The sequence below is a fragment of the Bos indicus genome, chromosome X, assembly GCF_029378745.1.
Source record: "Bos indicus isolate NIAB-ARS_2022 breed Sahiwal x Tharparkar chromosome X, NIAB-ARS_B.indTharparkar_mat_pri_1.0, whole genome shotgun sequence".
Lineage (NCBI taxonomy): Eukaryota > Metazoa > Chordata > Mammalia > Artiodactyla > Bovidae > Bos > Bos indicus.
This window is the reverse complement of record NC_091789.1, coordinates 2,799,263-3,064,164: the sequence shown is the minus strand read 5'-3', so window position 1 is coordinate 3,064,164 and position 264,902 is coordinate 2,799,263. Positions and strand designations below refer to the sequence as shown.

General features: G+C 40.4%; 1 protein-coding gene across 1 annotated transcript; it reads right to left on the bottom strand.

Annotated features, from left to right (window-relative positions):
- Positions 1-42,692: 42,692 nt before the first annotated feature.
- Positions 42,693-248,440, bottom strand: LOC139181212 (dedicator of cytokinesis protein 11-like). Its single transcript, XM_070784117.1, has 12 exons — positions 248,351-248,440; positions 243,222-243,295; positions 241,717-242,199; positions 228,885-228,932; positions 227,238-227,380; positions 186,998-187,104; positions 178,875-178,997; positions 168,672-168,882; positions 168,116-168,306; positions 167,578-167,678; positions 56,918-57,056; positions 42,693-43,055 (listed from the first exon to the last, which is right to left on the bottom strand). Exons 1-12 carry the CDS (start codon positions 248,438-248,440, stop codon positions 42,933-42,935), a joined length of 1,833 nt encoding a protein of 610 aa, XP_070640218.1. The 3' UTR covers positions 42,693-42,932.
- Between the last annotated feature and the right edge of the window lie 16,462 nt (positions 248,441-264,902).

The following is a 264,902-nucleotide window of genomic DNA, read 5'->3' as shown; positions in this document are numbered from 1 at the left end:
TCCCTGCCTTTCCCAGCTTCTAGAGACTGCTACATTCCTTGACTGCTTCCTGCACCACTCAGACCTCTGCTTCCCTTGTCACATCTCTTTCTCTGACTCTGACCCTCCTGCCTTCCTTTTTCATTTATAAAATCCTGGTGATTTGATTGGACCCACCAGCTCTAGAGAAGCTGGTGGTTGGGGTAGGGGAATGGGAGGTACCAACTACTGGGTGTTAGGTAGGGAGCGAGGACGTATTCTACACCACAAGGAATATAGCCAATGTTTTGTGATAACTGTAAATGGAGGGTAATCTTTTAAAATCTGTGTACAAAATTTTTTTAGTGTAAAGAGGAAAAAATATATAGGACCTCCTAGATAATCCATGATCATCTTCCTATCTCAAAATCCTTGATTTCTATTAATAAAAAGCTACTGTATAGCCCAGGAAACTCTACTCAGTACTCTGTAGTGACCTATATGGGAATAGAATCTTAAAAAGAGTGGATCTATGTATATGTATAACTGACTCACTTTGCTGTGCAGTAGAAACTAAACCAACATTTTAAATCAACTATGTGTCAATAAAAACTAGTTTTTGAAACTCATTGATATAATCACACCTGCAAAGTCACTTTTGCCATATAAGGTAACAAACATATGCACAGTTGTCTGGGATAAGGTCATGGACACCACTGGGAGGGGATTATTTTGTCATTGTGTGCTAGGTGCTTAGTTGTGTTCAACTCTGTGACCTCATGGACTGTAGCCAGCCAGCCAGGCTCCTCTGTCTATGGGATTTTTCAGGCAAGAATACTGGAGTGGGTTGCCATTTTCTTCCCCAGGGGATCTTCCTGACCCAGGGATTGAACCCATGTCTCCTGTATTGGCAGACAGATTGTTTATCACTGAGCCACTTGGGAAGCTCCCCCTACCCTGCCAAAAAAAAAAGAGTCTTGTCTGGACGGATGATGAGACCCACTAACTGGGATGTATTTTTGTTGAATTAAGCCAATTTACACACCTAAAATCTGTTGCAAAAAGTATAGCAATAAAAATACTGATAGTACACCTAGTCTAGAGTCTACACAGGGGCTTCCCAGGTGGCACTAGTGGTAAAGAAGCTGCCTGCCAATGCAGGAGACATGAGACACGGGTTTGATCCCTGGGTTGGGAAGATGCCCTGGAGGAGGGCATGGCAACCCACTCCAGTATTCTTACCTGGAAAATCCCATGGACAGAGGAGCCTGGCAGGCTTCAGTCTATAGGTCGCAGAGATTCAGACAGGACTGAAGTGATGTAGCACACATGCAGAGTCTATTCAAAGGGCACGGGAATGCTTAACCTATCCAAAACAATGGCCTCACTCTTGGTATTAGACCCTCAAGTTCAGTAAACTGAGGTAGACAGTCATTAAAAGCAGGCCCTGCCAACAAAAAGTTGCAGTCATTGTGAGGGGAGATCATAAGGGCAAGAACAGGGAACTGTGGGACACAAAGAAGGGACAAGTTATTGGAGAGCAGAGGCAGGAGAGACTTCCAGAAGGCAGGCCTGCCTGCTCTGAATCTTGAGATATTGAGTCTTGTTGGTTCAATTTTCAGAATAAATTCTTGAGTGTATATTTTTGTTGTTGTTGTTTAGTAGCTAAGTTGTGTCTGACTCTTGTGACCCCATAGACTGTAGCCTGCCAGGCTCCTCTGTGCATAGGATTTCCCAGGCAAGAATACTGGAGTGGGTTGCCATGCCCTTCTCCAGGGGATCTTCCTGACCCAGGGACTGAACCCGTGTCTCCTGCATTGGCAGATGGATTTTTTTTACCACTGAGCCATCTGGGAAGCCTTTGCATGTGTACATTACTGTACAAAATAATGTTTATGAAAACACTATGTAAACTATCAAAACCAGCAGAACTGAGATATTACTATTATTTCTAAATCCCCCCACAAATAGGCCAGTCACCCTCTAATGTAAGAATCCCCTCCCCCATCACCACACACATACACTTGTTGACATTTGCTATAAACATTATATGTTTATAACATAACATAAATAAGTTTATAATAATGTTTCCAAAATGATTATATTATCTGCCTTCAAAGAAGTCTCCAGTTGGAACAGGAGTCCCTGGGGAATGGCTGAGTGCCACCATGGGCATTGTCTTGCATAGACTGAGCAAGTACTTAATAAAATGAACAGTAATGGCAGCAAATGATTGGAAAATAGGATCATGACTTGTCATTAGCCTCCAGAAAAGGCCCTGAAAATGTGAGCACTGTGAGGAAAAAAAAAACAAAAAAAACAAAAACCCAGGCAGTGGCATGGCCAAGGTAGTCCTGGCTTGCTGTCCTGAGTAAGAGTCTTATATATAAGTCAGTTTCATTTCCTCTAGATCCTAAACATCAAGCAACATTTGAAAAAAGAATTTTTTGGTAGGGCTAGGCAAGGGTTAGGAAGGCTCTTTCTTCAGCATCAAACTCTTATTTGTAATCTCTGTGTACATTTATTCAAAGACCGTCTTGGATTGAGTTAGGCCACTGCCTGGGTCTGCAAGAAGATGAAGACAAAAGGAAGACTTACGGGGAGGGAGGAGGGAGGAGGGTTCAGGATGGGGAGCACGGGTATACCTGTGGCGGATTCCTTTCGATGTTTGGTAAAACTAATACAATATTGTAAAGTTTAAAAATAAAATAAAATTTTAAAAAAAAGTAATAAATAAAAAAAAAAAAGACTGCTTCCAAAAAAAAAAAAAAAAAAAAGGAAGACTTTCCAGGGACTGCAGTAAACAGAGTTTTCATTTTGGTTTTGTGTAATCAAAGTCCTGATGAGTCAGCATCAGGTTGAGCTTTAACCTTTAATCCATTGTGCCCTAATGACTTGGGTATGAGACTCCCAATCACAGCTCTTTTTGCTTTGACTGGGTGGGGCTGGAGTTCTGGGCTGACTGGTGCATCCAGTTGGCTTTCTTGATCTTTACCCTTCTCCCTAGGGCTTTCTTCGTTTCTGTAAGTGGAGTTAGAAAAGGACTTGTTGTTGTTCAGTCACTAACTCATGCCCAACTCTTTGTGACCCCTTGGACTATAACCCTCCAGGTGCCTCTGTCTATGGGATTTCCCGGGCAAGAATACTGGAGTGGGCTGCCATCTCCTTCTTCAGGGGATCTTCCCAACCCAGGGATTGAACCTGCATCTCCTGCATTGGCAGGTGGATTCTTTACTGCTACGACCAGGGAAGCCCTAGAAAAGGGCACAAGAAAATATCTGGGAAGAGAGAATGATATCCTTCTTTCCAATGTCAAATCTCCTTCTAGCCAGTTAGACGCCACCTCCAAAGTTCATAAAGGACAAGACCCCAGCACAGACTAAGGGCTTAACCAAGAATTCTGGCCCCTTGGGCAAATCTCACAAAAGGTCTTCTACGTTTTATTAAGCAAAACCAGAACAGACCCTCATCACCATTGCGATGCAAAGCAAAAAGGGAAATAGCAAAGAGGGAACTTCCCTCCTGTCACTAGAGCAGTGGTTCCCAAACGGGCAATTTTGCCTCTGCAGGGGACGTTTGGCAGCATGGTCTGGAGATATTTTGGGGGGACATGACTTGAAGTGTGGGGGTGTATGCTACTAGCATCTAGTGGGCACAGGACAGTCACCTACAGTAGACTTCCCCAGTGCAAAAAGACAACAGTTGAGAAATTCTGAGCTAGGATACTCTGTTATCTTTTGAACCTCATCCCGAGCCAGCTACCGTCCCCCTGCCCACCAAAAATCAGTGAGACATGAATGCTAAAACTTATCCTTGACACCTCCTTTCCCTGAATCTAGTGTAAATAGTTTGCCCATTCCACCTATTAGCCATGCACTCACTTAAATGCAATCAATCCTAAAGGAAGTCAATCCTGAATATTCACTGAAGGACTGATGCTGAAGCTGAAGCTCCAATACTTAGGCCACCTGGCGCGAAGAGCTGATTCAATAGAAAAGACCCTGATGCTGGGAAAGATTGAAGGTGGGAGGAGATGGGGACGACAGAGGATGAGATGGTTGGATGGCATCACTGACTCCATGGACATGAGTTTGATCAAGCTCCAGGAGATGGTAAAAGACAGGGAAGCCTGGTGTGCTGCAGTCCATGGGGTCGCGGAGTCGGACACAACTGAGCAACTCAACAACAACACTTAGATGGGAAACCACCTCTCAGATCTACTCTCCTCCCATCCTCACCTCTGCTGTTCTGTTCAGGTCCTTATCGCCTCACCCTTATAGGTCATGTGTGTGTGTGCTGTGTGCTAACTCACTTCAGTCGTGTCTGACTCTTTGCAACCCACTGGAATGCAGCCCACCAGGCTCTTCTGTCCATGTGGATTCTCCAGGCAGGAATACTGGAGTGGGTTGCCACGCACTTCTCCAGGGGGTCTTCTCAACCCAGGGATCAAACCCTCTTCTCCTACCTCTCTCGCTTTGGCAGGCGGGTTCTTTACCACTAGCAACACCTGGGAAGCCCCTGAGTACCCGTGGCACTTGACAAATTCCTCTACTGTAGCAAATAATACAGAGGATTGTAGGCATGTCCATTTTTCCCACTGGATTCAGGTTTCTGGAAGCCAGAGACTGTTCAGAGTGATTCCAGGATTTCTACCTAGAAGGAGCTTAGGGCCAGCAATCTGATTGGAAGGGGTAACAAGCAGGGGCTTCTCTGGAAGCCATGTGTATAGCATGCAAGCACAATAATCTTACTCAAGTTCTGAGTTTATTTGTGATGGCTAGAGGGAAGACACAGTGTGGCACCATGGAGACTATAAAGATGGATGTAACCTGATCAGTCTGGGTTTAATTGACTCATAGGTTCTTTGCTCTTCAGCAAGTGCTTTTTGTCTAGAAATGTCGGCGGGGGTACACTCAAGGCAATGCTGTTGACACAAGAGGCCTGTGATGGGATCCTCTGAATTTAACCTTAGGCAGAGTAGCAAGGTGCTGAGCAGAGTCTTCATCAATGTCCTGAAACCCATTGATCTCTACGTCTTTACACTTGACAGCAGTGATTAAATTGACTCTTTAAAAAAATTTTTTGGGGTTATAATTTACAATGCTGTATTAGTTTCAAGTGTATAGCAAAGTGCATCAGTTATTCATGTACACGTATCTAATCTTTTTTAGCTTCTTTTCCCATATAGGTCATTATATAGTATTGAGCAAAGTTCTGTGTACTATACAGTAGGTCCTTAGTAGTTGTCTATTTTATATATAGTAGTGTATATTTATCAATCCCAATTTTCAATTTTACCCCTCCCCTTACCTCCCAGTAACCATGTCTGTAACTCTCTTTTTTGTAGATAAGTTCATTTGTAGCCTTTGATTTTTTAGATCGGAGAAGGCAATGGCAACCCAGTCCAGTACTCTTGCCTGGAAAATCCCATGGACAGAGGAGCCTGGTAGGCTGCAGTCCATGGGGTTGCTAAGAGTCGGACACGGCTGAGTGACTTCACTTTCACGCATTGGAGGAGGAAATGGCAACCCACTCCAGTGTTCTTGCCTGGAGAATGCCAGGGACGGGGGAGCCTGGTGGGCTGCTGTCTGTGGGTCACACAGAGTCGGACACGACTGAAGCGACTTAGTATTTTTTAGATTCTACATGTAAGCAATATTATATGATATTTTCTTTTCTCTTTATGACTTCCTTCACTCTATATGACAGTCTTCAGGTCCATCCATGTCTCTGCAAATGGCACAATTTCATTTCCTTTTATGGTTGAGTAATATTCCATTGTATAAATGTGTCACATCTTATTTATCTATTCCTCTGTTGATGGACATTTAGGTTGCTTCCATATCTTGGCTATTGTGAGTAGTGCTACAATGAACACTGGGATGCATGTATCTCTTTGAATTATGGTTTTCTCCAGATATTTGCCCAGAAATGGGACTGCTGGATCCTATGATAGTTCTATTTTTAGTTTTTTAGGGAACCTCCACTCTTGAAATCAATGAGGCACTCCTCTCCTCAGAACTCTCCAATGGCCTCCAAGGCCCTACCGAATCCTACCTTGCTAACCTCCTTTCCAACTGCTGTCCCCCAGTGTGCCCTCCTCTAGTCCCAGAGACCTCCAGTCCCCTCCTCACACAGGCCTATTGCACTTCTGCCTCAGGGCCTTTGCCATGCCTATGTCCTCTGCTTCTTGCCCCACTCCTTCCCTTCATTCAGATCGTTGTTCATTGAGGCCTGCCCTGACCACCTCCTTGAAAATTGAAAACCGCATCAATACTCCCTATCTCCCATCATGGGTCACTCTGTCTCTCTACAGTCAAAAGTAAGCTTCAGGAGGGCAGGGAATTTGCTCTGATTTGTTCCCAGTTGTATCCACAACACTCATAACTATACCTGATACATAGTACATACTCAATAAATATATTTGAATGAACAAATAAATTACACTTTGCTAGGTGCTGTCAGGGATACCAACCAACCAAGAAAAGGCAATAGTTCTGGCTGTTGCCCTTGGGGAACTACTAACGTAAGTTACGGAAAGACATAGAAAACAACTAGAGAAAATGAAGCAAATGAAATGCTCTTTTGTGTTACAGGTTTCAGAGAAAGGCAAGACAAACCAATATGGTTGGAATTGCTTGTGAGAGCTTCTTGGAATAGATGGGAGTTAAACTAGACCTTAAAGGATGACCAGAACTTAGAGAAAGAAGTGGGGAGGGAGCTGGAGAAGTGGAAGGAGGGAGAGAGCACATGAGTGAATAGTAGTCAGCTTATGGCTGGATCTCAGACGCAATAAGGAGATTTTCATGAACCAGGTAGTGACATACATAACACATGTGGTGTTTAGGAGATTTGGTGGTCTAAGATGAGTCATCAAGACTTTTTCATTCTTGCCTAGAGGGAAGAAGGTAGTGGAAGGACAGTTTGAGGTTTGGGCAATCAGGAACAGGGTCAGCCTCTAGGCAAAGTATGGGCTCCACCATCAGATCACAGGGGCCTAGAGGCTGATTCTTCTGTGGGCCAAACAACTTGGGGCACTCTGCTACAAAGAATACATGGGGATCGGGGGTTGGGGCCTGGTATCCCTACTCTCTCTCCCCTTGAGAGCATTCAATATCACCTGCAGGGGCTCCATGGCCTCATTCCCTTCAGGCCACAAACCCTTCCTCTATGGAACTGACCCTTTTCTGCTTTCTGACTCTTTGGAGGAAGGGCCTCTGTCAGTCAGTTCACTCGCTGAGTCATGTCCAACTCTTTGCAACTACATGGACTGCAGCATACCAGGCTTCCTTGTCTATCACCAACTCCTGGAGCTTGCTCAAACTCATGTCCATCAAGTCAGTGATACCATCCAACCATCTAATCCTCTGTTGTTCCCTTCTCCTGCCTTCAATCTTTCACAACATCAGGGTCTTTTCAAATGAGTCAGTTCTTCGCATCAGGAGGCCAAAATATTGAAGTTTCAGCTTCAGCATCAGTTCTTCCAGTGAATATTCAGGACTGATTTCCTTTAGGATTGACTGGTTTGATCTCCTTGCAGTCCAAGGGACGCTCAAAAATCTTCTCCAACACCACAGTTCAAAAGCATCAGTTCTTTGGTGCTCAGCTTTCTTTATAGTCCAACATTCACATCCATACACGACTACTGGAAAAAGCATAGCTTTGACTAGACAGACCTTTGTTGGCAAAGTAATGTCTCTGCTTTTTAATATGCTGTCTATGTTGGTCACAGTGTAACAGGAGGGAAAGGGGCAAGGCACAACTTTTGAAAGAATAACATAGCCCAAGGACACAACATAAACTGATTAGAATCAAATGCGATCAAATGGCAGACAAGACTTGACCTTAATCTTCAATCAACAAGTGAAATGACACACCCAGAGGTGCCATGACAGTTCCTCAGCACTATTAAAAGACCAAGGAGTGAGTGGTGACCCAAATCCAGGAAATCTCCACCCCTTCCCGAAAATAGTTTGAATAGTCCTCCCACTCATTAGCGTATGAAATTACCCAGCCTATAAAAACTAACCATGCCACATTTCTTTTTTTTTTAATTAATTAATTTATTTTAATTGGAGGATAATTGCTTTACAATATTGTAGTGGTTTTTGCCATATGTTGGCATGAATCAGCCACGGGTGTACATGTGTTCCTCATCCTGAAACCCCCTCCCACCTCCCTCCCCATCCCATCCCTCTGGGTCATCCCAGGGCGCCAGCCCTGAGCACCCTGTCTCATGCATCAAACCTGGACTGGTGGTCTATTTCACATATGATAATATACATGATTCAATGCTATTCTTTCAAATCATCCCATCCTTGCCTTCTCCCACAGAGTCCAAAAGTCTGTTCTTTACATATGTTTCTCTTTTGCTGTCTAGCATATAGGGTCATCGTTACCATCTTTCTAAATTCCATATATATGTGTTAATATACTGTATTGGTATTTTTCTTTCTGACTTACTTCACTCTGTATAATAGGCTCCAGTTTTATCCACCTCATTAGAACTGATTCAAATGCATTCTTTTTAATAGCTGAGTAATATTCCACTGTGTATATGTACCATAGCTTTCTTATCCATTCGTCTGCCGATGGACATCTAGGTTGCTGCCATGTTCTGGCAGCAGTAAACAGTAAACAGTAAGCAGTAAGCAGTAAACAGTGCTGCGATGAACATTGGGGTACACATGTCTCTTTCAATTCTGATTTCCTTGGTGTGTATGCCCAGCAGTGGGATTGCGGGGCTGTATGGCAGTTCTATTTCCAGTTTTTAAAGGAATCTCCATACTGTTCTCCCTAGTGACCATGCCAGATTTCATGGAGGCCACATTCACCCTCTGTGATGGCCCACACTTGTCTGTGGAGTGTGCTTCTCTCTGAATCTGAATAAATCCACTTCTTACCTGTCACTTTGTCTCTCACTGAATTCTTTCTGTGATGAGACATCAAGTAGCTAAGTTTCATTAGGTCCTGAAACCAGGTACTGTGGGGTTTGGCTGGGTTTGAGCCCCAGCCACATGGGTTCAAGTCCCAAGGAGGGTTTTCACTGGGTTTGAGCCACAGCCACATGGGTTCAATTCCAAGCACAGTTTTGGCTGGGTTCAAGTCCCAGCCATGTGGGTTCAACTCCCAATCTGAGGTAAAAGATTTCAAAAGCTTTTCATCCAAGGAGCAAGCTTCTTTTAATTTCATGGTGGTTGTCAATATCTGCAGTCATTTTGGACCCCCAAAAATAAACTTTCTCACTGTTTCCATTGTTTCATCATCTATATGCCATGAAGTGATGGGACTGGATGCCATGATCTTCGTTTTTTGAATGTTGAGTTTTAATCCAGCTTTTTCACGCTCGTCTTTCACTTTCATCAAGAGGCTGTTTAGGTCTTCGTTTTCTGCCATAAGGGTGGTGTCATCTGCATATCTGAGGTTATTCATATTTCTCCTGGCAATCTTGATTCAAGCTTGTGCTTCATCTAGTCCAGCATTTCTCATGATGTACTCTGCATATAAGTTAAATAAGCAGGTTGACAATATATAGCCTTGATATACTATTTTCCCAATTTGCAACCAATCTATTGTTCCATGTCTGGTTCTAACTGTTGCTTCTTGACCTGAATACACAGTTCTCAAAAGGCATGTCAGGTGGTCTGGTATTCCCATCTCTTGAAGAATTTTCTACAGTTTGTTGTGATCTATACAGCCAAAGACTTTGGCATAATCAATAAAGCAGAAGTAGACGTTCTTCTGGAATTCTCTTGATTTTTGTAGATCCAGTAGATGTTGGTAACTTGATCTCTAGTTCCTCTGCCTTTTTTAAATCCAGCTTGAACATCTGGAAGTTCACAGTTCATATACCGTGAAAGCCTGCCTTGGAGAATTTTGACCATTACTTTGCTAGCGTGTGAGATGAATGTAATCCTGTGGTATTTTGAGCGTTCTTTGACATTGCCTTTCTTTGGGACTGAAACGAAAGCGGACCTTTTCCAGTCCTGTGGCCACTGCTGAGTTGTCCAAATTTGCTGGCATATTGAGTGCAGCACTTTCACAGCATCATCTTTTAGGATTTGAAATAGCTCAACTGGAATTTCATCACCTCCACTAGCTTTGTTCATTGTGATGCTTCCCATGGCCCACTTGACTTTGCAATCCAGGATGTCTGGCTCCAGGTGAGTGATCAGACCATCATGGTTATCTGGGTCATGAAGATCTTTTTTGTGTAGTTCTTCTGTGTATTGTTGCCACCTCTTCTCAATATTTTCTGCTTCTGTTAGGTCCATGGCATTTCTGGCCTTTATTGTGCCCATGTTTAAATGAAATGTGTCCTTAGTATCTCTAATTTTCTTGAAGAGACCTCTAGTCTTTCTCATTCTATTGTTTTCCTCTATTTCTTTGCATTTATCACTGAGGAAGGCTTTCTTATCTCTCCTTGCTATTCTTTGGAACTCTGCTTTCAAATGGGTAAATCTTTCCTTTTCTCCTTTGCCTTTAGCTTCTCTTCTTTTCTTAGCTATTTTTCTCTTAGCTTTTCTCTTCTTTTTTTCAGGGATTCTGTGCCTCATTGTTTGGAGAAGGCAGTGGCAACCCACTCCAGTACTCTTGCCTGGAAAATCCCATGGACAGAGGAGCCTGGTAGGCTGCAGTCCATGGGGTCGCTAGGAGTTGGACACGACTGAACGACTTCACTTTCACTTTTCACTTTCATACATTGGAGAAGGAAATGACAACCCACTCCAGTGTTCTTGCCTGGAGAATCCCAGGGACAGGGGAGCCTGGTGGGCTGCCATCTATTGGGTCGCACAGAGTCAGACACGACTGAAGCGACTTAGCAGCAGTAGCAGCTGTGCCTCATTGTTAGTCCAGGGCTTGTCCTTTGGCCTCAGATTGGGGTGCTGTCATTGGGGCCACTAGCCCAGGTCTCAGCCAGGACCCCTGCCACCTTCTCACTACACTCTCCACCCTGGAGGAAAGCCCTATTCAGGTCCTTCCCCTTCCCTGACCCAGGCAGGGCCAGTCTGTACACACCATCAGGTCTTCAACAGCCCCATCTGTGCTGGTGCCTCAGGACCCAGGACTCTTCACTTTAAAGATGCAAATACATCATTTGCATGTTAGTTTCCTGCAGCTTCTGGCCCTGAAAAGCCTCCATTGTTTGTCTAGAATGTGTTATGATTTACATCTGAACACCAAATCTGCAGTCCCTCCTGCCTCTTCTCCATCCCCTCTATCCAAGGTGTTTCTCTGAGGAGGAGGATCTTTGCATAGCTGTGACACCGCTCTGGGCATCAGTGTGCTAATTTGCACTTCCAAAGAACAGAAGGAAAAGGCAAAGGAGAAAAGGAAGGATATACCCATTTGAATGCAGAGTTCCAAAGAATAGCAAGGAGAGATAAGAAAGCCTTCCTCAGTGATCAGTGCAAAGAAAGAGAGGAAAACAATAGAATGGGAAAGACTAGAGATCTCTTCAAGAAAATTAGAGATAGCAAGGGAACATTTCATGCAAAGATGAGCACAATAAAGCAAAGAAATGGTATGGACCTAACAGAAGCAAAAGATATTAGGTGGCAAGAATACATAGAAAAACTATATGAAAAAGATCTTCATGACCCAGATAATTGAGATGGTGTGATCACTCACCTAGAGCCACATCCTGGAATGCGAAGTCAAGTGAGCCTTGGGAAGCATCACAATGAACAAAGCTAGTGGAGGTGATGGAATTCCAGTTGAACTATTTCAAATCCTAAAAGATGATGCTGTGAAAGTGCTGCACTCAATATGCCAGCAAAATGGAAAAGGTCCACAGCACTGGAAAAGGTCCGCTTTCATTTCAGTCCCAAAGAAAGGCAACGCCAAAGAATTCTCAAATTACCACAGGATTGCATTCATCTCACAGGCTAGCAAAGTAATGGTCAAAATTCTCCAAGCCAGGCTTTCACACTACGTGAACCGTGAACTTCCAGATGATCAAGCTGGATTTAGACAAGGGAGAGGAACCAGAGGTCAAATTGCAAACATCCCTTGGATCATCAAAAAAGGGACAGAGTGCCAGAAAAAACATCTACTTATGTTTTATTGACTGTGCCAAAGTCTTGATTGTGTGGATCACAACAAACTGTGGAAAATTCTTCAAGAGATGGGAATATCAGACCACCTGACCTGCCTCCTGAGAAATCTGTATGCAGGTCAAGAAGCAACAGTTAGAACTGGACATGGAACAACCTACTGGCTCCAAATCGGGAAAGGAGCACCTCAAAGCTGTATATTTTCACCCTGCTTATTTAACTTATATGCAGAGTACCTCATGAGAAATGCTGGACTGGATGAAACACAAGCTGGAATCAAGATTGCCAGGAGAAATATCAATAACCTCAGATATGCAGATGACACCACCCTTTTATCAGAAAACGAAGAACTAAACAGCCTCTGGATGAAAGTGAAAGAGCAGAGTGAAAAAGTTGGCTTAAAAGTCAGCATTCAGAAAACAAAGATCATGGAATCCAGTCCCATCACTTCTTGGCAAATAGATGAGGAAACAATGGAAACAGTGACAGACTTTCTTTTCTTGGGCTCCAAAATGACTGCAGATGGTGACTGCAGCCATGAAATTAAAAGAAGAAAAGCTCCTTGGAAGAAAAGTTATGACCAACCTAGACAGCATATTAAAAAGCAGAGACATTGCTTTGCCAACAAAGGTCCTTCTAGTCAAAGCTTCGGTTTTTCCAGTAGTCATGTATGGGTGTGAGAACTGGACTATAAAGAAAGCTGGGTGCCAAAGAATTGATGCCTTTGAACTGTGGTGTTGGAGAAGACTCTTGAGAGTCCCTTGGTCTGCAAGGAGATCCAAACAGTCCAACCTAAAAGAAATCAGTCCTGAATATTCATTGTAAGGCCTGATTTGCATCTGAAACTCCAATGCTTTGGCCACCTGAGGTGAAGAACTGACTCTTGAAAAGACCCTGATGCTGGGAATAATTGAAGGTGGGAGGAGAAGGGGACGAGAGAGGATGAGATGGTTAGATGGCATCACCGATTCAATGGACATGAGTTAGCTAGGCTCCAGGAGTTGGTGATGGACAGGGAAGCCTGGCATGCTGCAGTCCATGCGGTTGCAAAGAGTCAGAGCGACTGAACTGAATTGAACTTAGAGGTCACTTTGCTTATCAGGCTGTTGGACATTTGCTTCAGCAAGCAAGGAAGGGAAGTCTCACTATTCACTTGGAAAACACTAGGCTTGAGGGAGGGCGGGGGAGCAGCAACACCTATCTTGATTCAGTTCCCCAACGAAATGACACCATATCGCCCACAGCTCCTTACCTGGATTGCTCTTTCTGACTCTCTGCTACTTAAAGAAGCATGACCTCAGCTAGACCACGTTGTGGGTCACATTCCTGGTGCTGGGCCGTGGCCTTGGGCTCTCTGGACCAGCCTCCCCACTTCTAAGTCATAGAAGCCAAGGCCAGCACTTAACTCCTCTGCATCCTCACTTCCCAGGATGGTACCAAGCCTTGCAGATTTGATTAAGTTTGCTTTATGACACAATGCATAGCTGATATTTGTAAATGTTCCATGAGTGTTTGAGGAACAATTCTCCAATTATGGAGCCCAGTGTTCTGTGTGTTTACATTGTATCAAGTCTGTGGGTTGTGTTGGTCAAATCCATGTACTTGCTGAGTTTTTTCTTTTCTTAATGAACCTGCCAGTCACTGAGACATGGTAAAATCTCCCACTATGATACTCTGATTGGAGAACGAAATGGCAACCCACTCCAGTGTTCTTGCCTGGAGAATCCCAGGGACGGGGGAGCCTGGTGGGCTGCCGTCTATGGGGTTGCACAGAGTCGGGCACGACTGAAGCAACTTAGCAGCAACTTCTCTCACTTAGCTTAATATTTTTAAGGTGGTTGTTGTTGTTCAGTTGCTCAGTAGTGTCCGACTCTTTGCAACCCCGTGGATTGCGGCATGCCAGGCTTCCCTGTACTTCACAGTCTCCAGGAGTTTGCTCAAACTCACGTCTATTGAGTCGGTGATGCCATCCAACCATCTCATCCTCTCTCGTCCCCTTCTCCTTCTGCCCTCAATCTTTCCCAGGAACAGGGTCTTTTCCAATTAGTTGGCTCTTCACGTGAGGTGGTCAAAGTATTGGAGCTTCAGTTTCAGCATCAGTCCTTCAATGAATATCCCTACAATGAACTATTATTTGGTAATAAAAAGGAATGCCTCATTAACTATTTTATGCAACCAACTTACTAATGTATTGCAAGATTCCAGACATATTTATACTTAGTTTTAAGAAATTATTTGGTAGTAAAATATTCATAACACAAATTTTTTCCATTTTAAGTGTACAATTCAGTGACATTAAGAATATTCACATTGCTGTGCACCCATCACTAATATCCATCTCCAGAACTTTTTCATCATCCCAATCTGAAATGCTGTGTGAATTAAGTAGTAGCTCTCCACTCTTCCCTCCCCTCCAGCCTCTGGCAATCACCACTGTTCTTTCTGTTTCTATGAATCTAACTCTTCTAGATAACTGAGACAAGAGGAATAATACACTATTTGTCCATTCGTTACTGGCTTATTTCATTTAGCATAAAGTCTTCAGTGTTCATCATTGTTTTAGCATTGTCAGAATTTCCTTCCTTTTTAAGAATGAATAATATTCCACTACATTTTGATCATCCATCCATCAAGGGATGTTTAGGCTGCATCCACGTTTCAGCTGTTGTGAAAAATGCTGGTATGAACATGGATGTACAAATGCCTGTTAAAGTCACTGCTTTCAATTCTTTTAGATACATATCTAGAAGTAGAATGCATGGATCATATGAAAGCCCTGTTCAACTTTTGGAGGAACTGCCAGACTTTTCACAGTAGCCAGTTTTCCACAGTAGCGTCATCATTTTATATTCCTACCAGCAGTGACCCAGCATTCCAACTTCTCTAGATCCTCATCAAAACTTGTTCTTTTCCCTTCTTTTTAAAATAATAGTCATTCTGATGAGTGGGAAGTGGTACCTCATTGTCATTCTGATTTGCATTTCCCTAATGATTATGCCATATTTTCCTTAGCTATATTATCCAAGAACTACCTTATGATATTAAAAAAAAAATTTGTTTACAAAACAAATAATCCTCACACATATTATTAAATTTACTTATTTGAAGTCAAGTATATCCCTTACTGTGGAAAGTAAATTGCATGAATATGGAAGTTCCTGGGCTGGACACTTGTCATAGGTTAATCTTCCCAGGAAGTGAACTCTGAGGAAGTTCAGAGTGCAGGATGTTAAGGAAGGAGCGCCCTTGGGATGAACACCTGTGGGAGACAGGGAAACAAAGTTGAATTGCGATTCCCAAAAGTTTTAAGAGTTTAAAGTTGTCCTGAGATCAAAAAATTTGAGAGCCACAGGCCTAGAACGTATTAGGGGAAGTGAAACCAGCTCAGTGTCACTTCAAATCAAATTCTTACCTGACTACTACAACTGGAAGGCCCAGGACTTCCCTGGTGGTTCAGTGGTTAAGATTCCATGTTCCCAATACAGGGGCTCTGGGTTCGATCCTGGGTCAGGGAACTAGATCCTTCATGCTGCAACTAAAATGAAATTTGTAAAAAAAAATGCATGTCACAATAATGGTCAAAGATCCCAAGTGAGCAACTAAAACTTGATGCACCTAAAAATATAAAAAATTCTAATACCCACTCTCCGATTTCCTCCCTCTCTCTCCTCTATTCCTTTTCCTGCTTTTTCCTAAGACTGTCTCACGTCTCTAGGTGTGTTTCACTCTGCACCAGGTCTCCGGCATATATTTTGGGGTTTTATTGTTTTTGGCTGCACTGGGTCTTCATTGCAACATGCAGGTTTAGTTGCCTAAGGGCACATAGGATCTTGGTTCCCTGACCAGGGATGGAAACCATGTTCCCTGCATTGGAAGGAAGATTCTTAACCACTGGACCACCAGGGAAGTCCCCTCCAGCATATGTTTATCTCACCTTCTTCTCCACATCTTTTCTGTGGATTTCAAGACATTAAACTGCTCCTATTTTCCACACTGGCAGAAGCATTCACTTTGGTGAAGACAGTTATAATACATTATATATAGTTTGTATTTTTAGAACTTGTGAATCCCAGAGAGGCCTTTTGTTACTGTACATGCTAACAGGGATGTATAGCATCTCATTCACATTGTAAGTTGATACTGGACTTTTGGAACAAAGTTCAAAAAATACGGAGAGCATCTATTTACTGTTTACTGTGAAGAATAAAAGTATATACAAAATTGCCATCAAAAGATTATGGGATTATTTGAGAGAATGGTATTGAAACATGTACATTACCATATGTAAAATAGATGACCAGTACAAGTTCCATGCATGAAGCAGGGCACCCAAAGCCGGTGCTCGGGGACAACCCAGAGGGATAGGGTGGGGAGGGAGGTGGTAAGGGGGTTCTGATTCATGTTGATGTGTGGCAAAACCCATCACAGTATTGTAATTATCATCCAACTAAAAGAAATTAATTAATTTTAAAAAGAGATTAAAGTCTTAGATTTGTGTGAAGCCCATTCAAAATACAGATGTTCAACACCTCAGTTTATTTCAATCCAAGCACAGAAAGCACCAGAGAACAGAAAAACACCCAAAACTCCACCAAGTTCCAGTGTTCCTCTAGTGATATAATGTCTTTTGAAAGAATGTCATGCTACCCAGGACACAGAAAAAGCGAAGATATGAAGTAAGTGGGGTGAGGAATCGTCATGGCAATCAAATACCATTTATTTGAGGTAAGAAGAAGTTTTCCTTTTTGGTCTGGGGAGATTTTGCTTTTGGAAACATAAAGTGTTACTTTCTCCAGGCATCACACATGTGCACTGCACACACACAAAGTACGTAGCTGCTAAATTTAGCTGTGGTTCTGTCACAACAATGACAAAGTTTCCTTCTGACCACAATGTGTTTGCCTACAAATGGTTCCTCTTTCCAGGCTCTGCTTAGTCCATACACACATTCCTAGTATGGTGACCCCCACACTCTCACAGCGGGACAACTTCTTGAGAGCAGACAGCCAGGATCCGGCCATCCTCTCTAGGAAGAGACACAAGGAATTAAACTGTTTCCTAGCTGGTGGGTTCTGCAGCGTTAGACCCATTTCACAGAAACTGATAATCGCAGCTGATTCACTTTCACCGTGGCCAGCCTAGAATGACACGCAAATGAAGCCCCGTGTTGGGGGGCCCGCCATCACCTTGTGGAATGGGATTCAGTCAAGGTGCCACTGTCTTCTCCCGCACCTACTGCGCCACAGAGCCGCAGCACACAGACTCCTCCCCGAAGGGCTTCACCACCGAGCTGCCTTGGGGATGGAGGGCTGAGCGCAAACAGGAAATCAAATGGCATAAAGGAGAAATGAAAGAAAAGGGACTGAAAACAAATGGGATATTGTCAGCAGAAAGGGGAACAACAGAAGCGGAACCGCAAGATACAAGGGAACGCTAAAGATGAAAGAGTACTAGAACTTCCGGTAATAGTTCCCAGTTAGGAGTGCTTACCGTGTGTTAGGCACTGGATAAGCATTTCATGTGAGTTTGTTCATCTCATTCAATACCGACAACAAACCCTGTGGTATGTATATTTTACAAAAAATAAAACATGCTCTTGCAATGAAGAGCCCCCCAGCCACACACACACATTTAAAAGAAATCGAAAGAGGAGGTGATAAAAAGAAACAGGAAAAATGGGACAAACAGAAAGCACAAAACCAGATGGTAGAAATAAGCTGAAACATACTAGAACTAAACTCTACAGTTAAAAGACAATGATTGCCTATAGGATAGAAAACAAAGAGATTTGCACTCTATGCTGTTTCCAAGAGCATATCTAAAACATAGCAGAGACAGGCGAGTAAGGATGTGTGGAAAGGTACAAGGTACACACTACTAACCAAAAGAAAGCTTATGAAGTGAGACTAATATTAGTCAAAACAGAACCTGAGGCCAATAACATTCACAGATTAGTGAAACCTACTTCTTAGTGATTAATAACTCAGTTTTCTAAGTGCTCAATCCATCAGTCATATCCAGTTGTTTGTGACCCTTTGGACTGTAGCTCACCAGGCTCCTCTGTCCATGGGATTCTCCAGAGAAGAATAGTGGAGTGAGTTGCCATGCCCTCCTCCAGGGGATCTTCCCAACCCTGGGGTCGAACCCGTATCTGCTGTATTGGCAGGCAGATTCTTTATCACTAAGCTATTGGGGAAGCCCTCGATGGTTCACTATGAAGCTATAACAGTTCTAGATTTGCATGTCTCTGATGAAATAGCTTCAAAAATACATCTTTGTAAAGCAAAAATGAACAGAATTATAAGGAGAGCTTGATAGATCCACCATCAGAGTATCATGCTGCTGCTAAGTTGCTTCAGTCTTGTCCGACTCTGTGCGACCCCATAGACGGCAGCCCACCAGGCTCCCCTGTCCCTGGGATACTCCAGGCAAGAACACTGGAGTGGGTTGCCATTTCCTTCTCCAATGCATGAAAGTGAAAAGTGAAAGTGAAGTCGCTCAGTCATGTCCGACTCTTAGTGACCCCATGGACTGCAGCCTACCAGGCTCCTTCATCAAGTTAGTCACACACACACACACACAAAACACATATTGAAAGATGTCTGGAAGATGCAAGTACTTAGAGACAGAAACTAGTTTAGTGCTTGCCTAGGGCTGGGAGGAGATGTGGGAAGAAAAGAGGAAAGGCTGCAAAGTGGTGTTAATGGACACAGGGTTTTTTGAGGCAGAGTGATGATAAGGTTTTAAGTTGATTGTGGTGATGATCATACAACTCAATGGCAATACTGAAAATCATTAAATTCACTTTATATCTCAATAAAGCTTTTGTTAAGAAAAAGATTAATGAAAAACCAAACTCATAGAAAAGTCTCTTGAGGAATATCTTTACTGATTGACCTAAGAAATTAACCTTTTATGCCTCTTTGTGGAAAGGTTCATGGATTTTTCTTGTATTTCCCTTTAATCATTCAGTAAATATTTATTGCAAATTTTCTGTGGGCAAAAAATGCTATTGAATGACATAGTGATCTACAAAAAATATTTTCTTAAAACATGGTGTCTGCCTTTCAGAAGCTTTCTCTCTGATTAAGGAGACAAGCCATTCACACACGAAATGAAATTAAGGCAGTGCCACATCGGAGGTCAATTATTGACTCATGTCCATTTGCCACACACAACAAACTGAAAGCATTATTATTGTAAAATTAGCGATACTGAAAATAAGATTTCACAGTGGTTAAGAGCAAGGGCTCTGGAGCCAGACTGTCTGGTCTGAATCTTGGCTCCATCATTTACCAACTGTGTGACCTTGTGCAAGTTACTTAACTTGTCTGTGCCTCAGCGTCCTCCTGTTGAAAATAGGGATGATTATGATAATAATGGCACTACTTCAGAGAGTTGTTGTGATGATTAGATGTGCTAATACCGATAAAGTGCTCAGAACAGATCCTCGCACATAGTAAACACTCAAAGAAAGTATCAGTTACCATCATTCCCAGAAAACTGTGGGTGACCTCTTTGATGAATATTGAATATTTGTGCAGTGAAAAGCTTTAAACCTACATTAGAGATACTTCTTAACAGAGCTGAAACCCTATGCTGGAGGTTTTGGCAACACATAAGGCAGGTGTCATTCAGGATGTCATAGTTGTATTGGTTCAAGGCATCTACAATGTCCCGAATCCTGACTGAGCATGAAGTACAGGCTCAATAAATATTAGAATTCAAAGAAAAAACTTAGATTAAAATGGTAACATTTTGGATGATGCAATTATGTCATTTTTAAGCCATTTTCTAATTTTTTTTCTCAAAATGACTGTATTACTTTTATTTCTTTATATATTTTATTGTTAATATTTCAAGTCCACAGATATATATAGAGACTAACATGCTGAGCCCTTATGGCAGAAAGTGAAGAAGAACTAAAGAGCCTCTTGATGAAAGTGAAAGAGAAGAGTGAAAAAGTTGTCTTAAAGCTCAACATTCCGAAAAAAGATCATGGCATCTGGTCCCATCACTTCATGGCAAATAGATGAAGAAACAGCGGAAACAGTGGTAGACTTTATTTTTGGGACTCCAAAATCACTGCAGATGCTGACTGCAGCCATGAAATAAAAAGACGCTTACTCCTTGGAAGAAAAGTTATGACCAACCTAGACAGCATATTAAAAAGCAGAGACATTACTTTGCCAACAAAGGTCTGTTTAGTCAAGGCTATGGTTTTTCCAGTGGTCGTGTGTGGATGTGAGAGTTGTACTGTAAAGAAAGCTGAGTGCTGAAGAGTTGATGCCTTTGAACTGTGGTGTTGGAGAAGACTCTTGAGAGCCCCTTGGACTGCAAGGATATCCAACCAGTCCATTCTAAAGGAAATCAATCCTGAATGTTCATTGGAAGGACTGATGCTGAAGCTGAAACTCCAGTACTTTGCCCACCTGATGGGAAGAACAGACTCATTGGAAAAGACCCTGATGGTGGGAAAGATTGAAGGCGAGACGAGAAGGGGATGAGAGAGGATGAGCTGTTTGGATGGCATCACTGACTCAATGGACATGAGTTTGAGTAAGCTCCGGGACTTGGTGATGGACAGGGAGGCCTGGCATGCTACAGTCCATGGGGTCGCAAAATGTCAGACAGCACTGAGCAACTGAACTGAACTGAACTGAACATGCTGAGCACACATATACCCGTTACTTAGCTTTGTTAAACTGCAACCCTAGGAACTTCTCTGGTCGTCCAGTGACAAGGACTCTGTGCTTCCAGTGCAGGGATTCAGGGTTCGATCCCTGGTCAGGGAATTAGATCCCACATGCCCCAACTAAAAGTTCGAATGCTACAACTAAAAAATCCCACATGCCACAGCTGAGGATCCTACATTGCACAGCTTAAAAGAAAAGATAGGAAAAGATCCCTTGTGCCGCAATGAAGACCAGGCTCAGCCCAAGAAATAAATTCAAAAAATTTTTGAAATATAATAAAAAGTATACCTGGAGCTTTTAAATAAATAAAAGCAACAGTAAATAAAAGTTCACTTTAAAACATAGGTAAAAATAAACTGTAACCCTAAGCCTTGTGTACCTGGGTTTCCTTTCTTAAGATTTAAAACGTTACAGAGTGGACACCCTGTATGCACCTTTCTCAGTCTCTCAGACACCACCTCTCCCTAGAAGTGCCCTTATCTTGAGTATTTTTATACTACTACCAGAGTGAGGGTATTCATAAATAATACAGGGTTTTTGCATAATTTGAAACTATATACACAGAGAACAAACTTGTGGTTGGAAGGGATAGTTAGGGAGTTTGGAATGGGCATGTACACACTGCTATATTTAGAAAGAATAACCAACAAGAACCTACTATATAGCACATAGAACTCTGATCAGTGTTACGTGGCAGCTTAGATGCTGGAGGCAGGTGGGGGAAGTTTGTATACATATGGCCGAGTCCCTTTGCTGTTCACCTGGAACTGTCACAACATTGTTCACTGACTATACCCCAATACAAAATAAAAAGTTAAAAAAATTATGTACAAATGGTAATCTGTACATGTGTCATTCTGAAACACCATTTTCATTTAGCACTTTCTGAGACTCCTTCATGTTGCTACATGTAGCTCTAGTTCATTTTCGCTGTTGTAGAGAATTCCAGAAGGTCTATGTTTATTTATCCTTTCTTTTGATGGAGAACATTTATATCCTTTCCAATTTTCCCTATTACAAATGGGGTTCCTCTGAAAATTCTTGGGTATATGTATACATTTCTCTAAATGTCCATCTGCAAACTAGTACAGCCACTATGGAGAACAGTGTGGAGATTCCTTAAAAAACTGGAAATAGAACTGCCTTATGATCCAGCAATCCCACTGCTGGGCATACACACTGAGGAAACCAGAAGGGAAAGAGACACGTGTACCCCAATGTTCATCGCAGCACTGTTTATAATAGCCAGGACATGGAAGCAACCTAGATGTCCATCAGCAGATGAATGGATAAGAAAGCTGTGGTACATATACACAATGGAGTATTACTCAGCCATTAAAAAGAATACATTTGAATCAGTTCTAATGAGATGGATGAAACTGGAGCCTATTATACAGAGTGAAGTAAACCAGAAAGAAAAACACCAATACAGTATACTAACGCATAAAAATGGAATTTAGAAAGATGGTAACAATAACCCGGTGTACGGGACAGCAAAAGAGACACTGATGTATAGAACAGTCTTATGGACTCTGTGGGAGAGGGAGAGGGTGGGAAGATTTGGGAGAATGACATTGAAACATGTAAAATATCATGTAAGAAACGAGCTGCCAGTCCAGGTTCGACACACGATACTGGATGCTTGGGGCTAGTGCACTGGGACGACCCAGAGGGATGGTATGGGGAGGGAGGAGGGAGGAGGGTTCAGGATGGGGAACACATGTATACCTGTGGCGGATTCATTTTGATATTTGGCAAAACTAATACAATTATGTAAAGTTTAAAAATAAAATAAAATTTTAAAAAAAGTATACAAACCGAAAAAAAAAAAATAAATAAAAGAGATATTTGCATCTTCAACTTGACCAGATATTGCCAAATTGCTCTGTAAAGTACTTCTATTCTCACCAGCAGTGCCAGGAAGTTTCCATTGCTTTACATCCTTGCCAAAAGTTGATATGTGTTGTGCTTTTAAAAGTTTTGCCAGTTTGATGGATGTGAAATGATATCTTATGGAAAGCACATAGAAGTTTGCCTGGCACATAGTAGGGTCTGAGTAAGGGTGAGTTACTATTTTAATGACCATATCCATAATCAGTATGATAATCAATATGGGTTGGGCACCTTTTCATTTGTTTGTTGGTCAAGAAAAGTTTTCTGTAAGGTACCTCTTCAGGTCTTTTCCCCAGTGTTCTACTACATTGCCTCTTTCTTAGTGATTTATGGGATTCTTTATATTTTCTTGCACTATTGCTTTGCTTCTTATGTATTCTTGGGCATGTCTTTAACTTCATTTATGGTGTCTTTTGTCCTTCAGAATTGTTTTTTAATTCAATATACTCAGATTTATCATTTCACCCTGTGGGTTGTGCTTTTTATATCTTATTTTAAAAAGTCCTTCCCTATTAGTGGGGCTTCCCAGGTGGTGACAGTGGTAAAGAATCCACCTGCCAATGTAGGAGACATGAGATGCAGATCTGATCCCTGGATCAGGAAGATCCCTTGGAGAAGGAAATAGCAGTTCACTCCAGTATTCTTCCCTGTTAGTGGTTATGAATTCCCAAGGGAACTCTGTTTTTCTGGACAGAACCCAGGCCTAGGTAGGCAATCTTTCATTTAGTCTCCTCTGCCAGTGGACACATGGTTTTCCCTAATTTTCCATTTCACTGAGGGAATAACGAATTAATGGCCCATGATTAAATATGAGGGTCTTGATCTCAAAGCCTTGGCTCCTCTCTCTGTTTGTACATTGAACTGATTAGTATTAGGCTCAGCTGAGAGCTGAACCTGATACTCCAAAATAATAGAGACATTGATAGGAGCAAAACTGTCTCATATACCAGTCCAGAGAAAGGCAGCCCACGCTGGCATAGAGTGTTTATCTTCACCATGTCTTCAGGCACCCAAGCTCTTCGTCTCTTGTTGTTCCAGTCTATGTGGCCTCTGTATCTCAGGTCACTTCATAGTCCAAGAAGGCCCTAGCTTTCACGTTTACATTCCAGCCAGCAGAAAAGAGCAAGAGGTCAAGAAAAAGGGACATAGCAGCTATCTTTTAAGGAAGATTCTCAGTCACTTCCCAATGACATTTTCTTTAATATCCCATTGGTCAGAACTTAGTCATGGTCGTCTTTATTCCGGGTGACTGTCCCACTGAAAATTAGGAGTTTGGTTTTAGATACACAGGAGAATGTATATTGGGGGCTAACAGTCTTGGTCACAGAGATCAGATCTCAAGTCTTTAGATGACAAGTTGCCCATATACTAGTCTAGTTTTTAGTTCTCTCATCCTTTCTGGTACCTTATTTTCTTGTACTCTCAACTGTGCCTTTCAGACAGTCATTCAATAATTATTTATTGAGCATGTACTATGAAGCCAGGAACTGTTTTCAGAGCAGGACTTACACCAGTGAAGAAGACAAAAGCCCTGCCTGCATGAAGCTTACATTGTAATTGAGGGAGGCAGACCACAAGCAAACCAGAAAATGCAATACTGTAATGTCAGAGGGTATGAATTGGGATGGGGAAAGTAAAGCATGTTTACTAAGGGGATGAGGACTGCTGGGAGCGGAGCGAGTGCTTACCAACATTTGGGTGAGAGCATTTGAGCAGAAGTAAGACCAAGTGCCCTGAGGTGGAAGTGGACACTGAATGTTCAAGGAAAAACAATAGGGTGTGTGTCGCTGGAGCATGGTGGGAAAGTGGAGAGAGAGAAAGAGATCGGGGGCACACCAAAGATCCCAAGCACCAGATCAGCCAGAGCATAGCAGGCTTTTGCTTTTATTGGAGTGAGAAGAGATCCACTGGAGGGCTTGAACAGAGGGGCATGCCACAGTCTGACTGACGTTTCATTTATGTATTTGACCTCACCATGCTGCGTGTGGGATCTTATTTTCCCAACCAGGGATCAAACCTGTGCCCCTGCAGCAGAAGAATGGACTCTGAACCACTGGACCACCAGGGACGTCCTTGTCTTAAGTTTTATGAAGCCCACTTCAGCTGTAGAGGTGAGAATAGACTCTAAGGTAGGAAACGGTGGATGGGGGGAGATAGGTGAGGAGACTACTGTGGCTGGCCAGGCAGGAGAGGAAAGTCACTCAGATTAGGATGGTAGTAATGGAGGTGGCTTCCCCAGTGGCTCAGTGGTAAAGAGTCTGCCTGCAGTGCAGGAGACTCAGGAGACCCAGGTTCGATCCCTGGGTCAGTAAGGTCCCCTGGAGGAGGGCACGGCAACCCACTCCAGTATTCTTGCTTGAGGAATCCCAGACAGAGGAGCCTGGCTGGCCACAATCTACTGGGTTGCAAAGAGTCAGGCATGACTGAAGCGACTTGGCACAGGACAGCACAATGGGGGTGACAAGAAAGGGTAAAATTACAGGTATATTGTGAAGGTTCAGCCAAAAGTATATGCTGAAGGATCAAGACAAGTTGTGTGAGACAGAGAGAGGTGATAGAACCAAGTCTTGGTTTCTGGCCTGAGCAAACATTGAGTGGTGATGTCATTTACACAGATGAGGAATTCTGGGAAACAAGCAGGCTTGGGGGATGGAAATCAAGAGACCTGGTTAAATATGAGATATGCAAGGGGAGACATGATACAGTTGGGCATAGAATTTGCAAGTTCAGAGATATTTGGGTTGGAGATATGCCTGTGGGAGTCATCAGCATATATGTGGTCATGAGATGAGGGGAGATCAGGAGGAAAGGCAGCATAGAGTTTGGGAGAGTTGGCAGTAGGGAAGATCGGGACATCCTCTTCTGAGTCCTATTTTTTGAGTGAAATCAGAAGAAAGATCATTTGCTGAGAGTGACATGGTAGAGGAGAAACTGGAGGTTTGAGGAGAGGGGACACAGTGTGAAGTATCTGTGTGTTGTTGCATTTTATACAACATTTCTAGGTGTTTGTTTTGGAACAGAGTTTTGTGTTATTCAAGGAGCAGTTTGCTGTGGTAGTTCACTTTTACAGAAAGGAAAAGGTCATTTTAAAAGACATGTAGTTACTTCTAATCATCCTATCCTTGGCAACATAGAAAAAAGAAACAATCAGAAATCGAAAATGTTTCTTACAGATTTCCAGTTGCCATGAGGAAGTGGGGTGGGGGAGGGAAGTATTGGGAGTTTGGGATTAGCAGATGCAAACTATTATATATAGCATGAATACACAACAAGGCCCTATACATAGCACAAAAAGCCATTTTCAGCATCCCATGATAAACTGTGTGGAAAAGAATATGAAAAAATATATGTGTGTGTGTACACTGAATCACTTTACTATACACAGAAATTAACACAATATTGGAGATCAGTCACACTTCCATAATATTTTAAAAAATCTGAAATGCTTCTTAAATTCCAGCAAATGAATAAAATCGAAATGGAATTGGCTTTCCCCTTTCTTTACATGGGAGGCATGACATCAGAGAGTGATTTGCCTAACGTCTCTTGCTCCCACCAGGACTACGTGACTGTCATCCTACAGACAGGGTGAACTCCAGGGATGTTTGGCCACTGGTCCCCTTTCCAGGGAAGCATGCTGCTGCTCTACAATGCTGCACTGAAAGTGTAGACAGGACAGAGGACTAGAAACTGAGAAGCAATGCCTCAGCTCTCTTGGGCAGATTAGCTGAGTTCTAGCCTCCTGAAGATGTCATGGCCCCTAACCGAAGCGGATCTGAGTGTCTCACTCTGGAGATCACTGGAGATAAGGGCCTGACCTTGGCCAGGCAGTCCCTGAGGTTAGACGGAGCCAACGTGTACTCAGGAGCTCTCTCCCATTCTCTGATTCATAGTCCCTTTCACATGGACTAGATTACAGAGCATCGTTTCCCCTCTCCTCCCAGGCCACCTCATGAAACACTGGCAGTCATGAACAGATTTTTTCTGCAGTGCCAGATGTAGGAAGAAGCAAACTCTTCTTTAGCTTATCCTTCACACTGTGAGGAGCTTAACCTTGGAGGGACATGTACTTCTGCTTTACCATAGTCATAGAGGATCTTTCTTTGCAGTCTTCAATTTTGTTTAACTGTCCATGTCAGGAAGCCATGTGGACAAGTGGTGTAGATATGGACAAAGATCTCACGTGGTGTATGTATGGATGAAGAAGTGGGACAGATCCAAGACGTGTTCAGGAAGTGAGTTCTGTAGGACTTGTCTGATTAGATGTGAGAAGGAAGGAGCGTGAGGATTCTAGACCAACGAAACCCGGCCCATTTATTTCTGTATGACCCATGACCTAAGAATGGATTTTACATTTTTAAATAGCTGGGAAAAAATCAAAAGGAATCTATCATTTTGGAACCTATGAAAATTATGTGAAAATGTTTTAGTGCACCTAACTGAAGACTCATTGGAATACAGCCCCACCCACTTGCTACATGCTGTCTAATGACTGCTTTCATTCTGCAATGGCAGGGCTGACTAGTTGCAACAGAGACCGTATGGCTGGCCAAGCCTCACATATTTCCCATTTGGGTTTTATGGAAAATGTATGCTGACCTAGGTGACTAGTGGGTTCCTGGCCTGGGTAACTGGAAGGGAGATATTGTCATCACTGAGACGGGGAACACAGGAAGAGGAGCAGGTGTTCAGGGAAGAGCAGGAGGTCAGGTACGGGCATGGTGATCCTCAAGTACCCATGGGTCCCCAAGGGGAGAAGCCCAGCAAGCAGCTGGGTATAGGCTCTAGAACATAGGAGAGAGGCTGGAGCTGGACACCAAGCCATGGAATATTGACACCCTTCTGGTTCTACCTACCAAAGTCAACACGCCAAACCCCGTAGTCTTCTTGCCACTCTGGGTAAGGAGCTGAGAGTTCCAGGTTTGTTCTCAGGGCCAGTGTTTGCTTTAGCCATAAAGCTCTCATTTCTTTTGGAACCCTAAAGATGTGGCAAGGTGCAGGTGAAGGTGAGAGGACTTTTGAGAATTTACTTGAGAATTGGAATGATCTTCAGTTTAGTCTCCAATCTTCCTAGGCTCTTAAGGCCTGTTGTTTAAATAGGGCTTCCCAGATGGCTCAGTGGGTAAAGAATTCACCTGCAATGCAGGAGACACAAGAGACACAGGTTCAGTTCCTGGAGGAGGGCAGGGCAACCTACTCCAGTATTCTTGCCTGGAGAATCCCACGGACAGAGGAGCCTGGTGGGCTACAGTCCATGGGGTCGCAAAGTATTGGACACGACTGATGATACTTGGCAAGCACACATGCACACACTTGTTGAAATTACAGCTGTGTGGTGAGGGAGGACATAAGTGGATCTTTTGATTTTGTTGTCCTAGGTTGTGCTTTGGCAGAGAGGTGAAAAGCAAAGCCAAAATGTAGCATTTTTTTATTCCTGAATTCAGATTCCTTCGGAAAACCATTGCTTTATTTACTATATAGAAATAACAGTAGAATGTTAGTGAAAGTGAAACTGAAGTCGCTCAGTCGTGTCCAACTCTTTGCGACCCCGTGGACTGTAGCACACTAGGCTCCTCCGCCCATGGGATTCTCCAGGCAAGAATACTGGAATGGGTTGCCATTACTCAGCTATAAAAAAGAAGAAAATAATGCTATTTGCAGGAACATGAAGGGACCTAGAGATTGTCATATTGAGTGATATAAGGAAGACAAACATCATATGATACTGCTTATATGTGAAATCAAGAACAAAAATGGTACAAATGAATTCATTTGCAAAACAGAAATAGGGTCACATAGCAAAAGAGACACAGATGTATAGAACAGTCTTTGGCCAATGTGGGAGAGGGAGAGGGTGGGATGATTTAGGAAAATGTCATTGAAACATGTATAATATCATATATGAAATGAATTGCCAGTACAGGTTCAATGCATGATACAGGATGCTTGGGGCTGGTGCACTGGGATGACCCTGAGGGATGGTAAGGGGAGAGAGGAAGGTTCAGGATGGGGAACACGTGTACACCCGTGGCAGATTCATGTTGATGTATGGTAAAACCAATACAATATTGTAAAGTAATTAGCCTCCAATTAAAATAAATAAATTTATATTTTAAAAAGTGTGAAAAAAAAAAGAAATAGAGTCACAGATATAGAAAACAGATTTCTGGTTACTAGGGGGGAAACTGGTGTTGAGGAGGGATAAATTTGGAACATTGGGATTGACACGTATACACGACTATGTATAACTAATGAGAACCTACTGTATAGCACAGGGAACTCTACTCAGTGCTCTGTGATGACCTAAATGGGAAGGAAATCCAAAAAAGAAGGGATATATGTATACATAGAGCTGATCCACTTTGCTGTACACCAGAAATTGACAAAACATTATAAAGCAACTGTACTCCAATAAAAAAATTGTAATGAAAGTAAACGTTGATTCCTCTGGACACCATTTATTTCATTGATTTGAACTCTTGCCTAAGTCCAATGTACTTAGTAAGCTTTGGTAACAGGGACAGAAGTCGGTGATCCACGGACCTGGAAAAAGAGGCTGGGTACCATCCAGCAACTGCCTTCCGATGTCAGGCAACTGAAGCTTTCCTCCTCCTTCCTTCCTTCCTCATCATCTTATTCTCCTGCATCTGTCCTCTTTTTTCCTTGATTCATCTCCATGTGGTGGTTCAGAGTGTGAATTTCTACACTAGATTCCCTGGGTTCAGATTCTAGCTCACTACTTACTGTGTGCTCTCAAACAACTTATCTAGCTTCACTGTGCCTCAGCTTCCCCAGTCATAAGGTGGTGGGTGATATTAGTAATTGCCTCACAAAGTTGCAGTGAGTATAAAATGAGCTCGTGTATGCAGAGCCCACCTGTAGACCAAGTGCCAGATTAGAAATGAGGGTCAGGAGGCCCGCTCCCACTTGTGGAACGCAGGTACTTGTGTGTGCACATGCTAAGTCGCTTCAGTTGTGTCTCACTCTTTGTGACCCTATGGACTGTAGCCTGCCAGGCTCCTCTGTCCACGGGGTTCTACAGGCAAGAAAACTGGAGTGGGTTGCCACGCCCTCCTCTAGGGGATCTTCCCGACCCAGGAATGGAAGCCGCGACCCTTATGTCTCCTGCATTGGCAGGCGGGTTCTTTGCCACTACCGCCTCCTGGGAAGCCCGGTACACAGGAACACAAGAGGGTAACAGTTGCAGTTGAGGGTAAAAAAGTCCCTAGTAGGAAAGAGATCTCCCAGTGAATTTACTGATGGGATGGCCAGCAAAAGGGTCCTTGAGGACGAACCAGCCGGTGGAGCAGCTTTCAGGGAGTTCACTGAGGCAGCTGGTAGTGGTACTCCGCTCTCCTGACCTTAGAGCCAGGTACATTTGTGTTGTGGGTGGCTGCCTGTGCACCGTAGGGTGTTGAGCAGCACCCCCGTGCTCTACCCCACTTCCCAAAATGTCTCCAGTCATTGCCAAATGTCTTGGCATTGATCCTGCCCAATGATCAATCCCAATTAAGAACCACTCTTCTAAGATCTAAGGGACCAGGGAACAAAGGAATAACCAAAGAAGTGAGCATGTGTGAGGTCGGCCAGCAGGTGATGGTGGGGAAGGTCAGGATCTATATACACATACCTGCATACCACAAGCAGGAGCGGGCAGCCTGACCCTCATTTCTAACCTGGCAGTTGGTCTACAGGCAGGCTATGTTTAGGAATCTGAGGATGCTCAAAGTCTGCCTCACCATCCCTGTAGCTGTCCTTTCCACTTCCTGGTGAAGTCTTTCTCACTACTAGCGACCTCCAACTTGTTAACTTGAACAAACAATTTCAGTTCTATTACCGCTGCCAACTATAAAGCAGTTTACTTCCTCTAATAAGACCCAAGACTTCTAAGATATTAGCCCTGAAGGAAAAAAGCATTAGCTGGAGAAGACTATCTACTGAAAGACATAAAAAATAAAGTCCTGAATCAATGGAGGTGCATGTGTATATCTTGTCACAATTACAAAGATGTGGTGGCCTGTTGGCCTCCTGGAAAGAGGAAGTGCAAGATACACACCCCACTCTGCTACCTACTGGAAGAGGGGGTGGGATGGTGAGGTAGCTGACTTCCTAGGGATGTCCCAACATCGGATCAGGAGGAGGAAGCAGAGCAGGGCCAGGGACTGATTTGCTGAGAGCCATCCAAAGGAAGAAATCCGTGCTGCAGAATACCTGGCAGGGAGGGAGCCTGAGGGTAGAGAGGTATCCATCTGCGAGATAAATTTCAGATTTGGGGTGAAGAGAGGGAAACTATAGCCAGTTCCATCTCAAGACATTTCCCTACTGCAGGCTTGTCAGATCCTGACTAACTAAATGTCAGTTTCCCCCAAGTTGCAGTGGCTGCAGAAACTTGCTGAAATGCCCTTCAGTGACATGAGCTGGAGTTATGGGTCACGGTTGTGGGAACTGATTCATCCAGACAGCGAGCACTGAGCAGCTAGTGTGAGGAGAGCACACAGCACAGAGGGGTGGGGAGCTCTTGGAGAGAAGAAGAGACTGAGCAGAGGAGGACAGGACCTAGGACGCACTGGGAGGGAGGGGCCAGCACTTGACTTCTAGACACAGAGAGTGTAGACCTCACTCCAGGTCCCATCACCCAAAGTGAGGATGAAATGTCTTTAAACAAGATTGGTTGGGCAAACTTTCCCCTACAGGATTTCTATAGCTGCAGAGAAATGAGTAGGAAATGGGGCGGGGAAACTGAAAACATTTTCATCTTTTTTAAGAGAGCTGGTTATCTGTGAACGTTGACAGAAGAAATCCAAATCAGAAACATACATTAAATTCAACAGAAGGAAGCTATGGCTTTACAGACTCTCTACAGAGGAAATACTGAGGGAGTAACTCATATCAGTTCAATTGCAAACCGAAAACCACTTCTGTGTAATTCTGATAGTGGAAGGAAGCCAGAGGAGTTAAGCAGAGAGGCCCAAGAGTTTGGGGGCATAAGGGACGGGTGGTTGATGCTCAGATGTGTGTGGAAGCTACAACGATCAATAACTGGCTACCGTTCAGGGAGACAGACACAGGGCAGGGTTCCTGTGCAGTCAGCGTGTGCCAGTATGGCAGCATTGATTGCTATCAGCCAGCATCTTTGTATGCTTTGTCGGTGGGCTTCCGTGGTGGCTCAGATAGGTAAAGAATCTGCCTGCAGTGCAGGAGAGCCTGGTTTGATCCCTGGGTAGGGAATGTCCCCTGGAGGAGGGCACGGCAACCCACTCCAGTATTCTTGCCTTGAAAATCCTATGGACAGAGGAGCCTGGTGGGCTACAGTCCATTGGGTCACAAAGAGTCGGACATGACTGAGTGACTTTCACCTTCTGTAACAAAGGAGGATGTGGTGGTGGTGGTGGTGGGGATTATCTTATTTTCAAAACCAAAACATTCTGTGTAAATACCCCAGATTACCTCTTTGAACATAATTTCTCTTGCATGTGACCTTAATTGTATTCAGCTGACCCGGTGCCTACTTGGGGTTCCGGTGGAACCAAGTGCAGCCTAGTTTCCTCCCAGAAGCCTTTCACTTTCACTGTACTTGTTCTGGTAGGGATCATTCTGCCAGATCAGCCTTTTCCCTTCACTCAACCTCTTTCATTTTGGGTGTTTGTCTATCTAGATTTAGTTTGGGCTATGGAGGGAAGATCTAGTACTATCTCCATGTTACATTGCTTCTGGAAGCATCTCAAATCTTGACTATGGCAAGGAAGAATTATGAAATAATTCAGTGCATGAGCACTATAGGACCTGGTCAGCTTTGCACTGAACAGAACTCCACGTCTATATTAGCTCTGCTTTTGCTTCTCAGTATCAAACATCCAGATATAACAGTGCTAGGCACTATTACTTACATCTCTCAAACGGATACAGAATCCAGAATACCCAGTCCAGTTAATGAGAGAGAAAGGCCACCCTCGGAATAACTACTAGATTACAATGTCTTAGCTGTGTATCCCAGGTGGCTCAGTAGGTAAAGATTCATGTTGATATATGGCAAAACCAATACAATATTGTAAAGTTAAAAAAAAATAACTTTAAAAAAAAAGAAAAAAAGAATCTGCCTGCAATGCAGGAGATGCAAGAGACTTGGGTTGGATCCCTGGGTTGGGAAGATCCCCTGAAGGAAGGGATGGCAATCCACTCCAGTATTCTTGCCTGGAGAATCCCATGGACAGAGGAGCCTAGCAGGCTACAGTTCATGGGATCACAGAGTTGGACACCACTGAAGTGACTTAGCACACACCTGTGTATCTACCCACTGAATACAGCCTTGATTGTCCGTATAGCTGGCTTACAATGGTAGATCAAAAAATTGTGACAGATGGTCGACAATTCCCAGATTACAGCCCTCAAGAGTTCATATGATAGCTTTCCTTGGTTTCCTATCAGAGGCACACACTCAGCATGCCAGATGAGAAGTACAGAGCCTGTAAGACTCTCAGCCCTAGGTGATCTACAGAATTAGTGATTATTACAAAATGCTGCAATACACAAAGAATACAAAATGCTGCAATACACAAAGAACAAGACTTGTTGGTTAGAATTTGACCGAGGTTGGCTTCAAAATTTTTCTAACATGGGGATGAAGCAACTAGAGTGCAAATGTTCTGACAGAAAAAAAAGCTGCTTTACTGAGTTTGAGTCTAAGGCAAAAGGATAAGGGGGTCAGAAGAACAAGATAATGTTACCTGCTTTTATACGCAGGTAACATATTATTATTTTTATTATTTATTTATTATTTATCTATTATTATTTTTCCTTTGCATGGCTCTTATTATAGTGATCGGTTCTAATGGTCAGTGTTCATATAATAATTAAAATGAAGTTTTTAACTACCCTGCCTGAGGTCCTTCCTTAACACACACATGCTGGTTCCTACCCATCCTTCAAGGCTGTCGTCCTTCATGAAACCTTTTTTGTTCTACATCTAAAAAAGCTCTGCCCATTCAAGCACTTGTCATGACCACTGATTTGCTATTATCAGACCTTCTCATATCTCCTTATGTGACTTTGTCTTATCGTCCTCAACCACAAGCTCTTTGAGGGCTGGGGTACTGTTCACACTGCCTTGCCCATACTAAAAGCTCTAGAAGGATCTGCTTATCTAAACTGGCTTTCTTGAGACTGTTCAAGTACTTATCCTTTGGCAGGTGCTTTTATGTTTCAGGGAAACAGAGACAAAAAATCAGAAGAGACTCTACCCTTAATGGGCTTACCTTCTTTGTAAAAAAGTGGAAGAGAGGAAACTTTTTGTGTGTCTCTGTACAAAGCTGCAGCAGGAGACTGTAGGAAATAGTATATAAGAGCTGAAAACACATTGGACTCCGAATTAGGATGCTTTGATTTCATTTCTAATTTGATGTGTATCTTGAGTACATTTCTTAACCATTTGTCATCCATTTCCTTATATGGCATAGAGTACATGTCATATTAACATCAAGAAATGTACTCTTTCTTAATAGGGTACATTTGTCATCTATTTCCCTATACGTCATACAGGGATCATATGATTACTGGGGGAATTGATTGAATCGGAAAACAGATGCAAAGCATGTTGCAGGGAACTTCCTCAGCCTGATAAAAAGCATCTATGAAAAACCCATGGCTAAAAGTACACCTAACCTGAAAGTTTGAAAGCTTTCTCCCAAAGATGAGTAATAAGACAAGAATGTCTTGCTCTTACCACTGCTATTTAACATTCTACTGGAAGTCCTAGCCAAGTGCCAAGTGAGAATATGAAATGAAAAGAATCAAGATTGGAAAGGATGATGTAAAATTCTCTGTATTTCCAGATGACACAATATTATATAGAAAACACTAAAGAATCAGTAAAAAAAAAAAAAACTATTAAAGCTAATAAATGCATCCAGCAAGCTTTCAGGATACAAGGCCAATATACAAAGTCAGTTGTATTTCTATAAACTAGCAAAGAATAACTGGAGAATGAAATTAAAAAAAACTCCCTTTATAATAGTATTAAAAAGAATAAAATAGCAAGGAATACATTTAACAAAGGAAGTGAAATACTTCTACACTGAAAACCACAAAATACTGTTGAAAGAAATTAAAGAAAACCAAAGTAAACAGAAAAACATCTTATGTTCTTGAATTGAAACTTAAGGTGGCAATACTTAAGGTGGCAAAACTTAAGGTGGAAATACTCCTCAAATTAAATTATGGATTCAAAGCAAATCCTACCAAAATCTCAACTATATTTTTTTGCAAAAACTGACAATCTGAATCTAAAATTCAAATGGAAATGCAAGGGACCAGAATATCCAAAACAGTCTTGAAAAAGAACGAAGCTGGAGGACTTGTGATTCCCAATTTTAAAACTTACTATAGAGCTACATTAATCAAGACAACGTAGTCCTGGCATAAAGACAGACATATAGATCAATGGAATAGAACTGAGAGCCCAGAATAAAACCATGCATTTATGGTCAATTGATTTTTGAAAAGAGTACCAAGGCAATTCAAGGGGGAAAATAAGTCTTTTCAACAAATGGTAAAAAGACAACAGGATATCCACATGCAAAACAATGAATCTGAACCCTTATCTCAAACCATAAACAAAATCCAGCTTGTAATGAATCAAAGACCTAAAAGTAAGAGTTTAAAGTATAAAACTCAGAGGTGCTGATAGTCCCTACGGTGGCTGCTCTGGAGCCTAAGGACCCAGGGCATGGGAAGGTAGAAATAGAAGATTATGTGACATTGGAATAGGAGGATTTATCTTGGCGACTTTAGGATGCTGGTTCCATTGTAGGTATAATTACGCAAAGCTAAGAATCCAGGAAAGACTTGCAGAGAAGGAATTAAAAATAAGATTATATATGAAAGTGCCCATCTTGATTCTGAAAGAAAACAAATCAGTGGCAGCAGCAGCAATTGAGCATAGAAAAGAACTCACTTCAGTGTGAACAAAGCTGAGATGAGCTACAGAAAGCATTTTATGTACCATAAGAAGACTTGCAATTTGTAAATAAAGTATGGGTAAGTAGTAAAATAAATTTTTTTTTTAACTCAAAGAAAATTAAGTATAAATCTCCATGACCTTGGATTGGGCAATGTAGTCAGGTACAACATCAAAGCACAAACGACAAGAAAACATAGAGAAATTAGACTACATCAAAATTAAAAACTTTTGTTTCAAAGAACACCATTACAAAAGTAAAAAGTCAACCACAGAAATATATGGAAATCATATAGCTGATAAGAAACTTGCATCTAGAACATATAAAGAATTTTTGCAACTCAACGATCAAAAGCAAATCAGTGTTTAAAAGTGGGTGAAGAATCTGAATAGACGTATTTCCAAAGAACATATAAGAATGGTCAACAAACACATGAAACAATGCTCAACTTCATTAACCTTTTGAGAAATGCAAGCAAAAACCCCAATAAGATACCCCTTCACACCTACTAGGAAGGTATAATCAAAGAGGCAGATAATAACAAGTGTTGTTGAGAATATGGGGAAATTAGAATCCTTATTTAGCGCTGCTGGGACTGTTCAGTTCAGTTCAGTCCCTCAGTCATGTCCGACTCTTTTGTGACACCATGAACCACAGCACGCCAGGCCTCCCTGTTCATCAGCAACTCCCGGAGTCCACCAAACCCATGTCCATTGAGTCAGTGATGCCATCCAACCATCTTATCCTCTGTCGTTCCCTTCTCCTCCTGCCCTCAATCTTTCCCAGCATCAGGGTCTTTTCTAATGAGTCAACTCTTCAACTGAGGGGCCCAAAGTATTTAAATTTCAGCTTCAACATCAGTCCCTCCAATGAACACCCAGGACTGATTTCCTTTAGGATGGACTGGTTGGATCTCCTTGCTGTCCAAGGGACTCTCAAGATATTCTCCAATGCCACAGTTCAAAAGCATCAATTCTTTGGTGCTCAGCTTTCTTTATAGTCCAACTCTCACATCCATACATGACTACTGGAAAAACCATAGCTTTGACTAAATGGACCTTTGTTGGCAAAGTGATGTCTCTGCTTTTGAATATACTGTCTAAGTTGGTCATAACTTTCCTTTCAAGGAGCAAGTGTCTTTTAATTTCATGGCTGCAGTTACCATCTGCAGTGATTTTGGAGCCCAGAAAAATAAAGTCAGCCACTGTTTCCCCGTCTATTTGCCATGAAGTGATGGGACCAGATGCCATGATCTTCGTTTTCTGAATGTTGAGCTTTAAGCCAACTTTTTCACTCTCTTCTTCATAGTGCAATTACTGTGGAAAACAGTCTGGCAGTTCTTCAAATGGTTAAACATAGTTACCATATGACCCAGTAATTCAACTCCTAGGTATATGCCCAAGACAAATGAAAACATATCCATAGAAAAACTTTTACACAAGTGTTCATAGCAACATTATGAAAAATAACCAGAAAACAAAAATAACCCAAATGTTCATTAACTGATGAACAGATAAAATATGACATATTCATACAAAAGGAGTTATTACCCAGCCATAAAAAGGAGTGAAACTCTGATATAAGTTAGAACATGGATGGACCTTGAAAACATGCTAAATGAAGGAAGGTAGTCACAAAAGGTCACACAGTATGTGATTCCACTTATATGAAATGTCTAAAATACTAATCTATAGATACAGAAAAGTTGATTACTGACTATCAGGGGCTGGGGGCTGGTTGGTGGGCAACAGAGAGTAACTGCTTATGAGTATGGAATTTTCTTTGGAAGTGATGAAAATATTCTAAAATTAATTGTGGCGATGGCCACACAACTGTGAATATACTAAAACCCACTGAATTGTCCATTTTAAATACGTGAGTTGTATGGTGTACAAATTACAGGTTAACTAAGAGGAAAAGAGAAGACAAGAAAGTATGTTGGAAAAAGTCTTAAGATGCCATACATAGAGGCACAATCTTTGAAGAATTTAGTCGCAGTGTCAATCCAGAATTGGATAAACATACGTATACACTTTTCTTAGAGGAACCATTATGTGGCTAGGGACTAGAAAGAAAGCATTGTCAGTGGAACAAGATGAACAAAGCACTCTTACTGGCCACTTCCCAGGACAGGGGAATAGTCCTGTGATACAAACCCATTCCCCACCCCTAATCGTCTTTTACTCTACTCCTCTCCCTGTGTTTCGATAGCTGAAGCATAGTGTACTGTTATTAGAAGACTGAAGGTAGCCCACCAGTTTGTGTATGAGAAGCCTGAAATATGTATCTCTTTATTAAGAGTTTCAAGAGTTAGGAAATTCCTAAGATTTCAATACATTGCTCAGGTTCTGCATTACAGATAAACTAGTATTTATAAGCAAAGGCTTGGGTTTGTATTATGCTGACCTATTTAGTTTGTTAATTAACCAGTGAGTCATCTCTAGTTCTACGATATGTTGGTCATGGTTCCAAGTCTATTGCTACTACTGCTGCTTTTTGTTTCATTTTTAAAAAGATGTTTCAGTTCAGTTCAGTTGCTTAGTTGTGTCCAACTCTTTGCGACCCCATGGATTACAGCCCACCAGTATTCCCTGTCCATCACCAACACCCAGAGTTTGCTCAAACTCATGTCCATAGCAGATTAGTGATGCCATCCAACCATGTCATCCTCTGTCATCTCCTTCTCCTCCTGTCCTCAATCTTTCCCAGCATCAGGGTCTTTTCCAATGAGTCAGTTCTTCACATCAGATGGCCAAATTATTGGAGTTTCAGCTTCAGAATCAGTCTTTCCAATGAATATTCAGGTCTGATTTCCTGTAGGATTAACTGGTTGGATCTCCTTGCAGTCCAAGGGACTCTCAAGAGTCTTCTCCAACACCACAGTTCAAAAGCATCAATTCTCTGGTGCTCAGCTTTCTTTATAGTTCAACTCTCACATCCATATATGACTTCTGGAAAAACCATAGCTTTGACTAAATGGACCTTTGATGGAAAAGTAATGTCTCTGCTTTTTAATATGCTGTGTAGCTTGGTCATAGCTTTTCTTGCAAGGAGCAAGCATCTTTTCATTTCATGGCTGCAGTCATCATCTGCAGTGATTTTGGAGCCCAAGAAAATAAAATCTGTCACAGTTTCTATTGTTTCCCCAACTATTTCCCATGAAGTGATGGGACCAGATGCCATGATCTTAGTTTTCTGAATGTTGACTTTTAAGCCAACTTTTTCAGTCTCCTCTTTCACTTTCATCAAGAGGCTCTTTAGTTCCTCTTTGATTTCTGCCATAAAGGGTGGTACATCTGCTTATCTGAGGTTATTGATAGTTTTCCAGCAACCTTGATTCCAGACTGCGCTCTATCCAGTCTGGCATTTCTCATGATGTATTCTGCATATAAGTTAAATAAGCAGGGTGACAATATACAGCCTTGACGTACTCCTTTTCCTATTTGGAACCAGTCTGTTGTTCCATGTCCAGTTCTAACTGTTGCTTCCTGACCTGCATACAGGTTTCTCCAGAGGCAGGTCAGGTGGTCTGGTATTCCCACCTCTTTCAGAATGTTCCACAGTTTATTGTGATCCACACAGTCAAAGGCTTTGGCATAGTCAATAAAGCAGAAATAGATGTTTTTCTGGAACTCTCTTGCTTTTTTGATGATCCAACAGATGTTGGCAATTTGATCTCTGGTTCCTCTGCCTTTTCTAAATGTAGCATGAACATCTGGAAGTTCACAGTTCATATGCTGTTGAAGCCTGGCTTGGACAATTCTGATCATTACTTTGCTAGCATGTGAAAGGAGTGCAATCGTACGGTACTTTGAACTTTCTTTGGCATTGCCTTTCTTTGGGATTGGAATGAAAACTGACCTTTTCCAGTCCTGTGGCCACTGCTGAGTTTTCCAAATTTGCTGGCAGATTGAGTGAAGCGCTTTCACAGCATCATCTTTTAGGATTTGAAATAGCTCAACTGGAATTCCATCACCTCCACTAGCTTTGTTCTTAGTGATGCTTCCTAAGGCCCACTTGACTTTGCACTCCAAGATGTCTGGCTGTAGGTGAGTGATCACACCATTGTGGTTATCTGGGTCATGAAGATCTTTTTTGTACAGTTCTTCTGTGTATTCTTGCCACCTCTCCTTAGTATCTTCTGCTTCTGCTTCTCCTTTGCCTTTAGTTTCTCTTCTTTTCTCAGCTATTTGTGAGGCCTCCTCAGAGGACCATTTTGCCTTTTTGCATTTCTTTTTCTTGGGAATGGTCCTGCCCATGGCTTCCTGTACAATGTCACAAACCTCTGTCTGTAGTTCTTCAGGCACTCTGTCTATCAGATCTAATCCCTTGAATCTGTCTGTCACTTCCACTGTATAATTGTAAGGGATTTGATTTAGATCATACCTGAATGGTCTAGTAGATTTCCCTAGAAATTTCCCTAAGAAGATACTTACACTATTTATATATTCAGTCAATTCATATAAATATGGTAACAATAACAATAACATCTATGGACATGATGCCATTGGTGCATTGGTTACTCAGGAAATCTGCATGGAATTGCTCACTTTTTCTATGGGTTATCATTGTCATGATAAATTATACTACTAATGGTGACTTTATTCACATTTCACAAGCTGTTCAAAGACTATCAAAACAGCAGTTTCCAGGGAAACCTGGAGTCAAGCTTAATTGAAAAAATAATCAGTATAGCAGAAATGTATTCTTTGATATGAATTCATCTGTAGAGGCCAAATCACTTCATGAAATCTTTATTTTTTTAATTTATTTTAGTTGGAGGCTAATTATTTTACAATATTGTAGTGGGTTTTGCCATACATTGATATGAATCAGCCATGGGCTTACATGTGTTCCCCACCCTGAACCCTCCTCCCACCTCCCTGCCCATCGCATCTATCTGGGTCATCCCAGTGTAGCAGCCATGAAATCTTTAAACTATATAAACAGTAATACCTAACATACACAGTGTTTCAAGGCATACTTAGCTGGCTTTCTCTAGTCTAACCCACCTTGTTCTCTATATATACCTTTCTGCCCTCAGTTTGGAAGCTGGTGAAAAAAACCTAGGGAAATTGTGCCACGACCTGGAGGCCTGTGGCCACAGGACACAAAATTATCTTTACTTTTTCCTTTTTTCTCCTTGGCCATCAATGAATCATGTCCAATTTTTCCACATAGTATCTCTTGCACTTGTCCTTTCTCCTCCATTCTTGTTCACATCTATGGGCTTATGGACTCATAATTAGATTACTACAATAATTATCTAACTGGTTTCCATATTTCCATCTCTCTTGGACTCAAAAGCTTCTGGCAGCAATATAAAAGATTACATTCATAAAAGTAATGTTTAGTCAAGTAATATCTCCATTCAAAAACCTGGACTGGTTTCCTTCTGTTTCTTGAGTAAACTCCAAATGCTGTTATCCTGGTATTAGAGGCCTTCCAAAATTCAGGTGTGAATTTTCTTTCTAGATTCAGAATCCATTACTCCCTTGAACAAAACTGGCCTCTTCACCATCCCCTGAACTTTTACAGATTATTTCTGCACCTTTGCTTGTGACAGTCCTCCTGCCTAGAATAGCTTCTCATCTTTGAAAGCCTGTTCAAGGCTTTCTTTTCTCCATGAAGTCATCCCTGAACATTAAAACTCACAGAAGCTTCTCATCCCTTGAATATGATATGAGTTATGGATAGCATCATTCATTTGGCAGTTCTCATAGACAACTTATCTTGTCTTATATTGTTAATTCTTGTATTATTTATTTTTGTGTCTATCTTGCCTCCTCAACTAGACTGCAACTTCCTTGAGGGCAGGGGTCATTTGTTATACGTTTTAAAATGACCCACAAGGCACAATGCCATGCTGGGGGATAAGATAAAGACTGGTCATTGACAAAAGATTACTCAAGTTTCCCTAAGATGCCTCATTCTCAGGAGGCAGCACTCTCTCTGGGTGATGATTTTTTACACATATGTGCTAAATATAATAGTTTTAAAGGTGAAACTAGCTCTTCACATTACTCCAAGATATTAAGGAATTACAGACTGCTTCTGGAATTTCTGAATTCCTTATTAAAATACAAAATTAACCTTTCATAAGTAATTTAATGTTCCCCTGAAAGCTTAAAAATGACATGTAAAGAAAAATGGCCAAGCCAGGTGCATAATAAGCTCTAAGATTTACTTAATCACAGAGTATTTAAAAAGCCAAAGCTCCATGCAATCCACTTGTATTTCAGTGTCTGTTTTTTCCTTTTTTGTCTATAAAATAGGCTAAACTACATATGAAAAATAAATCTAGGACTTAATGTTTACATGAAAGGCAGCCAAAATTTTATGGATAGTTCAAGGTAAAAATGTTCACATTTGTGAAACCAAGTTCATATCTTGGTTTCTCCTGAATTATTTAGTTAATCTGAGGTTTCTTCATAGTTAGAGATGCAATCCTTAGCCAGCAGCTGCTAAATACGTGGTGGTTATGGATACTGACCCAAGAAATGCTGTGATCATCAAGTTCTATCAAAATCCTTATTAACCTTGTAAACTGAAGAAAGTCATCATTACAAAATCCCTACCCTCAGATTCTGCTGCTAAAACTTGGAAGTAACTGCAAATCTCAGAGATGTGTGTTTAGCTTTATGGACAGCCTCAGCTTATGAAGCTTAGGCAACAAAGGCTGCTTGCTAGGCAAACACAGGCCCCAAAGGAATCCCTTGCCTCGTATGTAGAGAGACCACTGACTGGAATACCTAGCATCATTGGATCAAAACTTGAAGGACTGGTAAGCCTGGTATTTCTATATATGTCCTTTCTTTGTGAAAATTTCTTTGTTTACATAATGCTTTTGTTTCCTTTAGCCCAGTCTAGACCACTGGAAGGCAAGGTTTCAAATTATCTCCTCAGTTGGAAGTATCCATGTTTCGTGAAAAATTTATCAGTTTTTTTCTCCAACGTCTAGTATAATAATGAATTTAGCTTTCTGTCAAGAAAAACACGGAGTTCAAAGTATTATTTCCTTCACTTTTAATTACAAAGAAGTTTTACCTTTTGAGTGCCATTATACAATTTTACACAGTGCCATTAATATTTTAAGTAACAAGTAAGCAAATCGGATTAAAGTTTTTGAACTCTACTTCTCAGTATATTGATTTATCTTAAAAAGTACAAACTAAGCACAGTGGTGCAATTTTCCAGGCACTTTCAAGTTGCTTAAATATTTACAAATATGTAAGCACCCTGTATGAAAGCATGAAAGTTTTGGTGTCAGGAAGAAACACTCTGTGTATAACAAATCTTTAAATTTTTAACACTTGCACAGCTCCAAATATTCCTGAGAAAGTTCAGTCTTGTTGTCACTTGACATCTGCATGTCCTCATATTTCAGCAGTGTATCTTGGGGAACCATAACTTCGGTCACTCGATGTACCACTAATTGCACAAAATACATGTAATGTGTTGCTCATCCAGGGAGAATGCATTGGGTCTTCTTGTATTATCTAAAACGAAAGAAATGGCATGTTTATCACTAAGCAAAATAGCCATGGCCAAAAAAGGTATGTGTATACGAAATCACAGGCATATTCCAATTTATCACTGACACTTAGCTATTTAAAATGATGTAAAGCAGAAAGAGCAAAGAAAAACATTACTGACTCAAGTCTTCAAAGCTGTATTACAAAGGCAGCGTATCAAAAAAGCAGAAAAGATCTGGTTACTCATTAAGAAAAACAAAAGGTTGTAAAATGCAAAATTCAAAAGAAAGTGAGAGGTAATAAAATGTTTAAAATTTTTTTTAATAGACGGTCAGAAAAGAGCCTCAACAGTGAACTATTTGATATGAGTTTATAGATCATCTTCTAAGAGTGGTTCTCAAGTTCAATATGCAGATACCCATGCCCCTTTCCTGGAGACTTGGGAAATAATTTTTAGTGAAGAGAAAATAAGTCAATATTTCCAAATATACACCATAATTATGTAAACTCATTGATGCAAAAAAAAAAAATTAGTGAAGAACTTCACAAATGTATTAATAATTTTATAACCTATAAGCATAAACCATATATATTCATAATAGTATAGACATTTTAAAAATTATCCATTTTGTGTGATCAAAGGCAACAGATATTTCATGCATGGATTAGATGAAAGAATAGCATACGAACCTCTTTACTGAACAATACCAACTTAGCTTTCGAGCTTTCAAGACTAGGTTCTCAAGTCAGCTTTGAACCTTCAGTAGGAAGCCTGAAAATGGCTTCTGGTGGCAGTAATGGGTCATATCATTTGTGTTGCTACAAATCACATCTTTATTATAAAGTCCATAATACAAGATTTTCCTCTTATAAAAGCTTGAAGAAGTTATAAAAGGACTTCATATTTTGATATAGTGTAACAGATAACACTGAAAAGGGCCGAGGAATATCCAGGCCATATCTTTTTGTCAAGTCATCATTTACGGAGCTAAACAGATAACTGACATTTCAATGCACAGCTATATTTTATCTTATTTTATATTATTATATTTACCTTTGGGAAATAACAAATCTCAAATTTTGTGACTAAAAATAGTTACTTTATATGGGACTGTAATTGGAAATACTGATTTATAAAACTTCAGTAAAAACTCAACATTTGCCTAAACTAAGGTACATCTAAATATGATACATCATGACCGGACAGCTTTCATAAATATAAACCAATAGAAAGCAAGATTTTCTTGGTTAGCTATAAATGTATTATATATAATATATAAGATAGAAGAATGCATAACATATAATGTATAATATATAATATCAAGGGTCTAAAATGTGGTCTCTAGAACTAAATATAATAGCCATGGTTTATAGAAATTAAATGAGAAAGACAGGTGGGAAATATGACAGCAGATTCATAAAACCCACATTTTGGGGTGTTAAAAAAGAGACAAGGAACTTCCCTGGTGGTCCAGAGGATGGGACTCTATGCTCAGTAGGGTGGTGGGATCAGCCCCTGCTCGGGGAGCTGGATCCCACATGCCACAGCTAAGACGTGGTGCAGCCAAATAAATTTTTAAAAAGAGAGAGAGAAGAGGCCCAAAATGGAGTCACTTGTGCTAAACCCACATCACCTGAGTTATAATATATGGCCTACTTGTAGTTTTAGCCTTTTCCAGGCATCATGAGAAACACTAGGCTGGAAGAAGCACAAGCTGGAATCAAGATTGCCAGGAGAAATATCAATAACCTCAGATATGCAGATGACACCACCCTTATGGCAAAAAGTCAAGAGGAACTCAAAAGCCTCTTGATGAAGGTGAAAGAGGAGAGTGAAAAACTTGGCTTAAAACTCAACATTCAGAAAATGAAGATCATGGCATCTGGTCCCATCACTTCATGGGAAATAGATGGGGAAACAGTGGAAACAGTGTCAGACTTTATTTTTTGGGGCTCCAAAATCACTGCAGATGGTGACTGCAGCCATGAAATTAAAAGACGCTGACTCCTTGGAAGGAAAGTTATGACCAACCTACATAGCATATTCAAAAGCAGAGACATTACTTTGCCAACAAAGGTCCGTCTAGTCAAGGCTATGGTTTTTCCTTTGGTCATGTATGGCTGTGAGAGTTGGACTGTGAAGAAAGCTGAGCACCAAAGAATTGATGCTTTTGAACTGTGGTGTTGGTGAAGACTCTTGAGAGTCCCTTGGACTGCAAGGAGATCCAACCAGTCCATTCTGAAGGAGATCAGCCCTGGGATTTCTTTGGAAGGACTGATGCTGAAGCTGAAACTCCAGTACTTTGGCCACCTCATGTGAAGAGTTGACTCATTGGAAAAGACTCTGATGCTGGGAGGGATTGGGGGCAGGAGGAGAAGGGGACAACAGAGGATGAGATGGCTGGATGGCATCACTGACTTGATGGACGTGAGTCTGAGTGAACTCCGGGAGTTGGTGATGGACAGGGAGGCCTGGCGTGATGTGATTCATGGGGTTGCAAAGAGTCGGACACAACTGAGAGACTGAACTGAACTGAATCTTAACTAGTCAAAAAAGTACATATATTACTTTCAAGTTTGGAATTTCCTGGTCAGCACTAGTGAGGTAATCCAACTGACAGACCCTTGCTGTGCTCCAGAGGAAGGTGAGCTTGCTGGAAACAATCAGGTCTCTTTTAGAATAACTTCCTTGACCTGACTCCTTGTACCTGTAAAAGGCTTCCATTTTCTATGGCTCTTCAGAGCTTCTTTCAGTCTGCTACATGGGATCCTGCTGGACTTGTGAATCACTGAATAAAGCCAAAATCTTTAAAACTGACTCACCTGACTCTGAATAAAAAGCAGAGACATTACTTTGCTGACAAAGGTCCATATAGTCAAAGCTATGGTTTTTCCAGAGTTGGACCATAAAAAAGGCTAAGTGCCCAAGAATGGACACTTTCAAACTGTGGTGTCGGAGAAGACCCTTGAGAGTCTCTCGGACTGCAAGGAGATCCAACCAGCCCATCCTAAAGGAAATCAGTCCTGAATATTCATTGGAAGGACTGATTCTGAAGCTGAAACTCCAATATTTGGCCATCTGATGCAAAGAACTGACTCACTGGAAAAAGCCCTGACGCTGGGAAAGATTGAAGGCAAGAGGAGAAGGGGATGACAGAGGATGAAATGGTTGGATAGCATCACTGAATAAATGGGCATGTGTTTGAGCAAACTCCAGGAGGTGGTGAACGACTGGGAAGCCTGGTGTGTTGCAGTCCATGGGGTTGCAAAGAGTTGGACATGACTGAGCAAGTGAACAACCACAGTTGAATTTTGTTTTTTCACAAGGAAAAAAGAACCATATAGAATGCTCTAAATAACTTGATCATCATAATAGCAGTAAATTGAATAATTTGCTTTCAATTTGAATAATTTAGAGTTCAAGGCTAGGTCATACAGTTGCATGCAAATTCTACAACTGTAATATATATTGCCTTAAAATGCTATAATTGTTTTATATTTTTGTAAAGGAGGAGTTTTGCTGTTTTTTCCTATGGACAATGGAGAAGAGACCCTGTAAACTAGACAGTTTCTAGGAACAAATTGTGTAGTCTATTTGATTAAAGTATTCCCCAGATGGCTCAGATGGTAAAGAATTCACCTACAATGCAGGAGACCCGAGTTTGATCCCTGGGTTCAGAAGATCCCCTGGAGAAGGAAATGGCAACCCACTCCAGTATTCTTGCCTGGAGAATTCCACAGACAAAAGAGCCTGGTGAGCTACAGTCCATGGGGTCACAAAGAGTTGGACATGACTGAGTGACTAACACTTCAACATACCCCAGAAGGGTGAGGGTGAAGAGAGGCATATCCCCACCGTACTCAGGGGCTGAACCTGAGACACAGACAATAAAGGAAGTGGAATGATTCCCTGCCTGCCTAGTCCTGATCACTGGACTGCTTTAGGAAGGAGACAAAAAAGGACCTCGGAAAACTGAGCAGCAAAGATATGCCTTGGGATGGTTTACACTCACTCTTAAGTGGGTTAACAGAAGTCAAGATGACAAAAAGAGGAAACAGATCACTGAGTCCAGACTCCTCAGGCTGGCGAGATTCCCTGCCATGAGAATAGGAGAGCAGGAGACTGGGATGACTCATCTCATTGAAAGATGGATGATGAAAGTCTGGCTGCCTGGCTTCTCCATACTGAGAAGATGACCATGGTTAGAAAATTGGACTCCTGGTCATGCAGTACAACTTTGGACTAATTATAACAAATTTCCCAAAGTCCTTTCTAACAGGAGTTAGATACCACAAGAAAGGTAGAGCTTGGAGTCAACTAGCTCCTGTTTTCTTTGAAATCTTTCTTCTCCCCCTCCCCATCATTATACTGCAGTGCTTTGGCACTAACCATGGTCAGTCTATTTGTAAGGACACCCTCCATGTGATGGTCTCACGCAGGGGAGTGTCTTCAGGCAAGCAGTGAAATGCTCATACCAGGACAGAGGAGGTTCTCCTTTCTGGAACCAGCAATAAGAATGTGTTCTCTAAAGGGCTGTAGTTATCCTTGTTTCTTTTAAGGGGTCTGAATTTCATAAAAAATTGAGAGTCTGAAGAGTTTCTGAAGCAAATATTGATCTTATTGGCTGTTTTCCTTCTTAAGGAAAGCAAAGAGATATTATGTAAGCTCAATAGGGCTCAGGCACTGAGGACCAGACCATCAGGCCATGACTTTTACATCTGTGGTGAAGACGTTAAAATAGCTGAGTGACAATCCATGTATAGAGTAGTTGTAAACACAGATTTCAGGAGCCTAATATAGGAATGACATTTACCAGGATAATTCAGGAGTACTCTGGTTTTAAGGTAAGTAGATCTATAAAAGTCTTAACTACTTAATTATGACAGAATTTGGCTGTCAGTGGTGAGCAGATCTTTGCTTCTATATGTTTCAGGTTGTGAACTATATAACTAAGCTAGTTATAACTGACATTAACAGTCAGTCAAACATTAGAATGCTAGGTATTATGAAATGAGAGTTTTGCAGGCTGTATGGGTATTAACACAATTCCTGAATTTTGGGATTCACTCAGGATCTCACCTAAATGATCATACAGTTGTCCCTCAGTATCCCCAGATGATTAGTTCCAGGGCCACTGTCCCCCTTCCCCCATGGATATTAAACTCTGAAGATGCTCAAGTTCCTTATATAAAATCACACACTATTTGCATATAACTTATGCATATCCTCTCCTGTACTTTAAAATCATCTCTAGATAATGTATAACAGCTAATACAATGTAAATGTTATGTAAATAGCTGCCTACATGCAGGAAATTCAAGTTTGGCTTTTTTGGAACTTTCTGGAAATTTTTTTCAAATATTTTCTATCTTCAGTAGGTTGAATCCCTGGATGCGGAAGCTGCGAATATGGAGGGCCAACTGTAACTAGTTTCTTACAGCTAAAACAGGGATATTCATTTAGGGATCTGGCTGCTGAGCCAATCATTTCACTTCTCTAGGACCCTTCTTGAGAGACTCTTAGCCATGCTCACAGTAGATTAACTAGACTTGCACAGCTACTCACTTCTAATGGCACAGTGGTGCACAGAACAAAATAGTTTACTACATGAACAACTGCTGAAGCAACTGCCAGTAATTGCTTCACATCTGATTTGCGGTATAGAACAAGGTGGCAGAGGAGTGGACATGGAGTGCATCTCTCTCCATGGATACATCAGGACTACACTTTCAGACACAGAAGTGCTTGCAGAACAGCAGCTGAGAGCAGACGGGAGTACCCGACCACTGGAAAAGAGTATATAGAAGCATGCAAACACTCGGTAGGACAAAGGAACTAGGGGGAAAAACAGGAGTGTTACTAGGGCTGGACCTGCCCTCGGTGGGTGCTGAAACCGAAGGTGGGGTCCAATCCCCACACTGGGGCAATCATCTGGGTCAGAGGAGAAACATTTAAGGTTGAGAATGAAACAGCTGATCTGTGGTAGCCTAAATGGAATGAGAATAAGACAGTCCTTGCCACAGCCATACATACCCCGGACAGGGAAGCAGGTCCCCTGCAAGGCACAGCAGCTGGAAGCTGGAGCGCTGGGATTGTGGAGCAATTCCAGGGTGATGGCTGCTGTTGACTGTGGCAAGACTGACCTAGGAGATGTGAGGGAGGAAATTGTGGTGGAAAGTGCCTGTGGTGGAAAGCTAGGCAGCCACGGAAGCAAGACGATACTGCTGGAGCCATCACCATAGCCTCTCTCTCCCCACATGCCAGCACTGGCAGCTGAACAATAGAGAGGCTGACCCATCAAACCCCTGACTGCACTGAACTACAGAGCAGGACCCCATCCAGGGTGTTCCTCGAAGTGACTGATGTGCTGAACTACAGAGTAGGACCCCTACCTACTGGGGCCTCTCTATGTGCCTGACATGCTGAACAACAGTGAAGGACCCCAGGCAAGGGAGATCGCTAAGTGCCTAAATGTGAGGAGCTACAGAGAAACACTAGCCAAAGAGGTCTTCTGATCGCCAGCTACCAGAGGCTCAAAAAAGATTCTGATAGGGCAATAACTCCTACAGCAGAGGCAGTCCGTATCCCTGAACACTTGGTGCTGCCATGATCCCTGAAGGCATCTGCGCCACCTTCATGCTCAACCCTCACTGGGGCAGAGCTGCCACAGGCAAAAAAAATCTTGCATCTATGCACATGGGGTTGCTTTGGTTGTGTCCAACTCTGTGACCCTGTGGACTGTGGACTGCCAGGCTTCTCTGTCAGGGGGGTTCTCCAGGCAAGAATATTGGAGTGTATTGGCCAATATTGGTTGCCATAACCTTCTAGAGCACTGCGTTTATTGCTGCCCTAGCCTCCAACCATCCTGAGTACTTGGTGCTGCCTGAAACCTGTGACCCAAGCAATTGCACCACCTCCGTAGCTGGCCCTCACTGGGGCAGACCCAAGTCCTCCAGGGCAGCCTCAGGAACAAACCCAAGTGGACGACCCATGTGCAAAGGTGGAAATAAACCACAATTGAAACCCGGGGGCAGTGTAGCTAAGAAAGAAGACCCAAAACCTTCCCACCAGCTGTACAAGCTGCAGATTAAATTCACACGATCAACTAGGCAGACTCTGTGTCTATGGGATATATAAAAGGACACTGAGAGCTCCCACCAAAGAAAACACAATATTTCTTATAGCTGTGTACATTGGAGAAAATTTTTGAAAAGATTATACTTGATAATTTCCACAACATGGATAAGGAAATGGTCAATCAAGTCCAGGAGTTGCAAAAAAAGGAAGAAAGAGTTTAACCTTGAAGCCTGGGAAAAGGAGACCTCAAATACAGTAAGTTTAAAAAATTATTGAAAAGGCAGAGAAATACTACACAAATGAAGGAACAAACTAGAAACACAGAAGTCCAAATAAATGAAGAAGAAATAGGCAAACTACCTGAAAAAGAATTCAGAATAATGATAGTAAAGATGATCAAAACCTTGAAAACAGAATGGAGAAAATGTAAGAATCAATTAACAATGACCTAGAAGAATTAAAGAATAAATATACAGGGACAAACAATACAATTACTGAAATTAAAAATACTCTAGAAGGAATCAATAGCAGAATACCTGAAGCAGAAGAATGGATGAGTGAGCTAGAAGATAAAATGGTGTCAGATCAGATCAGATCAGATCAGTCACTCAGTTGTGTCCGACTCCTTTCGACCCCATGAATTGCAGCACACCAGGCCTCCCTGCCCATCTCCACTCCCCAGAGTTCACTGAGACTCATGTCCATCAAGTCAGTGATGCCATCCAGCCATCTCATCCTCTGTTGTCCCCTTCTCCTCCTGCCCCCAATCCCTCCCAGCATCAGAGTCTTTTCCAGTGAGTCAACTCTTCACATGAGGTGGCCAAAGTACTGGAGTTTCAGCTTCAGCATCATTCCTTCCAAAGAAATCCCAGGGCTGATCTCCTTCAGAATGGACCGGTTGGATCTCCTTGCAGTGCAAGGGACTCTCAAGAGTCTTCTCCAACACCACAGTTCAAAAGCATCAATTCTTCGGCGCTCAGCCTTCTTCACAGTCCAACTCTCACATCCATACATGACCAAAGGAAAAACCATAGCCTTGACTAGACGGACCTTTGTTGGCAAAGTAATGTCTCTGCTTTTGAACATGCTATCTAGGTTGGTCATAACTTTCCTTCCAAGGAGTAAAAGTCTTTTAATTTCATGGCTGCAGTCACCATCTGCAGTGATTTTGGAGCCCAGAAAAATAAAGTCTGACACTGTTTCCACTGTTTCCCCATCTATTTCCCATGAAGTGATGGGACCAGATGCCATGATCTTCGTTTTCTGAATGTTAAGTTTTAAGCCAACTTTTTCACTCTCCTCTTTCACCTTCATCAAGAGGCTTTTGAGTTCCTCTTGACTTTTTGCCATAAGGGTGGTGTCATCTGCATATCGGAGATTATTGATATTTCTCCCGGCAATCTTGATTCCAGTTTGTGTTTCTTCCAGGCCAGCGTTTCTCATGATGTACTCTGCATATAAGTTAAATAAACAGGGTGACAATATACAGCCTTGATGAACTCCTTTTCCTATTTGGAACCAGTCTGTTGTTCCACGTCCAGTTCTAACTGTTGCTTCCTTACCTGCATACAGATTTCTCAAGAGGCAGATCAGGTGGTCTGGTATTCCCATCTCTTTCAGAATTTTCCACAGTTTATTGTGATCCACACAGTCAAAGGCTTTGGCATAGTCAATAAAGCAGAAAGAGATGTTTTTCTGGAACTCTCTTGCTTTTTCCATGATCCAGAGGATGTTGGCAATTTGATCTCTGGTTCCTCTGCCTTTTCTAAAACCAGCTTGAACATCAGGAAGTTCACGATTCACATATTGCTGAAGCCTGGCTTGGAGAATTTTGAGCATTACTTTACTAGCGTGTGAGATGAGTGCAACTGTGCGGTAGTTTGAGCATTCTTTGGCATTGCCTTTCTTTGGGATTGGAATGAAAACTGACCTTTTCCAGTCCTGTGGCCACTGCTGAGTTTTCCAAATTTGTTGGCATATTGAGTGCAGCACTTTCACAGCATCATCTTTCAGGATTTGGAATAGCTCAACTGGAATTCTGTCACCTCCACTAGCTTTGCTCATAGTGATGTTTTTTAAGGCCCACTTGACTTCACATTCCAGGATGTCTGGCTCTAGGTCAACTGCTAAAAGCAGAATAAAGTAAAAAGAATGAAACGAACTGAGGATAGTCTCAGAGACCTCTGTGACAATATTAAACACACCAATATTCGAATTATAGGGGCCCTAGAAGAAGAAGAGAAAAAGAAGGGGTATAAGAAAATTTTTGAAGATATTATACTTGATAATTTCTGCAACATGGATAAGGAAATGGTCAATCAAGTCCAAGAGTGGTAGAGTCCCATAAAGCATAAACCCAAGGAGAAACACACCAAGACACATACTAATCAAACTAACAAAGACTAAACACAAAGAAAGAATATTAAAAGCATCTAGGGAAAAGCAAGGAGTAACATACAGGGAAACCCCATATGTTTAACAGCTGATCTTTCAGCAGAAACTCTGAAGGCCAGAAGAGACTGGCAGGATATATTTAAAGAACTGAAATGGAAAAATCTACAACCAAGATTACTCTATCTGGCAAGGATCTCATTCAAATTTGATGGAGAAATCAAAAACTTTTCAAACAAGCAAAAGTTAAGAGAATTCAGTACCATCAAACCAGCTTTACAAGAAATGTTACAGGGACTCTATAGTCAGGAAATACAAGAGAAGAAAAAGTTCTACAGAAAAAAACCCCAAACAATTAAGACAATGGCATTAGGAATATATCAATAATTACTTTAGGTGCAAATCGATTAATTGCTCCAACCAAAAGACACAGACTGGCTAAATGGATACAAAAACAAGACCCATGTATATGCTGTCTACAAGAAACCCACTTCAGACCTAAAGACACATATAGACTGAAAGTGAGAGCATGGAAAATTGTATTCGATGCAAATGGAAAGCAAAAGAAAGCTGGGGTAGCAATCCTCATATCAGACAAAGTAGACCTTAAAATAAAGAATATTATAAGAGATAAGGAAGGACTCTACATAATGATCAAGGGATCAATCCAAGAGAAAGACATAACAATTGTAAATATCTATGCACCCAACATAGGAGCACCTCAATACATAAGACAAGCACTAGCAGACATAAAAGGAGAAATTGACAGTAACACAATAAGTAGGAGACTTTAACACCCCACTCGCACCAATGGAAAGATCATCAAAACAGAAAATTAATAATAAAATACAAGTCTTAAATGATTCATTAGATGAGATGGATCTCATTGACATCTTCAGGACATTCCAGCCACATGCAGAAGGATACACCTTCTTCTCAAGTACCCATGGAACATTCTCCAGGATAGACCACATCTTTGGTCACAAATGAAGCCTCAGTAAATTTAATAAAATTGAAATCATATCAAGTATCTTTTCCAACCACAATGCTATAAGACTAGATATCAAGTATGATGAAAAAAATCTAAAAAGTACAAACACATGGAGATTAAAGAGTACATTTTAAAATAACAAGCAGATTACTGAAGAAATAAAAAGGGATATCAAAAAATTCCTAGAAACAAGTGACAATGAAAACACGGCAACTCAAAACCTATGGGATGCAGCAAATGCAGTTCTAAGAGGTAAGTTCATAGTAATACAATCCTATCTCAATAAACAAGAAAAACATCAGACAACCTAACTTTAAACCTAAAATGTAAAAAAAAGAGCAAAAAAACCAAGATTAGTAGAAAGAAACAAATCATCAAGATCTGAAAAAGAAATGAAAAAAATGAAATGAAAAAGAAATGAAAGAAACAATAGTAAAGATTAATAAAATGAAAAGCTGGTTCTTTGAGAAGATAAAATGGACAAACCATTAGGCAGACTCATCAAGAAAAAAAGAGAGAAGAATCAAATCAACAAAGTTAGAAATAAAAAAGGACAGGTTACAACAGACAATGCAGAAATACAAAGGATTATAAGAGAGTATTATGAACAATTATATAGCAAGAAAATGGATAACCTGGAAGAAATGGACAGATTCTTAGAAAAGTTTAGTCTTCAAAGAGTGAATAAGGAATAAATAGAAATTATGAACAACCCAATTACAAGCACTGAAATTGAAGCTGTGATCAAATTTCTCCCAAAAAACAAGAGCCCAGGACCAGATGGCTTCACAGGAGAATTCTATCAAACATTTAGAGAAGAGCTAATGGCTATCCTTCTAAAACTCTTTCAAAAACTGCAAAGGAAGAAAAACTTCCAAACACATTCTATGAGACCACCATCACCCTGATACCAAAACCAGATACAGACAACACAAAAAAGAAAACTACAGGTCAATATCACTGATGAACATAGATGCAAATATCCTCACAAAATTTTAGCAAACAGAATTCAACAAAACATTAAAAAGCTCATACACCATGATCAAGTTGAGTTTATTCCAGGGATGCAAGGATTCATCAATATATACAAATCAATCAATGTGATACACCATATTAACAAATTGAAAGATAAAAAAGCACATGATAATCTCAATAGGTGCAGAAAAATCATTTGACAAAATCCAGCACCCATTTATGATTAAAACTCTTCAAAAAATGTAATCAATACTGTGAAAATGACTATACTACCAAATGCAATCTACAGATTCAATGTGATCCCTGTCACAATTACCAATGGGATTTTTCACAGAACTAAAACAAAAAATTTCACAATTCATATGGAAACACAAAAGACCCAAAAGACCCCAAATAGCCAAAGCAGTCTTGAGAAAGAAGATTAGAGCTGGAGGAATTGACTTTCCTGATTTTAGATTATACTACAAAGCTACAGTCATCAAGATAGTATGGTACTGGCACAAAAACAGAAATATTCACCTATGGAACAAGATAGAAAGCCCAGAGATAAAGTCACGCACCTATGGGTACCTTAGTTTTGACAAAGGAGGCAAGAGTATACAATGGGGCAAAGAGAATCTCTTCAATAAATGGTCCTGGGAAAACTGGACAGCTACATGTAAAAGAATGAAATTAGAACACTGCCTAACACCATACACAGATAAACTCAAAATGGAGTAAAGATCTAAATATAAGACCAGAAACTATAAAACTTTTAGAGGAAAATATAGGCAGAACACTCAATGACATAAATCAAAGCAACATCCTCTATGACCCACCTCCTAGAGCAACAGAAATTAAAACAAAAGTAAACAAGTGGGACCTGATTAAACTTAATAGCTTTATCACACCAAAGGAAACTGTAAGCAAGGTGAAAAGACAATCCTCAGAATGGGAGGAAACAATAGGAAATGAAATAACTGACAAGGGATTAATTTCCAAAGTATACAAGTAGCTCATACAACTCAATACCAGGAAAATCAAACAACCCAATCAAAAGGTGGCAAAAAGACCTAAACAGACATTTCTCCAAAGAAGACATACAGATGGCTAACAAACACATGAAAATGAGGTCAACATCACTCATTATTAGAGAAATGCAAATCAAAGCTACAATGCAGTATCATCTCACTCCAGTCAGAATGGCCACTGTCAAAAAGTCTACAAACAATAAATGCTGGAGAGGGTGTGGAAAAAAGGGAATGCTCTTGCACTGTTGGTGGCAATGTAAATTGATACAGCCACTCTGGAAGATGGTATGGAGGTTCCTTAAAAACCTAGGAATAAAACCACCATATTACCCAGCAATCCCACTCTTAGGCATATACCCTGAGGAAACCAAAATTGAAAAAGACACATGTATCCCACTGTTCATTGCAGCACTGTTTACAATAGCTAGAACATGGAAGCAACCTGGATGTCCATCGACAGATGAATGGATAAAGAAGTTGTCATACATATACACAGCCAAAAAGGAACATATTTGAGTCAGTTCTGATGAGGTGGATGAACCTAGAGCCTATTATACAGAGTGAAGTCAGTCAGAAAGAGAGAGTTAAATATTGTATACTGATGCATATATACCGAATCTAAAAGTTGGTACTGAAGAATTTATTTGCAAGGCAGCAATGGAGAAACAGACATAAAGAAAAGACTTATGGACATGGGGAGAGGGGAGGAGAGGGGAGATGTATGGAGAGAGTAACATGGAAACTTACATTACCACATGTAAAATAGATAGCCAACTAAATTTGCTATATCTCTCTCAAGAAACTCAAACAGGGGCTCTGTATCAACCTAGAGGGACAGAATGGGGAGGGAGATCGGAGGGAGGTTCAACAGGGAAGAATATATGTATAGCTATGGTTGATTCCAGAGAAGGCGATGGCACCCCACTCCAGTATTCTTGCCTGGAAAATCCCATGGATGGAGGAGCCTGGTAGGCTGCAGTCCATGGGGTCGCTAAGAGTTGGACACGACTGAGCGACTTCACTTTCACTTTTCACTTTCATGCATTGGAGAAAGAAATGGCAACCCACTCCAGTGTTCTTGCCTGGAGAATCCTGGGGATAGGGGAGCCTGGTGGGCTGCTGTTTGTGGGGTCGAATAAAGTCGGACAGGACTGAAGCGACTTAGCAGCAGCAGCAGCAGCAGCAGCAGCATGGCTGACGTATTTTGATGTTTGACAGAAATAAACAAAATTCTGTAAAGCAATTATCTTTAAATTAAAAAATAAATAAATTTTAAAAACTCTAATTTTCATTACATTATTTAATGGTTAAAGAATATACAAACAAATTTTAAAATAACAGACTTGATTTCATTGTAACACCATTTCAAACTAATTGGTTTGCTAAGTAACACTTTAGGGACCCAGATCATGTTTTCCTTTTCAATCACTCTAATACTTGCCTGTTCATGAATAATGTCAGACAATTCTTTCGCCATGTCTCTGAAATTTGACGTGAGCTCTTCATGGTATTCAATCTGATCCTCTTTCATTAACCACTCATTTAGTTCCAGTGCAATGCTGCATGCTTGGATGAACTTCCTGTAGATGAAGATCAAAGGTAAAGTTTTTGTTACTTATTACGCAAAAGTCTCACTGACCATTTAATATTTACTTTAACCATGGTTTGCCTAGAAGGAAGAATAGAATCCCATATTTTCTCACTGTGGTTTTGTTAATGCCATCTCCTAATCTGAAATATCTTTTCTTTTCCATCTTTGCTTCTGGTTTCTTATCTCTTTCAAAACCTAGCTCAAAATATTTAACCCTCTAGGAAGCCAACCTGCTCAGTCATTTACTTGATATGGTATCAGCTATGCTTGTGCTCACAATAATTTATATCTGTAGATAATGTCATTTATTCAAAAATAGCTAATTTGGGGCTATGTACCCAGTACAGTGCTGGGTGTTATAGGTATGAAGTATCTGCCCTGGGTTGGTAAGAGTGGTGACAGGGAGTTGATGACTTATCATAAAAATATCTTTCCATTATTTCATATGTATATGTTTAATGTGCATAATTAGAATGCAAAACTTAGGGGACAAAGTACCTCACTGACCATTTGTTCTGTATCCCTATGATAGCAACTAGTAGAATCTTTTTTTACATGCCAGGCATTAATACGGAGAAGGCAATGGCACCCCACTCCAGTGCTCTTGCCTGGAAAATCCCCTGGATGGAGGAGCCTGGTGGGCTGAAGTCCACGGGGTCACTAAGAGTCAAACACGGCTGAGTGACTTCACTTTCACTTTTCACTTTCATGCACTGGAGAAGGAAATGGCAACTCACTTCAGTGTTCCTGCCTAGAGAATCCCAGGGATGGGGGAGCCTGGTGGGCTGCCATCTATGGGGTTGCACAGAGTCAGACATGACTGAAGCAACTTAGCAGCAGCAGCAGGCATTAATAAATATTGAATGAATGACTACTGGTTACTATGTAACCTGAAATAGCTGATAATACAGAGATAGGAAAAATAAATGAAGTAAGTTGGGAGCAAATGAGTGGAAGTTCTCCTTCTACTCAGTCTGCTTTACTCATCTCTCCCTCTTATTCTGAATGTAAACTCTTTTATACACAAAACAGATTTTTTCTACTGCGTGATCATTTAAACATGCCTTGCCTTAGAGGGACTCTCAGACCAGAGATGATATCGTATGCCCTAGTCTGGCAGAATCCAAGTGGAACTAAGGATACAGGATAGAAGTAAGCCTATCCAACCCTTCCTACCCTAAATGATCTGGAAAAGCTGTGACATGAGGTCAATCAGGCAAAGGAGGAAATCACGTAATGAATGTAGGCTTCTGTTTGTGTCACAATATCCAGAGCAATGAAGTGGTTGCCATATTTAATGCCTTGGGTCACTAGGAGATTGTTACAGTTCGGCAGCAAGAAAGAGATCACACATTTCCTCACTACCTAAAATACCATTAGAAGGTAACTTAAACTTTATAAAAGGGAATCGATAATTTTTCAGAGGGACATAATTTGGTGAATATTTTGGTTTCACTTAAGAAGACAATGGAGTAAAAAAAAATAGTGGTCTGATCTGAAAACTACAAAGCACTTACCTAAACATGTCTTTCAACTCATTTACTTTTTTGGGTGGATACTTGCTATCTTGACTGTCATTTAAGACAGCCCTTGCATATGCCAATGGACCTGCATTTACCTAAATTACAAAAGGAGAAAAATGAGAGTTGTCAGAATGTAATTAAAAAGTCATTTTTGCATTTCTCTTTTTAAAAAGAATACTATATTAAAGATCCATACCTGAGAAACATATTTACTATCTTATTATAAATTTACTTAAAAAAGATTAACTAAAGCAAATCATCTGCCAAAATTATACTCTAACAAGTTACTTAACAATTTCTCCTATCTAAATATAGGGCTTGGCTATAGTCAGAGGGATTTATGTTAAAGCTATCTGACATAACAAAAAATTTACAGAAACTGAACATAATGTCTTTATTAAATTAATAAATAATGTAGAGATTTTTGCACCCAGAGTATAAGACAATTACAATTAGTGTTTGTTCTGTGCCCTTATGAAAGTGAGAGGAACAACAAGAAACGTTTAATACATGGTTAGCAACCAACATACCTGCACTGAAACACAGCCCTGCAATTTAAGTAGGAGCTGAATCATGTCCACGTCAGCAGAAGAGCAAAGCTCTGCAACTTTATTTTATTTTATCCGTGGCAACATCAATTGTCTTTAAATGAATCTGCTGTTCATAGTTTATAGAAATCCTCTTCACATATGGAAACGAGTTTGAAGCTATTAAAGATTAAGATTGACAGATGAGTTTTTAAGATAGTAAATCAGCCAAATTTAAAAAAAATCTATTGTGCTTAATTCTCCCCATATTTTCTCTGGAAAATCCCTTAGAGACCAAATAGGTGCCTTATTACTTCAGGACTGAAGGAGAAATTCTCTCTGAGACGACTCAGACTAAGCATGAATTACATACTTACATATGGGAAAGGAATGGTTTATAACATAGCATGTTTGTGTAAGTGAGTGACTGAACAGCAGAACAATAAATGATTAAAATTTCAATTACATTTTCCTGCTGACCAGCTGCTACTTGTATGTATCAAAAAAGATCATGTCAAACAAAGAAGTTATGCCAAGTCCTACTTACTAGTCAAGATTGTACGGCGTTTGCACTGTTCCTCTATACAGCCTTGCTTTTTGCCTGACAATGTATAAGGAGCCTCAAAAACAAACCTGTTGATATTATGGTTTCTTTCAAACTCAGTTTTTCTTTCTGTGAGTTCTTTATCATCAAAGTAGGGCTTCACATAAGTGACTTGGATATGAGCATATTTGGGATCAAGCTCTTTGACATTTACCTGGAAAGTAAGAAAGTTTTGTGTTTTATTAAACAGGAGGGAAAATGGGGTACAGGTAAGCTACTAACCCCTCTGAGATCAACTGTGGAACAGTGTCATTGAATACACTGGGAGATGAATACACAGTTGGAAGAGATCTTTGCTCTTTCTTCAAGGATTGTCTCCTTCTGATTATTAAGAAGTTACAGAAGCTATTTGGAGATTACAGAAATGTAGACAGAAAAAACTGCAATGCTACCACTCAGCAATGACCATCATTTACATTCTCATATATTTCCTTGTAATCTTTTTTTCTATGCATATATATTTATTTACAAACTGGAGATCATGCTGAGCATTGCTTTATCATTTGCTTTTTAAAAAAATTTACTTTTATTTGCTTTTATGTTACATTCAATTTCTTTTTTAAAATTTTTACTTATTTTTATTTTTTAATTTTTATAATATAAATTTGTTTATTTTAATTGGAGGCTAAGTACTTTACAATACTGTACTGGTTTTGCCATACATTGACTTGAATCCACCACTGTTGTACATGTGTTCCCCATATATTAAAATGGCTAACTGCACATTTGAAAGTGACAGTGAAATCGCTCAGTCGTGTCCGACTCTTTGCGACCCCATGGACTGTAGCCTATCAGGCTCCTCCGTCCATGGGATTTTCCAGGCAAGGGTGCTGGAGTGGATTGCCATTTCCTTCTCCAGGGGATCTTCCCAACCCAGGAACCGAATCCGGGTCTCCCACATTGTGGGCAGACGCTTTACCATCTGAGTTCCACCTCAAAAAATACCTATTACAGAGAGGATTCTCAGAAGATGGCAGAGCACCAGACGTCTATCTTCTTATAGAGACAATAGTTACACCATCATTACCTATCTGATGGAACAATTTTGGATCTCTGGAGTCTGTTGAAGACTTGCAACTTCCAGGGGAAGACTTGGACAGAAAATTGCCTTAAATTTGATTTTGTTCAATTTTAACTCTGGGCACAATGGCAGCCACCCATACCTCATCCCTCAAGTACTACGGCAGATAGCTGTGTGCATATTCCTAGAACAGCTTGTAGGAGCCAGGATGAACAATGACCCTGTCTTCCAAATATTGTGAATCTGTGCTATGACTGCTGATTGCTGCTTCTGGTCACAGGGGGACAGTCAAAGAGGCTGTGGCCATTTTTATACCACCTCTTCCCTTTGTTGCAATGCCCTCCCCCTCTGCCTAAAGTGACTTTCAGGGGATTTAACAGACCAGCACCTTTCCTCTCTCTTTCATTTTCCTCTCCATCCCCTCTTAGGAGCTGGACATCCAATACTAGACTGTTCAAAGGTAACTGCATAAATGAGGGTGACTAGAAAGTCACTGCGTATGCCCAGGGGAAGGCACAGGCTCAGAAAAGACTTGAGAAGATCCCAAATTTACACCTCAGGCGGATTCTTGGGACAGACATAGCTTACAGCAATTAAAAACAACAACAAAACACAGGAAACTCTGCGACAGGGAGAGAATCTGATTTCCAGAGAGATCACAATATTACATTCAAATATCCAGTTTTCAACAACAAAAAAATTGCAAGGCATACAAAGAAATAGGATAGTATGGCCCATTCAAAACAGAAAAATAAACCAATAGACATTATCACTGAAAAAAAAAGTGATAGCAGATCTGCTAGAGAAAGACATTAAAACAACAGTATTCATGATCAAAGAACTAAAGGAAGTTGTGGAAAACGTCAAGTAAATTATGTATCAACAAAATACCAATATCAATAAAGAGCTAGAAAATCTAAAAGGAAACCAAAACCTTTTTTGTCAGAGCTGAAAAATACAACAACTGAAATGAAACATCACCAGAGGGATTCAAAGACACATTTCAGCAGGTATAGCCAATTTGAGGATAAGACGATGTCAATGATGGATCAGAGGAACACAAAGGAAAAAAACTGAAGAGAGACAGAGGCTATGGAACATGAGGAATATCATCCAGCAGGTGAACATGCACACTATGGGAGTCTTTGAAGGATAAAAGAGAGAGAAAGGGACAGGGAGACTATCTGAAGAAATAATGGGTGAACACTCAAATCTTATGAGAGACACAAAACTCAACAAACTCCAAGCAGGGTAACTCAAACAGATCCATGCTGAGACATATTAAAATCAAATGTCAAAAGTCAAAGCCAAAGAGAGAATTTTTTTCTTTTTTTAAAAATTATTTTTTTTAATGAATGCTAATTATTTTACTATGGCAAAGAGAGAATTTTGCAAGAAGCAAGAGACAAAGACTTGTCACATATAAGGGATCCTGAGTAAGATGGTCAGATTTCTCATCAGAAATGTTGATGGTCAGAAGGCAGTGGACTTTAAACAAAAAACATATCTATTAATCAAGAATTCTGTATCTTGCAAAGCTGTCCTTAATAGTGAGGGAGAAATTAAGACATTCCCAGGTAAAGAATAGCTGAAGGAGTTCATTACCACTCAGTTCACTTCAATTACTCAGTCGTGTCCTACTCCTTGCGACCCCATGGGCTGCACCATGCCAGGCTTTCCTGTTCCTCACCAACTCCTGGAGCTTGCTGAAACTCATGTCCATTGAGTCGGTGATGCCATCCAACCATCTCATCCTTTGTCATCCCCTTCTCCCCCTGCCTTCAATCTTTCCCAGCATCAGGGCCTTTTCCAATGAGTCCGTTCTTCGCATCAGGTGGCCAAAGTACTGGAGTTTCAGCTTTAGCATCAGTCCTTCCAGTGAACACCCAGGGTTGATTTCCTTTAGGATGGACTGGTTGGATCTCCTTGCAGTCCAAGGGACTCTCAAGAGTCTTCTCCAGCACCACAGTTCAAAAGCATCAACTGTTCCATGCTCAGCTTTCTTTATAGTCCAACTCTCACATCCATACATGACTAAAGGAAAAACCTTAGCTTTGACTAGATAGACCTTTGTCAGCAAAGTAATGTCCGCTTTTTAATATGCTGTCTAGGTTGGTCATAGCTTTTCTTCCAGTAAACAAGCATCTTTTAATTTCATGGCTGCAGTCACCATCTGCAGTGATTTTGGAGCCCAAGAAAATAAAGCCTGTCACTGTTTCCATTGTTTCCCCATCAATTTGCCATGAAGATCCAACCACTCCATGCTGAAGATCAGCCCTGGGATTTCTTTGGAAGGAATGATGCTAAAGCTGAAACTCCAGTACTTTGGCCACCTCATATGAAGAGTTGACTCATTGGAAAAGACTCTGATGCTGGGAGGGATTGGGGGCAGGAGGAGAAGGGGATGACAGAGGATGAGATGGCTGGATGGCATCACTGACCCGATGGACGTGAGTCTGAGTGAACTCCTGGAGTTGGTGATGGACAGGGAGGCCTGGCGTGCTGTGATTCATGGGGTCGCAAAGAGTCGGACATGACTGAGCAACTGAACTGAACTGAACTGAACTGAGTGGGATGGGATGCCATGATCTTCATTTTTTGAATGTTGAGTTTTAAGCCAGCTTTTACACCACTAGGCTTGCCCCATATGAAACACCAAAGGGAGTCCTGCTGGTCACAATGAAAGAACATCAGACAGTAATTCAAACCTGTATAAAGGTCTTGGTAATTATAAAATCTAGTATTATCATAACAATAGCAACGTATTTCTGTTTTTTGATTGCTGCATGATTTAAGAGACTTTACATTAAGGTATAATTAGTCTACAGGACTTTCCTGGTGGTCCACTTGTTAAGAATCCTCCATCCATTGCAGGGGATGTGGGTTCAATCCCCAGGAGGGGAACTAAGATCTCGCTGCAAGATGACTAAGCCAGGGCACCACAACTAAAAAAGCCCCTGTACCACAGCTACTGAACCCATGTACTCTAGAGCCCATGCTCTGCAACAAAAGAAGCAATATACTGCATTAACATAATGAAGAAAAAAAAAAAACATGATCATCTCAATCAATGCAGAAAATGCATTTGACAAAATTAACACCTGTTCATAATGAAAACACTCAACAAACTAGGAATGGAAGGAAATGACTACAATCTGACCAAGGGCCACTGTGGAAAACTCATATCAAACACTGTATTCAATTCTGTGACAAGGGATAGAAATTTTCTTAGTAGTTCTTAAAACTTCTCCAAAAAGCCTACATTCAAAAATTCTTTATTTTCTTTCCAATTAAATATCTAGATTTCTCCAGTGAAACCTAAGGAAATAGTTGAAGTTAATTATCTGGCCTAGACAAAACATAGAAAAGAAATAAAAAAGAGGTCAAGACTGATTTTAACCTCATAAAAATAAAGTATATGGTAAAACATTCAAGAAGTACATGAGGGTACACTTGAAAATAAACGTTTTTCTTCTCCATAAGACTCTAGTCTATCTCTTTAGGGATAACTATTACTACTTTTGTATCATTCCATCTATGGCTGATTCATACTGATGTATAGCAAAAAAACCCACAATATTGTAAAGTAATTATCCTCCAATTAAAATAAGTAAATTAAAAACCAACTTTGTATCATTCCAGAAATTTCCTAAGCATACACAAGTGAGTGTCTGAAAGTATCAGTTTTCACAAATGTAATCATCCTGCCCATAATGTCTGCATCTCACATTTTTCTCTCAAGAATATATCTTGGTTGGTTCATTTAAATACTTATAAATTTTTAAAGTAGTTTAGCTATATCCATTACGAGGGTAGTACCATTTCCTTAACTGTATGGACACAGATTATTTCCAGGTTTTTGTTACATAAACTTTATAGCAATAAACATCTTAAACATATATCTTTGTGTACATCTACAAGATAAAATCTTAAACGTGAAATTATTGGGTCCAGGAAACGTACATTTAAAATACTGGAAAATATTGCCCACTGTTCTTTAAACTGTTTGTGCCCTTAGGCAGATTTTATTCTTTGGCAAGTAAAAGAGTGTTTCAAATTTTCAACTTCACACATTAAGAAAGAAGAAGGATTTTAAAAGTAGCAACTGCTTCTTTTATCTGTTGCCTATGAAGAGTGAGTAAAATATTTTGTTTACAAAGAGGGTCAGGAGTCCAGCTGCCTGATGGTGGTTTGTCATTAGTGCCTGTTGGCCAGGTTTTCAGAGGCAGCATAAAGCAGAAAACTGCATGTTTTTCTGCAAGCCTGGCTTTCTAATAACTTTCCATTTATAGTATCAGTAGTGTGGTAGCAAGCCTAAAACTTGCTGGCTACAAAAGAGAAAATTTTCTGTTGTCTTAATTCAATAAAACAACACAGAAGACTGAGACTGATAAGAAGCAGAGAGGTTTTGCCAAATATTAATGAATTCTGGACCTGTCAGTATACATTTTAAATATCTAAGATATTCAAGATAAAATCATCTCCATAAGATACAGCTAAATTTACAAAGTGAAGAGATCATTTTCATGGTAGAAAATGAAGTGTCTTTACCATCGCCAAGGGCCTTTCACTCTGGCAATGCTGGCTGTTAGCTATCAAGTGTTTTGCAGAGCACCATGCACATCACAGTCACTCGGTACGTATTTCTGGGGCCTGCAGATCTTGCACCGTGTTAAAGGGCTTCCCTACCGTAAAAATCAGCTCTCATCCTGAACATGCCCATGGTGACTAAGGACAATCAGTCATTCCCATTGTGCTCTTCTGCAATTCTGTCTATAAGGAACTATGCATTTCTAAGAAACAGCCTCTCTTGCTGGAACCTTTCTCATCCTTGCCTTGGCAGGGTCTAGTGGGATGGATCATCTTTAGATCAAGGCATCTCTCCTAAACCTACATCACTGCAAATATAGCTACTGAACTAAGGCTATCTTAAGAGTGAAATGTGTGTCGTAAGATGATTTTTCCTTTAAAAATCTCATTTATTTATGTTCATGTTTGGCTGCATTTGATCCTCCTTGCTGCGGTGTGTGGGCTTTCTCTAGTTGTGGTGAGCTGTGAGTACTCTCTGGTTGTGGTGCCGGGATCAGAGTGCAGGCACAGTAGCTGTGGCACACAGGTTTAGTTTCCCCACAACATGTGGAATCCTCCTGGACTAGGGATCAAACCTGTGTCTCCTTCACTGGCAGGCAAACTCCTGCCCACTGGACCACCAGAGAAGTCCCACCTAAGATGATTTTAATCATAAAGTATGCAACTGACAATCATGAGGCACAACAACATTAACAATAATGGCTAACTTCTATTGAGCATGCTAGTTTCTATGTTATTATCAAATGCCTTCTTATATATCAGGAACTCTAATCACTTTCCATACATTGAATAATTTAATACCTACAACTATCAAGGATGTATATTGTCACCCTGCTTATTTGACTTATATGCAGAGTACATCGTGCAAAATGTCAGACTGGATGAAGCACAAGCTAGAATGAAGATTGCCAGGAGAAATATCAAAAACCTCAGATATGCAGATGACACCACCCTTATGACAGACAGTGAAGAGGAACTAAAGAGCTCTTGATGAACGTGAAAGAGTAGAGTGAAAAATTTGGCTTAAAACTCAATATTCAAAAAATGAAGATCATGGCATCCCATCCCACTACTTCATGGCAAATTGATGGGAAAACAATGGGAACAGTGACAAGCTTTATTTTCTTGGGCTCCAAAATCACTGCAGATGGTGACTGCAGCCATGAAATTAAAAGATGCTTGCTCACTGGAAGACAAGCTATGACAACCTGCTGCTGTGTCTGCTAAGTCGCTTCAGTCCTGTCCAACTCTGTGCGAACCCATAGATGGCAGCCCACCAGGCTCCACTGTCCCTGGGATTCTCCAGGCAAGAACACTGGAGTGGGTTGCCATTTCCTTCTCCAATGCATGAAAGTGTAAAGTGAAAGTGAAAGTGAAGTCACTCAGTCATGTCTAACTCTTCGCGCCCCGATGGACTGTAGCCTACCAGGCTCCTCCGTCTATGGGATTTCCCAGGCAAGAGTACTGGAGTGAGGTGCCATTGATCAACCTAGACAGCATATTAAAAAGCAGAGACATTACTTTGCTGACAAAGGTCCATCGAGTCAAAGCTATGGTTTTTCCAGTAGTCATGTATGGATGTGAGAGTTGGACTATAAAGAAAGCTGAGCACGGAACAGTTGATGCTTTTGAACTGTGGTGCTGGAGAAGACTCTTGAGAGTCCCTTGGACTGCAAGGAGATCCAACCAGTCCATTCTAAAGGAAATCAGTCCTGAATATTCATTGGAAGGACTGATGCTGAAGCTGAAACTCCAATACTTTGGCCACCTGATGCGAAGAACTGACTGATTGGAAAAGGCCCTGATGCTCGGAAAGACTGAGGCAAGAGGAGAAGGGGATGACAAAGGATGAGATGGTTGGATGGCATCACCGACTCAATGGACATGAGTTTGAGCAAGCTCCGGGAGTTGGTGAGGAACAGGGAAGCCTGGCATGGTGCAGTCCATGCGGTCGCTAAGAGTAGGTCACAACTGAGCTGAACTGAATTCATGCAACAACTCTATGAGGAAGGCACTATTATTAAGTTCATTTACTAACAAGAAAAATGAGGCCCAGAGAGGTTAAGTATATTCCCCATGGTCACACAGCTAGTAAGTGGCAGAGAATGGAGATCTTATTCCTTCTCTCTGATTCCAAAGCCCCTGTCCTTTCTTTTAGGATCTGGAAAGACTCTATTTCCCATGTCTCTCCTCCACCAGCTAAAAAAGGAAAAAATCAGAAGCAATGTGCTACATCTGGTACTAATAAATAATGATTTCAAAATGCAGGGCATGTTACCTTGTCTGAATCCTGAATTATTTTGACATTCTCTGTACCAAATTTTTCACCATAAAGTTTAACAAGTCTCAGGGAAATCTCTGAGAGGCCAGTGAGCTTTGGCTCTTTATAGATGTACTCCTTTCCATCCTCTTCTTCAAGAAAAAAGACTATTATAAAGTTAAACACACAATACTTTATAAGCATTATGAGCAAATGCAGCATTTAGAGAACATCTACTAAGTAATCAGAAATGATGTAGTTGAGATAGATTTTAAATAATAGTTCTAAAAGCCACGTGTATATATTGTAGCTGAATAAATGAGAACGTTCAAACTCACAGTCATATGAGCATATCATTGGCCTGAAGGTTTTTACACTCAATTTTTCATCACTTGTATACTTCCCTGATTTTTATTTGAGAACTTTCAGTACTCAATTCAGTACTTAAATTAACATTTAAGAAGCCTGACTGAAAATGAAACTGAAGGAAACTTCAAATCTTATATGCTGTCCTCTGACCTAGTGGATTTAGATCTGGAGACCAAAGTGAACATTACACTGAGAAAAGTGTCACACCTGCTCTTGTGACAGGTGCTTTATCTAGACAGAATCCTAGAGCCAGTAACTGCTGCTATGGTAATCTAATAACTCAAAGGTGAATGTTTAAAAAGGAAAACAACTTGATGAACTAAAGAATACTTACTTGGCCATAAAAGGCAACTCTGAAGAAAGTGCCTAAAAGTCTTTTCTTTGTGTGCATAACCTCCAAAATTTTTGGGTAAGCTCCATGAAGAGTTCTGTAAACTTGAGTAAGGTCTAAAAATATGAGAATCAGCAAACTAGCTTTATCTTTTGGTTAGTTATGTCTACAATAAATGCATAAGGGGAAAAAAGCAACACCATTTCCTGTTCAAAATGGTTTTGGTGGGGTCATTTGCATTCCCTTCTCCCATGGTCACAGAAAAAGTGCCTTAACAACTTTAGGTGAGAGGGTAGAGCTTAAAATGGTCAAATAACACTGTAATTGTATATACCGTGCTTCATGTCATTCATATCTCAATGGTAGTATATACATTAAAAGTACTGTGTTATTGACTACTTTTTTCCTTATGTCTGAATTATTATAACTGAAAAAGAAGCAAAATGCTTTGCTTGAGCCCTAAGGTGGAAAGATGGGAATAAACGATCATGCAAACACTTTAGGAGAGGAAAGTAAAATGCAGACATAAAAATAACAGTAAAAGCCTGAGTGGGGAATGCTTTTATAACAAGTTCACAGACACTTCCAAAAAATATATTCTTCTACACACTCAGAAAAAGCGAACGTACTATGCAAAGAACATTATCTAGAATGTGAAAAGACACCATACAGAACAGGAGAAAATATTTGCAAGTCACATATCTGATGTTTTCTTATCCAAAACATATAAGGAACTCTCATGGTTAAACAACAAAATGAAAAACAACCCAATTTAAAAGTGAGCAAAGGACTTGGATAGACATCTCTCCAGAGACTATATAAAAACGGCCAACAAAGACATGAAAAGCTGTTCAAAATCGTTAGTCATTGAGGAATGAGAAAGCCAAACCACAATGTGACACCACTTCACATTCACTAGGTTCTAATGAGAACCCCAGAACACAAGTGCCAACCAGATGTGCTGCTGGGAAGGTAAAAGGGACAACAATTTGGTGGTTCCTCAGAAGTTATAAATGGAATTACTATGTAACCCAGCAATTCCCCTCTTAGGTGTCTATCCAAGATAAACAAAAACACGCCCACACAGAAACTTACTCATATCTGTTTACAACAGCACTCTTTATAATAGCCAAAATGTGGAAACAACCCAAACATACAAACAAATTTTGGCGTAGCCATACCATGGAATATCATTCAGCCATGAAAAAGGAATGAAGTTCTGATATAGGTTACAACTTGAATGAACCTCTAAATATTATGCTAAGTAAAAGAAGCCACACACAACAGGTCACATCTTGTATTCATCTTTTTCATGACACATCCAGAACAGGCAAATCCATAGACGGAAAGCAGAATAGTGGTCACCAGTGGGGTGCGGGAGGGGGTGAAGAGTGATTCCTTGAAGGAGATGGAGTTTTGCCTGAGATGATAAAAACGTTTTGAACATAGAGAGAGGTGGTTGGAGCATAATACTAAGAATGCGCTAAATGCCACTGAACTGCAAACTAGAAAACGGTTCACTGTATGCTGGTGAATTTCATTTCAAAGCTAAAAGGGGAGCCTGGAAGCAGATGTTCTTTCTTTCACATTCTTTCCATACTATTTTCTGCAGTTGAAGTCAATTTGAGGGAAATTTTCCTTCCTTAATGGCTGCTCTGGCTGACACTTTTCAGCCCATCCCATAAAGAACATTGAAAAATTACTTCATCCCATGCAGGATGCTTCAGAATCTATTCAGACCCTTGCCTCTCTACAAGGAAATAGGAGTAGTTCCCCAGTAGAACCTATTGTTTCCTTTAATGTGTAGGGAATATATATTTTTCTTTTTTCCCTATTAGTCAATTCAGTAGCAAAATGTTCTCTGGGTTTCTAATAACCTGGTCTTCAACTTAAGAGTAAGAGAGTAGGTACTTTGGAACTTTTACAAAGGTTCTTAGGATGCAATGCTTTCACAGAAAGAGCAACGCCAATTCTTGTCTCATAAGTTATTCTTTGTCATCAGTATGACATAGATTTAATTACTTAACTCTCACTTTTTAATGTAATCACTTGAGCTGCACTATGATTTTTAAGGCATGTCCCCATTTACACCAAAAGAAGGGCAAAGAGTAGGAAGACCCAGAACCCAGGAAGAAAAAGTAAGTTTGATAAGAGACAATTTGGAGAAGAGATTAGAACACTACACAGATGACATTAAATGTATTTTTTCAGTCTTGGACACTTCAACAATGAAAGACTACTTGCTACATATATTTAAGGATAAATTCCTATGCTTTTAAAAATGGCTTGGGTCTTAAATCACCCCTTGCCAGCATAGCAGGGGTAGAAAATTATGATATGGACTCAGATTCTTGAACATAAAAAGTCCTGTTGAGTGCTGGTGGCAACAGCTCTACTACTATTCTTTAGTAGTTCCCCTTGATCAAAGATCTATGTGGCAGACAAAACTGGAAAAGCTCCTCAGAAAAGGGTAATTCCTAGTAACAACTTATCCCCCCACTATCATCTGTTAGCAACTTCAGCCTCACCATCAGATTGCAAAGCCTAGAATTACACCTATGTCTTTTCCCAGACAACATGGAAATCCAGTGACTTTTTGTTTGTAGCGAGGACAACATGGATTATTCTCTGCCCTGAGTGGAGAAGGGGAGATTGCTAGTAAAAATGCTGTAGGAACAACTGGCATAATGTTCATTCCAATACAGATTTTAAACACTGCATCCTTAATTCCATTTGGAAAATTTAAATGAATATAAGGTAGGACTGTAATTTTAGGACTTTTCAGCGTTTTTTAAGGATAGCAACTTCATACCAAAATAAAATATATAGGTGAATGATGCAAACATATCAGTTTCTTACCTCAAACTCTCGACGATTCTCATAAATTGGAATGATCAACTTGGAAATTTCAGAAATTACTTCATAACACTCTGCTTTCCTTAAGCCATCCACACAATGTTCCAGCAACTCCAGCAAAACTTCCTGCATTGAGAAAAAAATGTAATGAGGAATCAGAGATACTTTTAGAGCTCTGGGCAAATGCAGTTTGAACTATTTCAAATGAATAAAAAACAGAATGTACTACATTTAAGGAAATGTACAGAAGGAGTATAGTTGTGTGACTATATTTTCTAAATGACATACTTGAAATATTTGGTATTGAAACCACATTCTTAAAAGTATGAAATGAATATTGACAATAGTAAAGTACTATTTACTTTGTTTTGCGTATCATCAAGATGTTAACCGTAGTTACAAATGGTAACATGTTGAGAAGTATTTTCCAAACTGAGGATATTAAATGCCACTAAGTAAATTCCACTAAGCCTATAAATGTCTATGATTTTTGCTTTCTACTAAAATTATATTTACACACAGTTAATAGACTCTTAAGGTAATTTCACAGTTTTCAAGCTGCTGCATCAGTGACATCAGTGTTCATTAAAATGATGTGATTTTGGTCAACAATGCTTCCTTCCTAACTATTGGTTCTAAAACTAGTGAGAATGATAATATAATACCTCAAAATAGAGATCTCTTTGCCATAATAACAGCTTCTATAAAACAACCATCATCTCATGTTCTCAACAATGAAAAGATGATGCCAATTACTCATACTATCCATGTTCTCAACAATGAAAAGATGATGCCAATTACTCATACTATCCATAAGTCTTAACAGTTTGTCTCTTTTTTTTTTTTAGGTTTTTTTTTTTAATTTTATTTTATTTTTAAACTTTACAATATTGTATTACTTTTGCCAAATATCGAAATTAATCTGCCACAGGTATACCCGTGTTCCCCATCCTGAACCCTCGTCCCTCCCCCCTCCCCATACCCTCCCTCTGGGTCGTCCCAGTGCACCAGCCCCAAGCATCCAGTATCGTGCATCGAACCTGGACTGGCGACTCGTTTCATACATGATATTATACATGTTTCAATGCTATTCTCCCAAATCTCCCCACCCTCTCCCTCTCCCACAGAGTCCATAAGACTTAATTTAATTTTATTTTTTAACTTTACAATATTGTATTGGTTTTGTCATATATCAACATGAATCCGCCACAGGTATACACGTGTTCCCCATCCTGAACCCTCCTCCCTCTTCCCTCCCCGTACCATCCCTCTGGGTCGTCCCAGTGCACCAGCCCCAAGCATCCAGTATCGTGCATCGAACCTGGACTGGCGACTCGTTTCATATATGATATTATACATGTTTCAATGCCATTCTCCCAAATCATCCTACCCTCTCCCTCTCCCACAGAGTCCAAAAGACAGTTCTATACATCAGTGTCTCTTTTCCTGTCTCGTATACAAGGTTATTGTTATCATCTTTCTAAATTCCATATATATGCATTAGTATACTGTATTGGTGTTTTTCTTTCTGGCTTCCTTCACTCTGTATAATAGACTCCAGTTTCATCCACCTCATTAGAAGAGATGAATTTCAGACCTATAGAAGTGACTGCTACAATGGCTCTTAAAGTACATCCTATAGTCAATTCTGAATTCATCTTTTTTCTAAACTAGCTCTTTCCCTTGCATTTCCTACCTTGCCAGGAGTCATATCCTATAGACTCTGAACTAGAAAACTAAAAGCAATTTTGACTTTACTCTTTGTTGTAAGTTGAACTGTGTCCCTCACAAACATACGCTGAAGCCCTAACTCCCACTGCCTCAGAATGTAACCTTATTTGGAAATAGGGTCACTGGAGATAATGATGAGTGAAGTTGATGTCATACTTGAGTGACTTACTTAGAGGAGTGATTTACTGGGTGAGCCTTACTCCAAACAGGGAGAACACCATGTGACTACAGAGGCAGTGACTGGAGTAATGTAGCTACGAGCCAAGGAAATCCAAGACCAACAGCCACCATCAGAGCTAGGAGGAGGCAAGGAAGGCTGCTACCCAGAGTCTCAGAGGGAACAGGGCCCTGGTGACACCTTGATTTCCAACCTCTGGACTCTAGAACTGTGAGACAATAAAGTTCTATTATTTTAAATCACCCAGTTTGTGTACGTTGTTATGGCAACTCTAGGAAACTAATACCCTCTCAGTCTTGACTCATCCTCTAATTAGTTCATGGTCAAGTTCTGCCACTTTTACTTCCTAAATATTTCTCAACTCTGACCCTTCCTCTCCATTTCTACTCTCATTGCTAAGATTCAGGACATCATTATTGTTTTCTAACAGATCGTCCTGCCTCCAGCCTTGGCACTTTCAAATCTATCCTCCACAAATCTGCCAGAGGGTTTCGATTAAAATACAAACCAGACTACATCCCTCTTCCCTTGTAATCTCATGGCTCCCCATCATTTACAGAACTAAGGGCAAATTCCTTCATTTGGCACACAAGGTTTGCAGTGATCTGGCTGATATTTCATAAAATCATCGCTCCTCAAGCGAGCCTTGTACCTAATACCCCAGCAGTGATGAACTACTATTAGTTTCTCTGAAGCCCCACGGTGTTGGCTTAACTTTGTGCCTTTGTCCATTCTGTGCCCTCGTGTCCTTTAATCCCTTTCACGTAGTTAACCCTGTAAGAAAAGTTAGATTTCACCTCTTCCAGGATCCTTCTCCTGATTAACACAGAGTAGCGACACGAGGCCTATTTTTCTTACTGTGATACCACATTGGGTGGATATTTATCACTATACTTGCCCGTTATATATGTATCTGACTTTACAAGTAGGCTGTGACTCTTTAAGTGTAGGGACAGCACATTTATTATATTGTTTTTTTCAGTCACTAGCAGGGTGGTAGTAAATAGATGTTCATTAAATGTTGCTATTTGAACATTCATTGTTCATTAACTGTTGCTACTTGAATAATCTATATATTAACATTTAATAGTTAAATTTTCTATCAACAGTAGAAAGGAGGAACTTTGGGGAAATTTAAAAAAATCTATTAAAAACTAGTAATGTTTGTCCCAGGAATGTAAAGTTGGTTTACAATTAGGAAAAAATCCAATGTAAACAGAAAGAGCCATGTATACAGAATAAGAGAAAAAACGTGATGTCTAGCAATAGTTGCAGAAAAAGACTTTGAAAAAATTCAATATCCCTTCGCAATGTTAAAAAAGAATCCACCCAGAACAGGGAATCGAAGAGATTGTTCTCAATCTGATAAAGAGCATTTATTAAAAACCTGCAGGCTGAACACTCTTCTCCTCAATTTGGGAACAAGTCAAACTGTCTGCTCTTATCATTTCCATTCAACATTATGCTAAAGGTGCTAGCCAGTGTAATAAGGCAGGAGAGAAAGAAAGAGAGAAGGGAAAGAGATGAGGAAATGTGACACTATCTTTCTGTGCAGATGACATGATGGTGTATGTAGAAAATCCTAAGGAATATACAAACTACTAAAACAAGTAAGAAGATTTAGGAAGGTTGCAGATCATAAGAGCAACATATAGAATCACTGTATTTATGTAGAGTAGCAACAACAAATTGAAAAATAAGATTAAAAAACCAAACAATACTATTTCCAGTAGCATCAGAACATCCATTATCTAACAAAATTTCCAGGAAAGGACTTCTACTCTGAAAAAGCACAAAATATTGCTGGGTGAAATTAAAAACCTAAACAAGACTTGATTGAAAGAGTCAGTATTGTTCAAGCTATCCATTCTCCACGTAGAGATACATAAATGTAACAAAATCTCAACAAAGCTTCCAGCAGGCTATTTTGAGGAAAGAGAAAAGATGATCTGAAATTCTATATGGAAATCACAGGATACAGAATAGCCAAAATTACTTTGAAAAAGAACAAAGTTGAAGGACTAAGACTATATTATTCCATAATTTACAAACTTACAGCAATCAAGACAGTGTGATATTCGTATCAACATGGTCAAATAGATCAGTGGCACAAAACAGAGTCGAGAAATAGATCACAAACATAAAAAGAACTGAAATTTAACTAAGGTGCCAAAGCAATTCAGCAGGGGTGAAAGAAGTTTTATTTCTCCCCAAATGGTGTGGACTATGCAAAATACCTGTCTACAAAAAATGAATCTTGACTTCTATCTCATTATATGCTCAAAAATGAATTCTAAAGAGACTATAGACCCAAACGTAAAACTCAGGAACAAAGTTCATAGCAGAACATATCAAGCAATATCTTCACAGTCTCGAGGTAAGGAAGGATTTCTTAGACCAAACATACACATACAGACACACACACACACACACACACACACACACACACACACACACATAAACCATTAAAAAAGAGTAAATTGGACTTTATCAAAACCAAAACTTTCTGCTCAGTAAAAGACTTAGTGAAGAAAATACATAAATGAATCAAACACTGGTAAATAATCTGCAGCACATATATCTGATGAGGGACTTATATCCAGAATATAGAAATAACTCCCATAAATCAACAACAACAAAAAGAATAATGCAATTTCTAAAATGGGCAAAAGAATTGAACAAACATTCCACAAAAAATAAATGAGAGACAAAGACCGCATGAAAAATGCTCAACACCATTAGTCATTAGAGAAATAAAAATGAAAAACACAGTGAGATACCACTTCATGTCTAATAGGACGGCAAAAATACAAAAAGATTAGCAACAGCTAATGTTGGTGACGAAGTGAAGCAGCTGGAACTCTCATCCATTGTTGGTGGGATATAAAATGGTCCAAACACTTTTAAAAACTCTTGACAATTTCATATAAAGTTACATATAAAACTTCCCGAGGAACCAGTAGGGTATTTACTCAAGAAAAATTAAAGCATATGTTCATAAAAGGTCATAGATAATGTTTAAAGCAGCCTTATTCATAACAGTCCCAAACTGGAAGCAATCCAAAATCCATCCACAGGAGAATGGGTTTTAAAATGTTATATTGAGAGAATAGAATATTTAGCCATGAAGAACTTATGATTTACTCCACAATATGGATGTATCTCAAAAAATTCCTGCCAACCAAAAGATGCAGATACAAAAGGTAGATACTGAATCATTTCATTTTTATGACACCAAATACTGTTAAAACTAATCTACATGACATATTGGGGCTGGGCAGACTGACTGGAAATGGGCACGATGGAACTTTCTGGGGTAATGAACATGTTCTACTTTTTTGTCTCGTGGTAATGTGCTACCACGGTGTTATATGGGTGTAGACAACTGTCAAAATTCATCAAGTTGTCCACCTAATATGTGTGCATTTTATTGTATGTTAATTTTTCTTTAAAACTATTTCAAATCAAAAGTCAGAAATGCAGTCTTAAAAACAAATTAATTTATTAATGGGTTAATTCACCTACTTAAAGAAGCCACTAAATGAACACTAGTTTGTATTTTTCATTTCAATACAACTTGTAAGTCAGTGGCAGTTATTTTCCATTGGCTAGGGCATGAGGAAGAAGCCGTATTATATAAACTGAAACATAAAATGGCACTATGGAGAATATGATTCTATCTGTATACCTTAAATGAAAGGCACATATAAATTATTACTGTAGAACACAAAAGAGTTCCAACAAATGTGTTTACATAGGAAACTGATTATAGTTCTTGACTAATAAGAAATATTACTACTTTCCCTTGGAGTACAAAAAAGGGTCAGGCTTAAGGCCACTTCTATGACTAAGCTGAAGCTGCTGTTTGGAAAAAAGGACGTAACTGCAGTTGTGCTAATCCACTTATCTCCCATGAACTCCCTGGAATCTTTCTGCTGTGAGCCCACACAAACTGGAGATCTTACATGAAAATCACCTAAGTCTAACTAAAACCCAAAAAATGAATTAATTTACCCCAGGCTTCACAGTCAAGCAATGAACTAGGATTAAAATTCAAGTATCTGATTCTCTGTTGTGATTAATTAATCCAGCAAACACGTTTTAAACATCAACTCTTCTAAGTTCTGGGAGTAAAAGCCAAGTTTACTATCCAGTTGGTCAGTGATAAAGCTGGACATTTATGTAGCACCTAATGAGTTAACAAAGAACCTTCATGTTTACTGTGAAGTGACCAGGATAGTATTATTATCTTTTTTTATTATTTTTCACTTAAGAAATATTTATTGATTTCATACTATGTGCTAATCATTTGGGGCTTCCCTGGTGGTGCAGACGCTGAAGAATCTGCCTGCAATGCAGGAGACCCAGGTTTGATCCCTGGGTTGGGAAGAGGCCCTGGAGAAGGAAATGGCAACCCCCTCCAGCATTTTTGATGCTAGATGGGCTCCTACTGTTTTGAATCTTTTTTTTTTTTTAATTGGAGGATAGTTGCTTTACAATGTTGTGTTCATTTCTGCCACACAACATGAGTCAGTCATTAAGTGTGTGTGTGTGTGTGTGTGTGCGTGTGTATACCCTCTCTCTTGAGCCTCCCTCCTACCCCCAGATCCTAGCCCTCTAGGTCATCACGGATCACCGGATTCAGCTCCCTGTGTATACAGCAACTTCCCACTAGCTATGTGTTTTATATACGGTCATGTACACGTTTTAATGCTACTCTCTCAGTTCATCCCACCCTCTTTCCGCTGACTGTGTCCACAAGTCCAGTCTCTACATCCATGCCTCTAGTTATACTGCTGAGGAGAGACTCACAGAGAAGTAGTGGGCAAAAAAAAGAGGTAGGAGGTAAAGCTTCTAGGCATAGATCATTTTAGCTAAATGAACAAGAGCTAGCTTGAAATTGCTTATATGTAAAAAATACAGTTCATAGAGTACAAAGTGTGTCTCTGTCACTTTAAATTGCTGCATTTTATGTTTCTTAATACAACCTTAAAAAAATTCATTTCTGTGGGCCTGCAAGCACTTCAGTCTCCCCCCTTTTGTTGTTTCTTTTTTTGGTCTTCACATTCCTTAAATGTGAACGTCACTGTGATTCAGTTCTTGGTTCTCTGGTCTTCACTTGCTATGTTATCTCCCATTATCAGTGTGCTTTGCTTCTCACACAGCTATGACTTCCAGATGTAGCTCCACAACCCTGATCTCTCTCCTTAGATTCAGTTCTTAATGTCTAATGACCTGATGTTGTTTCCATTTCAATAACCTTCCACTGATACTTCAAATTCAATACTCATCAAAAAATGGAATTCATCACCTTCCCTATAAAATCGTCCATCCATCATTTTTCTATAAATATCCAAACCTGAAATCTCAGTGTTACATTTGACTCTTCTCCTACGTAGCCAGCAAGTCTCCTCTTTTCCTCAGTGGTCCCTGAACCTGTCACAAGCTGGGTTTAGGCCTGGCTGCTTCACATTTGGACACTTAGGGCAGCCCACATTCCAGCCTCTGCCCCCAGCCGCCATCCATCGACCTCCAATACATTTCCCACATTACCACCAACTTAAACTTTCCTCCTCCTTGCTTACATCTCGTTATTATTCTGCTCAAAAATCTTTGACAGCAACTCAGCATTCTAATCAATAAAGTCCAGACATTCAGTTTCTCAAAATCGGACCTCCACACTACTCTTCCCTATGCGAACCCAATGGCTTAGCCACAATGATCCATTCACTCTGCCCCCTAAAATACGCCTTACACTTTCCCACTGCTTAACTTTTAATCCTGCTATCCTCTGCTACTGAAATGCCTTCAGGGCATCCTCATTCTTTAAACCTCTCTCTAATCCTAACTCTCCGCAGGCCAAAGTTATCTCTTACCTTTGATTCTTCACGGAACATACTGTCTGTATCATTCAGATGGCACTGCCTGTCTTCTCTCTATTTTGTGTAGGTTGGTAGTCTCTTTAGGTATACACTGGAGGTCCGGGACTCAGCATATCTAATTATTTTATAGTTCTTCTATCACCAAGTCCAAAGTGTTGCTTGTAAGTCAGTGCTCAACAAATATTTATTGAGTGAGTGACAACTGCAGCTGTTTACTATCCATATGAATCTCAGAGCAGAAATTTTTCATCTTTAAAACATCTTTAAAAGAGGAGAAGATGCCTCCTTTTCTTAGCTGTTACATTGTTAACTCTATTTTTTATGGAGATATCTCCAGAGTATTGTGACTATGATCTGGTTTCTGGGAAGGTGATGGGACGATGATATATGGTATATTTCTAAAACTAGACAGTAAGAACTGTTGCAGACATAGGGCTCCACATTCCAAAAAGGAACATTTGATCCCTGGGTAGTTTTAATCCTTATAGTTCATCAAGCCTTAGTTACTTTTCAAATTAAGTTAGCTGTAATAATTTCTTAATGTAAATATATTTAAAGAAGTTACATTTATCTAACTGGCAATGTAGGCCCTGGAGTCTTACTTCACTATAATGGACATCCAACATTCCAGCATCCTCCTTCATTGCTCCTTCTTCATCAGTGTTGGAAGTAATATTCTTGAAGGCTGAACATCCATTAGGGAATAATTCTGTGTGAATAAAAAGCAGTGAAATAAATTTACTTTTTTAAAAGTGTTTTGTAAATGAAAGACTTGCATTCATTAGTTATCCTTAAAATATATACATATTTTTGGTAAGGAACATAGCCATAAGTGTAATTTTCAGTTACAAACACCCCCCGCCACATGCAATTTTAACAATTCTCTCTCTCTACTCTACCTCCTACCAGTCTTTTCCCCAAACATTGAGCTCAAGGTACTTACAAATAAATTTCATGCCCTGACTATGCCTCATCTGCAATGCCTATTATATGTTTTCCTAATGTGATCTAAAATTTGTTATTAACTCTTTGATCCTGTGTAGGTTTATCATCTGTCACCTAAACAAAAAGGGCATGTACTTTTCAGGTAAACATTGATGAGCTTTTGTAATCATCTCCAGTTCCTTGTTTTACTGAATAATTGGAAAGTGGCCTAGGACTTGTAAAGAGAGGCAGGAAATAAAATTGATGCCAAGAATGAAGCATCCTTGGATGGGACACTGGAAGAGCTAGAGTTTTTGGTGTTGGATAGACTCAGTTCTATCATTAACTGTATGATTTTAGATATGTTTATCTCTCTAGGACTGTATCTGTAAAACAGATGGCAACTACTTATAAGAATTCAATGAAATGTAAAGTGTTAGGACAGTACCTAACATACAACAAGTATTCAATGAATTAGTTTTACCAAAGCTACCAAGAAGTAAACTAGGTTTCTTGAGATAAAATTAAATAATTGCTAGCAGTTGGTATAGTAAGTGACTGCAGTTGGATCGCTGAGAGGTAAGAAGTGAGCCCAAGCTGAGAACAGCTGCTGTAGGATTGTGGACCAAATTGTTACCATCAAACAAGAGTCTGGGGATAGAAGGCCACATGGTTGCCCTACAGATTTTGCACTTAGGAACATGTCCCAACACTCTTGCTGTGGTTGTATTTACCCCTATATAAGTGGGTTGTCACTTTAAAGGAAAATTCAGTCTCCTTATAATAGAATCTGCTAGTCAGTGGTCGCAAAGGGGACAAACAGCTTTTGCCATCTACTGTTCTACAATCTAATAGTGATGCTTAGAAATGATGACGTTCTCACAACTAAATATTTGGTAAGCTTCCTGGTGTTAGAGGCTGAAGGAAGAAGGAAGGTTTAAGAAAGCCAAACTTCATACTGAGATTTCTCAGCATTCTGATCATGTACCATGTCTTGGTCTACGGGACACTCATTGAGGAGTAGTGCGCTGAGAGAACGTTTTGAAATTTAGAAGGAAATATCCCACTTGATTACCTTTATAAAGTGAAGAGTTAGGCAGTTAAGGATAAGGGCCCAAAACGTGAGTGAACAGATAAAGAATATAGTCCTTAATAAAGAAAAGAGTCAACCTCTTGAGGGCCTCAGGCAGCTACATCCATGACTAGGGGAACAATTCTGTCTACTCTGAGGATAGTTTATTCTAAAAGATTCCCACATTCAAGGTTTCTCGAGAAGCCCGGGATTTAGGAGAGGACAAAATGGGGCCAAAGCATCTTGGGAAAGAGTCTTTTGGTGTGTATCTCAAGGAGAGGGAGGGTAAATTATGGTTCCTCTCAGCAACAAACGTTAAGAGTTACTGCAATCCATTATTCTTGCTAAGTGCATTATCTTGATTCCTATGCCTGATGACGTATCTCCAAAGAAAGATCATCTCCTGTGTGTGTATATGTATGTATGTGTGTGTGTGTATATATATATACATATATATATATACACATACTTCCCTTGTGGCTCAGCTGGTAAAGAATCCACCTGCTATGCAGGAGACCTGGGTTCGATACCATCACATACACACACATATTCATATATATATAAGTTATCAACACCCTCCAAACTATCCAATGATAAGAGGACTCTTTTTTGTGGGTCTTCAAAATGCTTGGGGAAAACTTTGATTCCCTTTAGTCTTGTTTCGTTTAGTCTTGTTTCAGATGAAACAAGTGACTAAATCTAGGCCAGTGTATATCTGTGTGAGGGCTCTTCTGTAGCCCTATGTAGCATTATGTCACATGGTCTTGAAGGGTCTGCTTTAAATCTTTCTGGTATGTAACCTGGATTCCTGATTCTGCCCTTCAGAGCTGTGGCTTCTGTTTTCCTGATGTTATCCTAGGGCAAGCAAAATGCAAACTGTCCAACTAGACCGCTACCTTGAGCAGAAAGGTCCCATGGACAAAGTGGAGGAGAGTTTGGAGGGTGGGAACGCTACCCTTGCTAAAATAAGACTGCTAGTTAGAAGAGAATTAGGAGATAAGCCTCAAGTGGAGGGCTAAAGGGGAAAGGCTGTAGCTGGGAAGGAATTGAGGAAAGGAAAAGCTACGCAGAACGGAAGCTGTCAGATCCCGGGTATAGAGACTTGGGAAAGGGGCCAACATTGCCCTAAAAGGCATGACAAGAACAGACTCTATGCGAAAGGAAATTCCTTTGCCTGGGGTGATGGAGGAGCTCTATAGGCCTGAAGCTTTGCTGAATCTTGGATGCTCTGTGGTGGTGGAAGAATGCACACTTGATTCTTGTCTACCCTGGGAGAAAACAGCTGTGCACTGTCTCAGGAAGAGAAGAGGAAGAGGTGCAGAAGTCTAGTCTCCAGAGAATGACACCTAGAACATGTTGAGGTTTGCAGACAAAGTGAAGTAAGGAAATTTAGATCTGTTTTTTGATTATGTATTTTTGGGACTGGGAGTAACTAACACCTCGTATCACCGCTTAGAGGTAACTTAGAAAAAGGGAAGAAAGTGAGATCCTTGAGATCTCTGGTACAAAGAACAAGAGCTCTGGCTGAAAGAAGTTTGCAGGTGGGGGTGAGGCAGGGAGCACTGTACCTCTCTCGCCACTTTCCCTTTCCATTCAGTCCCTGAAGCATAAAAAGCAGGATCTAGAAATGGCCCCTCTCTGGTCTTCTGTGGTCACTTCGGGATGCCTGGGGACCAAGTCTTTGCTCACTCAGGCGACCACCCCATAGGACAAACTATTTTTTTTTTCTTAAAAACTCTAAACAGGAGAACATCTGTCTCCAATGTGTCACCTGTAGCGTTTCATTCCATCTTGATGAAAAAGAAAGGTTTATGATGACTTCAAGAGAAATGGCATACAACTTTGAGAAAACTGAAAAATTTTGGCAATTGATATGTCAGATTTTGTCTTAATCATAAAAAGATATTTGATAGAAATCAAAGGGTTCTACAACTGCTCTATTGTTTTTGATAAATAAGTTTGTCTTAAGTGTAAATGGAAATTTTTCTTTCAGGCCTGTACTCAAATGTACTTTTATTTACTCTGTGAATATCCAGGTCTTACTTAGGTTATGGATTTCTCAGACTGGAAGACAGGGTAACAGATTGAGTCTAACTTGTGTTTTAACATTAGTGGGTTCATTTCAGTTCCGTTCAGTCACTCAGTCCTGTCTTACTCTTTGCAATGCCATGGACTACAGCACACCTGGCCTCCCTGTCCATCACCACCTCCCAGAGCTTACTTAGACTCATGTCCATCGAGTCGGTGATGCCATCCAACCATCTCATTCTCTGTCGTCCCCTTCTCCTCCCACCCTCAATCTTTCCCAGCATCAGGGTCTTTTCCAATGAGTCACTTCTTCACATCAGGTGGCCAAAGTATTAGAGTTTCAGCTTCAGCATCAGTCCTTCCAATGAATATTCAGGACCCATTTCCTTCAGGATGGACCGGTTGGATCTCCTTGCAGTCCAAGGGACTCTCAAGAGTCTTCTCCATCACCACAGTTCAAAAGCATCAATTCTTTGGCACTCAGCTTTCTTTATAGTGCAACTCTCACATCCATACATGACTATTGGAAAAATCAAAGGTTTGACTAGATGGACCTTTGTTGACAAAGTTATGTCTCTGCTTTTTAATGTGCTGTCTAGGTTGGTTATAGCGTTTCTTCCAAGGAGCCAGTGAGTGTCTTTTAATTTCATGGCTGCAGTCACAATCTGCAGTGATTTTGGAGCCCCCAAAATTAAAGTCTGTCACTATTTCCATGGTTTTCCCATCTATTTACCATTAAATGGTGGGACCAGATGCCATGATCTTAGTTTTCTGAATGTTGAGTTTTAAGCCAACTTCTTCACTCTCCTCTTTCACTTTCATCAAGAGGCTCTTTAGTTCTTCTTTGCTTTCTGCCATAAGGGTGGTGTCATTTGCCTATCTGAGGTTATTGATAATTCTCCCGGCAATCTTGATTCCAGCTTGTGCTTCATCCAGTCCAGTGTTTCTCATTATGTACTCTGCATATAAGTTAAATAAGCAGGGTGACAATATACAGCCTTGATGTACTCCTTTTCCTATTTGGAACCTATCTGTTGCTCCATGTCCAATTCTAACTGTTGCTTCTTGATCTGCATACAGATTTCTCAGGAGGCAGGTCAGGTGGTCTGGTATTCCCATCTCTTTCAGAATTTTCCACAGTTTATTGTGATCCACACAGTCAAAGGCTTTGGCATAGTCAATAAAGCAGAAATAGATGTTTTTCTGGAACTCTCTTACTTTTTCAATGATCCAACATATGTTGGCAATTTGATCTCTGGTTCCTCTGCCTTTTCTAAATCCAGCTTGAACATCTGGAAGTTCACGGTTCACATGTTGCTGAAGCCTGGCTTGGAGAATTTTGAGCATTACTTTACTAGCATGTGAGATGAGTGCAATTGTGCGGTAGTTTGAGCATTCTTGGCATTGCCCTTCTTTGGGATTGAAATGAAAACTGACCTTTTCCAGTCCTGTGGCCACTGCTGAGTTTTCCAAATTTGCTGGCATATTGAGTGCAGCACTTTCACAGCATCATCTTTAAGGATTTGAAATAGCTCAACTGGAATTCCATCACTTCCACTAGCTTTGTTCTTAGTGATGCTTCCTAAGGCCCACTTGACTTTGCATTCCACAATGTCTGGCTCTAGGTGTGTGATCACACCATCGTGGGTATCTGGGTCATGAAGATCTTTTTTGTATAGATCTTCTGTATATTCTTGCCATGTCTTCTTAATATTTTTTGCTTCTGTTTCTTTTTTCTTTTTTTTTTCTTGGCGCGGGCCTTGCTGCCTTGCTTGCCACGACCAGACATGACAGTGACACCCACTAACAATTGCTCCCGCCAAACGCCCGACAAACTCCGCTTCTGTTTCATCCATACCATTTCTGCCCCTTTGAGCCCATCTTTGCATGAAATGTTCCCTTGGTGTCTCTGATTTTCTTCAAGACATCTCTAGTCTTTCCCAGTCTATTGTTTTCCTCTATTTCTTTGCACTGATCACTGAGGAAGGCTTTCTTATCTCTCCTCGCTGTTATTTGGAACTCTGCATTCAAATGGGTATATTAATCCTTTTTTCCTTTGCTTTTCACTTCTCTTCTCTTCACAACTATTTGTAAGGCCTCCTCAGACAACCATTAGTGGTTTACCTTGTCACAACTATCACACTTAAATCATGAAATTAGCAAAATCAGGTGTTTTGGATCACTGGAATGATTGAGGCTAAGGGAAGGAAACTAAGGATTTTACTAATGCCACCATTTCAGAATAAGATTTTCTAGTTTAAGTCAGTAGAGTTTTCCAGGCTTAAAAATAGATTGCACCTATAAATAAATATGTAAACTTATCCTAAATTTAACATTACGTTTTGTTAAAATGCAAAATATCATTTTTTCCTACTCAGAGAAGGGCTCTTTGATTTCTACGAAGGAGAAATTCTAAAATAAACAAACAAATTAAAAAAAAAAACCTTGAAAGTACTGTGAAATAAATATTGAAATGATTAGTTTAAAAGCACTGTTTCACTTACTGAAATATGTCACATTGTTTGGTGTTCAGGCTGTCTGCCTCAAGCCAATGTCCAAAAACTCTCACAAAAATACTTATATATTTTAGTTGCTCTTTTGTCCAATCCTATAGTTATAATTCTTAAAGCCTAAGTACTGAAAATGGAGATAAATAATTCTTGACTTTTGCTTAGTTGTAAGATCAAACTTGTGAAAAAATTCTGAGGAAATATTTTATTATATTTATTTTCCATATCTAACAGGTATAGGTTTATAAGTAGTAGACATAAAACTCATTTCAAACTTCTAATAACTGAAAAGATGACATAATATTAACCTGATATATCTGAAAGACACACCTAAAACTTTATTAGGTACTGTGTTTAGGGGTCTCATATTTGTTAGTTTATTTGTAACTGCAGGTGTGCAATTTCAATATTTGTTTTTATGGCAATTTCACAGGCATACCAGTGATGTAGAAAAAAAAAAAAACCAAACAAGGCCTGCTTTTGATAATTAATCTACTTCTCCATTTTAAAACCACATATGAACTAAAAAGAAAATACTAGAGGATACCAATTTCCAACATATGATTGTTGAAAAGAAATTTAGTCCCAAACAGAAAGTGTTAAATTTAAATACAAGTAAAAAAATAAATAAATAAATTCAAGTAAAAGGAATCATTTTAGTCACGCCCTTTTCTTTGGGAAAAAATATAGCTAACTGTAGAAATTTTGGAATTAAAAAATAAAACAAGGTAGTTTTCTCGTAGTCAAAACCACAGTAATGTGACTCCCACAAGATGGTTTCATTTTGCAGTAATGTTACTCATTTGACTGCCTTCAAGATAATACTGGGTTGACCAAAAAGCTCTTTCAGGCTTTTCCATATGACATTACAAAAAACCCAAATGAAGCTTTTGGCCAACCTAATAATTTGGCAATTATGATAGACAGTGGGAGGTTTCTTTGAAGTGCCCAATGTCAATCAATTTTTTAAAAAACTTTTTATTTTGTATTGGAGTAGAGCTGAATAACAATGCTGTGACAGTTTCAGGTGGACAGCAAAGGGCTTGGCCGTACATGTATGTGTATCTATTCTCCTAACTCAACTGTTTTACTATTTAAGTAGTGGTTACAGTAGTCACCAATACTAATTTTGGAAAGAGAAGCTTTCAGGCAGATTCCTGAATTACACTGGCTGAATCCCGAGCCCTTTAAGACCATGATTCCATTTGTGGCCCCCTCCCACCCCTGCAACCAGCCCCAGCTCTACTGAGACATAATTGATACTGAACACTGTGTAAGTTTAAGGTGTATGTGTTGATTGGATACATGTATATATTGCAAAATGATTATCACATTAGAGTTCATCACCACAGATAATTACCATTTCAGACAGAGTGAAAATATTTAAGATCTACTTTCTTAGCAACTTTCACGTATATGACACAATTTTCTTCACTATAATCACTATATACACTAAATATCCAGAACATGTTCATCTTGTAAGTAGGAATTTGTACCCTTTGACCAAAATCACCCTATTTTTTGCCATCCCTCTGGCTACCGCCATTCTACTTTCTGCAGCTACAAGTTTGGCTTTTGAAGAGTCCACATATCAGTGAGATCATACAGTATTTGTCTTTCTCAAACTTCTTTCACTCAGCATGATATCGTCAAGGTCCAGCCGTGTTGTCACAAATGGTAGGATTCCCTTCTTTCCATTGACTACATGTGCCTTGTCTTCTTCATCCATTCATGTGGATCCATTTCATGTTTCCATGATACTAATTAGCATCCTTTCATTTCAGGTTGAAGAACTTTTCTCAGCATTTCTTGGAAGACAGGTCTAGTGGTGATGGACTCCCTCAACTTTTGTTTGCCTGGGAAAGTGCTCATCTGTCCATTTCCAGGACAACTTTGCTGGACGAAGTATTCTTGGTTGGCAGGTATTTTTTTCTTTCAGAACTTGAAAAATATCATTCTACCCTCTATTAGCCTTTAAGGTTTCTGCTGATAGCATCCCATAGATCATATAGGCTTTCTTCACTCTTTTTCATTTTTCTTCTTTCTCCTCTGACTCGATAACTTCAAAATATTTAAGATCTACTTTCTTCATAACTTTCAAATATATAACACAATCTTGTTCACTATAATCACTATATACATTAGATATGCAGAACATATTCATCTTGTAAGCAGAAATGTGTACCCTTTGACCAAAATTTGATTCATACTATTTCTTCTGCTTGATCCATTCTGTGTTTAATATGCTCTATTTCAGTTTTCACTTCATTCATTGTATTCATAAGCACCAGAAAATGTTTGGTTCTTTTTCTGAGATTTCCAGATCTGTTTACTCCTCATTTTGTCTGCATATTATTTTCCTGATTTTCCTAAAATTTCTGTTTTATTGTAGCTCATTGACCTTCCTTAGAAAAGCTATTTTGAATTATTTATTGGATAAATTGCAGATCTCCATGTCTTTCTTACCACAAGATTATTGTGATCCTTTGGTAGTGTCATAGTTCCTTCATTTTTCATGTTCCTTGAAATTTTACATTGTTATCTTCACATTTGAAATAGCAGCCACCTTCAACCAATTTTGCTGACTGATTTTGGGTGAGAAATACTTTCCATCTGTCCTGCTAGGGATTCTGAGGCTTTCACCGACCTTGTATGGATACACCTGCTCTGTGATTCTGGCTCCCACATATGACAGAATTCATGAGCACATATGTCTTTTCTCCATCATGTAACATACCAGGGCAGGTGCTAACAGACTCCCATTTGATTTCCCAAGGGTGGTGCTACTTGTGGTCTCTCCCTGGACCACAAACTCTGGCTGGCTTTCTGCACATGCTCAGTATCCATCTGCCAGAGCTGGCTCTCACTGCCTTCAGCAGAAAGCACATACATCCAGCTACAGGATGGAGGACAGTGTGGTTGAGGCACATGGAGCACAGGGGGTGCCTGTGGGCCAGTGGGGGATCCACAGACTAAATATCTCTAGGGATGTGTTGGCAGGCTTTTTCATGGAGTCCATGATGTGGTTAGTAGGGTCTGTTTGCGTGTAGTGCCCTCTCAGAATCCTATCTGCTCATCCCTCAGCCTCTTCCTGCCTCCGTCATTCAGTTCACAACTAAGTACTCTGGATAGAGCAAGAGAGAAATGGGCCTCTTTGGGAGCATCCTGTGCTGCTGGGAAACACAGTACATCATCATATGCTCTCACTTTTCCCTGCATTAGAAATCAAGGGTGAGAAAGTCTCTCTTGGCACTGAGCTGTGCCACCTTGTGGAAGGTGACATGAATAAATCAAACTATTCCTCTTACCCTCTTCAATGCATTCAAACTTGTATAATTTTTGTTCCAATAGCATGCTGGAACTTCTCCACTGGACTTCTGGACTTCCCCCAAGGCTTTTTTGTCTGTGGGTGATTATCTAAAACAAGTGTTCTCCAGGGGATCCTAGACTGCAGCTGACAGGGGCTGGAGCCAGCTCATAGGCCACTGCAAGGTCCACAGACAGAACACAGGTCTGTCTGCCCATTACCTGACACATGGGTGGGTAAAATTCCTCCCAGGTCCCTTGGTATGTGGGGCTGGATGCCACAGCTCCCACAAAGGCACTTCATTCATGTATGGATGCCAAATTGTTCTTGAGATGGGTATACAAACAAACGACATATTATAGGGCCATCTAGCTGATGTGTGAACTCCCTTTCTTGTCTTTTTAGCATTTTCAAAAATATATTTCTTTCTTTATTTGTCTGCACTGGGTCTTAGTTGTAGCAGGTGAGACCTTTAGTTGCGGCATGCAGGATCTGATTTCCTGACCAGGGATAGAACATGAGCCCTGCACTGGGAGTGCAGGGAAGTCCTGTCAACTCCCTTTTAATACCAAGATACTATTATACTAAAATGCTGTAGAGATAGAATTCGTGGACAGTTGTTGGTAAAGTTGGGGCAGACAGGGGAAAATAAGTGATGTATGTTATCCAGAGCTTCCCATAAGCCCTGAGAAGAATTTAATCTGTGGCAGTCTTCCAGGGAGACATTCTTGGAAAACAAACATTGAGCATCAGGCCTGGCCCTGTACTATTTAACTTATTCTTGTACTCTTAATGAAAGCAGAAGGCAAATGAACAATCCAGTTTTCTTTTAGAACAACTTCTGTTCAACAGTGAGTCAGATGAAAGGTGAGCATATATTTCAGAGCTCAATCATATCCCATTCATAGCTGCAAGCTACAGGCTGCAAGCTCCTTGGGCTAACTTAAGTTCTCCCCATTCCTAAGAATAGAAATATCTCACGTTTTCGATGAAGAAACTGCAACCAAAGCTGCTATGTGGACATAACACATTGCTGCCTGAAAAAGGAGACAAAGAAGGAACCGTGAGATTGTGCTCCAGGGGTTTGGGAGGGCTTGTGTTTCAAACAAAGTCATAAGTAGTCACCTCTGAAAAATCTCCATTTTTTATATGAATCTTGGCCATGCTATCAAGTCAGGTTTTTCTGAGCTCTGAGATACTTGTGTAAGACTTGGCTAAGCTATACTGGAGATCAATTAGCATTTCAGGGTCCTTCACCTTCTCCTTCATTTGAGCTGTTGCCATAAGAACAGTATGGATTCTCTTGGTCAAGTCTTTGACTTCTGAGGGAAAAGCAGTTGCCCAATATCAAAACAAACAAAAAAGACGTATTTATCAATATTATTGGTGTGCTCTAAGCCTAAGCAGCCCATCTTGGGAATAACATAGAACTTATACCCCGTGTCAGAGATCACGGTATTCATTCTTGGTTCTTGGCATGTGGGCATGCCTAAAGAGTTTTACACTAATTCTTTAAAAAAAATAGTCTATTATCTCAGGCTTCAAAAGCAGTGAGTTTGGTGGCAGTATATTCCTAACACATAAAAGCACAAACTCTGGAGCCAGACTACCTGATTTTGGACCCCACCTCCTCTGCTGTCAATTCGATTGCCATGAAGGTAATCCATATTCGCCATTATTGTTTAATTTTAGTTACAATAGTAACTAAAAATTGATATCATACTATGCGCCAAGCAGTGGCCTGGGCACTTTACATGTTTTAAACTTTATAACAACAGTATGAATTAAGTACAATTATAATTCATTTTACCAATGGGAAAACCGATGTACACAGCAGTTATGTAGTTTGGCCAAAGTTGTGACGTTGGTAGGTGATAGAGTCAGGACTGACACTCAGGCAGTGGGGCTACAGAGCTCATGACCTTAGTCACTCTTCCATCTCCCAACTGCCATATGCTTTAATGTGAAAACCATACTCTAGACATTTCCAATTATGCAAATCAGAGTTTATGAATCACAGAACACTCTGAAGAGGTTAAAGAGATCATTACTTTCTCTTAAAGCATTGCTTTGGTCCTCAAAAGCACAAAGTTAGAGTTTCCTCCTTATCAGTCCTGTGGCTTCCTATTCACTCCACCAGAGTAATCACAATTATATGTAGGGTTCTGAGAAGAGGAGTAGGGACAGCTACAGGCCTTAGGGAGCTTTCAATGTGAATACCACCAAAGGTGGAGAAAATTATATTCAAAAGTGTCTTCTTTAAAGATGACTTTTAAAAATGATTATCCATATGTGTGTGTACATGTATATATATATACACACATTAGTAGAGATTCTTCATCTCTTCTTATACATTAGTAGAGATTTCATTTACTGGGAGAAAGCTATACCTTCATTGTAATAGACTTTATTGGTAATGATTGCCCTACCAGAATAAAACTGTCATCTCACCAATGAGTCATGAAAAAGATTTCCTATGAAGGAGGTCTAAAACAGACCCCATTTACTTTGAAAAAGTTGGTAGTCTAACTTTTATATAACGTGGAATTAAGGATGGTAAAAAACTAGGAAAATAAACTGTTAGGGTATGAGTAAAAGATGCTAAATGACTTAAGCTATTTCTGTGCTCTTGGGATTAGTTGGAGCATATACTGATTTCTTAGGGAACCAGTAGAGCTGGCTGAAAAGCAAACTATCCCAGCCTGAGAATGGCTGGTACTATTCAGTGTTGTTTTTGTTGTTGGTGGTGGTGGTTTTTCAGTCTAAGCAACATTCCTATGGGGATATGTTTTGGTACAAAGATGCAACACGTCCCAAACGTCAAGTATGCTTTGACTGTGAACTTTTTTTTTTTTTCCAGATTTTACACAAATTTTCAAATTATGCTGGAAGATGACCTTTCCCAAGAATGGGGATGATTCCTCTGGGAGGAAACATTCTCTATTGGCAAGGGAATCTTCTTCCCTTGTACACATACATCACTGAAGAACAGAACCTACTCTCCATGCAACAAAACAACATGAACTTTTACAACGTTTTAGGTTTTAAGTATATAGGTAGGAAAGACTGACGGTGTTCAGGGTCGTGGGTTTGGCCTCAGCCATGTTGCCCAAGAATGACAGCCTTCGACGTGGGTTTGCCAATAAGTATCTCTGGCAGGCCCCAGTTAACAGATGATTGTTTAAGCTCAGAAAATCATCAAGTAATGAATCCCTTCTGTGCCATTCCTCTTCTGCTGGCAAAGGATCAGTCAGCTGTTAGCTACTCTAGTAAGTGAAGTTTTGTGAAATTTCCAACTCAGTGCTTAATTAGCCAATCTTATAAATGGGAACAACAGTTGTGGAAAAAAAAAAAAAACTTTCTTTTCTAAGTAAGTTTAAATATCAAGCCCAGAGAAAATTCAAATTATATCATAATTATGTATACATAGTATAGTCTTTCATTCACCCATTCAACTAATACTGAATATCTACTGTGTACCTGGCAGTCTTCTAGGTGCTAGTGGTACAGGGATGAACTAGACAAAGCCTTGACCTCTGAAGCTCACATTCTGTACACTTGATACTATATAAAAGTTGTGAATCCAATGCACAGTTTACCTTGAGAAGTGAAACTCCCCTAACAGTGAACATGGTTCTAATTCTTCACTTACAGTGAGAACATACCTTCCTAGGTCTGTCACTGTTTGCAAAGTGATTGATAATGAATAAACTCCTGAAATCTTGATCCTCCACTTAGTGCTACATCCACTATCAACTGGCTTACAACAATTATTATCTGTGAAAAGAAGAAATGTCCTTTCTTCAATGTCATTTTTCAAATGTCATTATTTCAAATGTCTTTTGAATACATGCTGCTTGTTTTCTTCAATGTACAAACCCATAAGCACTCATACAAAATGCTTCTTTTAAAGATTTTACAGAGTTCCATCAAAATCTAGTTTCTTCCTACCTGAGTGGTTTAAATTCTTCTATTGAAACAGCAACTTTAGGGGCTTGCCTGGGGGCTCAGTGGTAAAGAATCTGCCTGCCAATGAAGGAGATATTGGTTGAATCCCTGGTCTGGGAAGATCCCACATGCCACAGATCAAGTAAATCTGTGCCACAACTATTGAGCCTGCACTCTAAAGCCTGTGAGCTACAACCACTGAGCCCACATGCCGCGGCTACTTAAGCCTGAGCATCCTAGAGCCTACGCTCTGCAACAAGAAAAGCCAATACAATGAGAAGCTGGCACAACAACGAAGAATAGCCCCTGCTTGCCACAACTAGAGAAAGCCTGCACAGCAATGAAGAACCCAGCATGGGCAAAAATAAAGAAAAAAAATTGTCAAAAGCTAACAACATCGCAAACGAAGCAACTGACAAAGAATTAATCTCAAAAATATACAAGCTGCTCATGCAGCTCAATTGCAGAAAATTAAACGACCCAATCAAAAAATGGGCTGAAGAACTAAACAAACATTTCTCCAAAGAAGACATACAGATGGCTAACACATGAAAAGATGTTCAACATCACTCATTATCAGAGAAATGCAAATCAAAACCACAATGAGGTACCATCTCAATGCCAGTGAGAATGGCAGCTATCAAAATCACAAACAATAAATGCTGGAGAGGGTGCAGAGAAAAGGGAACCTTCTTACAGTGTTGGTGGGAATGCAAACGAATACAGCCACATGGAGAACAGTGTGGAGATTCCTTAAAAGACTGGAAATAGAACTTCCATATGACCCAGCAATCCCACTGCTGGGCATACACACCGAGGAAACCAGAATTGAAAGAGACACGTGTACCCCAATGTTCATCGCAGCACTGTTTCTCATAGCCAGAACATGGAAGCAACCTAGATGTCCATCAGCAGACAAATGGATAAGAAAGCCGTGGTATGTATACACAATGGAATATTACTCAGGCATTAAAAATAATGCATTTGAATCAGTTCTAATGAGGTAGATGAACCTGGAGCCTATTACACAGAGTGAAATAAGTCAGAAAGAGAAACACCAATACATTATACTAACGCATATATATGGAATTTAGAAAGATGGTAACGATAACCCTATATGCAAGACAACAAAAGAGACACAGATGTAAAGAACAGTCTTTTGGACTCTGTGGGAGAAGGCGAGTGTGGGATGCTTTGAGAGAACAGCATTGAAACATGTATATTGTCATATGTGAAACAGATCGCCAGTCCAGGTGTGATACATGAGACAGGGTGTTCAGGGCTGGTGCCCTGAGATGACCTAGAGGGATGGTATGGGGAGGGAGGTGGGAACGGGGTTCAAGATGGGGAACACTTGTACATCCATGGCTAATTCATGTCAGGTATGGCAAAAACCACTACAATATTGTAAAGTAATTAGCCTCCAATTAAAATAAAGCAATTAATTTTTAAAAAGCTAATGAAAAAGTGCTATCATAAAAAAAAGAAATAACAACTTTAGTAAAGTTGCAGGATACAAAATTAATACACAGAAATCCCTTGCATTCCTATACACTAACAATGAAAAATCAGAAAGAGAAATTAAGGAACAACTCCATTCACTACTTCAACTAAGAGAATAAAATACCTAGGAATCAACCTATCTAATGAGACAAAAGACTGAAATGAAGAAAACTCTAAGACATGGATGAAAAAATCAAAACACAAATAGATGGAGAGATATACCATGTTCTTGGATCACAAGAATCAATATTATGAAAATGACCATACTACCAGAGGCAATCTACAGATTCAATGCAATCCCTATCAAATTCCCAATGGCAGTTTCACAGAACTAGAAGAAAAAAATTTACAATATGTATGGAAACACAACAGACCCCAAATAGCCAAAGCAATCTTGAAAAAGAAAAATGGAGCTAGAGAAATCAACCTTGCTGACCTCAGATTATACTACAAAGCTACAGTAATCAAGACAGTATGGTATTGGCACAAAACCAGAATTATAGATCAATGGAGGTTCCTAATTTCAAATTTTATTGGGACTTTTCTTGGTTTGATGTGAAAAACTTTTGAAACACACAGCACATCTAGATCTGAAACCATTTTCATAATTAGTGAACTGATACAATGGTGGTCAGATATTTACCTTCAGTATGTTTGCTAGCAAGTAGTTTTAGCAAAGTTGGGAATAAAGGACATTTCTTTGATGCTTTCTCATTTCTTTTCACTAGTCTATCTCAGTGTGTGGACTTCCAAGTCCAGTACCTCAGCCCCTTTCTTTGTTTCTGACTAGGGCCTATCTAAAAAGTTTAGACAGTAGTATATGTTACAGCATATACACTACATAATAACAGTATAATGCCATGTAATGGTGCTTTTAGGCTTCACCGTTGGCTCACCAGTAAAGAATCTGCCTGCAATGCAGCAGATGGAGGAGATGTGAGTTTGATCCCTGGGTTGGGAAAAAACCCTGGAGGAAGGCATGGCAACTCCTTTGGCTAGAGAATCCCATGGAGACAGGAGCCTGGCGTTCTACAGTCCATAGGGTCGCAAAGAGCCCAGACATGACTGAAGCACCTGAGCATGTATGCATGGTGCTTTTTAATCTCTCAGTCTCCTTTTAATGAATGCTTACATGATTCAGGCTTAAGTGTTCGTGGCCAGAAGCTTTACCCCTGATCTGAGAAGCAAGATATTATAGGAGTTGTGTGCAAGCTCTTGAGTCCAAGTGCCCTAGATGCAAACTTTGACTTTATCAATTATTCACTGAATGGCTTTGAGAAAGTGAATTAACCCTCCTGTGTCTCACTTTCCTTAAAGGCAATATAGGGATAATAACAATACCTACATTATAGAGCTGTTATGAGGATTAAAAAGATCATACTCACAATATTACTACTTAACCAGTTTTTTGAGCACTTAGACATGGTTCTAAGCCTGCAAGTTATTAATTCATCTTATTTGAATATAGGGCTTGAGAGAAATTGATGTTTTAACCCAGAAGGATGGATCCTAATGAAGTTCAAAAAAATCAGCGCACTAATTGCAGAAATGCTTTGGAGGAAGGTGGTATTCAAATGACATCTCTATGAGAGCAAATATTCGATACTCTAACAAATAATTTTAGACCTAGTATCCAAAAATAATTAGATCAAAGATTTTTACAGAAAGCATATACTTCTATCAGATTTTCACATCACTGATGATGTTTCTAAAAAGCTACTTATGGCTGTTTCCTCATTTATAACCCAGTCGCCAATAAACAACTGCAATGGGACTGACCATGGCACTAAAGATAGAAATATGACCAAGCATTTCCCATAGTACAGCTGAGGGCAACTGAGCCAAGAACTCCCAACTGTGTTTTAGTTCAGACCTGTTTCATCACACAAGCAAAAAATTATGGAGATGTTGAATAACAACTGCCACATACTAAGTGTCTATTATGAGCTAGGCATTTTGTGCCTGGCACTACATACACTTTATTTTTAACCCTCATGACAAACCCTGAAAGCTGAAACATAGTTGGCCTCAGTTTACAGATGAGGCAAATAGTTAAGATGAACTGAGTAAAATCCCCAGGGTCACATATTAAGTAAGTAGCTAAGCTATGATTTAAATCCAGGTAGGTCTGATTCCAAAGTCCATGTTTTCCACTAAACCTTGAGACTTCGCTCATTATTTTTAACTAACTGGGCATGCTGGAGATGAAAAACACAAGTACTTCATCTGTTACTTAATCATCTTGTTTAATCCTCTCCAAAACCATATGAAGTGGGTAGGAATATTTACCAGTATTTTACTTACGAAGCATCTGAGGTATTAAGACTAAAGAAGTTCTCGCTAAGGTCACACAGTGTGTGATACTCGTGCAATCTGGAGTCGATGCCCTTAACACCTATGTTCTCAAGCAGTGTTGTCCAGTAGAAATAGGATATGAGTCCCATGTGTAATATTGAATTGTCTAGCAGCCACATTAAAAAGTAAAATGACACAAGTGAATTTTGATTTATTTTACTTAAACCAATATATCCAAACTATCATTTCAACATGTAGTCAATATAAAGCAATTGAGATATTTTACTTTTTGCACTTAATCTTCAAAAGTCAATGTGTCCTGAATTCAGACTAGCTAAATTTCACGTGCCAGATGGCCACCTGTGGGTAATAGCTTTGTATTAGACTGGGGAGCTCTAGATCTTAATGTAGAGAGGCTAAAGATTGAACAGAAGAAAGAGAAGCTTCAGTTCTCACTGACCTGCAGATGTGTCCTTAAAACGTTTTCCTTTTGGTGTACTCAAAATTGTTTCTCATCAGAAGATACAAAAGTGCAGAGGCTTCATTCCTGGTTGAGCCAATCTGTGATGTGCAGCACTTTAAAACCTCATAGCAAAATGCAGCACACGTTTACTCTTCCTTTGAAAAAGGCCGAGGGAAACTAAACAATAGGAAAAACATAAAGAATTATCTGAAAAACCATAAAACAGAAATCAGTCAACTATCAAGTGCCTACAGTATTCTCCCTAAAACTAAGCTGGGTGCTTTGAGGATACACAATCAACATAAGATTAGGGCACCGCTCTGGAGAACCCAAGCTAGATAAAAACATACAGACCAGCATGTATTAATGAATGACTGAAATGATGACTCATTTCATGATGGTCTCAATTTGGGCCATAAAAATGGGAAGGCCAATCTGCATTACTTACTCTTTTGCTTTATATTTAAACAGTTCCTTATGTTATAAACTTCCAAATGCTGGGGAAATTATATCAAGAATCTATTCAGCAAATAAAATTGATCTTTTAACAAAATGGAGTATAGATGAAGTGTAGATACACAAACAAACACGTGCATCCTCTGCTCATAAACAGTGCTGAGTAAAATACAGGTTGGCATAGAAAAAGTACACAAGTGACTATCTAATCCTCCAAACAGGCAAAGGACTGCTACTTTTGGAATGTATTCAGTCTGCTTTGTGGAATATAAGCTGTACATAGAACATAGGCTTATTGCAAACTTCCATGCTGACATGTCTCGGCAAGTGAGTACTAAGCTGCTCCAGGGTACACAGTGGATTTTTTTAGGGAGTGTGAAGCTAGATTCTTTCAAAATCATTCTCAGGAATACTGGATTTAAACCCATATTATAGGAATCAACATAAGGCTAGGGCCTTATTTCAAAATTATTTCTCAGAAATATTGAATTTAAGCCCATATTATAGGAATCTATCTTCTTTTTATCACCTTAACACTAAGTACAATGCTTCTTACTGTTTATGCGTCTTTATTTTTTGGGGCTCCAAAATCACTGCAGATGGTGACTGCAGCCATGAAATTAAAAGACACTTACTCCTTGGAAGAAAAGTTATGACCAACCTAGATAGCATGTTGAAAAGCAGAGACATTACTTTGCCAACAAAGGTCCGTCTACTCAACGCTATGGTTTTTCCAGTGGTCATGTATGGATGTGAGAGTTGGACTGTGAAGAAAGCTGAGAGCCGAAGAATTGATGCTTTTGAGCTGTGGTGTTAGAGAAGACTCTTGAGAGCCCTTGGGCTGCAAGGAGATCCAACCAGTCCATTCTAAAGGAGATCAGCCCTGGGTATTCTTTGGAAGGAATGACGCTAAAGCTGAAACTCCAGTACTTTGGCCACCTCATACAAAAAGTTGAGTCATTGAAAAAGACTCTGATGCTGGGAGAGATTGGGGGCAGGAGGAAGAGGGGAACAGAGGATGAGATAGCTGGATGGCATCACTGACTCGAAGGACGTGAGTTTGAGTAATCTCCTACAGATGGTGATGGACAGGGAGGCTTGGTGTGCTGCAATTCATGGGGTTGCAAAGAGTTGAACATGACTGAGCGACTGAACTGAACTGAACTGAATAAATGTTTTCTAGCTGGCTAGAAAAAAAGCTCATCAATGGTTTCATCAGATTAAATAAATCTTGTTGGGCAAGATACTCCTGTATGAAAATACAGGAAGGGAAGGCACAGCAGTAGAGTAGTTAATCTGCTATAGGAAGCCTTCTATCTATCACTTCTCTGAGTGGGCAATGACCAAAATTACCTTGTAATGCGAATTCCAATGGACTCCCTTTCCACCTTATCTTGTTAGGCCACTCTGCATTGCATAATAATGCTGATACTCTCTTCTCCTTTGGCTTCTGTGATAGCCTTCTTTCTTGCCTTTCTTCGTATATCTGTGACTGCTCCCTTTCATCTCCTCCATAGACTCCTTTTCCAATCCCTTCTATGTTGCTTTTCTCCAACATACTGCTCTAAACTTTTTGTTGTTGTTCTTGCTCTTCCAGCGGAACTTAAACCACTCCCATGGCTCCAACTGCCACTGGTATGCTGATGAGCTCCCTAATTCACTCCATTCCAGCTAAACTGAACTTTTAGTTCCCAGAATTTCAAGCTCTATCCCTTCTCCCTAGAATGTTTTTCCTTGAGCTTTTCAAACGGCTGGCCCCTTTTCATATTTCAGGTCTCATTTTAGAAGTGACAAATCCAGATACCAACTATATGACATTCTGGAAAAGGCAAGACTGGGGAGGCAGTAAAAAGACTGTAGATTTCCAGGGGGTGGTGGGGAGGGGTGTGGTGAATTGATGGAGATTTTTAGGGCACTTAAAATACTTTGTTTGATACTAAGATGGGTACATGCCACTTGTCCAAACCCATGGGATATGCACCAAGAACGAGCCTTAATGTGCACTGTGCACCTTATTGTTTAGCTGCTAAGTTGTGTCTGACTCTTCTGCGACCACATGGGCTTTAGCCTGCCAGGCTCCTTTGTCCATGGGCTTTCCCAGGCAAGAATACGGGAGTTGGTAGCCATTTCCTTCTCCAGGGGATCTTCCAAGCCCAGGGATCGAACCTGCATCTCCTGCATTGAGAGGCGAGTTCTTTTTACCACGGAGCCACCAGGGAAGCCCATGTGCAAGATTATTATGTGTCAATGTAAGTTCATCAGTTGTAATGAACACAGCACTCTGCTGGCAGATGTTGATAATGGGGGAGACTGTATGTATCTATGTGGGGGTGGGAATATATAGGAAATTTCTGTATTTCCCATTGGATTTTGCTGTGAATTTAAAACTGGTTTAAAAACATAAAGTCTTATTTTAAAAAGTGAAAATATAAAAATAATTGACAAACCCATCAAAAGTAGCTCCCACAAATCATTATCTTCTATCTCACCACCGTGTTTCCTTCCATGAACTTGTTCCAATTTCTATTTTATTAACTTATTTACTTTCTATCCTGCTCTCACCCACTGAAAACTTCATGAGAGCAGAGATTATGCTTCTGTACTACATTTAAGGGGATTTTCTCCTCCCTGCAACAATTTTCTTAATAAAAATCTAATTATGTTGCTTTCGTGCTCCCTGACACCTAAAACATGAAATCCAACTCCTAGACATGAGGACACAATCATCTGGTCCCCACTGACCTCTTCAAGTCTATCTCAGTTGCTGAGTCCAAACTAAATCCTAACTTGAGTGCTGCAGAGAAATGTTGCTCAATTAGTGTTTCCTGTCCTTCCATTTCCCCTCAGTTCTCTGTAGGCTTCTTTTATCCTAATGGTATTTCTGATGCGCATCAATGTGTGCTTTCCTCTACTGGACAATAAGTCTTCACACTGTATCCTTGACACAAAGTCTGACACCAGGAATTGCCCATCCAGTCACTGTTCGTTAAATGAGTTATTTCTGAATCACTTTCTCTTAGTTTCTTGTCATATGTTTCCACTGAACTCAGTTTTTCATTTATTTCTTTATTCACAAAATTGCATTAAAGAATGGCAATTTAAAAATAAACCTTCAAAATCAACTACTTTCTCTGTCGATTTACGACAATAAGTTGCCATACAAATAATGACAAAAAAGTTGCCCAGCTAGCCTATTCCACAAATCAGTTAACTGCATTTCTCTTGCTGGAGTTATACATACCAGGGTGGAGGCCTAGACTGTGCCTTTCCATAATTTTAACTTCATCTTGGTTTCTGATGCTTTTAATTCTTTTTAAAAATCTATCAAAAATAGACCAGAAATAAATCTTTCCTATCTGTTTGAGTCATATTTATTCCTAAAAGCCTAGTCTGAAGTTTTAGTTTGCATGAGGTAAATGGCCTGAAAATTTGGAGTCCCCAGATACAATTAGCCCTGAACGGAAGGATTCATTCATCTGAACATGTATTGAGTACCTACCACTTACAAGAGATCACACAAGGCCCTGGGACTTTATAAGTGGTCTCTGCTTTCAAAGTGCTTATATATGAGCTCACTCACAGCTTACATATCTTCATCATGATAATACTTTAAGTACTTTAAAAAGAAGCCAAAGAGAAGAAATATTGGCAATTGGTAATCTTAAAATGATACTCCTCAAAGTAGCCTACTGGAAACAAACAGACAAACAAACAAAACAGTATAACAAGATGAAATTAAAAGCACATGCTGATTTTAGGGAATTAGTGGTCAGGCCCTCTTTCTGTATTTTGCTGTTCTGTATTAATGTTTACGAAGGCAGAATTTACTGGCTTCATCATCTGAGGTTTGGAGATCCTATTCCCCTGATCTTTCTTACCATGAAGCAAGGCCACTTGGAGCCACAAAGATTTGTTCCATACCTTAATAATGAATGCTCACAGTGAGGAAAAGACATGTTTCAGTGACACTTCAGACTGCCCATTTTTAAGAAAAGCAAGCAGAGACATAACTTTGCCAACAAAGGTGCGTCTAGTCAAGGCTATGGTTTTTCCAGTGGTCATGAATGGATGTGAGAGTTGGACTGTGAAGAAAGCTGAGCACCAAAGAATTGATGCTTTTGAACTGTGGTGGTGGAGAAGACTCTTGAGAGTCCCTTGGGCTGCAAGGAGATCCAACCAGTCCATTCTAAAGGAGATCAGCCCTGGGTGTTCTTTGGAAGGACTGATGCTGAAGCTGAAACTCCAATACTTGGGCCACCTCATGCGAAGAGTTGAGTCATTGGAAAAGACTCTGATGCTGGGAGGGATTGGGGGCAGGAGGAGAAGGGGATGACAGAGGATGAGATGGCTGGATGGCATCACCGCCTCGATGGACATGAGTTTGGGTGAACTGCGGGAGTTGGTGATGGACAGGGAGGCCTGGTGTGCTGCAATTCATGGTGTCGCAGAGTCGGACACGACTTAGCGACTGAACTGAACTGAAGATGAATATCAAATAGTTGTTTCACTAATGGGTTGTGGCCACCATTATTTAAAAGTTGACTCTACAAAACATAAAAAAATTTTTTTTTGCATAAATAGTTTATGCTGGTCCCCCTAAAATGAGAGAACAGGCTTTACCAATACCTGTTCATCAAACCACTGCTTGAAAAATAACAATAAGATGCTTAACATAATCTAAAAACATTTGTGCCATCTTTCAATTTGGAAATCACAAAATACTATATAAACTACATCCATACTTAACTGCATAATTTTACATAGAAGAAAAAATTTCTTTTTTCAGTATAGCACAGCAAATACAGAACTAGAATGGGAAGTATATTTTCTATTGACCTAATCATATTGCTTCTCAATTAAGAAATCAGTAAATTAAAAATGGTTACAAGATAACTACTTTTTGTATTTCTCTGACAGAAACAAAGTAATGTAAGAATTAAGGAAAACATTAATTCTGTTTTAAAAGTCTATTACCTAATTTGCTTTTAAATGTATGTTTAGTACATGTTTAGCCACTGGTGACAAATTAAACCCTCTATGAGTAGAGAAAACAACAGGTATCACAATTGAAAGACTACACAAACTGCTTGAAGGTTCCTTAGATACTAATCAGAAATAGGATGCAGAATCTCTTTATGAAGTATTAAATTTGTTCAGATTAATGTGCAACCCAAATTCATTTTTTATTATGCCAGTAAATAAGACATTTGATTTCAAAGTTTGCACTGTATTCCTTCCTCCTATTCAGATACTCCTTCTTTATTTAACATACCTCTCTTGGTAGATAACAGGTACTATCCTAAGTGCTTTACAAATATTAACTCACTTTTTTATTGTGGGACTGGAGGAGGAATGGGGGACTGCAGATGGGCACCAAAGATCTTTTGGAGATGATGGGATGACTGGATTGTAATGATTGCACAGCTTTGTAAACTTACTAAAATAGAGCTATAAAAGAAGCTAGGATTTGTAGAGAAATATCCATTGGTTTGTGATCCTTTGTGTTTAGAAAAAAATGCATTGTTAATGTCTCCAGCCTTGCTCTCCTACACCTTAAGAAAGGAATTAGCAGGTTACAACTTGGCCATAAGTAAAAACAAACACCAAAATAGAAGATGGTTATTTTGAGGCACTATCCTGCTATCTTTTTGTCTGTTGGCTTCCCAATTAAAGTATTTTCCTTGCCTCAACACATCATTTTTCAGATTCACTGACCTGTCTTGTGGCAAGCAGAGTGAGCTTGGACTCGATTATCAAGCAGACCCAAAACGTGCTGGCTACCAATGGACTCTTCCCACAGTGCTTCTTCATCCCATATGGACTCCTACAAGGGCAATGAGCATCAGGACATCCTCTGAACTTGATCTGGTCAGCTTCAAAACAACCAAAGAAATCTTCCCCTAGCCATGTGTATGAAGAATCTCAAGCTCACTATCATCATCATCATCATCATATCAGTTGAATAGCCATTACATTTTAAGAAATGATAGTTCGAGTGGAGAACAAGATGGCGGAGGAGTAGGTGGACTAGGAGTACATCTCCCTCCATGGATACATCAGGAATACACCTTCAGATACAGAAGTGCATGCAGAACACCAGCTTAGAGTCAACAGGAGTACCTGACCAGCAGAAAAGAATATATAGAACCACGCAAAAACTCAGTAGGACGAAGGAACTAGGGGGAGAAACAGGAATGTTACTAAGACTGGACATGCCCTTGGCAGATGGGGGGAACTGAAGCAGGGGTCTGATCCCCACATCGGGGCAATTGTCTGAGTCAGAGGAGAAACATTTCATGCTGAGGGTGAAACAGCTAATGTATGGCAGCCTAAATGGAATGAGAATCAGACAGTCCTTGCTGCAGCCATACGTACCCCGGACAAGGACGCAGTCCCCTAGAAGGCTAAGCAGCTGGGAGCTGGAGCGTAGAGATTATGGAGCATTCCCAGGGTGAGGGCTGCTGTTGACTGCAGAGAGATGGACCAAGGGGATGTGAGCGAGGAGACCGTGGTGTGAAATGCCTGTGGAGGAAAGCCAGGGAGCCATGGAAGCAAGGTGATACTGCTGAGTTACGCATAGGGGTGGAGCCATCACATAGACTCTCTCCCTACAGGCCTGGATCGGCTGCTGAACAATAGAGAGGCTGGCCCATCAGGTGCCTGATGCACAGAACTACAGAGTAGGACCCCACCCAGGGTTCCCCTTTAAGTGCCTGACATACCAATCTATAGAATAAGACCCCAGACGGGGGGCCCTCTGTGTGCCTGATGTGTGGAATAACAGAGAAGGACCCCAGGCAAGGGGGCCCTAAAGGGCACTTAAAAGTGCCTAATGGGCAGACCTATGGAGAAAGAAGAGCCAAAGAGGCCTTCTGATCACCAGGTACCAGAGGCTTGAAAAAAAAAAAAGACTCTGATAGGGCCATAATTCATGTGGCTGAGACAGTCCATGTCCTTGCACCCTTGGCGCCACCAGGGTCCCCGCAACCCAAGTAGCTGCATTTCCTTCACACTCAACCCTCACTGGGGCAGATCTACCACAAGCAAAAAAAAAAAAAAAGTCTTCGGTCTATGCATGCGGGGTCACTTCAGTTGTTTCCTGCTCTTTGCGACCCTGTGGGCTGTGGCCTGCCAGGTTTCCCTGTCAGGGGGTTCTCCAGACAAGAATATTGGAGTGGCCAATACTCATTGCCATATGCTTCTAGAGCACTATATTTCCTGCTGCCTTAGCAACCAACTCCCCTGAGTTCCTGGTGCTGCCAGAACCCCTGCAACCCAAGCAGCTGCACTACCTCTACAACTGGCCCTCACTGGGGCAGAACCCAAATCCTCCAGGGCAGCCCCAGGAGCAAGCCTCAGGAGCAAACCCCAGTGGGTGACCCACAGGCAGAGATGGAAATAAAATCACAATTGAAACCCCAGGCTGAGCCAAAACCTTCCCACCAGCTCTACAAGCTGCAGACTAAATCCACACAATCAACTTGGCAGACTCTGTGTCTACAGAATATATAAAAGGAAAATAAGAGCTCCCGCAAAAAAAAAAAATGCACTAGTTCTGATAGCTGTGTACACTGGAGGCAAGAACACACAGGAGTAGGACCAGATTAGAATCTGAGCTACCTCCACAGCAGGTCCAGAGACCAGCACGGTGTTGGGGGGCACCCTAGGGAGGTGAGGTGGACTGTGACTCCCAGCAAGGAAAAGGACTCTGACAGCAGTGGCTCAAGAGAAACATTTATTATTCTTATGTTTTGAATTGTTCTGGAGTTTCTTTTGGATTTTTTTCTTTTCTTTTCCTTTTTTATTCCTTTGCATCCCCCCCTCCCCCCCATTGTAGTTCTAAATTTTATTGGCGCTATGAAATCTAATTAAGCTTTTGAGGTTTTTCTTTTCAATAACACTTTTTATTGTTATAAACCTTTGCTTCTATGTTGGCCATTTGCAGTCCTGTGAAGTTTTCCTTTTTTTTTTTTTTTCTTTTTTCCTTTCCTCTTCCTTTTCTCTTCTTTTCTCTTTAATTTCAATTTTTTAAACCTATTATTGTTTTTCTTAAAATTATTCCTTATTTGCTTTTCCTAAAGTTCTTCTCCCTTTGCAGTTAATCTTTAACATATATAAGTCTTCTTTATCTACCTTTATTTAATTTTGCATATCTAGTGTTTCTTTCCTTTCCTCTCAACATATGTGTTAGTTTTGTTTTCATTGGTTATTCCCCACTTGGAACCTTGCTTTAGTTTTGTTTTGCAGTTTTTGCTTTAGTTTTTTTTTTTTTCTTTATTTTTAATTTTTAAAGCTATTTTTTAAATTTATTTATTTTTTAAAATTTATTTATTTTACTTGGAGGCTAATTACTTTATAATAGTGTAGTGGTTTTGCCATATATTGACATGAATCAGCCATGGGTGTACATGTGTTCCAAGTTTTTTTCTTAACTGTTACATAAATTTTTTATTTCCTTTGTTTGCCGGGTCAATCTATTGTACTTTGTTTTTGTTGGACTGTTTTGATTTTGTTTATGGGTGTATATGTATATGTGTATATTCCATTATTTTAATTATTATTTGCCTGATTTTGTAACTGCCGTTTGTCTGAGATTCATCTTTGGTTGCTCATTCTTGGATATTTGTTTTAATATCACTTAATGCCATAACAAACCACTTGTGGAATCTTCACTCCTGACCAGACATCAAGCCCTGAGCCTTTGGAGTGGAAGCAGTGACTCCAAGGCCCTAGACAACCAGAGAACTAAGCCTAGGTAGTATCAAAGGGTGAGAAATCCCACAAAGGAAAGCACTTGAATACAAGACCCAGCATCACCCAACACTAGTAACACCCTGTGCAGGATGCTTCATCCCCACAAACAAAACAAAACTACAAACCAAATCAGCAGCAGCAGGATTCCAACCTCATTCAACCTTGCCCAAGAGACGAAAAACAACAACAACAAAAACTCAGCACAAATTTCACCCTATATGAAAATTACACAAACCACTGGACAAACTTTAGGAGGGCAGAAACCAAAAGGAAGACAGAACTCAACCTTGAAGCCTGGAAAAAGGAGACCTCAAACACAATAAGTTTAAAAAAAAAATAATGAAAAAGCAGAGAAATAATGCACAAATGAAGGAACAAACAAGAAACACAGAAAGTCCAAATAAACGAAGAGGAAATAGGCAAACTACCTGAAAAAGAATTCAGTATAATGATACTAAAGATGATCAAAACCCTTGAGAACAGAATGGAGAAAATACAAGAACCAACTAACAAAGACCTAGAAGAATTAAAGAATAAATATACAGAGACGGACAACACAATTACTGAAATTAAAAATACTCTAGAAGGAATTAATAGCAGAATATCTGAAGCAGAAGAAGGGATCAGTTAGCTGGAATAAAAAGTGGTGGAAATAACTACTGAAGAGCAGAATAAAGTAAAAAGAATGAAAATAACTGAGGATAGTCTCAAAGACCTCTGGGACAATATTAAATGCACCAACATTAGAATTATGGGGGTCCCAGAAGAAGAGAAAAAGAAAGGGTATGAGAAAAGTTTTTAAGAGATTATAATTGAAAATTTCCCCAACATGGAAAAGGAAATGGCCAATCAAGTCCAAGAGGTGCAAAGAGTCCCATACAGGATAAGCCCAAGGAGAAACATGCCAAGACACATATGAATCAAACTAACAAAGACTAAACACAAAGAAAGAATATTAAAAGCAGCAAGGGAGAAGCAATAAATAACACACAAGGGAAACCCCATACGTTTAACAGCTGATCTTTCAGCAGAAACTGTGCAGGCCAGAAGGGAATGGCAAGATATATTTAAAGTACTGAAACAGAAAAATCTACAACCAAGATTACCTGGCAAGGATCTCATTCAAAATTGATGGAGAAATCAAAAACTTTTCAAACAAGCAAAAGTTAAGAGAATTCAGTACCATCAAACCAGCTTTACAACAAATGTTGCTGCTGCTGCTGGTAAGTCGCTTCAGTCATGTCTGACTCTGTGCGACCCCATAGACGGAAGCCCACCAGGCTCCCCTGTCCCTGGGATTCTCCAGACAAGAACACTGGAGTGGGTTGCCATTTCCTTCTCCAATGCATGAAAGTGAAAAGTGAAAGTGAATTCGCTCAGTCATATCCGACTCTTCGCGACTCCATGGACTGCAGCCTACCAGGCTCCTCCATCCATGGGATTTCCCAGGCAAGAGTATTGGAGTGGGGTGCCATTGCCTTCTCCGACAACAAATGTTACAGGGACTATACAGTCAGGAAATACAAGAGAAGAAAAAGATCTGCAGAAACAAACCCCAAACAATGAAGACAATGGCACTAGGAATATATCAATAATTACTTTAAGTGGAAACAGATTAATTGCTCCAACCAAAAGACACAGACTGGCTGAATGGATACAAAAACAAGACCCATGTATATGCTGTCTACAAGAAACCCACTTCAGACCTAAAGACACATATAGACCGAAAGTGAGAGGATGGAAAAATATATTCCATGCAAATGGAAAGCAAAAGAAAGCTGGGGTAGCAATCTTCATATCAAACAAAGTAGACCTCAAGATAAAGAATATTACAAGAGATAAGGAAGGACACTACATAATGATCAAGGGATCAATCCAACAGGAATATGTAACAATTGTAAATATCTATGCACCCAACATAGGAGCACCTCAATACATAAGATAAGTACTAACAGACAGAAAAGGAGAATTTGACAGTAACACAATAAGAGTAGGAGACTTTAACACCCACTCACACCAATAGACAGATCATCAAAACAGAAAATTAATAATGAAACACACCAATAGACAGATCATCAAAACAGAAAATTAATAATGAAACACAAGTCACATTAGATGAAATGGATCTCACTGATATCTTCAGGACATTCCATCCAAATGCAGAAGAATACACCTTCTTCTCAAGTGCACATGGAACATTCTCCAGGATAGACCACATCTTGGGTCACAAAAGAAACCTCAGTAAATTTAAGAAAATTGAAATTGTATCAAGCATCTTTTCTGACCATGCTATGAGATGAGATGAGATTTTTTTCACAAGAAAAAAACTGTAAGAAACACAAACAGATGGAGATTGAACAACACATTTCTAAATAACCAACAGGTTACTGAAGAAATCAAAAGGGAAATCAAAAAATTTCAGAAACAAATGACAATGAAAACACAGCAACTCAAAATGTATGGGATGCAGCAAAAGCAGTTCTAAGAGGGAAGTTGATAGCAATACAATCCTACCTCAAGAAACAAGAAAAACATCAAAATAGACAACCTAACTCTACATCTAAAACAACTGGAAAAAGAACAAAAAAACTGAAAATTAGTAGAAGGAAAGAAATCAAAAGATCTTAGCCAAAATAAATAAAATAGAAAGGAAAGAAACAATAATAAGATTAATAAAACTAAAAGCTGGTTCTTTGAGAAGATCAACAAAATTGACAAACCCTTAGCCAGACTTATCAGGAAAAAAAGAGAGAAGAATCAAATCAACAAAGTTAGAAATGAAGGAGGAGAGGTTACAACAGATGATACAGAAATACAAAGGATTATAAGAGACTATTACAAACAACTATATGGCAATAAAATAGATAAACTGGAAGAAATGGACAGATTCTTAGAAAAGTTCAATCTTCCATGACTGAACCAGGAAGAAATAGAAATTATGAACAGCCCAATTACGAGCACTGAAATTGGAAGTGTGATAAAAAATCTCCCAAAAAACAAAAGCCCAGGACCTGATGGCTTCACAGGAGAACTCTATCAAACATTTAGAAAAGAGCTAATGCCTATCTTTCTAAAACTCTTTCAAAAAATTGCAGAGAAAGGAACACTTCCAAACTCATTCTATGAGGCCACCATCACCCTGATACCAAAACCAGACAAAGACAACACCAAAAAAGAAAACTACAGGCCAATAACACTGATGAACATAGATTCAAAAATCCTCAACAACATTTTAGCAAACAGAATTCAATAACATATTAAAAAGCTCATACACCAGGATCAAGTTGGGTTTATTCCAGGGATGCAAGGATTCATCAGTATAGGCAAATCAATCAAGGTGATACACCATATTAACCAATGGAAAGATAGAAACCATATAATCTCAATAGATGCAGAAAAAGTCTTTGACAAAATTCAGCACCCATTTATGATTAAAACTCTTCAAAAAATGGGCATAGAACAAACCTACCTCAACATAGTAAGGTCATATACGATAAAACTACAGTAAACATTATTCTCAATGGTGAAAAACTGAAAACATTCCCCCTAAGATCAGGAACAAGACAAGGGTGTCCACTTTCACCACTAGTCAACATAGTTTTGGAAGTCCTAGCTACAGCAATAAGAGAAGAAAAAGAAATAAAAGGAATCCAGATGGAAAAGAAGAAGTAAAGCTCTCACTGTTTGCAGATGACATGATATTGTACATAGAAAACCCAAAAGATACTATCAGAAAATTAATAGACCTAATCAGTGAATTTAGCAAAGTTGCAGGATACAAAATCAATATGCAGAAATCACTTGAATTTCTATCTACTAACAATGAAAAAACAGAAAAAGAAATTAAGGAATCAATCCCATTCAGCATTGCAACAGAAAGAATTAAGTATCTAGGAATAAACTACCTAAGGAAGCAAAAGAACTGTACACAGAAAATTATAAGACACTGCTGAAAGAAATCAAAGATGACATAAACAGATGGAAGGATGAGGAATCAATATTGTGAAAATGACTATATTACCAAATGCAATCTATAGATTCAGTGTGATCCCTATCAAATGACCAATGGCACTTTTCACAGAACTAGAACAAAATATTTCACCATTCCTATGGAAACACATAACGACCCTGAATAGCCAAAGCAATACTGAGAAAGAAGAACAGAACTGGAGGCATCAACTTTCCTGATTTCAAATTATAGTACAAAGCTGCAGTCATCGAGACAGTATGTTACTGGTAGAAAAACAGAAATATAGACCAATGGAACAAGATAGAAATCCCAGAAATAAACCCATGCACCTATGGGTACCTTATTTTTGACAAAGGAGGCAAGAACATACAATGGGGCAGAGACAGCCTCTTCAATGAATGGTGCTGGGAAAACTGAACAGCTACATGTAAAAGAATGAAATTAGAACACTTCCTAACAGCACACACAAAGATAAGCTCAAAATGGATTAAAGACCTAAATGTAAGACCAGAAACTATACAACTCTTAGAGGAAAACATAGGCAGAACACTCGATGACATAAATCAAAGCCAGATCCTCTATGACCCACCTCCTAGAGTACTGGAAATAAAAACAAAAGTAAACAAGTGGGACCTGATTAAACTTAAAAGCCTTTGCACAGCAAAAGGTACTATAAGCAAGGTGAAAAGACAGCCCTCAGAATGGGAGAAAATAATAGCAAATGAAACAAGAGACACAGGATTAATTTCCAAAATATACAAGTAGCGCATACAACTCAATACCAGAAAAACAAACAACCCAATCAAAAAGTGGGGAAAAGAGCAAAACAGACATTTCTCCAAAGAAGACATACAGATGGCTAACAAACACATGAAAAGATACTCAACATTGCTCATTATTAGAGAAATGCAAATCAAAACTACAATGAGATATCACCTCATACCGGTCAGAATGGCCATCATCAAAAAGTCTACAAACAGTGAATGCTGGAGAGCATGTGGAGAAAAGGGAATGCTCTTGCACTGTTGGCGGGAATGTAAATTGATACAGCCACTAAGGCAGACGGTATGGAGATTCCTTTAAAAACTAGGAATAAAACTGCCATATGACCCAGCAGTCCCACTCCTAGGCATATACCCTGAGGAAACCAAAATTGAAAAAGACACATGTATCCCATTGTTCATTGCAGCACTCTTTACAATAGCTAGAATATGGAAGCAAGCTAGATGTCCATCGACAGATGAATGGATAAAGAAGTTGTCGTACATATACACAATGGAATATTACTCAGCCATAAAAAGGAACACGTTTGAGTCAGTTCTGATGAAGTGGATGAACCTAGAGCCTATTATACATAATGAAGTAAGTCAGAAAGAGACATAAATATCGTATACTGACACATATATACAGAATCTAGAAAAATGATACTGAAAAATTTATTTGCAGGGCAGCATGGAGAAATAGACATGGAGAATAGATTTATGGACATGGGAGGAGGGGAGGATAGTGTGAGATGTATGAGGAGAGTAACACAGAAACTTATATTACCATATGTAAAGTAGATAGCCAACAGGAATCTGCTGTTGTCTCAAGAAACTCAAACAGCGGCTCTGTATCAACCTAGGGTGGGATGGGGCGGGAGATGGGAGGGAGTTTCTAAAGGGAAGGGATATATGTATACCTATGGCTGATTCATGTTGAGCTTTGATAGAAAATAAAAATCTGTAAAGCTACTGCTGCTGCTGCTAAGTCACTTCAGTCATGTCCGACTCTGTGCGACCCCATAGATGGCAGCCCACCAGGCTCCCCCTTCCCTGGGATTCTCCAGGCAAGAACACGAGTGGGTTGCCATTTCCTCCTCCAATGCATGAAAGTGAAAAGTGAAAGTGAAGTCGCTCAGTCGTCTCCGACTCTTAGTGACCCCATGGACTGCAGCCTACCAGGCTTCTCCGTCTATGGGATTTTCCAGGCAAGAGTACTGGAGTGGGGTGCCATTGCCTTCTCCGTCTGTAAGGCAATTATCCTTTAATTAAAAAAAAAATTAGAATGAGATCTAAAAAAAAAGCAAAACAATATGTAACGTGTAACAGATTTATTGGTAACGATGATAGACATTTCTTTAGTCTACTTTTTTAAAAGAATGGGGTAGTGTTTAGAAGCATGGACTCTTACGATAATTGGCAAAATTATAATCCTGATCTGCTACCAACTAGCTATGTGACATTAAGCTCCCTGTGAGCTTCACTTATCTCACTTTAAAATGGGAAAAATAGAGACTTCCCTGGCGGTCCATTGGTTAAGACTCCACACTGGCATCGGGAGGAGCCCAGGTGCAAACCCTAGTCAAGCAACTAGATCCCACATGCTGCAACTAAGAATGTGTATGCCACAGTGAAAAGATCCTGCATCCCGAGAAGATCAAAGATCCTGAGTGCTGCAACTAAGACCCACGGAGCTACATAAGTAAAAACAAATTTTTAATGGGAAAAATAACAGCATCTACATCGCAAAGCTAGTGTGAGAATCAAAGGTCAGTTCAAATTTGTACTTTTAAGTTGATTGGGGTTTAATTTACATACAACAAAATTTACCTATTTTAAATTTATCATTAAATTATTTTTAGTAAATTTACGGAGTTGTCCATTTATTACAACCTAGTCATTCTCATTATCTCAAAAAGATCTGTGGTGCCCATCTGCAGTCCCCTTTTCTACCTCCAGTCCCACAACAGAAAATGAGCTAATTGCCGGGGTCCAGCCCCGACTGATCAAGGGTATTCGAAGGAGAGATGGCGTAGGCGAAGATCAGGAAACAATTGCTTAATTAAACGTTAATTAAGGATATAAAGAGTAATAGAATGAGGATAGCTCAGTGAGGAAATTTAGTGGAGAAAAGTGGCTGAAATAAGGATAGCTCAGTAGGAAAATTCAGTGAAGAAAAGAGGCTGAATACAATTCCAAAGCAGGGAATTAACGTCACCTACGAAGGCCGCAGGCGTCCTCCCATTCTCCCGAAGGAGAGGAGACACTAAGGCCTCCCCAGTCGGATCTTAGAAGCCCAGGCAAAATTAGTAGGCTTGACGAGCTTCCCCGCCTCAGAGGAAAAATTCAGCCAGAAGGTGAAAGAAAGAACGACATGGGGAGACCAAATTTCGGTGAACAAAAAGGGGTGTACTTTATTTTTCAAAGTAGTTTATACCTTAAGTTGTGCATAGAGGATAATGGGGGAAGGGGTGGAGTCATGCAAGGACAGCAGTTCCTGGTTCTAATCGAAGCCAGGCTTTCAAACTTATCATATGCAAAAGTTCAGGTGATTTACATCATCTTCTGGCCAGGAGGCCTGTTAACATTTTAAGAAACTTATTTTTCTCTAAAGGTGATTATTCCAAAGTCAGGCGATTATTCTACAGTCAGGCGCCAGCCTCCAAAAAGCATTGGATAGAGTTGCATTCCTATAGGGCAAAGGTGAGGTGGGCTCAGTCAAGAAAAGAATTAACTCAAGCGTCCAAGGTTACAAACATTGAGGCTACTACTTACATTTCTATACACCCATTATAACAATCAATACACTGCCAAGGACACAGTAGGTAAGGAGTATGGAGACTTAGCAGCAAACATTGGCCCAACAAGTGAAAAACCCTTCACCAATACAATTTCTAATCAATCTTTTAACTACTCAAAAGAATCTGTGTTTAGACAGTTTAGAACATCTCCTGCCTCTCACAGTTGGGAGGCTCTGAACAATCACATGTGGCCGGAAAAACTTATTCAGGCAGGCTAGAGGATTTCCAAAGGAGTTTGTAGGTTGAAACACTGTCACACCCAAGAATTATTAACTGGAGCTGTAAGCTAACTCTGTTTTCAGAGAGAGGTAGTGGGGGACAGCCCCCCGTAAAGTCAGAGGTGTAGGTGAAAGCACAAAGCAGAAAGTAGGCAGACTCTGGTTTTGGGGGTAGATTGCTCGAGAATTTCCAGGGAGACTTCTGAGGCTTGATCCCGCCTTTGCGTATGCCAAGCCTCCTTCCTCATGACCTTTGCCAGGGGCGGAGCTCGCTCCCCGGAGCTAATATTTCTAAATCACTTAGGATAGTGCCTGTCATCTACCAAGAGATGTATCTTATATAAATAAGAAATGTCTGAACAGGAGGAAGAAATGCAATGCAAACCATGAAACCAAATGTCTTATTTACTGGCATAATAAAAAACGAATTTGGGTTGCATTTTAATCAGAATAAACTTAATACTTCATATAAAGATACTGAAGCTTATTTCTGATTAGAGTCTAATTTAGTTTTCCCTTATAAGCCTCTATGAAAAGCACAGGCCTGGTTTCCATAGTAAATCTGGAGGCCTGAGCAATTAACTGAATTACTTTGAGAAGGGGAAAGAAAAGAAAAAAATCTGTGTAACTCAGATGAAAAGCCAGCAAGAGTTTTTACTTTTGACTTCTCCTGCTACTGTTACCTCACATTATGGTTACATGGGCTCCCCTGGTAGCTCAGCTGGTAAAGAATCCTCCTGCAATGCAGAAAACTTGGGTTCAATCTCTCAGTTGGGAAGATCCCCTGGAGGAGGAAATGGCAACCCACTCCAGCATTCTTGCCTGGAGAATCCCAGGGACAGAGGAGCCTGATGGGCTACAGTCCATGCGGTCCCAAAGAGTCAGACACGACTGAGCAACTAAGCAAAGCACATAGTTATATAGTGTTTATTCAAAGCTCTCTAACATCCATTATCTCATTTTACACCTTCAACAATCCTGCAAGATAACTGTTTTCAATTTCTTCTTCTTCTATTTTTTAATCCTAGCAATGATGATTTGTACTGAGAGGCAAGCATCTAAATAAAACCAATAAGCACCTGACAAGGGAAACCAGCCAGCCAGCCTGCCCGGACATCTTCTGGCTTCACAAGACACCTATTTTCAACGGGTATTTGGATAAACGGACTCAATCATAATTTGGGCTAGAAATGACTGGATATTTTCATAAAAGTATGAAAAAAAAAAAACCTGTTTTAAACACAGAAATAACAGAGAAGAAGAATAAGGAACAAATTATAACAGTCCAACTCTCTGATTTTAAGGATGAGTCTTGATGATTTCTTGAGGTCACACTAGGTCTGCCACCCAAGTTTCCTGACTTCTTACTGGGGGCTTTTCTACTGTACTAAGCTTCATCTGCCTAGTTAATTTCTGTGTATTTTCTTTGCAATTATACTGACTAAATTCTAACTTTTCATTTTTACCTTGAAACACTGAGTGAAAAATGATATGGTATCTAATACTGTTAGGGAAACTTCCATAGCAGTATTTCCTTCAAGAAGTGCCTGATGGAAAATGTTTGCTTCAGTTGTTGTAGAACCTGAGATTTAAAAAAAAATAAAAGGAAATTAAAACTGTATGACACAGGGATTCACATAACAGTTTTGAATGATTTTCTCTCCCAAAGACTCAGAGAGAGAGACAAGCAAAAAGACACCAGGCTCTCAGTACCTGCAGACTTAATGAGTTTCGCTGTATTTACTCCTTAATCAAATACCATCTGGGTTAATCAATTCTGCTATTTTTTACTTCAGCTCTGTATCAGCAGCTCTGTAACAAATAAATAGGTGCCTACTTCCTTGTAAACAAGATGTGAGTGATGATCTAGGTATGTACCTAAGAAATAACGTGGGAGGCATTTTAGGCTGTGCTGCTAATTATATGGGCAAAAATGAGAAACTCATAGAAAAGCAGCTATGTTATGTACAGGGGTTCCCTATGGCCTGATGTTTTCGATGATGCCAATGGTGTGAGACTTGTTTCTAAATCAGAAGGAAAACAAAGCATCTGGGCCAACTGAAAGACACAGCTTCAATACATTGTTACAAGAGACAAAGAGCAAAGCTGAAGGCTGTACCACTCCCATTTTTTTTGAAAGGTCCTGAGTCTAGCAGCTCAGCATCCATCTGCTCAAGACATTTGTGTTTATGATTAGTCCTCATGGCAGAGCCAGTTCTGCATGCTTCCTCTTATGCAACCTCTAAAGGACTGTCTGGTAATGAACATTGTCTCACTCTTTGACTTTTCATTAAGATTTGCTTTCAGAGAATAGCTTTCACGTATATAACCCTCTAGCTTCCTATTGAACTTGTCAATATTTCAACCTGTGTGAAATACGTCTTTGTCAAAATAGTATTTACAGTGCTCTGACCTCTGCAGACAGCTCAGCATGGGCAATCCCTTAAAGAATCACTAAATGAAAAATAGTCATGTGAAGAGTTGACTCATTGGAAAAGACTCTGATGCTGGGAGGGATTGAGGGCAGGCAGAAAAGGGGATGACAGAGGATGAGATGGCTGGATGGCATCACCGACTCGATGGACGTGAGTTTGAGTGAACTCTGGGAGTTGGTGATGGACAAGGAGGCCTGGCGTGCTGCAATTCATGGGGTCAGACACGACTAAGTGACTAAACTAACTAACTAAAATAAATATTATATATACTATTTTATTCAGATTCATTATTTTCATTAAAGTACAGATAAAGAATATTGAATGTAAATTCACATAAGAATAATAGTTCAATGAGAAAATTAATCTCCTTCATATTAAACTAAGAACTCACTATTAACTAAAATTGCCAGAAACAATCCATGTATATTTGACCTTATATTCACAGATGGTGAAATGAGTGTACATTTCTAACGGGAGGGGATATAGGTATACCTATGGCTGATTCATGATTCAGGGGTGGTTTCCTGAAGTTAGATGTTTAAGAATGAGGCTCTACTACAAAGCCACAGTTATCAAGACAGTATGGTACTGGCACAAAGAAATATAGATCAATGGAACAAAATAGAAAGCCCAGAGATAAATCCACGCACATATGGACACCTTATCTTTGACAAAGGAGGCAAGAATATACAATGGATTAAAGACAATCTCTTTAACAAGTGGTGCTGGGAAATCTGGTCAACTACATGTAAAAGAATGAAACTAGAACACTTTCTAACACCATACACAAAAATAAACTCAAAATGGATTAAAGATCTAAATGTAAGACCAGAAACTATAAAACTCCTAGAGGAGAACATAGGCAAAACACTCGCTGACATGCATCACAGCAGCATCCTCTATGACCCACCTCCCAGAATATTGGAAATAAAAGCAAAAATAAACAAATGGGACCTAATTAACCTTAAAAGCTTCTGCACATCAAAGGAAACTATTAGCAAGGTGAAAAGACAGCCTTCAGAATGGGAGAAAATAATAGCAAACGAAGCAACTGACAAACAACTAATCTCAAAAATATACAAGCAACTCCTACAGCTCAACTCCAGAAAAATAAATGACCCAATCAAAAAATGGGCCAAAGAACTAAATAGACATTTCTCCAAAGAAGACATACAGATGGCTAACAAACACATGAAAAGATGCTCAACATCACTCATCAGAGAAATGCAAATCAAAACCACTATGAGGTACCATTTCACACCAGTCAGAATGGCTGCGATCCAAAAGTCTACAAGTAATAAATGCTGGAGAGGGTGTGGAGAAAAGGGAACCCTCTTACACTGTTGGTGGGAATGCAAACTAGTACAGCCACTATGGAGAACAGTGTGGAGATTCCTTAAAAAACTGGAAATAGACCTGCCTTATGATCCAGCAATTCCACTGCTGGGCATACACACTGAGGAAACCAGAAGGGAAAGAGACACGTGTACCCCAATGTTCATCGCAGCACTGTTTATAATAGCCAGGACGTGGAAGCAACCTAGATGTCCATCAGCAGATGAATGGATAAGAAAGCTGTGGTACATATACACAATGGAGTATTACTCAGCCATTAAAAAGAATACATTTGAATCAGTTCTAATGAGGTGGATGAAACTGGAGCCTATTATACAGAGTGAAGTAAGCCAGAAGGAAAAACACCAATACAGTATACTAACGCACATATATGGAATTTAGAAAGATGGTAACAATAACCCTGTGTACGAGACAGCAAAAGAGACACTGATGTATAGAACAGTCTTATGGACTCTGTGGGAGAGGGAGAGGGTGGGAAGATTTGGGAGAATGGCATTGAAACATGTAAAATATCATGTATGAAACGAGATGCCAGTCCAGGTTCGATGCACAATACTGGATGCTTGGGGCTAGTGCACTGGGACGACCCAGAGGGATGGTATGGGGAGGGAGGAGAGAGGAGGGTTCAGGATGGGGAACACATGTATACCTGTGGTGGATTCATTTTGATATTTGGCAAAACTAATACAATTATGTAAAGTTTAAAAATAAAATAAAATTAAAAGAAAAAAAAAAGAATGAGGCCTATCTAATCTGTCTCTGGGCTGGAGTTAAACTTGGATCAGAACTTTTTTACTCTATAAACATGTCTATTTCCACATTTTTATTTTGTTCTTCTTGAATTTTAGGGTTTTCTTTAAAAAATTAACCACTGGGTAATCAGGGACTGAGGAAAAAGACTTTGTCCATCCTCTACTAAACACAGAGGGCAGGTCAGCAGAATCTTAGTGATTAAGATTGGTGGTGGTAGTTACTATAGCAGTTCCCAACCAGTTCCCAGTGCTGGGGAGACAGTAGAAATTGTCATCTGAATTATTAGGATGTCCCAGAGACTCAGCAATAAACCCCACCCAAACTGCCTCTTTAGTTTTTCCAAGTGCTATGAAACTTATTTTTAAAAATAAAAGACATCTATTTAAGTTCCTTTAATGACTAACCCTACCTCTGAAACATATCTCATTGAAATAAGCAAGTCATCTTTTCCTTAGGGTGACACAAATATTTCCTTAAGTATTCATTTCACTAAGACTTACACAGCAAAAACAAGAAAGAAATAATATATAATATATATCTCAATTGCTCTTGGCGATTCCTGTTTACATTAGTAACTGAAGTGGGTACAGACCTGACAACTGTCCTCACTTGATGATTTCCTGCCTTCCCCTGGATCTAGCCCTTTCTCGCGAGCTTCAGTAGAGACAAACATCTGTTCTAGGATTAGACCAGAAACTGTGCACTTCAGTCTAACCGTTACCTTTTGGAAAACTTTTAAAAATGTATCAATTCCCATCAGGTTAATTTCAACTTTGAGTTGAGAAGCATTCAATAAATCATGGGTACCTTAAGGCTAACTCAAAAGGAAGCATCTAGGGTTTGCATGGCATGATTAAGACTGCCCTCTGTTGGAAGAGAAGAAAAAAAGAGGAAATTGCACTGCTATGGGAATTACCTTGCTATGATTCTTTTCCCCATGTATCTAAAGTGAAACAAACATACTCTAGTAAGAAAAACAGTAGCATGCTAGTACTATATTACCATACTTTGCATTTTAACAAATAATATTTGAAAATTCATGTGTTACAAAGAATGACCTATTTAAAATCATATTACAAGAATATGTTTTGGTATACACAAATAAATATACAACCACCTGCCATATTATATCGCTCTACATTCATTTGATACAATTACTTCAGCACCAAAAAGTCTCAGGTCTTCACATACAATTCTAATGACATATTTCTAAAAAACATATCAAAGCAAATCATCCTTCATGCTTTATAGTGTGTATCACACCAAAGGTCTCTAATATAGTCATTAACACCTAAAAAGCTTCTTAAGCCCTAAAAAACGTGGCAATTGCTATATTTTTAGAGTGACATTAAACTACTTTCTAGTATCAGATCAGATCAGATCAGTTGCTCAGTTCTTTCCGACTCTCTGCGACCCCATGAATCACAGCACGCCAGGCCTCCCTGTCCATCACCAACTCCCGGAGTTCACTGAGACTCACGTCCATCGAGTCAGTGATGCCATCCAGCCATCTCATCCTCTGTCATCCCTTTCTCCTCCTGCCCCCAATCCCTCCCAGCATCAGAGTCTTTTCCAATGAGTCAACTCTTTGCATGAGGTGGCCAAAGTACTGGAGTTTCAGCTTCAGCATCATACTCTCCAAAGAAATCCCAGGGCTGATCTCCTTCAGAATGGACTGGTTGGATCTCCTTGCAGTCCAAGGGACTCTCAAGAGCCTTCTCCAACACCACAGTTCAAAAGCATCAATTCTTCAGTGCTCAGCTTTCTTCACAGTCCAACTCTCACATCCATACATGACCACTGGAAAAACCATAGCCTTGACTAGATGGACCTTTGTTGGCAAAGTAATGTCTCTGCTTTGCAATATGCTATCTAGTTTGGTCATAACTTTTCTTCCAAGGAGTAAGCGTCTTTTAATTTCATGGCTGCAGTAACCATCTGCAGTGATTTTAGAGCCCCCAAAAATAAAGTCTGACACTGTTTCCACTGTTTCCCCATCTATTTCCCATGAAGTGATGGGACCAGATGCCATGATCTTTGGAAAGAGCTCCATGACAGCGAGCTACGCCGACTTCAGGGGAAAGTAACCAGTTTGAGGAAAGAGCAATTGTCAGATGGGAGCTGGACAGGTTCCATATCCAGAACTAAAGAGTTGACGGAGCAATGGAGAGCTCTGAATGACACTATCCATGATCTGCGAGGTCAATTAAATGCCAAAATATGTGATCGCTCTACAGTAAACAAAACGTACAGAAATACGCTACAGCAAAAATTTTGTGATATCAAACAACAAAATCTGAAATGTATTGGTGAGCTCCCAGCAGAAAGGAATAAATTAAGAGAAGAAAACAAGCAGCTTTTGGCTAGGCTCAAGAGGAAACAGCAACAGTTTCACCGTTCTTTTTCTGATACTGATGACTCAAAAGAGAGAGTCAGTTATTTCGATCAGGGACCCTCCGCCCAGACCTGAGAGGTATGCGGCTCTCAAAATGATAACGCAAACGAAAACCAAACAGATGAAAGCTCAAGGGAAAAAGAAACAGCCACACAGTTCCGAACTTCAGGTTCCATTGTACAGTCAAGATGTCTTCGAGGTGCCAGAGAGCCCTCAGGAGAAGATTTCCTCTAACAGCACTAAGACTATCACAATAAGCAGTGGCAGTCAGAAGTCATCTAGCACTGTTCCTTCAGCGTCTACACTCGGCCCTCAGACTGTGTATGGATTTCAAGATGACTCCAGCCTTCCTGATGCCAGGCTTGGCCATCCACAAAGCAAATCCATTTTCACACAGAGGACCTCCCCACAGAGGATCTCCACACCAAAGTGAGGAACTGAGGTTGATTTGCCTTGGAGCCTTTCCATTATTTCTCCAGGAGAAGACCTACCTACTGAAATATTACCTGAAACTTCAGAGGAAGGTATGATTGATTATACCAAAAGCATATTTTCTCCTTTTACATGGAGAGACGAAAATACCACTTTACATCTATTTCCTTTAGACTATACTTCAAGCTCTAATGTGAAAAGACCATCATTTGGTGTTTTTCGCATTTCAATGAGAGAGAGCAGTAGCCAGACACCTTGCAGAGACCAGTCCACAGCAAGGAAGGATACGAATGGAGCTACAGGTGCAGCCCATGATGCTGATAAGCCACAAGGTGAGTCTCAGGCTTGCACTCAGGGTCTTCAATAAAGAGAAAAGTCAAGATACAGTTAGAAAAAGGGGGAAGTAGCTATCGCTCCTGGAGAAGGCAATGGCACCCCACTCCAGTACTCTTGCCTGGAAAATCCCATGGATGGAGGAGCCTCATAGGCTGCAGTCCATGGGGTCGCTAGAGTCGGACACGACTGAGTGACTTCACTTTCACTTTTCACTTTCATGCATTGGAGAAGGAAATGGCAACCCACTCGTGTTCTTGCCTGGAGAATCCCAGAGACAGGGAAGCCCAGTGGGCTGCTGTCTATGGGGTCGCACAGAGTCGGACACGACTGAAGCGACTTAGCAGCAGCAGCAGCAGTAGCTATCGCTCCATCTCTCTCTTAAGGAGACTGCTTTTCTTTTCCAAGAGGACAGTCTTCCTATCAATTCAGACTATTTAACATTTGTATTCAGACTATGTAACTGATAATTCCTGACTTTGATTCTACTTCCCAGAATATAATATACAGGCAATAAAATGTTGGGCAAATGACTAAGACTTTGAAACAGTGACATATTGCCAGTTAATAAAATTCAGGTACAAAGAAAGAAACAGTTTTTAGAATCCCTCAACTTCTATATAAAAGTGTAGAGATGACCATCTTTTTGTTGAAATTAAGCTGCTAGTGTCTGTGAGTCAGTGTGTGCCATGCTGAGTTGGTTTAGTTGTGTCCTAGTTTTTGCAACACTGTGGACTGTAGCCTGCCAGGCGCCTCTGTCCGTGGGATTCTCTAGAAGAATATGGCAGTGGGTTGTCATGCCCTCCTCCTGGGGATCTTCCCATCCATCGAGTCTCTTAGACTCTTGCACTGGCAGCTGAGTTCTTTACTACTAGTGCCACCTGGGAAGCCCTTATGAGTCAATAAGAAGGCTTAAAAAAAAGAAAGCCAAGAGAACACCTAAAAGGCCTGGGCTGTAAGAGTTCAACCCTGAAATACATATAAAGTGAAGTATTTACTGGACTTGACAAGGTAACTACAATACTCACACTGAGAAAGATTCAGAAGCAGATATTTTTCAGAATAAAATGAGTATGACTTTACAGATACCATACAGCATGACTTAAATTACAAAAGAGAAGATGTGACACAGACTGTATACTAGTTATTAAAATCTGCTTTTAAAAATCAAAAAGCGAGAGCAGAAGAAGGAAAAACCTCATTAAGAAAGATCAACTATTTAGCAAGCAAGGACAACATTTACAAGAGGATACAAGAGGAGGAGACCTTTTCAAGAAACAAACCAGTTATGGTTTTATCCATAACATAAAGCAGCCAGTTGGTTGTCACTGGTTATCACAGTGTGTGTGTATGCATGTGTGTGTGCATGCATACATGGGCAAGAGTGTGCGCATGTATACTGAATGGAGGAGGGGAGAACTAGTCAGCAATGCATGTCCCTTTTCTTCCTTTCTTCTCTCCTCCCTCTACCACCCTCCTTACTTTCCCTGGGCCGTGGTGGTATTCAACTCCTTTTTTCTTTACAGTTTTTTTTCCATGTGTCCTTGGGCTTGTAGAAAAAAAAAAAGTTATTCAGTGAATTCATGTGCCACAAAACTCACCCTTTAAAATAGAGTACAATACAATAGTTTACATGGTATATTTAAAAACTTGTAAAACCATCACCACAGTTTTAGAATATCTTCATCACCCTTTAAAACAGCCCATATATAATAGCAGTCACTTTCTACATTCCCCCACTTTTTAGCTTGTGGGGAGACAAAAACAATAAGCTGTGGTTGTGGGTGTTAATTTGATTCAATATCTCTTGGAATGAAGTACCACCAGGGTTGAATATTATCTCCCTTTACATATTTCTTTCCCAAAACGTGGAAGCTTATAACATAGCATCAACAGGGGAGGAGCCAAGATGGCAGAGGAGTAGGACGGGGAGAACACTTTCTCCCCCACAAATTCATCAAAAGAGCATTTAAACGTCGAGTAAATTCCACAAAACAACTTCTGAATGCCGGCAGAGGACATCAGGCACCCAGAAAAGCAACCCAACTCTTCGAAAGGAGGTAGGAAAAAATATAAAAGACAAAAAAAGAGACAAAAGAGGGAGGGACAGAGTTCCGTCCCGGGAAGGGAGTCTTAAAAAGACAGAAGTTTCCAAACACCAGGAAACCGTCTCATTGCCGAATCTGTGCTGAGCTTTGGAAGCACAGAGGGCAACATAACAGGGAGAAAAAATAAATAGACAATTAAAACTCGCAGATTGCGAGCCCTACGGTAACTCCCCCAGCGGAGAAGCAGCACAGACGCCTGCACATGCCATTAGCAAGCGGGGGCTGGGCAGGGAGGCGCGGCGCGGGCTGCATCGCTGAGAGTAAGAATCTGGCCTGAATACCCTGAGCGCTATCTGAGCGAAATAACTTGGGCTAGCAAACCAGACTGTGGGATATCTACCACGCGAAAAGCCAGCCCTAACCTAAGACACGGAACGAAGAATAGCCGGCTGCAGACCTTCCCCCTCCCGTGACAGGCAGCCAGAGCCAGAAGGGGGCAATCGCAGCCCCAGAGAGACATTATCTATAAAACTGTAAGCAGGCTTCTTTGCTAACTAAAACTTCTTGGGGGTCTGGACGGTCAACATCTGCCTGAGAAGGTGTGCCGGTTTTACACCCAGATAACCGAGTGGCGGGGAGGCGATAAGTCGCAGCATTGGCGCTCCCCAAACTCCTCATCACCTGAGCTGCTCGGACCTGGGAAGAGCACAAAACGCAGGCCCAACTGAGTCTGCGCCTCTGAGGACTACCCGAGTGCCTGAACCTGAGCGGCTTGGACCTGGGAGGTGCAGGCAGCCCAGGGCCGGCCTCCGATTGTTCCCGGCAGAACAACCTAGAGCCCGAGCAGTGTGGGCAGGGAGGCTACACGCGCCGTGAGCGGGGGCAGACCCCGTGTGGCTGAGGCATTGCGAGCGCACGCCAGTGTTATTTGTTTGCAGCATCCCTCCCTCCCTCCCCACAGCGCGACTGAACAAGTGAGCCTAAAAAAAAAAAAAAAAAAGTGTCCTCCACCGTCCCCTTTGTGTCAGGGCGGAAACCAGACACTGAAGAAACCAGCAAACAGAAGAAGTTATAACAGAGGGAAATGCCTTGAAAGCTACAGGCAATAGATTAAAACCCTGTGGTTACTACGGACTACATAGGAAAGGGCCTGTAGATCTTGAGAAGTATAAGTCGGACCAAGGAACTAGCCAAAAATGAACTGAACCCACAATACTCACAACAAAACCAAAGAAAGTCCTAGATATATTTTTACTATTTTTACGATCATTCTTTCTTTTTTTTAAAATTTTTAAAAAGAATTTTAAGTCCTCTATTATTCCTTTAATTTTCACTTTTATAACCTATTACTTTGCAAAAAAAAAAAAGACTCTATTTTTTTCTTCTTCAGCAAACTTCATATATATATATTTTATAATTTTTTGACCTTGTTTTTTTTTTTTTTTTCTTCCTTTCTTTAACATTGTATTTTTGAAATTCCAAACTCTACTCTAGATTTTTAATTTTAGCTTTTTGGTATATGTTATCAATTTTGTACCTATAGTTTTTTTTATAATTTCTGTGACTTTTTTTTTCTCTCTTTCTTTCTCTTCTTCTTTTATATAACATTGTATATCTGAAATTTCAAACTCTACTCTAGATTTTTAATTTATGCTTTTTGGTATTTGATATCAATTTTGTACCTGTATTTTCTTTATAATTTTTGTGACATTGTTTGTTTTTGTTTGTTTTCTCTCTTTATTTTTCTTCTTTTTTTTTAACATTGTATTTTTGAAATTCCAAACTCTACTCTAGATTTTTAATTTTTGCTTTTTGGTATTAGTTATCAATTTTGTACCTGTATTTTCTTTATAATTTTCACGACCTTGTTTGTTTTTGTTTGTTCGTTTTTTCTCTCTTTCTTTTCCTTCTTCTTTTCTTTAACATCGTATTTTTGAAATTCCAAACTCTACTCTAGGTTTTTAATTTTTGCTTTTATGTATTTGTTACCAATTTTGTACCTTTAAGAACCCAATCTTCAGGACCCATTTTTCACTAGGGAGCGAGATTACTGGCTTGACTGCTCTCTCTCCCTTTGGACTCTCCTTTTTCTCCACCAGGTTGCCTGTGTCTCCTCCCTAACCCCTCTCTACTCTACCCAACTCTGTGAATTTCTGTGTGTTCCAGACGGTGGAGAACACTTAGGGAACTGATTACTGGCTGGATCTGTCTCCCTCCTTTTCATTCCCCCCTTTTATCCTTCTGGCCACCTCTGTCACCTTCCTCCTTCTTCTCTTCTCTGTATAACTCCGTGAACATCTCTGAGTGGTCCAGGTGTGGAGTGCACATAAGGAAGTGACTACTGGCTAGCCCACTCTCTCCACTATTGATTCCACCTCATCTCATTTGGGTCACCTCTAACTCCCTCCTCCCTCTTCTCTTCTCCGTGTAACGCTGTGAACCTCTCTGAGTGACCCTCACAGTAGAGAAACTTTTCATCTTTAACGTAGATGTTTTATCAATGGTGCTGTATAGAAGGAGAAGTTTTGAAACTACTGTAAAAATAAGACCGATAACTGGAAGCAGGAGACTTAAGTCCAAACCCTGACTCCAGGGAACTCCTGACTCCAAGGAACATTAATTGACAGGAGCTCATCAAACGCCTCCATACCAACACTGAAACCAAGCACCACACAAGGGCCAACAAGTTCCAGGGCAAGACACACCAAGCAAATTCTCCAGAAATTTGGAACACAGCCCTGAGCTTCAAGATACAGGCTGCCCAAAGTCACCCCAAAACCATAGACATCTCATAACTCATTACTGGACATTTCATTGCACTCCAGAGAGAAGAAATACAACTTCACCCACCAGAACACTGACACAAGCTTTCCTAACCAGGAAACCTTGACAAGCCACCTGTACAAACCGACACACAGCAAGGAAACGCCACAATAAAGAGAACTCCACAAACTGCCAGAATACAGAAAGGACACCCCAAACTCAGCAATTTAAACATGATGAAGAGACAGAGGAATACCCAGCAGGTAAAGGAACAGGATAAATGCCCACCAAACCAAACAAAAGAGGAAGAGATAGGGAATCTACCTGATAAAGAATTCCGAATAATGATAGGGAAATTGATCCAAAATCTTGAAATTAAAATGGAATCACAGATAAATAGCCTGGAGACAAGGATTGAGAAGATGCAAGAAAGGTTTAACAAGGACCTAGAAGAAATAAAAAAGAGTCAATATATAATGAATAATGCAATAAATGAAACTAAAAACACTCTGGAGGCAACAAATAGTAGAATAACAGAGGCAGAAGATAGGATTAGTGAATTAGAAGATAGAATGGTAGAAATAAATGAATCAGAGAGGATAAAAGAAAAACGAATTAAAAGAAATGAAGACAATCTCAGAGACCTCCAGGACAATATTAAATGCTACAACATTCGAATCATAGGGGTTCCAGAAGAAGAAGACAAAAAGAAAAGACCATGAGAAAATACTTGAGGAGATAATAGTTGAAAACTTCCCTAAAATGGGGAAGGAAATAATCACCCAAGTCCAAGAAACCCAGAGAGTCCCAAACAGGATAAACCCAAGGTGAAACACCCCAAGACACATATTAATCAAATTAACAAAGATCAAACACAAAGAACAAATATTAAAAGCAACAAATAACATACAAGGGAATTCCCATAAGGATAACAGCTGATCTTTCAATAGAAACTCTTCAAGCCAGGGGGGAATGGCAAGACATACTTAAAATGATGAAAGAAAATAACCTACAGCCCAGATTATTGTACCCAGCAAGGATCTCATTCAAGTATGAAGGAGAAATCAAAAGCTTTTCAGACAAGCAAAAGCCGAGAGAATTCTGCACCACCAAACCAGCTCTCCAACAAATACTAAAGGATATTCTCTAGACAGTAAACACAAAAAGGATGTATAAATTTGAACCAAAAACAATAAAGTAAATGGCAATGGGATCATACTTATCAGTAATTACCTTAAACGTAAATGGGTTGAATGCCCCAACCAAAAGACAAAGACTGGCTGAATGGATAAAAAAACAAGACCCCTACATATATTGTCTACAAGAGACCCACCTCAAAACAGGGGACACATACAGACTGAAAGTGAAGGGCTGGAAAAAGATTTTCCATGCAAATAGGGACCAAAAGATAGCAGGAGTAGCAATACTCATATCAGATAAAATAGACTTTAAAACAAAGGCTGTGAAAAGAGACAAAGAAGGTCACTACATAATGATCAAAGGATCAATCCAAGAAGAAGATGTAACAATTATAAATATATATGCACCAAACACGGGAGCACCGCAGTATGTAAGACAAATGCTAACAAGTATGAAAGGAGAAATTAACAATAACACAATAATAGTGGGAGACTTTAATACCCCACTCAAACCTATGGATAGATCAACTAAACAGAAAATTAACAAGGAAACACAAACTTTAAATGATACAATAGACCAGTTAGACCTAAATGATATCTATAGGACATTTCATCCCAAAACAATGAATTTCACCTTTTTTCTCAAGCGCACATGGAACCTTCTCCAGGATAGATCACATCCTGGGCCATAAAGCTAGCCTTGGTAAATTCACAAAAATTGAAATCATTCCAAGCATCTTTTCTGACCACAATGCAGTAAGATTAGATCTCAATTACAGGAGAAAAACTATTAAAAATTCCAACACATGGAGGCTGAACAACACGCTGCTGAATAACCAACAAATCACAGAAGAAATCAAAAAAGAAATCAAAATTTGCATAGAAAAGAATGAAAATGAAAACACAACAACCCAAAACCTATGGGACATGGTAAAAGCAGTCGTAAGGGGAAAGTTCATAGCAAAACAGGCACACCTCAAGAAACAAGAAAAAAGTCAAATAAATAACCTAACTCTACACCTAAAGCAACTAGAAAAGGAAGAAATGAAGAAGCTCAGGGCTAGTAGAAGGAAAGAAATCTTAAAAATTAGAGCAGAAATAAATGCAAAAGAAATAAAAGAGACCATAGCAAAAATCAACAAAACCAAAAGCTGTTTCTTTGAAAGGATAAATAAAATTGACAAACCATTAGCCAGACTCATCAAGAAACAAAGGGAGAAAAATCAAATCAATAAAATTAGAAACGAAAATGGAGAGATCACAACAGACAACACAAAAATACAAAGGATCATAAGAGACTACTATCAACAATTATATGCCAATAAAATGGACAACGTGCAAGAAATGGACAAATTCTTAGAAAAGTACAACTTTCCAAAACTCGACCAGGAAGAAATAGAAAATCTTAACAGACCCATCACAAGCACGGAAATTGAAACTGTAATCAAAAATCTTCCAGCAAACAAAAGCCCAGGTCGACGGCTTCACAGCTGAATTCTACCAAAAATTTAGAGAAGAGCTAACACCTATCCTGCTCAAACTCTTCCAAAACATTGCAGAGGAAGGTAAACTTCCAAACTCATTCTATGAGGCCACCATCACCCTAATACCAAAACCTGACAAAGATGCCACAAAAAAAGAAAACTACAGGCCAATATCACTGATGAACATAGATGAAAAAATCCTTAACAAAATTCTAGCAATCAGAACCAACAACACATTAAAAAGATCATACACCATGACCAAGTGGGCTTTATCCCAGGGATGCAAGGATTCTTCAATATCCGCAAATCAATCAATGTTATACACCACATTAACAAATTGAAAAACAAAAACCATATCATTATCTCAATAGATGCAGAGAAAGCCTTTGACAAAATTCAACATCCATTTATGATAAGAACTCTCCAGAAAGCAGGAATAGAAGGAACATACCTCAACATAATAAAAGCTATATATGACAAACCCACAGCAAACATTATCCTCAATGGTGAAAAATTGAAAGCATTTCCTCTAAAGTCAGGAACAAGACAAGGGTGCCCACTTTCACCATTAGTATTCAACATAGTTTTGGAAGTATTGGCCACAGCAATCAGAGCAGAAAAAGAAATAAAAGGAATCCAAATTGGAAAAGAAGAAGTAAAACTCTCACTATTGGCAGATGACATGATCCTCTACATAGAAAACCCTAAAGACTCCACCAGAAAATTACTAGAAATAATTAATGACTATAGTAAAGTTGCAGGATATAAAATCAACACACAGAAATCCCTTGCATTCCTATACACTAATAATGAGAAAACAGAAAGAGAAATTAAGAAAACAATTCCATTCACCATTGCAACAAAAAGAATAAAATACTTAGGAATATATCTACCTAAAGAAACTAAAGACCTATATATAGAAAACTATAAAACACTGGTGAAAGAAATCAAAGAGGACACTAATAGATGGAGAAATATACCATGTTCATGGATTGGAAGAATCAATATAGTGAAAATGAGTGCACTACCCAAAGCAATTTATAGATTCAATGCAATCCCTATCAAGCTACCAACAGTATTCTTCACAGAGCTAGAACAAATAATTTCACAATTTGTATGGAAATACAAAAAACCTCGAATAGCCAAAGCGATCTTGAGAAAGAAGAATGGAACTGGAGGAATCAACCTACCTGACTTCAGGCTCTACTACAAAGCCACAGTTATCAAGACAGTATGGTACTGGCACAAAGACAGAAATATAGATCAAAGGAACAAAATAGAAAGCCCAGAGATAAATCCATGCACATATGGACACCTTATCTTTGACGAAGGAGGCAAGAATATACAATGGATTAAAGACACTCTCTTTAACAAGTGATGCTGGGAAATCTGGTCAACCACTTGTAAAAGAATGAAACTAGAACAATTTCTAACACCATACACAAAAATAAACTCAAAATGGATTAAAGATCTAAACGTAAGACCAGAAACTATAAAACTCCTAGAGGAGAACATAGGCAAAACACTCGCTGACATACATCACAGCAGGATCCTCTATGACCCACCTCCCAGAATATTGGAAATAAAAGCAAAAATAAACAAATGGGACCTAATTAACCTTAAAAGCTTCTGCACATCAAAGGAAACTATTAGCAAGGTGAAAAGACAGCCTTCAGAATGGGAGAAAATAATAGCAAACGAAGCAACTGACAAACAACTAATCTCAAAAATATACAAGCAACTCCTACAGCTCAACTCCAGAAAAATAAATGACCCAATCAAAAAATGGGCCAAAGAACTAAATAGACATTTCTCCAAAGAAGACATACAGATGGCTAACAAACTCATGAAAAGATGCTCAACATCACTCATTATCAGAGAAATGCAAATCAAAACCACTATGAGGTACCATTTCACACCAGTCAGAATGGCTGCGATCCAAAAGTCTACAAATAATAAATGCTGGAGAGGGTGTGGAGAAAAGGGAACCCTCTTACACTGTTGGTGGGAATGCAAACTAGTACAGCCACTATGGAGAACAGTGTGGAGATTCCTTAAAAAACTGGAAATAGACCTGCCTTATGATCCAGCAATCCCACTGCTGGGCATACACACTGAGGAAACCAGAAGGGAAAGAGACACGTGTACCCCAATGTTCATCGCAGCACTGTTTATAATAGCCAGGACATGGAAGCAACCTAGATGTCCATCAGCAGATGAACGGATAAGAAAGCAGTGGTACATATACACAATGGAGTATTAGCCATTAAAAAGAATATGTTTGAATCAGTTCTAATGAGGTGGATGAAACTGGAGCCTATTATACAGAGTGAAGTAAGCCAGAAGGAAAAACACCAATACAGTATACTAACGCACATATATGGAATTTAGAAAGATGGTAACAATAACCCTGTGTACGAGACAGCAAAAGAGACACTGATGTATAGAACAGTTTTATGGACTCTGTGGGAGAGGGAGAGGGTGGGAAGATTTGGGAGAATGGCATTGAAACATGTAAAATATCATGTAAGAAAGGAGTTGCCAGTCCAGGTTCAATGCACGATACTGGATGCTTGGGGCTAGTGCACTGGGACGACCCAGAGGGATGGTATGGGGAGGGAGGAGGGAGGAGGGTTCAGGATGGACCTGTGGCGGATTCATTTTGATATTTGGCAAAACTAATACAATTATGTAAAGTTTAAAAATAAAATAAAAATTTAAAAAAATAACATACCATCAACAATCTTTGACTTTTACTCTAAATCATACATTCTAAGTAGTTGAAGGTTGTAGTTATTTAAAACTTTTATTAATGTACTTTAGAATTCATATCTAGCTTTTGATGTGTTTCAATCTCTCTGGCAAGTTAACTATCAACTTATTTTATGTTTTTATATCCTGCATTATTACAAAAATATTTAATATAGTATTTACTAAAAACAAAATGGAAAAGAAGTAAAATTTACTGTATTATGATTTGACTTTTGCTGTAACTCATACATTCTAAGTACTTGATTCTAGTTATTTAAAGCTTTTATTAATGTACTTTAGAATTAGTTATTCATATCTAACATTTGATGTGTTTCAATCTCTGGCAAGTTAACTGTCAACTTATTTTATGTTTTTATAACCTGCATTATTAGAAAAAAATGTTAAATATTTACTAAAAACTAAATAGAAAATAAGTAAAATTTAACTACTGTATTATGCTGATCAAAACTGGTGCTTTTATGTTCTTCATGCTGTTTGCTTTTTTTTTAAGTATTTATTTATTTATTATTTGGCTTCCTGGGGGTCTTAGGTGCAGCCTGTGAGATCTGTTTCCCTGTCCAGAGATTGAACCCAGGACCTCTGCATTGCCAGTGCAGAATCATAGCCACAGGGAAGTTCCCAGGGATTTTGTTTGTTTTTTTCGTTTTTTGGGGGGGAGTTGTTTGTGTGTGTGTGTGTGTGTGTGTGTAGCAAAAGTAGAAAAAAGAAAGGGGAAGGAATTGTGTAAACAAGTGTGGTACTGGGAATGAGTTAACCTTCTGATTGTACTTCCAGAGGACATGCAGTTTACAAAAACCCTTTGCTTGTATTCTATCATATATAGTAAAGAGGAAATGGTAAATTGTAAATAATACAATTATACATCAAGGTAAAGAGAACAGAGTCTGGAAAAGAACCTGACATCATACAAAACTGTGTAATGGTCCTATGAAGATAGCAATAGCATTCCTTACTCTCAAAGAACCCTTCCTGTCTTTTTGTTTGCGTTTGATTTTCTAAATCCTGGGTCAAATAAAGGGTACAATGTTAAATATGACTTTTGGTTATTGTTATTTCCTTCTCTTTACCTTGGTCATTTAATGTATTCTATGCTCTGCATGAAAAAATACTTTAGCACTTCTAAAACTATTGCCTGACTTTAAAAACTATTTTTTTAAAATTCCTGTTATTAAAAAGAAAATTTGATAACCTTATTTCTTTTTACAAACACTTGTGTTGAGGGCTGACTTTCAACAGATCAAAACAAGAGAGCTGCTCTGCTACATTCAAAACCCCAACCCAGAAGCAGGTCATCTAGAAATGGTTTAGCACCGGGTTCCCCCAGGTTCCCCACAACTGAGTGGTGCAGTGTTGGGCGAGGGGGCTGCTGCCTTTCTGGTCACGCCCGTGTTCCAGGATGAAGAGTTCTCTGTACTGGACCCGGTGTCAACACGTGGAGGGGCGTGCCACGCCATTCCCCAAAGGACCTGGGCAGTGGCCCCATGGTGGGGACGGTTGGGGACTGGCTATCTGAGGCCAATCGAGGCTCCTGTCGCATTGCCAGAAACTAATTTTTAAATAAAATTATTTCAAAGGCTCAAATCTGTATGACGGAAATGAATCTATTTTAAGTTAAAATATAGGAACATTCTAGGGTCAAAGTCTACCAGCTACTCTCCCCATGCCCAAGAAAAATCAGCGAGAGAGGAATGCTAAAACTTAAATCCTTGACACCTCCCTTCCCAGATCTAGCCTACGTAGTTTGCCCACTCCACCAATTAGCCATGCGGTCACTTAGATGCAGTCAATCATAAAGAAGGTCAGTCATGAATGCTGCTGCTGCTGCTGCTAAGTCGCTTCAGTCATGTCCGACTCTGTGTGACTCCCATAGACGGCAGCCCACCAGGCTCCCCCGTCCCTCAGATTCTCCAGGCAAGAACACTGGAGTGGGTTGCCATTTCCCTCTCCAATGCATGAAAGTGAAAAGTGAAAGTGAAGTCGCTCAGTCGTGTCCGACTCTTCTCGACCCCATGGACTGCAGCCTACCAGGCTCCTCCGCCCACGGGATTTTCCAGGCAAGAGTACTGGAGTGGGTTGCCATTGTCTTCTCCACAATCATGAATAGTCACTGCAAGGACTGATGCTAAACCTCAAACTCCAGTACTTTGGCCACCTAATACAAAGAACTGACTCATTGGAAAAGACCCTGATGCTGGGCAAGGTTGAAGGCAGGAGGAGAAGGGGACGTCAGAGGATGAGGTGGTTGGATGGCATCACCGACTCAATGGACATGAGTGGACATCCAGGAGATGATGATTGACAGGGAAGCCTGGCATGCTGCAGTCCCTTGGGTAGCAAAGAGTCAGACACAACTGAGCGACTGAACAACAACACTTAGTTGGGAAACCACCTCTCAGATCTACTCTTTCCCCATCCTCACCTCCAGTGTTCCATTCAGGTACTTATCGCCTTGCTCTTATAGGTCACGTCTGTGTGTGTGTGCTGTGTGCTAACTCGCTTCAGTCGTGTCTGACTCTGCAACCACTCAATTGAAGCCTGCCAGGCTTCTCTGTCCATGTGGATTCTCAGGCAAGGTACTCGAGTGGGTTGCCATGCACTCCTTCAGGGGATCTTTCTGACCCAGGGATTGAATCCTCTTCTCCTGGGTCTCTTGCTTTGGCAGGCAGGTTCTTTACCACTAGCGACACCTGGAAAGCCCTTGAGTACCCAAAGCACTTGACAGATGTCCTCTACTGTAGCAAATAATAAAGAGGTTTGTGGGCATGTCCATTTCTCCCACTGGACTCAGGTTTCTCTAGGCCAGAGACTGTTCAGGGTGATTCCAGGATTTCCACCTAGAAGGAGCTTAGGGCCAGCATTCTGAATGGAAGGGACAACAACCAGGGGCTTCTGGGTTTATTTGTGATGTCTGGAGGGAATACACCATGTGGCACCACAGAGCATATAAAGATGGATGTAGCCTGATCAGTATGGGTTTAATTGACTCACAGGTTCTTTGCTCTTCAGCAAGTGCTTTTCTTCTAGAAATTTTGTGGGGGTACACTCAAGGTAGTGCTGTTAACACAAGAGGCCTGTGATGGGATCCTCTGAATTTAACCTAAGGCAGAGGAGCAAGGTTCTGGGTGAGTCTCCATCTACATCTTCACACTTGACAGTAGTGGTTTAAATTGACTCTTTTTTAAAAAAATACTTTATTGGGTTATAATTTCCCATGCTGTCTTAGTTTCTGGAGAAGGCAATGGCACTCCACTCCAGTACTCTTGCCTGGAAAATCCCATGGGCGGAGGAGCCTGGTAGGCTGCAGTCCATGGGGTTGCTAGGAGTCGGACTCGACTGAACAACTTCACTTTCACTTTTCACTTTCATGCATTGGAGAAGGAAATGGCAACCCACTCCAGTGTTCTTGCCTGGAGAATCCCAGGGACGGGGGAGCCTGGTGGGCTGCCGTCTATGGGGTCGCACAGAGTCGGACATGACTGAAGTGACTTAGCAGCAGCAGTCTTAGTTTCAGGTGTACAGCAAAGTGAATCAGTTATACATATATGCACTCTTTTTTAGCTTCATTTCCCATATAGGCCATTACAGAGTATTGAGTAGAGTTCCATGTACTGTATAGTAGGTCCTTACTAGTTGTCTATTTTATATATAGTAGAGTATATTTGTCAATTCCAATTTTCAGTTTTATCCCTCCCCTTACCTCCCAGTAACCATGTCTGTAACTCTTTTTATTTTGTAGATAAGTTCATGTGTAGCCTTTTATTTTTTAGATACCACATATAAGCAATATTATATGATATTTTCTTTTCTCTTTATGACTTCCTTCACTCTGTATGACAGTCTTCAGGTCCATCCATGTCTCTGCAAATGGCACAGTTTCATTCCTTTTTATGGTTGAGTAATATTCCATTCTATACATATGTCACATCTTCTTTATCTATTCCTCTGTTGATGGACATTTAGGTTGCTTCCATATCTTGGCTATTGTGAGTAGTGCTGCAATAAATACTGGGATGTACGTATCTTTTTGAATTATGGTTTTATCCAGATATTTGCCCAGGAGTGGGATTGCTGGATCTCAGAAGCAATAAAGATACTTTCATGAGCCAGGTGGTAACATACATAATAAAAGTGGTGTTTAGAAGATCTGGTGGTCTAAGATGAATCATCAAGACTTCCTTCATTCTTGCCTAGAGGGAAGAAGGTGGAGGAAAGATGATTCGAGGTTTTGGCAGTCAGGGACAGAGTCAGCCTCTAGGCAAATTGCAGGCTCCACCATCAGATCCCAAGGGCCTGGAGGCTGATTTACCCCTGGGCTCTGCTATAAAGAGTACATGGCGGGGGTCCTGGCAACCCTAATCTCTCTTTCCCTCCCCTTGAGAGCATTCAATATCCCCTTCAGGGGCTCCATGGCCTTCTTCTATGGAACTGACTCTCTTCTGCTTTCTGACTCTTTGGAGGAAGGGCCTCTGTGCCTCGTTGTTAATCCAAGGCTCCTCCTTCGGCCTCAGATTGGGGTGCTGTCATTGGGGCCACTAGCCCAGGTCTCAGCCAGGAACGCTGCTACCTTCTCACTGTACTCTCCACCCTGGAGGTAAGCCCTGTTCAGGTCCTGTCTCCTTCCCGGGCCCAGCTATAACCAGTCTACACACCATCAAGCCCAGCCTTCCACAGCCCCATCTGTGCTGGTGCCTCAGGGCTCAGGACTTTTCAGTTTAAAGATTCAAATACATCATTTGCATGTTAGTTGCTTGCAGCTTCAGGCCCTGAAAAGTCTCCATTGTTTGTCTAGAATGTGTTGGATAGTTACTATTTACGTTTGGACACAGAAATTTCTAGTCCCTCATGCCTCTTTGTCTCTTCTCTGCCCCCTCTATCCAAGGTGCCTCCCTCTGGTGGGGGCTCTTTGCATAACTGTGACATTGCCCCCAGGCATCAGTGTGCTAATTTGCACTTCCCACAGGTCACTTTGCCTATCAGGCTGTTTGACACTTCCTTCAGCAAGCAAGGAATGGAAGTCTCACTATTCAAGTGGAAAACACCAGGCTTGGGGGAGGGCAGGGGAGCAGCAACACCTATCTTGGTTTGAAAGTGAAAGTGAAGTCCCTCAGTCATGTCCAACTCTTTGCAACCCCATGGACTGTAGCCTACCAGGCTCCTCTGTCCATGGAATTTTCCAGGCAAGGGTACTGGAGTGGGTTGCCATTCCCTTCTTCAGGGGATCTTCCTGACCCAGGGATAGAACCTGGGTCTCCTGCACTGCAGGCAGACACTTTACCACCTGAGCCACCAGGGAAGCTAGTTCCCCAAGGAAATGACACCATATCACCCACAGCTCCTTACCTGGATTGCCCTTTCTGACTCTGCTACTTAAAGCAGTCTGACTGCAGCTAGACCACTTGGTGGGTCGCATTCCTGGTGCTGGGCCATGGTTGTGGGCACTCTGGCCCAGCCTCCCCAATTCTCAGTCACAGAAACCAGGACCAGAACTTGACTCCTTTGCATCCTCACTTCTCAGGATGGTACCAAGCCTTGCAGATTTGATTAGGTTTGCTTTATGACACAATGCATAGCTGATATTTGTAAATGTTCCATGAGTGTTTGAGGAACAAGTCTCCAATTATGGAGCCCAGTGTTCCATGTGTTTTCATTATATCAAGTCTGTGGGTTGTGTTGGTCAAATCCATGCACTTGCTGAGTTTTTGTTTTTTTTTTTTTCTTATTGAACCTGCCAGTCACTGAGACATGTTAAAATCTCCCACAATGATACTCTGATGGTGGATCTATCAAGCTCGCCTTACAATTCTGTTCATTTTTGCTTTACAAAGATGTATTTTTGAAGCTATTTCATCAGAGGCATGCAAATCTAGAACTGTTATAGCTTCATAGTGAACCATCGAGGGCTTCCTCAATGGTAAAGAATCTGCCACTACTGGTAAAGAATCTGGCTGCCAATGCAGATTCATGGATTCGATCGCTGGGTTGGGAAGATCCCCTGGAGGAGGACATGGCAACTCACTCCAGTATTCTTGCCTGGAGAATCCCATGGACAGAGGAGCCTGGTGAGCTACAGTCCAAAGGGTTGCGAACAATTGGATATGACTGATGGATTGACCACGTAGAGAACCAAGTTATTAATCATTAAGATGTAATTTTCATTAATGTATGAATGATTTTGGCCTCAGGGTCTGTTTTGACTACTATTAGTCTAACTTCATAAGCTTTCTTTTGGTTAGTAGTGTGTACCTTGTATGTTTCCACACATCCTTACTTTCCTGTCTCTGCTATTATGTTTTAGATGTGCTCTTGGAAAAAATATACAGTACAAATTTCTTTCTTTTCTATCCCATAGGTAATCATTGTCTTTTAACTGTAGAGTTTAGTTCTAGTATATTTTAATTTATTTCTACCATCTGGTTTTGTGCTTTCTGTTTGTCCCATTTTTTTTTTGTTTCTGTTTATCTCTTTTGATTTCTTTTAAATGTTGTGTGTGTGTGGCTGGGCGGGGGAGGGGGGCTCTTCATTGCAAGAGCATGTTTTATTTTTTGTAAAATATGCATACTGCAGGGTTTCTTGTCAGGATTAAATGAGATGAAGAAACTCATATGAAATATTTATCCAGTGCCTAACACAGAGTAAGCACAGCTAAATGGGAAGTATTATTAGAGGTTCTAGTACTCATTCATCTTTAGTTTTCCCTTGTCTCTTGCAGTTCCACTTCTGTTGTTCTCCTTTCTGCTGACAATATTCCATTTGTTTTCAGTCTGTTTTCTTTCATTTCCCCTTTCCAGGCATTTGATTTCCTGTTTCTGCTCACTCTTCAATCCCTAAGGCAGCTCCGTGGTGAAGCCCTTCAGGGAGAAGTCTGTGTGCTGTGGTTCTGTGGCACAGTAGGTGTGGGAGAAGACAGTGGCACCTTGACTGAATCCCATTCCACAAGGTGATGGAGGTCCTGCCCAACATAAGGGTGCATTTGCATGTCATTCTAGGCTGACCACGGTGCAACTGAATCTGCTGCAATCATCAGTTTCTATGAAATGGGTATAAGGCCACAAAACCCACCAGCCAAGAAACAGTTTAATTCCTTGTGTCTCTTCCTAGAGAGGATGGCCAGATCCTGGCTGACTACTCTTAAGTTGTCCCACTGTGAGGGTGTGGGTGTCACCACACTAAGAATTTGAATATGTACTAAGCAAAGCCTGGAAAGAGGAACCATTTGTACTCAAACAGATTGTGGTCAGAAGAAAACTTTGTCATCATTGTTGTGACAGACCGCAACTAAATTTAGCAAGCTACATATTTTGTGTGTGTGCATGTGCATGTGTGTGATGCCTGGAGAAAGTAACACATTATGTTTCCAAAAGTGAAAACTCCCCAGACTAAAAGGAAAACCTTTTTCTCACCTGGTATTTGATTGCCATGATGATTCCTCACTCCACTTACTTCATATCTCTGCTTTTTCTGTGTCCTGTGTTCAGTTCAGTTGTTCAGTCATGTCGGCTTCCCTGTCCATCACCAACTCCTGGAGCTTGCTCAAAGTCATGTCCATCAAGTCAGGGATGCCATCCAACCATTTCATCCTCTGTCATCCTCTTCTCCTCCTGCCTTCAATCTTCCCCAGTGTCAGACTCTTTTCCAATGAGTCAATTCTCATGTGGCCAAACTATTGGAGTTTCAGTTTCAGCATCAGTCCTTCCAAGGTATATTCAGGACTGATTTCCTTCAAGTTTGACTGATTTTATCTCCTTGCAGTCCAACGGACCCAAGAGTCTTCTCCAACACCACAGTTCAAAAGCATCAGTTCTTTGGCACTCAGCTTTCTTTATAGTCCAACTCTCACATCCACACATGACTGCTGGAAAAATCAAAGCTTTGACTAGAAGGACCTTTGTTGGCAAAGTAACGTCTCTGCTTTTTAATATGCTGTCTAGGTTGGTCATAGCTTTTCTTCCAAGGAGGAAGCACCTTTTAATTTCATGGCTGCAGTCACCATCTGCAGTGATTTTGGAGCCCCCCAAAATAAAGTCTCTCACTGTTTCCATAGTTTCCCCATCTATTTGCCATGATCTGATGGGACTGGATGCCATGGTTTCAGTTTTCTCAATGTTGAGTTTTAAGCCAGCTTTTTCACTCTCCCCTTTCATTTTCATCAAGAGGCTATTTAGTTTTTCTTCACTTAGCATGATATTCTTTCAAGAGAAATTATGTCACTAGGGGAACACTGGAACTTGGTAGAGTTTTGGGTGTTTTTCTGTTCTCTGCTGGTTTCTATTCTTTGATTAAAATAAACTGAGGTGTTGAACATCCATATTTTGAATGAGCTTCCCACAAATATGAGTGTCTAATCTTTTTTCTTAATTAATTTATTTATTTTAATTGGAGGAAAATTATGATACTGTGATGGGTTTTTCCATACATCAACATGAATTGGCCATAGGTATTGCATTTCCCCCCCAATCCTGAACCCCCTTCCCACCTCCCTCCCTACCCTATCCCTCTGGGTTGTACCAGAGCACCGACTTTGGGTGCCCTGCTTCATGCATAGAACTTGCACTGGTCATCTATTTTACATATGGTAACGTACGTGTTTCAATGCTATTCTCTCAAATCATCCCATAATCTTTTGATAGCAATTTAAGAAATTAATTTATTTATTTTAATTGGAGGCTAATTATTTTACAATATTGTAGTGGTTTGTGCCATTTTGTATATACTTTTGTTCTTTATAATAAGCATTAAATAGATGCTGTCAGTAGTTTTTGAAATTTGTTCCAAAGGTGCAATATCAACTTACAATGTGAATGAGATACTATACATCCCTGTTAGCATGTACAGTAACAAAAGGCCTCTCTGGGATTCACAAGTTCTAAAAACACAAACTATATATAAAGTATTATAACTATCTTCACCAAAGAGAATGCTTCTGCCAGTGTGGAAAATAGGAGCAGTTTAATTTCTTGAAATCCACAGAAAAAATGTGGAGAAGAAGGTGAGATAAACATATGCTGGAGCTTCCCTGGTGGTCCAGTGGTTAAGAATCTTCCTTCCAATGCAGGGAACATGGTTTCCATCCCTGGTCGGGGAACCAAGATCCTATGTGCCCTTAGGCAACTAAACCCGCATGTTGCAATGAAGACCCAGTGCAGCCAAAAACAATAAAACCCCAAAATATATGCTAGAGACCTGGTGCAGAGTGAAACACACCTAGAGACGTGAGACAGTCTTAGGAAAAAGTAGGAAAAGGAATAGAGGAGAGAGAGGGAGGAAATGGGAGAGTGGGTATTAGAATTTTTTATATTTTTAGGTGCATCAACTTTTAGTTGCACCCTTGGGATCTTTGACCGTCATTGTGGCATGCAGTTTTCTTGTTTTAGTTTTTTTATTTTAGTTGCACCAAGAGGATCTAGTTCCCTGATCCGGGATTGAACCCAGAGGCCCTGTATTGGGAGCATGGAATCCTAACCACTGAACCACCAGAAAAGTCCTGGGTCTTCCAGTTTTAGTAGTCAGGTAAGAATTTGATTTGAAGTGACTCTGAGGGGGTTTTACCTCCCCTAACATGTTCTAGGCCTGTAGCTCTCAAATTTTTTGATCTCAGGACTGCTTTAAACTCTTAAAAATTCATTGTTCATTGGAAGGACTGATGCTAAAACTGAAGCTCCAATACTTTGACCACCTCATGCGAAGAGCTGACTCATTAGAAAAGACCCTGCTCATGGGAAAGATTGAGGGCAGAAGGAGAAGGGGACGAGAGAGGACGAGATGGTTGGATGGCATCACCGACTCAATGGACATGAGTTTGAGCAAACTCCTGGAGATTGTGAAGTACAAGGAAGCCTGGCATGCTGCAATCAATGGGGTCGCAAAGAGTTGGACACAACTGAGTGACTGAACAACAACAATCACCTTAAAAATATTAAGCTAAGTGAGAGAAGTTAGTCACACACAAAAAAACACATATTGAAAGATGTCTGGAAGATGCAAGTACTTAGAGACAGAAACTAGTTTAGTGCTTGCCTAGGGCTGGGAGGAGATGTGGGAAGAAAAGAGGAAAGGCTGCAAAGTGGTGTTAATGGACACAGGGTTTTTTGAGGCAGAGTGATGATAAGGTTTTAAGTTGATTGTGGTGATGATCATACAACTCAATGGCAACACTGAAAATCATTAAATTCTCTTTATATCTCAAAAGTGCTTTTGTTAACAAAAAGATTAATGAAAACCAAAATCACAGAAAAGTCTCTTGAGGAATATCTTTCCTGATTGACCTAGGAAATTAACCTTTTATGCCTCCATGTGGAAAAGTTCATGGATTTTCTTGTATTTCCCGTCCACATTCAGTAAATATTTATTGCAAATTTTCTGTGGGCAAATAACACTATTGAATGACACAGTGATCTACAAAAAAATGTTTTCTTAAAACATGGTGTCTGCCTTTCAAAAGCTTTCTCTCTGATTAAGGAGACAAGCCATTCACACACGAAATGAAATTAAGGCAGTGCCACATCGGAGGTCAATTATTGACTCATGTCCATTTGCCACACACAACAAACTGAAAGCATTATTATTGTAAATTTAGCGATACTGAAAATAAGATTTCACAGTGGTTAAGAGCAAGGGCTCTGGAGCCAGACTGTCTGGTCTGAATCTTGGCTCCATCATTTACCAACTGTGTGACCTTGTGCAAGTTACTTAACTTGTCTGTGCCTCAGCGTCCTCCTGTTGAAAATAGGGATGATTATGATAATAATGGCACTACTTCAGAGAGTTGTTGTGATGATTAGATGTGCTAATACCGATAAAGTGCTCAGAACAGATCCTCGCACATAGTAAACACTCAAAGAAAGTATCAGTTACCATCATTTCCAGAAAACTGTGGGTGACCTCTTTGATGAATATTGAATATTTGTGCAGTGAAAAGCTTTAAACCTACATTTTAAAGATACGTCTTAACAGAGGTGTAACACTTTGCTGGACATTTTGGCAAAACGTATGATAGGGTACCATTCAGGATATTATGGTCTTATTGACTCCAGGCATCTATAATGTCCCGAATCCTGACTGAGCATGAAGTACAGGCTCAATAAGTATTGGAATTCAAAGAAAAAATTTAAATTAAAATGTTAACATTTTGGATGAGGCAATTATGTCATTTTCAGCCATTTTCTATTTTTTTTTCTCAAAATGACTGGACTACTTTTCAGTTCAATTCAGTTGCTCAGTAATGTCCAACTCTTTGTGACCCCATCGACTGCACCACGCCAGGCTTCCCTGTCCATCACCAATTCCTGGAGCTTGCTCAAACTCATGTCCATTGAGTCAGTGATGTCATCCAATCATCTCATCCTCTGTTGTCCCCTTCTCCTCCTGTCTTCAATATTTCCCAGCATCTGGGTCTTTTAAAATGAGTCAGTTCTTCACATCAGGGGCCAAAGTATTGAAGTTTCAGCTTCAGCATCAGTCCATCCAATGAATATTCAGGACTAATTTCCTTTAGGATGGACTGGTTGGATCTCCTTGCAGTCCAAGGGACTCTCAAGAGTCTTCTCCAACACCACAGTTCAAAAGTATCAATTCTTCAGCACTCAACTTTATAGTCCAACTCACACATTCATATATGACTACTGGAAAAACCATGGCTTTGACTAGTTGGACCTTTGTCGATAATGTCTCTGGTTAGTATGCTGTCTAGGCTGGACATCGCTTTTCTCCCAATGAGCAAGCGTCTTTTAATTTCATGGCTGCAGTCACCATCTGCAGTGATTTTCGAGCTCCCCAAAATAAGTCTCTCACTGTTACCATTGTTTCCCCATCTATTTGCCATGAAGCGATGGGACCAGATGCTATAATCTTAGTTTTTTGAATGTTGAGTTTTAAGCCAGCTTTTTCACTCTCCTCTTTCATTTTCATCAAAAGCCTCTTTAGTTCTTCTTCGCTTTCTGCCATAAGGGTGGTGTCATCTGCCTATCTGAGGTTATTGATATTTCTCCTGCCGATCTTGATTCCAGTTTGTGCTTCATCCAGCCCTGCATTTCGCATGATGTACTCTGCATATAAGTTAAATAAGCAGGGTGAAAATATACAGCCTTGATGTACTCCTTTCCCAATTAGAAACCAGTATGTTGTTCCATGTCCGGTTCTAACTGTTGCTTCTTGATCTCCATACAGATATCTCAGGAGGCATGTCAGGTGGTCTGATGTTCCCATCTCTTTCAGAATTTTCCACAGTTTGTTGTGATCCACACAGTCAAAGGCTTTGGCACAGTCAATAAAGCAGAAATTGATGTTTTTCTGGAATTATTTTGCTTTTTCTATGATCCAACAGATATTGGCAATTTGATCTCTGGTTCCTCTGCATTTTCTAAATCCAGCTTGAACATCTGGAAGTTCACGGTTCATGTACTGTTGAAGCCTGGCTTGGAGAATTTTGAGCAGTACTTTGCTAGCATGTGAGATGAGTGCAATTGTGCAGTAGTTTGAGCATTCTTTGAGATTGCTCTTCTTTGGGATTGGGATGAAAACTGACATTTCCAGTCCCGTGGCCACTGCTGAGTTTTCCAAATTTGCTGGCATATTGAGTGCAGCACTTTCACAGCACCATCTTTTAGTATTTGAAATAGCTCACCTGGAATTCCATCACCTCCACTAGCTTTGTTCCTAGTGATGCTTCCTAAGGCCCTGTTGACTTCACATTCCAGGATGTCTGGCTCTAGGTGAGTGATCACACCATCGTGGTTATCTGGGTCATGAAGGTCCGTTTTGTATAGTTCTTCTGTGTATTTTTCCTACCTCTTCTTAATATCTTCTGCTTCTGTTAGGTTCATACAATTTCCGTCCTTTATTGTGCCCATCTTTGCATAAAATGTTCCTTTTGTATGTATCACTAGTTTTCTTGAAGAGATCTCTGGTCTTTCCCATTCTATTGTTTTCCTCTATTTCTTTTCATTGATCACTGAGGAAGGCTTTCTTATCTCTCCTTGCTATTCTTTGGAACTCTGCATTGAGATGCTTATATCTTTCCTTTTCTCCTTTGCCTTTCACTTCTCTTCTTTCTATAGCTATTTGTAAGGCATCCTCAGACTACCATTTTGCCTTCTAACATTTCTTTTTCATGGCGATAGTCTTGATCACTGCCTCCTGTACAATGTCACAAACCTTCATCCATGGTTCTTCAGGCACTCTGTCTGTCAGATCTAATCCCTTGAATCTGTCACTTCCACTGTAAGGGATTTGATTTATATAATACCTGGATGGTCTGATGGTTTTTCCTACTTTCTTCAATTTAAGTCTGAATTTGGCAATAAGGAGTTCATGGTCTGACCGACAGTCAGCTCCTGGTCTTGATTTTACTGACTGCATAGATGGTTTCCATTTTTGGCTTCAAAGAATATAATCAATTTGATTTAGGTATTGACCATCTGGTGATGTCCATGTGTAGAGTATTCACTTATGTTGTTGGAAGATGTTTTCTATGACCAGTGGGTTCTCTTGATAAAACTCTGTTACTGTTTGCCCTGCTTCATTTTGTATTCCAAGGCCAAATTAGCCTGTTACTCCAGGTATCTCTTGACTTCTTACTTTTGCATTCCAGTCCCCTATAATGAAAAAGGCATGTTGTTTGGGTGTTAGTTCTAGAAGGTCTTGTAGGTCTTCATAGAACCATTCAACTTCAGCTTCTTCAGCATTACTGGTCAGGGCATAGACTTGGATTACTATGATATTGAATGGTCTGCCTTGGAAATGAATAGAGATCATTCTGTCATTTTTGAGATTGCATCCAAGTACCACATTTCAGACTCTTTTGTTGACTATGAGGGCTATTCCATTTCTTCTAAGGGATTCTTGTCCACAGTAGTAGATATAATGGTCATCTGAATTAAATTTGCCCATTCTAGTCCATTTTAGTTCACTCCTAAAATGTCAGTGTTCACTCTTGCTATCTCCTGTTTGACCACTTCTAATTTACCTTGATTCATGGACTTAACATTCCAGGTTCTTATGCAATATTGCTCTTTTCAGTGTCAGACTTTACTTCCATCACCAGTCACATCCACAGTTGGGCATTGTTTTCACTTTGGCTCTGTCTCTTCTTTCTTTCTGGTGTTATTTCTCCATTCTTCTCCACTAGCATATTGGGCACCTACTGACCGGGGGAGTTCATCGTTCAGTGTCATATCTTTTTGCCTTTTTGTACTGTTCATTGGGTTCTCATGTCAAGAATACTGAAGTGGTTTGCCATTCCCTTCGTCAATGGACCACGTTTGGTCAGAATCTCCACCATGACCTCTCCATCTTGAGCGGCCCTACACGGCATGGCTCATAGTTTCATTGAGTTAGACAAGGCTGTGGTCCATGATAAGTTTGATTAGTTTTCTCTGATTGTGGTTTTCATTCTGTCTTCCCTCTGTGGGATAAGGATAAGAGGCTTATGGAAGCTTCCTGATGGGAGAGACTGACTGTGGGCAAACTGGGTCTTGTTCTGATGAGGAGGGCCATGTTCAGTAAATCTTTAATCCAATTTTCTGTTGATGGGTGGTGTTGTGTTCCCCCCCCCTGTTGTCTGATCTGAGACCAAACTGTGGTGGAGGTAATGAAGATAATGGCGATCTCCTTCAAAATGACCCATGCACACACTGGCCCACTCAGTGCCCCTGACCCTGCAGCAGGCCACTGCTGACCCACGCCTCTGCCGGAGACTCCTAGACCCTCACAGGCATGTCTGGGTCAGTGTCTTGTAGGGTCATGACTCCTTTCTCCTGGGTCCTGGTGCACACAAGGTTTTGTTTGTGCCCTCCAAGAGTCTGCTTCCCCAGTCCTGTGTAAGTTCTATAGTCAAATCCCTTCAAAGTCAAACTCTCTGGGGGTTCTCAATTGCTTTGCCAGATCCCCAGGTTGGGAAATCTGTAGTGGGTCCTAGGATTTTCTTAATAGTGTGAGAATTTCTTGGGTATATGTTGTGCAGTTTGTGGGTCATCTGCTCGGTGGCTCTATGGTGGGGTTAATGGCAATCTCCTCCAAGAGGGCTTATGCCTGTATGACCAAGGACTACTTTTATTTGTTTATATACTTTATTGTTAATATTTCAAGCCTATGGAAATATATAGAGATTAACATGGTGAGTGCACATATACCCATTACTTAGCTTTATTAAACTGTAATCCTAGGAACTTCCTCCGTGGTTCAGTGGCTAGGACTCTGTGCTCCCAGTGCAGGGAACCAGGGCTCAATCCCTGGTCAGGGAATTAGATTCCACATGCCAAAACTAAAAGTTCAAATGCCACAACTAAAAAATCACACATGCCACAACTCAGGATCCTACATTGCACAACTTAAACGAAAGAAAGAAAAAGATCCCTTCTCCTGCAATGAAGACCAGGCTCAGCCAGATAAATAAATTTGAAAATATTTTTCAAATACAATAAAAAGCATGGCTGGAGCTTTTAAATAAAAGCAACTAATAAATAAAAGGTCACTTTAAATAAATACATAAAAATAAACTGTAACCCTGTGCCTTATTTACCTGAGTTTCCTTTCTTAAGAATTAAAACATTACAGATTTGACACCCTGTATGCATGTTTCCCAGTCTCTCAGACACCATCTCTTCCTAGAAGTGCTGTTATCTTGAGCACTTTTATATTACTACTACAGTGAGGGTATATAATATAGGGTTTTTTGCATATTTTAACTATATACACAGAGAATGAAGTTATGCTTGGAAGGGATAGTTAAGGACTTTGGGATTGGTATGAACATACTGCTATATTTAAAATGAGTAACCAACAAGGACCTACTGTATACATGGAACACTGCTCAGTGTTATGTGGCAGCTTAGATGAGTGGGAGTAGAGTTTGGATACATGTGCACAAATGGCTGAGTCCCTTTGCTGTTCACCTGCAACTATCACAACTTTGTTAACTGATCATTCCTCAATACAAAATAAACAGTTAAAAAAACTATATACAAATGGTGATCTGTACATATATCATTCTGAAACACCTTTTTCATTCAGCACTTTCTGAGACTCCTTCATGTTGATACATGTGTCACGTTGATACATTTTTCTTGCTATAGAGAATTCCAGAGTGTGTATGTCTACTTATCCTTTCTCTTGATGAAGGACATTTATATCCTTTACATTTTTTCCCTATTCCAAATGGGGTTGCTCTGAAAATTCTTGGGCATCTGTATAGATTTCTTTAAATGTCCATCTAGAAGAGATATCTGCATCTTCAACTTGACCAGATATTGCCAAATTGCTCTATAAAGTACTTCTATTCTCACCAGCAATGCATGGAAGTTTCCATTGCTTCAATCCTTGCCAAAAGTTGATATCTGTTGTGCTTTTAAAAGTTTTACCAGTTTGATGGATGTGAAATGATATCTTATGGAAAGCATTTAGAATGTTGCCTGGCACATAGCAAGGTCTCAGTAAGGGTGAGTTACTATTTTAATGACCATATCCATAATCAGTACAATAATCAATATGGGTTGGGCACCTTTTCATTTGTTTGTTGGTCATTAAAAGTTTTCTGTAAGGTACCTCTTCATGTCTTTTTCCCATTGTTCTACTAGATTGCCTTTTTCTTATTGATTTATAAGATTCTTTATATTTTTCTTGCACTAATCTTTTGTTGCTTATGTATTCTGTGGCATGTCTTTAACTTCATTTATGGTTTTTTTAGTCATTCAGAATTATGTTTTTAAATTTAATATACTCAGATTTATCATTTCTCCCTTTGGGTTGTGCTTTTTATATGCTATTTAAAAAAATCCTTCCCTATTAGTGGGGCCTACCAGGTGGCAATAGTGGTAAAGAATCCACGTGCCACTGTGGGAGACACAAGAGAAGAGGCTTTGATACGTGGATCAGGAAGATCCCCTGGAGAAGGAAATGGCAGTTCACTCCAGTATTCTTCCCTATTAGTGGTTATGAATTCCCAAGGGAACTCTATTTTTCTGGACAGAACCCAGGCCTAGGTAGGCAATCCTTCATTTAGTCTCCTCTGCCAGTGGACACATGTTTTCCCCTAATTTTCCATTTCAATGAGGGAATGACTAGTTAATGGTCCGAGGCTAGTATGAGGGTCTTGGTCCCAAAGCCTTGACTCCTCTCTCTGTATGTACATTGAACTGATTACTATTAGGTTCAGATGAGAGCTGAATCTGATACTCCAAAATAATAGAGACATTGATAAGAGTAAAATTGTCTCATATACCAGTCCAGAGAAAGGCAGTCCATGCTGGCATAGAGTGTTTATCTTCACCATGTCCTCAGGTATCCAAGCTCTTTCTATCTTGTTGTTCCAGTCTATGTGGCCTCTGTATCTCAGGTCACTTCATAGTCCAAGAAGTCCCTAGCTTTCACGTTTACATTCCAGCCAGCAGAAAAGAGCAAGAGGTCAAGAAAAAGGGACATAGCAGCTATCTTTTAAGGAAGATTCTCAGTCACTTCCCAATGACATTTTCTTTAATATCCCATTGGTCAGAACTTAGTCATGGTTGTCTTTATTCTGGGTGACTGTGTCCAACTAAAAATTAAGGAGTTCAGATTTATATACAGAGGAGAATGGATATTGGGGACCTAAGTCTTGGCCACAGAGATCAAATCTCAAGTCATTAGATGACAAGTTGCCCATATACTACTCTAGTTTTTAGTTCTCTCATCCTTTCTGGTGCCTTATTTTCTTGTACTCTCAACTGTGCTTTTCAGACATTCAATAATTATTTATTGAGCATCTACTATGAAGCCAGGAACTGTTTTCAGAGCAGGACTTACACCAGTGAAGATGACAAGAGCCCTGCCTACATGAAGCTTACATTCTAATTGAGGGAGGCACACCACAGGCAAACCAGAAAATGCAATACTGTAATTCAGAGGGTATGAATTGGAGAAATGGAGAAAAGTAAAGCATGTTTACTAAGGGGATGAGGACTGTTGGGAGTGGAGCAAGCAGTTACTATTTCAGGGAAAACTGACATTTGGGTAGAAACCCTAATGAGATGAGGAAGAAAGCTATGGTGTTATTTTGGGTAAAAGCATTTCAGGCAGAGGTAAGGCGAAATGCCCTGAGGTGTAAGCGGACACTCTATGTTCAAGGAACAGCAAGAGGGCATGTGTGGCTAGAGCATGGTAGGAAAGTGGAGAGAGAGAGAGAGATCAGCGGTATACCAAAGATGCCAAAGCACCAGATCAGCCAGAGCATAGCAGGATTTTGCTTTTATTGGAGTAAGAAGAGAGATCATTGGAGGGTTTAAACAGAGGGGAATGCCATGATCTGACTGGCGTTTTATTTATTTATTTTGGCCTCACCACGCCTCATGTGGGATCTCAGTTTCCCAGCCAGGGATTGAACCTGCACCCCCTGCAATGAAAAAGTGGAGTCTTAACCACTGGGCAACCAGGGAAGACCTTGCCTTAAGTTTTATGAAGGCCACTTCAGCTGTAGAGTTGAGAATAGACTCTAAGGTAGTAAACGGTGGAAGGGGGGAGATAAGTGAGAAGACTACTGTGGTTGGCCAGGCAGGAGATGAAAGTCACTCAGATTAGGATGGTAATAATGAGGTGGCAACCCTGGTGGCTCAGTGGTAAATAATCTGCCTGCAATGCAGGAGACAGGAGACCCAGGCTCAATCAGTGGGGTTGGGAAGATGCCCTGGCAGAGGCCATGGCAACTCACTCCAGTATTCTTGCTCAGAGAATCCCATGGGCAGAGGATCCTGGCAGGCTACAGTCTATTGGGTCGCAAAAAGTTGGACACGACTGAAGTGACTGAGGACAGCACAGCACAGCACAATGGAGGAGACAAGAAAGGGTAAAATTAGAGGTATATTGTGAAGGTTCAGCCAAAAGTATTTGCTGAAGTATCAAGACAATGTGTGTGAGACAGAGAGAGGTGGTAGAACCAAGTCTTAGGTTTCTGGCCTGAGCAAACATTGAGTGGTGATATCATTTACACAGAAGAAGAATTCTGGGAAACAAACAGGTTTGGGGGATGCAAATCAAGAGACCTGGTTAAATTTAAGATACACAAGGAGAGACATCATGATACAGTTGACCATAGGATTTGCAAGTTTAGAGATATCTAGGTTGGAGATACGCCAGTGGGAGTCACTGGCAGATACATGGCCATGAGATATGAGGAGATCAGGAGGAAAGGCATAATGGAATTTGGGAGAGTTGGTAGTAGGAAGTATGGGGACATCCTCTTCTGATTCATATTTTTTCAGTGAAATCAGGAGAAAGATCATTTGCTGACAGTGGTAGAGAAGAAATTGGAGGTTTGAGGAGAGGGGAAAGTGAAAGTGAAAGTGAACGTGAAAGTCGCTCAGTTGTGTCCGATTCTTTGCGTCCATGGACTGTAGGCTGCCAGGCTCGTCTGTCCATAGAATTCTCCAGGCCAGAGTACTGGAGTGGGTAGGCATTCCCTTCTCCAGGGGATTTTCCCAGTGTGAGATATCTATGTATGATGTTATATTTTATACAACATTTCTAGATGTTTCTTGTGGGAGGGAGTTTTGTGTTATCCAAGGAGCAGTTTGCTGTCATAGCTCACTTTTATAAAAAGAAGAAAAGGTCATTAAAAAAGACATGTAGACACCTTAAAAGACATCCTAATCATCCTATCTATCCTTGGCAACATAGAAAAAAGAAACAATCAGAAATCGAAAATGTTTCTTACAGACATTCAGTTGCCAAGAGGGAGTAGGCTGGGGGAGGGAAGTTTGGGAATTAGTGATTAGCAGAGACAAACTATTATATATAGCACGGATACACAATAAATTCCCACTGCATAGCACAAAACTAATTTAAGTATCCCATGATAAACCATGTGGAAAAGAATATGAAAAAATATATATGTGTGTGTATAACTGAATCACTTTTCTATACAGCAGAAATTAACACAAAATTGCAAATCAATCACACTTCAATAAATAATTTTAATCTAAAATGCTTCTTAAATTCCAGCAAATGAATAAAATCAACCAAAACCAAGCTTCACCCAAGAGCCAACAAGATCCAGTACCAAATACACCATGCTAATTCTCCAGCAAAACAGGAACACAACCCTGAACATTAAAAGGTTGGTTGCCCAAAGCAATGCTAAACCCATAGACAGCCCAAAACTCACTACTGGGCACTTTATTGCACTCCAGAGAGAAGAGATCCAGTTCCACTCACCAGAACACAGACATAAGCTCCCCCAACCAGGAAACCTTGACAAGCCATTAGTCCAACCCCACCCACAGGGAGCAGACTCCACAATTAAGAGGAACCATGAACTTCCAGTCTGCAGAAAAGGCACCCCTAACACAGCAATTTAAACAAAATAAAAAGGCAGAGAAATAATCAGTAGGTGAAGGAACATGATAAAAACCCACCAAACCAAACTAAAGAGGAGGAGATAGGGAGTTGACCTGAAAAAGAATTCAGGATAATGATGGTAAGATGATCCAAAAAATCTTGAAAACAAAATGGAGTTACAGATAAATAGACTCGAGACAGGACTGAGAAGATGCAAGAAATGTTTAAAAAAGGACCTAGAAGAAATAAAGAAGAATCAATCAATCATGAATAATGCAATAACTGATATCAAAAGCACTCTGGAGGGAATCAACAGTAGAATTACTGAGGCAGAAGAGAGGATAAGTGAGGTGGAAGATAGAATGGTGGAAATAAATGAAGCAGAGAAGAAAAGAGGAAAAAAAGAATTAAAAGAAATGAGTACAACCTTAGAGACCTCTGGAACAATATTAAATGCCCCAACATTTGAATCATAGGTATCCCAGAAGAAGACAAAAAGAAAGGGCATGAATAAATACTTAAGGAGATAATAGTTGAAAACTTCCCTAATATGGGGAAAGAAATAGCCACCCAAGTCCACGAAACTGAGAGAGTCCCAAACAGGATAATCCCAAAGCAAAACACCCCAAGACATATATTAATCAAACTAACAAAGATCAAACACAAAGAGCAAATATTAAAAGCAGCAAGGGAAAAGCAACAAATAACACACAAGGGGATCCCCATTAGGATAGCACCTGATCTTTCAATAGAAAATCTTCAGGCCAGAATGGAATGGCAGGACATACTTAAAGTGATGAAAGAGAAAAACCTACAACCAAGATTACTCTACCCAGCAAGGATCTCATTCAGATATGAAGGAGAAATCAAAAGCTTTACACAAGCAAAAGCTGAGAGAATTCAGTACCACCAAACCAGCTCTTTAACAAATGCTAAAAGATCTTTTCTAGACAGGAAACACAGTAACAGTTTATAAAAACAACCAAAAACAACAAAGTAAATGGTAATGGGATCATACTTATCAATAAGTACTTTAAATGTAAATGGGTTAAATGCTCCAACCAAAAGACAAAGACTGGCCGAATGGATACAAAAACAAGACCCCTATATATGCTGTCTACAAGAGACCCACCTCAAACCTAGGGACACATACAGACTGATAGTGAAGGGCTGGGAAAATGTATTAGATGCAAATGGGGACCAAAAGAAAGCAGGAGTAACAATACTCATAGCAGATAAAATAGACTTTGAAATAAAGACCGTGATAAGAGACAAAGAAGGACACTACATAATGATCAACGGATCAATGCAAGAAGATATAACATTATAAATATTTATGCACCCAACATAGGAGCACCTCAATGCATAAGGCAAATGCTAACAAGTATGAAAGGAGAAATTAACAGTAACACGATGATAGTGGGGGACTTTAATATCCCACACATACCAATGGCTAGATCAACCAAACAGAAAATTAGTAAGGAAACACAAGTTCTAAATGATACAATGGATCAGTTAGACCTAATTGATACCTATAGGGCATTTCACCCAAAAACAATGTCATTCACCTTTTTTTTCAAGTGCACACGGAACATTCTCCAGGGTTGATCACATTCTGAGCCATAAATCTAGCCTTGGTAAATTCAAAAAAGTTGAGATCATTTCAAGCATCTTTTCCTATCACAATGCAGTAAGATTAGATGTCAACTACAGGGGAAAAAAAACGATTAAAAATACAAAAATATGGAGGCTAAACAACACACTTCTGAATAACCAAAAGATCATGGAAGAAATCAAAAATGAAATAAAAATATGCATAGAAACAAATGAAAATTAAAACACAACAACCCAAAACCTATGGGATTCAGTAAAAGCAGTCCTAAGAGGGAGATTCATAGCATTACAAGTTGACCTCAAGAAACAAGAAAAACATCAAATTAACAACCTAACTTTACATCTACAGTAACTAGAAAAAGAAGAACCCCAAAGTTAGTAGAAGGAAAGAAATCATAAAAATCAGAGCTGAAATAAATTAAAAAAAAAAAAGGAGACTGTAGCAAAAATCAAGAAAACTAAAAGCTGGTTCTTTGAGAAGATAAATAAAATAAACAAACCATTAGCCAGACTCATCAAGAAAGAAAAGAGAGAAGAATCAAATCAATAAAATTAGAAATGAAAATGGAGAAATCACAACAGACAACACAGAAATACAAAAGATCATAAGAGACTACTATGAGTAAGTATATGCCAAAAAAAATGGACAATTTGGAAGAAATGGACAAATTCTTAGAAAAGTATAACCTTCCAAAACTGAATCAGGAAGAAATAGAAAATCTTAACAGACCCATCACAAGCACGGAAATTGAAGCTGCAATCAAAAATCTTCCAACAAACAAAACCCCAGGAAGATGTGCTCAGGGGTGAATTCTACCAGAAATTTAGGGAAGAACTAACACCTATCCACCAGGGCTTCCCAGGTGGCTCAGACAGTAGAGTCTGCCTGTAGTATGGGAGACTGAGGTTCAATCCCTGGGTTGGGAAGATCCTCTGGAGAAGGAAATGGCAAGCCACTCCAGGATCCTTCCCTGGAAAAGTCAAGTCACAAAGAGTTGGACAAGACTGAGCGACTTCACTTCACTTAACTTCAACACCTACCCTACTCAAACTTTTCCAGAAAATTGCAGAGGAAGGTAAACTCCCAAACTCATTTGATGAGGCCACCATCAACCTAATACCAAAACCAGACTAAGATGCCACAAAAAAGAAACCTACAGGCCAATATCACTGATGAAGAACATAGATGCAAAAATCCTCAACAAAATTCTAGCAAACAGAATCCAACAATATATTAAAAACAGCACACAACATGACCAAGTGGGTTTTATCCAAGGGATGCAAGGATTCTTCAATATTTGCAAATCAATCAATGTGATACACCATATTAAAAAATTGAAAGATAAAAACCATATTATTATCTCAATCAGATCAGATCAGATCAGTCACTCAGTCGTGTCCGACTCTTTGCAACCCCATGAATCACAGCACGCCAGGCCTCCCTGTCCATCACCAACTCCCAGAGTTCACTCAGACTCACGTCCATCGAGTCAGTGATGCCATCCAGCCATCTCATCCCCTGTCGTCCCCTTCTCCTCTTGCCCCCAATCCCTTCCAGCATCAGAGTCTTTTCCAATGAGTCAACTCTTCGCATGAGGTGGCCAAAGTACTGGAGTTTCAGCTTTAGCATCAGTCCTTCCAAAGAAATCCCAGGGCTGATCTCCTTCAGAATGGACTGGTTGGATCTCCTTGCAGTCCAAGGGACTCTCAAGAGTCTTCTCCAACACCACAGTTCAAAAGCATCAATTCTTTGGTGCTCAGCCTTCTTCACAGTCCAAGTCTCACATCATACATGACCACAGGAAAAACCATAGCCTTGACTAGATGAACCTTGGTTGGCAAAGTAATGTCTCTGCTTTTTAATATGCTATCTAGATTGGTCATAATTTTCCTTCCAAGAAGTAAGCATCTTTTAATTTCATGGCTGCAGTCACCATCTGCAGTGATTTTCGAGCCCAGAAAAATAAAGTCTGATACTGTTTCCACTGTTTCCCCATCTATTTCCCATGAAGTGATGGGACCGGATGCCATGATCTTCATTTTCTGAATGTTGACGTTGAAGCCAACTTTTTCACTCTCCACTTTCACTTTCATCAAGAGGCTTTCGAGTTCCTCTTGACTTTCTGCCATAAGGATGGTGTCATCTGCATATCTGAGGTTATTGATATTTCTCCCGGCAATCTTGATTCCAGCTGTGTTTCTTCCAGTCCAGCATTTCTCATGATGTACTCTGCATATAAGTTAAATAAACAGGGTGACGATATACAGCCTTGACATACTCCTTTTACTATTTGGAACCAGTCTGTTGTTCCATGTCCAGTTCTAACTGTTGCTTCCTTACCTGCATACAGATTTCTCAAGAGGCAGGTCAGGTGGTCTGGTATTCGCATCTCTTTCAGAATTTTCCACAGTTGATTGTGATCTACACAGTCAAAGGCTTTGGCATAGTCAATAAAGCAGAAATAGATGTTTTTCTGGAACTCTCTTGCTTTTTCCATGATCCAGCAGATGTTGGCAATTTGATCTCTGGTTCCTCTGCCTTTTCTAAAGACAGCTTGAACATTAGGAAGTTCACGGTTCCCGTATTGCTGAAGCCTGGCTTGGAGAATTTTGAGCATTACTTTAGTAGCGTGTGAGATGAGTGCAATCGTGTGGTATTTTGAGCATTCTTTGGCATTGCCTTTCTTTGGGATTGGAATGAAAACTGACCTTTTCCAGTCCTGTGGCCACTGCTGAGTTTTCCAAATTTGTTGGCATATTGAGTGCAGCACTTTCACAGCATCATCTTTTCAGGATTTGAAATAGCTCAACTGGAATTCCATCACCTCCACTAGCTTTGTTCGTGGTAATGCTTTCTAAGGTCCACTTGACTTCACATTCCAGGATGTCTGGCTCTAGGTCAGTGATCACACCATCGTGATTATCTTGGTCATGAAAATCTTTTTTCTACAGTTTTTCTGTGTATTCTTGCCACCTCTTCTTAATATCTTCTGCTTCTGTTAGGTCCATACCATTTCTGTCCTTTATCGAGCCCATCTTTGCATGAAATGCTCCCTTGGTATCTCTGATTTTCTTGAAGAGATCTCTAGTCTTTCCCATTCTGTTGTTTTCCTCTATTTCTTTGCATTGCTCACTGAGGAAGGCTTTCTTATCTCTTCTTGCTATTCTTTGGAACTCTGCATTCAGATGCCTATATCTTTCCTTTTCTCCTTTGCTTTTTGCTTCTCTTCTTTTCACAGCTATTTGTAAGGCCTCCCCAGACAGCCATTTTGCTTTTTTGCATTTCTTTTCCATGGGGATGGTCTTGATCCCTGTCTCCTGTACAATGTCATGAACCTCATTCCATAGTTCATCAGGCACATCTATCAGATCTGGGCCCTTAAATCTATTTCTCACTTCCACTGTATAATCATAAGGGATTTGATTTAGGTCTTGCTGACCTATTTAGTTTGTTAATTAACCAGTGAGTCATCTCTAGTTCTACAATATGTTGGTCATGTTTCCAAGGCTGTTGCTACCACTGCTGCTGTTTCATTTTTGAAAAGATACTGTATTTATATATGCAGTCAATTCATATAAATATGGTAACAATAACAATACCATCTATGGACATGATGCCATTGGTGCACTGGTTACTCAGAAAATCTGCATGGAATTGCTTACTTTCTCTATGGGTTATCATTCTTGTGATAAGCTAACACTACTATGATGACTTTATTCACAGTTTACAAGCTGTTCAAAGACTATCAAAACAGTAGTTTCCAGGGAACCTGGAGTCAAGTTTAATTGCAAAAATAATCAGTATAGCAGAAATGTATTCTTGATGTGAATTCATCTGTAGAGGCCAAATCACTTCATGAAATCATTAAACTATATAAACAGTAATACCTAACATATGCAATGTTTCAAGGCATACTTAGTGGCTTTCTCTAGTCTAACCCACTGTGTTCTCTCTATATACATTTCTACCCTCAGTTTGGAAGCTGGTGAAAATAATCCTGTAAAATTTTGCTGTGATCTGGAGAACTCATTGGCCACAGGACACAAAATGATCTTTACCTTTTCCTTTTTTCTCCGTAGCCATCAATAAGTCATGGCCAGTCTTTCCACATAGTATCTCTTGCACTTGTCCTTTCTTCTCCATTCTTGTTCATATCTATGGGCTTATGGACTCATAATTAGATTACTGCAATAACTATCTAACTGGTTTCCATATGTCCATCTATCTCGGACTCAAAGGCATCTGGCAGAAATATAAAGGATTACATTCATAAAAATAATATTTAGTCAAGTAATCTCTCCATTCAAAAACCTTGACTGGTTTCCTCCTGTTCATTGAGTCAAGTCAAAATACTATTATCCTGGTATTCAAGGCTTTCCAATATCTAGGTCTAAATAGTCTTTCTAGATTTAGCATCCACTACTCCCTTGAACAAAACTGGTCCTTTCACCATTACCCTGAACTTTTACAAAATCTTTCTACACCTTTGTGCGTGATGGTCCTCCTGCCTAGAATAGCTTCTCATCTTTGAAAGCCTGTTTAAGGCTTTCTTTTCTCCATGAAGTCATCCCTGAACATTAACACTCACAGCAGCTTCTCATCCCTTGAATATGATATGAGTTATGGACAGCATCATTCATTTGGCAGTCCTCAGAGACAACTTATCTTATATTGTTAATTCTTGTATTATTTAATTTCATGTCTATCTTGCCTCTTCAACTAGACTGCAACTTCCTTGAGGGCAGGGGTCATTTGCTACACTTTTTAAAATGACCCACAGGGCACAGTATATACTGGGGGATAGGATAGGGACTGGTCACTGACAAAAGAGCACTCAAGTTTCCTTAAGATGCCTCATTCTCAGAAGGCAGCACTCTCTTTGGGTGACAGTTTTTTTTTTTTTACATAAATGCGCCACATATAATTGGAGAGGCGATGGCACCCCACTCCAGTACTCTTGCCTGGAAAATCCCATGGACGGAGGAGCCTGGTAGGCTGCAGTCCATGGGGTCATGAAGAGTCGGACACGACTGAGCGGCTTCACTTTCACTTTTCACTTTCATACATTGAAGAAGGAAATGGCAACCCATTCCAGTGTTCTTGCCTGGAGAATCCCAGGGACGGGGGAGCCTGGTGGGCTGCTGTCTATGGGGTCACACAGAGTCGGACACAACTGAAGCGACTTAGCAGCAGCCACATATAATAGTTTTAAAGGTGAAACTAACTCGTCACGTGACTCCAAGATATTAAGGAATAACCGACTGCCTCTGAAATTTCTGAATCCCTTATTAAAATACAAAATTAACCTTTTATAAGTAATTTCATGTTCCCTTGAAAGCTTAAAAATGACATGTAAAGAAATATGCCCAAGCCAGGTGCATAATAATCTCTAAGATTTACTTAATCACAGAGTATTTAAAAAGCCAAAGCTCCACGCAATTCACTTATATTTTGGTGTCTGTTTTCCCTTTTTTGTCTATCAGTTCAGTTCAGTTGTTCAGTCGTGTCCGACTCTTTGCAACCCCATAGGCTAAACTACATAAGAAAAATAAATCTAGGACTTAATGTTTACATGAAAGGCAGCCAAAATTTTATGGATAGTTCAAGATAAAAATGTCCTTCACATCTTGGTTTCTCCTGAATTATTTAGTTAATCTGAGGTTTTTTCATGGTTAGAAATGTAATCCTTAGCCAGCAGCTGCTAAATATGTGGTGGTTATGTATACTGACCAAAGAAATGCTGTGATCATCAAGTTCTATCAAAATCCTTATTAACCTTGTAAACTGAAGAAAATCATCATTAAAAAATCCCTGCCCTCAGATTCTGCTGCTAAAATTTTCAAGTAACTGCAAATCTCAGAGATGTTTGTTTAGCTTTATGGACAGCCTCAGCTGATGAAGCTTAGGCAACAAAGGCTGCTTGCTAGGCAAACACAGGCCACAAAGGAATCCCTTGCCTCGTATGTAGAGAGACCACTGACTGGAATACCTAGCATCACTGGATCAAAACTTGAAGGACTGGTAAGCCTGGTATTTCTATGTATATCCTTTCTTTGTGAAATTTTCCTTTTCACATAATGCTTCTGTTTCCTTTAGCCCAGTCTAGACCACTGGAAGGCAAGGTTTCAAATTATCTCCTCAGTTGGAAGTATCCATGTTTTGTGAAAATTTTATCAATTTATTCTCCAAGGGTTAGTATGATAATGAATTTAGCTTCCTGTCAAGTTCAAAGTATTATCTCCTTCACTTCTAATTACGAAGAAGTTTTACCTTTTATTGTGTTCCATTATACAATTTTACACAGTACCATTAATATTTTAAGTAACAATTAAGCAAATCGAATTAAAGTTTTTGAACTCTACTTCTCAGTATATAGATTTACCTTAAAAAGTACAAACTAAGCACAGTGGTGCAGTTTTCCAGGCACTTTCAAGTTGCTTAAATATTTACAAATATGTAAGCACCCTGTATGAAAGCATGAAAGTTTTGGTGTCAGGAGGAAACACTCTGTATAACAAATCCTTAAATTTTTAACATTTGCACAGCTCCGAATATTCCTGAGAAAGTTCAGTCTTGTTGTCCCTTGACACATGTCCTCATATTTCAGCAGTGTATCTTGGGGAACCATAACTTCGGTCACTCGACGTACCACTAATTGCACAAAATACATGTAATGTGTTGCTCATCCAGGGAGAATGCATTGGGTCTTCTTGTATTATCTAAAACGAAAGAAATGGCATGTTTATCACAAAGCAAAATAGCCATGGCCAAAAAAGGTATGTGTATACGAAATCACAGGCATATTCCAATTTATCACTGACACTTAGCTATTTAAAACAATATAAAGCAGAAAGAGCAAAGAAAAACATTACCGACTCAAATCTTCAAAGCTGTATTACAAAGGCAGCGTATCAAAAAAGCAGAAAAGATCTGGTTACTCATTAAGAAAAACCAAAGGTTGTAAATGTAAAATTCAACAGAAATTGAGAGGTAACACAGTCTTTAAAAATTTTTTTACCAGATGGTCATAACAAGAGCCTAAACAATGAACTTCTTGATATGAGTTTATAGATCATCTTCTAAGAGTGGTTCTCAAGTTCACTGGGGGGCTTTTCAAACATCCTGAAACCCATGCCCTTTCCCAGGAGACTTGGGAAATAATTTTAAGTGAAGAGAAAATAAGTCAAATTTTCAAATGTATACCATAATTATGTAAACTAATTGATGCAAAAGATTTTTCTTGGAAATGAAGAACTTTATAAATATATACATATAATCATATTAGTATATATGTTTTAAAAATTATCCATTTTGTGTGATCAACATCAAGTGATATCTCATGCCCAGACTAGATGAAAGAACAGCATACACATCACATCTAACCTCTTTACTGTACAGTCCCAACTTAGGCTTCAAGCTTTCAATACTAGGTTCTCAAGTTAGCTTTGAAACTTTAGTATTAAGCCTGCAAATTGGCTTCTGGTGGCAGAAATGGGTCATATCATTTGTGCTGCTGCAAATCATGTCTTATATAAAATCCATAATAGAAAAATTTTCTCTTAGAAAGAACTTCATATTTTGGTATAGTGTAACAGATAACACTGAAAAGGGCCAAGGAATAGCCAGGCCATATCTTTTTGTCAAGTCATCATTTATGGAGCTAAACAGATAACTCACATTTCAGTACACAGCTATATTTTATCTTCTTTTGTATTATATTTGCCTTTGGGAAATAATATATCTCAAAGCGTCTGACTAAAAAAAAAAAAAAAAAGCTCTCTTTTATATGGAAATATTGGAAATACTGATTTACAAAAATTCACTAAAAAGTCAACATTTGCCCAAACCAAGGTACACCTAAATAGGATACATCATGACAATACAGATTTCATAAATATAAACCAATAGAAAGTAAGACTTTTCTTGGTTACCTATCAATATAGAATATAGAAGAATTTAAACTACAGGAGAATATATAATATCAAGGGTCTAAAATTTGGTCTCTAGAACTGAACATAATAGCCATGGTTTATAGAAATTAAATGAGAAAGACAGGTGGAAAATATGACAGCAGATTCATAAAACCCAAATTTCAGGGTGTTAAAGAGACAAGGGACTTCCCTGGTGGTCCAGAGGATGGGACTCCACGCTCCCAGTGCAGGGGGCCTGGGTTCAGTCTCTGCTCGGGGAGCTGGATCCCACATGCCGCAGCTAAGACATGGTGCAGCCAAATAAATTAAAAAAAAAAAGAGAGAGAGAGAGACAGAGGCAAGATGCCCAAAATGGAGTCACTTGTGCTAAACCCACATCACCTGAGAATTACTATCAACCTAACTGCAGTTTCAGTCTTTTCCAGGCAGGTAATCTGAACTAGTCAAAAAAGTACATGCATTACTTTCAAGTTTGAAATTTCCTGGTCAGCACTAGTGAGGTACTTCACTGGACAGACCCTTGCTGTGCCCCAGAGGAAGGTGACCTTGCTTGAAACAATCAGGTCTCTTTTAGAATAACTTCCTTGACCAGACTCCTTCTACCTGTAAAAGGCTTCCATTTTCTACAGCTCTTCAGAGCTCCTTTCTCTCTGACAGATGGGATGCTGCCAGACTCATGAATCACTGAATAAAGCCAAAATCTTTTAAACTGACTTGGCTGACTCTGAATAAAAAGCAGAGACATTACTTTGCCAACAAAGGTCCATCTAGTCAAAGCTATGGTTTTTCCAGTAGTCATGTATGGATGTGAGAGTTGGACCATAAAGAAGGCTGAATGCCGAAGAATGAATTCTTTCAAACTGTGGTGTTGGAGAAGACTCTTGAGAGTCCCTTGGACTGCAAGCAGATCAAACCAATCATAAGGGAAATCACCCCTGAATATTCATTGGAAAGACTGATTCTGAAGCTGAAGTTCCAATACTTTGGCCACTTGATGTGAAGAGCTGAGTAACGGGAAAATACTGATGCTGGGAAAGATTGAAGGCAGGAGGAGAAAGGGACAACAGAGGATGAGATGATTGGATGTAATCACCAAATCAATGGATGAGAGTTTGAGCAAACTCCGGGAGGTGTTGAAGGACAGGGAAGCCTGGTGTGTTGCAGTGCATGGGGTTGCAGAGTCAGACATGACCGAGTAACTGAACAACAACATCAGTTCAATTTTGATTTTTAGCAAGGAAAAAAGAACTGTATAGGATGACTGCTCTAAATATCTTGATCATCATACTAGCAGTAAATTGAATAATTTGCTTTCAATTTGAATAATTTAGAGTTCAAGGCTAGGTCATACAGTTGCATGCAAATCCTTTAACTGTAATATACCAGTGAAGTTGCTCAGTCGTGTCCAAATGTTTGCAATCCCATGGACTATAGCCTACCAGGCTCCTCTATGCATGGAATTTTCCAGGCAAGAGTACTGGAGTGCATTGCCATTTCTTTCTCCAGGGGATCTTCCTGACCCGGGGATCGATCCCAGGTCTCCCACACTGCAGGCAGATGCTTTACCATCTGAGCCACCAGGGAAGCCCCTATAACTGTAATATATATTGGCTTAAAATGCTATAATTGTTTTATATTTTTGTAAAGGAGGAGTTTTGCTGTTTTTCCCTATAGACAATGGAGAACAGAACCCCGTAAACTGGACAGTTTCTAGGAACAAATTATGTAGTCTATTTGATTAAAGTATTCCCCAGATGGCTCAGATGGTAAAGAATTCACCTACAATGCAGGAGACCCGAGTTTGATCCCTGGGTTCAGAAGATCCCCTGGAGAAGGAAATAGCAACCCACTCCATTCTTGCCTGGAGAATTCCACAGACAAAAGAGCCTGGGGAGCTACAGTCCATGGGGTCACAAAGAGTTGGACATGACTGAGTGACTAACACTTCAACATACCCCAGAACAGTGAAGGTGAAGAGAGGCATATCCCCACCGTACTCAGGGGCTGAACCTGAGATACAGACAATAAAGGAAGTGGAATGATTCCCTGCCTGCCTAGTCCTGATCACCAGCCTGCTTTAGGAAGGAGACAAAAAAGGACCTCGGAAAACTGAGCAGCAAAGGTATGCCTTGGGATGGTTTACACTCACTCCTAAGTGGGCTAACAGAAGTCAAGATGACAGAAAGAGGAAACAGATCACTGAGTCCAGACTCCTCAGGCCGGCGAGATTCCCTGCCATGAGAATAGGAGAGCAGGAGACTGGGATGACTCATCTCACTGCAAGATGGATGATGAAAGTCTAGCTGCCTGGCTTCTCCATACTGAGAAGATGACCATGGTTAGAAAATTGGACTCCTGGTCACGCAGTGCAACTCTGGACTAATTATAACAAATTTCCCAAAGTCCTTTCTAAGAGAAAGCATACAAGATACCATAAGAGATAGCTAGCTCTTCTAGCTAGAGGAGAGACAGTCAAGTAGCTCCTATAGCAGAGATAGTCAACTAGCTCCTGTTTTCCTTGAAATCTCTCTTCTGCCCCTCCCCACCATTACACTGCAGTGCTTTGGCACTAACCATGGTCAGTCTATTTGTAAGGACACCCTCCATGTGATGGTCTCACCCAGGGGAGTGTCTTCAGGCAAGCAGTGAAATGCTCATACCAGGACAGAGGAGGTTCTCCTTTCTGGAACCAGCAATAAGAATGTGTTCTCTAAAGGGCTGTAGTTATCCTTGTTTCTTTTAAGGGGTCTGAATTTCATAAAAAATTGAGAGTCTGAAGAGTTTCTGAAGCAAATATTGATCTTATTGGCTGTTTTCCTTCTTAAGGAAAGCAAAGAGACATTATGTAAGCTCAATAGGGCTCAGGCACTGAGAACCAGACCATCAGGCCATGACTTTTACATCTGTGGTGAAGACGTTAAAATAGTTCAGTGACAATCCATGTATAGAGTGGTTGCAAACACAGATTTCAGGAGCCTAATATAGGAATGACGTTTACAAGGACAATTCAGGAGTACTCTGGTTTTAAGGCAAGTAGATGTATAAAAGTCTTAACTGCTTAATTATGACAGAATTTGGCTGTCAGTGGTGAGCAGATCTTTGCCTCTATATGTTTCAGATTGTGTTTTACTAAGTTAGCTATAATTGACATTAACAGGCAAATATTACAATGCTAGGTATTATAAAAAGAGTTTTGCAGGCTATATGGGTATTAAGACAATTCTTGAATTTTGGAACTCACTCAGGATCTCACCTAAACGATAGTACAGTTGTCACTCGGTATCCTCAGAGGATTAGTTCCAGGACCACTGCCCCCCTTCTCCCATGGTTATTAAACTGAGGATGCTCAAGTCCCTTATATAAAATCACACAGTATTTTCATGTAACTCATGCATATCCTCCCCTGTACTTTAAAATCATCTCCAGATTATTTATAATAGTTAATACAATGTAAATGCTATGTAAATAGCTGCCTGCTGCTGCTAAGTCACTTCAGTTGTGTCTGACTCTGTGCGACCCCATAGACGGCAGCCCACCAGGCTCCCCCGTCCCTGGGATTCTCCAGGCAAGAACACTGAAGTGGGTTGCCATTTCCTTCTCCAATGCAAGAAAGTGAAAAGTGAAAGTGAAGTCGCTCAGTTGTGTCCGACTCTTAGTGACCCCATGGACTTCAGCCTACCAGGCTCCTCTGTCCATGGGATTTTCTAGGCACGAGTGCTGGAGTGGGGTGCTATTGTCTTCTCTGAAATAGCTGTCTACATACAGGAAATTCAAGTTTTGTTTTTTGGAACTTTCTGGAAATTTTTCTTCAAATATTTTTGATCTGTAGTTGGTTGAATCCAAGGATGTGGAAGCTGTGAATATCAAAGGCCAACTGTATGCAGTTTCCTACATCTAAGACAGGGGTATTCATTTAGGGATCTGGCTACTGAGCCAATCATTGCACTTCTCTAGGATCCTTCTTGAGAGACCTTAGCCATGCTCACAGTAGATTAATTCACACTTGCACAACTATTCACTTCTAATGGCACTGTGGCACAAAGAACAAAATAGTTTAACATCTGAAACACCTGCTAAAGCAATCGTCCGTGATTGTTTCAAATCTGATTTGCATTATATCATTTATATGGGTAAAGAATATAAGAACAGATTTTAAAATAAGAGACTAAGTAATTTCAAGGTAATACTATTTCAAACTAATAGGTTTGCTAAGTAACACTTTAGGGACCCAGATCATGTTTTCATTTTCAATCACCCTAATACTTGCCTGTTCATGAATAATGTCAGACAATTCTTTCACCATGTCTCTGAAATTTGACTTGAGCCCTTCATGGTGTTCAATCTGATCCTCTTTAATTAACTACTCATTTAGTTCCAGTGCAATGCAGCGTGCTTGGATGAACTTCTATAGATGAAGATCAAAGATGAATTTTTGTTACTTATTACTCAAAAGTCGCACTGACAATTTAATATTTACTTTAACCACAGCTTGCCTAGAAGGAAGATTAGAACCCCATATTTTCTCACTGTGTTTTTGCTAATGCCATCTCCTAAGTCTGAAATATCTTTTCTTTTCTATCTTTGTCTTCTGGTTTCTTATCTCCTTCCAAACCTGGCTTGAAATATATACCCTCTGGGAAGCCTGCCTGCTCAGTCACTTGATATGATCTCAGCTATGCTTGCACTTACATTAATTAACACCTGTAGATAAAGTCAGTTATTGAAAAATAATTTATTTGGGGCTATGTACCCAGTATACTGCTGGGTGCTTATAGGCATGAAGTATCTGCCCTGGGCTGGTAAGAGTGGCGACAGAGAGATTATAATGTATCATAAAAACTTTTTTTTATCATTATTTCATATGTTTATGTTTCATGTCCATAATTAGAACGCAAATCTTAGGGGACAAAGTACCTCACTGACCATTTGTGCTGTATCCCTGTCATAGCAAAGAGCAGAATCTTTTTGTACATGCCAGGCATTAATAAACATTGAATGAATGAGTACTAAGTAAGTAAGGAAGTGTTAGACGCTCAGTCATGCCTGACTCTTTGCGACCCTGTGGACTACAACCCACCAGGCTCCTCTGTCCATGAGATTTTGCAGGCAAGGATACTGGAGTGGGTTGCCATTTCCTTCTCCAGGGGGTCTTCCCAACCCAGGGATCAAACCCGGGTCTCCTGCACTGCAGGCAGATTCTTTACCGACTGAGCTACAAGGGAATGAGTAATGGTTACTCTGTAACCTGAAACAGCTGATAATACAGAGATAGGAAAAGTAAATGAAATAAGTCAGGAGCAAATGAGTGGAGATAATCTTTCTACTCAGTCTGTTTAAATCATCTTTCTCTCTTATTCTGAATCTAAGTTCTTTTATATAAGAAACAGATTTTTCTACTGTGCAACCATTCAGACATGCATTGGCTTAGAGGGATGCTCAGTCCAGAAAAGATTATCGTATGCCCTAGAATAGCAGAATCCAAGTGGAACTAAGGATACAGGATAGAAGCAAACCTATCCAACCTTTCCTAGCCTAAATGGTCTGGAAAAGCTGTGACATGAGCTCAATCAGGCAAAGGAGGAAATCACATAATGAATGTGGGCTTGTGTTTGTGTCACAATATCCACAGCAATGAAGTCGTTGTCATATTTAACGCCTTGGGTCACTAGGATACTGTTACAGTTCTGCAGCAAGAAAGAGATCACACATTTCCTGACTACCTAAAATACCACTAGAAGGTAACTTAAACGTTATAAAAGGGAACAGATAATTTTTTTAGAAGGACATTATTTGGTGAATATTTTGATTTCACTTAAGAAGACAATGGAGTAAAAGAAAACTAGAGGTCTGATCTGAAAACTGCAAAGCACTTACCTAAACATGTCTTTCAACTCATTTACTTTTTTGGCTGGATACTTGCTAGCTTGACTGTCATTTAAGAAAGCCCTTGCATATGCTAACGGACCTGCATTTACCTAAATTACAAAAGGAGAAAAATGAGGGTTGTTAGGATGTAATCAAAAAGTAATTTTTTCATTTCTCTTTTTAAAAAGAATACAATATACAAAAATCCATACCTGAGAAACATATTTACTATTCTTACTATAAATTTATTTGAAAAAGATTAAAGCAAATCATCTGCCAAAATTATACTCTAACAAGTTACTTAACAATTTCTGCTATCTAAATATAGGGCTTAGCTATAGTCAGAGGGATTTATGTTAAAGCTATCTGACATAACAAAAAATTTACAGAAACTGAACATAATGTCTTTATTAAATTAATAAATAATGTAGAGATTTTTGCACCCAGTCAGAGTATAAGACAATTATAATTAGTGTTTGTTCTGTGCCCTTATGAAAGCAAGAGGAACAACAAGAAACATTTAATACATGGTTAGCAACCAACATACCTGCACTGAAACACAGCCCTGCAATTTAAGTTGGAGCTGAATCATGTCCACATCAGCAGAGGAGCAAAGCTTTTGCAGCTCTGCAGTTTTATCTTTTATTTCATCAGTGGCAACATCAATTGGCTTTAAATGAATCTGCTGCTCATAGTTTATAGCAATCCTCTTCTTCACATATGGAAACGAGTTTGAAGCTATTACAGATTAAGATTGACAGATGAGTTTTTAAGACAGCACATCAAATAGCCAAACTAAAACAAAAATCTATTGTGCTTAATTCTCCCCATATTTAATCTGGAAAAATCCCTTAGAGACCAAATATTGCCTTATTACTTCAGGACTGAAGGAGAAATTCTCTCTGAGACGACTCAGACTAAGCATGAATTACATATGGGAAAGGAATGGTTTATAACATAGCCATGTTTGTGTAAGTGAGTGACTGAACTGAAGGACAATAAATGATTAAAATTTTAGTTACATTTTCCTGCTGACCAGCTGCTGCTTGTATGTATCAAAAAAGATCATGTCAAACAAAGAAGTTATGCCAAGTCCTACTTACTAGTCAAGATTGTACGGCGTTTGCACTGTTCCTCTATACAGCCTTGCTTTTTGCCTGACAATGTATAAGGAGCCTCAAAAACAAATCTGTTGATATTATGGTTTCTTTCAAACTCAGTTTTTCTTTCTGTGAGTTCTTTATCATCAAAGTAGGGCTTCACATAAGTGACTTGGATATGAGCATATTTGGGATCAAGCTCTTTGACATTTACCTGGAAAGTAAGAAAGTTTTGTGTTTTATTAAACAGGAGGGAAAATGGGGTACAGGTAAGCTACTAACGCCTCTGAGATCAACTGTGGAACAGTGTCATTGAATACACTGCGAGATGAATATACACTTGGAAGAGGTCTTTGCTCTTTCTTCAAGGATTGTTTCCTTCTGATTATTAAGAAGTTACAGAAGCTATTTGGAGATTACAGAAATGTAGACAGAAAAAACTGCAATGCTACCACTCAGCAATGACCATCATTCACATTCTCATATATTTCCTTGTCATCTTTTTTTCTATGCATATATATTTATTTACAAACTGGAGATCATGCTGAGCATTGCTTTATCATTTGCTTTTTTGAAATGTTTATTTAGTTTTATTTGCTTTTATGTTACATTCAACTTCTTTTTTAATTTTTATTTTTTTAATATAAATTTATTTATTTTAATTGGAGGCTAATTACTTTACAATATTGTATTGGTTTTGCCACACATTGACTTGAATCCAGCACGGGTGTACATGTGCTCCCCATGTATTAAAATGGCTAACTGCACATTTGAATTCCACCTCAAAAAATACCTATTACAGAGAGGATTCTCAGAAGATGGCAGAGCACCAGACGTCTATCTTCTTATAGAGACAATACTTACACCGTCATTACCTATCTGATGGAACAATTTTGGAACTCTGGAGTCTGTTGAAGACTTGCAACTTCCAGGGGAAGACTTGGACAGAAAATTGCCTTAAATTTGATTTTGTTCAATTTTAACTCTGGGCACAATGGCAGCCACCCATACCTCATCCCTCAAGTACTACGGCAGATAGCTGTGTGCATATTCCTAGAACAGCTTGTAGGAGCCAGGATGAACAATGACCCTGTCTTCCAAATATTGTGAATCTGTGCTATGACTGCTGATTGCTGCTTCTGGTCACAGGGGGACAGTCAAAGAGGCTGTGGCCATTTTTATACCACCTCTTCCCTTTGTTGCAATGCCCTCCCCCTCTGCCTAAAGTGACTTTCAGGGTATTTAACAGACCAGCACCTTTCCTCTCTCTTTCATTTTCCTCTCCATCCCCTCTTAGGAGCTGGACATCCAATACTAGACTGTTCTAAGGTAATTGCATAAATGAGGGTGACTAGAAAGTCGCTGCGTATGCCCAGGGGAAGGCACAGGCTCAGAAAAGACTTGAGAAGATCCCAAATTTACACCTCAGGTGGATTCTTGGGACAGACATAGCTTACAACAATTAAAAACAACAACAAAACCCAGGAAACTCTGGGACAGGGAGAGAATCTGATTTTCAGAGGGATCACAATATTAAATACAAATGTCCAGTTTTCAACACCAAAAAAAATTGCAAGGCATACAAAGAAATAGGACAGTATGGCCCACTCAAAAAAGAAAAATAAACCAATAGACATTATCACTGAAAAAAAAGTGATAGCAGATCTCCTAGAAAAAGACATTAAAACAGCAGTATTCATGATCAAAGAACTGTGGAAAAAGTCAAGAAAACTATTTATCAACAAATGTCAATATCAATAAATAGCTAGAAAATCTAAAAGGAAATCAAAAAACCTTTTTTTCAGAGGTGAACAATACAATAACTGAAATGAAAAGTCACCAGAGGGAATTAAAGGTAAACTGCAGCAGGTGTAAGAAATAGTGAGCCTACTTGAAGATAAGATCAATGATCCATCAGAGGAACACAAAGGAAAAAAATTAAAGACGAACAGAGGCTACGGAACCTGTGGAACATTATCCAGCAGGTGAAAATACACACTAGGGGAGTACTTGAAGCAGAAAAGTGAGAGAAAGGGGCAGGGAGACTATCTGAAGAAATAATGGGTCAACTCTCAAATCTGATGAAAGACACAAAGCTCAACAAACTCCAAGCAGGGTAACTCTAAGAGACCCACGGTGAGACACATTAAAATCAAATGTCAAAAGCCAAAGCCAAAGAGAGAATTTTGCAACAATCAAGAGACAAATGGCACGTCACACACAAGGAATCCTGAATAAGATGGTCAGATTTCCCATCAGAAACTTAGGAGGCCAGAAGGCAGTGGACTGCTATATTCAAAGTGCTAAAAAAAAATCTATTAATCAAGAATCCTATATCTGACAAAGCTAGTGGAGGTGATGGAATTCCAGTTGAGCTATTTCAAATCCTGAAAGATGATGCTGTGAAAGTGCTACACTCAATATGCCAGCACATTTGGAAAACTCAGCAGTGGCCACGGGACTGGAAAAGGTCAATTTTCGTTCCTATCCCAAAGAAAGGCAGTGCCAAAGAATGCTCAAACTACAGCACAATTGCACTCATCTCACACGCTACTAAAGTAATGCTTAAAATTCCCCATGCCAGGCTTCAGCAATACGGGAACCGTGAACTTCCAGATGTTGAAGCTGGTTTTAGAAAAGGCAGAGGAACCAGAGATCAAACTGCTGCCAACATTTGCTGGATCATCGAAAAAGCAAGAGAGTTCCAGAAAAACATCTCTTTCTGCTTTATTGACTGTGCGAAAGCGTTTGACTGTGTGGATCACAATTAACTGTGGAAAAATCTTAAAGAGAAAATCTCCTGAGAAATCTGTATGCAGGTCAGGAAGCAACAGTTAGAACTGGACATGGAATAACAGACTGGTTCCAAATAGGAAAAGGAGTACATCAAGGCTGTATATTGTCACCCTGCTTATTTAACTTATATGCAGAGTACATCATGAGAAACGCTGGGCTGGAGGAAGTACAAGCTGGAATCAAGACTGGCAGGAGAAATATCAATAACCTCAGATAGGCAGATGACACCACCCTTATGGCAGGAAGTGAACTAAAGAGCCTCTTGATGAAAGTGAAAGAGGAGAGTGAAAAAGTTGGTTTAAAGCTCAACATTCAGAAAACGAAGATCATGGCATTTGGTCCCATCACTTCCTGGCAAATAGATGGGGAAACAGTGGAAACAGTGGCTGACTTTATTTTTCTGGGGCTCCAAAATCACTGCAGATGGTGACTGCAGCCATGAAATTAAAAGACTCTTACTCCTTAGAAGGAAAGTTATGACCAACCTAGACATCATATTAAAAAGCAGAGACATTGCCAACAAAGGTCCGTCCAGTCAATGCTATGGTTTTTCCACTAGTTTTGTATGGATGTGACAGTTGGACTATAAAGAGAGCTGAGCGCCGAAGAATTGATGCTTTTGAACTGTGGTGTTGGAGAAGACTCTCGAGAGTCCCTTGGACTGCAAGGAGATCCAACCAGTCCATCCTAAAGGAGATTAGTCCTGGGTGATCATTGGAAGGACTGATGTTGAAGCTGAAACTCCAATCCTTTGGCCACCTCATGCAAAGAGCTGACTCATTGGAAAAGACCCTGATGCTGGGGACGGTTGAGGGCAGGAGGAGAAGGGGACGACAGAGGATGAGATGGTTGGATGGCATAACCAACTCGATGGACATGGGTTTGGGTGAACTCCGGGAGTTGGTGATGGACAGGGAGGCCTGGCGTGCTGCAGTTCATGGTGTCACAAAAGAGTCGGACACGACTGAGAGGCTGAACTGAACAGAACTGATATCTGGCAAAACTGTCCTCAAAAGTGAGGAAAAATTAAGGCACTCCCAGATAAAGAGAGGCTGAAGGAGCTTGTCACCACTAGACCTGCCCCATGTGAAATGCCACAGGGAGTCCTGCTGGTCACAATGAAAGAACATCAGACAGGAATTCAAACCTGTATGAAGGTCTCAGTAAAGATAAATACATGGGTAATTATAAAATCTAGTATTAACATAACAATAGTAATAATTCGTTTTTATTTCTCCATGATGTAAAAGATTAATACATTATAAAATTATTACTATAGGGGACTTTCCTGGTGGTGCAGTGGTTAAGGATCCTTCATCCAGTGCAGGGGAGAATACACTGCATTAACAGAATGAAGGAAAAAAAAACACACACACACACACAATCATCTAAATCAATACAGAAAACACATTCGATTATAAAATTCAATACCCTTTCATAATGAAAACACTCAACAAATTAGGAATAGAAAGAAATGACTACAATCCTATGAAGGGCCACTGTGAAAAACCCACAGCAAACACCATATTCAATGCTGTGACAAGAGATAGAAACTTTCTTAGTAGCTTTTAAAACTTTTCCAAAAAGCCTATATTCAAAACTTCTTTATTTTTTTTCCCATTAAATATCTAGATTTCTCCAGAGAAACTTAGGAAATAGTTGAAGCTAATTATCTAAATAACACAAAGCATAGAAGAAAAATAAAAAGAGATCAAGACGGATTTTAACGTTATAAAAATGAACTAAGCATATGGTAAAACATTAAAAAAGTACACTTGAAAAGTAAAAAATGGTTTTTTTCTCCATAAGACTCTAGACTCTCTCCTTTGAGATACCATGGTTAACACTTGTATCATTCCATCTATGGCCGATTCATATTGATGTATGGCAAAAACCATCACAATACTGTAAAGTAATTATCCTCCAATTAAAATAAATAAATTTATATAAAAAGAATATATTTTGATTGGATTACATCCAAACTTATAAATATTTTAAGTAGTTTAGTTAGATCCTTTATGAAGGCAGTACCACGTCCTTAACCGTATGGACATTAGATTGTTTTGAGTTTTGTGCTATATAAACTTAAGAGCAATAAACATCTTAAACATACATCTTTATGTGTGTACATCTACAAGATAAAATCTTAAATGTGAAATTATTGGGTCCAGGAAACGTACATTTAAAATACTGGAAAATATTGCCCACTGTTCTTTAAACTGTTTGTGCCCTTAGGCAGATTTTATTCTTTGGCAAGTAAAAGAGTGTTTAAAATTCTTAATTCCACACATTAAGAAAGAAGAAGGATTTTGAAAGTAGCAACTGCTTCTTTTATCTGTTGCCTATGAAGAGTGACTAAAATATTGTGTTTACAAAGAGGGTCAGGAGTCCAGCTGCCTGATGGTGGTTTGTCATTAGTGCCTGTTGGCCAGGTTTTCAGAGGCAGCATAACGTAGAAAACTGCATGTTTTTCTGCAAGCCTGGCTTTCTAATAACTTTCCATTTATAGTATCAGTAGTGTGCTAGCAAGCCTAAAACTTGCTGGCTACAAAAGAGAAAACTTCTGTGGTCTTAAGAAGACTGAAACTGATAAGAAGCAGAGAGGTTTTGCCAAATGTTAATGAATTTTGGACCTGCAAGCATACCTGTTTTTAAATGTCTAAGGCATATGTTCAAGATAAAATCATCTCCATAAGATACAGCTAAATTTACAAAGTGAAGAGATCATTTTCATGGGGGAAAATGAAGTGTCTTTACCATCGCCAAGGGCCTTTCACTCTGGCAATGCTGCCTGTTAGCTATCAAGTGTTTTGCAGAGCACCATGCACATCACAGTCACTCGGTACGTATTTCTGGGGCCTGCAGATCTTGCACTGTGTTAAAGGGCTTTCCTACCGTAAAAATCAGCTCTCATCCTGAACATGCCCATGGTGACTAAGGACAATCAGTCATTCCCATTGTGCTCTTCTGCAATTCTGTCTATAAGGAACTATGCATTTCTAAGAAACAGCCTCTCTTGCTGGAACCTTTCTCATCCTTGCCTTGGCAGGGTCTAGTGGGATGGATCATCTTTAGATCAAGGCATCTCTCCTAAACCTACATCACTGCAAATATAGCTACTGAACTAAGGCTATCTTAAGAGTGAAATGTGTGTCATAAGATGATTTTTTTTTTTAAATCTCATTTATTTTTATTTTTGGCTCCACTTGATCTTCTTTGCTGTGGCTTGCGGACTTTCTCAGGTTGCAATGAGCAGTGAGTACTGTCTAGTTGTGGTGTGTGGGGTTTAGAGCGCCAGTGCAGTGGCTGTGGTGCACAGGTTGAGTTTCCCCACAGCACGTGGAATCCTCCTGGACCAGGGATCGCACCTGTGTCTCCTGCGTTGGCAGGCAGACTTTTACCCACTGGACCACTAGGGATGTCCCACCTAAGATGATTTATTCATACAGTATGAAATTGACAATCACGAGGCACAACAGCAGTAACAATAATGGCTGACATTGGTTGAGCATGCTAGCTTCTATGCTGTTATTGAAGGCGTTTTTATGCATCAAGAACTCAATCACTTTGCATACCTTAACTAATTTAATCCCAACAACAACTCTATGAGGAAGGCACTACTATTAAGTTCATTTTACTAACGAGAACGATGAGGCACAGAGAGGTAAAGTAAATTCCCCATGGTTACACAGCTAGCAAGTGGCAGAGAATGGAGATCTGAATCCTTCTCTCTGATTCCAAAGCCCCTGTCCTTTCTTTCGGGATCTGGAAAGACTCTATTTCCCATGCCTCTCCTCTACCAGCTAAAAAAGGAAAAAGTCAGAAGCAATGTGCCACATTTGGAACTAATAAATAATGATTTCAAAATGCAGGGCATGTTACCTTGTCTGAATCCTGAATTATTTTGACATTCTCTGTACCAAATTTTTCACCATAAAGTTTAGCTTTGGCTCTTTATAGATGTACTCCTTTCCATCCTCTTCTTCAAGAAAAAAGACTATTATAAAGTTAAACACACAATACTTTATAAGCATTATGAGCAAATGCAGCATTTAGAGAACATCTACTAAGTAATCAGTAATGATGTAGTTGAAATAGATTTTAAATAATAGTTCTAAAAGCCACATGTATATATTGTAGCTGAAATAAATGAGAACGTTCAAACTCACAGTCATATGAGCACATCATTGGCCTGAATGTTTTTACACTAGATGTTTTATCACTTGCATACTTATCACTTGCATACTTACCTGACTTTTATTTGAAAACTTTCAGTACTGCGTATTAAATAAACATTTAAGAAGCCTGACTGAAAATGAAACTGAAGGAAACTTCAAATCTTATATGCTGTCCTCTGACCTAGTGGATTTAGATCTGGAGACCAAAGTGAACATTACACTGAGAAAGTGTCACACCTGCTCTTGTGACAGGTGCTTTATCTAGACAGAATCCTAGGGCCAGTAACTGCTGCTATGGTACTCTAATAACTCAAAGGTGAATGTTTAAAAAGGAAAACAACTTGATGAACTAAAGAATACTTACTTGGCCATAAAAGGCAACTCTGAAGAAAGTGCCTAAAAGTCTTTTCTTTGTGTGCATAACCTCCAAAATTTTTGGGTAAGCTCCATGAAGAGTTCTGTAAACTTGAGTAAGGTCTCAAAATATGAGAATCAGCAAATTAGCTTTATCTTTTGGTTAGTTATGAAATGTCTACAATAAATGCATAAGGGGAAAAAAGCAACACCATTTCCTGTTCAAAATGGTTTTGGTGGGGTCATTTGCATTCCCTTCTCCCATGGTCACAGAAAAAGTGCCTTAACAACTTTAGGTGAGAGGGTAGACCTTTAAATGGTCAAATAACACTGTAACTGTATATACCGTGCTTCATGTCATTCATATCTCAATGGTAGTATATACATTAAAAGTACTGTGTTATTGACTACTTTTTTCCTTATGTCTGAATTATTATAACTGAAAAAGAAGCAAAATGCTTTGCTTGAGCCCTAAGGTGGAAAGATGGGAATAAACGATCATGCAAACACTTTAGGAGAGGAAAGTAAAATGAAGACACAAAAATAACAGTATAAGCCAGAGAGAGGAATGCTTTTATAACAAGTTCACAGACACAAAGAATATATTCTTCTACACACTCAGAAAAGGGAACATACTATGCAAAGAACATTATCTAGAATGTGAAAAGACACCATACAGAACAGGAGAAAATATTTGCAAGTCACATATCTGATGTTTTCTTATCCAAAACATATAAGGAACTCTCATAGTTCAACAACAAAATGAAAAACAACCCAATTTAAAAGTGAGCAAAGGACTTGGATAGACATCTCTCCAGAGACTATATAAAAACGGCCAACAAAGACATGAAAAGCTGTTCAAAATCGTTAGTCATTGAGGAAACAGAAAGCAAAACCACAATGTGACACCATTTCACATTCACTAGGATGGCACATTCACTAGGTTCTAATAAGAACCCCAGAACACAAGTGCCAACCAGATGTGCTGGTGGGAAGGTAAAAGGGACAACAATTTGGTGGTTCCTCAGAAGTTAATAGAATTACGCTGCGACTCAGCAATTCCCCTCTTAGGTGTCTATCCAAGATAAACAAAAACACGCCCACACAGAAACTTACTCATATCTGTTTACAACAGCACTCTTTATAATAGCCAAAATCTGGAAACAACCCAAACATACAAACAAATTTTGGCGTAGCCATACCATGGAATATCATTCAGCCATGAAAAAGGAATGAAGTTCTGATATAGGTTACGACTTGAATGAACCTCTAAATATTATGCTAAGTAAAAGAAGCCAGACACAAAAGGTCACATCTTATATTCATCTTTTTTATGACACATCCAGAACAGGCAAATCCACAGACAGAAAGCAGATTAGTGGTCACCAGTGGGGTGAGGGAGGGGGTGAAGAGTGATTCCTTGAAGGAGATGGAGCTTTTCCTGGGATGAGAAAAACGTTTTGAACATAGAGGTGGTGGGAGCATAATATTAAGAATGCGCTAAATGCCACTAAACTGCAAACTAGAAAACGGTTCACTGTATGGTTGTGAATTTCATTTCAATGCTAAAAGGGGAGCCGGGAAGCAGATGTTCTTTCTTTCACATTCTTTCCATACTATTTTCTGCAGTTGAAATCAATTGAGGGAAGTTTTCCTTCCTTAATGGCTACTGTGGCTGACACTTTTCAGCCCATCCCATAAAGAACACTGAAAAGTTACTTCATCCCATGCAGGATGCTTCAGAATCTATTCAGACCCTTGACTCTTTACAAGGAAATAGGAGTAGTTCCCCAATAGAACATATTGCTTCCTTTAATGTGTAGGGAAGATATATTTTTCTTTTTTCCCTATTAGTCCATTGAGTAGCAATATGTTCTCTGGGTTTCTAATAACCTGGTCTACAACTTAAGAGTAAGAGAGTAGGTACTTTGGCACTTTTATGAAGGTTCTTAGGATGCAATGCTTTGACAGAAAGAGCAATGCCGATTCTTGTCTTGTCTCATAGGCTAACCTTTGTCATCCATATAACATAGATTTAATTACTTAACTCTCACTTTTTAATATAATCACTTGAGCTGCACTATGATTTTTTAGGCATGTCCCCGTATACAGCAAAAGCAGGGCAAAGAGTAGGAAGACCCAGAACCCAGGAAGAAAGAGTGAGTTTGATAAGAGCCAATTTGGAGAAGAGATTAGAACACTACACAGATGACATTAAATGTATGTTTTCACTCTGGGACACTTCAACAATGAAAGGCTACTTGTTATATATGTTTAAGGATAGACTGCTTTGCTTTTAAAAATGGCTTGAGTCCTAAGCACCCCTTTCCAGCATAGCAGGGACAGAAAATTATGCTATGGACTCAGATTCTTGAATATAAAAAGTCCTGTTGAGTGCTGGTGGCAATAGCTATACTATGATTATTTTACTAATTCTCCTTGATCAAAGATTTATGTGGCAGACAAAACTGGAAAAGCTCCTCATAAAAGGGTAATTCCTAGTAACTTATTATCCCCCAACTATCATCTGTTAGCAACTTTAGCCTCACCATCAAATTGAAAAGAAGTGATTCACACCTATATCTCTCCCCTGACCACATGGAAATCGAGTAACTGTTTTTTGTGTGTGTGAGGGACAACATGGATTGTTCTCTGCTATGAGTGGAGAGGGAAGACTGATAGATAAAACTGCTGTGAGAAAAACTGGCATAATGTTAATTTTAATTTATATTTTAAACATTGCATCCTTCATTTCATTTGTAAAAATGAATATAAGGTAGGAATGGAATTTTAGGACTTTTCAGAATTTTTTAAGGATAGTAATTTAAGAACAAAATAAAATATATACGTGAATGATGCAAATGTTTCAGTTACTTACTTCAGACTCTTGACATTTCTCATGAATTGGAATGATCAACTTGGAAATTTCAGAAATTACTTCATAACGCTCTGCTTTCCATAAGCCATCCACACATTGTTCTAGCAATTCCAGCAAAACTTCCTGCATTGAGAAAAAATGCAATCAATAATTAGAGATATGTGAGCTCTGCACAAATATCGTTTCAACTATTTCAAATGAATAAGAAACAGAACGTACTAAATTTAAGGAAATGCACAGGAGTACAGTTGTGTAACTATATATTCTAAATGACATGCTTGAAACACTTGAAATTGAAACCACATTCTTAAAAGTATGAAATTAATATTGACAATAGAAAACTACTATTTACTTTGGTTCAATTCAGTTCAGTCACTCAGTCATGTCCAACTTTTTGCGACCCCATGAATCACAGCACGCTAGGCCTCCCTGTCCATCACCAACTCCTGGAGTTCACTCAGACTCACGTCCATCAAGTCGGTGATGCCATCCAGCCATCTCATCCTCTGTCGTCCCCTTCTCCTCCTGCCCCCAATCCCTCCCAGCATCAGAGTATTTTCCAATGAGTCAACTCTTCGCATGAGGTGGCCAAAGTACTGCAGTTTCAGCTTTAGCATCAGTCCTTCCAAAGAACACACAGGACTGATCTCCTTTAGAATGGACTGGTTGGATCTCCTTGCAGTCCAAGGGACTCTCAAGAGTCTTCTCCAACTCCACAGTTCAAAAGCATCAATTTTTCGGGGCTCAGCCTTCTTCACAGTCCAACTCTCACATCCACACATGACCACTGGAAAAACCATAGCCTTGACTAGACGTACCTGTGTTGGCAAAGTAATGTCTCTGCTTTTCAATATGCTATCTAGGTCGGTCATAACTTTCCTTCCAAGGAGTAACCGTCTTAATTTCATGGCTGCAATCACCATCTGCAGTGATTTTGGAGCCCAGAAAAATAAAGTCTGACACTGTTTCCACTGTTTCCCCAGCTATTTCCCATGAAGTGACAGGACCAGATGCCATGATCTTCGTTTTCTGAATGTTGAGCTTTAAGCCAACTTTTTCACTCTCCTCTTTCACTTTCATTAAGAGGCTTTTGAGTTCCTCTTCACTTTCTGCCATAAGGGTGGTGCATCTGCATATTTGAGGTTACTGATATTTCTCCCACCAATCCTGATTCCAGCTTGTGCTTCTTCCAGCCCAGGGTTTCTCATGATCTACTCTGCGTATAAGTTAAATAAGCAGGGTGACAATATACAGCCTTGACGTACTCCTTCTCCTATTTGGAACCAGTCTGTTGTTCCATGTCCAGTTCTAACTGTTGCTTCCTGACCTGCAAACAGATTTCTCAAGAGGCAGGTCAGCTGGTCTGGTATTCCCATCTCTTTCAGAATTTTCCACAGTTTACTGTGATCCACACAGTCAAAGTCTTTGGCATAGTCAATAAAGCAGAAATAGACGTTTTTCTGGAACTCCCTTTCTTTTTCCATGATCCAGTGGGTGTTGCCAATTTGATCACTGGCTCCTCTGCCTTTGCTAAAATCAGCTTGAACATCTGGAAGTTCACGCTTCATGTATTGTTGAAGCCTGGCTTTGAGAATTTTGAGCATTACTTTACTAGCGTGTGAGATGAGTGCAATTGTGTGGTAGTTTGAGCATTCTTTGGCATTGCCTTTGGGATTGGAATGAAAACTGACCTTTTCAAGTCCCATGGCCACTGCTGAGTTTTCCAAATTTGCTGGCATACTGAGTGCAGCACTTTCACAGCATCATCTTTCAGGATTTGAAATAGCTCAACTGGAATTCCATCACCTCCACTAGCTCTGTTCGTAGTGATGCTTTCTAGGGCCCACTTGACTTCACATTCCAGGACATCTGGCTGTAGGTGAGTGATCACACCATGGTGATTATCTTGGTCATGAAGATCTTTTTAGTACAGCTCTTCTGTGTATTCTTGCCACCTCTTCTTAATATCGTCTGCTTCTATTAGGTCCATACCATTTCTGTCCTTTATAGAGCCCATCTTTGAATGAAATGTCCCCTTGATATCTCTAATTTTCTTGAAGAGATCTCTAGTCTTTCCCAATCTGTTGTTTTCCTCTATTTCTTTGCATTGATTGCTGAGGAAGGCTTTCTTATCTCTTCTTGCTATTCTTTGGAACTCTGCATTCAGATGCTTATATCTTTCCTTTTCTCCTTTGCTTTTCACTTCTCTTCTTTTCATAGCTATTTGTAAGGCCTCCCCAGACAGCCATTTTGCTTTTTTGCATTTCTTTTCCATGGAGACAGTCTTGATCCCTGTCTCCTGTACAATGTCAAGAACCTCCATCCATAGTTCATCAGGCACTCTATCTATCAGATCTAGTCCCTTAAATCTATTTCTCACTTCCAGTGTATAATCATAAGGGATTTGATTTAGGTCATACCTGAATGGTCTAGTGGTTTTCCCTACTTTCTTCAATTTAGGTCTGAATTTGGCAATAAGGAGTTCATGATCTGAGCCACAGTCAGCTCCCGGTCTTGTTTTTGCTGACTGTATAGAGCTTCTCCATCTTTGGCTGCAGAGAATATAATCAATATGATTTCGGTGTTGACCATCTGGTGATGTCCATGTGTAGAGTCTTCTCTTGTGTTGTTGGAATAGGGTGTTTGCTATGACCAGTGTGTTCTCTTGGCAAAATTCTTTTAGCCTTTGCCCTGCTTCATTCTGTATTCCAAGGCCAAATTTGCCTGTTACCCCAGGTGTTTCATGACTTCCTATTTTTGCATTCCAGTCCCCTATAACGAAAAGCATATCTTTTTTGGGTGTTAGTTCTAAAAGGTCTTGTAGGTCTTCATAGAACCGTTCAACTTCAGCTTCTTCAGCATTACTGGTTGGGGCATAGGCTTGGATTACTGTGATATTGAATGGTTTGCCTTGGAAATGAAAAGAGTTCATACTGTCACTTTTGAGATTGCAAGTACTGCATTTTGGATTCTTTTGTTGACTATGATGGCTAATCCATTTCTTCTAAGGGATTCCTGCCCACAGTAGTAGATATAATGGTCATCTGAGTTAAATTCACCCATTCCAGTCCATTTTAGTTCGCTGATTCCTAGAATGTTGACATTCACTCTCGCCATCTCCTGTTTGACCACTTCCAATTTGCCTTCATTCATGGACCTAACATTCCAGGTTCCTATGTAATATTGCTCTTTACAGCATGGGACCTTGCTTTTATCACCAGTCACATCCACAACTGGGTATTGTTTTTGCTTTGGCTCCATCCCTTCATTCTTTCTGGAGTTATTTCTCCACTGATCTCCAGTAGCATATTGGGCACCTACCAACCTGGGGAGTTCCTCTTTCAGTATCCTATCATTTTGCCTTTTCATACTGTTCATGGGGTTCTCAAGGCAAGAATACTGAAGTGGTTTGCCATTCCCTTCTCCAGTGCACCACATTCTGTCAGACCTCTCCACCATGACCCGCCTGTCCTGGTTGGCCCCACATGGCATGGCTTAGTTTCACTGAGTTAGACAAGGCTGTGGTCCATGTGATTATATTGACTAGTTTTCTGTGATTATGGTTTCAGTGTGTCTGCCCTCTGATGCCCTCTCGCAACACCTACTGTCTTACTTGGGTTTCTCTTACGTTGGATGTGGGGTATCTCTTCACAGCTGCTCCAGCAATGAAATACAAATGAAAAACACAGTGAGATACTACTTCATGTCTAATAGGATGGAAAAATATGAAAAGATTAGCAACAGCTAGTGTTAGTGAGGAAGTGAAGCATCTGGAACTCTCATCCATTGTTGGTGGGATATAAAATGGTCCAACCACTTTTAAAAACTCTGACAATTTCATATAAAGTTACATATAAAACTTCCCGAGGAAGTACCAGGGTATTTACTCAAGAAAAATTAAAGTATACATCCATAAAAGGTCACATATAAGAATGTTTAAAGCAGCCTTATTCATAACAGTCCTAAACTGGAAGCAATCCAAAATCCATCCACAGGAGAATGGGTTTTAAAATGTTATATCAAGAGAATAGAATATTTAGCCATAAAGAAGAACTTATGATTTACTCCACAATATGGATGTATCTCAAAAAATTCCTGCCAACCAAAAGAGGCAGATACAAAAAGTAGATACTGAATGATTTCATTTTTATGACACCAAATATTGTTAAAACTAATCTATATCAGATATTGGGGCTGGGCAGACTGGAAATGGGCACAATGGAACTTTCTGGAGTAATGCACATGTTCTACTTTATTATTTCTTGTGGTTACCATGTGTTATAAGGGTGTAGACAACTGTCAAAATTCATCAAGTCGTCCACCTAATATGTGTGCATTTTATTGTACGTTAATTTATCTTTAAAACTATTTCAAATCAGAAGTCAGAAATGCAGTCTTAAAAACAAATTCACTTACTTAAAGAAGCCACTAAATGAACACTAGTTTGTATCTTTCATTTCAATAAAACCTGTAAGTCAGTGGCAGTTATTTTCCATTGGCTAGGGCATGAGGAAGAAGCCGTATTATATAAACTGAAACATAAAATGGCACTATGGAGAATATGATTCTATCTGTATACCTTAAATGAAAGGCACATATAAATTATTACTGTAGAACACAAAAGAGTTCCAACAAATGTGTTTACATAGGAAACTGATTATAGTTCTTGACTAATAAGAAATATTACTACTTTCCCTTGGAGTACAAAAAGGGTCAGGCTTAAGGCCACTTCTATGACTAAGCTGAAGCTGCTGTTTGGAAAAAAGGACATAACTGCAGTTGTGCTAATCCATTTATCTCCCATGAACTCCCTGGAATCTTTCTGCTGTGAGCCCACACAAACTGGAGATCTTACATGAAAATCATCTAAGTCTAACTAAAACCCCAAAATGAATTAATTTACCCCAGGCTTCACAGTCAAGCAATGAACTTGGATTAAAATTCAAGTGTCTGACTCTCTGTTATGATTAGTTAATCCAGCAAACACGTTTCTAACTATCAACTCTTCTAAGTTCTGGGAGTAAAAGCCAAGTTTACTATCCAGTTGGTCAGTGATAAAGCCGGACATTTATGTAGCACCTAATGACTTACAAAGAACCTTCATGTTTATTGTGAAGTGACCAGGATACTATTATTTTCTTTATTTTATTATTTTTCACTTCAGTCCAGTTCAGCCACTCAGTCGTGTCTGACTCTTTGTGACCCCATGAATCACGGCACACCAGGCCTCTCTGTCCATCACCAACTCCAGGAGTTCACTCACACTCACGTCCATCGAGTCAGTGATGCAATCCAGCAATCTCATCCTCTGTCGTCCCCTTCTCCTCCTGCCCCTAAAACCTCCCAGCATCAGAGTCTTTGCCAATGAGTCAACTGTTCACATGAGGTGGCGAAAGTACTGGAGTTTCAGCTTTAGCATCATTCCTTCCAAAGAAATCCCAGGGCTGATCTCCTTCAGAATGGACTAGTTGGATCTCCTTGCCATCCAAGGGACTCTCAAGAGTCTTCTCCAACACCACAGTTCAAAAGCATCAATTCTTCTGCGCTCAGCTTTCTTTATAGTCCAACTATCACACCATAAATGACTACTGGACAAACCATAGCATTGACTAGATGGACCTTTGTTGACAAAGTAATGTCTCTGTTTTTTAATATGGTGTCTAGGTTGGTCATAACTTTCCTTCCAAGGAGTAATCGTCTTTTAATTTCATGGCTGTAGTCACCATCTGCAGTGATTTTGGAGCCCAGAAAAATGAAGTCTGACACTGTTTCCACTGTTTCCCCATCTATTCCCCATGAAGTGATGGGACCGGATGCCATGATCTTCGTTTTCTGAATGTTGAGCTTTAAGCCAACTTTTTCACTCTCCACTTTCACTTTCATCAAGAGGGTTTTTAGTTCCTCCTCACTTTCTGCCATAAGGGTGGTGTCATTTGCATATTTTTCACTTAAGAAATATTTATTGATTTCATACTATGTGCTAATCATTTGGGGCTTCCCTGGTGGTGCAGACGCTGAAGAATCTGCCTGTAATGCAGGAGACCCAGGTTTGATCCTGGGTCAGGAAGAGGCCCTGGAGAAGGAAATGGCAACCCCCACCAGCATTTTTGATGCTAGACGGGCTCCTACTGTTATGAAACTTTTTTCTTTTTAATTGGAGGATAATTACTTTACAATGTTGTGTTCATTTCTGCCACACAACATGAGTCAGTCATTAAGTGTGTGTGTGTGTGTGTGTGTGTGTGTGTGTGTGTGTGTGTATACCCTCTCTCTTGAGCCTCCCTCCTACCCCCAGATCCTAGCCCTCTAGGTCATCACGGAGCACCGGGTTCAGCTCCCTGTGTATACAGCAACTTCCCACTAGCTACCTATTTTACATATGGTCATGTACACGTTTTAATGCTACTCTCTCAATTCATCCCACCTTCTCTTTCCCCCGACTGTGTCCACAAGTCCAGTCTCTACATCCATGCCTCTAGTTATACTGCTGAGGAGAGACTCACAGAGAAGTAGTGGGCAAAAAAAAGAGGTAGGAGGTAAAGCTTCTAGGCATAGATCATTTTAGCTAAATGAACAAGAGCTAGCTTGAAATTGCTTATATGTAAAAAATACAGTTCATAGAGTACAAAGTGTGTCTCTGTCACTTTAAATTGCTGCATTTTATGTTTCTTAATACAACCTTAAAAAAATTCATTTCTGTGGGCCTGCAAGCACTTCAGTCTCCCCCCTTTTGTTGTTTCTTTTTTTGGTCTTCACATTCCTTAAATGTGAACGTCACTGTGATTCAGTTCTTGGTTCTCTGGTCTTCACTTGCTATGTTATCTCCCATTATCAGTGTGCTTTGCTTCTCACACAGCTATGACTTCCAGATGTAGCTCCACAACCCTGATCTCTCTCCTTAGATTCAGTTCTTAATGCCTAATGACCTGATGTTGTTTCCATTTCAATAACCTTCCACTGATACTTCAAATTCAATACTCATCAAAAAATGGACTTCATCACCTTCCCTGTAAAATTGTCCATCCATCATTATTCTATAAATATCCAAACCTGAAATCTCAATGCTACTTTTGACTCTTCTCCTACACAGCCAGCAAGTCTCCTCTTTTCCTCAGTGGTCCCTGAACCTGTCACAAGCTGGGTTTAGGCCTGGCTGCTTCACAACTGGACACTCAGGGCAGCCCACATTCCAGCCTCTGACCCCAGCCACCATCCATCGACCTCCAATACATTTCCCACATTACCACCTATTTAACCTTTCCTCCTGCTTCATTTCATCTTGTTATCATTCTGTTCAAAAACCTTTGACAGCAATTCAACATTCTAATCAATAAAGTCCAGACATTCAAAGCTTCTCAAATTCCACTACTACTCTCCCCTATGCAAACCCAATGGCTTAGCCAGAGTGATCCATTCACTGTGCCCCCTAAAATACGCCTTACACTTTCCCACCTCTTAACTTTTATCCCAGCTATTCTCCGCTGCTGCTGAAATGACTTCAGGGTATCCTCATTCTTTAAAGCTCTCTCTAGTCCTAACTCTCCTCAGCCCAAAGGTATCTCTCACCTTTGACTGCCTATTGTCTGTATTATTCAAATGACACTGTCTTGCTTTTCTCCATTTTGTGTAGGTGGGTTGTCTCTTTAGGTAGACTCTGGAGGTCAGGGATCAGCCGTATCTAATTATTTTATATCTCTTCTATCACCAAGTCCAAAGCCTTATTGAGTGAGTGACAACAGCAGCTGTTTACCATCCATATGAAGCTCAGAGCAGAAATTTTCCATCTTTAAAAACACCTGGAAGCCTCCTCTCTTTAGCTGTTACATTGTTAACTCTATTTTTTATGGAGATGTGTTCTAAGTATGGTACCTGTGACCTGGTTACTGAAAGGTGATTGGATGATGATACATGGTACATTTCTAAAGCCAGACAGTAAGAACTGTTGCAGAGATAGGGCTCCACATTCCACAAAGGCACATCTGATCCCTGGGTAGTTTTAGTCCTTATAGTTCATCAACCCTTAGTTACCTTTCAAATTAAGTTAGCTGTAATAATTTCTTAACGTAAATATATTTAAAGAAGTTACATTTATCTAACTGACAATGCAGGCCCTGGAGTCTTACTTCACTATAATGGACATCCATCATTCCAGCATCCTCCTTCATTGCTCCTTCTTCATCTATGTTGGGAGTAATTTTCTTGAAGGCTGAACATCCATTAGGGAATAATTCTGTATAAATAAAAAGCAGTGATGTAAATTTACTTTTTAAAAGTGTTTTGTAAATGAAAGACAGACTTACATGCATTTCCTATCCTTAAAAATAAACGCATAGTTTTGGTAAGGAACAAAGTCATAAGTGTAATTTTCTGTTATTAAAAAAAAAAAAACTTTTTAACCAATTCTATCTATATACTATATATCCTACCAGTCTTTTCCCCAAATGATGAGCTCAATATACTTACAAATAAGTTTCATTCTCTGACTATCCCTCATCTGCAATGCTTGGTATGTAAAAGTTTCCTGATATGATCTATTTATTGACTATGCCAAAGCCTTTGACTGTGTGGATCACAATAAACTGTGGAAAATTCTGAAAGAGATGGGAATACCAGACCACCTGACCTGCCTCTTGAGAAACCTGTATGCAGGTCAGGAAGCAACAGTTAGAACTGGACATGGAACAACACACTGGTTCCAAATAGGAAAAGGAGTACCTCAAGGCTGTATATTGTCACCCTGCTGACATCATGAGAAACGCTGGGCTGGAGGAAGCACAAGCTGGAAGCAAGATTGCTGGGATGGCACCTGGTCCATCATCTCATGGCAAATAGATGGGGAAATAGTGGCTGACTTTATTTGGGTGGGGCTCCAAAATCACTGCAGATGGTGATTGCAGCCATGAAATTAAAAGAGGCTTACTCCTTGGAAGGAAAGTTATGACCAACCTAGACACCATATTAAAAAGCAGAGACATTACTTTGTCAACAAGGGTCCATCTAGAAAATGCTATGGTTTGTCCAGTAGTCATTTATGGTGTGAGAGTTGGACTATAAAGAAAACTGAGCGCAGAAGAATTGATGCTTTTAAACTGTGGTGTTAGAGAAGACTCTTGAGAGTCCCGTGGACTGCAAGGAGATCCAACCAGTCCATCCTAAAGGAGATCAGTCCTGGGTGTCCATTGGAAGGACTGGTGTTGAAGCTGAAACTCCAATACTCTGGCCACCTGATGCAAAGAGCTGACTCATTTGAAAAGACCCTGATGTTGCAAAAGATTGAAGGCAAGAGAAGGGGACAACAGAGGATGAGATGGTTAGATGGCATCACCGACTCAATGGACATTGAGTTTGGGTAAGCTCCGGGAGTTGGTGACGGACAGGGAGGCCTGAGGGGTTGCAGTTCATGGGGTCGCAAAGAGTCAGACACGAATGAGCGACTGAACTGAACTGAATATGGTCTAAAAATTATTAACACTTTGATCCTGTGTATGTTTATCATCTGTCACCTAAACAAAGAGGGCATGTACTTTTCAGGTAAACACTGAACGAGCTTTTGTAAGCATCTCTAGTTCCTTGTTTTACTGGAGAATTGGGAAAGTGGCCTAGGACTTGCAAAGAGAGGCAGGAAATAAAATAGATGCCAGGGATAGGGAATCCTTAGAGAAATAGGATGGGGCACTGGAAGAACCAGAGCTTTTGAAGTTAGACAGACCCAGTTTTATCATTAACTGTGTGATTTTAGACATTTTTAATCTCTCTAAGACTGTATCTGTAAAACAGAAGACAATTACTTATAAAACTCAATGAAATGTAAAGTGTTTAGAGCGGTACCTAACATACAACAAGTGTTTAATAAATTTGTTTTACCAAAGCTACCAATAAGTAAACTAGGTTTCTGAAGATAAAATTAAATAATTGAGGTTGCGGCTGCTAAGTCACTTCAGTCATGTCCAACTCTGTGCAACCCCATCGATCACAGCCCACCAGGCTCCCCCATCCCCGGGATTCTCCAGGCAAGAACACTGGAGTGGGTTGCCGTCTCCTTCTCCAATGCATGAAAGTGAAAAGTGAAAGTGAAGTCACTCAGTCGTGTCCAACTCCTAACGACCCCATGGACTGCAGCCCACCAGGCTCCTCCATCCACAGGATTTTCCAGGCAAGAGTACTGGAGTGGGGTGCCATTGCCTTTTCCGAAATAATTGCTAGCAGTTGGTATAGTGACTGCAGTTGGACCACTGGGAGGGTAAGTACTGAGCCCCAGCTGAAAACTTTGTGGGCCAAATTGTTACCATCAAACAAGAGTCTGGGGATAGAAGGCCACATGGTTGCCCTACAGATTTTGCCCTTAGGAACATGTCCCAACACTCTTGCTGTGGTTGTATTTACCCCTATATAAGTGGGTTGTCACTTTAAAGGAAAATTCAGTCTCCTTATAATAGAATCTGCTAGTCAGTGGTCGCAAAGGGGACAAACAGCTTTTGCCATCTACTGTTCTACAATCTAATAGTGATGCTTAGAAATGATGATGTTCTCATCACTAAATATTTGGTAAGCTTCCTGGTGTTAAAGGCTGGAGAAGGAAGAAGGAAGGTTTAAGAAAGCCAAACCTCATACTGAGATTTCTCAGCATTCTGATGGAAAAAGGGTCATGTATCATGGCTTGGTCTATGAGACACTCGTTGAGTAGTAGTGCATTGTGAGAACTTTTTGAAATTTAGGAGAAAACATCCCACTTGATTCATAAAGTGAAGGGTTAGTTAGGCAATTAAGGAAGAGGGCCCCAAAACTTGAGAACAGGTAAAGAATGTAACCCTTAACAAAGAAAAGAGTCAACCCCCTGAAGGGCTCATGCAGCTACATCCATGACTGGGGGAAAAATTCTGTCTACTCTGAGGATATTATTATTTTAAATGATTCCCACATCCAGGGTTTTTAGAAAAGGCCGGGATTCAGGAGAGGATAAAAAGGGGTCAAAGCATCTCAGGAAAGGGTGTTTCGGTGTGTATCTCAAATACAGGGAGGGTAAATTACGGTTCCTGTCAGAAACAAACAGGTTAAGAGCTATTTTAGACTCTGTGGTCTACATCATCTTGTGTAAAGACTACTCTTAAGGATTTTTTCAGCTTCAGAGTCCATTCTTCTTGCTAAATGCATTACCTTGATTCCTATGCCTGATGATGCATCTCCAATTAGAGAAGCACATATATATACACATACACACATATCCATATATATAAATATATATGTCCTTGTTTAAGTTATCAACACCCACCAAACTATCCAATGATAAGAGGACTCTTTTTTGTGGGTCTTCAAAATGCTTAGGGAAAACTTTGATTCCCTTTAGTCTTGTTTTGTTTAGTCTTGTTTCAGATGAAACAAGTCACTAAATCTAGGCCAGTGTACATCTGTGTGAGGGCTCTTCTGTGGCCCTATGTAGCATTATGTCACATGGTCTTGAAGGGTCTGCTTTAAAAATTTCTGGTATGTGACCTGGATTCCTGATTCTGCCCTTCAGAGCTGTGGCTTCTGTTTTCCTGATGTTATCCTAGGGTAAGCAAGATGCAAACTGTCCAACTAGACCACTACCTTGAGCACGAATGGTCCTGTGGACAAAGGGGAGGAGAGTCTGGAGGGTGGGAATGCTACCCTTGCTAAAATAAGACTGCTAGTTAGAAGAGGATTAGGAGATAAGCCTCAAGTGGAGGGCTAAAGGGGAAAGGCTGTAGCTGGGAAGGAATTGAGGAAAGGAAAAGCTACACAGAACGGAAGCTGTCAGATCCCGGGTATAGAGACTTGGGAAAGGGGCCAACATTGCCCTAAAAGGCATGACAAGAACAGACTCTATGGGAAAGGAAATTCCTTTTCCTGGGGTGATGGAGGAGCTCTATAGGCCTGAAGCTTTGCTGAATCTTGGATGCTCTGTTGTGGTGGAAGAATGCACACTTGATTCTTGTCTACCCTGGGAGAAAACAGCTGTGCACTGTGTCAGGAAGAGAAGAGGAAGAGGTGCAGGAGTCTAGTCTCCAGAGAATGACACCTAGAGCATGTTGAGGTTTGCAGACAAAGTGAAGTAAGGAAATTTAGATCTGTTTTTTGATTATGTATTTTTGGGACTGGGAGTAACTAAGACCTTGTATCACCACTTAGAGGTAACTTAGAAAAAGGGAAGAAAGTCAGATCCTTGAGACCTCTGATACAAAGAGCAAGAGCTCTGGCTGAAAGAAGTTTGCTGATGGGGGTGAGGCAGGGAGCACTGTACCTCTCTCTCCACTTTCCCTTTCCATTCAGTGCCTGAAGCATGAAAAGCATGATCTAGAAATGGCCCCTCTCTGGTCTTCTGTGGTCACTTCAGGATGCCTCGGGACCAAGTCTTTGCTCACTCAGGCAACCACCCAATGGAACAAACTGTTTTTGTTTTTGTTTTTTTCTTAAAAACTCTAAACGGGAGAACATCTGTCTCCAATCCATCAGTTGTAGCATTTCATTCCATCTTGATGAAAAAGAAAGCTTTATGATGACTTCAAGAGAAATGGCATACAACTTTGAGAAAACTGAAAAATTTTGGCAATTGATATGTCAGAGATTTTGTCTTAATCATAAAAGGATATTTGATAGAAAGCAAAGGGTTCTACAATTTCTCTATTATTTTTGATAAATAAGTTTGTCTTAAGTGTAAATGTAAAGTTTTCTTTCGCTTCTGCACTCAAATGTACTTTTATTTACTCTGTGAATATCCAGGTCTTACCTAGGTTATGGATTTCTCAGACTAGAAGACAGGTTAACAGATTAAGATTTTAACTTGTGTTTTAACACTAGTGGTTTAGCTTGGCATGACTATCATATTTTAATCACAAAATTAACAAAATCAGGTGTTTTGGATATCGGAATGAAAGAGGCTAAGGGAGGGAAACCCTAAGGATTTTACTACTGCCACAATTTCAGAATAAGATTTTCTAGTTTAAGTGAGTAGAATTTTCCAGGCTTAAAAATGGATGGTACCTATAAATAAACATGTAAACTTCTCCTAAATTTAACATTACTTTTATTAAAACACAAAACATCCTTTTTTCCTACACAGAGAAAGGCTCTTTGATTTCTAGGAAGGTTAAATTTGGAAACAGTAAAAAAAAGCCAACAACCCTTGAAAGTTTTGTAAAATAACTATTTAAATGATCGGTTAAAAGCACTGTTTCCACTTCTTGAAACATGTCACATTGTTTGCTGTTCAGGCTGGCTGCCTCAAGCTAATGTCCAAAAAAATTCACAGCAAATTTATATATTTCAGTTCCTATTTTCTCCAATCCTATAGTTATAATTATAAAGCTTAAGAACTGGTAATGGAGAGAAATAATTCTTGATTTTTGCTTAGTTTTTAGGTCTTTGCCCCTCTGAAAAAATTCTAAGGAAATACTTTAATATAGTTAACTATTTTCAGTATCTAATGGGTGTAGGTTGATACTTAGTAGACATAAAACTCTTATTTCAAATTTCTACTAATTGAAAAGAGGAGATAATATTAACCTTATATATCTGAAAGACACACCTAAAACCTTAATTAGTTGTGTTTAGGGGTTTCATATTTGTTAGTTTATTTTTAACTGCAGGTGTGCAATTTCAATATTTGTTTTTATGGCAATTTCACAGGCATACCAGTGATGTAGGGAAAAGAAGCCTCAAACAAGGCCTTCTTTTGATACTTAATCTTGTTCTCCACTTTAAAAGCACATACGTACTAAAAAGAAAATACTAGAGCATGTCAATTTCAAATATATGATTGTTGAAAAGAAATTCAGGTCCAGACAGAAGGTGGTTAATTTCATATGCAAGTAAAATGAATCATTTTAGTTATGCCATTTTGTTTGTGAAAAAAAAAAATACCTAGTTAACTATAGAAATTCTGGAATTAAAAAATAAACCATAGTTGTGTTCTCATAGCCAAAACCAGAGTGATGTGACTCCCACAAGATGGTTTCATTTTGCAGTAATGTTACTCATTTGACTGCCTTCAAGGAAATACTGAGTTGGCCAAAAAAGTTCCTTTGGGGTTTTCCATATGACATTATAAGAAACCCAAATGAAGTTTTTGGCCAACCCAATAGCTTGCAATTATGATCAACAGTGGGAGATTTCTTTGCAGTGCCCAATGCCAATCAACTTTTTAAAAACTTTTTATTTTTTTTACTTTAATTTTATTTTTTAACTTTACAATATTGTATTGGTTTTGCCATATATCAAAATGAATCCACCACAGGTATACACGTGTTCCCCATCCTGAACCCTCCTCCCTCCTCCCTCCCCATACCATCCCTCTGGGTCGTCCCAGTACAACAGCTCCAAGCATCCAGTATCGTGCATCAAACCTGGACTGGTGACTCGTTTCATATATGATATTATACATATTTCAATGCCATTCTCCCAAATCATCCCACCCTCTCCCTCTCCCACAGAGTCCAAAAGACTGTTCTATACATCAGTGTCTCTTTTGCTGTCTCGTATACAGGGTTATTGTTACCATCTTTCTTGGTGTTTTTCTTTCTGGCTTATTTCACTCTGTATAATAGGCTCCAGTTTCATCCACCTCATTAGAACTGATTCAAATGTATTCTTTTTAATGGCTGAGTAATACTCCATTATGTACATGTACCACTGCTTTCTTATCCATTCGTCTGCTGATGGACATCTAGGTTGCTTCCATGTCCTGGCTATTATAAACAGTGCTGTGATGAACATTGGGGTACACGTGCCTCTTTCAATTCTGGTTTCCTCAGTGTGTATGCCCAGCAGTGGGATTGCTGGATCATAAGGCAGTTCTAGTTCCAGTTTTTTAAGGAATCTCCACACTGTTCTCCATAGTGGCTGTACTAGTTTGCCTTCCCACCAATAGTGTAAGAGGGTTCCCTTTTCTCCACACCCTCTCCAGCATTTATTGCTTGTAGACTTTTGGATCGAAGCCATTCTGACTGGCGTGAAATGGTACCTCATAGTGGTTTTGATTTGCATTTCTCTGATAATGAGTGATATTGAGCATCTTTTCATGTGTCTGTTACCCATCTGTATGTCTTCTTTGGAGAAATTTCTATTTAGTTCTTTGGCCCATTTTTTGATTGGGTCATTTATTTTTCTGGAATTGAGCTGTAGGAGTTGCTTGTATATTTTTGAGATTAGTTGTTTGTCAGTTGCTTCATTTGCTATTATTTTCTCCCATTCTGAAGGCTGTCTTTTCACCTTGCTTATAGTTTCCTTTGTTGTGCAGAAGCTTTTAAGTTTAATTAAGTCCCATTTGTTTATTTTTTGCTTTTATTTCCAATATTCTGGGAGGTGGGTCATAGAGGATCCTGCTGTGATGTATGTCGGAGAGTGTTTTGCCTATGTTCTCCTCTAGGAGTTTTATAGTTTCTGGTCTTACATTTAGATCTTTAATCCATTTTGAGTTTATTTTTGTGTATGGTGTTAGAAAATGCTCTAGTTTCATTTTTTTACAAGTGGTTGGCCAGTTTTCCCAGCACCACTTGATAAAGAGATTGTCTTTAATCCATTGTATATTCTTGCCTCCTTTGTCAAAGATAAGGTGTCCATATGTGCGTGGATTTATCTCTGGGCTTTCTATTTTGTTCCCTTGGTCTATATTTCTGTCTTTGTGCCAGTAACATACTGTCTTGATGACTGTGGCTTTGTAGTAGAGCCTGAAGTCAGGCAGGTTGATTCCTCCAGTTCCATTCTTCTTTCTCAAGATAGTTTTGGCTATTCGAGGTTTTTTGTATTTCCATACAAATTGTGAAATTATTTGTTCTAGCTCTGTGAAGAATACCGTTGGTAGCTTGATAGGGATTGCATTGAATCTATAAATTGCTTTGGGTAGTATACTCATTTTCACTATATTGATTCTTCCAATCCATGAACATGGTATATTTCTCCATCTATTAGTGTCCTCTTTGATTTCTTTCACCAGTGTTTTATAGTTTTCTATATATAGGTCTTTAGTTTCTTTAGGTAGATATATTCCTAAGTATGTTATTCTTTTCGTTGCAATGGTGAATGGAATTGTATATGACAAACCCACAGCAAACATTATCCTCAATGATGAAAAATTGAAAGCATTTCCTCTAAAGTCAGGAACAAGGCAAGGGTGCCCACTTTAACCATTACTATTCAACATAGTTTTGAAAGTTTTGGCCACAGCAATCAGAGCAGAAAAAGAAATAAAAGGAATCCAAATTGAAAAAGAAGAAGTAAAACTCTCACTGTTTGCAGATGACATGATCCTCTACATAGAAAACCCTAAAGACACCACCAGAAAATCACTAGAACTAATCAATGAATATAGTAAAGTTGCAGGATATAAAATCAACACACAGAAATCCCTTGCATTCCTATACACTAGTAATGAGAAAATAGAAAACTTTTTATTTTGTATTGGAGTAGAGCCAAATAATAATGCTGTGACAGTTTCAGGTGGACAGCAAAGGGCTCAGCCATACATATATGTGTATCTGTTCTCTTAGATCAACTGATTTACTATTTAAGTAGTTGTTACAGTGGTCAACAATACTAATTTTGGAAAGAGAAGCTTTCAGGCAGATTCCTGAATTAGACTTGTGGAATCCTGAGCCCTTTAAGACCATGACTCCTTTTGTGGATGCCCCCCTGCCAGCCCTATACCAGCCCCAGCTCTATTGAGACACAATTGTTATTGATCACTGTGTACATTTAAGGTGTATGTGTTGATTTGATACATGTATATATTGTGAAGTGATTACCACACTAGAGTTCATCACCACACATAATTACCATTTTGGACAGAGGAAAAACATTTAAGACCTACTTTCTTAGCAACATTCAAATATATAACAAAATCTACTTCACTGTAATCACTAAATACATTAGATATCCAGAACATATTCATCCTGTAAGTGGAAATTTGTACCCTTTGACCAAAATCACCCTATTTTTGGCATCCCTCTGGTTACCACCATTCTACTTTCTGTGGCTACAAGTTTGGCTTAAGATTTCATGTATAAGTAAGATTGTACACTATTTGTCTTTCTCTTTCTCAGATTTATTTCACTTAGCATGATATCCTCAAGGTCCAGCCGTGTTGTCACAAATGGGAGGATTCCCTTCTTTCCATTGACTACATGTGCCATGTCTTCTTCATCCATTCATATGGATCCATTTCATGTTTCCATAATACTAAATGGCATCATTTCACTTCAACAGGAAGAACTTTTCTCAGCATTTCTTGGAAGACAGGTCTAGTGGTGATGGACTCCCTCAACTTTTGTTTGCCTGGAAAAGTGCTCATCTGTCCATTTCTAGGACAACTTTGCTGGATGAAGTATTCTTGGTTGGCAGGTATTTTTTTCTTTCAGAACTTGAAAAATATCATTCTACCCTCTATTAGCCTTTAAGGTTTCTGCTGATAGCATCCCATAAATCATATAGGCTTTCTTCACTCTTTTTCATTTTTCTTATTTCTCCTCTGACTCGATAATTTCAAAATATTTAAGATCTACTATCTTGGCAACTTTCAAGTATGTAACACAATCTTGTTCACTATAATCACTATATACATTAGATATCTGGAACATATTCATATTGTAAGTAGAAATGTGTACCCTTTGGCCAAAATTTAATTCAGACTATTTCTTCCACTTGATCCATTCTGTGTTTAATACTCTCTATTCCAGTTTTAACTTCATTCATTGTATTCATAAGCACCAGAAAATATTTGGTTCTTTTTTTGAGATTTCCATCTCTGTTGACTTCTCATTTTGTCTGTGTATTATCTTCCTGACTTTACTAAATGTTCTCTTTTATTGTAGTTCATTGAGCTTCCTTAGAAAAGCTATTTTGAATTATTTATTGGATAAATTGCAGATCTCCATGTCTTTCTTACCACAAGATTATTGTGATCCTTTGGTAGTTTCATAGTTCCTTCGTTTTTCATGTTCCTTGAAATTTTGCATTGCTATCTTCACATTTGAAATAGCAGCCACCTTCAACCAATTTGACTGACTGATTTTGGGTGAGAAATACTTTCCATCTGTCCTGCTAGGGATTCTGAGGCTTTCACCGACCTTGTATGGATACACCTGCTCTGTGATTCTGGCTCCCACATATGACAGAATTCATGAGCACATATGTCTTTTCTCCATCATGTAACATACCAGGGCAGGTGCTAACAGACTCCCATTTGATTTCCCAAGGGTGGTGCTACTTGTGGTCTCTCCCTGGACCGCAAACTCTGGCTGGCTTTCTGCACATGCTCAGTATCTATCTGCCAGAGCTGGCTCTCACTGCCTTCAGCAGCAAGCACATACATCCTGCTACAGGATGGAGGACAGTGTGGTTGAGGCACATGGAGCACAGGGGGTGCCTGTGGGCCAGTGGGGGATCCACAGACTAAATATCTCTAGGGATGTGTTGGCAGGCTTTTTCATGGAGTCTGTGATGTGGTTAGTAGGGTCTGTTTGCGTGTAGTGCCCTCTCAGAATCCTATCTGCTGCTCCCTCGGCCTCTTCCTGCCTCCATCATTCAGTTCACAACTCAGTACTCTGGATAGAGCAAGAGAGAAATGGGCCTCTTTGGGAGCATCCTGTGCTGCTGGGAAACACAGTACATCGTCATATGCTCTCACTTTTCCCTGCATTAGAAATCAAGGGTGAGAAAGTCTCTCTTGGCACTGAGCTGTGCCACCTTGTGGAAAAGGTGACATGAATAAATCAAACTATTCCTCTTACCCTCTTCAATGCATTCAAACTTGTATAATTTTTGCTCCAATAGTATCCTAGAACTTCTCCACTGGACTTCTGGACTTCCCCCAAGGCTTTCTTGTCTGCGGGTGATTATCCAAAATAAGTGTTCTCCGGGGGATCCTAGACTGCAGCTGACAGAGGCTGGAGCCAGCTCATAGGCCACTGCAAGGTCCACAGACAGAACACAGGTCTGTCTGCCCATTACCTGACACATGGGTGGGTAAAATTCCTCCCAGGTCCCTTGGTATGTGAGGCTGGATCCCACAGCTCCCACAAAGGCACTTCATCCATGTATGGATGCCAAATTGTTCTTGAGATGGGTATACAAACAAACGACATATTATAGGGCCATCTAGCTGATGTGTGAACTCCCTTTCTTGTCTTTTTAGCATTTTTAAAAATCTATTTCTTTCTTTCTTTGCCTGCACTGGGTCTTAGTTGTAGCAGGTGAGACCTTTAGGTGCGGCATACACGATCTGATTCCCTGACCAGGGACAGAACATGAGAACTGGGAGTGCAGGGAAGTCCTCTCAACTCCCTGTTAATACCAAGATACTGTTATACTAAAATGGCTGTAGAGATATAATACGTGGACAGTTGTTGGTAAAGTTGGGGCAGACAGGGGAAAATAAGTGATGTATGTTATCCAGAGCTTCCCATAAGCCCTGAGAAGAATTTAATCTGTGGCAGTCTTCCAGGGAGACATTCTTGGAAAACAAACATTGAGCATCAGGCCTGGCCCTGTACTATTTAACTTATTCTTGTACTCTTAATGAAAGCAGAAGGCAAATGAACAATCCAGTTTTCTTTTAGAACAACTTCTGTTCAACAGTGAGTCAGATGAAAGGTGAGCATATATTTCAGAGCTCAATCATATCCCATTCATAGCTGCAAGCTACAGGCTGCAAGCTCCTTGGGCTAACTTAAGTTCTCCCCATTCCTAAGAATAGAAATATCTCACGTTTTCGATGAAGAAACTGCAACCAAAGCTGCTATGTGGACATAACACATTGCTGCCTGAAAAAGGAGACAAAGAAGGAACCGTGAGATTGTGCTCCAGGGGTTTGGGAGGGCTTGTGTTTCGAACAAAGTCATAATTAGTCACCTCTGAAAAATCTCCATTTTTTATATGAATTTTGGCCATGCTATCAAGCCAGGTTTTCCTGAGCTCTGAGATACTTGTGTAAGACTTGGCTAAGCTATACTGGAGATCAATTAGCATTTCGGGGTCCTTCACCTTCTCCTTCATTTGAGCTGTTGCCATAAGAACAGTATGGATTCTCTTGGTCAAGTCTTTGACTTCTGAGGGAAAAGCAGTTGCCCAATATCAAAACAAACAAAAAAGACGTATTTATCAATATTATTGGTGTGCTCTAAGCCTAAGCAGCCCATCTTGGGAATAACATAGAACTTATACCCCTTGTCAGAGATCACGGTATTCATTCTTGGTTCTTGGCATGTGGGCATGCCTAAAGAGTTTTACACTAATTCTTTAAAAAAAATAGTCTATTATCTCAGGCTTCAAAAGCAGTGAGTTTGGTGGCAGTATATTCCTAACACATAAAAGCACAAACTCTGGAGCCAGACTACCTGATTTTGGACCCCACCTCCTCTGCTGTCAATTCGATTGCCATGATGGTAATCCATATTCGCCATTATTGTTTAATTTTAGTTACAATAGTAACTAAAAATTGATATCATACTATGCGCCAAGCAGTGGCCTGGGCACTTTACATGTTTTAAACTTTATAACAACAGTATGAATTAAGTACAATTATAATTCATTTTACCAATGGGAAAACCAATGTACACAGCAGTTATGTAGTTTGGCCAAAGTTGCGACGTTGGTAGGTGGTAGAGTCAGGACTGACACTCAGGCAGTGGGGCTACAGAGCTCATGACCTTAGTCACTCTTCCATCTCCCAACTGCCATATGCTTTAATGTGAAAACCATACTCTAGACATTTCCAATTATGCAAATCAGAGTTTATGAATCACAGAACACTCTGAAGAGGTTAAAGAGATCATTACTTTCTCTTAAAGCATTGCTTTGGTCCTCAAAAGCACAAAGTTAGAGTTTCCTCCTTATCAGTCCTATGGCTTCCTATTCACTCCACCAGAGTAATCACAATTATATGTAGGGTTCTGAGAAGAGGAGTAGGGACAGCTACAGGCCTTAGGGAGCTTTCAATGTGAATACCACCAAAGGTGGAGAAAATTATATTCAAAAGTGTCTTCTTTAAAGATGACTTTTAAAAATGATTATCCATATGTGTGTGTGCATGCGCATGTGTGTGTGTATGTGTATATATATGTATATATATATACACATACACACACACTAATAGAGATTCTTCTTCTCTTCTTATACATTAGTAGAGATTTCATTTACTGGGAGAAAGCTATACCTTCATTGTAATAGAGTTTATTGGTAATGATTGCCCTACCAGAATAAAACTGTCATCTCACCAATGAGTCATGAAAAAGATTTCCTATGAAGGAGGTCTAAAACAGACCCCATTTACTTTGAAAAAGTTGGTAGTCTAACTTTTATATAACGTGGAATTAAGGATGGTAAAAAACTAGGAAAATAAACTGTTAGGGTATGAGTAAAAGATGCTAAATGACTTTAGCTATTTCTGTGCTCTTGGGATTAGTTGGAGCATATACTGATTTCTTAGGGAACCAGTAGAGCTGGCTGAAAAGCAAACTATCCCAGCCTGAGAATGGCTGGTACTATTCAGTGTTGTTTTTGTTGTTGGTGGTGGTGGTTTTTCAGTCTAAGCAACATTCCTATGGGGATATGTTTTGGTACAAAGATGCAACATGTCCCAAACGTCAAGTATGCTTTGACTGTGAACTTTTTTTTTTTTTTCCAGATTTTACACAAATTTTCAAATTATGCTGGAAGATGACCTTTCCCAAGAGTGGGGATGATTCCTCTGGGAGGAAACGTTCTCTGTTGGCAAGGGAATCTTCTTCCCTTGTACACATACATCACTGAAGAACAGAACCTACTTTCCATGCAACAAAACAACATGAACTTTTACAACGTTTTAGGTTTTAAGTATATAGGTAGGAAAGACTGATGGTGTTCAGGGTCGTGGGTTTGGCCTCAGCCAACTGTTGCCCAAGAACGACAGCCTTGGACGTAGGTTTGCCAATAAGTATCTGTGGCTGCTGCTACTGCTAAGTCACTTCATGCATGTCCGACTTTGCGCAACCCCATAGACGGCAGCCCATCAGGCTCCCCTGTCCCTGGGATTCTCCAGGCAAGAACACTGGAGTTGGGTGCCATTGCCTTCTCCGAGTATCTCTGGCAGGCCCCAGTTAACAGATGATTCTTTAAGCTCAGAAAATCATCAAGTAATGAATCCCTTCGGTGCCATTCCTCATCTGCTGGCAAAGGATCAGGCAGCTGTTACCTACTCTAGTAAGTGAAGTTTTCTGATATTTCCAACTCAGTACTTAATTAGCCAATCTTATAAATGGGAACAACAGTTGAGGAAAAAAAAAAAAAAACATTTCTTTTCTAAGTACGTTTAACTATCAAGCCCAGAGAAAATTCAAATTATATCATAATTATGTATACATAGTATAGTCATTCATTCACCCATTCAACTAATACTGAATATTTACTGTGTACCTTGCAGTCTTCTAGGTGCTAGAGGTACAGGGATGAACTAGACAAAGCCTTGACCTTTGAAGCTCACATTCTGTACACTTGATACTATATAAAAGTTGTGAATCCAATGCACAGCTTAACTTGAGGACTGAAATGGCCCTGACAGTGAACATGGTTCTAATTTTTCACTTAAAGTGAGAACATACCTTCCTAGGTCTGCCACTGTTTGCAAAGTAATTGATAATGAATAAACTCCTGAAATCTTGATCCTCCACTTAGTGCTACATCCACTATCAACTGGCTTAAAGCAATTATCATCTGTGGAAAGAAGAAACGTCTTTTTTTCAATGTCATTTTTCAAATGTCTTTTTAATAGATGCTGCTTGTTTTCTTCAATGTACAAACCCATAAGCACTCATACAAAATGCTTCTTTTAAAGATTTTACAGAGTTCCATCAAAATCCAGTTTCTTCCTACATGAGTGGTTTAAATTCTTCTATTGAAACAGCAACTTTAGGGGCTTGCCTGGGGGCTCAGTGGTAAAGAATCTGCCTGCCAATGCAGGAGATATGGGTTGAATCCCTGGTCCGGGAAGATCCCACATGCCGCAGATCAAGTAAATCTGTGTCTCAACTATTGAGCCTGCACTCTAAAGCCCATGAGCTACAACCACTGAGCCCACATGCCGCGGCTACTGAAGCCTGAGCATCATAGAGCCCACGCCCTGCAACAAGAGAAGCCAATGCAATGAGAAGCTGGCACAACAACGAAGAATAGCCCCTGCTTGCCACAACTAGAGAAAGCCTGCACAGCAATGAAGAACCCAGCACGGGCAAAAATAAAGAAAAAAAAATTGTCAAAAGCTAACAACATCGCAAACGAAGCAACTGACAAAGAATTAATCTCAAAAATATACAAGCTGCTCATGCAGCTCAATTGCAGAAAATTAAACGACCCAATCAAAAAATGGGCTGAAGAACTAAACAAACATTTCTCCAAAGAAGACATACAGATGGCTAACACATGAAAAGATGTTCAACATCACTCATTATCAGAGAAATGCAAATCAAAACCACAATGAGGTACCATCTCAATGCCAGTGAGAATGGCAGCTATCAAAATCACAAACAATAAATGCTGGAGAGGGTGCAGAGAAAAAGGAACCTTCTTACAGTGTTGGTGGGAATGCAAATGAGTACAGCCACATGGAGAACAGTGTGGAGATTCCTTAAAAGACTGGAAATAGAACTGCCATATGACACAGCAATCCCACTGCTGGGCATATACACCGAGGAAACCAGAATTGAAAGAGACATGTGTCCCCCAGTGTTCATCGCAGCACTGTTTACAATAGCTAGGACATGGAAGCAATCTAGATGTCCATCGGCAGACAAATGGATAAGAGAGCTGTGGTACATATACACAATGGAATATTACTCAGCCATTAAAAATAATGCATTTAGATCAGTTCTAATGAGGTGGATGAACCTGGAGCCTATTATACAGAGTGAAATAAGTCAGAAAGAAAAACAGCAATACATTATACTAATGCATATATATGGAATTTACAAAGATGGTACCAATGACCCTATGTGCAAGATAGCAGAAGAGACACAGATGTAAAGAACAGTCTTTTGGACTCTGTGGGAGAAGGCGAGTGTAGGATGCTTTGAGAGAATAGCACTGAAACATGTATATTGTCATATGTGAAACAGATCACCAGTCCAGGTTCGATACATGAGACAGGGTGTTCAGGGCTGGTGTCCTGGGATGACCCAGAGGGATGGGATGGGGAGGGAGTTTGGAGGGGGGTTCAAGATGGGGAACACTTGTACACCCATGGCTGATTCATGTCAGGTATGGCAAAAACCACTACAATATTGTAAAGTAATTAGCCTCCAATTAAAATAAAGCAATTAATTTTTAAAAAGCTAATGACAAAGTGCTATCATAAAAAAAAAAAAGAAATAGCAACTTTAGTAAAGTTGCAGGATAAAAATTAATACACAGAAATCCCTTGCATTCCTATACACTAACAAAGAAAAATCAGAAAGAGAATTTAAGGAGAAACTCCAATCACTACTTCAACAAAAAGAATAAAATACCTAGGAATCAACCTACCTAATGAGACAAAAGACTAAAATGAAGAAAACACTAAGACACTGATGAAAAAATCAAAATACAAATAGATGGAGAGATATACCATGTTCTTGGATCACAAGAATCAATATTATGAAAATGACCATACTACCAGAGGCAATCTACAGATTCAATGCAATCCCTATCAAATTACCAATGGCAGTTTTCACAGAACTAGAAGAAAAAAATTTACAATATGTATGGAAACACAACAGACCCCAAATAGCCAAAGCAACCTTGAAAAAGAAAAACGGAGCTAGAGGAATCAACCTTGCCGACTTCAGACTATACTACAAAGCTACAGTAATCAAGACAGTATGGTATTGGCACAAAACCAGAATTATAGATCAATGGAGGTTCCTAATTTCAAATTTTATTGGGACTTTTCTTGGTTTGATGTGTAAAACTTTTGAAACACACAGCACATCTAGATTTGAAACCATTTTCATAATTAGTGAACTGATACAATGGTGGTCAGGTATTTATCTTCAATATGTTTGCTAGCAAGTAGTTTTAGCAAAGTTGGGAATAAAGGACATTTCTTTGATGGTTTCTCATTTCTTTTCACTAGTGTATCTCAATGTGCGGACTTCCAAGTCCAGTACCTCAGCCCCTTTGTTTGTTTCTGACTAGGGTCTATCTAAACAGTTTAGACAGTAGTATATGTTACAGCATATACACTACATAATAACAGTATAATGCCATGTAATGGTGCTTTCAGGCTTCACCGTTGGCTCAGCAATAAAGAATCTGCCTGCAATGCAGCACATGCAGGAGATGTGAGTTTGATCCCTGGGTTGGGAAAAAAACCCTGGGGGAAGGCATGGCAACTCCTTTGGCTAGAGAATCCCATGGAGACAGGAGCCTGGCATTCTACAGTCCATAGGATCGCAAAGAGCCCAAACACGACTGAAGCAATTGAGCATGTGTGCATGGTGCTTTTTAATCTCTCAGGCTCCTTTTAATGAATGCTTACATGATTCAGGCTAAAGTGTTCATGGCCAGAAGCTTTACCCCTGATCTGAGAAGCAAGATACTATAGGAGTTGTGTGCAAGCTCTTGAGTCCAAGTGCCCTAGATGCAAACTTTGACTTTATCAATTCTTCACTGAATGGCCTTGAGAAAGTGAATTAACCCTCCTGTGTCTCACTTTTCTTAAAGGCAACATAGGGATAATAACAATACCTACATTAGAGCTGTTATGAGGATTAAAAAGATCATACAATATTACTACTTAACCAGGTTATTGAGCACTTAGACATGATTCTAAGTCTAATGAATTTATTAATTCATTTTATGTGAATATTAGATGTGAGAGAAATTGATGTTTTACCCCAGAAGGATGGACCGTAATGGGGAAGTTCAAAAAAATTAGCACACTCATTGCAGAAATGCTTTGGAGGAAGGTGGTATTCAAGCGACATCTCTATGAAAGCAAATATTAGATACTCTCACATACAATGTTAGACCTAGTATCCAAAAAACTATTAGATCAAATATTTTTACAGAAAACATATACTTCTATCAGATTTTCACATCACTGATGACATTTCTAAAAAGCTACTGATGGCTGTTTCCTCATTTATAACCCAGTCTCCAATAAACAACTGCAATGGGACTGACCATGGCAGTAAGGATAAAAATATGACCAAGCATTTCTCATATTACAGCTGAGGGCAACTGAGCCAAGAACTCCCAACTGTGTTTTAGTTCAGATCTGTCTCATCACAAAGGCAAAAAATTATGGAGATGTTGAATAACAACTGCCACATACTAAGTGTCTATTATGAGCTAGGCATTTTGTGCCTGGCACTACATACACTTTATTTTTAACCCTCATGACAAACCCTGAAAGCTGAAACATAGTTGGCCTCAGTTTACAGATGAGGCAAATAGTTAAGATGAACTGAGTAAAATCCCCAGGGTCACATATTAAGTAAGTAGCTAAGCTATGATTTAAATCCAGGTAGGTCTGATTCCAAAGTCCATGTTTTCCACTAAACCTTGAGACTTCGCTCATTATTTTTAACTAACTGGGCATGCTGGAGATGAAAAACACAAGTACTTCATCTGTTACTTAATCATCTTGTTTAATCCTCTCCAAAACCATATGAAGTGGGTAGGAATATTTACCAGTATTTTACTTACGAAGCATCTGAGGTATTAAGAGACTAAAGAAGTTCTCGCTAAGGTCACACAGTGTGTGATACTCGTGCAATCTGGAATCGATGCCCTTAACACCTATGTTCTCAAGCAGTGTTGTCCAGTAGAAATAGGATATGAGTCCCATGTGTAATATTGAATTGTCTAGCAGCCACATTAAAAAGTAAAATGACACAAGTGAATTTTGATTTATTTTACTTAAACCAATATATCCAAACTATCATTTCAACATGTAGTCAATATAAAGCAATTGAGATATTTTACTTTTTGCACTTAATCTTCAAAAGTCAATGTGTCCTGAATTCAGACTAGCTAAATTTCACGTGCCAGATGGCCACCTGTGGGTAATAGCTTTGTATTAGACTGGGGAGCTCTAGATCTTAATGTAGAGAGGCTAAAGTTTGAACAGAAGAAAGAGAAGCTTCAGTTCTCACTGACCTGCAGATGTGTCCTTAAAAGGTTTTCCTTTTGGTGTACTCAAAATTGTTTCTCATCAGAAGATACAAAAGTGCAGAGGCTTCATTCCTGGTTGAGCCAATTTGTGACAGCACTTTAAAACCTCATAGCAAAATGCAGCACACATGTTTACCCTTCCTTTGAAAAAGGCCGAGGGAAACTAAACAATAGGAAAAACATAAAGAATTATCTGAAAAACCATAAAATAGAAATCAGTCAACTATCAAGTGCCTACAGTATTCTCCCTAAAACTAAGCTGGGTGCGTTGAGGATACACAATCAACATAAGATTAGGGCACCGCTCTGGAGAACCCAAGCTAGATAAAAACATACAGACCAGCATGTATTAATGAACGACTGAAATGATGACTCATTTCATGATGATGGTCTCAATTTGGGCCATAAAAATGGGAAGGCCAATCTGCATGACTTACTCTTTTGCTTTATATTTAAACAGTTCCTTACGTTGTAAACTTCCAAATGCTGGGGAAATTATATCTATTCAGCAAAGAAAGTTGATCTTTTAACAAAATGGAGTGTAGATGAAGTGTAGACATACAAACATAAACACGTGCATCCTCTGCTCATAAACAGTGCTGAGTAAAATACAGGTTGGCATAGAAAAAGTACACAAGTGACTATCTAATCCTCAAAACAGGCAAGGGACTGCTACTTTTGGAATGTATTGAGTCTGCTTTGTGGAATATAAGCTGTACATAGAACATAGGCTTATTGCAAACTTCCATGCTGACATGTCTCGGCAAGTGAGTACTTAGCTGCTCCAGGGTACACAGTGCATTTTTTCAGGGAGTGTGAAGCTAGATTCTTTCAAAATCATTCTCAGGAATATTGGATTTAAACCCATATTATAGGAATCAACATAAGGCTAGGGCCTAATTTCAATATTATTTCTCAGAAATATTGAATTTAAGCCCATATTATAGGAATCTATCTTCTTTTTATCACCTTAACACTAAGTACGATGCTTCTTACTTTTTATGCATCTTCATCTATTAATGAACATTTAATAAATGTTTTCTGGCTGGCACTGAAAAAAAATCTCATCAGTGGTTTCACCAGATCAAATAAACCTTGTTGGGCAAGATACTCCTGTATGAAAATACAGGAAGGGAAGGCACAGCAGTAGAGTAGTTAATCTGCTATAGGAAGTCTTCTATCTGTCACTTCTCTGAGTGGGCAATGACCAAAATTATCAATGACCTTGTAATGCCAATTCCAATGGACTCCCTTTCCACCTTATCTTGTTAGGCCATTCTGTATTGCATAATAATGCTGATACTCTCTTCTCTTTTGCTTCTTTCTTGCCTTTCTTCCTATTTCTGTGACTGCTCTCTTTCATCTCCTCCATAGACTCCTCTTCCAATCCCTTCTATGTTGCTTTTCTCCAACATACTGCTCTTAACTTTTTGTTGTTGTTCTTGCTCTTCCAGGGGAACTTAAACCACTCCCAGGGCTCCAACTGCCACTGGTATGCTGATGAGCTCCTTAACTCACTCCGTTTCAGCTAAACTGAACTTTCAGTTCCTAGAATTTCAAGCTCTATCCCTTCTCCCTAGAATGTTTTTCCTTGAGCTTTTCAAAAGGCTGGCCCCTTTTCATATTTCAGGTCTCATTTTATTTTATTTTTTTTTAATTTTATTTTATTTTTAAACTTTACATAATTGTATTAGTTTTGCCAAATATCAAAATGAATATGCCACAGGTATACATGTGTTCCCCATCCTGAACCCTCCTCCCTCCTCCCTCCCCATACCATCCCTCTGGGTCGTCCCAGTGCACTAGCCCCAAGCATCCAGTATCGTGTATCGAACCTGGACTGGCAACTCGTTTCTACAAACCCAGATACCAACTATATGACATTCTGGAAAAGCAAGACTGGGGAGGCAGTAAAAAGACTGTAGATTTCCAGGGGGTGGTGGGGAGGGGAGTGGTGAATTGATGGAGATTTTTAGGGCACTTAAAATACTTTGTTTGATACTAAGATGGGTACATGCCACTTGTCCAAACCCATGGGATATGCACCAAGAACGAGCCTTAATGTGCACTGTGCACCTTGTTGTTTAGCTGCTAAGTCGTGTCTGACTCTTTTGTGACCACATGAGCTTTAGCCTGCCAGGGTCCTTTTCCATGGGCTTTCCCATGCAAGAATACAGGAGTCGGTAGCCATTTCCTTCTCCAGGGGATCTTCCAAGCCCAGGGATTGAACCTGCATCTCCTGCATTGGCAGGCGAGTTCTTTTTACCACGGAGCCACCAGGGAAGCCCACGTGCAAGATTATTATGTGTCGATGTAAGTTCATCAGTTGTAATGAACACAGCAGTCTGCTGGCAGATGTTGATAATGGGGGAGACTGCATGTATCTATGTGAGGGGGGGAATATATAGGAAATTACTGAATTTCCCATTGGATTTTGCTATGAAGTTAAAACTGGTTTCAAAACATAAAGTCTTAATTTAAAAAGTTAAAATATACAAATAAGTGACAAACCCATCAAAAGTAGCTCCCACAAATCATTATCTTCTATCTCAGCACCTGGTTTCCTTCCAAGAACTTGTTCCAATTACTGTTTTATTTAGTTACTTTCTATCCCCCTCTCACCCACTGATAGCTTCATAAGAACAGAGATTATGCTTCTGAACTACATTTAAGGAGATTTTCTCCTCCCTGCAACAATTTTCTTAATAAAAATCTAATTATGTTGCTTTCGTGCTCCCTGACACCTAAAACATGAAATCCAACTCCTAGACATGAGGACACAATCATCTGGTCCCCACTGACCTCTTCAAGTCTATCTCAGTTGCTGAGTCCAAACTAAATCCTAACTTGAGTGCTGCAGAGAAATGTTGCTCAATTACTGTTTCCTGTCCTTCCATTTCCCCTCAGTTCTCTGTAGGCTTCCTTTATCCTAATGGTATTTCTGATGCGCATCAATGTGTGCTTTCCTCTACTGGACAATAAGTCTTCACACTGTATCCTTGACACAAAGTCTGACACCAGGAATTGCCCATCCAGTCACTGTTCGTTAAATGAGTTATTTCTGAATCACTTTCTATTAGTTTCTTGTCATATGTTTCCACTGAACTCAGTTTTTCATTTATTTCTTTATTCACAAAATTGCGTTAAAGAATGGCAATTTAAAAATAAACCTTCAAAATCAACTACTTTCTCTGTCGATTTACGACAATAAGTTGCCATACAAATAATGACAAAAAATTTGCTCAGCTAGCCTATTCCACAAATCAGTTAACTGCATTTCTCTTGCTGGAGTTATACATACCAGGGTGGAGGCCTAGACTGTGCCTTTCCATAATTTTAACTTCATCTTGGTTTCTGATGCTTTTAATTCTTTTTAAAAATCTATCAAAAATAGACCAGAAATAAATCTTTGCTATCTGTTTGAGTCATATTTATTCTGAAAAGCCTAGTCTGAAGTTTTAGTTTACATGAGGTAAATGGCCTGAAAATTTGGAGTCCCCAGATACAATTAGCCCTGAAAAGAAGGATTTATTCATCTGAACATGTATTGAGTACCTACCACTTGCAACAGATCACACAAGGCCCTGGGACTTTATAAGTGGTCTCTGCTTTCAAAGTGCTTATACATGACCTCACTCACAGCTTACATATCTTCAGCATGATAATACTTTAAGTACTTTAAAAAGAAGCCAAAGAGAAGAAAGATTGGCAATTGGTAATTTTAAAATGATACTCCTCAAAGCAGCCTACTGGGAAAAAAAAAAAAAAAGGTATACCAAGATGAAATTAAAAGCACATGCTGATTTTAGGGAATCAGTGGTCAGGCCCTCTTTTTGTATTTTGCTGTTCTGTATTAATGTTTACGAAGGCAGGATTTACTGGCTTCATCATATGAGGTCTGGAGATCCTATTCCCCTGATCTTTCTTACCATGAAGCAAGACCACTTGGAGCCACAAAGATTTGTTCCCTACCTTACTAATGAATGCTCACAGTGAGGCAAAGATGTTTCAGCAACACTTCAGACTGCCCATTTTTAAGAAAAGCAAGATGAATATCAAATAGTTTTTTCATTAATGGGTTGTGGCCTCCATTATTTAAAAGTTGACTCTACAAAACATAAAAAAAAAATGTTTTTTGCAGAAACAGTTTATGCTGCTCCCCCTAAAATGAGAGAACAGGTTTACCAATACCTGTTGATCAAACCACTGCTTGAAAAATAACAATAAGTAGCTTAACATAATCTAAAAGCATTTGTGCCATCTTTCAACTTGGAAATCACAAAACACTATATAAACTACATCCATACTTAACTGCATAATTTTACATAGAAGAAAAAATTTCTTTTTTCAGTATAACACAGCAAATGCAGAACTAGTATGGTAAGTATATTTTCTATTGACCTAATCCTATTGCTTCTCAATTAAGAAATCAGTAAATTAAAAATGGATACAAGATAACTACTTTTTGTATTTCTCTGACAGAAACGATGTAAGAAACAAAGTAATGTAAGAATTAAGGAAAACATTAATTCTGTTTTAAAAGTCTATTATCTAATTTGCTTTTAATGTATGTTTAGTACATGTTTAGCCACTGGTGACAAATTAAACCCTCTATGAATAGAGAAAATAACAGGTATCACAATTGAAAGACTACACAAACTGCTTGAAGGTTCCTTAGATACTAATCAGAAATAGGCTGCAGAATCTCTTTATGAAGTATTAAATATGTTCGGACTAATGTGCAACCCCAATTCATTTTTTATTATGCCAGTAAATAAGATATTTGATTTCAAAGTTTGCACTGTATTCCTTCCTCCTATTCAGATACTCCTTTTTTATTTAACACACAACTCTTGGTAGATGAGAGGTACTATCCTAAGTGCTTTACAAATATTAACTCACTTTTTTATTGTGGGACTGGACGAGGAAAGGGGGACTGCAGATGGGCACCAAAGATCTTTTGGAGATGATGGGATGACTGGATCGTAATGATTGCACAGCTTTGTAAACTTACTAAAATAGAGCTATAAAAGAAGCTAGGATTTGTAGAGAAATATCCATTGGTTTGTGATCCTTTGTGTTTAGAAAAAAATGCATTGTTAATGTCTCCAGCCTTGCTCTCCTACACCTTAAGAAACAAATTAGCAGGTTACAACTTGGCCATAAGTAAAAACAAACACCAAAATAGAAGATGGTTATTTTGAGGCACTATCCTGCTATCTTTTTGTCTGTTGGCTTCCCAATTAAAGTATTTTCCTTGCCTCAACACATCATTTTTCAGATTCACTGACCTGTCTTGTGGCAAGCAGAGTGAGCTTGGACTCGATTATCAAGCAGACCCAAAACGTGCTGGCTACCAATGGACTCTTCCCACAGTGCTTCTTCATCCCATATGGACTCCTACAAAGGCAATGAGCATCAGGACATCCTCTGAACCTGATCTGGTCAGCTTCAAAACAACCAAAGAAATCTTCCCCTAGCCATGTGTATGAAGAATCTCAAGCTCACTATCATCATCATCATCATCATATCAGTTGAATAGCCATTACATTTTAAGAAATGATAGTTCGAGTGGAGAACAAGATGGCGGAGGAGTAGGTGGACTAGGAGTACATCTCCCTCCATGGATACATCAGGAATACACCTTCAGATACAGAAGTGCATGCAGAACACCAGCTCAGAGTCAACAGGAGTACCTGACCAGCAGAAAAGAATATATAGAACCACGCAAAAACTCAGTAGGACGAAGGAACTAGGGGGAGAAACAGGAATGTTACTAAGACTGGACATGCCCTTGGCAGATGGGGGGAACTGAAGCAGGGGTCTGATCCCCACATCGGGGCAATTGTCTGAGTCAGAGGAGAAACATTTCATGCTGAGGGTGAAACAGCTAATGTATGGCAGCCTAAATGGAATGAGAATCAGACAGTCCTTGCTGCAGCCATACGTACCCCGGACAAGGACGCAGTCCCCTAGAAGGCTAAGCAGCTGGGAGCTGGAGCGTAGAGATTATGGAGCATTCCCAGCGTGAGGGCTGCTGTTGACTGCAGAGAGATGGACCAAGGGGATGTGAGCGAAGAGACTGTGGTGTGAAATGCCTGTGGAGGAAAGCCAGGGAGCCATGGAAGCAAGGTGATACTGCTGAGTCATGCATAGTGGGTGGAGCCATCAAATAGCCTCTCTCCCTACAGGCCCGGATCAGCTGCGGAACAATAGAGAGGCTGGCCCATCAGGTGCCTGATGCACAGAACTACAGAGTAGGACCCCACCCAGGGTGCCCCTTTAAGTGCCTGACACACCAATCTATAGAATAAGACCCCAGCCAGGGGGGCCCTCTATGTGCTGATGTGTGGAACAACAGAGAAGGACCACAGGCAAGGGGGCCCTCTAAGTGCCTGAATGGGCAGATCTATGGAGAAAGAAGAGCCAAAGAGGCCTTCTGATCACTAGCTACCAGAGGCTTGAAAAAAAGACTCTGATAGGGCCATAAATTCTGCGGCTGAGACAGTCCATGTCCTTGCACCCTTGGCGCCACCAGGGTCCCCGCAACCCAAGTAGCTGCATTTCCTTCACGCTCAACCCTCACTGGGGCAGATCTACCACAAGCAAAAAAAAAAAAGTCTTCCGTCTATGCATGTGGGATCACTTCAGTTGTTTCCAGCTCTTTGCAACCCTGTGGTAGGTGGCCTACCAGGCTTCTCTGTCGGGGGATTCTCCAGACAAGAATATTGGAGTGTATTGGCTAATACTGGTTGCCATATCCTTCTAGAGCACTATATTTCCTGCTGCCCTAGCCACCAACTCCCCTGAGTACCTGGTGCTTCCAGAACCCCTGCAACCCAAGCAGCTGTACTACCTCCACAACTGGCCATCACTGGGGCAGAACCCAAATCCTCCAGGGCAGCCTCAGGAGCAAACCCCAGTGGATGACCCACAGGCAGAGGTGGAAATAAAATCACAATTGAAACCCCGGGCTGAGCCAAAACCTTCCCACCAGCTCTACAAGCTGCAGACTAAATCCACACAATCAACTTGGCAGACTCTGTGTCTACAGAATATATAAAAGGAAAATAAGAGCTCCCGCAAAAAAAAAAATGCACTAGTTCTGATAGCTGTGTACACTGGAGGCAAGAACACACAGGAGTAGGACCAGATTAGAATCTGAGCTACCTCCACAGCAGGTCCAGAGACCAGCACGGTGTTGGGGGCACCCTAGGGAGGTGAGGTGGACTGTGACTCCCAGCAAGGAAAAGGACTCTGACAGCAGTGGCTCAAGAGAAACATTTATTATTCTTATGTTTTGAATTGTTCTGGAGTTTCTTTTGGATTTTTTTCTTTTCTTTTCCTTTTTTATTCCTTCCCCCAATGTTGTAGTTATTGATTTTATTGGCACTATGAAATCTAATTAAACGTTTGAGGTTTTTTTTTTTTTTTTTTTTTAATAACACCTTTTGTTGTTATAAAACACCTTTGCTTCTATGTTGGGCTTTTGCAGTCCTGTGAAGTTTTCCTTTTTTTTTTTTTCCCTTTCCTCTTCCTTTTCTCTTCTTTATTCTTTAATTTTAATTTTTTAAACCTATTATTGTTTTTCCTAAAATTATTCCTTTATTTGCTTTTCCTAAAGTTCTTCTCCCTTTGCAGTTAATCTTTAATGTATATAAAACTTCTTTATTTACCTCTATTTAATTTTGTATATCTAGTCTTTCATTCCTTCCCTCTCAACATATGTGTTAGTTTTGTTTTCATTGGTTATTCCCCACTTGGAAGCTTGCTTTAGTTTTGTTTTGCAGTTTTTGCTTTAGTTAGTATTTTCTTTTTAATTTTTTAAAGCTATTTTTATTTATTTATTTTTAAAATTTATTTATTTCACTTGGAGGCTAATTACTTTAAAATATTGTAGTTGTTTTGCCATACATTAACATGAATCAGCCAAGGGTGTACATGTGCTCCAGTTTTTTTCTTCACTGGTACATAAATTTTTGATTTCCTTTGTTGGACGGGTCAATCTATTGTACTTTGTTTTTGTTGGACTGTTTTGATTTTGCTTATGGGTATATATGTGTATATTCCATTGTTTTAATTAATATTTGCCTCATTTTGTAACTGCAATTTGTCTGAGGTTCATCTTTGGTTGCTCATTCTTGGATATTTGTTTTATCTCACTTAATTCCATAACCTGCTTATTTAACTTCTATGCAGAGTACATCATGAGAAACGCTGGGCTGGAAGAAGCACAAGCTGGAATCAAGATTGCTGGGAGAAATATCAATAACCTCATATATGCAGATGACACCACCCTTATGGCAGAAAGTGAAGAGGAACTAAAAAGCCTCTTGATGAAAGTGAAAGAGGAGAGTGAAAATGTAGGCTTAAAGCTCAACATTCAGGAAACGAAGATCATGGCATCTGGTCCCATCACTTCATGGGAAATAGATGGGGAAACAGTGGGAACAGTGTCAGACTTTATTTTTGGGGGCTCCAAAATCACTGCAGATGGTGACTGCAGCCATGAAATTAAAAGACGCTTACTCCTTGGAAGAAAAGTTATGACCAACCTAGACAGCATATTGAAAAGCAGAGACATTACTTTGCCAACAAAGGTTCGTCTAGTCAAGGCTATGGTCTTTCCAGTGGTCATGTATGGCTGTGAGAGTTAGACTGTGAAGGAAGCTGAGTGCCGAAGAATTGATGCTTTTGAACTGTGGTGTTGGAGAAGACTCTTGAGAGTCCCTTGAGCTGCAAGGAGATCCAACCAGTCCATTCTGAAGGAGATCAGCCCTGGGATTTCTTTGGAAGGAATGATGCTAAAGCTGAAACTCCAGTACTTTGGCCACCTCATGCGAAGAGTTGACTCAATGGAAAAGACTCTGATGCTGGGAGGGGTTGGGGGCAGGAGGAGAAGGGGATGACAGAGGATGAGATGGCTGGATGGCATCACTAAATCAATGGACGTGAGTCTGAGTGAACTCCGGGAGTTGGTGATGGACAGGGAAGCCTTGTGTGCTGGGATTCATGGGGTTGCAAAGAGTCGGACACGACTGAGCGACTGAACTGAACTGAATGCCATAACAAATCACTTGTGAAATCTTCACTCCTTACCAGACATCAAGTCCTGAGCCTTTGGAGTGGGAGCAGTGACTCCAAGGCCCTAGACGACCAGAGAACTAACCCTAGGTAGTATCAAATGGTGAGAAATCCCACAAAGGAAAGCACTTGAATACAAGACCCAGCATCACCCAACACTAGTAACACCCTGTGCAGGATGCTTCATCCCCACAAACAAAACAAAACTACAAACCAAATCAGCAGCAGCAGGATTCCAACCTCATTCAGCCTTGCCCAAGAAAGGAAAAACAAACAAACAAACAAAAAAATACTCAGCACAAATTTCAACCTATATGAAGATTACACAAACCACTGGACCAACTTTAGGAGGGCAGACCAAAAGGAAGAAAGAACTCAACCTTGAAGCCTGGGAAAAGGAGACCTCAAACACCATAAGGTGAAGAGAAAATAATGAAAAGGCAGAGAAAAAATGCACAGATGAAGGAACAAACTAGAAACACAGAAAGTCCAAATAAACGAAGAGGAAATAGGCAAACTACCTGAAAAAGAATTCAGAATAATGATACTAAAGATGATCAAAAACCTTGAGAATAGAATGGAGAAAATGCAAGAATCAACTAACAAAGACCTAGAAGAATTAAAGAATAAATATACAAAGACAAACGACACAATTACTGAAATTAAAAATACTCTAGAAGGAATTAATAGCAGAATATCTGAAGCAGAAGAAGGGATCAGTTAGCTGGAAGATAAAGAGGTGGAAATAACTGATGAAGAGCAGATTAAAGTAAAAAGAATGAAAAGAACTGAGGATAGTCTCAGAGACCTCTGGGACAATATTAAATGCACCAACATTAGAATTATGGGGGTCCCAGAAGAAGAGAAAAAGAAAGGGTATGAGAAAAGTTGTTAAAAGATTATAATTGAAACTTTCCACAACATGGAAAAGGAAATGGCCAATCAAGTCCAAGAGGTGCAAAGAGTCCCATACAGGATAAACCCAAGGAGAAACATGCCAAGACACATACGAATCAAACTAACAAAGACTAAACACAAAGAAAGAATATTAAAAGCAGCAAGGGAGAAGCAACAAGTAACATACAGGGAAACTCCATAAGTTTAACAGCTGATCTTTCAGCAGAAACTGTGCAGGCCAGAAGGGAATGGCACAATATATTTAAAGTACTGTGCCGGGAGCCACCACGGGAGATCCCACCCAGGACAAAGGCCATGTGGAGAGGACCTGGCAGGCAAAGGCAGAACAGGACTTGAGGGACTCCCTGGACCTGCTCGAGCATCGACCCCGAAACCAAAATCTGTCTGTCTACTGTTTGTTATATTATGCCTTTCACCAACTCTTATGACATTTACAGGGGGCTATCCCTGACCACCTTTCTCTGAAAAAAAAAAATCAACTTAGGGCTCTAGTTAATAAGTCTCCTGGACTTGAAAGGAGCATTTTTACTTTAACCCCTCTGTTACGGCAGGTTTATCCACACTGTTGCAACTAACACACATGATTGTTCACAACACCCCAAGCATAACCTTCGAGCAATAAAAAAGCTTTATTAGAATAATACTGCATTGTTGAGCCAATGTTTGCTACCGAGTTTCCTTGTCCTTTACCCAATGTGCGTCTGGGAGTGCATTAGCAAGTATAGTTGGTATGCAAGAAAAACAAGCAGTAGCCTTGGCATTAGCAACATAAAACCCTTGAGTTAGTAAGTTCTTTCTTTGTTGTAACCCACTGCACCCTTGATCCATAAGAATGTAGCTCTGTTTCCTGAGGCAGACTGCAGACTGGAAAGATAAAGGGAAAGCAGGTTTTCTGGGTGACCAACCTTTATCAAGAAAGACTTACAAAATGTTAACAGGCCACAGGGCCAGAAGATGATGTATACAACATAAGACCCTTGTTTATGAAAAGCTATGCAGAAAATGTCCTGGTTTTGATAAAGGTGAAACTGATGTAATGTTGAGCTGACTCTGCATGACTTTGTATCTTTCACTTCTGGAAATGTGTAACTTAGGGTATAAAAGCTGCTTTTCAAAATAAAACTGCAGACCCGGCTTCATCAGAGCTTGGTCTCCCCATGTCATTCTTTTTGTCCTTTTCTCTCCTTTTCTCTCTCTGTTCTTCTTTCCGGATGACTACTTGGAGCACAAGGGCTCTCTGTTCACTTTTTCGCCTGGGCTTCTAAGACCCGATCGGGAAGGCGCCCTGTGTCTTCACCAGGGAGAGGGCATCCTGCATCCTCACCCCTCTGAAAGGGCACCTGCGGCCTCTGTGAACAGAGCAAGTTCCGTGTCAGGAACTTTATTGGCTTTCTGTGTAAACCAAAGAAGATCAAGCCTCTTTCTCTCTTTACTTTCCTTATTGCCAATGCCATCATCCTGAGAGAATCCCTGGATCCAATGGGGGCTGGACCCCGGTAGTAATGAAATGGAAAAATCTACAACCAAGATTACTCTACCTGGCAAGGATCTCATTCAAAATTAATGGAGAAATCAAAAACTTTTCAAACAAGCAAAAGTTAAGAGAATTCAGTACCATCAAACCAGCTTTACAACAAATGTTACAGGGACTATATACTCAGGAAATACACGAGAAGAAAAAGATCTACAAAAACAAACCCCAAACAATTAAGACAACGGCGTTAGGAATATATCAATAATTACTTTAAGTGCAAACGATTTAAATGCTCCAACCAAAAGACAGACTAGCCGAATGGATACAAAAACAAGACTCATGTATATGCTGTCTACAAGAAACCCACTTCACACCTAAAGACACATATAGACTGAAAGTGAGAGGATGGAAAAATATATTCCATGGAAATGGAAAGCAAAAGAAAGCTGGGGTAGCAATCCTCATATTAGACAAAGTAGACCTTAGGATAAAGAATATTACAAGAGATAAGGAAGGACACTACATAATGATCAAGGGATCAATCCAACAGGAAGACATAACAATTGTAAACATCTATGCACCCAACATAGGAGCACCTCAATACATAAGATAAGCACTAACGGACAGAAAAGGAGAATTTGACAGTAACACAATAATAGTAGGAGACTAACACCCCACTCACACCAATGGACAGATCATCAAAACAGAAAATTAATAATGAAACACAAGTCTTAAATGATACATTAGATGAAATGGGTCTCATTGATATCTTCAGGACATTCCATCCAAATGCAGAATACACCTTTTTCTCAAGTGCACATGGAATATTCTCCAGGATTTGACCACATCTCGGGTCACAAATGAAACCTCAGTAAATTTAAGAAAATTGAAATAATATCAAGCATCTTTTCTGACCACGCTATGAGATGAGATGAGGTTTTTTCACAAGAAAAAAACTGTAAGAAACACAAACAGCTGGAGATTGAACAACATGTTTCTAAAGAACCAACAGGTTACTGAAGAAATCAAAAGGGAAATCAAAAAATTTCAGAAAAAAATGACAATGAAAACACGACAACTCAAAACGGGATGCAGCAAAAGCAGTTCTAAGAGGGAAGTTGATAACAATACAATCCTACCTCAAGAAACAAGAAAAACATTGAACAGACAACCTAACTTTACACCTAAAACAACTGGAAAAAGAACAAAAAAACTGAAAATTAGTAGAAGGAAAGAAATCAAAAGATCTGAGCAGAAATAAATGAAAAAGAAAGGAAAGAAACAATAATAAGGATTAATAAAACGAAAAGCTGGTTCTTTGAGAAGATCAACAAAATTGACAAACCCTTAGCCAGACTCATTAAGAAAAAAAGAGAGAAGAATCAAATCAACAAAGTTATAAATGCAGAGGTTACAACACATGATGCAGAAATACAAAGGATTATAAGAGACTATTACAAACAAGTATATGGCAATAAAATGGATAAACTGGAAGAAAAGGACAGATTCATAGAAAAGTTCAGTCTTCCATGACTGAACCAGGAAGAAAGAGATATTATGAACAGCCCAATTACAAGCACTGAAATTGAAAATGTGATCAAAAATCTCCCAAAAACCAAAAGCCCAGGACCTGATGGCTTCACAGGAGAACTCTATCAAACATTTAGAGAAGAGCTAATGTTTATCTTTGTAAAACTCTTTCAAAAACTTGCAGAGAAAAAAAAAAAAAAACACTTGCAGAAAAGGAACACTTCCAAACTCATTCTATGAGGCCACCATCACCATGATACCAAAACCAAAGACAACACCAAAAAAGAAAACGACAGGCCAATAACACTGATGAACATAGATTGAAAAATCCTCAACAAAATTTTAGCAAACAGAATTCAATAACACATTAAAAAGCTCATAGACCATGATGAAGTTGGGTTTATTCCAGGGATGCAAGGATTCATCAACATAGGCAAATGAATTAATGTGATACGCCATATTAACCAATGGAAAGATAGAAACTGTATAATCTGAATAGATGCAGAAAAACCCTTTGACAAAATTCAGCACCCATTTATGATTAAAACTCTTAGAAAAATGGGCATAGAATGAACCTACCTCAACATCAAATCAGATCAGATCAGAGAGTCGCTCAGTCGTGTCCGACTCTTTGCGACCCCATGAATCGCAGCACGCCAGGCCTCCCTGTCCATCACCAACTCCCGGAGTTCACTCAAACTCACGTCCATTGATTTAGTGATGCCATCCAGCCATCTCATCCTCTGTCATCCCCTTCTCCTCTTGCCCCCAATCCCTCCCAGCATCAGAGTCTTTTCCAGTGAGTCAACTCTTCACATGAGGTGGCCAAAGTACTGGAGTTTCAGCTTTAGCATCATTCCTTCCAAAGAAATCCCAGGGCTGATCTCCTTCAGAATGGACTGGTTGGATCTCCTTGCAGTCCAAGGGACTCTCAAGAGTCTTCTCCAACAGTTCAAAAGCATCAATTCTTTGGCGCTCAGCCTTCTTCACAGTCCAACTCTCACATCCATACATGACCACAGGAAAAACCATAGCCTTGACTAGATTTGTTGGCAAAATAATTTCTCTGCTTTTTAATATGCTATCTAGGTTGGTCATAACTTGCCTTCCAAGGAGTAAGCGTCTTTTAATTTCATGGCTTCAGTCACCATCTGCAGTGATTTTGGAGCCCAGAAAAATGAAGTCTGACACTGTTTCCACTGTTTCCCCATCTATTTCCCATGAAGTGGTGGGACTGGATGCCATGATCTTCGTTTCCTGAATGTTGAGCTTTAAGCCTACATTTTCACTCTCCTCTTTCACTTTTATCAAGAGGCTTTTTAGTTTCTCTTCACTTTCTGCCATAAGGGTGGTGTCATCTGCACATCTTAGGTTATTGATATTTCTCCCGGCAATCTTGATTCCAGCTTGTGTTTCTTCCAGTCCAGTGTTTCTCATGATGTACGCTGCATATAAGTTAAATAAGCAGGGTGACAATATACAGCCTTGACGTACTCCTTTTCCTATTTGGAACCAGTCTGTAGTTCCATGTCCAGTTCTAACTGTTGCTTCCTGACCTGCATACAAATTTCTCAAGAAGCAGATCAGGTGGTCTGCTATTTCCATCTCTTTCAGAATTTTCCACAGTTTATTGTGATCCACACAGTCAAAGGCTTTGGCATAGTCAATAATGCAGAAATAGATGCTTTTCTGGAACTCTCTTGCTTTTTCCATGATCCAGCGGATGTTGGCAATTTGATCTCTGGTTCCTCTGCCTTTTCTAAAACCAGCTTGAACATCAGGAAGTTCACGTTTCACGTATTGCTGAAGCCTGGCTTGGAGAATTTTGAGCATTACTTTACTAGCGTGTGAGATGAGTGCAATTGTGCAGTAGTTTGAGCATTCTTTGGCATTGCTTTTCTTTGGGATTGGAATGAAAACTGACCTTTTCCAGTCCTGTGGCCACTGCTGAGTTTTCCAAATTTGCTGGCATATTGAGTATAGCACTTTCACAGCATCATCTTTCAGAATTTGGAATAGCTCAACTGGAATTCTGTCACCTCCACTAGCTTTGTTCGTAGTGATGCTTTCTAAGGCCCACTTGACTTCACATTCCAGGATGTCTGGTGCTAAGTCAGTGATCACACCATCGTGATTATCTGGGTCATGAAGATCTTTTTTGTACAGTTCTTCTGTGTATTCTTGCCATCTCTTCTTAATATCTTCTGCTTCTGTTAGGTCCATATCGTTTATGTCCTTTATCGAGCCCATCTTTGCATGAAATATTCCTTTGGTATCTCTGATTTTCTTGAAGAGATCTCTAGTCTTTCCCATTCTGTTGTTTTCCTCTATTTCTTTGCATTGATCGCTGAAGAAGCCTTTCTTATCTCTTCTTGCTATTCTTTGGAACTCTGCATTCAGAAGTTTATATCTTTCCTTTTCTCCTTTGTTTTTCACTTCTCTTCTTTTCAAGGTCATATAAGATAAAACTACAGTAAACATCATTCTCAATGGTGAAAAACTGAAAACATTCCCCCTAAGATGAGGAACAAATTCACCACTAGTCAACATAGTTTTGGAAGTCGTAGCTACAGCAGTCACAGAAGAAAAAGAAATAAAAGGAATCCAGATGGAAAAGAAGAAGTAAAGCTCTCACTGTTTGCAGATGACATGATAATGTAGATAGAAAACCCGAAAGATACTATCAGAAAATTAATAGACCTAATAAGTGAATTTAGCAAAGTTGCAGGATACAAAATCAGTACTCAGAAATCACTTGCATTTCTATATACTAACAACGAAAAATCAGAAAAAGAAATTAAGGAATTAATCCCATTCACCATTGCAACAGAAAGAATTAAATATCTAGGAATAAACTACCTAAGGAAGCAAAAGAACTGTACACAGAAAATTATAAGACACTGATGAAAGAAATCAAAGACGACATAAACAGATGGAAGGATATTCCATGTTCCTGGGAAGGAGGAATCAATATTGTGAAAATGACTATACTACCAAATGCAATCTATAGATTCAGTGTGATCCCTATCAAATGACCAATGGCACTTTTCACAGAACTAGAACAAAATATTTCACCATTCCTATGGAAACACATAACACCCTGAATAGCCAAAGCAATACTGAGAAAGAAGAACAGAATTGGAGGCATCAACTTTCCTGATTTCAAATTATAGTACAAAGCTGCAGTCATCGAGACAGTATGTTACTGGTAGAAAAACAGAAATATAGACCAATGGAACAAGATAGAAATCCCAGAAATAAACCCATGCACCTATGGGTATCTTATTTCTGACAAAGGAGGCAAGAATATACAATGGCAGAGACAGCCTCTTCAATGAATGGTGCTGGGAAAATTGAACAGCTACATGTAAAAGAATGAAATTAGAACACTTCCTAACAGCACACACAAAGATAAACTCAAAATGGATTAAAGACCTAAATGTAAGGCCAGAAACTATACAACTCTTAGAGGAAAACATAGGCAGAACACTCGATGACATAAATCAAAGCCAGATCCTTTATGACCCACCTCCTAGAGTACTGGAAATAAAAACAAAAGTAAACAAGTGGGACCTGATTAAACTTAAAAGCCTTTGCACAGCAAAGGGTACTATAAGGAAGGTGAAAAGACAACCCTCAGAATGGGAGAAAAAAATAGCAAATAAAACAACAGACACAGGATTAATTTCCAAAATATACAAGTAGCACATACAACTCAATACCAGAAAAACAAACAACCCAATCAAAAAGTGGGGAAAAGAGCAAAACAGACATTTCTCCAAAGAAGACATACAGATGGCTAACAAACACATGAAAAGATACTCAACATTGCTCATTATTAGAGAAATGCAAATCAAAACTACAATGAGGTATCACCTCATACCGGTCAGAATGGCCATCATCAAAAAGTCTACAAACAATGAATGCCGGAGAGCATGTGGAGAAAAGGGAATGCCCTTGCACTGTTGGCGGGAATGTAGATTGATACAGCCACTATGGCAGACGATATGGAGATTCCTTTAAAAACTAGAAATAAAACTGCCATATGACCCAGCAGTCCCACTCTTCGGCATATACCCTGAGGAAACCAAAACTGAAAAAAATGCATGTATCCCATTGTCCACTGCAGCACTCTTTACAATACCTAGAACATGGAAGCAACCTAGATGTCCATCGACAGATGAATGGATAAAGAAGTTGTCGTACATATACACAATGGAATATTACTCAGCCATAAAAAGCAACACATTTGAGTCAGCTCTGATGAGGTGGATGAACCTAGACCCTATTACACAGAGTGAAGTAAGTCAAAAAAAGAAAGATAAATATCGTATACTGACACATATATACAGAATCTAGAAAAATGATACTGAAAAATTTATTTGCAGGGCAGCATGGAGAAACAGACAAGGAGAATAGACTTATGGATCTGGGAGGAGGGGAGGATAGGGTGAGATGTATGAGAGTAACACGGAAACGTACATTACCATATCTAAAGAAGACAGCCAACAGGAATTTGCTGTTGTCTCAGGAAACTCAAACAGGGGCTCTGTATCAACCTAGAGGGGTGGGATGGGGTGGGAAATGGGAGGGAGTTTCTAAAGGGAGGGGATATATGTATACCTATGGCTGATTCATGTTGAAGTTTGATAGAAAATGACAAAAATCTGTAAAGCCGCTGCTGCTGCTAGGTTGCTTCAGTCGTGTCCAACTCTGTGTGACTCCATAGACGGCAGCCCACCAAGCTCCCCCATCCCTGGGATTCTCCAGGCAAGAAAACTGGAGTGGGTTGCCATTTCCTCATCCAATGCATGAAAGTGAATACTGAAAGTGAAGTCCTTCAGTCGTCACTGACTTTTAGCGGCCCCATGGACTGCAGCCTACCAGGTTCCTCCATCCATGGGATTTTCCAGGCAAGAGTATTGGAGTGGGGTGCCATTGCCTTCTCTGTCTGTAAAGCAATTATCCTTTAATTAAAAAAAAATTAGAATGAGATCTAAAAAAAAAAAAAAAAACAAAACAATATGCAACTTGTAACAGATTTATTGGTAACGATGATAGACAGAATCCCGGAATGGTGCTCCATCTTTCTGGCTATTTTCATAGTCTACTTTTTTTTAAAAATGGGGTAGTGTTTAGAAGCATGGGCTCATGATAATTGGCAAGATCTGAATCCTGATCTGCTACCATCTAGCTATATGACATTAAGCTCCCTGTGAGCTTCACTTCTCTGACTTTAAAATGGGAAAAACAGAGACTTCCCTGGCGGTCCATTGGTTAAGACTCCGCACTGGCATTGTGAGGGGCCTAGGTTCAAACCATAGTCAAGCAACTAGATCCCACATGCTGCAACTAAGAGTTTGCATGCCACAGTGAAAAGATCCTGCATCCCGAGAAGATCAAAGACCCTGTGCTGCAACTAAGACCCATGGAGCTACGTAAGTAAAAAAAAAAATTTTAATGGGAAAAATAACAGCATCTACATCGCGAAGCTAGTGTGAGAATTAAAGGTCAGTTCTCATTTGTACTTTTATTCTGATTGAGGTTTAATTTACATACAACAAGATTTACCTATTTTAAATTTATCATTCAATTACTTCTAGTAAATTTACGGAGTTGTCCATTTATTACAATCTAGTCATTCCCATCATCTCAAAAAGATCTGTGGTGCCCATCTGCAGTTCCCTTTTCTACCTCCAGTCCACAATAAAAAATGAGCTAATATTTCTAAATCACTTAGGATAGTGCCTGTCATCTACCAAGAGATGTATGTTACATAAATAAAAAATGTCTGAACAGGAGGAAGAAATACAATGCAAACCATGAAACCAAATGTCTGATTTACTGGCATAATAAAAAATGAATTTGGGTTGCATTTTAATCAGAACAAAGTTAATACTTCATATAAAGATACTGTAGCTTATTTCTGATTAGTATCTAATTTAGTTTTCCCTTATAAGCCTCTTTGAAAGCACAGTCCTGGTTTCCATAGTAAATCTGGAGGCCTGAGCAATTAACTGAATTACTTTGAGAAGGGGAAAGAAAAGAAAAAAATATCTGTGTAACTCAGATGAAAAGCCAGCAAGAGTTTTCACTTTTGACTTCTCCTGCTACTGTTACCTCACATTATGATTATATGGGCTCCCCTGGTAGCTCAGCGAGTAAAGAAACCTCCTGCAATTCAGGAAACCTGGGTTCAACCTCTCAGTTGAGAAGATCCCCTGGAGGAGGAAATGGCAACCCACTGCAGCATTCTTGCCTGGAGAATCCCAGGGACAGAGGAGCCTGTTGGGCTACAGTCTATGTGGTCCCAAAGAATCAGACACGACTGAGCAACTAAGCAATGCACATAGTTATATAGTGTTTATTCAAAGCTCTCTAACATCCATGATCTCATTGTACACCTTCAACAATCCTGCAAGATAACTGCTTTCAATTTCTTCTTCTATTTTTTAGTCATAGCAATGATGATTTCTACTGAGAGGCAAGCATCTGAGTAAAACCAATAAGCACCTGACAAGGGAAGCCAGCCAGCCAGCCTGCCTGGACATCTTCTGGCTTCACAAGACACCTATTTCACCAGGTATTTGGATAAACGGACTCAATCATAATTTGGGCTAAAAATGACTGGATATTTTCATAAAAGTATGAAAAAAACCCTGTTTTTAAACACAAAAATAACAGAGAAGGAGAATAAGGAACAAATTATTAACAGTCCAACTCTCTCATTTTAAGGATGAGTCTCGATAATTTCTTGAGGTCACACTAGGTCTGCCACCCAAGTTTCCTGACTTCTTACTGGGGGCTCTTCTACTGTACTAAGCTTCATCTGCCTAGTTAATTTTTGTGTATTTTCTTTGCAATGATACTGACTAAATTCTAACTTTTCATTTTTACCTTGAAACACTGAGTGAAAAATGATATGGTATCTATACTGTTAGGGAAACTTCCATAGCAGTATTTCCTTCAAGAAGTGCCTGATGGAAAATGTTTGCTTCAGTTGTTGTAGAACCTGAGATTTAAAAAAAAAAAAAAAAGGAAATTAAAACTGTATGACACAGGGATTCACATAACAGTTTTGAATGATTTTCTCTCCCAAAGACTCAGAGAGAGAGACAAGCAAAAAGACACCAGGCTCTCAGTACCTGCAGACTTAATGAGTTTTGCTGTATTTACTCCTTAATCAAATACCATCTGGGTTAATCAATTCTGCTATTTTTTACTTCAGCTCTGTATCAGCAGCTCTGTAACAAATAAATAGGTGCCTACTTCCTTGTAAACAAGATGTGAGTGATGATCTAGGTATGTACCTAAGAAATAACGTGGGAGGCATTTTAGGCTGTGCTGCTAATTATATGGGCAAAAATGAGAAACTCATAGAAAAGCAGCTATGTTATGTACAGGGGTTCCCTATGGCCTGATGTTTTCGATGATGCCAATGGTGTGAGACTTGTTTCTAAATCAGAAGGAAAACAAAGCATCTGGGCCAACTGAAAGACACAGCTTCAATACATTGTTACAAGAGACAAAGAGCAAAGCTGAAGGCTGTACCACTCCCATTTTTTTTGAAAGGTCCTGAGTCTAGCAGCTCAGCATCCATCTGCTCAAGACATTTGTGTTTATGATTAGTCCTCATGGCAGAGCCAGTTCTGCTGGCTTCCTCTTATGCAACCTCTAAAGGACTGTCTGGTAATGAACATTGTCTCACTCTTTGACTTTTTATTAAGATTTGCTTTCAGAGAATAGCTTTCATGTATATAACCCTCTAGCTTCCTACTGAACTTGTCAATATTTCAACCTGTGTGAAATACGTCTTTGTCAAAATAGTATTTACAGTGCTCTGACCTCTGCAGACAGCTCAGCATGGGCAATCCCTTAATAATCACTGAATGAACAACAGTCACTCTAAACAAATATTATATATACTATTATATTCAAATGTCATTATTTACATTAAAGTATGGATAAAAGATATTGAATGTAAAATAATACAAGAATAATAATTCAATGAGAAAATTAATTTCCTTCATATTAAACTAAGAACTCACTATTAACTAAAATTGCTAAAAACAATGCATGCATATTTGATATTATATTCACATATGATGAAATGACTGTACAGAAACTGAGATGTGAAATGATGTCCAGCTGTACTGGTGATTTAGGTTAAATAGTATTAACATCTGTTTCAAATGGGTACCCTACCCACATTCTGCACTTACTGTGATTAAGTGTAAATGAACTTTCCAGGCTACTAAGATGCTGAAGCCGGGCCTGCATTATTCCTGATCTGTTTCGGAGAGCTGGCATGGTTTGTGATTTTCGGTCTACTCCAAAGTGTTTTGACAGCCAGGCATCATGCACCCTAAAATAAATGTTAAAGTTAGGAAATGGATTACTCTAATACTGTATCTCAATGTTACATTTTTTAACTATGTGGCTTAAATGAGACGTCACTGGGAGTTGTTATAATGCTTACTGTATATTTCAAATACCTTATACTACAAGAATGCAAGTAAGGAATTTAGAGAGAGTTTCTTACTTCCCTTCCTCCTCTCAAAAATATCAGACAGTGGATAATATATCAGAGTGGACAATACTGCAATAAGATTCCATCTTTATCTCAGGAGATAAGGAAAGGCAAGAGTCAGAGAAAACAATGAGAGGGACACTCAAGAGTTGACATGGCAGGGGGTGGTTTCCTGGAGTCAGATATTTAAGAATGAGCACCTATCGGTTTCTGTACCAGAGTTAAACTTGGATCAGAAATTTTTACTCTACAAAGATGTCTATTTGCATATTTTTATTTTGTTTTCCTTTATTTTAGGGTTTCATTAAAAAAATTAACAACTAGGTAATGCAGGGCCTGAGAAAGAAGAAGAGTTTGTCCATCCTCTAGTAAACACAGAAGGCAGGTCACCAGCATCTTAGAGGTTAAGGTTCATGATGGTAGTTACCATACCAGTTCCCAACCAGCTCCCAGTGCTGGGAAGACAACAAAAATCGTCACCTGAATTATTAGTATGTCCCAGAGTCTCAGCAATAAACCTAATCCAAACCACCTCCTTGGGCTTCCCTCATAGCTCAGTTGGTAAAGAATATGCCTGCAATGCAGGAGATCCTGGTTCAATTCCTGGGTCAGGAAGATGCCCTGGAGAAGGGACAGGCTACCCATTCCAGTATTCTGGCCTAGAGAATGCCATGGACTGCAAAGAGTTGGATATGACTGAGTGACTTTCACTTTCTTTCAAACTGCCTCTTTAGTTTTTGGAAGTGCCATGAAATTTACTTTCATAAGGAAAATAATTCTATTTAAGATCCTTTAATGTCTAACTCTACCTCTGAAATATATCTTATCAAAATAAGCAAGTAATCTTTTCCTTAGGGTCCCACAAACATTTTCTAAAGTATTTATTTCACTAAGACTTACACAGCAAAAAGAAGAAAGAAATAATATATAATGCATGTTGCAATTACTGTTTGGGATTTCTGTTTACATTACTAACTGAGGTGAATATTGATAGGTTGTAGACAAAAGGACACAACTGACAGTTGTCCTCACTTGACAATTTCCTGCCTTCCCCTGGATCTAGTCTTTTCTCACATCCTTCAGAAGAGACAAGCATCTGTTCTAGGATTAGACTGGAAACGGTGCACATCAGTCTAACCATTACCCTTTGGGAAACTTAAAAAAATGTTACACTTCACATCAGGTTAATTTCAACTTTAAGTTGAGAAGCATTAAATAAATCATGGGTATCTTAAGGCTAGCTCAAAAGGAAGCATCTAGGTTTTGCATGGCATGATTAAGACTGCCCTCTGTTGGAAGAGAAGAAAAAAAGAGGGAATTGCACTGCTATGGGAATTACCTTGCTATGTTTCTTTTCCCCATGTATCTAAAGTGAAACAAACATACTCTAGAAAGAAAAACAGTAGCATGTTAGTACTATATTACCATACTTTGCATTTTAACAAATAATATTTAAAAATTCATGTGTTACAAAGAATGACCTATTTAAAATCATATTACAAGAATATGTTTTGGTATACACAAATAAATATACAACCACCAGCCATATTATATCACTCTACATTCATTTGCTACAGTTACTTCAGCACCAACAAGTCTCAGGTCTTCATATACAATTATAATGACATATTTTTTAAAAACGTATCAATGCAAATCATCCTTCGAGCTTTATAGTGTGTGTCATAGCAAAGGTCTCTAAAAAGTCATTCACACCTAAAAAGGTTCTTAAGCCCTAAAAATTGTGGCAATTGCTATATTTTTTTATAATGGCATTAAACCACTTTCTAGTATAGAAAATCCCAAACATACAAAAGTAGAGAGGACAGCAAACTAAACCCCACATACCCAGCACCCACGAGCTTCAACAATTATCAACTCATGGCCACTCCTGTTTAACTTCTACCCCAAACAGGTCCTCCCCACTCCCTCCACACTTACTACCTCCTCCATAATTTTAAAGTAAATCCCCAACAATATCATCTATTTTCATTAGTGAATATTTCATTTTTAGAGTGTTTTTTTTTTAATCCTGCTTTGTTTGCAAATATTTTCTCCAAATGTTTTGCTGGACATGCACATACACTATCATATATGTTATGTGTACTATTTATTTTAAAATGTATTTAGAAATTACACATCACTCTAATTTCTCTCTTACCTTTCAACAAAATAGCTCAGCAAACAATATAGGACAACTTCCCCCCTCCACTTAGGAAAAAATCAAGTACCTTGGAATATATATACATGTACACACAAACACACATTTCTGAAGTGGGTAGAATTACTTGGCTCTATCTAAAGATACACATTCTAAACTCCAACATTTAAGGGGCTCCATTAAGCCAGCATCTGCTCTAAATGAATGATTAGGACAGCTGGTGCCACTTCCAGTTTTCCAGGTCACACAAAGATTCCTGATGGTCTGCAAAGATGGGCTATTATCAGCTAGAGTTTTCTATAATACCACAAGTATTTCATTTACATGTTTTTCTTCTATGTGTGAAGAAGCTATATGTCAACCTATAAACTATGAAAATAGTTTAACATTCCCTACATTATGTACAAACATGCTGATGAAAACAAAAAAGGAGTAATATTTCATTTACTATAAACATTAAGCTCCCCAAAATAAGAGGAAATTTCATGAAAATAAGACAATTTACTCTAGAAGTATGAGAATGTTTATGAGCTTCTGGGGAGATACCTTGTTCCAGTAAGTTAAGAACGTATCTGAAAATGGAATAAAGTGTTACAGCTTGAAATAGCAGAGACCATAATAGCAAATATTAATAGCACAGTGAATTCCAAAGACCCAATAACTTTAGTTTCAATAACCATCAACTCATAACCCGTTCTGTCTCATCTGAATCCTGCCCTCCTATCTCATCTCACTGCCCAATACCCACACTACACTCTATTGAATTAATTCCAAATATACTGCTAAATCTGTAAGTATTTTCAACTTTAACAATTATTTTTATTTACTTTATAAATGTTCTTTTTGATGGCTTATCATCCCTGAAGACAGGAAGCGAAGTAGACCTGGGGTTTTTCTTAAAATTTTATGCAAAATGGTGCATGTATGTGCATTGTTCCAAAGGCAGGGTCAAGCACCTTTGCCTGCTACTCAAAGGACTCAGAGAACCACAAAGTTTGAAAACTTGAGAGGAAAAGTGATAACTTATTTTCCTCTTTCTCTTTGGATTATTAACCCTGAAGTTCTAGCAATATACATACATACCACACAGATTCATGCAACAACTATTTTAGATATAAAAGCCCCTAAACCTATCACATATACTTCTCTTTTGAGTTGTTCTTTATTTTAACTTCCAACACACTCACTGAAACTTTTTTAAAAGAAAAATACTACCCCCACTTAACCTTCCATTCCGTTTTGTAACCTATTCAGATATAGCTAATGGTGTCAGCAGTTTCACGTCTAAAATTTAAAAACCTAGTGAAAGTGTTACTCAGTCGTGTCCAACTCTTTGTGACCACATGGACAGTAGCCTCATTGGGCTCTTCTGTCCATGGAATTCTCCAGGCAGGAATACCGGAGTGGGTTGCCATTTCCTTCTCCAGGGGATCTTCCCGATCCAGAGTCTGAACCTGGCTCTCCCGCATTGCCGGCAGACTCGTTACCTACTGCTGCTGCTGCTAAGTTGCTTCAGTCGTGTCCGACTCTGTGCGACCCGTAGGCGGCAGCCCACCAGGCTTCCCATCCCTGGGGTTCTCCAGGCAAGAACACTGGAGTGGGTTGCCATTTCCTTCTCCAGTGCATGAAAGTGAAAAATGAAAGTGAAGTCGCTCAGTCGTGTCCCACTCTAGTGACCCCATGGACTGCTCCTCCGTCCATGGGATTTTCTAGGCAAAAGTACTGGAGCGGGGTGCCATTGCCTTCTCCGCATTACCTACTGAGCCACCAGCAAAGCTCTAGCATGGCAATTCTGTAACTGATTACTGTTGCGATCCATGCTAGAGCTTAGCAAAGCTCTAGCATGGATCGCAACAGTAACACCACCAGCAAAGCTCTAGCATGGATCGCAACAGTAATCAGTTACAGAATGGCCAGTCTCCCGAGAGCCTCTAAATCTAGGAATGGACCACTAAGCAATGTTGCCTAAACGGAAGGGTGACAGGGAGGAAAGAGTGCATGGCTTTTGACTTTATGTCCAACTTACTAATGACCATGGGTATTTGTGGTTTTCAATGATTATAAAATATTGACTGTCCAGAATAAAGATGCAAAAATCGGGTCAAATTAATTTGTTTCAAAAATAAAGCAAGGGTAAGTTCCAACCCCCCTCCCCCCTCTTTTGTGACGCACTTCAGCTCAGCGGGGCTTTCCCAGAAGTCACTGCGTTTCCACTCTCTCTAGTCTTCTGTTGGCACAGGGTCGCTTGAAGCCGCCGTCTTCCCTGCCTTGTGCCTTCGCTCTTCTCGGCAAAGGAGGCTGGTGTCTCCTTCCAGCCCCCCACCTACGTCCTGCTGTCCACCCCTGAGCCATCTTTGATCCATCTTCTCCCCCACCGGGTGCCCTGAGACGACTTCACAGGTCTGTAAAAGTGGTGAAACTCTCGATCGGTCCGCAGCCCAGTTCTAGTTGACGGCCCTTCTGCCATTTTCTGGAGGTGCCTGTCTCCACTATTTGACAATCCCAGTCAGAGAATCAAGATGGAGGTGGGGGACGTGGGTGAAGAAGACAGGGAAAGTGGGCGGAGCTCTTCTGAAGAAGATACAATGCAGAACGTTAGCCTCTGTGATGTGTCTTCTGAAGATTTTAAAAAAACCTGGAGAACACTAAAAGAGCTCCATGACAGAGAGCTACGCCGACTTCAGGGGAAAGTAAACAGTTTGAGAAAAGAGCGATTGTCAGACGGGAGGAGGACAGGCTCCATATCCAGAATTAAAGAGTTGACGGAGCAAAAGAGAGCCCTGAATGACACTATCCATGACCTGCGAGGTCAGTTAAACGCGAAAGTATGCGATCACTGTACAGTAAATGAAACATACAGAAATACACTACAGCAAGAATTTTATGATATCCAACAACAAAATCTGAAGTTTATTTGTGAGTTTACAGCAGAAAGGAATAAATTAAGAGAAGAAAACAAGCAACTTTTGGCTAGGCTCAAGAGGAAACAGCCACAGTCTCGCCGTTCTTCTTCTGATAGTGATGACGACTTCATCCCTGGGTCTCAAAAGAGCGAGTCATTTATTTCGATTGGGGACCCTCCACCTGGACCTGAGAGGTATGCGGCTCTCAAAATGATAACGCAAACGAAAACCAAACAGATGAAAGCTCGAGGGAAAAAGAAACAGCCACACAGTTCCGAACTTCAGGTTCCGTTGTACAGGCAGGACGTCTTTGAGGTGCCAGAAAGCCCTCAAGAGATTTCCTCTAACAGCACTAAGACTATCAAAATAAGCAGTGGCAGTCAGAAGTCATCTAGCACTGTTCCTTCAGCATCTACACTCGGCCCTCAGACTGTGTATGGATTTCAAGATGACTCCAGCCTTCCTGATGCCAGGCTTGGCCGTCCACAAAGCAAATACATTTTCACACAGAGGACTGAGATTGATTTCCCTTGGAGCCTTTCCATTATTTCTCCAGAAGAAGACCTACCTACTGAAATATTATCTGCAACTTCAGAGGAAAGTATGATTGACTACAGCAAAAGCATATTTTCTCCTATTACACGGAGAGACGAAAACACCACTTTACATCTATTTCCTTTAGACTATACTTCGAGACCATCATTTGGTGTTTTTCGCGTTTCAATGAGAGAGAGCAGTAGCCAGACACCTTGCAGAGAACAGTCCACAGCAAGGAAGGATACGAATGGAGCTACAGGTGCAGCCCATGATGCTGATAAGCCACAAGATGAGACTCAGGCTTGCACTCAGGGTCTTCAATAAAGAGAAAAACCAAGATATAGTTAGAAAAAGGGGGGAAGTAGCTATCACTCCATCTCTGTCTTAAGGAGACTACTTTTCTGGTCCAAGAGGACAGTCTTCCTATCAATTCAGACTATTTAACATTTGTATTCAGACTATGTAACTGATAATTCCTGACTTTGATTCTATTTCCCAGAATATAATATACAGGCAATAAAATGTTGGGCAAATGACTAAGACTTTGAAATAGTGACTTATTGCCAGTTAATAAAATTCAGCTACAAAGAAAGACACTTAGTTTTCAGAATCCCTCTACTTCTATATAAAAGTGTAGAGATGACCATCTTTTTGTTGAAATTAAGCTGCTAGTGTCTGTGAGTCAGTGTGTGCCATGCTGAGTTGGTTTAGTTGTGTCCTAGTTTTTGCAACACTGTGGACTGTAGCCTGCCAGGCGCCTCTGTCCGTGGGATTCTCTAGAAGAATATGGCAGTGGGTTGTCATGCCCTCCTCCTGGGGATCTTCCCATCCATCGAGTCTCTTAGACTCTTGCACTGGCAGCTGAGTTCTTTATTACTAGTGCCACCTGGGAAGCCCTTATGAGTCAATAAGAAGGCTTAAAAAAAAAAGAAAAGAAAGCCAAGAGAACACCTAAAAGGCCTGGACTGTAAGAGTTCAACCCTGTAATACCTGTGAAATACTTACTTGGCTTGACAAGGTAACTACAATACTTACACTGAGAAAGATTCAGAAGCAGATATTTTTCAGAATAAAGTGAGTATGACTTTCCAGATACCATACAGCATGACTTAAATTACAAAAGAGAAGATGTGACACAGGCTGCATACTAGTTATGAAGATTTGCTTTTAAAAATCAAAAAGCAAGAGCATAAGAAGGAAAAACCTCATTAACAAAGACCAACTATTTAGCAAGCAAGGGCAACATTTACAAGAGCAGGAGACCTTTTCAGGAAACAAAGCAGTTATGGTTTTATCTGTAACAAAAAGCAGCCAGTTGCTTGTCACTGGTTATCACAGTGTGTGTGCATCTGTGTGTGTGTGCTTGTGTTTGCACGTGTGTACGTGTGCAAGTGTGTGCACATGTATACTGAATGGAGGAGGGGAGAACTAGTCAGCAATGCATGTCCCTCTCCTTCCTTTCTTCTGTCCTCCCCCTACCACCCTCCTTACTTTCCCTGGGCCGTGGTAGTATTCAACTCCTTTTTTCTTTGCGTTTTTTTTTTTTTTTTCCATGTGTCCTTGGCGTGTAGAAAAAAAAAAGTTTTTGACTGAATTGATGTGCCATAAAACTCACCCTTTAAAATAGAGTACAATACATTAGTTTATATGGTATATTTAAAAACTTGTAAAACCATCACCACAGTTTTAGAATATCTTCATCACCCTTTAAAAAAGCCCATACATAATAGCAGTCGCTTTCTACATTCCCCCACTTTTTAGCTTGTGGGGAGACAAAAACAATAAGCTGTGGTTGTGGGTGTTAATTTGATTCAATATCTCTTGGAATGAAGTACCACCAGGGTTGAATATTATCTCCCTTTACATTTCTCTTTCCCAAAACATGGAAGCTTATAACATAGCATCAATAATCTTTGACTTTTACTCTAAATCATACATTCTAAGTAGTTGAAGGTTGTAGTTGTTTAAAACTGTTTTATTAATGTACTTTACATTTCATATCTAGCTTTTGATGTGTTTCAATCTCTCTGGCAAGTTAACTATCAACTTATTTTATGTTTTTATATTCTGCATTATTACAAAAATATTTAAAATAATATTTACTAAAAACAAAATGGAAAAGGAGTAAAATTTACTGTATTATGATTTGACTTTTGCTGTAACTCATACATTCTAAGTACTTGATTCTAGTTATTGCCGGTGCCAGCCGGCAAAGTCGATCAGGTCCCGAGAACGTGCACGGTGGGGCTCAGAAAGAAACTAAAGCAAGAGACTACAACAAAGATGGGTTCGAGAGGTTCAGACACGTCTCCACGAAGGGACGCAGTCTGACACCAACTTCATTCAGCATCTTATATTTATACAGAAAAGCGTGAGAAAGACAAGACAGTTGACATTTCTTCTTGGTTGACGTATACATCTTACAAACAGTCACAAGAAACCTTGAGAGCATGGGAATGGCACCCTGTTATTATTTCTTACACCAGATAACCTTTCTCTGTGCGTGAGAAGTTTGCACAGAACTCCAGGTGTCTGCAGTAAATAAGCGCCTAATCTCTGGGGTGGCAGGACAGAGAGCTTTGTTTGCAAGCAAACCCTCAAGGACTGAGGCAGCTCCCAGAGCTTGTGTCCTTTGGACAGAGGACCCCGTTCTCACGGGCAGCTCCCCGCAAGTTATTCAAAACTTTTATTCATTTACTTTAGAATTAGTTATTCATATCTAACATTTGATGTGTTTCAATCTCTGGCAAGTTAACTGTCAACTTATTTTATGTTTTTATATCCTGCATTATTAGAAAAACAATGTTTAATATTTACTCAAAACTAAATAGAAAATAAGTAACATTTAACTACTGTATTGTGCTGATCAAAACCAAGGTGCTTTTATGTTCTTCATTGCTGTTTGCTTTTTTCTTTTAAGTATTTATTTATTATTTGGCTTCCTGGGGGTCTTAGGTGCAGCATGTGGGATCTGTATCCCTGTCCAGAGATTGAACCCAGGACCTCTGCATTGCCAGTGCAGAGTCTTAGCCACAGGGACGTTCCCAGGGATTTTGTTTGTTTGTTTTGTTTTCGGGGGGGGGGGGGGAGTAGGTGTGTGTGTGTGTGTGTGTGTGTGTGTGTGTGTGTTTAGCAAAAGTAGAAAAAAGAAAGGGGAAGAAATTGTGTAAACAAGTGTGGTACTGGGAATGAGTTAACCTTCTGATTGTACTTCCAAAGGACATGCAGTTTACAAAAACCTTTTGCTTGTATTCTATCATATATAGTAAAGAGGGAATGGTAAATTGTAAATAATACAATTATACATCAAGGTAAAGAGAACAGAGTCTGGAAAAGAACCTGACAGCATACAAAACTGGGTAATGGTCCTGTGAAGATAGCAACAGCATTCCTTACTCTCAAAGAACCCTTCCTGTCTTTTTGTTTGCGTTTGATTTTCTAAATCCTGGGTCAAATAAAAGCTACAATGTTAAATATGACTTTTGGTTATTGTTATTTTCTTCTGTTTAACTTAGTCATTTAATGTACTCTATGTTCTGCATGAAAAAATACTTTAGCACTTCTAAAACTATTGCCTGACCTTTGAAACTAATTTTTTTATCTTTAAAAAAAATATCCTGTTACTAAACAGAAATTTTGATAACCTTATTTCTTTTTCCAAACCTTTGTGTCGAGGGCTGACTTTCAATAGATCGAAGTGAGAGAGCTGCTCTGCTACAGGCAAATCCCCAACCCAGAAGCAGGTCATCTAGAAATGGTTTAGCACCAGGTTCCCCCAGGTTCCCCACAATTGAGTGGTGCAGTGTTGGGTGAGGGGGCTGCTGCTTTTCTGGTTGTGCCCGTGTTCCAGGATGAAGAGTTCTCTGTACTGGACCCAGTCCCAACACGTGGAGGGACGTGCCACACGATGCCCCAAAGGACCTGGGCAGTGGCCCCATGGTGGGGACGGTGGGGGACTGGCTATCTGAGGCCAACCGAGGCTCTCGTGGCATTGCCAGAAACTAATTTTTAAATAAAATTATTTCAAAGGCTCAAATCTGTATGATGGACATAAATCTATTTTAAGTTAAAATATAGGAATATTCTAAGGTCAAAGTCTACCAGCTACTGTCCCCATGCCCAACAAAAATCAGTGAGAGAGGAATGCTAAAACTTAAATCCTAGACACCTCCCTTCCCGGATCTAGCCTATGTAGTTTGCCCACTCCACCGATTAGCCATGCGGTCACTTAGATGCAGTCAAGCACAAAGGAAGTCAATCATGAATAGTCACTGCAAGGACTGATGCTAAACCTCAAACTCCAGTATTTTGGCCAACTAATGCAAAGAACTGACTCATTGGAAAAGACCCTGATGCTGGGCAAGGTTGAAGGCAGGAGGAGAAGGGGACATCAGAGGATGAGGTGGTTGGATGGCATCACTGACTCAATGGACATGAGTGTGAGCAAGCTCCAGGAGCTGATGATTGACAGGGAAGCCTGGCTTGCTGCAGTCCCTTGGGTGGCAAAGAGTCAGACACAACTGAGCGACTGAACAACAACACTTAGTTGGGAAACCACCTCTCAGATCTACTCTTCCCCCATCCTTACCTCCAGTGTTCTGTTCAGGTCCTTATGGCCTCGCTCTTATAGGTCACGTCTGTGTGTGTGCTGTGTGCTAACTCGCTTCAGTCGTGTCTGACTCTGCAACCACTCAATTGAAGCCTGCCAGGCTTCTCTGTCCATGTGGATTCTCAGGCAAGGTACTCGAGTGGGTTGCCATGCACTCCTTCAGGGGATCTTTCTGACCCAGGGATTGAACCCTCTTCTCCTGGGTCTCTTGCTTTGGCAGGCAGGTTCTTTACCACTAGCGACACCTGGAAAGCCCTTGAGTACCCAAAGCACTTGACAGATGTCCTCTACTGTAGCAAATAATAAAGAGGTTTGTGGGCATGTCCATTTCTCCCACTGGACTCAGGTTTCTCTAGGCCAGAGACTGTTCAGGGTGATTCCAGGATTTCTACCTAGAAGGAGCTTAGGGCCAGCATTCTGAATGGAAGGGACAACAACCAGGGGCTTCTGGGTTTATTTGTGATGTCTGGAGGGAATACACCATGTGGCACCACAGAGAATATAAAGATGGATGTAGCCTGATCAGTCTGGGTTTAACTGACTCACAGGTTCTTTGCTCTTCAGCAAGTGCTTTTCTTCTAGAAATTTTGTGGGAGTGCACTCAAGGTAGTGCTGTTAACACAAGAGGCCTGGGATGGGATCCTCTGAATTTAACCTAAGGCAGAGGAGCAAGGTTCTGGGTGAGTTTCCATCAATGTCCTGAAACCCACTGACCGCTACATCTTCAACTTCTAGGCAAGATCCCATTCTAATTTCGATTGAATACAATCAATGCTGTCTCTAATAATAAGGCTTAACTCAAAGCTTGTGCTGTCTCCTTCAGTCACAGGAGCTGGCAGAAGCATGCATATGTCGGGAAAAGTCAAGGAAATCACAGGTCATCCGTGAGTCATCCATCTCCTTCCTTTACATCTTAACCATCAACCTCTTTCAGTGCTTTCCTTGCAACACCTCTCTTATTATCCTGATCATACTCAGGTGCTCTGCTGGGTCCCATGAGGCAGGCAGACATACAGCAGTTAGGCCCGAGCCTGGACAGAAGGCGTGCATAACCTATCTTTCCAGGGGCCACCTCTAATCTTAGATTCCTGCGGAGCTTTGCACTCTGGTGAGTCCCGTCTCCCTCCAGCCCCACACTCAGTCAAGTCTCCCTGTTGACTTCTCTTCCAGTGTCATTTCCCTCCCTCTGCACCCCAACTCAGCCTCAAGGGCAAATGAAGCCCTTCTGCCTTGATTGGTTTGGCCAATACACCCTCCTGCCAAGCCGGACTCCTCGTTGAGCCCACAGGGGCACCACCACCGTTACTTCTGGGCCTGTGCTCCTGCTCGCCTCCCAAACTGGGAGTAACTTCTCCTCCACCAACTCAAATGTCACCCACCCTAAAAGTCTAGCTCAAATTTCAGTTCTTCCTCAGAATTCCCAGCCCTCAGTTTCCCCTCTTCTGAATGCCTGTGGTACCTATTGTTTGGACTACACAGTCTGGCAATCATAAAGCAAGTCTCCAATACATGATCATTCGCTTTTTACCAATGGCCTGTACATACTTGCGTGAATGCCCACCAGTCCTGCCCTGCTGCTCTGGGAGAGGCCCAGCTCCCCTCCCAGCCAAGGACTCTCCTCATTTCTGCAGAGAGAGGCAATGAGTGCAGTGGTTAGGGGCATGGTCTCTGGAAGCCACTGCTGGGGTCAGCAGCCTAGCTCCCTCCTGCAGTCTACCACCTACGAGACTCTGGGCAAGCCTCTGGGCCTTGCGGTGCCTGTTTCCTCCTATACAAAACAAGAATGGTAACAGCACCAACAGGAGAGGTTCTGTGGAAAGCTGAAATAGGTCACGTGGAAAACTTAGAGCGCTGCCCGGCATAGAGTAAACACTATAGAAATGCTAGTTGTTATTAAGAATGCCACAATGTGGGCTTACCAATCTACACAGACTAAAACTAAGCTGGGAACCTCATCATTTTTATACACACTCAAACCATTAGAGCTGGAGGAGCCCTTAAAACTTATGGAGTTCAACCTCCTTTCACAGAGAACACTGTTGCACGAGGGAGGGAAATGACCAGTCCTGAAGTCCCACAGCTGGGTAAGGTCAGACCATTATAACAGCCAAGTCCCCTGTTTTGTTTTGCCCTTTTTCCCCCCTCCATATCTTAATGCAATTGTATCAATATTTCCAATGGGAAAAAGTTTCTGTATTTCTAAGTAACCAAGTCGCCAATGAACCTCTGTGACAAAACTGATTAGTTGGGGATTGCCAGTATCAGCTAGAGTCAGCTGTTTGTTGTTCCAGGTGTGAGGTGTGTGGGAGAGGAGTCTGGAGGAGGGAGGGGACTGGAGTGGCACAGTGACAATCAGGAGACTAAAGAGATGGGTGGCTTCCCTGCTGGCTCAGCAGTAAAGAACCCACCTGCAATACAACGCAATGCAGGAGATGCGGGTTTGATCCCTGGGTCGGGAAGATCCCCTGGAGAAGGATATGGCAACCCACTCCAATATTCTTGCCTGGGAAATTCCCATGGTCAGAGGGGCCTGGAGGGCTACAGTCCATGGGGTCGGAAAAGAGTTGGACGTGACTGAGTAACTCAGTGACAACAACCGAAGGGAAAGGTGACCCCCCTCCCTTCTCTGCACTGTAGCTGCCCCATGATATGGAAATCAGATCCCCCCAAGTGAACTAGGAACACAAGATTACACAATATACTCTAAGGCTCTAAGCCAATGCACAACACCTGGCTCAGTACTAAAGAAGGCAGGCACTTGAATGAATGACTGGCAAACTACAAACTTCCCTCAAGTCTCTCCTCAAATGCTGCCTTTTCAGTGGCAGTCTACGTAGTCCACCCTATTTACAATGGCAAACCCCTAGATTGCCTTGTTTTTCGCCATAGTACTTACTGCCCTCTAACAGACCTTATAATTTACCGCCCCCCCCGCCCCCCGCTTAAGCTGACTCTACCAATAGCATACCAGCTCCAAAGGGCAAGGACTTGCTCTGTTTTGCTCACCACTGTATTCTCTGCCCCTAGAACACTGCCTGGCACAAGGCACGCAGAGTGGGCATAGGTTTTGTTGACTGAATCAATAGAGGGCATCCAAGTTTCCTAATCAACATTTCAGCTGGGGTTTCAAAGCCCAAGGCACTGGCTGAAAAAGCAATAAACAAATTGTGGGTGTTTGTGTCAACGTGACAATAAAACCTATCAACTTCGGAGCTACTATCTTCACCAAAAAAACGTCCAGAAGGTCGCTCAGGCCAAAAGCTGTCCCTCAGGAATTCATTAGTGCCCCTCCCCCCAAGTTTCCACAGTAACTGGTTGGTTCATTTAAATGGCCGCACCAGGTGAAGAGTATGCATCTGTGCAACTTTTCTGTAAATCGACAATTATTCCAAAATACAAAGGTTACTAAAGAAAAAGGCTTCCACGCGGATGGTGCCCCGGATTTCCCGTGGATTTCTTGTACGCCAGAGGAGACCCGTCCTTTGCTACAGGGACTAGGCGCTTCAGAGGTTCCCTTCGACTGCCGCCACCTCGCTGGACCCGCCGCGCAAGGAGCCTCGGCGCGTCACCCGCACTCCCGGACCTTGGTCGCCGTCCCCGCGGGCTCGCAGCCCCTCATCCCCGCTCCGGGCCACGGGCGACACTCCCGGCCCGACCCCGCGAACTCCTTTCGGGCCCCAGGCCTTAGCGCCAGGCTCCTCGGCGCTGCCCGACGACCAAGGGAAGTGCGGCGACAAGTCGTCGTCCTCCCGCCCCGCCGCCCCCGCCGCCCGGGATCCGGGAAAGCCCGGTCGCCCCGGGTCCCCCAAGCTCCAGCCGGGCGCGGGAGGCGCCTGCCGCCGCGGCCGCGGGCTGTCCCGGAGAGGGCCCTCGACCCCGACTCCGCCGCGGCCCTCGGCCCCAGGCGCCCCGGCGGGCCTCTCGGCCGCGATTCCCGCTGCCCCGGCTGGGGGACCGAACTCACCCGCGGGCGCAGCCACGCCGCCGCGGCCGGCGTAGAGCAGCAGCACCCACAGCCCGCAGAGCCGCGCCGGCCGCTCCATGCAGCCCCCCGCTCGCTCGGAGCCCGGCCGGGCTGCAGCCGCCGCAGTCTCCGCCTCTTTCGCTCCCTCTCCCACTTCCCGGCTCCGCCGCCCTGGAGGCAGGGGGGGCCGGCGCAGACGGGAAGGGCCGCCCCGCCCACCGGCCGCAGGTAACCCCGCGGCCAGCGCCGGCGGAGGGGCGGGGCGCCCGCGGCTCCAGCAGCGGCTTCCGAGGCGCGACACCTGGCCCCGCGGCAGCCGAGCCTCCGTCGCGCCCCGGGAGTTCGATCGCCGGCCAGGCAGAGCGGCCCCGGCCTCGTCGCGGCCAGGCCTCTGCGCCGCCCGGCTCGGTGCGAATGGTGTGCAGCCCGGAGGAACCTCGGACGTGTCCAGCCGAGCACCCGGGCAGGGCAGGGCAGGGCGGCCTCCGGAAGGAGCCTTGACCTGGACTTCTGGAGTCTCAGCTTGCAGTCGTTGGCCTCTGAGCCCTTGTTTCCTAAAACTCTGACTCCAGGGTTAGAAATCCCAGGCCTGACTTCACAGGGTGCACTTGGAAGACCAAAGAGGGCACTTGGTGGGAGCATGCTTTGTGAACGGGACGGAAGGTATATTTGAAAGCTGGTGATACATAATGCGAAGTTGAACATAGAAAGAAAGAAAAAAGCTAAATGTTAAATATGAGAGACTGCCATATTGGGCTTCCCTGGTGGCTCAGTTGGTAAGAATCCCTCTGGAATGCAGGAGACCCAGGTTCGATTCCTAGGTGAGAAGATCCTCTGGAGGAGGTCATGGCAACCCACGCCAGTATTCTTGCCTGGAGAATCCCATGGACAGAGAAGCCTGGCGGGCTACAATTCATGGGGTCGCAAAGAGTCAGGCAGGACTGAGCATCTGAGCACAACAGAGTACCATGCTATGTACTTGGATTTTTCAAAACTCACAGCCAACTTTCTATACACTTCTTTTTTACAGATATATATTGGGAGATGGAAGGTGAGCTGGAAAAGTACGCACTGAATACGTTGAAAGTGGGTGATTGTGAGGATTAAGGATGATGAGGATGGAGGAAGAACCCTTTAGTTTTCCTGTGGCTGCTGTAACAAATTATCACAAATTTAGTGGCTTTAAACCACCCAGTTTTATGATATTCATATTAGAATCCTGTAGGTCAGAAGTCTCATCGGACTCCAGTCAAGCTGTAGGCAGACCTGTGTTCACTTCTGGAGGGTGTGAGGGTGAATCTATTTCCCTGCCTTTCCCAGCTTCTAGAGACTGCTACATTCCTTGACTGCTTCCTGCACCACTCAGACCTCTGCTTCCCTTGTCACATCTCTTTCTCTGACTCTGACCCTCCTGCCTTCCTTTTTCATTTATAAAATCCTGGTGATTTGATTGGACCCACCAGCTCTAGAGAAGCTGGTGGTTGGGGTAGGGGAATGGGAGGTACCAACTACTGGGTGTTAGGTAGGGAGCGAGGACGTATTCTACACCACAAGGAATATAGCCAATGTTTTGTGATAACTGTAAATGGAGGGTAATCTTTTAAAATCTGTGTACAAAATTTTTTTAGTGTAAAAGGGAAAAAATATATAGGACCTCCTAGATAATCCATGATCATCTTCCTATCTCAAAATCCTTGATTTCTATTAATAAAAAGCTACTGTATAGCCCAGGAAACTCTACTCAGTACTCTGTAGTGACCTATATGGGAATAGAATCTTAAAAAGAGTGGATCTATGTATATGTATAACTGACTCACTTTGCTGTGCAGTAGAAACTAAACCAACATTTTAAATCAACTATGTGTCAATAAAAACTAGTTTTTGAAACTCATTGATATAATCACACCTGCAAAGTCACTTTTGCCATATAAGGTAACAAACATATGCACAGTTGTCTGGGATAAGGTCATGGACACCACTGGGAGGGGATTATTTTGTCATTGTGTGCTAGGTGCTTAGTTGTGTTCAACTCTGTGACCTCATGGACTGTAGCCAGCCAGCCAGGCTCCTCTGTCTATGGGATTTTCCAGGCAAGAATACTGGAGAGGGTTGCCATTTTCTTCCCCAGGGGATCTTCCTGACCCAGGGATCAGACCCCTTGCTATTCTTTGGAACTCTGCATTCAAATGGGTAAATCTTCTTTCCTTTTCTCCTTTGCCTTTAGCTTCTCTTCTTTTCTCGGCTATTTTTCTCTCAGATTTTCTCTCTTTTCTCAGGGATTCTGTGCCTCATTGTTCAGAGAAGGCAGTGGCAACCCACTCCAGTACTCTTGTCTGAAAAATCAATCCCATGGGTGGAGGAGCCTGGTAGGCTGCAGTCCAAGGGGTCGCTTGGAGTCAGACACGACTGAGCGACTTCGCTTTCACTTTTCACTTTCATGCATTGGAGAAGGAAATGGCAACCCACTCCAGTGTTCTTGCCTGGAGAATGCCAGGGACGGGGGAGCCTGGTGGGCTGCCATTGATGGGGTCACACAGAGTCGGACATGACTGAAGCGACTTAGCAGCAGCAGCACCTGTGCCTCATTGTTAGTCCATGGCTTGTCTTTTGGCCTCAGATTGGGGTGCTGTCATTAGAGCCACTAGCCCAGGTCTCAGCCAGGACCCCTGCCACCTTCTCTCTACACTCTCCACCCTGGCTGCTGCTGCTGCTGCTAAGTCGCTTCAGTCGTGTCCGTCTGTGCGACCCCATAGACGGCAGCCCACCAGGCTTCCCCGTCCCTGGGATTCTCCAGGCAAGAACACTGGAGTGGGGTGCCATTTCCTCCTCCAATGCATGAAAGTAAAAAGTGAAAGTGAGGTCACTCTGTCGTGTCTGACTCGTAGCGACCCCATGGACTGCAGCCCAACAGGCTCCTCCGTCCATGGAATTTTCCAGGCAAGAGTACTGGAGTGGGGTGCCATTGCCTTCTCCGCTCCACCCTGGAGGAAAGCCCTATTCAGGTCCTGCCCCTTCCCTGACCCAGGCAGGGCCAGTCTGTACACACCATCAGGTCTTCAACAGCCCCATCTGTGCTGGTGCCTCAGGACTCAGGACTCTTCACTTTAAAGATGCAAATACATCATTTGCATGTTAGTTTCCTGCAGCTTCTGGCCCTGAAAAGCCTCCATTGTTTGTCTAGAATGTGTTATGATTTACATCTGAACACCAAATCTACAGTCCCTCCTGCCTCTTCTCCATCCCCTCTATCCAAGGTGTTTCTCTGAGGAGGGGGCTCTTTGCATAGCTGTGAACTGCTCTGGGCACCAGGGTGCTAGCGTGCACTTCCAAAGAACAGAAGGAAAAGGCAAAGGAGAAAAGGAAGGATATACCCTTTTGAATGCAGAGTTCCAAAGAATAGCAAGGAGAGATAAGAAAGCCTTTCTCAGGGATCAATGCAAAGAAAGAGAGGAAAACAATAGAATGGGAAAGACTAGAGATCTCTTCAAGAAAATTAGACATAGCAAGGGAACATTTCATGCAAAGATGGGCACAATAAAGGACAGAAATGATATGGACCTAACAGAAGCAAACGATATTAAGAGGTGGCAAGAATACATAGAAACGATACAAAAAAGATCTTCATGACCCAGATGATGGAGATGGTGTGATCACTCACCTAGAGCCACATCCTGGAATGCGAAGTCAAGTGGGCCTTGGGAAGCATCACAATGAACAAAGCTAGTGGAGGTGATGAAATTCCAGTTGAGCTACTTCAAATCGTAAAAGATGATGCTGTGAAAAGGCTGCACTCAATATGCCAGCAAATTGGGGAAACTCAGCAGTGGCCACAGGACTGGAAAAGGTCCGCTTTCATTTCAGTCCCAAAGAAAGGCAATGCCAAAGAATGTGCAAACTACCACACAATTGCATTCATCTCACAGGCTAGCAAAGTAATGGTCAAAATTCTCCAAGCCAGGCTTTCACAGTACATGAACCGTGAACTTCCAGATGATCAAGCTGGATTTAGACAAGGGAGAGGAACAAGAGATCGAATTGCAAACATCCCTTGGATCATCAACAAAGTGACAGAGTGCCAGAAAATCATCTACTTATGTTTTACTGACTATGCCAAAGTCTTGACTGTGTGGATCACAACAAACTGGAAAGTTCTTCAAGAGATGGGAATACCAGACCACCTGACTTGCCTCCTGAGAAATCTGTATGCAGGTCAAGAAGCAACAGTTAGAACTGGACATGGAACAACCTACTGTCTCCAAATCGGGAAAGGAGCACCTGAAGGCTGTATATTGTCACCCTGCTTATTTAACTTATATGCAGAGTACATCATGAGAAATGCTGGACTGGATGAAACACAAGCTGGAATCAAGATTGCCAGGAGAAATATCAATAACCTCAGATATGCAGATGACACCACCCTTTTATCAGAAAATGAAGAACTAAACAGCCTCTTGATGAAACTGAAAGAGGAGAGTGAAAAAGTTGGCTTAAAAGTCAGCATTCAGAAAACGAAGATCATGGCATGTGGTCCCATCACTTCATGGGAAAAAGATGAGGAAACAATGGAAACAGTGACAGACTTTCTTTTCTTGGGCTCCAAAATGACTGCAGATGGTGACTGCAGCCATGAAATTAAAAGAAGAAAAGCTCCTTGGAAGAAAAGTTATGACCAACCTAGACAGCATATTAAAAAGCAGAGACATTGCTTTGCCAACAAAGGTCCTTCTAGTCAAAGCTTCGGTTTTTCCAGTAGTCATGTATGGGTGTGAGAACTGGACTATAAAGAAAGCTGAGTGCCAAAGAATTGATGCCTTTGAACTGTGGTGTTGGAGAAGACTCTTGAGTGTCCCTTGGTCTGCAGGGAGATCCAACCAGTCCATCCTAAAGGAAATCAGTCCTGAATATTCATTGTAAGGACTGATGTTGCATCTGAAAGTCCAAATCTTTGGCCACCTGATGCAAAGAACTGACTCTTTTGAAAAGACCCTGATGCTGGGAATGATTGAAGGTAGGAGGAGAAGGGGATGAGAGAGGATTAAATGGTTGGATGGCATCACCGATTCAATGGACATGAACTTGGGCAAACTCCAGGAGTTGGTGCTGGACAGGGAAGCCTGGCATGCTGCAGTCCATGCGGTCGCAAAGAGTCAGAGCGACTGAACTGAGCTGAACTTAGAGGTCACTTTGCTTATCAGGCTGTTGGACATTTGCTTCAGCAAGCAAGGAATGGAAGTCTCACTATTCACTTGGAAAACACCAGGCTTGGGGGAGGGCGGGGGAGCAGCAACACCTGTCTTGATTTAGTTCCCCAACGAAATGACACCATATCGACCACAGCTCCTTACCTGGATTGCTCTTTCTAACTCTCTGCTACTTAAAGAAGCACGACTGCAGCTAGACCACGTTGTGGGTCACATTCCTGGTGCTGGGCCATGGCCTTGGGCTCTCTGGACCAGCCTCCCCACTTCTAAGTCACAGAAGCCAAGGCCAGCACTTAACTCCTCTGCATCCTCACTTCCCAGGGTGGTACCAAGCCTTGCAGATTTGTTAAGTTTGCTTTATGACACAATGCATAGCTGATATTTGTAAGTGTTCCATGAGTATTTGAGGAACAATTCTCCAATTATGGAGCCCAGTGTTCTGTGTGTTTACATTATATCAAGTCTGTGGGTTGTGTTGGTCAAATCCATGCACTTGCTGAGTTTTTCCTTTTCTTATTGAACCTGCCAGTCACTGAGACATGGTAAAATCTCCCACTATGATACTCTGGTGGTGGATCTATCAAGCTCTCCTTATAATTCTGTTCATTTTTGCTTTACAAAGATGTATTTTTGAAGCTATTTCATCAGAGGCATGCAAATCTAGAACTGTTATAGCTTCATAGTGAACCATCGAGGGCTTCCCCAATAGCTTAGTGATAAAGAATCTGCCTGCCAATACAGCAGATACGGGTTCGACCCCAGGGTTGGGAAGATCCCCTGGAGGAGGGCATGGCAACTCACTCCACTATTCTTCTCTGGAGAATCCCATGGACAGAGGAGCCTGGTGAGCTACAGTCCAAAGGGTCACAAACAACTGGATATGACTGATGGATTGAGCACTTAGAAAACTGAGTTATTAATCACTAAGAAGTAGGTTTCACTAATCTGTGAATGTTATTGGCCTCAGGTTCTGTTTTGACTAATATTAGTCTCACTTCATAAGCTTTCTTTTGGTTAGTAGTGTGTACCTTGTACCTTTCCACACATCCTTACTCGCCTGTCTCTGCTATGTTTTAGATATGCTCTTGGAAACAGCATAGAGTGCAAATCTCTTTGTTTTCTATCCTATAGGCAATCATTGTCTTTTAACTGTAGAGTTTAGTTCTAGTATGTTTCAGCTTATTTCTACCATCTGGTTTTGTGCTTTCTGTTTGTCCCATTTTTCCTGTTTCTTTTTATCACCTCCTCTTTCGATTTCTTTTAAATGTGTGTGTGTGGCTGGGGGGCTCTTCATTGCAAGAGCATGTTTTATTTTTTGTAAAATATACATACCACAGGGTTTGTTGTCGGTATTGAATGAGATGAACAAACTCACATGAAATGCTTATCCAGTGCCTAACACACGGTAAGCACTCCTAACTGGGAACTATTACCGGAAGTTCTAGTACTCTTTCATCTTTAGCGTTCCCTTGTATCTTGCGGTTCCGCTTCTGTTGTTCTCCTTTCTGCTGACAATATCCCATTTGTTTTCAGTCCCTTTTCTTTCATTTCTCCTTTATGCCATTTGATTTCCTGTTTGCGCTCAGCCCTCCATCCCCAAGGCAGCTCGGTGGTGAAGCCCTTCGGGGAGGAGTCTGTGTGCTGCGGCTCTGTGGCGCAGTAGGTGCGGGAGAAGACAGTGGCACCTTGACTGAATCCCATTCCACAAGGTGATGGCGGTCCCCCCCAACACGGGGCTTCATTTGCGTGTCATTCTAGGCTGGCCACGGTGAAAGTGAATCAGCTGCGATTATCAGTTTCTGTGAAATGGGTCTAACGCTGCAGAACCCACCAGCTACGAAACAGTTTAATTCCTTGTGTCTCTTCCTAGAGAGGATGGCCGGATCCTGGCTGTCTGCTCTCAAGAAGTTGTCCCGCTGTGAGAGTGTGGGGGTCACCATACTAGGAATGTGTGTATGGACTAAGCAGAGCCTGGAAAGAGGAACCATTTGTAGGCAAACACATTGTGGTCAGAAGGAAACTTTGTCATTGTTGTGACAGAACCACAGCTAAATTTAGCAGCTACGTACTTTGTGTGTGTGCAGTGCACATGTGTGATGCCTGGAGAAAGTAACACTTTATGTTTCCAAAAGCAAAATCTCCCCAGACCAAAAAGGAAAACTTCTTCTTACCTCAAATAAATGGTATTTGATTGCCATGACGATTCCTCACCCCACTTACTTCATATCTTCGCTTTTTCTGTGTCCTGGGTAGCATGACATTCTTTCAAAAGACATTATATCACTAGAGGAACACTGGAACTTGGTGGAGTTTTGGGTGTTTTTCTGTTCTCTGGTGCTTTCTGTGCTTGGATTGAAATAAACTGAGGTGTTGAACATCTGTATTTTGAATGGGCTTCACACAAATATGAGAGTCTAATCTCTTTTAAATTAATTAATTTATTTTAATTGGATGATAATTACAATACTGTGATGGGTTTTGCCACACATCAACATGAATCAGAACCCCCTTACCACCTCCCTCCCCACCCTATCCCTCTGGGTTGTCCCCGAGCACCGGCTTTGGGTGCCCTGCTTCATGCATGGAACTTGTACTGGTCATCTATTTTACATATGGTAATGTACATGTTTCAATACCATTCTCTCAAATCATCCCATAATCTTTTGATGGCAATTTTGTATATACTTTTATTCTTCACAGTAAACAGTAAATAGATGCTCTCCGTATTTTTTGAACTTTGTTCCAAAAGTCCAGTATCAACTTACAATGTGAATGAGATGCTATACATCCCTGTTAGCATGTACAGTAACAAAAGGCCTCTCTGGGATTCACAAGTTCTAAAAATACAAACTATATATAATGTATTATAACTGTCTTCACCAAAGTGAATGCTTCTGCCACTGTGGAAAATAGGAGCAGTTTAATGTCTTGAAATCCACAGAAAAGATGTGGAGAAGAAGGTGAGATAAACATATGCTGGAGGGGACTTCCCTGGTGGTCCAGTGGTTAAGAATCTTCCTTCCAATGCAGGGAACATGGTTTCCATCCCTGGTCAGGGAACCAAGATCCTATGTGCCCTTAGGCAACTAAACCTGCATGTTGCAATGAAGACCCAGTGCAGCCAAAAACAATAAAACCCCAAAATATATGCCGGAGACCTGGTGCAGAGTGAAACACACCTAGAGACGTGAGACAGTCTTAGGAAAAAGCAGGAAAAGGAATAGAGGAGAGAGAGGGAGGAAATCGGAGAGTGGGTATTAGAATTTTTTATATTTTTAGGTGCATCAAGTTTTAGTTGCTCACTTGGGATCTTTGACCATTATTGTGACATGCATTTTTTTTTACAAATTTCATTTTAGTTGCAGCATGAAGGATCTAGTTCCCTGACCCAGGATCGAACCCAGAGCCCCTGTATTGGGAACATGGAATCTTAACCACTGAACCACCAGGGAAGTCCTGGGCCTTCCAGTTGTAGTAGTCAGGTAAGAATTTGATTTGAAGTGACACTGAGCTGGTTTCACTTCCCCTAATACGTTCTAGGCCTGTGGCTCTCAAATTTTTTGATCTCAGGACAACTTTAAACTCTTAAAACTTTTGGGAATCGCAATTCAACTTTGTTTCCCTGTCTCCCACAGGTGTTCATCCCAAGGGCGCTCCTTCCTTAACATCCTGCACTCTGAACTTCCTCAGAGTTCACTTCCTGGGAAGATTAACCTATGACAAGTGTCCAGCCCAGGAACTTCCATATTCATGCAATTTACTTTCCACAGTAAGGGATATACTTGACTTCAAATAAGTAAATTTAATAATATGTGTGAGGATTATTTGTTTTGTAAACAAATTTTTTTTTTAATATCATAAGGTAGTTCTTGGATAATATAGCTAAGGAAAATATGGCATAATCATTAGGGAAATGCAAATCAGAATGACAATGAGGTACCACTTCCCACTCATCAGAATGACTATTATTTTAAAAAGAAGGGAAAAGAACAAGTTTTGATGAGGATCTAGAGAAGTTGGAATGCTGGGTCACTGCTGGTAGGAATATAAAATGATGACGCTACTGTGGAAAACTGGCTACTGTGAAAAGTCTGGCAGTTCCTCCAAAAGTTGAACAGGGCTTTCATATGATCCATGCATTCTACTTCTAGATATGTATCTAAAAGAATTGAAAGCAGTGACTTTAACAGGCATTTGTACATCCATGTTCATACCAGCATTTTTCACAACAGCTGAAACGTGGATGCAGCCTAAACATCCCTTGATGGATGGATGATCAAAATGTAGTGGAATATTATTCATTCTTAAAAAGGAAGGAAATTCTGACAATGCTAAAACAATGATGAACACTGAAGACTTTATGCTAAATGAAATAAGCCAGTAACAAATGGACAAATAGTGTATTATTCCTCTTGTCTCAGTTATCTAGAAGAGTTAGATTCATAGAAACAGAAAGAACAGTGGTGATTGCCAGAGGCTGGAGGGGAGGGAAGAGTGGAGAGCTACTACTTAATTCACACAGCATTTCAGATTGGGATGATGAAAAAGTTCTGGAGATGGATATTAGTGATGGGTGCACAGCAATGTGAATATTCTTAATGTCACTGAATTGTACACTTAAAATGGAAAAAATTTGTGTTATGAATATTTTACTACCAAATACTTTTTTAAAACTAAGTATAAATAGGTCTGGAATCTTGCAATACATTAGTAAGTTGGTTGCATAAAATAGTTAATGAGTCATTCCTTTTGATTGCCAAATAATAGTTCATTGTAGGGATATTCATTGGAAGGAATGATGCTGAAACTGAAGGTCCAATACTTTGACCACCTCACGTGAAGAACTGACTAATTGGAAAAGACCCTGTTCCTGGGAAAGATTGAGGGCAGAAGGAGAAGGGGACGAGAGAGGATGAGATGGTTGGATGGCATCACCGACTCAATGGACATGAGTTTGAGCAAACTCCTGGACATTGTGAACTACAGGGAAGCCTGGCATGCTGCAATCAATAGGATCGCAAAGAGTCAGACACAACTGAGTGACTGAACAACAACCACCGCCCTAAAAACATTAGCTAAGTGAGAGAAGTTAGTCACACTAAAAACACGTATTGAAAGATGTCTGGAAGATGCAGGTCCTTAGAGACAGAAACTAGTTTAGAGCTTGCCTAGGGCTGGGCAGAGATGTGGGAAGAAAAGAGGAAAGGCTGCAAAGTGGTGTTAATGGACACAGGGTTTTTTGAGGCAGAGTGATGATAAGGTTTAAAGTTGATTGTGGTGATGATCATACAACTCAATGGCAATACTGAAAATCATTAAATTCTCTTTATATCTCAAAAGTGCTTTTGTTAACAAAAAGATTAATGAAAACCAAAATCACAGAAAAGTCTCTTGAGGAATATATTTCCTGATTGACCTAAGAATTAACCTTTTATGCCTCTGTGTGGAAAGGTTCATGAATTTTCTTGTATTTCACTTCAATCATTCAGTAAATATTGCAAATTTTCCATGGGCAAAAAACGCTATTGAATGACACAGTGATCTACAAAAAAATATTGTCTTAAAACATGGTGTCTGCCTTTCAAAAGCTTTCTCTCTGATTGAGACAAGCCATTCACACACAAAATTAAATTAATTGAGGCAGTGCCACATTGGAGGTCAATTATTGACTCATGTCCATTTGCCACACACAACAAACTGAAAGCATTATTATTGTAAATTTAGCGATACTGGAAATAAGATTTCACAGTGGTTAAGAGCAAGGGCTCTGGAGCCAGACTGTCTGGTCTGAATCTTGGCTCCATCATTTACCAACTGTGTGACCTTGTGCAAGTTACTTTATTTTGGGGGGCTCCAAAATCACTGCAGATGGTGACTGCAGCCATGAAATTAAAAGACGCTTACTCCTTGGAAGAAAAGTTATGACCAACCTAGACAGCATATTAAAAAGCAGAGACATTACTTTGCCAACAAAGGTCCATATAGTCAAGGCTATGGTTTTTCCAGTGGTCGTGTATAGATGTGAGAGTTGTACTGTAAAGAAAGCTGAGTGCTGAAGAATTGATGCCTTTGAACTGTGGTGTTGGAGAAGACTCTTGAGTGTCCCTTGGACTGCAAGGAGATCCAACCAGTCCATTCTAAAAGAAATCAATCCTGAATGTTCATTGGAAGGACTGATGCTGAAGCTGAAACTCCAATACTTTGGCCACCTGATACGAAGAACTGACTCATTTGAAAAGATCCTGATGCTGGGAAAGATTGAAGGCGAGAGGAGAAGGGGATGAGAGAGGATGAGCTGTTTGGATGGCATCACCGACTCAATGGACATGAGTTTGAATAAGCTCCTGGACTTGGTGATGGACAGGGAGGCCTGGCATGCTACAGTCTATGGGGTCGCAAAGTGTCAGACAGCACTGAGCAACTGAACTGAACTGAACTGAACATGCTGAGCACACATATACCCGTTACTTAGCTTTGTTAAACTGCAACCCTAGGAACTTCCCTGGTGGTCCAGTGACTAGGATTCTGTGCTTCCAGTGCAGGGATTCAGGGTTCGATCCCTGGTCGGGGAATTAGATCCCACATGCCCCAACTAAAAGTTCGAATGCTACAAGTAAAAAATCCCACATGCCACAGCTGAGGATCCTACATTGCACAGCTTAAAAGAAAAGATAGGAAAAGATCCCTTGTGCCACAATGAAGACCAGGCTCAGGCCAATAAATACATTCAAAGAATTTTTGAAATATAATAAAAAGTATACCTGGAGCTTTTAAATAAATAAAAGCAACTAGTAAATAAAAGTTCACTTTAAAACATAGGTAAAAATAAACTGTAACCCTAAGCCTTGTGTACCTGGGTTTCCTTTCTTAAGATTTAAAACGTTACAGAGTGGACACCCTGTATGCACCTTTCTCAGTCTCTCAGACACCACCTCTCCCTAGAAGTGCCCTTATCTTGAGTATTTTTATACTACTACCAGAGTGAGGGTATTCATAAATAATACAGGGTTTTTGCATATTTTGAAACTATATACACAGAGAACAAACTTGTGGTTGGAAGGGATAGTTAGGGAGTTTGGAATGGGCATGTACACACTGCTATATTTAGAAAGAATAACCAACAAGAACCTACTATATAGCACATAGAACTCTGATCAGTGTTACGTGGCAGCTTAGATGCTGGAGGCAGGTGGGGGAAGTTTGTATACATATGGCCGAGTCCCTTTGCTGTTCACCTGGAACTGTCACAACATTGTTCACTGACTATACCCCAATACAAAATAAAAAGTTAAAAAAATTATGTACAAATGGTAATCTGTACATGTGTCATTCTGAAACACCATTTTCATTTAGCACTTTCTGAGACTCCTTCATGTTGCTACATGTAGCTCTAGTTCATTTTCGCTGTTGTAGAGAATTCCAGAAGGTGTTTATTTATCCTTTCTTTTGATGGAGAACATTTATATCCTTTCCAATTTTCCCTATTACAAATGAGGTTCCTCTGAAAATTCTTGGGTATATGTATACATTTCTCTAAATGTCCATCTGCAAACTAGTACAGCCACTATGGAGAACAGTGTGGAGATTCCTTAAAAAACTGGAAATAGAACTGCCTTATGATCCAGCAATCCCACTGCTGGGCATACACACTGAGGAAACCAGAAGGGAAAGAGACACGTGTACCCCAATGTTCATCGCAGCACTGTTTATAATAGCCAGGACATGGAAGCAACCTAGATGTCCATCAGCAGATGAATGGATAAGAAAGCTGTGGTACATATACACAATGGAGTATTACTCAGCCATTAAAAAGAATACATTTGAATCAGTTCTAATGAGATGGATGAAACTGGACCCTATTATACAGAGTGAAGTAAGCCAGAAAGAAAAACACCAATACAGTATACTAACGCATATATATGGAATTTAGAAAGATGGTAACAATAACCCGGTGTACGAGACAGCAAAAGAGACACTGATGTATAGAACAGTCTTATGGACTCTGTGGGAGAGGGTGAGGGTGGGAAGATTTGGGAGAATGACATTGAAACATGTAAAATATCATGTAAGAAACGAGCTGCCAGTCCAGGTTCGATACACAATACTGGATGCTTGGGGCTAGTGCACTGGGACGACCCAGAGGGATGGTATGGGGAGGGAGGAGGGAGGAGGGTTCAGGATGGGGAACACATGTATACCTGTGGCAGATTCATTTTGATATTTGGCAAAACTAATACAATTATGTAAAGTTTAAAAATAAAATAAAATTTAAAAAAAAGTATACAAACCGAAAAAAAATAAATAAATAAAAGAGATATTTGCATCTTCAACTTGACCAGATATTGCCAAATTGCTCTGTAAAGTACTTCTATTCTCACCAGCAGTGCCAGGAAGTTTCCATTTCTTTACATCCTTGCCAAAAGTTGATATGTGTTGTGCTTTTAAAAGTTTTGCCAGTTTGATGGATGTGAAATGATATCTTATGGAAAGCACACAGAAGTTTGCCTGGCACATAGTAGGGTCTGAGTAAGGGTGAGTTACTATTTTAATGACCATATCCATAATCAGTATGATAATCAATATGGGTTGGGCACCTTTTCATTTGTTTGTTGGTCATGAAAAGTTTTCTGTAAGGTACCTCTTCAGGTCTTTTCCCCAGTGTTCTACTACATTGCCTCTTTCTTAGTGATTTATGGGATTCTTTATATTTTCTTGCACTATTGCTTGGCTTCTTATGTATTCTTGGGCATGTCTTTAACTTCATTTATGGTGTCTTTTGTCCTTCAGAATTATGTTTTTTAATTCAATATACTCAGATTTATCATTTCACCCTGTGGGTTGTGCTTTTTATATCTTATTTTAAAAAGTCCTTCCCTATTAGTGGGGCTTCCCAGGTGGTGACAGTGGTAAAGAATCCACCTGCCAATGTAGGAGACATGAGATGCAGATCTGATTCCTGGATCAGGAAGATCCCTTGGAGAAGGAAATAGCAGTTCACTCCAGTATTCTTCCCTGTTAGTGATTATGAATTCCCAAGGGAACTCTGTTTTTCTGGACAGAACCCAGGCCTAGGTAGGCAATCTTTCATTTAGTCTCCTCTGCCAGTGGACACATGGTTTTCCCTAATTTTCCATTTCACTGAGGGAATAACGAATTAATGGCTCATGATTAAATATGAGGGTCTTGATCTCAAAGCCTTGGCTCCTCTCTCTGTTTGTACATTGAACTGATTAGTATTAGGCTCAGCTGAGAGCTGAACCTGATACTCCAAAATAATAGAGACATTGATAGGAGCAAACTGTCTCATGTACCAGTCCAGAGAAAGGCAGCCCACGCTGGCATAGAGTGTTTATCTTCACCGTGTCCTCAGGTACCCAAGCTCTTCTTATCTTGTTGTTCCAGTCTATGTGGCCTCTGTATCTCAGGTCACTTCATAGTCCAAGAAGTCCCTAGCTTTCACGTTTACATTCCAGCCAGCAGAAAAGAGCAAGAGGTCAAGAAAAAGGGACATAGCAGCTATCTTTTAAGGAAGATTCTCAGTCACTTCCCAATGACATTTTCTTTAATATCCCATTGGTCAGAACTTAGTCATGGTCGTCTTTATTCTGGGTGACTGTCCCACTGAAAGTTAGGAGTTTGGTTTTAGATACACAGGAGAATATATATTGGGGGCTAACAGTCATGGCCACAGAGATCAAATCTCATCAAATCCCAAGTTGCCCATATACTAGTCTAGTTTTTAGTTCTCTCATCCTTTCTGGTACCTTATTTTCTTGTACTCTCAACTGTGCCTTTCAGACAGTCATTCAATAATTATTTATTGAGCATGTACTATGAAGCCAGATACTGTTTTCAGAGCAGGACTTACACCAGTGAAGAAGACAAAAGCCGTGCCCGCATGAAGCTTACATTCTAATTGAGGGAGGCAGACCACAAGCAAACCAGAAAATGCAATACTGTAATGTCAGAGGGTATGAATTGGGATGGAGAAAAGTAAAGCATGTTTACTAAGGGGATGAGGACTGCTGGGAGCGGAGCGAGTGGTTACCAACATTTGGGTGTGAGCATTTGAGGCAGAAGTAAGACCAAGTGCCCTGAGGTGGAAGTGCACACTGAATGTTCAAGGAAAAACAATAGGGTGTGTGTCGCTGGAGCATGGTGGGAAAGTGGAGAGAGAGAAAGAGATCGGGGGCACACCAAAGATCCCAAGCACCAGATCAGCCAGAGCGTAGCAGGCTTTTGCTTTTATTGGAGTGAGAAGAGATCCACTGGAGGGCTTGAACAGAGAGGCATGCCACAGTCTGACTGACGTTTCATTTATGTATTTGACCTCACCATGCTGCGTGTGGGATCTTATTTTCCCAACCAGGGATCAAACCTGTGCCCCTGCAGCAGAAGAATGGACTCTGAACCACTGGACCACCAGGGACGTCCTTGTCTTAAGTTTTATGAAGCCCACTTCAGCTGTAGAGGTGAGAATAGACTCTAAGGTAGGAAACGGTGGATGGGGGGAGATAGGTGAGGAGACTACTGTGGCTGGCCAGGCAGGAGAGGAAAGTCACCCAGCTTAGGATGGTAGTAATGGAGGTGGCTTCCCCAGTGGCTCAGTGGTAAAGAGTCTGCCTGCAGTGCAGGAGACTCAGGAGACCCAGGTTCGATCCCTGGGTCAGTAAGGTCCCCTGGAGGAGGGCACGGCAACCCACTCCAGTATTCTTGCTTGAGGAATCCCAGACAGAGGAGCCTGGCTGGCTACAGTCTACTGGGTTGCAAAGAGTCAGGCATGACTGAAGTGACTTGGCACAGGACAGCACAATGGGGGTGACAAGAAAGGGTAAAATTACAGGTATATTGTGAAGGTTCAGCCAAAAGTATATGCTGAAGGATCAAGACAAGTTGTGTGAGACAGAGAGAGGTGATAGAACCAAGTCTTGGTTTCTGGCCTGAGCAAACATTGAGTGGTGATGTCATTTACACAGATGAGGAATTCTGGGAAACAAGCAGGCTTGGGGGATGGAAATCAAGAGACCTGGTTAAATATGAGATATGCAAGGGGAGACATGATACAGTTGGGCATAGAATTTGCAAGTTCAGAGATATTTGGGTTGGAGATATGCCTGTGGGAGTCATCAGCATATATGTGGTCATGAGATGAGGGGAGATCAGGAGGAAAGGCAGCATAGAGTTTGGGAGAGTTGGCAATAGGGAAGATCGGGACATCCTCTTCTGAGTCCTATTTTTTGAGTGAAATCAGAAGAAAGATCATTTGCTGAGAGTGACATGGTAGAGGAGAAACTGGAGGTTTGAGGAGAGGGGACACAGTGTGAAGTATCTGTGTGTTGTTGCATTTTATACAACATTTCTAGGTGTTTGTTTTGGAACAGAGTTTTGTGTTATTCAAGGAGCAGTTTGCTGTGGTAGTTCACTTTTACAGAAAGGAAAAGGTCATTTTAAAAGACATGTAGTTACTTCTAATCATCCTATCCTTGGCAACATAGAAAAAAGAAACAATCAGAAATCGAAAATATTTCTTACAGATTTCCAGTTGCCATGAGGAAGTGGGGTGTGGGAGGGAAGTATTGGGAGTTTGGGATTAGCAGATGCAAACTATTATATATAGCATGAATACACAACAAGGCCCTATACATAGCACAAAAAGCCATTTTCAGCATCCCATGATAAACTGTGTGGAAAAGAATATGAAAAAATATATGTGTGTGTGTACACTGAATCACTTTACTATACACAGAAATTAACACAATATTGGAGATCAGTCACACTTCCATAATATTTTAAAAAATCTAAAATGCTTCTTAAATTCCAGCAAATGAATAAAATCAAAATGGAATTGGCTTTCCCCTTTCTTTACATGGGAGGCATGACATCAGAGAGTGATTTGCCTAACGTCTCTTGCTCCCACCAGGACTACGTGACTGTCATCCTACAGACAGGGTGAACTCCAGGGATGTTTGGCCACTGGTCCCCTTTCCAGGGAAGAACGCTGCTGCTCTACAATGCTGCACTGAAAGTGTAGACAGGACAGAGGACTAGAAACTGAGAAGCAATGCCTCAGCTCTCTTGGGCAGATTAGCTGAGTTCTAGCCTCCTGAAGATGTCATGGCCCCTAACCGAAGCAGATCTGAGTGTCTCACTCTGGAGATCACTGGAGGTAAGGGCCTGACCTTGGCCAGGCAGTCCCTGAGGTTAGACGGAGCCAGCATGTACTCAGGAGCTCTCTCCCATTCTCTGATTCATAGTCCCTTTCACATGGACTAGATTACAGAGCATCGTTTCCCCTCTCCTCCCAGGCCACCTCATGAAACACTGGCAGTCATGAACAGATTTTTTCTGCAGTGCCAGATGTAGGAAGAAGCAAACTCTTCTTTAGCTTATCCTTCACACTCTGAGGAGCTTAACCTGGGAGGGACATGTACTTCTGCTTTACCATAGTCATAGAGGATCTTTCTTTGCAGTCTTCAATTTTGTTTAACTGTCCATGTCAGGAAGCCATGTGGACAAGTGGTGTAGATATGGACAAAGATCTCACGTGGTGTATGTATGGATGAAGAAGTGGGACAGATCCAAGACGTGTTCAGGAAGTGAGTTCTGTAGGACTTGTCTGATTAGATGTGAGAAGGAAGGAGCGTGAGGATTCTAGACCAACGAAACCCGGCCCATTTATTTCTGTATGACCCATGACCTAAGAATGGATTTTACATTTTTAAATAGCTGGGAAAAAATCAAAAGGAATCTATCATTTTGGAACCTATGAAAATTATGTGAAAATGTTTTAGTGCACCTAACTGAAGACTCATTGGAACACAGCCCCACCCACTTGCTACATGCTGTCTAATGACTGCTTTCATTCTGCAATGGCAGGGCTGACTAGTTGCAACAGAGACCGTATGGCTGGCCAAGCCTCATATATTTCCCATTTGGGTTTTATGGAAAATGTATGCTGACCTAGGTGACTAGTGGGTTCCTGGCCTGGGTAACTGGAAGGGAGATATTGTCATCACTGAGACGGGGAACACAGGAAGAGGAGCAGGTGTTCAGGGAAGAGCAGGAGGTCAGGTACGGGCATGGTGATCCTCAAGTACCCATGGGTCCCCAAGGGGAGAAGCCCAGCAAGCAGCTGGGTATAGGCTCTAGAACATAGGAGAGAGGCTGGAGCTGGACACCAAGCCATGGAATATTGACACCCTTCTGGTTCTACCTACCAAAGTCAACACGCCAAACCCCGTAGTCTTCTTGCCACTCTGGGTAAGGAGCTGAGAGTTCCAGGTTTGTTCTCAGGGCCAGTGTTTGCTTTAGCCATAAAGCTCTCATTTCTTTTGGAACCCTAAAGATGTGGCAAGGTGCAGGTGAAGGTGAGAGGACTTTTGAGAATTTACTTGAGAATTGGAATGATCTTCAGTTTAGTCTCCAATCTTCCTAGGCTCTTAAGGCCTGTTGTTGTTTAAATAGGGCTTCCCAGATGGCTCAGTGGGTAAAGAATTCACCTGCAATGCAGGAGACACAAGAGACACAGGTTCAGTTCCTGGAGGAGGGCAGGGCAACCTACTCCAGTATTCTTGCCTGGAGAATCCCATGGACAGAGGAGCCTGGTGGGCTACAGTCCATGGGGTCGCAAAGTATCGGACACGACTGATGATACTTGGCAAGCACACATGCACACACTTGTTGAAATTACAGCTGTGTGGTGAGGGAGGACATAAGTGGATCTTTTGATTTTGTTGTCCTAGGTTGTGCTTTGGCAGAGAGGTGAAAAGCAAAGCCAAAATGTAGCATTTTTTTATTCCTGAATTCAGATTCCTTCGGAAAACCATTGCTTTATTTACTATATAGAAATAACAGTAGAATGTTAGTGAAAGTGAAACTGAAGTCGCTCAGTCGTGTCCAACTCTTTGCGACCCCGTGGACTGTAGCACACTAGGCTCCTCCGCCCATGGGATTCTCCAGGCAAGAATACTGGAGTGGGTTGCCATTACTCAGCTATAAAAAAGAAGAAAATAATGCTATTTGCAGGAACATGAAGGGACCTAGAGATTGTCATATTGAGTGATATAAGGAAGACAAACATCATATGATACTGCTTATATGTGAAATCAAAAACAAAAATGGTACAAATGAATTCATTTGCAAAACAGAAATAGGGTCACATAGCAAAAGAGACACAGATGTATAGAACAGTCTTTGGCCAATGTGGGAGAGGGAGAGGGTGGGATGATTTAGGAAAATGTCATTGAAACATGTATAATACCATATATGAAATGAATTGCCAGTACAGGTTCAATGCATGATACAGGATGCTTGGGGCTGGTGCACTGGGATGACCCTGAGGGATGGTAAGGGGAGAGAGGAAGGTTCAGGATGGGGAACACGTGTACACCCGTGGCAGATTCATGTTGATGTATGGTAAAACCAATACAATATTGTAAAGTAATTAGCCTCCAATTAAAATAAATAAATTTATATTTTAAAAAGTGTGAAAAAAAAAAGAAATAGAGTCACAGATATAGAAAACAGATTTCTGGTTACTAGGGGGGAAACTGGTGTTGAGGAGGGATAAATTTGGAACATTGGGATTGACACGTATACATGACTATGTATAACTAATGAGAACCTACTGTATAGCACAGGGAACTCTACTCAGTGCTCTGTGATGACCTAAATGGGAAGGAAATCCAAAAAAGAAGGGATATATGTATACATAGAGCTGATCCACTTTGCTGTACACCAGAAATTGACAAAACATTATAAAGCAACTGTACTCCAATAAAAAAATTGTAATGAAAGTAAACGTTGATTCCTCTGGACACCATTTATTTCATTGATTTGAACTCTTGCCTAAGTCCGATGTACTTAGGAAGCTTTGGGAACAGAGACAGAAGTCGGTGATCCACGGGCCTGGAAAAGGAGGCTGGGTACCGTCCAGCAACTGCCTTCCGATGTCAGGGAACGGAAGCTTTCCTCCTCCTTCCTTCCTTCCTCATCATTTTATTCTCCTGCATCTGTCCTCTTTTTTCCTTGATTCATCTCCATGTGGTGGTTCAGAGTGTGAATTTCTACACTAGATTCCCTGGGTTCAGATTCTAGCTCACTACTTACTGTGTGCTCTCAAACAACTTATCTAGCTTCACTGTGCCTCAGCTTCCCCAGTCATAAGGTGGTGGGTGATATTAGTAATTGCCTCACAAAGTTGCAGTGAGTATAAAATGAGCTCGTGTATGCAGAGCCCACCTGTAGACCAAGTGCCAGGTTAGAAATGAGGGTCAGGAGGCCCGCTCCCGCTTGTGGTATGCGGGTACGTGTGTGTGCACGTGCTAAGTCACTTCCGTTGTGTCTCACTCTTTGTGACCCTATGGACTGTAGCCTGCCAGGCTCCTCTGTCCACGGGGTTCTACAGGCAAGAAAACTGGAGTGGGTTGCCACGCCCTCTTCTAGGGGATCTTCCCGACCCAGGAATGGAAGCCGCGACCCTTATGTCTCCTGCATTGGCAGGCGGGTTCTTTGCCACTACCGCCTCCTGGGAAGCCCGGTACACAGGAACACAAGAGGGTAACAGTTGCAGTTGAGGGTAAAAAAGTCCCTAGTAGGAAAGAGATCTCCCAGTGAATTTACTGATGGGATGGCCAGCAAAAGGGTCCTTGAGGACAAACCAGCTGGTGGAGCAGCTTTCACGGAGTTCACTGAGGCAGCTGGCAGTGGTACTCCGCTCTCCTGACCTTAGAGCCAGGTACATTTGTGTTGTGGGTGGCTGCCTGTGCACCGTAGGGTGTTGAGCAGCACCCCCGTGCTCTACCCCACTTCCCAAAATGTCTCCAGTCATTGCCAAATGTCTTGGCATTGATCCTGCCCAATGATCAATCCCAATTAAGAACCACTCTTCTAAGATCTAAGGGACCAGGGAACAAAGGAATAACCAAAGAAGTGAGCATGTGTGAGGTTGGCCAGCAGGTGATGGTGGGGAAGGTCAGGATCTATATACACATACCTGCATACCACAAGCAGGAGCGGGCAGCCTGACCCTCATTTCTAACCTGGCAGTTGGTCTACAGGCAGGCTATGTTTAGGAATCTGAGGATGCTCAAGGTCTGCCTCACCATCCCTGTAGCTGTCCTTTCCACTTCCTGGTGAAGTCTTTCTCACTACTAGTGACCCTCCAACTTGTTAACTTGAACAAACAATTTCAGTTCTATTACCGCTGCCAACTATAAAGCAGTTTAATTCCTCTAATAAGACCCAAGACTTCTAAGATATTAGCCCTGAAGGAAAAAAGCATTAGCTGGAGAAGACTATCTACTGAAAGATATAAAAAATAAAGTCCTGAATCAATGGAGGTGGGTGTGTGTATCTTGTCACAATTACAAAGATGTGGTGGCCTGTTGGCCTCCTGGAAAGAGGACGTGTAAGATACCCACCCCACTCTGCTACCTACTGGAAGAGGGGGTGGGATGATGAGGTAGCTGACTTCCTAGGGATGTCCCAGCATCGGATCAGGAAGAGGAAGCAGAGCAGGGCCAGGGACTGATTTGCTGAGAGCCATCCAAAGGAAGAAATCCGTGTTGCAGAATACCTGGCAGGGAGGGAGCCTGAGGGTAGAGAGGTATCCATCTGCGAGATAAATTTCAGATTTGGGGTGAAGAGAGGGAAACTATAGCCAGTTCCATCTCAAGACATTTCCCTACTGCAGGCTTGTCAGATCCTGACTAACTAAATGTCAGTTTCCCCCAAGTTGCAGTGGCTGCAGAAACTTGCTGAAATGCCCTTCAGTGACATGAGCTGGAGTTATGGGTCACGGTTGTGGGAACTGATTCATCCAGACAGCGAGCACTGAGCAGCTAGTGTGAGGAGAGCACACAGCACAGAGGGGTGGGGAGCTCTTGGAGAGAAGAAGAGACTGAGCAGAGGAGGACAGGACCTAGGACGCACTGGGAGGGAGGGGCCAGCACTTGACTTCTAGACACAGAGAGTGTAGACCTCACTCCAGGTCCCATCACCCAAAGTGAGGATGAAATGTCTTTAAACAAGATTGGTTGGGCAAATTTTCCCCTACAGGATTTCGAAATGGGTAGGAAATGGGGAGGGGAAACTGAAAAGTTTTTCATCTTTTTTAAGAGAGCTGGTTATCTGTGAACGTTGACAGAACAAATCCAAATGAGAAACATACATTAAATTCAACTGAAGGAGGCTATGGCTTTAGAGACTCTCTAGAGAGGAAATACTGAGGGAGTAACTCATATCAGTTCAATTGCAAACCAAAAACCACTTCTGTGTAATTCTGATAGTGGAAGGAAGCCAAAGGAGATAAGCAGAGACGCCCAAGAGTTTGGGGGCATAAGGGACGGGTGGTTGATGCTCAGATGTGTGTGGAAGCTACAACGATCAGTAACTGGCTACCGTTCAGGAAGACAGACACAGGGCAGGGTTCCTGTGCAGTCACCGTGTGCCAGTATGGCAGCATTGATTGCTATCAGCCAGCGTCTTTGTATGTTTTGTCGGTGGGCTTCCGTGGTGGCTCAGATAGGTAAAGAATCTGCCTGCAATGCAGGAGAGCCTGGTTTGATCCCTGGGTAGGGAATGTCCCCTGGAGGAGGGCACGGCAACCCACTCCAGTATTCTTGCCTTGAAAATCCTATGGACAGAGGAGCCTGGTGGGCTACAGTCCATTGGGTCACAAAGAGTCGGACATGACTGAGTGACTTTCACTTTCTGTAACAAAGGAGGATGTGGTGGTGGTGGGGGGGGGGATTATCTTATTTTCAAAACCAAAACATTCTGTGTAAATACCCCAGATTACCTCTTTGAACATAATTTCTCTTGCATGTGACCTTAATTGTATTCAGCTGACCTGGTGCCTACTTGGGGTTCCGGTGGAACCAAGTGCAGCCTAGTTTCCTCCCAGAAGCCTGTCACTTTCACTGTACTTGTTCTGGTAGGGATCATTCTGCCAGATCAGCCCTTTCCCTTCACTCAACCTCTTAG

Excerpts from the sequence above, each read along its gene's own strand:
- LOC139181212 (XM_070784117.1), bottom strand. The coding sequence starts at position 248,440 with ATGGGATATTGTCAGCAGAAAGGAGAACAACAGAAGCGGAACCGCAAG. Across the intron at positions 243,296-248,350 it reads AAAGAGTACTAGAACTTCCG|TTATCACAAAACATTGGCTA; the intron begins GTAATAGTTCCC and ends CTCCATTTACAG. Across the intron at positions 187,105-227,237 it reads TTCATTTACACTTAATCACA|AATTATTCCCTAATGGATGT; the intron begins GTAAGTGCAGAA and ends TTATTTATACAG.